The 288,358-nt window shown below is 49.7% G+C and overlaps 2 protein-coding genes across 3 annotated transcripts; one reads left to right on the forward strand and one right to left on the reverse strand.

Annotated features, from left to right (window-relative positions):
- The first annotated feature begins 35,280 nt into the window (after positions 1-35,280).
- On the forward strand, positions 35,281-64,838 carry NDEL1 (nudE neurodevelopment protein 1 like 1). Of its 2 annotated transcripts, XM_075560916.1 has the most exons (10): positions 35,281-35,449; positions 44,148-44,245; positions 45,757-45,910; positions 47,607-47,755; positions 50,017-50,153; positions 51,703-51,876; positions 52,375-52,466; positions 56,882-57,033; positions 60,401-60,435; positions 63,716-64,838. In XM_075560916.1, exons 2-10 carry the CDS (start codon positions 44,160-44,162, stop codon positions 63,721-63,723), a joined length of 987 nt encoding a protein of 328 aa, XP_075417031.1. In that variant the 5' UTR covers positions 35,281-35,449; positions 44,148-44,159; the 3' UTR covers positions 63,724-64,838. The 2 variants fall into 2 exon arrangements, with proteins under 2 accessions (XP_075417031.1, XP_075417030.1); XM_075560915.1 differs by lacking the exon at positions 60,401-60,435 and having other exon boundaries at positions 35,282-35,449.
- A 4,745-nt stretch (positions 64,839-69,583) lies between these two features.
- On the reverse strand, positions 69,584-197,034 carry MYH10 (myosin heavy chain 10). The gene is made up of 41 exons (XM_075560917.1): positions 196,891-197,034; positions 188,465-188,840; positions 169,849-170,005; positions 161,377-161,404; positions 149,560-149,662; positions 140,490-140,582; positions 129,554-129,617; positions 126,958-127,056; positions 125,272-125,415; positions 124,949-125,044; positions 118,720-118,838; positions 117,901-118,053; positions 114,902-115,075; positions 112,787-112,960; positions 112,534-112,648; positions 96,725-96,918; positions 96,516-96,637; positions 95,596-95,665; positions 95,304-95,464; positions 94,533-94,641; positions 94,322-94,453; positions 92,420-92,626; positions 90,903-91,040; positions 90,503-90,626; positions 89,611-89,782; positions 88,189-88,401; positions 86,350-86,494; positions 85,170-85,376; positions 82,498-82,602; positions 81,908-82,060; positions 81,287-81,535; positions 80,901-81,113; positions 80,253-80,465; positions 79,413-79,574; positions 76,512-76,640; positions 75,683-75,771; positions 74,957-75,080; positions 74,660-74,868; positions 73,791-73,899; positions 72,776-72,948; positions 69,584-71,211 (listed from the first exon to the last, which is right to left on the reverse strand). The coding sequence occupies exons 2-41, from the start codon at positions 188,807-188,809 to the stop codon at positions 71,067-71,069; spliced, it is 5,931 nt and encodes a 1,976-aa protein (XP_075417032.1). The 5' UTR covers positions 188,810-188,840; positions 196,891-197,034; the 3' UTR covers positions 69,584-71,066.
- Positions 197,035-288,358: the final 91,324 nt, after the last annotated feature.

Consider the following 288,358-nt stretch of genomic DNA (forward strand, 5'->3'; position numbering starts at 1 on the left):
TGGGTTTCTGAGAATGCAGTTTTTACGGGAGTAGAACGTCTCATCTTTCTTCCGCAGGGCCACTGGTGGTTTTGAACTGCTGACCTTGTGGTGAGCTGCCCAACGCATAACCACTAGTGGCATCCCCACCAGGGCTTCTATCTGACTGAGCATTTAGGAAGTGGGAAGCAAGGGAGTCCAGAAGAGTCCTCATGCCTAACTTTTAGGTTCTGGACCCTACGGGTTCTACAGGTTTTTGTTTGGGTGCCCGAATCGTGCCTCACACTCAATCCAACCATATCCCATGAGTTCTGCAACTCTGAAGAGTGACTAATCCCAGGGATCTGATGAAAATGCAGATTCTGAGCCAGTCACACAGGGCTGGGCCCTAAGAACCATCATTTCTGGTAAGCTTCCTGGTGATGACCCACATTCCATGGTTCCGAATTGTCCAACATGCCGACTTTGTAAAGTCTCCTGCAGTGTGCAACCTATTAGGTGGGAGAAAACTGAACGAAGGCTCCCTGCCCTCCCCCCCCCCCCACAAGAGTTTACAGACTCTCCTAGTAAACAAAACCTCGCTAAAATGCCTGCAAGGCAAGTTCATGTGTGAGTCCATCTACTGGATGTCTGGACAAATCACTTGACCTCTTTGGGCGCCAGCTTCCTCAACTATAAAATGGCGAGAGCCTCCGTCTCATCGTAGGGTTGAGGATCAAAGAGGATATTGTAGTTAAAAGACTTGATATGGCGCCTGGCACATAGCAAGCCTCCACGAGGCTTGGGGTCCGTCAGCAGAAGTGTGAAGTTAGGTGTGCAAACCTTGACCTAAACATGACCCATTGCTGCGGAGCCGATTCTGACTCGTAGTGACCCTGAACTAAGACAGTCGCATTGCCCCGTAGGATTCCCAGGACTGCAGTCTTTCTGGAAGCTGACCGCCATGTTTGTTGGCTTGTTTGCCTACGGCTGGGAGTTTCCAATGGCTGGTCTAGGGGAGGGGTCCTCCAACTTTTTAAACAGGGGGCCAGTTCACTGTCCCTCAGACCTGTTGGAGGGCCAGACTATAGTTTTAAAAACAAAAACTATGAACAAATTCCTATGCACACTGCACATTTTTTTATTTTGAAGTAAAAGAACAAACAGGGAAAAAACACCCCGAGGGCCAGAGAAATGTCCTCGGTGGGCCGCATGTGGCCCGCGGGCCATAGTTTGAGGACGCCTGGTCTAGGGGGTATCAGCTAGGTGCCTAATGACGCTGCCGTCAGAGCTCCTTTTTCGTCTTGGCCTAAGAGCCACAATATACAGAAAATTTCCATAGCTTAGCAAAAAGGCAAATAACCCAGGCTTGTTTTTTGTTTTGTTTTGTTTTAAAATGGGCAAAGACTTCAACCGGCAGTTCACCAAACAACATGCAAAACGACCAACAAATCCATGAAAAGATGCTCAGTGTCATGGGCCATTTCCCTCACTGACGCCAGTCAGTCAATGCTGACTCATAGTGACCCTCTGTGGCTTTCTGAGACTGCAGCTATTCACTGGGGTGGAAAGCCCAGTCTTTCTCCTGAGGAGCTGCTGGTGGTTTTGAACTGCCGATCATGTGGATTGCAGCCCGACTAATAACCCCTACGTCACCAGGGTTCCGTCGATAGTCATCCAAATCAAAATCACAGTGGGATTTCACCCCACTCCTGTTAGAATGGTAATGATTTAAAAAAAGCGGGGGGGATGGGAACACCAAGTGTTGACAAGGTTGTGAAGAAATGGAGCCTCCACCCATTGCTGGCGGGAATGTAAAATGCGGCAGCTGCTGTGGAAATCGGTCTGGTTGCTCCCAGTCCCTGGAAGAACGCCAATGGAAGTCTGTCCCCCAGGGATCACTACGACCCCTTTCACAGTAGCCCAAAGGTGCAGACAACTGAAATGTCCATCAACAGATGACTAGGGAAACAGACTGTGTGTGGGTGGTGGTGTCCAAAGCCAAGTCACCTGCCTTGATCCAAACTCACAGTCAAACCCTCTAGGACAGGTCAGCATTCCCTGAGGGTTTTTGAGACTGTACACAACTGGAAAGCAATGAGGACCTCATTCTCAGTTCTTTTTTTTTAATGAAGAGTTTTATTGGCATATATTCACATATCATACAATTCAATACTTCAGTCCTATTTGAAAAGAATTGTAGGTTCAGAGATAATAATATGCACAAAACATGACAGAGATAAGATAATTGGGATAAACAATCCAAAGGAGAAACCAAAGAGACCGACAGTTGGTGGGGTGGGGGGAAAGCAACATGGGGGCGGGGACGGGGGAAAGGAAGTGGTGTTAACAAATCCAGGGACAAGGGAACAACAAGCGATCTAAAATCGATGGTGAGGAGGGTGTAGTAGGCCTGGTAGGGCCTGATCAAGGGTAATGTAACCGAGAGGAATTACTGAAACTCAAATGAAGACTGAGCATGATAGTGGGACAGGAGGAAAGTAAAAGGAAATAAAGGAAAGAGCTAGGAGGCAAAGAGGCATTTATAAAGGTCTAAATATAGGCATGTACACTTGTAAATATATTTTTATATGACGATAGGGAAATAGATATATGTACATATTTTTATAGGTTTAGTATTAAGGTAGCAAGAATACTTTGTTCTATTAAACTGGCATTCCATTATGCTCACCTTCCTGACATGATCGCTGAAGACAAAGTGGGTGCATAAACAAATGTGGTGAAGAAAGCTGATGGTGCCCGGCTATCAAAAGATATAGCATCTGGGGGTCTTAAAGGCTTGACAAGAAGGCATCTAGCTGAGAAGCAGCAAAGTCCACATGGAAGAAGCACACCAGCCTGTGTGATCATGAGGCATCAATAGGACCAGGTATCACGCATGAAAGACCCAGAACAAAAAAATCAGATCATTGTGAATGAGGGGGAGTGCAGAGTGGAGACTCAAAGCCCATTTATAGACAATTGGACATCCCCTTACAGAAGGGTTGTGGGGAGAAGATGAGCCAGTCAGGGTGCAGTATAGCACTGATGAAACATACAACTTTCTTCTAGTTCTTTAATGCTTCCTCCCTGCCCCCCTTCCCAAATATCATGACCCCAATTCTACCTTATAAATCTGGCTAGACCAGAGCATGTACACAGGTACAGATAAGAGCTGGAAACACAGGGAATCCAGGACAGATAAACCCCTCAGGACCAATAATAAGAGTAGCCATACCAGTGGGGTAAGGGGGAGGTTGGGGGGGGGGAGAAAGAAGAATCCTATCACAATTATCTACCTATAATCCCCTCCCAGGGGGATAGACAATAGAAAAGTGGGTGAAGGGAGACATTGGTCACTATAAGATATGAAAAAAATTATAGATTATCAAGTGTTCATGGTGGGGGGGGGATGGCAAAATGAAAGGGCTCAAGTAGAAATAAAATGTTTTGAGAATGATGATGGCAACAAACGTACAAATGTGCTTGACACAATGGAAGGATGGATAGATCGTGATAAGAGTTGTATGAGCCCCCAATAAAATGATTTAAAAATAAAAGAGTTGTACAATCACCACGACTGTTGTCGAGTGGTATCATCACCACAATCAGTTTTATAGTGTTTTCTTCTTTCTTGTGCTCACTGTTATTAGCTTTTTCCACTTCTTCCCAACTTCTCTTGCCAAACCTCAAGAAACCATTGTGGCAGTTATATAATCTGTCAACTTGCGAAGGGGTGGAGTCTGGCCTGTTAACCAGGTCACAGCCAATGAGGCCTCTGTGTGGGCATGGCCTTCTCCTGAGGATTCTGGGAACTCCTGTCTTCCTCCCTGCAGGTGGGACACATTCTCTTTGCTTCCTCTCCCAGTGAGATATTCCCGTTGACTAGCCACATGGAGCCAGGCTGATGGAGCCAGAGCCCTGGAGCTGAAGGAGCCACGTGGAGACCCACACCGGTGCTGAGATGCTTTTACTGCCACTGGATCCACAAGACTTTCCACCCACTGGCCTGTGATCTTCCTGCACTCAGTGTCATTGCATGTGTTGTATGAGTCTGAAGAGGGTTTTACAGACTGATATCAGACATATAGGCTAATATCGAACTTAAGGATTGGATCTCGGGCAGGGATGTTTTCTTTTCTTTTAATTAAAAAAAAGTTTTGGGGGGGGTATATTCTTAATATGCAATTGCCCTTTTATATAAAGCTCTTTCTTATACACATCTAAGTCCAAAGCATATGGATTTGTTTCTCTAGTTTACCCAGACTAACACAACCATTTACTATATAGGTACTGACTGTATAGATTTACCCACCCTGGATTTCATACACAGAAAACCAAACAAAAACAAAACCCAGCAACCGTAACAAAGTAAAATAGAGAAACATCTTAATCGAAGAGAAAGTAGAAACTAGGACAAATTTAAAGTGGGTCCAAAGGAAGATCAAATGATAAGGTGTTAAATTTTAACCTAACCTCACCTGCAATATTCCCCTGTCCAATGCACCCTGTATGACAGCCAGGCTGTTCACGTCCTGGTCTATGGCCACAGGGGATTCACGGGAGGTTTAATCCACCTCTGGTTTCCTTTCACTTTTTGTTGTTGTCGTTTATTTATTTATTTTGATCGCTGTATCAGGGGTTCATACAACTCTCATCACAATCCATACATCCATCCATTATGTAACGCACATTTGTACATTCATTGCCCTCATCATCCTCAAAACATTTGCTCTATACCTAAGCTCCTGGTCCTTTCACTTGTGAAAAATTGAAACAATTTAAAAATGGGTCAAAAGGGAGATCAAATATTACATTTAACTGAACTACATGCGCCATAATGGACTTGACAATGCTCTCTGTCTGATAACGAGGCTCCTCACGCCTCTCAATTATGATGAGAGGATCACGGAGGATTAACCCACGTGTGGGCCCTACAATAGCAGTTCTTAACATGGCGCTTCTTCTACATGGCGAGATTAAGTGATGGATGAAATGTGCTGCCGCTGGAGAGGTGAGAGATGGGCAGGTGATTCCTCAGGCTAGAGTGGTCCAATCTGGTGAAGACTTAAGACATGGGTCAGATTTGGAAAGGCAGAAAGGTAGGGAGACAACCAATAGCTGCTAAAAGGGACTGATTGGAGTTGTACCAAGCCAATGCCCACATTATGCCATCTAAGCCCTGCCACAGTGCCAGGAGGTCAGTACAGGTCATGCCTCCATTTATTGATGGGAAAATCAGACTCCGAGATGCCGAGCAACTTGCTCAAGGTCTCACGGCTGAAGGCAGCAGGTCAAATTGATCTGAGTTGAAGTCCATGTTGAAGTCCATGTTGGTGCTGTGCTGGGCGCTGTGCTGGCCCTCTTGGGGAATAAAAGCAAGGTTGAGGTCTGCTCCTCAATGACCCTTAAGAAAGAGCAGCCCTTCCTCTTGTGTTTACCCTTCAGATTCAGGGGCAGACACAGGAAAATGGGGTGTGAGAGGAAAACACACTGGTCTGGAAGAACAGTGGATTATGGGACCCTGAAGGCCAACCTGAAGAGTGTACACACACACACACACACACACACATCAGTTGTCATTGAGTTGATTTGGACTCATGGTGACCCCACATGGGTCAGAGTAGAACTCTACTGCGTGGGTCTATCGCTGGCTGGTCTTGGGAAGTAGAGCCAGTCACCCTGGGTGGACTTGAACCTTCCATCTCTCCATTAGCAGGCATGCAGGCCAACTGTTTCTAACACCTGGGGACCTCAGCTAGGAAGTTAGAACATGACTTGTGTTTTCTTTCCCCTGCTTCTTGCTCAACCTCGGCTGAGCAATGAGACAGGGTTACCTCACTTCTTGATGGCAGGGTGGCCCTAGCTTCCGGGTCCTAACCCACTTCCTGTTCTTGTGTCTTTTGTGAGAGGTTGATTCTCACCCTTCCTGTTGACTGCTGTCTTGGGTCCGCTGGCCCACAGAGGGCCCCTGTGAACTGCTGTGAGGTGCTCAGCCGAAGCCTGGGACACAGGAGCAGGTACACTGACTGGGATGATGGGGAATGGGAGGCTCTGATTGGAGGAAGTGTGGCCCAGGTGAGGCCCAGCCTGAGAGACACCAGAGAAGGGGGCTCCTGGTGGGCTGAGGACCCTCTGTGCAGTGCTGCAGGGATTGTTGAAGGCTGTGGTCCATTTGTCCCCCTGGGATGTTGGTTATATTCTTGCACGTGGGATGCAGGTGTCTGCTTTGGTGGCTTTCTGAAACCACGTGATCTGCCTACACCCCCACCCCTAAGATTCTCAGCCCCTTGATTGGTTTTCTCTTTCCTGCATTGACTAGGTCGGCTTCTCTGGGCTGCAGAGGGGTCCCCGGGGTCTGAGACACGCGTCTCTGGTCCTGAGACAGCCTCAGTGTGATGCACTGAAGCAGGCTGAGCTGGCCGGGTTAGGGTCTCGCCAAAGAGCCCTTTGTCTCGTTCACTCCCCACGGAATCTGCTTCCTCTTCAAAGTGGCAAAAGGACTCTGTTTTCTGGAAAACTTCAACAGGACCCCGATTGTGACTGTGTTTCATAGACTATAGGGTCCTATTCTCGAGGGTTTGGGCTTATTGGATAAAACCCAAACCACACCCTATTTATTGCAAAACAGGTGGAGGCTTACAGAGCAGATCATCAGCTTCACACTCAAGGGTTCCTCCACATGTTCTTTGAGCTCATCCACTGTAATTCCTTCAGTGCTCCCTCAAGGAGCCCACATCCTTCCCGCCCCCCATCCTTTGTCCTCAGACAAACGCTGCCCTGTTCATCTCACAATGGTTGATTATTCTGACATAGGGGTGAATTTCAGCCCCAGTCCTGGAAGGTGACTAAGGGCCATCTAGCAATTTCTATCCGACCAGTAAGCCTTCTCTCTTTTATGATTTTTGGTTTTGTTTTTCCTTTATAAATGGAACTACACAGAGTTTCCCCTTGTAACATGGTCTAAAGAAAAAGAAAAAAAGCCGCCAAACTCAGATACCTGACAAAGATGCAAACAATGCAGAGAAAGTGAAAGTCTGTTCATAATTCCTAGAGATTACTACTATTGACACGAGTTTATCAATTTCTGTATTTCTACGTACTTTTTTTTAAAGGTGTACTTACCATCCTGAAACCCTGTTTCACTGACGATAGCTCTGAGCCTCCTCTCAGGCTCATTCATCAGCATTTAGCTTGTCCTTCTCCACAGGTGTGGCTTGTTCCCTTGGATGGTTGTAGTAAACCCATCTCCTCTCTATTGATGGGAATTCAATCATTCCAGTTCTTGCTACCATAAGAAACAATGCCATGGTCAACATCATTGCACATACGTCTTCACATACCATTGTTAAATGCTGTCGAAGCTGCTTTGACTCCCACCACAGAAACCCTCCAAATTTTCGGGGATGGAAGGGCATCACCGGCCCAAACCAGCTTCCCCACTGTTGACAAGTTTGAGTTCATTGTTGTGGTTACTGTGTCAGTCCACCTCAGCAAAGGCTTTCTTTTTTTCCCCCAACTATATACTTCATGTATATAGTAGAAAATTTTATTATCTGTTTATAAGATTTTTCTGTTGAAACAGTCAGGAATATATGCTGAGAAAGGAAACAAAAAATAAACCATAGTATAGAAACATAAAACTTTTCAAAATATGCTATAACAAAAACATTCTTTGTAAACTATTCTATAGAAATATAGAACTTTTAAAAATGTGTTATAACAAAAAACATTGTAATCTTTCTATCTCCCTACATGCCACGGACATGTAAAAATATCATAATACAAATACCTGGAGTAATGAAATGTCACAGTTTTTGCTTGTTTACATTTAGAGTTGCTTTCGGTCATTGTATGATAGTCCGATTCCTTCCATAGAATAAACTCTTAAGAGTTTTGATTTGCTGAATGACAGGTAATCATATTTATTGTCTTTATTCATTTGGATTCTCCTAAGAAATGCCATACTATTTTACTGATTAAAATGTAACATTTATTTTACTTTTATTAAAGCCACAAAAGCGTTCATGAAAAAGGTCAATTTCTTCCTTCATCTCCCCACTTCCAAGTTTTTCCTACTCGAGACAAACTCTTTTTTAATTTTTTGCTGTTTCTCTTCCCAAGATCAGGTGCCAATGTGGCTATTTCTTAATATTCCTATTTTAGTCATTATCTTTCATTAATAATCTATTGGCTTGTTATTATAAAACCTAAGGATGTAACAGTTTTAGCTCACCCTATCTTTGCATTATTGCTCCCCATCACCATACTTATTCAATCTGTATGCTGAGCATCTGAGAAACTGGATTAGATGAAGAAGAATGCTGCATTAGGATTGGAGGAAGGCTCATTAACAACCTTCGATATGCAAATGATACACTTGCTGATGCAGATCCAGGGCTGCAGCCTTCAGGGTGGATTAGGCTCAATCTAAAGAGGAACAACATCCTCACAACAGGATCAAGAGGTGACGTCAAGATAAAGGGAGGAAAGGTGGAAGTTGCCAAGGATTTCGTCTTGTTTGGATCCACAATCAATGCTGTGGAAGCAGCGGCCAAGAGATCAAAACACGAGATTGGGTCAATCTGCTACATTAGACCTCTGTAGAGCATTGGAGAGCAAGCATGTTGCTTTGAGGACTAAGGTGTGCCTGACCCAAGCCACGGTGTTTTCAGTCGCCTTACATGCATGTGAAAGTTGGATGTAGAATAAGGAGGAGTGAAGAAGAATTGATACATTTGAATTGTGGTGCTGGCGGAGAATATTGAAAGTATCACTGACTGCTAAAAGGATCAGCTGATCTGTTTTGGAAGAAATAAGGCCAGAGCGCTCCTTAGAGGCCGGGCTGGCCAGGCTGAGTATTACATACTTTGGACATTTTGGGAGAGACCATTCCCTGGGTACAGTGGAGGGACAGCGTAAAGAAGAAGGCCCTCAATGAGTTGGGTTGATGCCATGGCCACCACATGAGGAACAATGGTGTGATGGCACAGGACCAGCAGTGCGTTGTTCTGTTGGACACAGGGTCGTTGTGAGTCAGAATCGACGTGATGGCGTCTAACAACAACAACCCCCCAGTATCACAAATTTAGGTTAAATCAATATTCATGGTTATATCATGTATGTGTGTTACGTTATGACTATGTAAGCATTACTTCCTGAGCTATGTACTATATTATAATCTTTTCCTTTCTTGGATAGCTTTCTGTTTTCCTGGAGTTGATAATTGCTTCCGTTTTTTTCATTTGCTTAGTTTCTACATACATATCACTGATTTCTCTCAATACAATTAGACACATCGGATCTATGTTTAAAACAAACTTCCTCAGAGACACCCCTCCTGGAGCCTCCTTCTATTGCTCCAATCTGGATTGGTTGCTCTCTAGGCTCACTGCACAGTGTTGTCCTGGGGTATCCCTTAGCATCATTCTAGAAATTTCAATTCACTTTCTTGCATGGCTCCTCTGTTCTTCATCCCACATCTTCCTCTTCACTTGCTTCCTTAATTTAGTGCCACACCATCTCCGAATGCAACAACTCCAGAAACTCAAACTCTGCCATCGAGTCAATTCTGACTCACAGTGACTGGGCAGGGTTCTCTAGAGAGATAAAACCAGGACACTTATGAGTATATATATAATTATACACACACACATACGAAAAGGTAAACCCCCAAAACTGGAATTTTTTTCAACGCTATGTATTAATTTTTTTTATAAAGCCACCTTATTGCCTTCAAAGGACTCTCCATGACATTTCAATAATTTGTCAAATCTCTGATTCCGTTCTTGGAAACATTGTTCAAACTCATCTGTTTGGATGGCTGATAGCACCTCCCTCGTTTTTTTCTTCACCTCTTCTATGTCGTCAAATCACTGTCCTTTCATGTCCTTCTTCATTCTCAGAAACAAAAGGAAGTCACACAAAGCAAGATCAGGTGAATCAGGTGCGTGGGGGTAGAGAGGCATGTTGGTTTTTGCCAAAAGCTGGTGCACTGAGATGGCTGCATGAGCAGGTGCATTGTTGTGATGGCAAAACCACTCCCCCATCTGCCACAAATCAGGTCTTTTTGTCACACCCTGTTATGCAATCTTTTCAGAACCTCTAAAGAGAAAGCTTGATTAACAGTCTGACCTGGTGGAACAAACTCCAAATGCACCACGAGTCAACATCTTTGCCCATTCGGGAAGTTGAGTGAAGTCCTGAATGAGGGTTGTCATCAATCAATATTTCACCATTTTTGAAATGAGAAAAGCACTCGAACACTTGAGTCTTCCCGTAGCGCTGTCCTTGTAAGCTGTGTTCAACATGACAACAGTTTCTGCAACAGTTTTCCCGAGCAGGAAACAAAATTTCATCGCCACATGCTAAATCAGCCTTCACAAAAATCGAGGTTTGAGCAAAACTGCTTTTACGAAAAAATTCACTGTGCCCAGAGAGAACCTTCCCAGGTGATGCCACTGGGTGCACTGACTCAGAGCAAGATGCTGGATGAAAGCTCTGCCCAGTGGAGTTTTTTTCCCTTTTTGGGGGGGAGGGGGAGTACCCCCTCGTGTATATGTATCAGTTTATATAGTGGGGAGGAATACAATAGCTAATTAGTTCACACAGCAGTACAGGTGGCTCAGTTCAACTCACTTTCATGGGACAGTTAATATACTGAAGGTCCTTCAACTCATGCTGCCGATGGTCCAAGGTCAAGGAAGCAGGCAGTGGAATCTGCCTTCAGGTAAGACGAGCAGCGTCAAGTAAGGTGGGGCGGCTACAGCGTGAAGATGAGAAGTGAAGACATAGCAGAGGCAGGTACATCGGAGCAGGTCCCGACGAAGCCTCAAGCTCTAGCGATGCATGGCACGGAACACCATCCATGGGTTGGCTCGGCCCACAGGTCGCTCAGCACATGGTTGACATAACGGACTAGCTCGGGCAGTAACATGCTGGTCCAATCACCAGGGAGAAAGAGGCCAGACTCAGGACGCCATTCATCTCAGTGGCCCTCCAATCACCTGCCTGAAGTCTAAACTCTGCCCACATGTTCCTAGGGAAGCCATGTTGGCACAGAGAACCTCACTGTCATTGTGACGCTGTAGGGCAGGGTTTCTAAGACGGTAACTCTTTCCAGTAGCAGAAAGCTTCCCCCCCCTTGACGTTAGCTGTGCAATGTTCATTAAAGAAGGCGGAAAACATTTTGAGAGTTTACGTCTGGAAGGAATGCCTTCATTCTATTCTCAAGCACACTGAAGAGTCTGACAAGGATCAGCATACTGAATTTTGAACGACTTTCCCCTTCGAATGTTAAAGGTAATACTCCATCATCGTTAAGCATCACTGTTAGTTTATTTTTGAGAAGTTCATTCTGATTCCTCTTCCTTTGATGGGTCCTGGTTTTGTCTCCATGGATATTTTTAGGATTTTTCTCTTCATCTCTGGGCTTCTGAAATCTCACCGAGTTGTACTTTGTGTAGTGTTGCCCATTGGGTGGCACCTCCCAATCTAGTTACTGAAGTCATTGAGTTCGAGAAAAGGTTCTTGGTTATGAATATTATGAAAATAATTTCTTCCCCTTTATTTTCTCTGCTGTTTCCTGGAACTCCTCTTAGCTGGGTGTGGGGTGTTTGGGTTTACCCACTTTCTTCTCTGTTACCTCTTATTTGTAGATTCTGTCCTTTGTTCTCATTTTGGGGGAGTTATGGTCATTTCTACCTTTCAATTGAATACTTAAATTTCACCAAAGGATCTTGTTCTTGTCTGTCTGTCTGTCTGTCTGTCTCTCTCTCTCTCTCTCTCTTCCTTTTTGTTTTTTTCCCCTTTGTAGCCCCATATTCTTGCTTCATGGGTATAATTTATTTTTCAATGCCTCTGAAGATGTTATTAAAGACACTCCCCCCAACTTCTGTTCCCTGTATTGTATCGATCGCATCTGAAACCCTTTTGTGATAGCTATCTTTCACATTGGCGTGTTCTCAAATGCCCATAGATTCCTTTTTAAAAGCACACTTTTAAAAGCAAGGAACAGAAGACGATGGGAGGCCAGGTGTCTGTGGCTGTGACTCGTTGGTTGTTGGTCTCTCTATGGGGATCAAGTAGGTCGAGCGTATCATGTGGTTGGAAGGCACCTCTGGAGTCAATCAGGATCTTTTTTTTGGAAATCATTTTATTGGGAGCTCTTACGGATAATATAACAAAACATCATTCAATTAGATTAAGTACGATTGTTTTCAAGATACTTTCTTCTTGAATTCTTTGATATCAGCTTCCTTTAGCCTCTCCCTCCCCAATTCCTCCCCCACCTCCAGGAACCCGTATTATTATAATTCTACCATATCTAACACCACCCACTATCCGCTCACCTCCAATTCGATTGTTCCTTCCCCTTGAGTCGGTTTATACAAGTCATCATTGCTATCAGTTCGCCCTGCCACCTCCCTCCCTCCACCTCTGCCTGTACCCTCAGGGACTCATTACCCATTACTGTTTCTGAAGGGGTTCTCTATCTTGGTGGACCTTTCCAGAAGAATTGTCCCCTTGTCTGCCTGGAGGGTGAAAGCTGGGCTGCCAGCATCCTGAGGCCCTATCAGGGGACGGGAGCTAGGGTCTCATCATTCAGTATGTAGCCTTGTAAGTAGTCTCCTCTTTTTATCCCCTCGCCTTCTAGGAGAGTGCTTTCATCCTAGAGTCTGGGTAGAGTAAACATTTACTGTGCCCTGCTGCTAATGGAAAGTTTGTTGGTTCAAATCCAGGCAGATGTGCCTCTGGAAAAAAGTCCCGGTCGTCTACTTCCACAACCCAGCCACGGAAGACCCCGTGGAGCACCTAGATCTACTCTGACACCCCTGGGGTCACCATGAGTCAGAACCAACTCCCCTGTAGCTAGTCGAGTCTGTGTCCGTCTCCCCAAGTCTGCAGCTCCTCGAGGCCAGCTCTTGCGGTTTATTGTTGAGAAGTCCGTTCTGATTCATCATCTTTGGTGAGCAGCCCTGGAGATTTGTAGGGTCATCTCTTCCTCATTGGGTGCTGGAATTTGACCAGTATGTGTTTTGTGGGGAGAGAGAGAGGTAATTGCCTTCGCTTGCCAACTGTTTTGGCTACAAAGTCCCTGCCTAACTGTTTTGTCAACACACCTTACTTTCAAGGGAGCTTCCTGCTTTCAGCTGCGACCCACCCATGACCCACATCTCCTGCCCAGAGAGCTAGCCTTTAGTCCCCTTTCTAGGGTTCCCAGGCTGGACCCCGCCTTCTCAGAGGTGCTGCACCAGCTCCGGCTCACCAATCAACTTTCCACCCTCAGAGTCTGCGATCTCTGTTGTCTCCTCTCTGTTCAATCCTGGGGTTCATGCCTTTCACTCCCTCCCCCACCTCACCCCTTTCAAGCCCCCTCCCCCGCAGGGTCTGAGGGTGTGGGGAGTGGAGCCGCCTACCTTGCTCTCTGAGCTGGTGGTAGCCTTTCCACTCCTGTGAGCCCCGAATGAGCCAGTCTGGGCGTTGTCGCTTCTTTTCAACTTGGCGCACCTGAGAAGTAGTGGAAGGTGCTCATGTTTCCCCGGACTTTTAATTCACACGTCTCTAGTTAGTAATGGCTGCGGTGGAACCTTTCTTACCCGTGTGTGGAACCTTTTGGATTCCTTCCGGAAACCTCCTATTCACCCCAGCTCCTTTTCCTGCAGGGCTCCACTCATTCATTCCGGTGTCAGGACATGGCCAGCTCTGAAAGGCAGTCACCCCTTAGAGCAGAGGTTCTCCACCTTCCTCAGGCTGCGACCCTTTCAGACAGTTCCTTATGTTGGGGTGACCCCCCCAACCATAATATCATTTTCGTTGCTACATCATCACTGTCGACTTGCTACTGTGATGAATCGGCGACCCCTATGAAAAGGTCATTCCAGCCCCCCTTCCTGGGGGGGGGGGGGAGGGTCGCGACCCACAAGTTGAAAACCGCTGCCAAGCGCATGGGCTCCGGGAGGGCAGCCGATCTTCATGGAACTGTTTGCTTCTCACACTTCTGGAATTACAAATGGAATAGGTGTTCACTGTAGAAAAAGTTGGAGGCTACACGGGAACACACAAAAGGAAAACACAAACCTCCGAGAGAGAGAGAGAGAGAGAGAGAGAGAGAGAGAGAGAGAGAGAGAGAGAGAGAGAGAGCTCGTGGGAGACCTGGTGGCGCAGAGGTCCCGAGTTGGGCTGCCATCTGCAAGCTTGTACCTCTTTACGATTCTCGAAAGTCTCGTCTTTCTCCCTGGGAGTGGCTGGTGGTTTCAAATAGCTGACCTTGTAGTTAGCAGCCCAACGTGTAAACAAACTACGGTGCTGGGGATGGCTGCTGAGGGCAGAGATGAGGATAAGTAAACAAAATATTGCTGTCAGGTTCCACTTCATCCCTGGACGGAGTTATTCCAAACAAAGACTGTCTAAACATGTCTCTGACTGGTTAGCAAGATGGGTATCGGATTACTCAGTGACATTCACTGTGCTTCTGTGCCCGATTGATTTAGCACCTTCAGTAGAAGCCCCGTGGGCCGGAAACAACATGCACCCCATGCCCTTGCCCCCACAAGCCCTTCTTTTTATTCTGTTTTTAGAATTGTGATTCCTTCAACCTTGCTTCCACTGAGCGGCTGCTTAGCAATCCCTTTCTCTGGGGCAAAGGATAAAGTCAGCCTTGCATTCTTTTCTGGTTAAATGATTACTAATCCTAAAAGAGTGAATGGAGGTGCCTGGAGATTTCCTAGCTCTTTCTGCATGTTTTTTCCTGGGGTGGGGGAGGGAGGGATGGAGGAGGGGCACTCTGAGTCGTTTCTTCTACAGCTGACCGTCAAGTATGAATGACCAGGAGCACCAGGAAGGACTCACCCCTGAACGAAGGGACAAGGGCGGCGGACACAGTAGCTGGCAGTCTGAAAGAGGTTGGTCTGAGAAGCAGAGATCTGGGTTTCACCAGGACCCTGCCGCTGTGTGTTCTTGGGCGGGACACTCACCCTCTCTGGCTTCCTCGTTTGTTAGGGAAGTTCTAAGTTCTCTTCTTTGGTAGCTCTGCAGGAGCTCTGGGGTGTAGTGGGTTCCACACGAGGCTGCCAAGGTCAAGGTCAGCAGTGTAAACCCCCCTGAGATGTTCGGGAGACAGAGGAGCCTTTCCCCTCCTAGGAAGAGTTATAGAGCCTCGGACACCCACAGTTCTAGTCTGCCCTATAGGGTTGCCATGAGTCGGATTGGACTCGATAGGATAGGAGTGAGTTGGCTATTTTTGTTTTGGGGATCTCTGAAGATCTTAACTTCGCCCCACTAGCTGGGTGATCCTGAAGAAGTTGCTTAACCTTTCTGAGGCTCGGTGTTCTTGTCTGTGGACAGTAATAACTACTTCATCATACTTCATTGCTGCGGACGAATGTTTACAAGGCATTTATCACAGGGTCTGTCCCATGGTAAGCATCCAATAAATGCTAGCTATTTTTATTGCAAGCCAATACTTAGGTAAGAAGAGGGCAATTACATCACCCCACACTGCACATGGAAACAAACTCAGTCTTCTCAAACGAGGTCTGAAAGTTCATGCTGCGGCTGGGCCCAGTGCCAAAGGGCACAGCACAGAGCCAGCACTGGCCACTGATCTCAGCTCACGCCTCCCTGGGGCCTGGACGCTGTCCAGATGTGGGTCAAGTAAACAGGCAAGTGTTCAATGCAGGTAAATTGCATGCGTGCCTGCGGGTCGACTGGGGAAGCACTAGGAAACTGCACTTCCCAAACATAAAATACCCATGTGTGCCACGGAAGGGGAACTGAGCCGGCATGACTGTGAATGGTCACTGTAGGGTTGCTTTGAGGACAGAGCGGACAGCTTTCCAAATTGTGCCCAATGAGCACTGAACTGGGAGGCCGGAGTTACAGGTGTAGCTACGCTTTTGCTTCGGGCCTGGTGTGTGCTCTTGAACAAAGGGCCTTTCTTTGTAAAACCAGGAGGCTGGGTTCTATTTTGGTTTCCCAAAGGACAGTCTGTACACTCGTGGAGGTACACGGAGGATGGTAAGATGATACAGAGGTGAGCGTTTAGAATTTTCACAGCTCTGCATTTCTCGTAAGGAATATTTTGGGGGGAAACACCACGAGCAAAAAACTCCATGATGAGATGAGGCTGAAAACTCTAGCCCTCCCTGCCACCGAGCCCGTCCCGACTCACAGCGAGCCTCGAGGACAGGGTAGAACGGCCCCTGTGGGCTTCTGAGACCGAAACGCTTTTATGGGAGTAGAAAGCCTTCCCTTTCTCCAATGGATGGTTTCAAACTGCTGACCTTGCAGTTAGCAGCCCAAAGAGCAACCATTATGCCACTAGGGACCCCGGAGAGGAGGTTAAAGTAGGGCTTAAAGAGTCTTTTAAAAATGACAACCCAAACTCAAGCACAAACACAAACTGTTTGAGTCGGCCCAGACATTCAAAACATGGCTAGGCAGGCGCGGCAAAGGCTGTGACAGTGTTAATGTGGCTGAGAGATTACAGGGCCTCAAAGCTGTCTCCTTCCCACGCCTTCCCCCACCCCCACCAGTGAATATGATGAGATGCTCAACTGCTGCCTGAAAGGTACTGCCGGAGAAAGGCCTGCCAAACGGCTTTTGTGAAGATCTAGCCTAGAAAACCCTCCGGGGCAGCTCTATTCTGCCACATGGTTTGGGATGAGTCAATTTGACCGTGCTTAACAATAGGCAATAGTAACAGAGAATTTGCAGAAGGGATTAAATGAATGATTTTGAGATAGACTGATGATCTCAGCTTATCCTGGTCACTGTCAGCCCAAGTGGTGTTCTGAGAGGGAGGTGGGAGGGTTCGAAGCACAGGCGGAAGCCAAGGGGCAGGAGGCGAGAGTGGGAGACATCACACTGCCGGCTCTGAAGATGGAGGATGAGACTAGAAGCTGAGAGAGAAAGGGCCCCGAGAATGACTTCATCCTACCCACGCCTTAATTTTAGCCTTCCAAGACTCATTTTGGACTTCAGACTTCCAGAACCCTAAGAAAATAAATGGGTGCTTTAAAAAAAAACAACAACCCATGAAGGTCATGGCCCATCACTCATCTGTCGGTCTGCTGCCTCACGCTGGTCTGCGTGTTGCTGTGCTGCTGGAAGCTACGCGTTTCACAGACGCCAGCAGTCTCCCACGGTGGGCAGCTGTCAGGGGAGCTTCCAGATTAAGGCAGACCAGGAGGAAGGACCTGGCCCAAAGGAGCCAGTGAGTCAGCAGAATAATACCTGACGTAGCGCTCCAAGACGAGCCCCTCTCGTGGGAGGCATCGCAGTACGACGGGGGGAGAGCTGCCTCCTCGACCTTCCTGAGGTGGTGTGACTCGAACTGAGAAGAGACAGCTGCAAACATCCATTGATCATCGGAATGGGGACTGTAGGAAGGGTGATGCAAGGAAGCTGGGAACTTTTCAAGAATAAAACGGAACATTTGGTGACCAAGTCCCGAAGTATGAGTGAACTGAAATGAAGTGGTCTTGGCCATCTCGAGTCAGATGACCACATGGTCTCCTAGGCTGGCAACGACAAATGGAGGATGGACAGAATGACATTCGTCATAGGAAAGAAGACCTCAGGATCTATGCTGCAAGGCAACATTGTTAGTGCTTGGATAGCAGCCTATTTCTACAAGGAAGGTCAGTTAGTATGGCTATTTACTTTCAGATGAATGCACTAACCACTAGCGCTAAAGGTTAAGGAACTGGAGACTTTTACGTCTGCAGTCTGCAATTGATTGGACATGTAATCAAGACTCATTCATAATTACTGGTGATTTGGAATGAGACAGTTGGACAGGAAGGATTCGTAATTGCTAAATATGGCCAGTGTTAGAAACAAGGCCAGAGATAATATGATCGAATTTTGTAAGATAACTTGATGGAATTATTCATTGCAAGTACAATTTTTCAGCAACATAAATGGTGAGTATATGCATGAACCCTGTCAGGTAGAATACATATCGACTACATCTGTGGAAAGAGATGATGGAGAAGTTCAACACTGTCGGAACCAGGCCAGGGGCTGACTGCAGAGAAAGCAATTAGTTGTTCACCCCCAAGTTCAAGTGGAAGCGGAATAAAATGAAAACAGGTCCACAGTAGCCAAAATATGACCTTGAGTATATTCCACCTGAATTTAGAGCACCTCGTGAATAAATTTGACACCCGGAACGCTAATGACTTAAGGCAGAGGGCTGTGCGTTGGCATCAAGGAAATCATCTCTAAAGACAGAAAATAAAACCAAGCAAGGCCAAAATGGATGGTGAAATCTAGTCTGCCACTCACTCTTAAACAACGAGCAGCTCTCGGAGAGGGGAAGGCAGGGTGAAGTAGGCTCCTTTAAAGGGAGCCTTGGGAAGACCAAGTAAAGTATGAAAACGAAATGTGCAAAGACCTGGAGTTAGATAACCAAAAGGGAAAAATATGCTCAGCGTTTCTTACGCTGAAAAAAATTGCAGGAGAAATTCAAGCCTTGAGTCAAAGCATCGAAGGCTTCTACGGGTACAAACACTGAGTGACACAGGAGGCTGGGAAGGCGATGCAAGCAATGCGCGGAGTCACTGTACCAAAAAGAACTGGTCGACACGCAACTGTTTCAGGAGGCAGCACATGATCAAGGAAGGATGGAACCGACGGAAGAAGTTCAAGCTGCGCTGACGGCACTTTTGAAAAACAAGACGGACAGACAAACAGTTGAGATGTTTCAATAAACGTATGTCATGCTGGAACCACCCATTTGTCTATGCCAAGAAGCTCAGAAGGTTGGAAGAGATTCAAATGTATGCCCATTCCAAAGGAAGGTGATCTAAAAGAATGTGGAAGTTATTGAACAATATCATTCATCTCACATGCAGTTTTTGCTAAAGATAAATTTTAAATAGCTACAACAGTACACTGACAGGAAAGTGCCAGCCATTGAAATCGGATTCGGAAGAGGCTGTGAAATGAAGGATGGCATTGCTGACGTCAGGGAGATCTTGGCTGGAAGGAGGGCATACTAGAAAGATGTTTCCCTGATTCATTGACTATGCAAAGTCGTTCAGCTATGTGGATCGCACAGACGATGGATTATGAAGGTTAGAAATTCCAGACCACTTGTGTACCTGTGCTCCTGCAGGACCTGTACCCACAGAGGCAGTCCTTGAGACAGAACAAGGACACACGTCATGGTTTAAAGTCAGGAAAAGTGTGGGTCAGGGGTACATCCCTTTACCATGCTGAGTCGTTCTGTATGCCGAGCAAATACTCCAAGAAGCTGAACCAGATGAAGAAGAGCTTGACACGAGGATAGGAGGAATAAGCAGACGTCACAGCCTTGCTCGCTGAAAGTGAAGACCTCCCGAGGAAGATCAAAGACCCCAGCCTTCAGTGTGGATCACATTTCAACTCAGAGAACAAAACTCTCACAGCTGGACCGAGTAGCAGCATGATGATAGACAGAGAGCGTATGAAAGGTGCCGAGGATTTTATTTTACTTGGATCCACACTTAATGCCCATGGAAGCCACGGTTGAGAAATTAAGCTACACATTACATTGGGAATATCTGCCACCGATGGCCTCCTGGAAGTATTCAATAATAATAAAAAAGATGTGGCAACAAATATACAAGTGTACTTGATACAATGGATGGCTGTTTGGGTTGGGATAAGAGTTGGACGAGCCCCCAGTAAAATGACTGAAAACAAAGAAAGAAAATAGAGCACTAATAACTGCGGATATACACATATCTTTATAAAATTATGTCATAGCTGGGTACTTAGCCTGGAATATTAGCTAGTTCATTCACTGGACATTATTTAGCAACAGTACGTTTAACTCAAGAAATTTATGAATACTACTTTTTTCTTGGTTATACCAAAACAAAATAAAGCAAAATATATTTATTGACATTCCAAAAGAAAAAAAATAACAAGATGTGACCTTGAGCCATAATGTATGCCTGGCCCAAGTTGTGGTATTTACAATTGTCTCGTATTCAGGAGAAGCTGGATAGTGGACAAGGAAGACCGAAGAAGAGTCGATGCCTTTGAATGACGGCGTTGGCGAAGAATAGACCTAGCAGGGACTGCCAGAGGAATGAACAGATCTGTCTTGGAAGCAGTATTGCCCGAATGCTCCTTAGAAGCGAGACTGTCCGCTTGTGCCTCAAGCCATCAGGAGGCAGCGGGCTGTAGGGAAGGGCATCATGCCCAGTAGAGTCTGAGGAAAAGAAGAGACTTTTAAGAAGACAGATTGACCCAGTGGATGTAACAACAGGCTCCACGGTAACTATTGTGAAGACGGCACGGACCAGGCAGTGTTTCGTTCTGTTGCACCGAGGGTTGCTAAGAATTGGACCGACTCGACCACACCTAACAACAACCGCCAGGTTATGGCAAAGCCGGCAAGCTTACCACAGCCATAGGAAACGAACGCTCCCGATATTGGATGTACTCATAGGTGGTTCAACCTGTGTTCCGGGCTGAATTTTCCAGGGTACAGTCAAGGAACCTAGGTATGAGTAAGTCTCTCCTAGGCCACCTGCCCTCACCCATCTCGGAGGCATATGACTTTCCTATCCTGTTGGAAAACTGGTGGGAATGGGGCAGGGCTCTCAGCCTCAGCAGGAGGACACGGGTACCTTGGTGCCAAGAGGGATGAGTCATGGGAACCATCAACAGCATCATCTGGTTCAACCTGTTCGTTTCAGAGATGAAGAAACTGAGGTTGAGAGAAGGGAAGTGGCCTGAACGAGATCACCTGTGATGGGCTGATTTGCCTGAGACTAATACCAGGCAAATTCCTAAGGTGATGCGACGGAATAGCTCCCAGCTGAGGTGTAACTGGGTTCTCACATCAGGGTGGGGAGCCCTGCGAAGGCGTGGGGCTGCGCTTCTGGTTGGGGGCGGAGAGAGATTTGTGTCACCCTCTGGCCACCTTCTTGATGTGTGTTTCACATACATAGGTTTATCTTTTAAACATGAAAACATTTTTTTCCCAATAGAGAGTTAATTTGACTAAAGGGCGTTATTCAAATGTGTAGAGATATTGACTTTAAAACTGGTGGCTGAAAACTTTCCTTACCACTTCTTTTGTGCACTGTTGTCTGTAGAGGGATATTTGATTTGTGACAGTCGTTTGAGGCGTGCAGCACAATTGTGTAGTCAGTTGCCAAGAGCTCTGTGGAACACTCGCTCCCTTTCCCCACTGCACACAATCTCCCCTACTACTAACATCTTGGCATAGTGGTTACACATTGGGTTGCGACCTACAAAGTCCATAGTTCAAAACCACCCGCTGCTCCTTAGGAGCAAGATGGGGCTTTCTACTCTCCTCAACAGTTATGGTCTTGGAAGCTCACAGGGGCAGTTCTACCTTGTCTTACGAGTCGGCATGGACTGGATGGCAGTGAGAGATTGGCATCTAACATTCCCTTGGAACATTTGTAGCAGCTAAGGAACCAAGAGCATTGCATTGCTAATTTGAGTTCACTCTTGGCGCCGTACTGCCCTGTGGAGTTGGAGGTTACCAACTGGGCGACTAACCACAAGGTCAGCAGTTTGAAGCCATTAACTGCCCCTCAGGAGAATGACGAGACTTTCTACTCTCGTAAAGGGTTGCAGTCTCGGAAATCTACTGGGTTAGTTCTACCCTGCCCCATAAGGTAACTATGGGTTAGTTCTACCCTGCCCCATAAGGTAACTATGGGTTAGCTCTACCCTGCCCCATAAGGTACCTATGGGTTGGAATCAACTTGATGGCAGTGAGTTTTGACCAATGCATACTATCACGTGTCCACCATTACAATACCATACGGAGTAGTGCTCTGTGCCCCACTATTCATGCCCCTGCTCCCCATCTACCCCCGGGCACCATGGATCTTCTTAACTGTCTCTGTAGTTTGGCTTTTCTAGCCTGTTCTAGCTCTCATATCGTGACCTTTAGCACATTGTTGAAACAGCTATACTTGGAGAATGGGCTTCCTGTACCCCCTTAGCAGCGCCCTCGGAAGGCCTTCTCTCATGCCCGGTCTGCGCACCTTCCAAGGATTGTCACCCACGCTTTCTTTTCATGGAAGGAGCACTTACACTGAGATCGACACGCAACCTGGACGTTGCTTGTCTGCAGCTCGCCATTGGCACGTCAACATGGGCCTCTGTGCAATGGACAGAGCTTGATCTCCCAATTTTGAGCAGAAAACATTTTCTGTGTAGAGACCACAAAACTCACTGGTTGTCAGTTTTCAAAATGAAAACGGGTCTGAAATGTCCTCTGAAAGCCCAAGGACTGTCCCTTCTTCATCCTCGGTTGTAATGACAAAAGGCTGGGGTGTAATTTAGACAACCAGGGGAGTGACCTCCAGAGGAGCAATCATTCTATTTAGGATTGGCTGTCATCAAAGTCCCGGGTAATTCTACCATTCAAAGTGCCCAAGATCATTACGTTGTGAGTGCACTGGTGTTTAGCAAGTTGAAAAGATTGGAGGGTGGACACGGTTCATGTGCTGACCTGCTATGTGTGTTTGCAGGAGGCAACTGGGTGGCCTCGCCTCTCGGTTTAATTAGGGAGCAGACTCAAGGGCAGTGGGCTTTTGGAAACAGAAGGAACAGAACTGGGAACTCTCCTTAGAGAGGCACTTGACTGCAAGGCTGGAATTGAAAGGATCCTGAAGTTGTTGTTGTTGTTGTGCTCTGGGCCCGTAGCCATCCTGAATGACGGAAGCGAGCCACCCCATCGGCTTCCCCCGTCGTAATCTTATCAGATCAGTTTGCCAGGTCTTTCCTCCGGGGGGGCCACGGGCGAGTTAGCAGTTGAGCATGCAACCACGGTTCCTTTCTATAGCGACAGGCTTAGGGAATAAGGAGCGTATTATTACTTTTGAAAAATGATTTCCAAAAGAATCTTGAGGATGTTTAGTTCGGGTGCATTCTCATAAAAAAACAAACAAAACAATGTTGCTGTGAGTTGAGGTGCCATCGAGAGTTGGTTCTGACCCACAGTGACTTTATGCACAACAGAGTGAAACACTGAACCAACAATGCAAGCTTTCCCCGGAATGAAACGTTGCTGGCTCCCACACCTTCCTTCCGATCGTTCCTATGCCTGAGCCCGCTGTTGCAGCCACTGTGTGAGCCATCTCACTGAGCACCTGCCTCTTTTCCACTGCCCCACCGCTTTACCAAGCCTGGTGTCCATCTCCACGACTGGTTTCTCTTGACTACATGTCCAGAGTTGTGAGCCGAAGTCTCACCATCCTTGTCTCCAGGGAGCATTCTGGCTCTACTTCTTCCAGACAGAGCTGTCTGCCCTTGGGGCAGTCCACGGGACTTTCAGCACTGTTTTCCAGCAGCATAATGCAAACGCTTCAAATCAATTCCTCTTCATACTTCTTATTCATTGTCCAACTTTCACACGCATATGAAGAGATTGAAAACACCATGGCGTGGGTCAGGCACACCTTAGTCCTCAAAGGAACATCCTTGCTTTTCGACACTTAAAAGGAAAAAACAATCAATAGACTTATTTTTTTAATCTGCTTTGATCTTCTCTTTCTCTCCTCTTTAAGATCATCTTATTGGGGGCTCTTACAGCTCTGATAACAATTGTATTGAGCATATTTGTACATATGTTGCCATCATTATTTTCTAAATATTTACTTTCAATTTGAGCCCTTGGTTTCAGCTCCTCTTTTCCCTCTCCCTCCTCCTCCCATCCTCATGACCCGTTGATAAATGAGAAATTATTATTTCCATATTTTACACTGACTGCTTTCTCCCTTCTCCCATGGTTCCTTCCCCGCTCCTCTTCCCACTACTACTCCCATGTTTGTACCTGAGGGGTTTATTTGACCTGGGCTTCATGTGTCCTGAGCTGTTATCTGTACCTGTGCACATGCTCTGGTCTAGCCTGGAGTGAAAAGCAAGACTGGAGTCATGATACTGGTGGGTGAGGAAGCCTCAAGGAACCAGAGGAATATTGTGTTTCATCTGTGCTTTCCTGAATCCTGGTTGACTCATTCCTTCCTTGTGACTCTTCTGTGAGGGGATGTCCCATTGTCTACAGATGGTTTAGGGTCTCTGCTCTGAGCCCCCTCATTCACAATATGTTTTTTATTTGGTTGTTTTGGGTCTTCTGATGTCTGCTGCCTGATCCTGTCCACACCTCATGATCACACAAGCTGGTGTGCTTCTCTGCTAGATGGCTGTTTAACTGCAAGCCTTTAAGACCCCAGTTGCTATATCTTTTTATAGCCAGGCACCATTGGCTTTCTTCATCACATTTGCTTGTGCACCCCTTTTATCTTCAGCTAGCATGCTGGGAGGATGAGCATCACGGGGAATGCCAGGTTGTCAGAACAAAGTATTCTTGCGTCGAGGGAGGGCTTGAGTCAGAGGCCCCAAATCCATCCATTTCCTCAATGTATTGCCATATAAATATATGTACATAGACCAATACCTCTATTTTTATTATTTAAAGTATTTACATATGGACACACCTATGCTTATATCTCTATCCATAGATTTGCTTCCTAGATCATTCCTGTTTCCTTTTACCTTCCTCCTGCCCCATCATCATGTACAGCCTACTTCAGCCTCTTAGTAATTCCTTTCAGCTACATTGCTGCTGCTCCAACATCCTGAGGATCTCTGTCATCCTACTTGTTTATTTTGTTTTTGACTACCGTATATACTCGAATATAAGCCGACTTGAGTATAAGCTGAGGTACCTAATTATTACCTGGGAAACCAGAAAAACTGATTGACTCAAGTATAAGCCTAGGGTGGAAAATACAGAAGCTATTGGTGGGTTTCAATAATCAAAACAAATGAAAATAAAATTACTAAAAATTGAGACGTCAGTGGGGTAATGTATTTAAATATTTATTTTAAATAAAAAACATAAATAAAAGGACAACAAGTCATTTAACATTAGTAAACCAGCACAGTAAGTGGAAAATAGGTTCAACAAAAACTATAAGGTATCAACAATGATACCTTAAGAGTACTATTCCCTGAGTTCAATCAGCAACCAAGCCAAATGTAAAGAGTTAAAATCCTTCAACACTGGATTCCTCGTCATCATCCGTATCCCAAGGCAGAGCTTCAGCTGGTGTGAGGTCATCATAGATGTTGTCCTCACTGAGATCGCCGTCATCACCATCACTGCTGTCATTTTCACACAAAGCGCAGTCTTCACTGCCATCCATAGTATTACTAACACTACATTTCTGGAAGGCACGTCGCTCCATGTCTTCTGGAATGTCTTCCCGTGCATCTCGAACCTACTTTGCTATTAACTCTATGTCAGGCTTCATGAGATTTCTTCCTTTTGTTAGTCGGGCTTGACCAGATGACATCCATTCATGCCAGATCCTTCGCACACAGTCTTTAAAAGGCTTATTCAAAGATCCATCCAGAGACTGCGGTACAGATGTAAGCCCACCTGGAATAACGGCTAAAGTAACTTGACTAGATTTTGCCAATTTTTTTTATGTCATCCGATAGGTGGTCTCTGGACATATCCCAAACAAGTAACAATGGCTTTTTCTTTAAGGCTGCTCCTGGTCGTCGGTTCCAAATTTCGTCCAGCCATTTTTTTGTTCCGTCTTCATCCATCCAGCCTTTAACATGTGCACACACAGTGATTCTTGGTTGGAAATTGATCTTTTTAGGCAAGGTCTTTCTTTTAAAAATAATGACAGGACACAGCTTAGTTCCATTAGCCAAACATGATAGAACAACTGTGAAGTGTTTTTTTTTCATTTCCTGTGGTTTTGAGAAAAATAGTTTTTTGCCATAGTTCTGCTGCTTGGAAGATCAAAAGTCATGGCAGTTTCATCCATATTCCCAATATCTGCTAGGTCATAATTATAAATCTTTTGTTTTATAATAAATGACTGGAATGACATAATTTTTTCTTCAAGGTCTTGTGGAGATTTCTGGAGAAAGGCAGCGAAAAGGGAGGAAAAAAAGGAAGACCCTCAATGAGATAGATCGATAGAGTGGCTGCAACATGGGCTAAAGCATAAAGCCAATCGTGAAGCTGGAGTAAGACAGGACAGCATTTTGTTCTGTTGTGCACAGGGTCTGTAATGAGCCAGAACCAACTGGATGGGGCCTAACAACATCAACCACCTCCAGGCAGAATTCTATTCTGATTCATGGACACCTACGTGCGCAGAGTAAAATTCCACTCCATAAGATTCGCAAGACCGTCTGGAAGCAGATCACCAGGCTTTAGTTACTAATCTAACCATTGGGACCACCCAGGAGTTTTTAGAAATATATAGCATCATGGAATCACCATACAGAATAGCTTCACTGATCTAAAACTCCGTTGTTTTCTATTTGTTCTTCCATCTTTCCCCGCGGACCTCTGAAAACACTGGTCTTCCTACCTTCTGTTTCGCTTTTCCAGAACACCATAGGGTTGGAGCCACACAGCAGACAACCTTTCAGACTCACGTAGTTCAGTCAGCAATACTTAGTTTAGGTTCCTAGATGAGGAAGCAAGTTTAAAATAACCACATCAAATGGGGAGCTGATATCAGGGGCTCAAGTGGGAAGAGAATGCTTTGAAAATGATGATGGCAACCTATGTGCAAATGTGCTTGACACACTGGAGGAATGTATGGATCGTGCTAAGAGATGTAAGAGCCCCCAATAAAAATATTTGAAGGAAAAAAAATAACCACATCATCTATCCTGAGACCAAAAGAACTAGATAGTGCCCAGCCATCCTAATAGATCCTCCTGACTAAGGCGACAACAGCTAGTCCTAGGTAGAATGAGCGAGAACAAACAGAGCAGCACTCAGTTTTTTAATAATAAAAAAGGCAGCCAGGATAGAGCAGGAGAGAACAGAGCACCCGCTGAGACTATTGCCACGAGGCACTCTGAAACCTAGAACTTCGCCTGTCTCCTGGGATCACCTCTTAGTGAAGTACCAGAGTCGCGCATAAAAACAAAGAATATTGGCCATAAGATCTACTTAAAAATCATCAGGCCAACAACTTTTCGACAGCAGGGATGAGAGGGTCTGGGGACAAGGTAACTCCAGAAATGGAAAGGGGACTCATCCAGAACACAGTCAAAAAGAATGTGGATGCCCTGAGCTACCTGTGACGCATGTCACAGGGGGCTTCTCCTACAGGGACCTAGCTTGGTACGTAAGCTTTCACTCGAAACTCCACAGCACGTTATCTGTTCATCATTTTATTACAGCTCTTATCACAATCCACACATACATCAATTGTGTCAAGCACATTTGTACATTCATTGCCCTCATCATGCTCAAAACATTTGCTCTCCACCTAAGCCCCTGGCATCAGCTCCTCATTTTCCCCTCCTTCCCCCTCCCCCCTCCCTCATGGACCCTTGATAACTTACAAATTATTTTGTCATATCTTTCCCTGTCTGACGTCTCCCTTCACCCACTTTTCTGTTGTCCATTCCCCAGGGAGGAGGTCACATGTAGATCCATGTAATCCATAGCACATTATTAAAGAAGAAAGTTTCCTCCATACCTTCTTGTGGATTTTTAGCTTGTTTCTTTAGTGTTTATTTAAAATAACTAAATGCATTCTTTTTAAAAAGTCTGATTGGGTAGATCAAAAGATCTCTTCAAAGTGTTGAAGAGCAAGGATGTCGTTTTGAGGACGATGGTGAACCTGACCCAAGCCAGGGTATTTTCAATGGCTTCATATGCATGTGACAGTTGGACACTGAATTAGGAAGACTGAAGAAGAATGGAGATATTTGAATCATGGTGCTGGAGGAGAATATTGAAAGTCCCATGGACTGCCAAAAGAACAAACAAATCTGTCTTTCAGAAGTGCAGCCATGGAACAATCTCCCCACAGATGGGGCACAGGGAAGGGATGAGTCAACCAGGGTGCAGTAAAGCACCAATGAACCACACACACTATGTTCCTCTGGTTGGATGGTGAGACTTTGTCTCAGGTATTTTGGACAGATCACTAGGAGAGATCAGTCCCTGGAGAAGGATGACATGCGTGGTAAAGCAGAGAGGCCAACAAAACCCCCTTTTTTGGTGTGTTTGTTTTCATGCAAAGGAAGCCCCTCACTGAGGTGGAGTGATGCAGTGGCTGCAACACTGGGCTCAGTCGTGAGGACAGCGCAGCACTGGGCGGTGTCCCGTTGTGCACAGGGCTGCTATGGGATGGAATGGACTCAACAGCATCTCCTAACAATTGCACATTAATGCACATTATGGGGGGTGTAGAGAAGAGGGGCGGGGAAGGAAGAACAGATCAGAGAGAGAACCACTTGTGACTTAACCTACCAAAGATGCCTACCGTGGACATTCTGGCGTTTACCTTTCCAGACTTCCCCATGTATAATGCATGTATATTTTCCTATTTTTACAAAGATGGGATCACAGGGCATCTATAGTGCTGAGTGAGTAGCTTTATTCACCCAACTGCGCATTGGGAACCCATTTGATTCTTTAAATTCCTCCGTCTCGTTTAAAAAGAATTGCATCATTCCACACGATCAGTCTTCAAATTGACGGTTGTATTTAAATTTTTGCTAAACAGTACTCTGATGAGCACCTCTAGGAGGGACATCTTTGAAAAATGCCTTGCACATGCTATCACCAAAGATCTGTGGTCACACTGCTCGGTAGGTAAGTTCCCAGAAGTAGAGATACTGGATCAAAGTAGGTATACACGTTTGAGGTTTTTGATACAGAACAGGAAACTGCCTGCCAGGAAAATCCACCTCCATTGAGAATTCCCCTTAGCACTGGACATAAGAGCGCTGCTCTCCCTCTGCTCTGGTGTGCACTTTGGAATCAAGCACTGTAAAATCTCATGACTTTGTTGGGTGAAATATGGATTTCCTTCTTTGCTGTTCGCTTTTGAACGTGTTTGACTGGGAGCAAGGTGGAATATGCTTCATATGTTTGTTAGCCCCCGTATTTAAGTGTTGATCAGTTCTTTCCTCGTGTTGTCTTTTTAAATGGTAAAAATTCTAGACTAGGGAAATGTTAGGGTGAGAAAAGAAAAAGGGAAGAAGCAACAACAGAGAGGAGGAAAGAAGGTGACTGCGAGCTTACATTCATAGAAATTTAAACATTCATTCAACAAACTGAGTACCTATTACATGCCAGGCACTGAGGCTAGAGAGCTAGCAATCAAGGCTGCTGTCCTAAATGCCACCCTGACTGTGAAATATTTGTCCTGGCTGAATGTTTCCTCTTAGTATGTACCACTCTCTGACCTGCTACTGCTGTGTATTTGTTATTTATGTTCTGTTTCCCCTTTCTTCATGCCCCAGGAAAGAAGGTGAGCTTCTTTTATTAACTACTCTATCTTAGGGCCTACAACAGTGCCAGGCACTCAATAAATATTAGGTGAACAATTGGTTACATGATCTTTTCATCTTGGTCACTTTGACTCATTGGTTTACTTGGGAATGGGAATCTGCCCGACTTGCCTGACAAAATCAGCTCCGATTGGTAAGAAACACTCAATTTCTTTTCAGCCCTGTCATTTTGTGGGTCTGGTTTGGGAGCAGGTAAGACAGGCGCCAACTTGTCTGCATAAAGCCAGAGTCTTAGTCTCTGGCTGCAATCACACTGTTTATGGAGGTGTGATGTCAACAGCTGTTGGGGTTGCCAGGTGTCAACCAAACAAACGAGCAATTACAATGATCTTCCCTTCCTTGTCTGTGAAGGTCACTGTCACTCTGGGGTGTGGGCCAGGGTCTGGGGCTAACAGGGAAGGCTGGGACTTGGAGCAGCCGGGGTTCTGCAGATGATTCCAGAATGGGAGGTGGTCCACAGCTCAGGTAGGCTTCCACAGGAAAGAAATTAGGACAAGTTTCAAGGGATACATGTAAAAGTGGGCGGTCGTGGTCCAGTGGTAGAATTCTTGCTTTCCATGTGGGAGATCCAATCCTAGTCAGTATACCTTCTATACATCCAGTCACTGGTAGCTGTGGCATATTTATTGTTATGAAGCTGAACAATTTTCATTGGAGCTTCCAGAGTAGGACAGACAAGGAAGACACTCTTGCTTGTGATAGTTAGGCAATACACCCCCATGAATCACAGTGGTCCAAGCAGCAACCGTGCTTTGGATGCCATGAGTTGGGAGCCCACTCGACAGGTGCTAACAGCAACATTCAACCATTTGGGTTCTCTGGTATATGCAGTGCTCCATAGCTTACCGAAATTCCTAGAAGGTCAAATGTTTAAGCTAAGTACACATGGCCGAGATGCTAATTTCAAGAGATTCTTGGATGTGATGGGATTTCACTTTCTAATCAATAAACCAAATTCATTGCTATTGAGTCATGGTGACCCGGTAGGGCAGGAGTCCACTTTTTAAACAGTTCACTGTCCCTCAGACCTGTTGGAGGGCTGGACTATAGTTTTAAAAAAACTATGAACAAATTCCTATGCACACTGCAAATATCTTATTTTTTAGAAAAAAACAAAACAAAACAAAAAACGGGATAAAAACGGCTCGGATAAATGTCCTCGGCGGGCTGCATGTGGCCCATGGCTGTAGTTTGAGGATGCCTGCGGTAGGGCCAGGAAGAACTGCACCTGTGGTTTTCCAGGACTATAACTCTTTACAGGAGTAGAAAGCCTGGTCTTTCTCCCTTGGAGCGGCTGGTGGTTTTGAATTGCTGACCTCGAGGTTAGCAGCCCAGCTTGAAACCAGTATGCCACCAATAAGAAAAAAAAGGCCAAGTGGCAACTCACACTACTTCAGTTGACCCTCCTAGATAAAGACAATGACTGGCTTTTCCTTCCAGGTACCCAGGCCCGAAGGAGGCCTATAGTGGACCCCAATTTAAGGTGTCCTCACTCTTTTCATTTCCCAGGACGACCCCTTTCAGCAAGTTCCCTCTGGAGATCTGCAAAGAGGGAAAAGATCTTGCTGGCAAGGGATCCTAAGGCCAGGAGCAGGCTGAATTCTGAGGTAGACAGTGGGTAGGGAAGGAATGGGAGAGCCGGTTGGGAACACAAACATCTAATTCCTGCCTTTCTGTTAACTGCCAACAGGACAAATTCTGGTGGGAGAACTATCAACTGTGTTCAGTGAGCTATGATTCTCTAGGGACTTCAGAGACGTATCTGACCAAAGGGTGATTCCGTAAGCCGTTGTGAACTGTGTGAGGCCCGACTTGGGCTTATAGGGAAGCAAACTCACTTTGCACAGGGGAGCCTTGCTGGGCAAGGTCGCATATGATTGGGATTTCAACAGGTGGAGGGGAGGGCAGAGGAGCCAAATCTGGGAGCCGCTGTGGTGGACAGGACAGTGGGAGTCAATAAAAGGTAGGCTCAGCAGGAAGGAGTGGTCCATTTGGGCGCTGTGGTAGAAAGGCTGGTTGAATCCAGGTAGGTGAACTGTAGGCTGGAGACTGTAGAAATAGGCCTTGAATGCCAGACTGCTTTTTTCTGTTCACAAAGGCAAGAGACCATCAAAGCAAATTCTGTGCTGGGAATGATGCTCTGTGCACACAGAGTGGGATTTTAGGAAGAGGATTCCGATGGTTGTGTGTGAACTGCTTGGCTGGGCCAAAGCAAAGTTCAAGGGAGAGGCGTTTGGGGATGAAGAGAGAGATAAATAGGAGTATTTGGTCTAGGGGGTCTCAGGGAGAAATACTGGGAAAGGACCATGCAAGTGACGAGAAGCTGGGGAAGAAGGATAATGGTGATTTGACACAAGCTTTGCGCCTCGCTCGGGGACTAGAACAATGACACGTTTGGCAGAAACAGGAAAACTCATTTGGGGAACTTTGGGTGGCAAAGGAGGTTCATTCTGGGTTTTAGGCCCACAGAGCTGGCGGAGGTGGTGGGACAGCTAGGTGGACAGCCAGCAGGCCAGTAGCAACCAGCCAGCTACTAGGGGATTCCTTGCCTCACTCAACCTATCTCCTGAGCCAAGGACAGGAAATCCTTCATGCTTACCAGAAAATAGTGGTCAAAGGCATACATGCAGAAAGATTTGGCTGAATCAAGCCTTTGATAAAGTTGGGGTATCTGGCTCACCCAAACTGTAAGGAATAAGCATGTTTTAGCTCCTCGGCGTTCTCAGAGTGTGTTGGTCACATCATGAGTGTGTGAGGTGGCTGAAACCCACCTCATTGGCTACAGTTTGGGCTCATACTCAGATGGTTTCTAAGGCAGCTTGTCAACCCACCTACCGAGTGGTGGAACCTGGCTTCTCAGACACAAGCTGCGTCTCAGTGCTTGTGGCAGGGAAGATGCGGGGGCATGTGGTGAGGGACTGGGGCATTGGTTGAGCTCAGAGAGGCTTTTACTGGGACCCATCATTTTTCAGGAAGGCAGAAGAGTTGGGCAACCCTCATTCACCTTTTCAACCTGCTGCATGGCTGATTTTGTAACTTCGGTTCCCCTTTGAGGCTTCTGTAGGGACACGATGGGTCAGAATTGACTAAATGGCATTGAGTGAGTCAATCTTCAGAAAGGGCCTCGGGCGAAAGACTTGATCATCGGCTTCCAAAAGGCCTTGAAAACCCTACTGAGCGGAGTTCTTCTCTGCACACGTGAGGCTCCCTTGAGTCTGAACCAACCTGACCGCAAAGGCCTTGGTTTGGGGCCGTCATCTTCATTTCCATTTCATTTCGCCCAGTCCACCCTCGCCCCCAGGGTCCCTATAGGGCCTTTGACACCTCTAGGAAGCTGTCAAGCAGAGCCCATTCATTAAAATAGGGCCAACACACCAGTTCTAACTGGTCCAGTGGAGTGGGAGGGACGGCGGCCTGGAAGATGACACCATTTTCTGAGTGGCTTGGCCTGTTATTAGGTGACTCAGTGAATAGTACAGAGCGAGGACGGAGGGCAATGGAAGGCTAAGAGTAGCAGTCTTTTGTCTATTTATTTCCGTGGCAGTGGACTGCTTTTTCTAGGCACAAGACCCACAGGAAAAACCCTCACTAATAGCCTTCCTGCCCATGATATCACCATCTCAGCCAGGAAAGCAGAGCCCTGGAGCCTGGATTAGCTTCCATGTTGTGTCCAAGGCTAGTGGTGGTGTTTTGTTTTTCAAGTAGTTATATTTGTGTGTATGTCACATATCATACAATTTAATTGTTTGATAGTATTAAGAAGATTTGTGCAATCACCACAATTTCAGAATATTTTGTTTTCGTCCTTGTTAGTTCCTACCCACCGCCCTTTGTTGCCATCCCCTTAGGCAACTATCAATCCAATTACCATCTCTAGAGATCTGCTGTCTATCCTGGATTTCATACATAGAAAATCATACAAAACACAAACAGGAAGCAAGCCAGCAAACAAAACAAAAAACCCAACGACAATGATTAACATAGAAAATCTCCATCAACAAGAAAACAGAAAATAATTAAAATCAAAGCAACTTTAAAATAGGTCAAAAGGGAAATCAAATGATAAGGTTTTACATGATGACCTAACCGTATCTACCATAATCAACTTTAAAAGGCTATATGTTTGAGAGCAAGCCTGTACACATCCCTGAACTCTGGTCAGAGGGGTTTTACCAGAGGCTTAACTAATCCATGTGAGGATCCTGCAATTTTCGGCTTCCACTGTCATTCATATCCTTCTGCAAACCAGGTACTAGTCTCTCCTTCAGATCTGGGTTTTATTATTTGTAATCCTTGGATCACACAGGTTGGTGTGCTTCTTTCATGTGGCCTTAGCTGATTTCTCACTTAGATGGCTGCTTGTCTTTTAAGACCCCAGATGCGATTCTTTCTGATAGCGAAGCTCTGTCTGGTTTCTTCATTGCACTTTGCTATAGTACCCATCTCCTCAGGGGTCTCTTCAAGAGGGCGAACATCAGTGGTCTGGGAGTAAGACCTGCATAGGTTTAAGCCCCGGCTCCTTCTTTATTTCCATGAGTCTCAATTTTCCAATATGTAAAATGGAGGTAATTATTCTAGTGTCACAGGCTTGCTATAAGGATTGAGTGCGGTCAAGCATGTAAACACTTAGCACAGTGCTCAAGCCCAACAGACAGTGACCATTATTCCTTGAGAGACGGTAGTGGCCAACGGGATACCTTCTGGAGGCAGGCACTCTAGACCAGATGGGTTTTTATCTTGGCTCCTTCTCTTTCAAGTTAACTTGCCTTGGACAACTTCATCTTGCAGTCTTGGTTTCCTCATAAAATTATCCATCCTTTGAAGGTAAATAAGTGGCCATCTTGCTCAGAAGCAACAAAGCCTACATGGAAGAAGCACTCCAGCCTGTGTGATCACGAGGTGCAGAAGGGATGATGTATGAGGCATCAAAGAAAAAAACATCATATGTGAATGAGGGGGAGTGCGGAGTGGAGACTCAAAGCCCTTCTGTAGGCAACTGGATATCCCCTTATGGAAGGGTCGTGGAGAGGAGATGAGCCAGTCAGGGTGTAGGATAGCAACAATGAAACATACAACTTTCCTCTAGTTCCTACATGCTTCCTCCCCACCACTATCATTATCCCAATTCTACCTTACAAATCTGGCTAGACCAGAGGATGTATATTGGTACAGATAGGAAATGGAAACACAGGGAAGCCAGGACGGATGATCCCTTCAGGACCTGTGGTGAGAGTGGTGATACCGGGATGATGGAGAGAGGGTGGGGTAGAAAGGGGGAACCGATTACAAGGATCTACATATAACCCCCTCCATGGGGGACGGACAACAGAAAAGTGGGTGAAGGGAGGCAAAAAACACAGCCGGTGGGTTCTCTATGCCTTCTTCCAGTTGTTCCACCTGAGCCCATTGATGGGGCCACCTGTCAATCCATCTCGTCCTGGTCTGTCTTCCCCCCAGCCCCTCTACCACAAAGCCCAGGCTTCAGGTTGCATGACCCGCATCTTCTTCTTGAGGCAAAAGAGCAGATAAACTGTGAAACAGTTCAACACAACAGCGGCCGTGGCGAGCCTCGGTGACGCTGGGGCACGGTCGGCCCGTGGCCTTCCACTGGGCGGTCAGGGTGAACTGGCGGGAGAATGTACAAAAACCCACTTTAGACCCGCACACTGCAACCAGGGTCCTTGGCGGGTTTGGGGGACAGGAGCTGGGCAGGCGGGGGGGGGGGTCCAGACGACGTCTCAACTTGCCAGTCAGTGACGCGGGCCCTTCGAAGCCCGAACCCTCGAACGTAGTCTTGGGGTCCCGAAGCTGGTGCCGGAGGCGGCCGTCAACCCGCCTGACGTCAGTGCGCCTGACGTCAGCGCGCCGGGCGCCGGCCAGCCTACGCTGTGACGCCGGGCCCGCCCCCGCCCCGCCCTTCACGGACGCGCTCGCGCGCGCATGCGCCGAGCCCCGCCCCCGTGCGTCACAGAATGGCATCGGACACCCGGGTAGCCCCTGACGTGTCGGGGCGGAGCCGGGCGCCGAGGTACGCGGAGTGGGGCTCGGGGCTGCGGAGGGCCGCGGAGCCGAGCGGCTGGGCGGGCCTGGCCAGGCCAGCGGAGCGGACACGTCGGCCGAGCGCCGGCGAACATGCGCGTTTGACACATTGGAGGTGAGCCGCCGCGCCGGGGGCCCTCCCGAGGGGCTGGGGCTGGCCGGGCGGCGCCGAGGCCTGGCCCCGGGGAGCCTGCCGGGCCCGGGGACTGTGCCCGAGGCCCCGCTGGGCCGGGCCGAGCCGAGTTCTGGGGCGGCCAGTCCGGGGGGGCACCTGTTCCAACCGCTCCAACTGCCCCCTCCACGCCCAGGCCGAGGGGTGGCCCAGCCGGGGGGCCCACGGGGAGCGGGCTCGGCAGCCTCCGGAAGAGGTGCCCCGAGCCAGGTTGGGTGAAGCGCTGCGGGGATGGAGGCCAGTCGGTTGCACCGTGGCCCGGGCGCTGGTGGCGCAAGGAGTGGCCCAGTTGGAGGTGGCAGCGGCGGCGCGCCCAGCCCGCTTCCCCGCCGCCTTCACCCAGCTCCCTGCGGCTGGAAGGTGTTCTGGATCCGGGTTGGATTGCGAGCCCGGAGCTGGTCTCCCGTGGGCGGCGAGAGCGGATCCCAGAGCCCACGTTCGGTTCCGCTGGCATCCCGTGACACCTCGGCCCAAACTGCTAATCATCCCCCTTGGAGTTCAGGCAAGGGTCACCAAGTGGGCTCGGTTTGCTCGTCTGTGCTCGCCTCGATTTTGCTGACAAGCCACGCGATTCACCGCTGAAGTTTTTTTGCCAAGGAAGCGGACAGTCCGCGTCCGGAGCGCCTTTGCCGGCTCTTTCTAGACCCCGTCACCTTGTGGCGGATTCTGCGATCGCCTTTTGACGGATGGGGAGATGGAACCTCTAGGTGGGGAGCTGTTCAGGGATTAGAACTTGGGTTCAGCTAACTGACACAAGTAGTTTAGCCCAGACCAGCATTCACTTCCCCAGGCCCCGAATTCGGGCTTTCTTCCGTGGGATTAGCATGCCCTTCCCATGCAGAAAGCAAGGGCGAACATTTGATACACCAAGATCTAGCAGAGCCTAGTTCGGCGACGGGTTTCAAATACGCTAGGAACAGATTCACCCAGGATAAGAGCCACTGAAGTTTGAGGAAAATCCTTCTTGGAAGCTTATTAACCAGGCGACTGGTTACTTATTTTGCTTGGTAAATTGTGTTGCTATTAATTAGGTGAGGAGGCATGGTGATGGTTTGCTAAATCAGGAAGCAGATAATTAGTTGGTGGGTCAAAATGCAGCAGGTTGAAACGCGAAGGGAAATAGGGTACGGATCGCTTTTGAGTTCATATTAAAATTATTATTATTGAAAGCTGGGAGCATAGGAAGTACATCTTTGACCTGCCCTGGTTCAAAGTTGACTCGATGTGCATAGAAGTTGCTGAATCTTCCGGCGCTGTCGTTCTGTTTTGACTTTTTAAAGTAAATAAATTCAAGCTGCATAAGGAGTGCTTTAAAAAATCATTAAAAGCCTCAGTGAAAACTTAGAGCCTGCCTTGCTGACAGCCGCCACACAACTCATTCTCAGCTTAAGCCATGCTGAGATAAATTCAATTATGAAGTTTAAAATGACTTCTGCCGGAAGTGTGTGAGCATTAGGTGTATAGCAGGGCGCAAGTGTGATAGGAGCAAAAGGAAGCCCACATTTATGAAAGGTACTGTGAGGAGGCAAATTTTGGTAAAAGGCATGTATTACCAAGAATGAATTCCAAAAGAACTTTTCCAACCTCATGCATCCGTTATCTCCTCTGCTATTAATAAGAAGTGTCATATCAAATAGATCTTCCTATCACCATACAGAGTACTCTTGTAAATGTAACATGGACATGCTGCCTTAGTGTAAAACCTTACACATTATGAGAATGCTTGATGTAAAGTTGGCATACTTTTGAGATTCAACACTCCATATGAGACATAATATTAAAGATTGGTTGGGGGTGTTTATAATTATCTACCTTCTTTTCTGTTTCAGAAGATTGTAGATGTACCTTTGAGATATTAACACTTTGAGCAGTATGTTTTCCTATTTAGCTTTCTCTAGCCTAATATCTCGAGTTACATAGTATCAAATGACACATAACCACCTCCTCCCACTGTAACCTGAGGCACACCTCAGCAAACTGCCTGGAAAAGCCCCGGAAAAGCTCTTTTGAATGTATGTAGTGGCAGCAAATTTTTGTCATTTGTAAACAGTCTGATTTTTAGAGGGGGTATAAAGTATAGAGTTAGCAAAAAATGGATAATATCAATTAGCAATAAAAATGAGATGTAGCTATAAAGTAAGAACATGCCAAGTTGTTAGATCTGGTTCTTAAAGACTATTGCCAAAGAAAAGTGAAGCAGAAATGCTCAGTAATGATGGCGTCATTGGAATATGCATATAGCTTTCTGAAGTGATTAATTTTAAGGAATCAGGTGTGTAATACAAGCACATCTAATGTAGTCCGACCTCAAAGGTCCACTGCAGAAGTAGCATTCCAAAAAAATTAACAAAACTTTAGGCTGCATTTACTGTGTCAGGACCTGTCCTAAGTACTTGAAAAATACTAATCCACTTCTAACACTCATTTTAATTGTTACCCCCTGCTAAAGGTGCGGAAATGAGGCTCTGGGTGGTTAGCCTTGTTGCCCAGTGTCACCCACTGAATAAGTAGAGGAGCTGGAGTTCTAGCAGGAGGAGTCTGCACAGGACCGGGGCCCTTGCCCACTTAGCTCTGCTGCTCCTGTGTCTGCTCTCGATTGTCTTGTCAGGGGTCTTTCTGGGTCACAATCAACTCTATGGCACTGGGCTTTGATTTTGCTCTGTTCTGGAAAAGAACCTCATTTTAGTGAACAGTGCCTGGTATAGGTTCTAATAGTGTTGGAAGGGCCAATAAACAAGTTCTAAAAGTAGCCTTTTGATTGAAAATCAAAAACACAAAAATTGTGGTCAACATTAAGTTCTTAAGAAACCAATTGGATTTGGCAGGAAAAGAGCACGTGTGAAATAAAGACACATATTAAAATAATTTTGTTAGTATCTGACAAAAATGTGTTGTTGGACAAGGAGGATACAAGAGATAGAACTAAATATTCAAGACGTTTCATACCAAAGGTTACTTGACATCTGACTCACCAGACGATCTCTGGATAAGCTGGAAGTTGTATTAACACTATGACCTATTCTCAGAACCCCAAACCTACAAACTCACTGCCACCCGGTCAGTTGTGACTCATGGTGATCCTATAGCTAGAGCGGAATGCCCTGTGGGATTCTGAGGCTCTTAATCATTGTGGAAGAGCAGCTGGTGGGTGGGTTTGAGCCTCCAGCCTTGTGATTAGCGCCCCAAGGTGTCGTAGTAACACAAGGCATGGTAACCACTCTGCCTTCCTACAAGAACCCAAAGTCTGGGACAAGTAGATAACTGGACACTCTTTACCAAGTGGTGTCCACAGGGAAGTTCCTCTGGGATCAATACTTAACTGTTAACTTAGTGTTCTTCAAAATAATCACTGCCTCCAAATCTGTGCACACAGAGGAACAAACAAATGAAGCTAAGAAACTAAACCTATTGCTATTGAATTGATTTCTACTTGATTCTGACTCATATTCACCCTACAGAACAGTAGAACTGCCCTGTTGGGTTTTTTCTTAGGTTGTAATACACAGAAAGCATCTGCAACATCTGTTTCCTGCGAATGGCAGTTGGACTCAAACTACCAGCTTTTCAGTTAACAACTTGATGCTTAACCACTGTATCACCAGGGCATCTTCTGATACCACATCAATCAGTCTACAGCAAAACCATGCAGAAAAGTTTCAAAGTGGCATATGAATGAATGATAACATTTGAAGATCTAAACAGCCCCAAACAGGATTGGCTCCAGAGTCAACTACAATCCAAGAAAGAAGAAAGGCGTCTCAAGTTATTATCAGCATGCGTGAGGACACTTATCTGAGACGCCACATCAACAATATCGTCAAACACCGCACCGCACCAGAAAAAGCACTGAAAATATATGAGAAACGATCCTAAACCCGAAGAAACCTAACAAATCACAGTTGAATTGGTTCTGACTCTTGACACCTCATGTCTTAGAGTAGACCTCCTGCATAGGGTCTTCTTGGCTGTAATTTTACTAGGCCTTTCTTGTATTGGGTGGGTTTGAACCACCAACTAGGTTAGTAGCCTAGTCCAAACCATTCATGCCACCCAGAGACCTAGAAGGATTCTCCCACCAGTGTCCCTCAACTCTAGAAAGGCACCCTTCCAGGGAAGTCCAAGAATGACAACTCATATAAGGGACTGAAGTGGCTGCCAGAGATTACAAAATAAGTCAAATCTTCATTTTGGGAAGACAAGCATCAAAGGTCTTATCCTCAATGTCTACAAAATCATAAAAGGCTTAACAAAGGAGAATACAGACTTGCCCACCAAATCCTGGACCCTTACAGGGGAGCAACATAGGACATTTAGGGTAAATTTAAGATAAAAAATAGTTACCCTATAGCTCTAAAGTTATGGAATGTATCACACATGCTTAAGACACCATGAAATCAGTGAATTAAACATTTTAGAATTGAGATCACCAATTTAAAAAAATGTTTCATACAAGGGTCAGGGCTTCCTCATACTCTGGTTTTCCTGTTGGGTTTATTCGAACTGTGCTTTCATCATCGCCTCTTATCTACGCAGAGTCTAAGTCACACGATACTTATTACATAGGCTTCCTCTTTTTTCTTGGGGCCATTCAACTGGCTTCATTCCGCTTCCGGCCTGACGCACTGGGCTGTAGGGCTGGGGGAGCCACTATTCCTTGAATCTTCTGTCTTGGTTTTCTCCCTTCTTTAGTTACTGTCTCAGGAAATGTGTGGGAGTAACCCTCTTGAGTCCTTGTGTGAGAGACAAAAATTCTCTCACTTCCTGAATTCTGTTTGCTCTCAGTCCGTAGAGCCTAGGATTACTGTATTCGTAAGTGTCTGGTGGCTCTTTATTGTCCATTTATGTTGAAGACTACGACTGAAGTGCTATCGCCAAGGTTCTCCCCAGGAAGCTATCAGTTCTGTATTGTTTGATGTGGAGTCTGCTGAATTGCATAAATGATGTTGAATGTGGCTTGGTTTATTTACATCAGACCCATACTTTCATACATCTGAGAACGATAGGGTTGATAATCTTGTGTTTTTTCCTTTAAATTTTATTTTGTTGTTGAGAGGTTAAAGGGTTTACTCATGTAACAGTTCAACATGTACCATTCAGTGGCATGGATTACAGCCTCCCAGTCGTGCCCTCCTGGTCTGAGTTGTTCCTCCTTCACTAACAGACATTCACTTCCCCTAAGGGTCTCGGCTTTGGGTTGCTCTTGTTATTTTTAGCCTATTGTGAAGCAACAGTAACAACAACAAAAACAATTCTGACTCCTAGCAACTTTATAAGCCAGGGTAGAACTGCCCCTGTGCATTTCAGAGACTAACTCATTACAGGAGCAGAAAGCCTCATCTTTCTCCCGTGGAGCTACTGGTGGTTTAAAACTGCAGACCTTGGGGTTAGCAGTCCAACACGTAACCACTTTGCCCTCAGCGTTCTCTTGATTTGATCTTATTGTAGATCTTAACAGAGTGTAATGCTCAGACAGACTTTTGTTTTTTAACTAGTTAAACTTTTGTTTCAAGATTTCAGGGCATTTTTTGGTTTAAGGTTTAAAAATTACCTCATTACCTCAGGGCAGTGTGTCAGGGGGTCATCCAGCTTCCATGGCTCCAGAAGGCCTCGAGTCTGTCGAATTTGAAATTCTCTTCTGTATTTTCCCTCATTTGATCAGAATTATTCTTTGGAATGTACACCACCCAGTTCTTTCATAATCCTGTCTTCATGGAAGAAAACCACCCACACTGCAGAAACAGGGACTCAGATATAAAGTGGCACTTGGAAAGCAAATAGGGAAGAAAGAAAGAAAGAAAGATTATACATCAGTTCAAGTATTTGTGAACAACTTCTGTGCCCTGCATTTTTGGTGATATAAAAGAATTTATAAATAAGATGCTCGTCTTGTCCTTAAGGCCCTACTAGCTGGAGAGACTTGACTTCAGTCTGCTTCGAATATTTCTTGTGTAAAGTTGAATAAGTAGCTGCAAAACGTTGGCTTTTGTGTGCCACTCATGGACCTTCACAATGTTTGAAAAATCCATTTACTGGGGTTGTGAAGAAATATTTTGTAGTTGAGTTGCACATAGATCTATAATTGCTCAAGGAGTAAACAAAGATCTATAGTTGCTCAAGTTGTTTCCAAAGTTGGACGGACGAATGCCAGTGGGCATCTAATGAACTTCTTTAGGACTAGATTTGTAAGTTTCAAGTAGAATTAAGTCAGTTTAAGGAGCTCCGGTGGTGTAGTGGCTCTGCATTGGGCTGCTAATTGTAAGGTCAGCAGTTCCAAACCACCAGCAGCTCCACAGGAGCAGCAGGGCTTTCCACTCGTATGAGCGTTTTGGAAACACTGCGGCAGTTCGACTTTGCCCAGAAGCGTTGCTGGATGGCAGTGCTGTTTGGCGTTTTTGGTTTGAGGGACGTTTGGGGGAAAGCCCTTATCTAGGGCATTCCAAGACACAGGAATTGCTGCCGGAGCCCCAACGCTCCTCTCATCTCTCCTGCAATTCTGTTTCAGCTGGGTTCATCTGACCCTTCCGCAAGAGTTAGGCAGGCACTCTGTGAGAAGTTCTTGACACCCCATGGTGATGCTTCTACGTCTTTTGGATCTTCTTTTAAAACGCCAATACCTCTTGCTGCGGGAGGGTAGTAGACAAGCACAGTTACAAATCGGGTGGGAATTGATGGAAGGATAGAAGGTATTAGAAATTAACCAGTACCATTTACTAACCAAGTACACATACATGAAGAAATGTTATATCATCTAGTACAATCCAGACTTTCATTTTAGGTGAAAAAACTGAGACCCTAAGAGAGAAGCAGTTTGCTTTAGCAATTCAGTGGTCAGGCCAGTCGGCCTCGCGGGCCTGGGTGCTCTGCGTTGGCAGTGCTGGTGTGTCGTGTAGGACTCTCCCAGGAAGGCACAATGCAGGCAGGTGGGTGCTAGTGTAGCAGGTAGGCTGGTTAGAGGAGGAGGGCAATAAATATTGATGCAGTGCTTGACCCACAGTGGGTGCTCAGTAAATGTTTCCCACTTTTCTCCGAGCAAGGCGTCATGTATGCTCAGTGCTGTGGCGTGTTTGGTCAGCACACTGCTCTTTCCAAGAGCTTCCAGGACGGTGTACAAACCCAGGCAGTTGGAACACTGACTAACAAAGGCCAAGGTGGACGGTGTGCAAGTCCAGGCAGTTGGAACACTGACTAACAAAGGCCAAGGTGGACGGTGTGCAAGTCCAGGCAGTTGGAACACTGACTAACAAAGGCCAAGGTGGTAGCAGAACGGCAGCTAGAAAAAGACCCATAAGAAAATCTGCTGTCGGCCTAAGCTACCGTGTATGAAGTTCTGTTTTAATTTTATGCAGTTAAAAGCCTCTCTTGTGCCTTTTTGTTGTACCACTCTAAAATTGAAAGTCTATATTTGTACTTAGCTCTATGAGTTTTTCTTTTTTTAAATGAGCTTTTACTAAACCTGAATTCATGATTGTACTAGGTGAACTCCAATTTCTCTGTAACTCCAAGTTGATTCATTTTTACTTTTAAAGCCGGACCTTTCTTTTGGAAGAAAAATACTATTTTGTTTGTGTTTTGGTGAAAGTGTATACACAACAAATTCCGTTCTCATTTGGCAATTTCTACACATCTTATTTAGTGACACTGTTTACATTTTTTTACCATGGCTTGTGTCAGGCTCGCCTTAGTCCTCGTCCTTGTTTTTTGGTACTTTAAAAAGGTCTTGTAGCAGGTTTACCTAATGTGACTTGTCTTTGGAGCTCTTAACTGCTGTTCCATGAACACTGATTGTGGACAAGCAAGACAAAATCTTTGACAGCTTGAACCTCTTCTCCATTTTCCAGGTTGTTACCTATCGCACACACACTACGTAACCGCACACGGTTTTTGGTTGTTGATGTTGTTGCAGAGTTATATTTATCCTTTCTTTACCAAAAGCATCGTTTCCCTGTGATCCTGGGAGACGAACTAAAACAGAGAGAATGTTGAGGTTGGGGGTTAGTGGGCTTTTGGATGAAGCTTTGAGCTGAGAAGATAATTAACAGGAGGTGTTTAGAAATGTAATAATACAGTAAAAGGTGGAAACCTGCTAAAGTAGAAAAACTCACCAGCTCTTTCCCATGGACGGAGAATGGCAGAAAAGTGGTGAGATTGTTCTGCCAAAGGGGGAGAACTTCTCCGACCCAGAGAGGGAGAGAAACCTGATAGTCCAGCCGCGCTCCTGCTCCCCCAGGTGTCCCTGGGGCCAATGATTGGGAATGCGGCGCCTGGTCTCCTAGGAGGGTCCACTGGTAGAAAACATTCCAAATGGGTGTTTCCCAGTAGTTGCTCTGGGGAATGCTTGTGTGGACCGTAAACCAGACTGCTGAGTCCTAGATGCTGGTGTGGGGCCCCGTCACCCGGAGCGCAGTTCCACAGCCCAACGGGCTTTGGTCTTCTCTCATGGCCACATCCACAGTATCAGTGCTCTCAGTGGGATGATGAAGTGAAGTGTTTGCCAGAGTTCTTTGCGTCGACCACTCCCAGAAGCTGTCATGTGTCATTCTCTCCAAAGAGCTGCAGAGTGGAGTCGCCTCTGATGTCACACTCTTACGTAGATGTTAGCTTCTTGCTTTAATTATAGCCGCCTGTCTTTTATATCTTACAGGCTTTCTTGATCATGGATGGTGAAGCTATACCAGAATTTTCAAGTGTAAAGGAGGAAACGGCTTATTGGAAGGAACTTTCCTTGAAGTATAAACAAAGGTAATGTTGACCAGCAGAGTGAAAATAGGGCATGTAGAATACATCATGTCTAGCTTGTACTTTAAAAAAATATATAGCTAAATTTAGAGTTTCAGATTAGGAGTCAGGCTTCTAAAGCCAGGCATCACATTGCTTGTGTTTCAGTAGTATAAAAATGCCACCAATCTTTGTGTTATTCTAATTATTAAAACAGTAAGAAATTTGGGGTCATTTGTCATTTCTTTTGAGAGCTTACCCCCTTTTATGCTTATTACCAGACTTGGCCGTCTTTGGCCTGCTAAGTGTGCATGGATCGTCCCTCATCACTTTGGCCGCTTGGAGATTCTAGTGACCTAGCTAAGTCTCCATCCAAGAGACTGTAGTTCCCTTCAGGCAAGAGTTAGCAGTGTCTGAAGCCAGCAAAGCCTGCTAGGAGGGAAAAAGGGTTATGGGGGAAGGGAGCAAGTTAGAAAACTGAAATTATTTTGCTGAGTTGGGAAAACTTTTAGCTAGTAACCTTTTGAGTGCCACGACTTGGCGTAATGAAATCTTTCTGAAATAGTGTAGTGAACAGAGCTCACGAAGCGCAGCAAAGCTCTGTAGTTACGCAGTTCCCTCATCGAGCCTCTTCTTACTTTTTCATGGGAATCCCCGAAGCCACTTTGTTGTGCAAGTGGACACCGAAGGCGATTGTAATCGTGTCTGTGCTGTTTTCACCGACCCCTTCTCAGAACAATGTTTTCTTAGAATTAAATAGTAGAATTCTAAAGGAGATTAGCTACTGTATATACTCTAGTGGAAGCCCACCCGAATATCAGCCGAGGCACCTAATTTCACTAAAAATGGCATTAAAATACACTTATGCACGAGTATGCACGGTATATGGAAACATGGTTGTCTAAATATCTAACTAGTTTTGGTGTAGTAATAATGGGCTTCTTATACACAAGTGTATACAGTCTATTGATTAAGTATCTAGCCAGTTTTGGTGTAGTAGTTTATAATAATGGGCTTCTTTTTGGAGTACATGGGTCCTGCTCCATTCTATGGAGAAGGAAGTGAGTGATTCCCATCCTCATGTAGTTTCAGTTTTCATGACTGTTGGCATTGCCGATTTATGAATCCTTTGGGGGGCTTACAACTAATTTTCATCCAACCCAGAATCAGCGGAGAGTAAGAAATGCAAGCTAGGGTGTCTGCTGTGTAGTAGACTCTTTCATCACCTTAAAGAGCCCTGGTGGTCCAGTGCGACAGCCTGGTGCCAGGTTGATGGTTTGAACCGACCCACCCCTGGCCCAAAGGTGGGCAGTCAATGCTTTTGTGAAGACTCACAGCCTTGGGAACTCTGTGGGCTTTCTCCCCTGGCGTACAGGAGCACCTTGAATTGGAACCGGCTCCACGGCAGAGGTTTGGTCTTGGTGACAGTAGCATTCGCATCCAGCTCCAGATGACCGAAGTGATGTACACTCACCTGCAAGGTCATCCTTGCCGTTCATGCTCTAACTCCGTTTCCCCATTTTGTTTCTGACTAGCTTCCAGGAAGCTCGGGATGAGCTAGTTGAATTCCAGGAAGGAAGCAGAGAATTAGAAGCTGAGTTGGAGGCACAGTTAGTTCAAGCTGAACAAAGGAACAGAGACTTGCAAGCGGATAACCAAAGATTAAAATATGAAGTAGAAGCATTAAAGGTAATTGTGACACTGGAAGTTGGTGGCTGAATTTTATTAAAGTGAGAAATCTTATTTTTTCACCTGGGGCTTCAGAGTAGCAGTAACAAGAAAGTATAAAAAGAGGCTTGAAGTCAAGTTTTGGACAGAACAATGTGTTTTCTTTCATGGGAGCAAGGAAAAGCATAGAGTGGCGGAGTCCCCTTAGAAACTGCATAGGCGTCAGTGTTCCAGCTGTAATGTGCCTAGCTATGTTCTTATACTTCTTGTATCTCCCAAAGCTGCCTGATAATTTGTTTGGACAAGTAGACTGCTTCATTCTGCAGTGCTTCACATTATATTTATATGAAATGATTTCATGATTGGCCTTAGCCTCTTCAGTTTTAGTCGTTTGGGTTAAAAATTTCTTCTAAAAAGGAATTCTTTCCCAGTACGATTGCTGAAGACAAATAGGTGTATAAGCAAATGTGGTGAAGAAAGCTGATCATGCTTGACTATCAAAAGATATAGCATCTGGGGTCTTAAAGACTTGAAGATAAACAAGCGGCCATCTAGCTCAGAAACAACAGCGCCCACATGGAAGAAGCACACCAGCCTGTGTGATCACGAGGTGTTGAAGGGATCAGGTATCAGGCATCAAAGAACAAAATCCATATCCATATCATTGTGAATAAGAGTGAGTGCAGAGTGGGGACCCAAGGGCCATCTGTAGGCAACTGGACATCTCCTTATAGAAGGGTTGCCTGGAGGAGACGAGCCAGTCAGGGTGCAGGGTAGCACTTATGAAACATCCAGCTTTCCTCTAGTTCCTAAATGCTTCCTCCCCCAGCCCACCCCCACTATCATGATCCCAGTTCTACCTTACAAATCTGGCTAGACCAGAGGATGTGCACTGATATAGAAAGGAACTGGAAACACAAGAAATCCAGGACAGATATTTCCTTTAGGACCAGTGGTGGGAGTGGCGATACTGGGAGGTTGGAGGGAAGGTGGTATAGAAAGGGGAAACCGATTATAAGGATCTCCATATAATCTCCTCCCTGGAGGATGGACAACAGAGGGAGGGGGAAAATGAGCTGATTCCAAAGGCTCAAGTAGAAAGCAAATGTTTTGAGAATGATGAGGGCAACAAATGTGCTTGACACAATGAATGGATGGATTGTGATAAGAGTTGTATGAGCCCCCAATAAAATGACATAAATTTTAAAAAAGGAATTCTCAGAAGTAAATGGGTTAGTGTCTTGCCGCCCTTCACTACCCACCTTAGACAAATGTTTCGGGTTGTTTGTGTGTCTGGGGAGTGGGGTGGGGGGATGGGTTTGGAGGTGGGGAAGGCAGGCAGGAGATGGGGGTCTGAGCTTTTGAGTGGAAGCTCACCTCTTTGTATTTACGTGCCCAGGATTCAGCTGGGAAGCCCTTGGTTTCCCCACCAAGTTCAGGGATCTTGATAGAAGCTTTCATTGCGGTATTTCACTTCAGAGAGATCAGTTTAGATTATTACTAGATTTTCTTCTGAAAGAGTGGTTGATAACCTAAATGTTTCTGAGTCCAGGCCCTTAGAATGTGTCATTTATTTTTAAAATATTGTCAGCTGAGCTTGTGAGTGCATTCTTAGTGTGTGTGTTTAGTTTGTCTCCCTTGAACTTGGATTACATGCTTTCTTAAGCAAAATGACAGGCTAATGTCACATGCTTTCCTCTCCGTCTCATGCCTCCAGGAGAAACTGGAGCATCAATACGCACAGAGCTACAAGCAGGTGTCAGTGCTAGAAGATGACTTGAGTCAGACTCGGGCCATTAAGGAGCAGTTGCACAAGTACGTGCGAGAACTGGAGCAGGCCAACGACGACCTGGAGCGAGCCAAGAGGTAGCCGCACGCCGTGTGTTCTGTCAGAGCAAAGCAAAGCTGGGGCCAGTGATTAACGTGTCCATTTTTACACTCACCCGGCACTTAGATCTTCGTCCCAGAGTCACCTGTCACTCTGAATGGAAACAAACCCGAATCCTTATCTCCCTCAAAGAGGCGCTTTCATTTCCCCTTCTAAGCTTCTCTTTGTGTGCAGTTTTCGGGGTTTTTGTACACTTATTGGCCCTTGAGATTTTTCTTTAAGCCTCATTTCATTTATTCCTCCCTCCTTCCTCTATATTCTCAACAGTACTGCCCATTTTGAGCCCAGCTCTAAACCACCAACCGCTCCATGGCAGAAAGCAAGGCTTTCTACTCTGGTAAAGATTAGCAGTTTCAAACCCACAGGGCAGTTCGACTCTGTCCTGTCGGGCCACTGTGAGGCAGAATTCGCTCGGTGCTGGTGAGTTTGTTTTCTTTTTTTGGTGGTGTCATGGGTTCCACATTGGGCTGCAGTTTCAACCACTAGCTGCTGCCTGGGAGAAAGCTGAGACTGTCTGCTCCCATAAAGAGTTACAGCCTCAGAAACCCACAGGGGCCGTTGTGCTCTGTCCTAAAGAGTCACTAAAAGTCAGACTTGACTCGGGCAGTGGGATTGCTTCTGGAGTGTTTTCTACCTGACACCTGAATTCTGCAGTTGCCTCCGAGCTGATGAGTCTCTAAACTTCTGCTCCTTTTGTGTTGTGCTCTCCTCTTTAGCACTGGCAGGTGCATTTTCTCAAGTACTGCTTTTAGCATGATTTTGCTGAACAAGCTACATTGGCTTGCTGTTATTATGCCATGCTTTCATGCATGTGTAACTACCGTATATAGTTGTGTATAAACTGAGTTTTTCACCACATTTTTAATGCAGTTGTGGTAAAATTAAGTGCCTTGGCTGATATTTGGGTTGGCTTATACTCGAGTATATACGGTAGCTGCTGCGTTATCATTTCAGATGTAATTCCTGTTAATTTGTAATTCTTCATGGTATTTCTTTCCTTGATACTTATTGACTGATGCCTGAGTGCTTGACATGATGCTAGGGTTAAGGTGAGATAGATAAGCTACTTCACATGCTGTGTGAGACCTCCACCAGTAGCCCGGTGGACAAGGAGCAGTGAAAGTTCCCCGGGGAGTTGGAGAAGCTTTTGCAGACAGAGTGGAGTCTACAAGGAGGGCTAGATGTTAAGTAGGTGAGGAGAGAGATCCAAAGACAGATGGCTGGGAGCGTGGCTGACGGCGGTGACACTGGCATGGGCAGTGGCTGGGGCAAGTTGTGTGAAAGCCACTTCCCAGGCGGTGGAGAACACCTTGAGATCCCCTAAGCAGCAATATTAGCAGAGTTAGGTTTGGGAGTCGGGCCCAAGTGGAGGGAGGGAGGAGGAGCTGTGGCCAGAAAGGGGTTCTCCAGGTGGTGCATGCGGACGTAAGCCAGTGACAGAGGTTGGAGAAGAAGGAGTGGGTGTGAGCCATTGGGCACGGCAGTCAGAGGACGGACGTGGGGTAGGGAGTTGTGCCCACACAGATGTATAGTCATGTTAATTGAGTGAGGAAGATGAGAAATACAGGAAGAAGAAAATGGTTGGCAGAAAGTAGATGCGGTTGGTGTTGGTCATGAATTTGAGGAACTAGTGCCTCTTTAAGGAATTTTTAAAATTTAAGTTCTTTCCAGGGAATGGAAAGCAAATTTAGGGTTCAGGAGGGAGTCTCCAGCCACAGGTGTGCCTTTGGGAGCTGTTAGCGTATCGGTCAATGGTTCTCGGAGCGTAGGCCTGGGATCCCAGTGTATGATAACGGGTCATGGGCAGCCTGGTACAAACACTGTTCTGGGCTATCTGTCAGACTTAGCCACTTTGGAATGAGACCTGGGTCTTGGCATTTTAAATAGATTTCTAGTTAATATTTACATAATCTAAAACGACTGCACTTTTCTTCCTGAAAAGTGTACACACTTGATTTTATTGGTTTTAAAACCCAATGGGGATACACAGCATGAATGAAGTACCCTTCCTTTAAGAAATTTAGCTGGGGACCTAAAGAGACTACACTATGTTGGCTGTCCCCAAATGATAGCAGACACACTGAATGCCCGAGGGTCAGAGGGGTGAGGTCATTCCCTTTGAGGTGAGCAGGGCGGTACAAATGGTAGGAGCCGCACCAACAATCCCTTTGTGTTTGTTCTTTGCACACGTTAGTTAGTTAGTTAGCCTGTGGACTTTAATCTCTCCTTTTCTTTTTAGGGCAACGATAGTTTCCTTGGAAGACTTTGAGCAAAGGCTAAATCAGGCCATTGAACGAAACGCATTTTTAGAAAGTGAGCTGGATGACAAGGAGTCTTTGTTGGTCTCTGTGCAGCGGCTAAAGGACGAAGCACGAGGTAAGTCTAGCACCGAAACAGTGCTCGTCTAGTCAGTCCTGGTGCTTCTGAAGACAGCGCGCCAAGTACACTTCAAGACCAACTTTTTTAAAAGTTAGGCTTTTATGTACTTTTGCTAGGTACTTCGTTACGTGCTTTAATCTATTTTAGTACCTACGCCATCGACTAGGAGGTAGGTATGATTCCTTCTTATTAATGAGAAACTCAGGCACAGATAGTCTTGAGTTTGTCCAAGATTATACAGCTAGTTAGCTGGAATTTAAATGTTTTTTTCCCCAAAGCCTTCACCAGTATTGCTGTTCATATACTGTTGGCTCCACCCCCTTCCCCGTATTGCGTCCACCTGAACAGTTCTTTGTTATACAACGAATAGTAGGAGCTTTGGTGGTACTGCTTATGAAACAGTCAGCTGTCCGGGTTCATTGGCTTCTTGAAAACCTGTTCGCTCATGCCGCTTCCACTCTGGTGAGGGAGGATTTATTCAACCGAAGAGCTTCTCCTAACTCAACTGTTGTCCATAATATTTACCGGTATCATTTAAGAAGTTGGGGTAACACAACATTTGCCATTTTAGCAATCTTCACACACGCGTCCAGTGACGTTCAAATGGCTCGTCTTGTTCAGCTGTCACCATTCCTGAATCTGCCCACCACCCTCAGGCGACAGCTGCTCCTTGACCTGCAGCGCATCTCCCCCTCGCCCGCCCTCCCCCGTGGCTCCATACACTCCGATCCCTATACATTTGCCTATCCTGGACGGCTCGCGTCAGCGGGCTCTTACAGCACCCACTGCCTTTTTGTGACCGATGATCTCAGGAAAATGCTCTCGAGATTCAGCCTTGTTGTAGCATGTGTTGTGAATGTATTCGGCTGCCCTTTTAAACATACATAAACTATAGTTGCATAACGAGCTTAAAAATTCAGTATTGGAAATCCAATACTGGTTTTGGATTCTTTCTAAAATAGAATATTTCCAAGTGGTAATGAATGAAAAGTACCAGCCACTTTAAATGATACACATGCACTTCATTGGTGTTACAGTAATTCCAAGACTCAGTTCACCGACAAGGAAACGGCGTTGGTGAGGGATGCTTTTGTACTTGCCGCGCAGGCTCGCTCTGGCTGGGTGTAGCGTCGAGTGTGTAGCCCCTGCGCCACTGGGACTCCCTGCACGGGCTCACTCTGAGTGCCACGTTGGACTGCGTCCTGTCAGACTCAGTCTCCTCTCAGGGAGTCTGCAGCAAGTCAGAGCGACCCCACGCACGGGACACAGTGGAGGTGTCTCTGACAGCTTCTGCGGGAACAGAAAGCCTCATCTTTCTCTGGAGGAATGGCTGATGGGCTTGAACTCTCGCAGCACGTTTAAATTCTCCAGTATTTAAAAATGTGTAGAGGTAGACACCTATATCAATGAAAGCTGTTAAATGGGAAGTTCATTTTTGAGTCGTAATCTGGGAAAACTGTCTGTATGGCATTTTCAAGTATTACTTTGCCCACCACGTTTGCTCCCGCCAGCGAGTGTCACTCCCTGTGTTTGCAACATTTTGCAGATTTGAGACAAGAGCTAGCAGTTCGGGAAAGGCAACAGGAAGTCACTAGAAAGTCGGCTCCCAGCTCGCCGACCCTCGACTGCGAGAAGATGGCCTCTGCCGTCCAAGCGTCGCTCTCTTTGCCAGCCACTCCGGTTGGCAAGGGGGCAGAGAGCAGTTCTCCGCCACCCAAAGGTGGGTGAGCCGCTCCCGCACTCCTTCCTGCGGCGATGGGGGCTGATCAGTTTAAGGTGGTGTGCTGATGGGGTCTGGAAGCAGAAATCTCAACACGAGAGCACCACTCCTCCTATCCAGTTGAGGGGAAATGCGATCGTATTTAAAATAGCATTAATCGCTAATACGATTGAGGACACTGCTACTCAGAGTTGCAGATATTGGCATGACCTTTTAAGCAATGGTAGCAATTCTGACAATGAAAAAGTAGGTCTGCCCTCTAACCAGCAGCCCTGTCTGAAGAGTCTCTTGAGGAAGACACGTGTCCCTGCTGCATCATTCGGGATGATGGAGCACTGCTGCCATCTGAGTGTCCAGCAGTGGGAGCGTCGTCACTCTGCACGCTGCCCATCGCTGGGGATGCTGTATTGGTTTTGCACTGACTGTCAACAACAACCCTAAGTATACGGGGCATGGGCGGACGGCAAGTGTACTCACGCCCCTTTCATTTTTCTCTAGCTATACCAAATGGTTTTGGTACCAGTCCACTCACTCCGTCTGCTAGGATATCAGCACTCAACATTGTGGGGGACCTCTTACGGAAAGTAGGGGTAAGCATTTAATTATTTATCACGAGGTGTTGTCAACTGCCAGGGTACTGAATTATTTGTTCATTTGTATTCTGGAGGAAGAAAGGATACCTTTCTGTGGGAAAGGCTGTAATTAGGCCGAGAAACCAAAGCCTCGGGACTGATGGGACTGGTCCAGACCCACCCTCCGCCAGGGCTCAAGCCTGTCCCCCCAGGCTATTAACTTACAACCTTGGGGTTCTCTCTACATCTCGGCCTAAAGTACAGGAGGCTTCAGAAAGTTCATTAAAAATAGAGTGAAAAGATCCTGGGATTTTCTACAAACTTTGCCTGTCAGACCCCTGAGTGTCTGCCACAACCTTCTAATCTTGTGGGATGTTTTTTGTGTGCACGTTCCGTTTCTTTGTTTGACTGCTCTCTGCCATCCTCTGGTCATTCCATGGCAGCTAGTGCTGTCGCTTTCTCCTCAGAGAGTGGACTTTTGAAGCATTTAACTTGTTTTTTGCGCATGCAGGTTTTCACTCAGGAAAACGCCGCTCTCTGTTGTTCTGCTCAGCCTCTGCGTTCGCCTTCCTCGTCTGTCGCCTTCCAAGGGTGCTTGTGTCGGGATGCTCACCTTTTGGGCTCATAAAATCGATTATTTATCGGAGTGGCTCTAGATTTAAATATAGATTTAACTTTATAACCTTTGATATAAAAAGCAATGTGCAGAAATTATTCCTGCAGTACATTAACAAATCTTTCCTCACTCTCTAGGAAAACCAGGTACTTTGGTGGTTTTTGTATTATTTTTGTTGTATGAGTTGTATTTACCCCTATAATTCAAAATACTTTGCTTACTTTTCTTTTTTGATTTACTAACTTTAAGCAAAAATATGAAGCTTTTTCTCCCCTCCTCTCAGTTTTGTGCTTTTTCTAGTGTTACTTGTTTTTACAACTTGAACCTGCTGAAACTTTTGTTTCTGAATAGTAGGTGCCTATATTTCTCTTTGCTCCCTCTCAGTCACTTTTGGTCTTTGTCCTTGACTTCTCTGTCGGTTGATTCTGAACACTGGAAGCTGTTGTTGTTCGGTGCCGGTGAATAAGTTCCAACTCAGAGTGACCTCATGCACAACCGAGTGAAACACTGCCCGGTCCCGCGCCTTCCTCTCAGCCATTCTTATGTTTGAGCCCATTGCCGTGCCCATTGTGTCCGTCCATGTCTCTGAGGGCCGGCCTCTTTTTCACTGTACCTCCACTTCTCCAAGCCTGATGTCCTCCAGGGCCTGGTCTCTCCTGGTAATACGTCCAAAGTGTGTGCGACACAGTCTTGTCCTCCTTGCCTCTAAGAGCACTCCTGCTGTTGTTCTTCTCAACGCAGGCTTGCTGGTTCTCCACGCTACTTTCTATATCCTTGGATACCCCCACGGTTCAAGTGCATCCCATTGTCTTCAGTCTTCCTTATTCCACGTCTAACTTTCACGAGTGTATGAGGCGATTGAAAGTCCTCTAACATGGGTCAGGGCACCGTAGTCCTGGAAGTTACACCCTGGCTTTTTGACCCTTTGGAGAGGTCTAAGGCAGCACGTCATCATTAGTCGTTAGCGCTCTGGACGGCGGCTCCCGTGAGCGTTGACAGTGGCGAGTCGCAAGTGGTACTAACTGCGCACTCACGGAGGACGACGTTGACTCCTAGGTCTTTGTATGTGCGCCTCTCAAAGGAGAACGGCTTCAAGAATTTGTTCGTACGCTGCCGTTTACTCAAAATCCTCTTGGGGCTTCGTTGTGTCCACATCTGTAACACAGCTGACCGTAGGCGTGTTCTTTTCCCAGCAGGTCTCCTGACTTTCACCTTCCTTTCACAGGAAGCAGCCCCTTGCTGCCCTCTCCACTCTGCCCAGGGCCCTCCTGAGCCCTCTGCAGTAGACTGTTGGGTTAGTTCTGCCTGGTGCCCTGTCCCCGCCCCCTCCCCACCAGCCACCATCTGTCTCTGCTCCTTGATCCTTGTGATTGGAATTTGCACATTTCATGCCCTGAGATTTAGTGCTTGAAAGTGAAACTTGGAGCCCTGACCTAGTTCATCCATTCAGCGGAGAGTCAGTCTTCCAAAATATCATCAAAATCTTTGCTGTTAGCTGCCAGCCCGGCTCCCCACGCCCCTTCAATGTACCTATGCCTATTTCTTTTAATATTAAAAAATTTTTTTGGCTACATAACCCATTGACTTGAACTGGGTTCCCCAGCCCCACTGGTGCATCCTTTAGCATGGAGAGAACGCAGGGCACCTGATGGAGACCTGTGTGGTTTCCCTCTCTCACCTGCCCTGGCCTCCAGTGCTCACTTCTGTGTGCACTCGTTCCTCCTCCTGCTCCCTGGGGAAGGGGCGCATTCCTGTCTGTGGCTCCTCTGTCCTTTGGTGCTTTGGGTTCCATTCCTCCCGAACTCTTCTTCCTTCATTTCTTCTGTAGCTCCTGCCTTTCTCGTGAGAATGCACATTGACATTTACATGCGACATTCAGGTAGGCGCTCTGAAACACACGCTTTATGTGACATTTATGTGTTCAGACCAAACCCATGGCCTTGAGCTGATCGCGACTCAGAGTCACCCTCTACAGCGTGCCAGGGACCTCTCTCCCATGGAGTGGCAGATGGGTTTGAACCACCGACCTGTCATAATTTTGATATTTAACAGAGCAACAATACAAAGTTGCTCTTTCCTTTCACTTGACCAACCTCTGTGTTCCATCCTGCTGCTTTCCTTCTCAGCCGCCCGGTCTGGAGTGGACCCACATTTGCTGAGAGCCCTTGAATTGCGGGTGCCACTGAACTGCCCAGCCAGCGGTGGCTCTCCTGGCTGGACTTCACTGGCTGCATCCAGCGTGGACTGTTTCCTTCTGAACATGTTCTTCCTCTGCTGCTTTGGTGCAGTTGCGTGGTCTCCTGCCTACCGTCTGTCTGCCCCTCCTGGTTTCTCTGCCGCACCTATCTTTGTGGGTTTCACGGAGAGTGCTGATCGGAGGGTTCATGACCGTGCCTGTCCTGCCACTCAGTGCGGCTGTGCCCTGAGTCTGCACTGGACACTCCCCCCTTCCCTCCGTCCTGCTCCGGCACGTCTCACAGACAGGCAGACAGCTGGGCCTGCCTCAGCGTTGGAATGAACACGCGGCGTGGCTTGAGGGTCGGCAGTCTCTGGCTTGTAATTTCTACTGCGTGCCTGCCTCAGACGCGCCTGCAAGGTCATTGCCTGGCTTCCTCCTTCCCCTGCTGCCTCCGTGGCGCAGGGTTCTTTTAGCAGAAGAACAGAGTCGACACAAAATAGGGTTTGGTCTGTCTTTATGACGTTTTTTAAAAATAGCATTCACTGAAGTCAAGTGGTGGTGGGGGGGGGGGGTTACAAATGGAATTGTCCAAGTGAAGTTTTCGGGGGTGTCAAAAAGTTTGTGGGAAAATGGAATAGAAGGATACAGAATTCCCACAGACTTTGGATGGTCGTCGTATATTAGCTTCTGATTTAATCTGTCTTTGCATTCCTGATCCTTTAATCTAATTTGAATGGACTCTATTTCTTGTCTTATCCTTGCTCACACACACCCGCCCCCAGCCCCCGTTTTGGATCTGTTTTCCTTTTTCTGCCTTGACCAGACATGTATACGATGAAAATATCTGAGAACCCCCTGTGGTCGTCATGCGGTGCTGAAGCTCCGTGCGCTTCAGTGACAGGTGCTGAGCGAGCACACCCTGTTTAAAGCACATGCTGAGGAGCTGGTGTCCTTGCCAGGGGATGTTGACTGATAAGCAAGATGTCAGTTAGCTGTCTGACACCGAACACTTAGAAGTGAAATGGCTTTACGTTCCCTGTGAGGTGGTAGACATGCCCTCGTCTGTTCAGGTTCTGATATAGTCGGAAACAACCCCAGGCCGAGGGACCCAGAAGAAGAATGGGCTGTGCTCAGAACCAAGCAGAACGCTTCTTCACAGTGCTGCTCCTCCCTCCAGCCACACACACGCACTTGCTCACCGACTCACAGTCCACGACCAGAAGGCATGGGCAGATCCTGGGCCAGTTTTCTTCGTAGGGAGTCGAGGGTTCTCGCAGTGTCCCTCGGTGGTACGGAGGGGTACATACTGACTCCTCCTCCCGGCTGCAAAGGGAATGACTGTGATTGGCCAGCCTGGGAGGCTGGCGGGCTGCTCGTTGGGCAGCAGTTGGGGCCCCCGTTGCTCTGCAGGAGAAAGGGGAGGCCATCTTTATCCTAACAGTGCACAGCCGCGGAGGCCCAGTGGGGACAGTTAGGCTGGGAATCAGAACCACTGGACGGCAGTGGGTCTGGGTTTTGTTTTATTTTTAGCAGCGAATGAAGTGTGAGTGTTGGAACAGAAATGGTTTGAGATGCCACGTTTTATGTGCAACAAGCACTGCTTTGACGAAGCAATCATCCCGTCTTCCTTTTTTCCAGGCTTTAGAGTCCAAGTTAGCGGCGTGCAGGAATTTTGCCAAGGACCAAGCGTCACGAAAAGCCTATCTTTCAGGGAATGTGAACTGCGGGGTGCTGAATAGCAACGGCGCCAAGTTCCCGCGTTCAGGGCATACGTCTTTCTTTGACAAAGGGTAAGTCCCGGCATGACCAGCGGTCCCTTTCTGAGGAGTGGAGTTACCGTTTCCCCCAGCTTTTACAGGCAGCTTACTGCAGCTTCCCACTTGGAAGTCTGTTACCGCTCACACCTCAGGGACCATGCCCAGAGGAGTCAGTTGCTGTGGTAACCTCAGCCGAAGCTCCTGCCCTGGGAGGCAGTGACTGAGATACAGATGACGCGCCAGGGCCCTCCTCAAGGAGCTCCGAGCCGGCAGACTTCCGTAGCACAGAGAGAGAACCCGGCAACCACATCGATGCCACTCTGCCACGAGGCACCTTCAGATGGATTTGAGAATGCTGTGCAGCCCGTAGTATTCTGAGACTGCAGCAGTTACTTGTCAGAGCGTAAACTTCTTGTGATACAAAGAGAAAGCCATAGGTACATGGGCTCATCAATATATGAATTCCCGTCATTCCTGCGCTTGCAAAATCTCAGTTTTATGTGTCTTCTGTCGGTACATTGCATTTCTAATCCAAGAGTAAGAATGCTCACACAACTTGTCATCATATGCTTGAGCATGGCTGTGCATTAGAAGAGCATTCTGGTAGAAACCATGCAGCAGAGGAAAGTCAGTGCTCTTGGCACCATCTTCCAGCACCTTTGTCTCTCCCATGCTGGCTAGAATGGCACAGAAGCACCAGCTAGTAGCAACGACCCCAGAGAGACGAGATGCAGCAGCTGTGGTGGTCTGAAAGCTGCCGAGGGCTCGCACGGAGGTGCCGCTCAGCACCACGCCCTGCAGGACTGATGCGCCAGAGCATGGCATCCCACCTCACTTCCTTTCTTCTTTGGAAAATGAGTGGAGCCTCAAGATTTAATTGCCTTGATAATAAATCAGGATGAAGCTAAGGATTGAATCGTTTCGCCCTTTCTCGCCTTGCTGCCACTTCTGAGTCGAAGGTGGCTGCAGCCCTTCAGCCAGCCCTGGCCCAGAGCTGCAGCTGGCTCACCATGTCCCCGCTTGGGCATGGTTTCCTGGTGTAGCTAGTCCCCTTCTAGAAAATGGGCTTAGCCTGCTCTGCTTCCTGCCTCAGTGCTCCTCTGCCTCCGTGCTGCTTTCTCGCGGCCTGTGCGGAGCCTTTGTCCTGCGGCTGCTCTGCCCTCTGCGGGCCTGCTGCCCCAGAGGCTCTGCTGGCAGCAAGGCCTTGGGCTCTAGGAACAGTCCCGTGCCTGTGGGGTGGGAGGTGTCCTCCTGAATGGGCGGGCGTCCAGGCGGGGCAGCTACCTGGTTAGGGCCTGGGCTGGAACAGCCTCAGAGGCAGTTTTCTCAATTATTTTATGTATTTATGTTTTTCACGAAAGCAGTACAGGTAATGCTTTGGAAATTTCCCTACTTTTAAAAGGTGCTTGTTTGTCTGTTTTCCTAGGAGATCATGGCCTGTTGAGGGAGCCCCATTCGTAAAGGCTGCTGTTTGGCCATCTTTGTTGAATGGAGGACTCTGGGTTTCTCAGGAGCATCTCCACTTCATTAAGGGCAGATCCCCTCCCAAAGAACATTAACATATCCATCTATAACCAGCCCTTTGTTCTCCCTGTTGGAATCCCTCAGGTGGGGATGCCCGAGGTCGGGGGGTTCCCGGCAGAGTGGAGGCAGCAGTTTTACACTGCAGTGGTAACTGGAATAGCTAGAGACTCTCTTATGAATGTTGAAACAGTACCTGCTTGTTTAGTTAACTGCCAGTAGAATGGTCATTCGTCTGTGTCTAGGATTGTATTTCCTGGTGGGCCCTGGGCGCCCGTGACTCTGAGAACAGATCTGCAGTGGAGTCGGAGTGATGGACAGATGCCTGAGAAAGGCATGAGGTGGGAGCTGGTCCTAGTCTTCCGGAGAGACCGTTCCCACTGGACTCGTGATGTAGAGTGCCAGGATCTGGAAACGCCCGTGTGCCCCAAGCCAGGAATGACTGTGCTCTGTTCAGCTAGTTAGCCCCTGGGGACACCCAGCTCAGATGCAGAGGTAGCCTGTATTTCCAGAACTGATCCTGGAAATGAATTTTCTGATTACCTCCCCTCCCTGCTGTCCCCTCCGCTGCCATCCAGTCAATTCTGACTCCACCAACCTGTGGACAATGGGGACCTGGCCCGTGGGGTCCATGGAATGCTCCGTGGGAGCTGACTGCCTCTCCTTTCTTGCATGGAGCAGCGGGTAGGTGTGAACCACCAACCTCTGGGTTAGCAGCCCAGTGCTTAACCCATTGCCCCCAGGCTCCATTTCCATCGTATGGAAACCATTTCATGTGGCTTCATTTAATCAGTACAAATTTCACACTGTACTGTCTGTATTCCAAATCAAATATGCTTTTGTGGGTGGCTTTTTCTGAAGTTGTTAAGTGGCGACAGGTTAGGAGCTCCGTGTGCATTTATACAGAATAACTTCCCGGGTAGCTTTGTCCGGTCGCCTCATCCCTGAAGACACTCAGTGGTGGGCTTTGCTTTGTCCTCGACTGGCCCATGGCTCTGTTCTGTCTCTGGCTTTGCTCTGGCCAGTCGGTCGGCCTTTCTAACCTCTGGCCTTTCTTCCTGCTGACAGACTGACCGACTACGTAAAAACCGGAGTGGTGTATACTGACTGGGGGGAGCTCACCTCCCTGCTCCATTGAAGAAAGCCCAGCCAGGCGTACAGAAGCAGGCCGAGAGGTGTGGCTTAATGTCAGCCTGCGGGAGAGCACCCCACTTCCAGAGCCTCTCCAGGGTGCTCTAAGCCCCACCTGCTCCGGAGATTAGCATGGCCCGCGCAGATTTGGAAGGGCTCCTCAACGGACTAAGAAAGCACGGCCAGGAGCCTGTCTGGCCGCGGCCTACAGTTTCACCGGAGGGCCATCGGGGAGAGTCACCGCAGCGTGCGTGCGCGGGTGCACGGACACGCATGCACCTCCGTCAGAGCTCCAGGGGCAAGGAAGCAATCCTCATCCCTTACTTACATAGGACTGTGTGTTTCCTGCGTCCAGGCAGTATAGTCAGCTTGACGGGATTCAAGAATATTTAAAAATTCTGTGTATCCAAGGGTTTCAGGGAAGCGAGCCTTTGACTGGTCTCTGGTCTGTGCCAGTCCTTAAACTATGGGCTGCTCCCCCTCCCCACACCGTGTTGTCTGTTCCCCATCCCCCCGTGGTCCTCATGCCCGCCCTCCACGAGGGCCATGTGTGTGCAGGGCCGCCCCTTGAGTGCGCGCAGAAGCCTCCTTTTCTCTAGGCCTTGCCTTACATCCGTGCCTAGCCATAGCTTCATTTTTGTAAGCCCCTGGCTTATTTTGGGCTGCATGTGAGTGGACGATGTATTGGGCATGATGTGAAAATAGTACCTGCATTACTGTTTAATGCCTTTTTTTGTTTCCTTATTAGGCAAGAAAAAGTCATATTCCCCACGTTGTTCATGGGTAACTGAATTTGTTTGCTGTGCTCTTGCTCATTCTCTTAATCCACGGTGTGCGGTGGAAGCTCATTAACCGAAACCCAAACTGGTTTTACTAACTGCATGGGGCTGGCTCAGCTTCAGCCACTCACAGCCCACGCGGGGTGGTCCAGTTCCTGCGTGACATGATGGTCCAGGCAGACCCCGGCTTACAAACGCCCACCACCCTTAATTACGGACCAGCCAGAATGCGAGGAACCAACAGTGTTCGTATTGTTCCCACATTCTTACCAGTTACCAATGTTTCAGTCTAGCTGGCTATGTGGCTTTCATGGTCTACTCTATATGCCATGACAGATGTTTCACTGTCCTTTAGTTAGCTGCCGTACCTAACAATTGCAACTTATGCGTGCGAATTCGGCTTGCAGACTTAGGGACAGACCTCATTTGTAATCCAGGGGCTGCCTGTACACCGTTACTATTAGTCAGCGGTTCAAACAAAAGCCCCCTCGTTGTGCATGTCCTGGGGCAATGTGGATCGCATGGCTGGTGGCCCTCCTGATGGGAGGTGAGGTACCAGGAGGCCAGCTGGGAGTTGGGGGTCCCCGCCAGGCTCTTCCCATTGCCCAGTGTCTTCTGTTTTCTCAAGAGCGTGGAGCCCCGGGACCACCCTCTCCTCTGACTCCCCTCATCTCCAGCCTGCAGAGCCTGGGCAGAGGGCGGCGCCGAGCTCCCATTAACTGGGGAGGCCGGCTGCGCTGGGCCACTTTGGTCCGTTTCCTTCTCTCTCTCTCTCTCTCTCTCTCTCTCTCTCTCTCTCTCTCTCTCTCTCTCTCTCTCTCTCTCTCTCTCTCTCTCTCACTCTCTCTCTGTCTCTCTCCTCCACAGGTCGGCAGTGCTCATCCTTGTCTGTTGTATGCGGTTTATCACCTGACTAGCTTCTAAATGTACTGCTTCCTGTTTTGCTTCTTTCGTTGTCATTTTATGACCCGCCTCAGCTCCGTTTCTTAAAGCTGGCGGGAAGGCGATGCCTTTCAGTTTCTGGAACCTTTCCTCCACTTAGAGGAGCCCCGCACATGCCGGTCTGTCTCCATTCTGCCCCGTGTTGTCCACTGGGACGTCTCCCTTCGGCTCTTCTGTTGCTTCCTGAAGCTAGGTGTGCATAGAGCCAGGCCTCTTCTCTGCAACCCTTCTCCACTGCACACCTTCGTAGTCCCCTGGAGTAGTGACCCTTCTAGACGGAGAATCCCACCGACAGGGCCAGCTTGACGTTTCCTCTCCTCTCTTACTTGCCTTCTCTTGGCACAGGGAGAGAGAGAGGTGTGCGGAGGGCCCCCAGCTGAATGTTTGTGCTGACTCGACCCCACCCACCTTCAGATCCAGAGTGCCCATTTCTGCCCCCACCTTCCCTAGTGTGTGCTCTCCTCTCGGCTGGATCGCACGCTCATTTGTCCCCGCGAGAGCTGACCAGGGCTGGGAACGCCGAGCGCTTGGTGCCCTCTGACCAGGAGCAGACGGGGGTTAGGGAAACAGCTTGGGCTCTGGGGCCAAGCTGTGGGGCTGAGTCAGGTCACTGGCCTTGTATTGCTTTGGTTTCCTCATCAATGGAGCAGTGGGATTGAACTTGATGTTCCTTCAAGGCCCACCTGGCTGCAAAATGCCAGAAGCTCAACTTGAACCTGCCCGTGGAGCCATGGCACAGGTGCTGCTTTTGCTTACTTCTGTGGACGGTTGCTGGGTCTCCTGTGGAGTTGGGAGGCTGCCTCCTGTCCACCTGCCCGGCTCTCATGATCTGTGGGGGCAGGGAGTTTGATGTCCACACAGTAAAGCGGAGGCATCCCTATTTCCATGAGAAGCAGGCTTGGGGAACAGAACACTGGGAATAGTCAGACAGATGACAAGTAGGAGTTATTTTGCGGGGCGACAGTGGAAAATGGGACCTGGCCCTGTCTCCTGGGCAGGGCGTCTTGGGAGGCCGGGAGGAGATGAAGGAAAGGTGACGAGACTTCACACTTAGATTCAAGCCAGAGGGAAGAGGAGAAAGGCTTGAGCCGAGACTGGAGCGCACAGGGAGAGGGCTGCTCTCGTCGGCTCCCCCGCCCCCCGTCCCCTGTGGCCCGAGGGGCAAGCTTAGTGGCAAACTAGAAATGCGCTCAGTTGTGAGAATTGGGGCTCTGAATACCGTGGGCTTGGACCTGGACGGGGGCCATTTGTGCAGGCTTTGCCAGCCTCTTTCTGTGAGCGGACTCTTAGCTCTCCAGCTGTCTGTGGGGAGCATGCTGTCTGCCCTCGTCCTTGAGCGCCCCCTCCCTCCGACCCCAGTGAGCACAGCGAGGGGCAAGTGTGGGATTGCCAGTGGGACCAAGCGTCCGAGGGCGTCTGTGGAGCGGCTGAGGAGGCCGTGCACTCACGCCTTGGCTGCTTCGGGAGCCTGCACTCGCAGGGCTGGGCTGGGCTGGGCTTTCGGGCGCTGGCTCTCCACTGCGGGTTCTTGTGCTGGGCTGGCCTGTTGCTTTGAGTTGGCAGACGTCTAACCAGGTGGCATTGCTTATTTAATAGTTTGAAAATGTAATTTCTCTCCTTGTTAAAAATACTTTTGCACACTGCAGGAGATTTGGAAAATAACAAAGGTGTACTGAAATAAAACTTACCCAGACTCAGAGGGAAGAAAAGTAACTATTGTTAAATTTTCCTTCTAGGATATATGAGGGGACTTCAAAAAATTCATGGAAAAGTGGGATTGAAATATAATGGAAATTTTCCATGATCATTTAGAACTCCTTCATAGATGCTTTTTTTGTACACACACAGACAGCTCCCCCGATGTATGTTACAGATTAGCTGTCTATTTCAGGGCTGAGCATCTGCGTCTAGAATATGTCATATGACTTTGGCCCCTCCCCTCCCCAATTCCACATACACAGTGTGTTGGTAACCTGCTTCATTTTCCACTTAGCGTTGATATAGAATAGTTTCTATGCTATTAAAGTTGTGGTAAAGTGTGTTTTGATGGTTATCTAGCCCTTCGCCATCCAGTGTTACTGGGTGTGCAGTCGGAGGATCTCTCTCTGTGTCAGGGCTGCCCTAGAGAAAGTGGGAGGGTGGCCACAGAGCCTGGGAGAAGCTGCCGGGAGGGGATCCTGCGATCCGCCCCCCGGGCTCCCGACTCTCAGCTCTGGCCATGGGAATGCACACTGGGCCAGGAAGAGGGAGAGTCTGGGCAAGAGATGCGTTGACGGCTGCTTCAAGAGCGATTTGAAGTGACAGTGTCTCTCTCTCCCCTGCCCCCTCTGGTCATCCCACAGGGCAGTGAACGGCTTTGACCCAGCTCCTCCTCCGCCTGGCCTAGGCTCCTCTCGCCCCTCGTCGGCCCCGGGGATGCTGCCTCTCAGTGTGTGAGTGCCCGGCCTCCAGGTGGGGGCCTCTGCCCTCCTCCAGCAGCATCCCAGGACACCCACGCCTCACGCCTCGGTGCTGGGCCCAGCCCCATGCCCGCTGTCTGCCTCCCGGAGCTGGCAGACGGCAGGCCGCGTGCCGTGGCGGTGGCTGGGCCTGCCGGCTCCAGGACTCTGCGCGCTATCAATACTGGCTATTTTCTCTTCTCGCCGTAGTGCCGTTGGTTTCACATGATTGCACTTTGTGGTCACAAGGTGACACATCCGTGTATTGCTTGGTCACTGGATGCGGAAGTACCCATTCGTCACTCCATCCCATAGCCCACCCTGCTGTACTGATAGGACTTAGTTGTGTTTAGGACTTTACAAATCTGCTAGAAGTTCTCCCCTAAATCAGGCTGCTGTATAACCACCCGAGCTTCCTCCTGAGCAGTTCCAGTGCTCATGATCATGTGGCCCCCTCACCCTCCAACCGTTTGGGCCCGCCTTTGGGCCTGTTTCTTGTTTCTGGCAAAGAGTTGGAAGCTCACCGAACTCGGGAACAGATTCTGCACCTTCTGATTCACCTGAGCAGTTCTCATTCCATAGACCTGCCTCCCAGAGCAGCGACTCTCACCGGAGCCCAGACAGCAGAGGGGCCTCCGGGGCCGAGGTCCTCGGTGGGCCACACTCCGATGGCTCCCCTCCACGTGCCTCAGACTCGGAGGAGGGGCGGCGTCCTCCTCACCAGTGGCCTGGTCCGCCGCTGGCTGTCCCTGCACACCCTTTGATTACTCTCATGCTGCATTTACTGTTTACATTTGTTTTATTGTATATAGGTTTGTAAACATTATTGCCTAAGACCTTTGTATATAACTTGGGCTCTGTAGCGTTTATTTATTCAGAACTCATACGGCATGTTAATGACTTACGATGGTGGCCTACCCTGGGCAGCTGTATAGGATCATCATGTGGTTTAAAAAAGAAGGAAAAATGTTCCCCTTCTCCCTCCCAAATCTTTTAATGTGGAAACAATAAATTTCACAGAAAACAGGCTGAGATTGCTTTATTGGGGTCGCCCCCCACCCCCTTGAGAGGAGCTGGAGTACGCACACCAGCTAGATGGAGCGCAGCCAGGCGACAGTCTGGGGAGGGAGCTGGCTCTCGGGCTGTGGGCTTCTCAGCCCTCAGGAAGAGAGGAGGGGCCACACGGGTGGTCGCAAGACTTGACTGATTGGACTTGAGACATGTGTCCAGTGGGGCCAGTCTGACTGTATCAGGTTCTGCTTGCTTATAATAAACAGTGTAAGCCAACAGTGCAGTTGATTTACATTTGGAGACTGTAAAAGAATTCCTGAGTGACAACAAAACATTCAGTAGGCTACATGATCAGACTTCCTTCTGCCCTAATCCACATGCAGAGAAGCCTGCTGCTCCGAGCTGCTCCGAGGTTCCGCCCTCAGCTCCCCGGGAGCGACTAGTGTCACCTGGCGTGGCAGCTGCTGAGCGAGGCATGCCTTGTGGGTCTTTCTTCCTAGGGGCGTCAGCTGCCCAGGTGTGGCTCTCGGTAAAACCTTCAGGGATGGGCCAGGTTGGCTCGAGGGCCAATTGGTGGTGATCTCTGCCTAGAGGAATCTTTGAGAGAGCAAAAAACAAACCCTTGCCTCCGGATGTTTTCATTTTACCCCAGGCCAACATCTTCCCAAGTCACTAAGAACCAGCACACCCATTCCTTTCAGCCCAGAAACGACCCCACCGCCCCCACCAACCCGGCTAAGAGCCAGGATCTTAGGGCTGTTGGGACTGTGTGTGTGTGTGTGCGCACGTGCGGGGCTTCAAAAAGTTTGCGGAAAATATTCTGTTTTCTTTGAGTTCCATTTTGCTATAAACTTTTGGAAGCCGGATAAGCAGGTTTGGCCCTCCGTCTCCAGGAGAGAGAGTGGCGCAGAGCTTGTGACTCGCCTGAGCTCGCGGCCTACTTAGTGGCAGTCGGGATGGGAAATGGGGCCCGAGGCGGCTGCTGGACTCACCACCTTTCCAGAGGCCTCGCTGGCCTTAGTGCCGAGATGGGTCTGGGCCCCCAGCAGAGGAACTGAGCTAGAATGCGTGGCAGTGACTACTGCCCCCGTGGAAAGGCTTGCGCGAAGGCTGGTGGGTCGCCAGGACGTGCATGGTGAATCAAGGCCTAGGTGATGTCCAGCTCAGGTGCAGGACCCTTTACTCAACCGGTTTCGATGGAGCTATGAAACAGCAGGTCTGGGCTAAGACGTGATTGAGCGAAAGCAGCCCACACAGCACTGCATGTACCAAAGTGCTCGACACAATCGATGTCTGTATGGATTGTGAGAAGAGTTGTGTGAGCCCCTAATAAAACGATAAACAAAAAAGAGCAGCCCACACAAGCCACACACCCATGGCCCTCCCGCCTAGAAGCCAGGCAAAAAGGTAAACTTACTCCTGGAGCCACTAGAAGCCTTGCCTGACTCTAACAATACGTGCTAGAAAAATTTCCCACTTAGGGGATGGTGCCCAGTGACAGCGAGGAAACAATTCAGCTGCAAGACTATCTGATGGTGGGGAAGCGGATGCGTCTATAGAACCGGGACTCCACAGAGCCGACGGGAACACGCTGGGAATGGTCTGTGGGAAAAGACAAGATAGATGCGTGTGAACATCGCAGCACTGTGAAAAGGCATGCTCGCTAAAAAGATGAAATAGAGAAATGCAATTAGTTTATTTGCAGGTTCTTGGGTTTTTCCATAGAGTTGTCCTAATTGCATTAAAAAACCAACAACAACAAAACCCAAACCCACCGAGAATGATTTTCTTTGCCTCCACTGCCCTGCTGACCTCTGCTGGGAAGTCCCAAGGTCTTGCCCCTTGTCACCAGGCAGTGCTGTCTGCTGAGAAGAGACACTACAGTATTTCATACTCAAGACACCGACGAGCCGATAGACACCTTTATTTCCTGAGCCATTAAGAACAGCATCCCGACGAGAACTAGGAAATGCTATCATGTAGATTTATTTATTGAGTTCCTTTATGCCTTTTAAAGACAGACTTGCCTCCTAACTCCCATAACTCCTGCACAGGCGGTTCCCTGTGGCCTGCTTCCGGAGCAGCAGGGCCGGCCTTTTGCATGACTGCCCCCTGGCGAGGCAGCGTTTCTGGGAAGGCTGCTGACGCCCATTCTGCCCGTTTTGATGCCGTTATTGCTCTTACTCGGAAGGGTCAGGCAGTGGCACCCGAGTCCCAACTTCTGGCAACAGCCAGACAGGAGGGTTTAGATTTAAAAACACATGCATGTTGGAGTCCAGGCGAGATGGACGCTCGGCGGTGGAAGCTCCGCTCAGGTCCTGTGCCATCCTGAATAAGGCTGTTGGCGACTTTGAAACGAGAGACAGACCTCACTGCCTTAAGCAATCCAACCTGAACTAATCATCTCATTAAGAATGTAGACGCAAAAAAAAAAAAAAAAAAAAGAATGTAGACGCCTGGTCAAACTGCACACATCACGCGCATTGGCATCATCTTTCAAAACTGGCACCAGGGAACTATGCCTTCGGATAGCCATGGCGTCTGTTCTGATTCGAACAGAAGGAAACACCGCCCAGTCCTGTGCCATCCTCACACTTGCTCTTAGGTTGGAGCCCGCTGGTTTCAAAGGGGAAGTAGGCTGCCCCACTTGGCCCTGGCAGCTGGCATGGGACGTAGCTTCCAGCAATTTCAGACTGTGGGTAACGTGTGAACATGTTTTCCTGGGAAGGTGGGGAGGGGAGGTGTTCTGTGGTTCTTCCTGGAGTGACCAGGAGCCCTTAAAACAGGGTCCCCAACTTACTTTACCTGCTGCTCCCTTACCAGAGCCTCACGAACGGCATACTGGTGTACTAGAGCCACAATCAGGATAATGTGGGGCTGCCTGCCTTTGCAGGCCCCCCCCTCCCGCATGGTTCCAGCGGCCCCCAGGGGCGGCATCACCCACTTGGAGAAACACTGCCCTAGAGGCTACAGGAACCAGCCTCTCCACTGGCTGGCTGTTTATTTTTAGAGGGCGGAAAGTGGGCAAGAGTGGTCCCCAGAATGTGCCCACCCTGAGCTGTTTCCCTCCTCAATCCTGACAAGACACGCCTGTCCCCTGGCCACGCTGGCCTCCAGAGGAAGAGAGCCACGGACCAGTCATGCCCAGAGCCAGCAGGCAGGCTGGCTTTGACACCAGCTTGGCCACATGCCCCCGCATTTCTTAGCTGAGGTTTCCAGAGATGGGCCAGAGGGGCACAGGAAGGAGCCAGGATGGGGTGCTAGAGCCTGTGTGTGTGGCAGGAGTTTCACAGGAGCCAGCCAGGCGAGGGGTCTCGGTGGCCTAGTTATTCCTTCTCAAACGCCAGACTCCCTGCCGCTCGTAGCGACCCGACAGGGCAGAGTGGACGTGCTCTGCTGGGTCCCCAAAGCCTATGGGCGCCGACAGGCTCGTGGAGCTGGTAGTTTTGAACTGATGAAGCTGGCAGCCCAGCAGACGTGCCTGTGCAAGCAGCTCACGTTCACATCCCAGCAAGGCCTTGTCTAAACCCAGGGTTCCCCAGGTCCTGCCCCAAGTCCCGCTGAGCACAACCTCCAGGTCCGGAGTTTTGGACAACAAGCCCAGCTCCTAGACAGCCCCCCGTGTATGTGAAACACCCCACGCCAAACCCGGGGCTCACCGCCCACTCCCAGCAGCTCTACAGGACAGGGCAGGGCTGCCCGAGCGCTCCCCGAGAGGGCGGTGAGCAGCCCAACTCCTGACCACTGCACTACAGGGGCTCTCCCCACAAAGGCGCTATCCGACAATACAACCACTTCCCCGCAGGAATCAAGGACCGGGCCTAAGCCCCTCTCGTTTGTTTCTCCTCGTAGGCTGTTTTGGGAAACCGACATTCACCCCAGTGCAAGCAGCCAGTGGGGAAGAAGCGTGTCTCGCATTGCTGACCAGCTGGGTCGAGCCCAAACTCTCCCGGGTCGCCCGGCTCCAACAGCACGAACAAAATCTGAGGTGCAAGCAGGGTTCATGTGTGCCCAGTCAGCGCCGTTTGGGCACAAAAACACGCACAGACTTGAGACCCTTCAGCAAAGCCACTTGCCACTTCCCCAGGCCCAGACCCAGGCCGGCCCAAGACTTGTATGGAATAAACACAACCCTCAAGGAACCTTGCTTCCTCTCTGCGCGCTCGCTGCCCACCTCGTCCTAGCCAGTCTGCGGAGAGGCTCTGCCTGTGGGTCCGTCTCCACACAATCCCCCATAGGCATCCCACCCAGAATGCAGTTGGAGACTTCTTAATCTGCCAAGTCACCTATAGGACTGGGTAGAATGGCCCAGTGAGTCTCCAAGACTGCTAACTATATTCGGGCGCAGCACGCCCTGCCTTTCTCCCGAGGAGTCATGGGCGATTTCGCACTGCTGCCCCTGCGCCTCGCCGCAGTCCTGCTTGTCACCACTATTCCACCCGGCTCCTTGGGGTGACTTAGACCTTGTAAAGTGACCAGCACCCTCCCAGAGGCTTCATCCTGCCGCTTCCGGTGGCTTCCTTCTCCCTCCCTTCCTCAAGCACCCCTGGCAAGAGGCTCGGCTTGGGGTCTGGCAGCCTCCAGGAACGCTGACCAGGCTCCCCGGGGAGCCCGGCTGCCTGGCTTTCAGACTGTGTCGCTACCGTGATGGGAACCGAGAGCCGAGGGGAGAAGAGAGATTCCGTGTCCACAGGCTTATTCTCGCGCATCGACATCTGTTCATTCTCAACGGGCCCTCCAAGTAAGCAGAGCAGGCTGAAGTATCTATAATGAATAAATTTATTGTCTTACAAAAATCATTGTCTAGAAATATGGGAATACAAGAAAAGAGATTTGCAGTCAGGTGTCTGGTGGCCAACAGCCAGGACAACTCATCGAGGGCGGGGAGGGGTCGGAGATCCCAAAGCCACACGGCAGAGTCTTCCCCACAGATGTTAAAGCTTGTAACCCAGAGGGGTGTGGCCAAGCACGCCGCAGGAGCACGGGGCTGGAGCTAACACTGATTGCTCGTCACTGAAGGCCGGTGACACCACTTCGACTTGAGAGGTACATGATACGAAGCAGTCAAAACTTAACGCATTACATTGTTGTGGAGGCAAATAATAGATTTAACATTGTCTTAGTACTGTAGTGTCTAAGGCACTTTCTGTAATGTCAGTTTGCTCAACTATCAACCAAAAGAGAATGCTAGATGCTTGCTGTTAACACTGTCCGGAGGGAGCGGCCGTGGCGGCCAAGGCGGGGGAGGGGGTGGGACGTGGGGCTGGAGGGGATTCCCGTCCACTGGCCTGCCAACGCGGAGGCAGATGGCGCCTTGTCTGGGGTTCCGCGCTTCCCCGACAAACAGGGAACGCGTCTGGGAACAAGACACCAAGACTTCCTTTTGGGGCTCAAAGCAGCGGCTGAATTTGCAAGGTCAGCAGGAGAGCCGGCTGGTGAGGGGTGGGCTGGGCCGTCCACGCCACTTGCTGCGGGGCCCAGAGCTGCCGGCTTCTGACAAGTCAGGGTTCAGGAGCTCCCCGCACCCCCGCCAGAAGTCAAAGTGGGGGCTGCATGTGGGGCGGCGCCAGGGCGGCCTCCCGGCCCGTCCACTGCACAGACGAACCCTGGCCAGGCCAGTTCACAGGAACACATGTGGGGCATCACCAACTGGAGGGGCACAGCCACCCCTTGGGAGGCGGGCAGGGCAACCCCACATGGATGCTGCCCCCTCCCCAGCCCCTTCACAGTTTGCTCACTGAAATAATGATCAGTGTTGAAGAAGATGAGCTACAAGTGCAGTCTAGGTTCCACAATGTTCGGAGAGACTCCATGTGGTGGGGGCGGGGCGGGGGCGGGGTGCGTGAACACGAAACTAAGGTACGGTCTGTACCACAGAGCATGCAGAGTGCTGGCAGCCACCGCAGTGACCCCGCGCTTGGGGCCGAGGGGCTGCAGGGCCTCCTCTTAACACGGGCTGTCGCCACATGGCCTCCCGGCGAACGCAGGGGCAGGAGAGGCAGTGAGGAGACCATCGGCTTAATAGTGTGTGCTGGGCGCGTGTGTATATACGTATGTATGTATGTATGCACACGCATCTATAGAAAGTCGAAGCAGGATACAGTGCGGGCAGGCCGGAGAGCCCTTAGACACAGCGGATCTTCCTTCCGCTCGCGAGCCCGTGGGCGCCCTCCGTCCCTCAGTCTGCAGGCGGCCCCTCTGGCGGCAGGCGAGCCGCGTCCGTCCGCTGCAGCCCATGGCAGTTCTACTCCGACGGCGGCGGCTGCGTCTCGTTGACGTCGCTGGTCTTACTCTCTGTGTCATCGTCGGACAGCTCCAGGGACGCCCCCTCCAGGTGCAGCTGGCGCCGGCCGGATCGGCTCGAAGAGAAGCTGATGGGGCCGCCCCGCCTGCGGGGGAAGCCAGCGACCATGAGTAGGTGCCCGCCGTGTGGAGTTAGGGGTGGGGTCCACCCTGTCAATCAGGTGATGCCCCCTTAGGGGTGTGGCCTTTTAATGAAGTAATTTGGGAACTTCTCCCTGGGTCTGGCCCTCCTGTCCCCTTGCTGGGCTCTGTCTGCCTCCAGGGACGGCCCTACGTGGGCCCCTGACCCTGGGAGCTGTTGGCACCCTGCCTTGGTCCCCACTGACCTTATATCCACGGTGGGATTGCTCCCCACTCCCTCTCCCCTTTCCCACAGTTGAGCCTGCAGGGGCCCTGGTTACTGCTGGACCGTGAACTTGACTGGGTGCGGCGCTGTCACACGACTGAGTGTCACTGGCTTTGCTTCCTAGGCGACCCAGCCTGACACACCACACCACACCACACCACCCATCGCAGACGGAACACTTCCTTGGACACGTGCTGGGGACCCTGAACTGACCAGGGGAGGCTGTGTTTGCACCACACACACCCTCGTCCCGCCTCAAACGTCACTGGAGCAGGAGGTCCTCAGAGTTAGGAATGGCATGAAAGTAAGTATCAGTCCAAGGTCAGCATCCTTTTTCTGCTGACCTGGGCCAGACACTGACTAATTCCAGCTCGGTCGGTCAAGCAGGATCTTTCTGCTGCTTCCTCGTATTCAAACCACCTTTCGTAACCCACGCAGCTCGCGGCCCCACAGGCAGGGTCTTTCCCCAGGGTGTGTGCATGTCTGCCGCCAGCGCAGGAGGAGGGCCGGGCCTCCTGCGGCACACCGGCTCACTTGCTGCCCGTCCCCGAGTGACCTGTGTGACCCGAGGGAAGGAGGCCTGCCTGTACTGCCCGTGTGCGCTCCCCGCTCAGTGGTTTGTGCCCAGTATGGAGGTGGGCGTGGGCTGAGGCTGGCTGTGCACGGGCCTTGCCAGCCCCGCCAGTGGGAAGGGAGGACACCGGCCTCAGTGTGAACGTCTCCTGCCATCTTGGGTTGGCAGGACACCCCGTGAACAGCCAGGAGCATGAGCGGGTGGCCGGTGCCCCAGAATGTCAGGTGCTTTGAACAGACAGACGAGGGGGACGATTGAGGAATTACAGGGATGGGAATGAGAAAGCTAACTTGAGTGATCAAGGCCTGTCCATGGACCTCCTCTGACACGCTTGGGGTCTGATCCGCTGTTCAGTGTTTCCTCTCAGATTTCCCTGATGGATCCGGTCACTGTGGGCAGCCTTCTTGAATCTCTGCTCTGTGTCTGTCTGTCCTTCAGTGCATGAAAGCCAGGACTGACGAGCCGACAGACAGCAAGTAGGACATGGGCTCTGGGGGTACAGTGGGGGCTGGGTGGGGGAGCGATGTCGAGGAGCTGATGGACTTGGGAGCTGGTGTACAACTGCTGCTTGAGGTGACTCAGCTGTGGAATGTATCTGGATTAGCAGCTAATAAAACGGTTTTGGGAAAAAAAAGTTCTAAGGGGCCACTCACTGTACACACACCGGTGCCAGGTGCAGCTCACCCGAGAGCGAGCCCCCCCCCACCCCCCTGCTCCAGCACCCACTCACCTCAGCCGGTTCTTGAGGGTGCTGACCTCACGGCTCAGGCCCTCGTTGGCCTCGGTGGCATCGTCCAGTTCCCGCTGGAGTTTACGGCGAGATGCGTTGGCACGTGTAGCTTCCTCCTCGGCCTCCTCCAGCTGCCGTTTCAGCTGCTTCATCCTGGCGTTGGCCTTCTCCATCTGCGGGAGTCACACAGGTCACCGCTGGACCCCGGGTGGGAACTGCCATGCGGGCGGACATGCGCGCACACTCCCCTCACCCCCCGGGGCTGGCCCAGCCCCCCGGGTCTCCTGCCAATCTCAGGCAGGCCGCAGCGACAGGAGCCTTCCCCCAACTGTGACCCACGCCACCTATGCTCCGGGAACGACAACCCCAGGCCCCTCCTGAAAGCCATGCGCAAGAACGGGCCTCCTCGCTCCATCCACAGTGACTGACGGGCAGCAGACCCGAGGAGGTGGCTGACCACCAACCCAGGGGGCTGCAGCATGCCCGCTCACAGCTGGTTGTAATACAAGTCCAGAGCCCCCTGGGCAGGCCAAAGGACTGAGAGCCCCCCGCCCTGGTGGGGTCAGGGCATCAGCCGGAAAAGGAGAGGAGAGGTGGGCAGAAGGCCGTAGGGGCCCGAGCGTGGTGTCCACAGCTGCTCCTGTCCTAACACAGCACTCAGGAGAGCAGTCACCCACCCGACGCAGACCCAACCCCAAGTTTGACACGACTGCCCGCCAGGTCAGGGCAGGGGGGAGATACAAGCTGCCAGTGAGGAGACGGACATGCTTGCAGGCCAGGTCTCGCTCAGCACAGCCTCTGGCCTTGCTCGCCGGCCTGGCCTGCCCTGCCCCTCCTCACCATACCTCTCCTCTGCGCCTGTGAGCCTTGCGAGGGTGGAGCCCGAGTCCTCACCACCACGGTGCTGCCAGCCCCGGGGAGCCCCCAGGGACACAAACGGCCCGTGCTTGCCCGACCCAGCCTCCCGCACAGCGTTTTAGGGTCACTTATGCTCCCGGTGCCTGCCGCCGCCGACCTGCTCTTTGTACTGATCTGCGTGTCGGCGCTCGTCTTCCACCTGCATGAACATCTCCTTCAGCTTCTTCTCCGTGCGGCGGACCAGCTTGTTGGCAGCAGCTCGCTCCCTGCGAAAGCCATCAGCACGGTGACTGCGCACTTCTTGAACACACACACACACACACACACACGCACACACACACACACACTCCTCCTCCTCCTCCCTTGGAGGGTCACCCATGTCCGAGCACGTCACGGGCCTTTGGGACAGAGGCTCTGAGCACCACGGCCCGTGCCGTGTTCTTTGATGGCCTCCCAAACAGCAAGTGTTGGGTACGAGCTTCCTCCAAGTGCAGGTGAACAACACACTCTAGAAACCAAATTGTGGTTCCTTCACCCGATCTTGGGAGCCGGGTGTACTGTCTGTAGCCTGCTGCTACAGACCCGAGGCCAGCACGGAGCAATGCTCCCGGCCACTCTCACATCACCCTGTCCTGGCCCACTGTCCCCAGTGGGGAAGTCAGCAACTGGGTTGGGCAGACAAGAGCGCAGGACTGCTCCTCTTCAAGACACACACACACACACACACACACACACACAGAAAAGGGGAGCAGGTCATGCTGAGCACAACTTCAGAACCCCTCACTTTGACGCAGCGGGGTGGGAAGGACCGGCCTATGGCAAGAGACTGGGCAGAGCCGTGAGCTGTGGGGTCCTGGGTCAGTCCTCGCTGAGCCCTGAGGCCTGGCAGGTGGGCCCAGCCTCTGACCTCACCCTGATGTTCATGGCACTTTCTTTCCCACGTGATGGGGTGATCCCCAAGGGCGAAGGACGGCTCTCTCCAGTCCCCAACCTCTCGCAGACAGGCTGTCCACAGTGGCCTCTTACTTGGCTTCCTGCTCCAGCTGCTCCTCCAGCTGCCCAATCTTGGCCTCCAGGGCTGAGATGGTGGCCTTGAACTTGGACTTGACAGTGCCCTCCAGCTCCTGCAGCTTGGCCTTCAGCTCCTTGTTCTGCCGCTCCAGCTGCTGGCGCGCGTTGTCGCTCTTCTGGGCGGCGCTGCGCTCCGCTGCCAGCTCGGTGTTCAGGGTGTCCACCTGGGGAGGAGGTGGGGCTTAGCCACGTGAGCACGCAGTGCAGGGCAGGGCAGCCTCACCCGCCGAGGGCCCTGCGCCCCGCGGTCACCTGAAGGGTGGTCTTGCGGAAGCGGTCATTGAGCAGCTCCATGTTGCTCTGCTCCTCCTCCAGCTCCTCCTCCAGCTGCGCGATCCGCGCCTCCAGACGCCGCTTCTCATCCAGCAGTGCGGACCTGGAGGGGAGGCGGCTCAACGCCAGCTCTTCACCATGGGGTTGGGGGGGGCGCCTCCGTGCAGCACCCCCGGTCCTCTCTCTGTCCCTTGCCCCTCCCGTCACGCATGCAACCTCCACCCCTGGGTCCACGCCCTGGTCCAGCCCAGCATCTTTCGTCTGGACCAGTGGCAGCCCTTCCTCCACTGCCCTCCGCCTCCCAGACAGGAGAACCACTGTCGGAGTTAGGAAAAGCCACGGTGGGACCCCGGTTTAGAGTCCAGGAGAGCGTGCCGAGGGTGGACTGCTGGGAAACATGCCCAGTCCTTTGGCTACTACAGTGTGACCCCTTGGCGCAGCCACGGCCGGGGCACCCAAGACCAGCACCTGATGCCGCACCAGGGCCAGGCTGGCACTGGAAGATGTGGCCCGCTGTCCACTCGCTCAGGATTCTGAGCTAGTCTCTCTCCATCTTGGATGGAATTATTTCCGCCGCCCCACCCCACCCCCCAGTGAGACCAGGAGCCTTTGTGCCTGAGGGGAGGGGACCCAAACATGGGGCTGGTGGGCACCCTCAGTTCCCGGACCCCCACCCGGTCTGTCCACCCTGCTGCCGAGACTCACTTGCCAGAGGCACTGTTGGCGATCTCATCGGCCAGCTCATCCCTCTCCTGCTCGGCGTGTCGGCGGGCCCGCTCCGACGAGGCAAGCTCCTACGGGGGCAGACTGTGGTGTATACTTTGGCCCCGAACCCCGGCTTGTCAGTTACCCAGAGACCAGCAGATGTGCTGGGAGTGTACTCTGAGACGCTTGGCGTGGCCCTCATTATGCCCAACCAGGAGTGGCTAGACGCCTGCCTCCTCGCGGAGCACACCTCGTCCGTACTCCTGGGACACTTCAGAAGCGTGAGCCGGACCGACCTGGTTCTGAAGGCTCCCGAGACTAAGGCCCAGGGCTGGGCCCCGTGGCAGGCAAGGGCTCCCCCCACGGGCCACCTGCTGCTTCCACATACACTTCCCTTGGAAGGGTGACCTGCCCAGTTCTCACCCCACTGGCTCCCAACCCAGGTCACGTCTTCAGGGCTTTGGGTGCGTCACCATCTCCCTTACTTTATGGAGGGGGAACTGGGGTCCAAGGGAAGTCAACAAGCAATCTCCCAACACCAAGGTCGGGGTTAGGATCCCCATGTCTAGCAATGCCAAACGAACACCCCTTTCTTTCCTCACTCATGGGGACAAGGCTCTGAAAGTTACTGGTCTGCCCCTTTGTCTTGCGCCAGACAGAGAGTGTGAGCTGGGTCAAGCGGCGGCCACTGTTTGCCAAGTGGAAGCCCCGGGGACAGTCGGATCCACAGTGAACACGGACATGGACATAACAGCGGGCCACCAAGACCGCCCAGCACGCGTCTCGGGCCTGGACAGCCATGGCAGACGGTGAGCACAAGCCAGCGCACCTCCTGCAGCTGCAGTATTTCTGCCTCCAGGCTCTTCAGCTTCTTCTCGCTCTCCTTGGACTGCGCAAAGATCTCGTCCCGGGAGGCCCGCGCCTCTTCCAGCTCTCGCTGGAAGTCCTTCATCTGGGCCTGCGGTTCAACAGAGAGGACGCTGAGCCACCTCCTCAGTTTCACACAGGTGACTCGCCCCGCCCGTGAGAACTCACACACAAACACAGTGTCGATGGGAGGGTATCAGGAGGAAAAGCAACACAGAGCGACACCTCTTACCTTTATGAATATCCGTGCAAACATTCTCAGCAAACAAAACAAAACATCGGACGCAAACTGGACGCAGCAACACATAAAACAGGTTCTCCACCGAGTCCAAGTGAGCTCTACCCCAGGAATTCTGGCTGGTTGAACACCCCCCCCCCCACACACACGTGAATTAAAGTTACAGAATCCTCGCCTCCGTGCCTGTGGGTTAGCAGCCCACTGGTTATGTGGTCTTTGAGCCAACCTCTTTAAACAAGCAGGGAGGGGTGGGCTCAGAAGGTGCCCAGGCACCAGACGCTGAAGTGACTGAGAAACGCCCCTCCCCACGAGTGGCAGAGAGAAAAAAGCCTTCCTGCAGAGTCGGTGCCCAGGGTTCTGACTTCTCGGCTCCTGGCAGTGGAAAAGTGAATTAGCCACCACCCACGTCGGACACTGTCGTGTAGCAGCACCCAAGTCACCAGAAACGGAGGTGCGGCTCAGACCGCCTGTGCTGCGGGCAGGGGCCTGCCACCATGCTGCCGCCGGGGCTCCGAAAGGCTGCAACGGGCAGTGCTTGCGCAGCGGCAGATCCCGTGTCTGAGCTGTGTGCTTGAAGGCTTGGTGGAAGGTAGGGCTTTAAGTGAAAAACTGAGCGAGATCTGAAAGGGGCCGAGCCGCTCCTCCTTGCTGCGGAGAACGACGTGAACTGGCCAACGAAGATGGAGCTCCGGTTGCACAAATCAAGGACCATACCTTGGAACCTTCGTCACGGACGTGGCTACACAAAACTGTTGTTAAAGACACGTAACCTGTGACCGACGGGTCTAACCAGCTGCCGGAGCAGAGAGGACGCCAGCTTAGGCCGCAGCAGGCCGAGAGAGAACCGGACGGAGAGAGCGTTGTCTGCCTCTTGGAACTTCACAGGCAGGAAACAGGTCAAAAGGAGCTGGATCTCTTGTTCTCTCCCAAGGACACTAAAGGCCCAACCTTGGAGCGGCACAGAACTCAGCAGGACTGTTGGGAGGGGCGAGGGACGCAGGGCTTTCTCGGTTTCCAAGGGCGGAGGGCAACTAGTCTCCTGGGTCACAGGGCTGGATCTTGACCAGCCCCAGCTTGGAGTGTCAGCGTGCCTTCAAGGTGTGCCGGGGCCGGGCCGCTACCCAACGCTGCGGGAGTGCTGCCGCCACAGGAATTAGTCAGAGGGGCTGGGGGTACCACTCAGCATGGGGCCACCTACAGCCAAGGGAGCAGAGCTGTCTCTGTGGGCCCAAAAGATGCTGCTGACGCCCAGGGCCAGGGAATCGCCACCCGGAATCCATAAAGCGTGGGCAGCACCAGGGTCTGGCTGGTGGGGCATGGGTCGCACAGTCTGGGGGAGCAGGTTTATTTTCCTGCTTTGGGCGCTCATGCCAGTCGGCCTGCTGGGTTGGATTTGCCGGGTGCCTATTATATTTTTTTGCTCCTCGATTTCTCTAGTTTGTAATGGAAAGGTGTACCCTGTGCTTACTCTACCCTTGCCTTTGAAAGCAGCGTAACTTGGATTCTGCATCTCAAAGGGATCACAGATGAAAGGAATGCCACAGGAGGATGAAGTATGCCTAAAGTTACGTGATTTCGGCAATTCGGAAGATGAGCTCTGGAGCCTGGAGCGGATGTAAAATTTCTGGGTGAATGAGTCTGTTTTGTATGAAACATGAATTTTGAAGTGGGGGGGGCCAGGGGCAAAGGGGAGAGTGTTGTGGGTTGAAGCAGGGCGCACAAATACATGTTGTAAATCCATTTGAAGGATGGTATTGGTCAAGAACACGTGAGCACCCAGAACAGACACACCCGTCTCGGAGGAAGTACAGCCCCAAAGCTCCTTCCTAAGCAGTGAGGATGAGCCTTCGTTGGTGGTACGTCGGGGGCTTGGCCACGATCAGAAGGAATTGGTCCCTGGAAAAGGACATCATGCCAAGCAGAGGGTCAGTGAGAAAGAGGAAGACCCTTGAGGAGGTGGACGGACAGTTACTGCAGAGATGGGCTCACACCTAACTGTGAGCGTGTCTCAGGGCGGGGGCAGCCAGGAGTGCACGGTGATTTGGAACTGACTCGCAGGCGCCTGACAGCGACCACGAGACTAGTGGTGTAATCCCACTTCATAAAGAGGGGAATACACCTGCAGGAAGAGCCGGGGAGACTGATGCTGCAGCAGGGGTGGTTCCCGAGGAACCGGGAAGCAGCAACCGAGGAGACACAAGCAGCTCCGGAAATGAAGGCAGAAGACACCCCGTCTCTAAGACGCACGAACAAACAAACTCACCTCTAGATAAGAAAGAAGCCGATCTGGCTCTACCTTTGCAATGACAACCAGAACCCAAACCGCCCGCCCGAGCGGGAGTGTACGGATTTACAGCCTCATCTTTCTCCCGGAGGGACCGGTGACTTTGGACAGTGCCAAACTCACCAAAAATGTTCTTCAAGGAAGTCAATCCAATAGGGCTGCAGGAGTCAAGAACAATGTAACCTCTCCCACATCACCTTCATAAAAAATACCAGTTTGCCCCTTTCGTTTTCAGCGACGGAAATCGTGAAAACAGAGCCCCATCCGACTTCTAAGGGACAGTGTACATGAGAGAGCTTTCCCTCCCTTTCCCCCCAGGTGCGGGTCCGGCGCCCCCTCACCTGCAGCTTGCGCAGCTGCTTGATCACTTCGTCCCGAGCTTTGTTGGCTGCCTCGGTCTGGGCCTCGAGGTCCTTCAGGTCTATTTCCATCTTCTTCTTGGCGGCGACGGCAAGAGCCCGCTGTTTGCGCTCGTCCTCCAGCTCCGCCTCCAGCTCCCGGACCTGAGGACAGCCCGAGGGTAAAGGTCACATCCAGAGCCTGCAGTACCGGCTCCGCACAAGGTCAGCACCACCCCCCTAGCACCTGCCCCCTCTGCCCCCCATCCAATCCCACCGCCTGCCGCGGGGGGCAGAAGGCCGTCTCCTGGACTCGGGCACAGAGTCTGGGTGAGGCAGCAACATACTGGAGAAGTATCCTGACCCCCAAAACTCAAGGCGAGGGTAGAACCTCGTCGCCGAGTCCCCCGTCCCACCCCCCCCCCCCCCGACCTAACTTGTTGGGTATCGGAACCCGCCTGGGGCTCAAGATGCCCTCGTCCTCCCCTGCTCTCCGTTCCTTCCCGGGAGTTCTTTCCCTGCCTCACTAAAATCATTCTCAACTTCAAAAAAAAAAAGAAAGCCTAGTCTTTGTGCTGGAGAGAGGCTGGTGGTTTAGAACTGCCGACCTTGTTGGTTACGCCCATCGAGTAACCACCACACCAGCAAGGCTCCTTAAATATTAATTAAGGGGTCTGAGAAAGAAAATCAAACCCAATCACAGTAAAGTCAAAATGGAAATTCTCAAATGGCCAAACTAATGCACGCTGCCCCAGCTAATGTCCGCAAGCACGCACAAGCCGGTCACTGGTCCGGAGCAGCAGGGCTGGGGGAACCGGAGGCCCTGGTCTTGCTCTGCCCTACCTGCTTGATCAGCAGCCGCTTCTTCTCCTCATTGTGCTCGTCCCTGGTCTGCAGGTCCCGCTCAAACTGGGCCTTCATGGCCTGCATGTTGACCTCCAGCCGCAGCTTGGCGTCCTCGGTGGCTTGAAGCTCGTCTTCCAGCTCCTCCAGCTGTGTCCGCATCTCCTCCACCTGCTGCTCCAGGGCCCGCTTGGACTTCTCCAGCTCATGAACCTAAACCACGAGAGCTGGCCCTCAGCAGAGGTGCAGAAAGGACAGCGGGTGTCCTACTCTGTAGGCCGATGCTCAGATGATAACCATCCGGTCACCTCGGGCCAGCCTACGTGCGTGGCCATTCCACCCGTCATTTCTGGTGTGCCCCACAATCACCACCTCTGGGGACCCCGGGCTTTGGTCTTTCAGGACTAAAGGCACAGCTGGAGGAACCTGTCTGCTGACTAGTCTCTGGCCTGCTTTCAGGCCATCGGGTAAAATTGGCCACCCAGCCCTTGCTGCCCTGACTTTGTGTTGGAAATGCACACAGGTCCCTCCAAGTCACCCTCCTAACTCCTCAAATCCAAGGTGACCTTGGGATCGATTGTAGCTGCGGGGGAGGGGACCCGGAGCCCATCCTCCCGCCCACGGGAGGCCTGCGCCCGGGCGACTCACGTTCTTGCCCACGTCGTCTTTGGAGCTCATGAGGTCCTCCATGTCCGCGCGCAGCTGCTTGTTCTGCCGCTCAAACTCCTCCTTGGCTTCCAGCGCTTCCTCCAGGGCCCGGGCCAGCGACAGGGCTTTGGTCTCCTTCTCTCGGGCCTCTGCTTCCGCGCGGTCACGCTCCTCCGCATAGCGGGCCGAGATGTTCTTCTCCTCTGCCAACAGCTAGGAGGGAGGGGGAGAGAGGCCGTGAGGAAAGCCACCGCTGGAGGGAAGTGTGCTCCGTTGCCCTCCTTGTCGCCACAAAGATGCAGAGCCGCCTTTTCAAAGGGACAAGCTCCTCTTCCCGTTAAAAAGGACACAGGCCACCGTCACCGCAGGGCGCTGACCGGACACACCTGGTCAAACTTCTTCTGCTTCTTCTCCAGGCTGGAGACGATCTGGCGCTGGTGGTCCAGGTCGACTGTGAGGTCGTCCAGCTCCTGCTGCAGCCGGTTCTTGGTCTTCTCCAGCTTGTCGAGCGCCAGCGCCTTCTCCTCCAGCCGCTGGCTCAGGGCCTCCACGTCTTTGAGAAGCTTCTTCTTGACTTCTTCCAAACCTTCAATGGTGCCCACGTCCTCATCGACCCTCTTCTTGCTATCGGCCAACTAGATTTTCAAACGAGAGAGCATGGGTTGGTGTGGACAGCGCAAAGCCAGCTGAGGTTTGCACGCCCAAGAATAAAGATTCATTCTCAACGGGTGGTGACAGGGGAGGGGACACATTCTCTGCCAGTGTGACGTGGCTTTAATGCCAACGAGGCTTAGGCTGTGGCGGAACTGCCAGGCTAATAATGGTCGGACCCAAAGCTCGTACAGTTGGCACAGCCTGGTGCCCCCGGCCTTTGTCTGTGAGCAGTTGGCTGGGTCAGAAGACAAAACGACACAGGGGGCAGGCCTCACTTCCCACGAGGAGCGGAGGCGATCCACAGTAGTGGGCCTCCTGCTGCTGACCCCACGGCTTCCAGAGGAGGCACACACCTGGGACTGCAGGGCCAAGACCTGCTTCTCCAGGGCCTTCCGAGCCTCCTCCTCTTCCTCCTGCTGCTCCTGCAAGCTGTTCTTCTCCTCTTCCAGCTGCCGGATCCGGCTGCTCAGGTTCAGTTTTTGCCGCGTCTCTTCCTGAAGCAGCTCCTGTGTGTTTTTCAAGAAGGTCAATACTTCGGCTACGTTAGTCACCGAGACAAAAGCACAGCGTTACAAGAACATTAAGGAACCACTTCTTGATGTACCAACACTTCACCAAATAATATCGTTAACAGTGTTTTCCCACACGTTGCAAAATATCTATTTCTTCGGTACCTTGAAATTTTACTGTTCGCACAGGCTTTATGGGGTCGATTCCTAACTACGGTTGTACGCACAGGTCAGAGAACCTGCGAATGGCCCGTCCTTGCAGAATCCCCATGTGGCTCTGCCTCACCTCAGCGGTCAGCAGCCTGCTGCTTCCCTACTGAGGCACCCGGGCTCCTTGGCTACACTGTGAGATGGCGCGGTGATGTCAGCAGGGGGATGATGGAGAAGGCGAGTCATGACCCAGCCTGGCCCCCCCAGCTTGCACGTGACCCTACCTGCGTGTCTTGCAGCTGGGACTCCAGACCAGATGCGTCCTTAGCGAATTTAATCCCCTTCTTCTCCGCTTCTTCCAGAAGTGTGGAGACACTGTCCAATTCATTCTGCAGGACGTCAAAGGCCAGAGTCAAGTGGACAGCGGGCAGAGGGGCAAGTTTCAGAACCATCGTTCGGCAATACAAATAGAACAGCGGCAGCAACAACAGTTCTGGGGGTGGAGCTAAGCGCGAGGCAGACGAGCTGAAAAGGTTCCACGCGAACGAAGGAAGGCCGTCAAGACCAGCTGTCTGCTGCTCCAGAGGCACTGTGCTGGCTGCCACCACTCCCCTCCCGAGAACGCGGAGACAATTCTGAAGCCAGATGCCCCGGGGAAGGCAGGCCTCGGAGTTCTGGCTTACACCCTGGCTAGATGTTGGTAACAATGAGATGGAAATTATGCCAGCATTTTGGAAGCATCAACTATGGGGATGTGGCGAGGCTGGGCAATCGGAGGTGCTGGTCTACGCTGGTCTCTTTTCACACGTGGAGGACTTAGCCAGAAGGCAACCCGAGCAGTCTGACTCTGGGGAACGAGCACCGAGGGAGAGATGACCAGGCTAGAGTCCCCAACTTATAACAGAGGGAATCGGGAGAGCTAAGTTAGAGATAAAGCCCAAGCACATGATCCTGCTTTGAATGTCACTCCCACAGACTCTCCCAACAGCTACGCTGCCTTAAAGTGAGCACGTGGCTGACTCTGCCTCCCTGTAGAAGCAGACACGCTTTGATTATCTCTGCCCGCCGCAGCCCCCAGCCCCCTCATGCTTCCCCAATGCAGGTATTGGGTTTACTCCCCTGTGAACTCAGGGACTTTACTGTGGTTACCACCCAACTTGTGAAGTGTGTAACTACTGAATATGCATGTCTTACGGCTGCCTGCAAATATCCCAAGACTGTAAAGACTCACTCTCTCCTCCTCTCACCTCCACGCGGACCTGGCTGCTGAGACCGTGGCCCTCCTGGAGGTGAGCATGCAACCATGAAATGTGTCCGATTCCTTTATTTTATCTTCTCTCCTATTCCCTGTGACTTTACTATGATCTTTACATATTATCACCGTACTATTGCACCTGTGGGCCCCGTGATTTTGTTGGGCGCTGGCTTACTCTAACATCTGACTACCTCAGACTGGGCACATCATGCGGTGCTGGGGCCAGCTGCTTTCCTCCTAGAAGCCGGGGCAGAGGGTGCCCACAGGCCCGGCCCAAACCTGCCAAACCCGTTGCTGCTGGGCGGATCCCAGCTCCCGGTGACCCTGGAGGACAGAGCAGAATGGCCCTGTGGGGTTTCAAGGTGTGGACCCCACGTCTTTCTCCAGTGGAGCAGCTGGTGGGTGTCAACAGCTGACACCTTGTGTCTTGTGGGTGAGTGCTTAAGCACTGTGCCACCAGGGCTTCCCGGTATAGCCGGCCCCCAGGAAACACCTGGAGCACCCCTGGCCGCCTCATTTCACACAGGCCCTTCCAAGTCGGCACTGCAGGATCGAGGCTGTCCTGAGTGACTCTTAGAACTTGCCCCCCTCCGCCCCCCAGCTTGCTTTGCGTTTGTCCTGTCTCTCCCTGTGATGAGCACCCTGCGGAGTGCTGAGCCGTCCCAGCGACGCATCCCAGCTAGGGGGGTCCTCGGGGGAGTCCAACACAACAGGGCCGATGGCTGTCTTTCTATGGGGCCACGTATAATATGCATCTTTCCACACTTTGGTATATCGTTTTTACTGGCTGCAAAGATGTCCATTCATGGACATTAGAGCTACTTTGGACCATTCATTCATTCATACCTCTGCAATGAGCATTCTTAAAGATAAAGCTGCATGCAGAACCTTCATTACATCCTATGGCCAAGGACCCGAGGAGGGTCTAGGGGTGCTGAATGAGGGGGTTGTAACAAGCAGTCACACTGCCCTTTGTCTAGAGAAGGCTGCACTGGGGTTTGTACGTCAACCGGCAAAGGATGGAGCCGGCTTTGTCTCAGACCACCACAGGACTGGGAACGTCATTTGAAATTGTGCTTTTCCAACTGTGCACAGGCACCCAAAGGACCAGAAGCACGATTCACGTAGTCCGTCAGCCGCAAGCGCGGACGCATCCCGCCTTCTTTATAAAGCACACACGATGGAAGGGTGTTAAAGGACTGGAACGCACAGATAAAACCAACAGCAAACCAGCCGTGGCCGGCTCCATGTGTGCACTTAGAACCAGACGCCACAGGGTCTTCTGGGCGGTGGCCCTAGGCCAGCAGCTCCCCAGGTGTGGGCCCACACCGCCTGCCTTGCTTCCTACCACGAGGAAGTCCTGACGCATCTGTGCCACCCACCACCCTGTTTTATTCATTTCTAAGCCCATGACGCCAGTTCCCAGGACTTAGTCACAGGCTAGCAGGGCATCTTTTGTAGCTGTCCCAAACCAACCACTCACCACCACCCAGTCATAGGACAGGGCAGAACTTCCCTGGGAGTACACAGCCTCATCTTTCTCCCACGGAGTGCCCGGTGGTTTCTAACTGCTAACCTTGCAGTTACCAGTCCACGATGTAACCCACCATGCACTGGGGCTCCTCCTTATAGCTGTACGACAGGCAAACGATGGACAGACTTCTAGGGGACTTGCCTAGAGCACAGACTCTCGGGGCTCACCTGCAACTTATTTGCTTTCTCGGCCAGTTCCACCCGTAGTCTGTCTCCTTCTGAGACCTTGGCGTGGAGCTCCTGGACCTGGGCATCGAGCTTCTTCCTCTTGTGTTCCGACTCGGCCTTGACCTGCTGCAGGACCTTCACCTCACACGCCAGCTCCTTGTTATCCGTCTCTAGGCCCTGCTTGTTCTTCTCCAGGTTCGCTTTGAACTGCGAGAAGGAGGGGTGACAGCCTTTGAACCCGGTAGCGGTGTGCGGGCCACGCAGGCCGCCAGCGACAAACCCCAGCGGATGGAATGAAGGCACACGCCTGCCTTTCTCAGTCAGAGTGGAGATTCTAGGCCAGGCGCATGCCCCTGCAGCCCCAGCATCTCCAGTGTGGACACGAGGGCCCTGTCAGTGCGTCCTGCCTCACAGGGAATGAAAAGGTCATGGATTTCCCACTTTGCCACAGAAGAGTGGGCAAGGAAACCAATGGCAGGAATGGGTACAGGGACCTGGCAGGGGGTGAGGGGTCAGGAGGGAGGAGCATAAGCACCCCTTAAAGGGGACGCAGGATGAGACTGTGTGACCACCTGCAGCCGATGAAAGACAGACTTAACAATCATCCAGGTGTGTGAGCGCAGTCAGGAAGAATGGTTAATGCGGGAGAAATACGGGTAGTTGGTTTCAGAGGGTAGTTGGTTCCACCTAGTTCGTAAAAAAACCCAAAACAAACCAAAAAAGGGCTTCCCTACCTCCACGGTCAGTGTGTCTTCAAAAAACAGACATGGCCTTTTGAGTAACTGGCTCTTCCACCATCCCAGTGGTACCCTCCCCCCCGGCCACCAAACCCACTGCCACTGAGTTGATTCCAACCAGTGACCAAACACAAGGCTCCTGACGCTGCTGTAAACGGCATGACAGCAGGCAGTCTCAGCTGGTGGGCAGAACCTCTGAGTGTGCGGTTGGCAGCCCACCTCCCAAATCACAGCTCCCCGGGGCTCCTTCTGCGCTGTGCTGAGCCAGTGACAGCCAAGCCAACACCACGGTTTGGTTCTGACTCACAGCATGACCCATTTCAGGCTTCTGAAGCTGCGAATCTTTATGGAAGAAGGTAGCCGTATCTTTCCCCCAAGGACCAGCTGGCGGCTTGAACCGCCAACTTTGCAGTTGGTGGCCCCCTCCCTGGCTCTGCCTTTACCCTCTTGGCCTGCTCCAGCTGCTCCGAGAGCTCCTCCAGGGCGGTGCCGTGCCTCTGCCTCATATCCTGGACTTGCGCCTCGTGGTTCCTCGTCTCCTCCTCCAGAGCCTTCTTCAGCTCTGCCACTTCCTGCTCACGTTTTGTACTAGGGAGGAGGAGCAAAAGCAAACGAAATTAAAAGAAAAGAATGAAGTTCAGAATTAATTAGCTGATGAAATGAAACATGTGTTTGTTAGGCAACGTCTTAGTTTAAATGCCACATGGGCTCCTTGGGTAAAGACCTGATGTGCTCCGATCTGAGCGGGTGCCTGGTCTTACATCCTCATGGCCCGGCCCTCTGAATCCCCACTACACTCAGCCTTCACTCACCCTGCACCCTCGGGACTCAGAGGTCAGGGACACCCCTCCACCGCAGACACCACTGTGCGCTTCACAGCCTGGCTTCTGGATGCCGCATGGAACTGGGAGATCACCCTGCCACAGTCTGGAATAGTGGTGGCCCCTAGTTCCCCACGTACACAGAATTACTAATCGTAGCTGGGACCTGATGTGCTGCTGTCTGTCCTGGCATGGCCACAAAAGCCCAATCAGAAACTCACTGCCATCGAGTCGAATCCGACCAGTGACTCAGTCGGACAGGGCCGGCCTGTCCCTGTGGGTTTCGGAGACTGCAGCTCTTTCTGGAAGAGGCCTCATCTCTCCCTTGGGGAGCAGCTGAGGGTTTAGAACTGCCGACCTCGTGGTGAGCAGCCCAATGTCTAACCCCAGCGCTCCCTGTAAAACGTCAGTGAGTGGAAGGACCCACAAATACCGACTTTCTGAAGAGTGAGAGATTACCGCTTCCTCTTGGTGGTTCCGGTTTCCTACTCTCTGACCACAACTGCCTCATCAATGGTTCTTCCTGCTCTCCTTGCGCTCCAGCCCTTAGCACCCTCCCCACAGTGCTGGGGTGCACTGCCAACACACACACACACACACACACACACACACACACACACACACACACACACACAAAACGGCTGGCGGGCCATCCCAGCTACCTGCTGAGGCGCTGAGCACCTGAGGTTCTCGGGCAGGCTGTTTGGAGCACTGAGGGGAGAGGGAGTAGCAGGTGGCCAGGGAGAGGCTGAGGAAGCAGGGACGGGACAGGGCATCTCCCACCACCACGTCTCCACAACCGTGACAGCTATGTGGGCTAACAGCCACGTGCCAGGAGCAGCCATCGGAGGCCCCTTCACCTGCTCTGTGCTCCTGTGTCCGAGGTTGCTCTGGGGGACACGTCTGGCTGCACCTGCCCAGCTATGCCGGGGCACCTTGTTCTTCTGCTTGCCTACGCTGTTCTGAACCAGTGGGGCTGCCCCGGCAGCTCTCCCACCTACCACTCCAGGAGCAGAGGTCTGTCTGTGAGCCAGGTTCCAGCACTGTGGGTACCTGACTGCCTTCCCCCGGAGGCCCGTCGCCGACTGGCTTCACCTGCTTTCACTAAACTGTGCATCCCAGGCTGCTGTCTACCAGAACCCAACTCTTTACCGTGTTGGGGCCCTGGTGGTGTGGTGGTTACCTCGGGCCGCAGTCCACAGACCTGAAGTTTGAAACCACGAAGACTGGCTTCCACCCCCGTGAGCAGTCAGCAACGGCCAGGGGCAGCTCTGCTCCGCCCCGCAGGGTTCCCAGGAGCAGGGAGTTTGACTCCGCCTGGGATCATCTGTGGGCGCTGTGCTTCCCACCAGTCCTGTCTCGTCACCAGCGTTTCCAGGAGGGGGAAGACCCCCCGGAACAGTGGAGGGCAGAGCGCAGTCAGGCCCACGCGTAGGAAGGAGCGAGCGAGCGAGCACCCACCGGAGCTCCTGCTGGGCCGCGGTCGTGTCCAGGGTGTCCTCCAGCTCCGTCTTCAGCGCCTCCAGCTCCTCGCTCAAGTCCCTCTTCTGCTTCTCCGCCTTGTTGCGCGACACCTTCTCGGACTCGAGGTCCTCCTGGAGCTCGGCGATCTGTGCCTGGAGCTCCCGCACCACCTTCAGCGCGTTGTTCTTGTGCAGGCTCTCGTCGTCCCCCCTGTGAAGACGGCGGCCGGCGTGAGGATCCCTCACAGGAGAGGCGAGGCGAGGCGCCACCAGCCTCTGTGAGGCTGGAGGGCATGCTCCGGACTCTTTGGGGGCGGGCAGGCGGGCCGTGAGGCCACAAAGCCAGCCACAGCAGAGCCAGGCCCAGAACCCAAAGCCTCTGAGGCCAGCCCTCTGTCCGGAGAGCTCCGACTCCCTGGGAGCCATCAGGCCAAGCCCCGGCCAGTAATGAGGATGAGCAATCTCGGGGTGAGATGGTGGCACGAGGCAGCGACCTGGCTCAACTGAAATGCCCTCTTGGACGAGGGGAAGGAGGACACCTCCGCCTCCCTCTTCTCACTCCCGTGTGTGGGTTAGGGAGCTGGTGGCTCTCTCTGACCAGGGCAGGGGAAGGGAGGGACACACAGGAACGGTCTCGTGCGGGAGCGCAGCTCTTGTTCTGGTGAACCACAAAAGCGGGACATGTGTCTGGCCAGGAGACAAGGGACAGCAGGCGCTGTATGCTGAGAGTCTATTGGGTTTGAGAAATCACAAACTAGACGCCAAGTCTATGGTCACGGACCCACATCATTTTTCTGTATAAAGAATTGAGGTTTTGATGCAAACCTATTTACGCTGCGTGCACTGCGTACTAAAGACAGAAGCTTCACAGAGGAACGTGAAACGAAGCTACCACTGCAGGGAGTATCTCATTTCTGCTCATTTACTTCCCCGGGGCGCCCGAGGAGTCCCTGCCGGGCACAGACTATCAATGCGCTCGGCTACTAACCACAGGGTTGGCGACTCAGAGCAAAGGCCGGGGGAATCTACTTCTGCCAAACCATCACCGGAAATCCCATGGCCTGCACCCAGACATGCACGGTCACCGTGAGCCCAAGGTGACGCGCGGCCACTGGGAAATGTCCTCGCCACGTTCGGATGAGCCTGCCACCCGACTGTGGTTGGGAATTAAGTGACGTGCTAGGTGAGCTTTACGCCAGTAAAATGACTTAAAAACAAAATCAGCCTGCAACGCACAGAAACCAAAGCAGTTGATGTGACACGACCTGCTAAGGGTTTCGGGGCCTGGCTCTCAGCCTCCATCCTAAGGTTAAACTGGTCACGAGTTTTCCTCTCTCGCATGCCTGGGCTTTTCCGTTCCTCGGCCGCGCCAGGGCGGCGCTACGTTCCTGGACAGACGTGCTCCTGAAAGCAGACCCACCTGGCCAAGGCCCCCTGGAGCTCCTCCTCCTTCTTGGTCAGCTGGGCCTTGAGCTCGTCGATCTGGGCCTGCAGCTCGGCGATCTGGTCCTGCAGGTCGGTGGTCTCCCCGTCCAGCTTCCGTTTGGCCTTCTCCAGCTCCTGCCGCGTCTTCTCCTCCTTCTTGAGACGTTCTTTACAGCAAGAGAGAAAAGGCTTCAGCACGGAAGGACACACCACGTGGGTGAACTGGAGACTTTACACCAGCAGAATGGGGAACTGTGCGGCCATCAGGAGCCTGTCCCCCCTGTAATGGAGCGGACGTGGCTGAGAGCTGCAGCTGATGGACAGAAGGGTCTTTTGTGGACATCGAGACCATATGACCCCCAGTGATCTGGGACCTCCTCGGCCCAACCCAACGCTGCACCCAAGTGTTTACAGGGGCGCCACAGGGCCCAGACACCCTGTTCTCCCATCAGCGAGAATCTGTTGTCAACCCAGGAGATGGCGATTCCCCAGCGATGAGGCAAAGGGGTTCGAGCGTGGGGGAGAAAACCCTGGATCCAGGGGAGGCGGGGAGACACAACCAAAGTGGCCAAACCCCTTCAGTCCCAAACCTGAACTCTGATCCCAGGAAGCCGAGAACCACGTGCTCTTCCCTCCTCGCTGGGAAAAGCACTGGGCTGACGGCAAGGTCAGGAGCTCAAACCCACTAGCCGCTCCAAGGAGAACAATGAGGCTACATGATCTTGTAAACATGGGCAGTCTCGGGAACCTGGGGGAGTTCCACCTTGTCCTATGGGATCGTGAGGAGCTGGGATCGACTCGAGAGCAGTGGGTTCTGCCAAAGCCATGGCCTCTGTGGCTTGCCCAATCGTGTCCACAAACGGGAGATACCAAACACACCCACCCACCTTCTAAATCTGAGATCATCACTTCCTGCTTATTGCGTATCTTGGCCAAGTTCTTGGCCTTCTCCTCCTCTTCGGCCAGCTGCGAGGAGCACTCCGCAATGCGGTCTTCCGTGAGCTTCTTCTCCTGACAGAAAACACGCCGCGTCGGGAGAGCGTGCAGAACAAGTCCACTCTCTGACAGCCCCCGTGTTCCTGGAGGCCTCCCCGCAGACCCCAGGTCTGGCGTGGCCCACTCAGGGCCGGGCGAGTTAGCTGCGCCCCCCCCCCCCAGGGACCCAGCCATGCGCGAGTGGTAGCCGTGCAGGATGCGGCCCCGCCTCCAGAAAGCAGCAGTGACGCAGGCACCAAGAGTCCCCGCGCTAGTGAGCCCTCTGCAGGGAGTGGGGGCTGGGGCTCTCACTTTGATGAACTTGGAGTTCTGGTCCTCCAGCAGCAGGATCTCCTCCTCCATCTTCTTGATCTTGGCCTCCGCCGTGACCTTTTCCAGCTGCAGCTTCTGCCTGGCGCCCTCCTCCTCGTCCAGCTGCTCCTCCAGGTCCTGGTGCAGGACACCACACGGTCAGCGCCCCCTCCCGCCACAGGAACCCCACCACCCAGGATCCGTGGGGGGGGGCTGATCACAGCAGCAGGAGCACGCTAAAGAGTGCCAGGTGCAGCACCGGGGCCACCCTCAGTGGTCACTACAGCTTAGTGCACGAAGGGCCAACCCTTCTGGAAGCCAGCACGGCAGGAGCAGCAAGGGTTGGAAAGCGAGCGCGTCCTTTAGACCAGCACGTTGGGGATGTGACCACAGGCGTGAGCCGATAAAGACGACGCCGGGTGACGTGTTGTGGCTCCGGGAAACTCTGAGCTTGCTATGAAAAGGCCTTGATAATTAGCGTGTTGGCGCCTTTGTGAAGTAGAGCAACATAGAGCTACCAAAACCCCTGCTTTGGGAAAATGGCAACGGAGGAAGACACGACAGGACACACAGACACAGACTGAACTGTGCTCGCTTATCAGAGACGAGCATTAAAACCAACCCAACCGAGAGCCAAATAGCAGAGACGACGGGGAATGGGCTGCCTGGGTCTCAGCACAGAGCGTTGCCACACCAGGTGGGGCCCTGGTTGGTGACGGGCTGTCTCTACTCTCCACTGTGCGGAACATCAAACTCGGGCCCACACCACCCACGGACACCCCGACAACGGAGCCACCGCTGGCTGAAACAGTGGGCTCCAGTGAGTTAGGGGTGAAACGGAGGGCAAGGTCAGTCTCCTCCTGTGAAAAATGGCAAGCACGCGGGCGAGGCCTTGGGAAGTCGGAGGGCAATGAGGAGGGGAGAGACCACGGGCATTTCCCCAACACCTGGAAGGGCCCGCGGTCCACAGAGGAGCACTGGGAACCCTCTCCCCATCCGCTCGCCACCGCGAGGCCAATCCCACTTCCTCCACACACCTCCTCCGCCTTTCTCCCAGACTGTACTGGGGAAAGACCAGCCATCATGCGCCAAGGGAACCTTAGTCCTGAGGGATAAGGACCTTTCCAGACAATACACGGACATCACAAGCTGGGTAAGGTTCTCAACCTGCCCCTGACTACCTTCCTAGGGCTCCTGGAGTCCTGGGTCCCCTACCTGTCTGTTTTGTTAGTTTCTGTTTCTAAAAACCAGTTCATTTGCCAAAGGGCTTGCTTTGCATCGTTTGGATTTTGCTAACTTCACCCATGCCTTGCACATCGGTCAGCAGATGATGCTCCCTCCAGAGGACTCCGCAAACCTGGCGGCTCTGGCTCATATGTCTCCCCCTGCCCCCCCTCGCCCCCATAAGCTACCACATCAGAACAGAAGCGAGGCGTCCCCTTCAAGATAACGGACTTGAGCCGGAAGGCCCGCTGCTCTGCGAGTGCCCTGGAGGACACCCCCCCCCCCCCCCGTACCTGGATGTGGGCCTGCATCTTCTTTTTCTCGCTCTGCAGGAGCTGGTTCCTCTCCTCCTCCTCCTCCACCCTGGACTCCAGGTCGTGCAGGATCTCCTCCAGCTCCTGCTTCTTGGCAGCCAGGCGCGCACGCATCTCCTCGGCCTCGGCAAACAGCTCCGTCTCCGCCTGCAGCTGCTCCGCAAGGATGTTCTTCTCCTCCAGAAGCTGAAACGACAGCCCGGCGGTGTCACGCGTGCCGCCGGCAACCGTCTGGATAGTCCTGTTGTCTCGAGCACGCGTGCTCCTTCACGGACTCTCACTTTGCCCGGAATGGCACGTATACACGCAGACTGGCAGTTCAAACTTGTCAGCTGCTCCCCTGGAGGAGGGGCTTTCTGTTCCCGCAAGGCTGTCCATAGCAGGGATGGGCACTACCTGGCCCGTGGGCCGTACAAGCCCTGGAAATCACCACGACCAGCCACCATCCTCCAGGTGCCCCACCAAAGAGCAGCCGCTCCAGACTTAACATCTGGCCGTGAACTCATTACATGGCTGACCAGTACGGCTTGCAAATGATGCTCTGTGACGATCTAAATGGGCCCCTGGCAGAAGGCCCACCACCCGACAGCCTGGGAAACCCACAGGGGCAGGGTGGGGCGGGTCTGCTCTGCCTCCGGGGCTGCAGGGAGTCCCTCATCAGGGGGCAAGCACCCAGGAAAGGGAAAATATGACTCAACCGTCCCAAACCTGTGACCTGTAACACCGTTCCTCATGTGGCGGTGACCCCAAACCCTAAAATTACTTTCGTTGCTATTTCATCACTGTCCTTTTGCTACGGCCATGAATCAGGCGACCCTGTGAAAGGGTCGTTGGACCCCCAGGTTGAGAGCCGCTGCATTAAGCGAGTACTGGTATCAGCGGATGCTTTGGGTCTCGCGGTTCATGTTCTTAGCTTTCAGCATTACAGCCGCCAGGCAAACGTGTCTTGAGCCCTTTGGCTTTGCCTGCGAAGCGTGGCAGCCTGGGCAGGAGAGAGCGGGCCTCCACTTAGTTCACCCTGATACCAGTGTCTCATTTGAAAGGGGGGCGGTGTTAAAGACAAGCAGTTCTTGAATTACAAGCAAGACCCTGTCTTTAGGATGGACTCGTAAATAAGGCAGAACAGGAGCATGAGCCAGATCAGAGCCAGGAGCCGCGAGGCCGGTGGTTCAGACCTACTAGCTGTCCTGTGGGAGAAAGATGGGGCTGGCTGCTCCAGCAGAGAGTGAGTCTCGGTCACGTTAGTCGCTGAGTGGGAACTGCCTTGATCGCAGTGGGAGAGTTTTTCTTTTTTAAGGCGTTTTTCAGTGCACGGAGAGGCAGGCTGCATGTGAAGCAACAGAGGGAGCTGGGAGGAAGGACCTGCAGTGAGCGGAGGTTCTTAAAGCGAGGGTTCAGACAGCTCCTCTTGGCCCGCTGGCTCATGGGATACGCTTGGAGACAAACATGGCCCCCTGCGTGAGGGCCTGAAGCATGCCAGGGGCAGAAGGGAGGAAAGGGAGGGGGCCTGACTGACAGGGGTCCAGATCTCTCTCTCACACACACACACACACACGTGCATTTCACATCATTCTATTGGGGGTTCTATGTGCCCTTACTTCTTTCTACCTGTCTCAGGGTGGAAATGCTCTAGGGACGGGTGAGCGCCTCTCAGGACGCCAGCTAAAGCCGTGGCACCTTGGCGAGGCACGGACGGGCTGTTAACCACAGTCAGTTGTTTGAAGCCACCAGTAGCTCCGCAGGAGTAAGAGGAGCTACGGCTTCAGAGACCAACGGGCGGGTCGCCGTGAGTCGGAATCGACTCGATGGCAGCTGACAGCGACTCCACTGCTGTCAGCTGTCCGGGGTCGGGGTGGGGTGGAGGGTGCCCACTGCACACACCTGCTGATGCTTCCTCTCCATCTCCTCCAGCTCGCCCTCCACCTTGGTCTGCTTCTCCTTCACCTTCAGCAGCTCTTCGTCTTTGGCCTGGAGTTCTTCCTCTTGGCGGGTCACTTGAAGGAGAGGCTTCACCTGGGGCAGAATCAGACCGTGTGTGTCCCCCTGCCGACTCTCCGAGGGGGAGCCCCGGGAGTGGGGGAGCGCCGCGCACCTTGGTGAAGACGCGCCACCACTGCCAGTGCCGCAGCTTCAGGTACGCTGCGCAGTTCCGCTGCAGGACCTTCAGGGCGCTCAGCTGCTGCTGCTTCTTGGCGAAGGCCCTGGGGAATGGGAAGGGGCACTTACTGGGGAAGGCAGGCCTGCCCGCTGCGGGCTAAGAGATGCCCCGCAGTGTGGCTGCTCCAGTCTCAAAGGGCACCATGCTCTCTCCAGGCCTGCGGCTCCTGCCCCTGGCGGGAGCTCCCCTCGCCTCTCTTCCGGAGAACCTCCCAGGAGGAGTTGTGGAAGCAGGACCCCCAACCTCTATTTTCTGCACTGGCTCCTGCTCGCTTCCTCGCTGCTACTCTTGGAGGAGTCATGATGGTGTGGCGGTTACGCACTGACCTACACGGTTGGCAGTTCGATACCACCAGCAGCTCCTCGGGACAAAGACGGGGCTTTCTACTCCGGTGAACAGTTACAGTCCCGGACACACCCCAGGGGCCAGTGATGAGCCAGCACTGACTCGACGGATGGCTGTGAGTTTGCTTTCTGAGTCTGCTTGAGGGGAAGGATACTTCCATAAAGAGTTACAGCCTGGGAAGAAACCCCAGGGTCGCTATGGGCTGGGACGGCCTCCCTGGCAGTGATTTTGTTTGGAGCGGGGAGGGGGCGCCCTGCTTGTTTGGCTACGATATGAGCCCACAAGGACAGGGACACCTCACCCGCCCAGGCTCTCACATCCCAGACACACGCACATGCTGATCAGTGATCACCCACTTACTTCCTGGCGAGGTAGCCTCGACAGACAGCCTGGAAGAAGATGATGATGTCCGTGATTTTTAAGTCCCTCTCTTCCTCGAGGTGTGCTAGGACGCCAGCGCGGAAGAAGATCTTGCTCTGCCCAATCCTGTACAAGTTAGGGTCCAGTTCTAACGCTCGGATCTGCGCGAGAGCGAGATAGAGAAAGAGAGAGAGAGCCCGGGTGGCACTCTGTGCTGCAGGGCAAATTCCCACAAATACCCACAACCCACACACTTCGGGAAACAATTTCCCAAATATCAGCAGCTGCTTACCATTCGCTCACAAGCCTGCTTGCCATCCATAAACCCTTTAGGGATCGCGTTGGGCGTCAGGATCTCGTATCTGTGAGGAAAGCACCCACCATCCATCATCAGAGGGCCTGCACCACGGCCACCTGCTGCGCCCGAGTCCCGCTTTCTCCGAGAGGCAGTGACTCAGTGGAAGGCCGTCTAAGCGCAACTGACCGGAGGTTTCCAGCTCAAGGACGGGGGCAGACACGAATTGAAACCTGGTCGCTTGTAACAGAACATATTTCCCTCCTTTTCTCACCACGGAAAGTGAAAATCTACCAGATGACGTGCCATGCAGCGGGGACGGTGCTAAGTGAGGGCTTGCCCCAGGACCCATCTGGCTGGGGCCCTTCTCCACGGGCCCATCGGGTCGATGGGAGCAAGGCCTCCTCCCTGCCCTGTGCTGGTGGGAGGGGCTTTCCAGACGTTTCTGCTGGCCCAGAGTGACCCTGCTCACTCACTGCATGTCACAGGATCCGCTGCCCTGTCTGGGATCCCATTCCACCAGGAATAAGTCAAGTGGCTCGGGTGGGGAGGAAGCCGTTGGGCTCTAACCGCTAGGTCAGCGGTTCAAGCCCAATTGCTGCTCTGTGGAAGAACGATGAGGCTGTCTGCCCCCCACGTAGAGATTACATGCTCAGAAATCTACGTAGACAGGGTCACCATGCGGAGGCGGGACTGCAGGGGGGGGGGGTTAGGTTTGGTGGCGAGGCAACAGAACAGCACCCAGGAAATAAGGATGCGTCTCCCTCGCCGTCTCTGTTTGGATTCAGAGTGTCCGATGCTGCTGGCTTCTACATGCTGCACCGTGCGTGCGCGCCCCCATTACTCCGTACACGCACGTGGCACCTACCTACCTACAGGCCAGGGACAGAGGGGAAGCCCGGGGCAGAGAGCAGTACCTCTGCCTGAACTCCTGGAAGACGATCCGGTTGGGGAAACCCTGGCGGCAGATGCGGATCCCCTCCAGGACCCCGTTGCAGCGCAGCTGGTCCAGCACCAGGTGGGGGTCCAGTTTCCCGGCCTAGGCACGCAGACAACGGCATGGTGGTCTCGGTCCAGTCCCCGCCCCAGAGCCGCCCCCAAGCCCCCGCCCCTCCCAGCCACCTACCCGCTTCTCGTGGTTGGGAATGATGCAGCGGACAAAGTTGGGGTTCGTGTTGCGCAGGGTGGCCATCAGCTTGGTAAGGGACTCCTTGTAGAGCTGCCCCACCGTCCGGAACATGCCCTTCTTGGTCTTGTACGCCGAGCCGAAGGCTGTCTCCGTCATCCCGGTGACCTGGTCCAGGCCCACGATGCGGTCCACTGGGGCCAACGAGAGCGACGGGAAATAAGGAAACCCACCGGGGCCGCGGGTGACACACACACGGCGAGGGCGCAGCAGCACAAGCTCGGTGGGGCGGGTGATGTATGCGCCATATAGGTAAGGCGGCCGCGGAATCAACCCCGCAACAAGCCATGGAGCCGCAGCGGCGCACTTATATGGCAGGGTGCGGGGATGCTCGGAGAAGGTCCTGCGACCGCCACATTCCAGCAGATGGCGGCCCTGCACTACTGCGGGCGCACTCAGTGACTTGGGAAGGGGCAGGCCGTGTGCCTTAGGCTGGCATCGCTGACACACAAAGGTGGCAGTGTTGCACGTTCTCACGACACGGACTGACTCCTAAAACACACCTCAAGAAGAACTTTCACTTGCACAGTGCATGGGCTCAGGGGCGGGGACAGAGGTAGCTTCTGTTGGGCGGGAGACCTGCCGGCAGAGGGCCGGAAGCCTCAGGGACAGGCAGATGTGAGCGCATCCATCAGTCGGATGCCCAGGATTATGAGTCTCCTCCAGGCTTGCTCCCCAAGCACAAACCACAAACAACACATCACTGGGCAAGGAAACAGCCAGAAGGCGTCTTCGGAAATGGAGAACCGCCTACGTGTAAGGTGAGGTCGGGCCTCTCAGACCTAACCCCTGTAATACAGCGGCCTGCAGCGCCTCACGGGATCCTCAGACCCCAAGCTGGGGCTTCTCAGGATGAGGAAACCAACACAGGCCAGGCCCTGCCCAGGGCTCCGGCCGCCAGCAAAACACCGGGAACACAGGGCGCAGGGGCTCCCAAAGGTCCGTGGAACAATCCCCACCATCTTGTAATCCCACGGGGCCTTGAACTTCCTGAGCGTCCACGTACACGCTCGCGAAGAGCTTGCTGAATGGAAGAAAAGCACTCCTGAGACGTTTCCTGAGTCGTCAGGAAACCAACTGGCCCTCCCTCACTAGCGCCTTCCTCAGCCACCTCCCTGCTGCCCTCTGTCCTCGACCTGAGAGAGCAAGCCTTGGACGTGGCACTGCGTGCTGGGCGCAAGACCTTGGGCAACTCCCGGATACCCAACGCGGCTTTTTAAAGGAGAAACCAGGGCCCAGGGAGGGAGGTTCTTGGAGGCAGGGAGCAGCCTGGCTGGGCCTGCTCCATTTCACAGCCTTGTGCCTGCCCTCTGTGTTAGCTCTCCCGAGTTGGGCCACCACACTCGGGGTTAAAATCTTTCTCTTCCTTCTGCCACCGATCTCCCTCACAGACCACCTTCCTTTACTCTACCCCTGCCGCACAAAGCAATGTACTTCCTTAAAGCCGGAGTCTGCCCACGTCTCTGTGGAACAGCTCACAGGCTGCCCACTCCTCTCTGCCCCTGCTCCGTGCGCCCCCCGGCATGCGACTGCTCTCAGTTCATGAAGCCAACAGAAACCGCCTGGTTCTGTGTGTACCTGAGCCTCATGCATTCCTTTCCCTGGCGACAACCACCAGCACGCTGAAAGCCCTCTCCAATCCTGGTGTCTTGTCGTGCCTGTCTCCACTGGCCTGACTGCTCCAGTTCAGTGTTCCCTGTGGACTTCTCTTTTCCCTGCTCAATTAGGCCAGCAGTTCAAAACCACCAGCCATTCCGTGGGAGAAAGACGAGGCTTTCTGTTCTTGCAGTTACAGCCTCAGAAACCCACAGGGGCAGTTCTACCCTGCCTTAGGGTCACCATGAGTCAGAACTGACTCAGTGGCATTGAGTTTGTTTTAGTTTGGGGATCCACAGTCCCCCCAAATTCTCTCTAGCACATGTTCAGCAAGATGAAAGTACAGGTCCAGAGCACCTGGCCCCCAGCGTCTCTCTCTCATCTTAGGGGATCCTCGGGCTGGAGTCATGCTGGATAGACCTGCCGACTCAGCACCTGCCGTCTGCTCTCCAAGGCAGCTCCACTCAGAAGTCACTGTTTTTTAATCACACCTCTGCACCCAACACAATGTCGGGCACACGAGAGACATCGAGACCTACCTGTTAGTGACTGAAGGGGACGGTGAACACATTCCCAATTACTAGAAGTGAGAAACACAAGAAAAGGAAAGAGTAGAGTGCTATGGGAGAGATGGATGGTTAGGGAACTCTTGGGAGAGGTGGCTTTTAAGGCCCAAAGAGTACGTAAGAAGGGGCCAGTAGAAGGAAGACTGTTCCAGGTGGCCGGCAGAAGCAGGTGTGAAGGCCCAGGGGCAGGAGGACGAGGCCACTGGCAAGGAAGCACTCTGTCTCCTTCCTTGGGCAGAGAAGTCTGAGACGGGTGCTGCCTGCAGCGCCGAAGATGCTACACCGACAGACGGAGGGAGCGGCTCTGAGAGATGGTGGGGTCTGGAACCAGAGGACCTCGAGAGGCTAACGAAGACGGACAAAGAAGGCGGATCCAAGACATCTTTTGGTGAAAGAACCCACTTGCCTTCCTGATGGATACTTTTCCACCACAGACCTGGGAGGACGGGGGAGCAGCGGGGTCTGTGGGTGGCAGGTAGAGGCGGCACTCCCGCAACCTTTGGGGTGCCTAAGAATGATGTCAGCCCCGGCCTGCTGCTGAGAAAGGTCTGGGATAGAAGAGTAAAGCTGGGAGCGGTCGACTTAGGGATATCATGCAAAGCTGAGACCACCTAGAGGTGGAGTCGAAAGAGGTGAGAGTCTGGGACTGAACCCACAGATCGTGGGAGAGGAGGAGGCGGCGGAGAGAAGTGGGTAGACACAGGAGGGAAGGGCTCAAGGTCATGGTGCTACAACGGCGCCTAATCTCTGCCGCCACCTTCCACCCTGCTCATCCTCTTCCCACCGGAACACTGGGGACTCCAGCCAGGCACCAGGGTTTGGCCTCGGTCCTCCTTCACAGCCTGCTGCCCGTCAGGACTGGTCAAGCCAACCTTCCAATTGTCTTTGATCACCTCTGTGCTCCACTGCTGCTGCTGCCCCCACCCTCCCTCCTCCCTTGCTCCGTATCTTACTTCTCAGACAGTTCACAATAACCTCTTAACCGCTCTATAGCAACCCCCTCCTCTTATGCCTTTTGTCCCATTGTACGAATTAACAGCACCACGACCCCTTCACCAATCAACATGCTACTATTTTTATATTTAAAATACTCCCGTTTTCCCCTAGCCTATATGATATGCGCCAACCAATTTAGCCCAGATAGTAGGAGCTAGCAAGGGGCACCAAGGTAAGAAAGAGTGAGGCACACCCACTTCTCAGGAGCTAAATGACCTTGGAGCACATTAACTCACTTCGACAAGCCTCAGTTTCCCCTCTGTGGAGTGGCACGGACGTGACCTCCAGAGCTCACCCAGTCACCTGGCTGCCCCCTTCCCCAGATGCCACAAACCAGCTGCACTTTCCCAAAGACACGATCCCTCTCTCAGATCCATCCTGTCCTCGTCCATCAGTGCCCGCTCCCTGGCACACTGTCATCACTGTAAAGCCACACTGTGACCAAGCTTCCCGGGGTTCTGATCTCCACCTGGCCTGAGGTCCAGGAAGCGACTCACTCAGGACAGACAGACCTCCTTTGACATCCACACGCTTAGGGGGAGGGGGCCCGGCCCACGCTCTCTTGGGCCCCACTAACCAGGTGAGCCATGCTGAGCTGAGCCACACAAACCCAACCCCAACCCCACGCCCTGCCCTCAACCCTACAGGGCAGGGTAGAACTGCCCCGTGAGAGTTTCCAAGACCGCAACTCTTTACTGGAATAGAAAGCCCAATGTTTCTCCAGTGGAGCGGTTGGTGGTTTCGAACTGCTGGCCATGTGGTTAGCAGCCGGATACGTAACCTTTATGCCAACAGGTCTCCTGTGTGCCTGGCACGAGCGCCAGCTAACAAGCTCCTGCCGAGGGAACCCAGAATTACCAGAGAACAGTCACCACCCCAACAGGACTGGAGGGCAGTGGTGTGGTAGTGTGTGCGCTCGCCGTGAGAGCCCCCGCTGAACACCACACGATGACCACCCTGCAGTCCGGCAGTGCAGGCCGCAGCAGGCCGCTCTAGTGTGCTTGAGGGCAGGAAACAATACCATCACAATTAACTTGGTTTTCAAATAATTTAAATAAAGGAATCCAAAGCTAAACATGCAGATTTTTAAATTCAATATATATACTTAGTTAAGCAAATGTAATTTGATTTGAGTCTACCAATGAACAAAATTATTTTGGAGCCAAGAAAAGCAGCACCGAGGAAACATCCACAAAACCACTGAAGCCACACGAGTAACCTAGAAGGAGCCGTGATGGCACAGTGGGCTAGGGTTAACACTGGGCTGCTGGCTGCAAAGTCAGCGGTTCAAAACCACCAGCAACTCTGCGGGAGAAAGACGCGGCTTTCCCACAGGGGAAGTGCTACCCTGTCCCGGAGGGTCATTCTGAGTCAGAATTGACTCAATGGCAAAGAATTTGTTTTCAATTTAGAATAATATATGATTTACAAAACAAGACTCTGAAAACCCCTCTATTTTAAAGGTATACTTTCACGGTGAAAACAGTGAGAGCAGGAAGCGGGAAGAGGTAGAAATTGCCAGAAGAAGCCTGCAGCAAGCTCTAGCAGGAGCAGTGTGGTTAGTCCATTCTATGACCTGAGCTCATAAAGGCGCGGCTTTTCAGTGTCCAGGACGGCTGGTTGGTCCAATTGCTACGGAGTCTATCTGAAGAGCCTGGAAAATCTGGTTGGGGTTGTTGGTAGGACTTTAACCCACTATTTGCTTCTCCAATAGGATCCTTGGGCTCTTCATCACAAGGTCGACAGGTCGAAATCACCGGCCACTTTGCGAGGGAAGATGAGGCTGTCTTCTCCCAGGGCAGAGTCCCCGAGCAGGAAGTCCACAGTCAGGGACCACTCAATGGCAACGAGTGTTTGCTTTTTATTTTTCTTTGAGTCATCTGAAAACAACTAAAGCCATTATACCTCATGTGTGAATCAGCAAAACCCTGACAGCTTAAGATGTAACATGTGATACTGATCATGTGACCTTCCTTTTGACCCATCTCAAAAAATGTTGTTTCAGTTTTTAGTAGTTTTTGCTTTCTTTTTGACTGAGATTTTTCTGCTTTGTCCAGTCATTGTTGCTGGCTTTTGCTAGTCGGCTTCCTGTCTGTTTTATATGGTTCCCTGTCTATGAAATCCCGGATAAGCACGTCTACAGGGACAATGACTAGATGCACAATTCCCTGGGGGCAGAGGGAAGAAAATGACCGCGAGGACTGCAGTGGGATGGTTAAACTGCGCGTGGCATGCATGCCAAGGAAACTGTCATCAACATGCTGCCTTTCCTACTTAAGCAGTCAGAAACTATGAGAGCTGCAGACCTGAAAGCTCTTAGGGTGCGTGCCCATGAACACATTCACAGTCTAAGGCAAACAGAGGCTGTGTCTGTAGTTTTCATCTGCTCAAATCATCAACAGTGTGTACGTGGAAGGATGCTGCTGGCTGATGCCCGACTTCTTCCAGGGGACAATTTCCGGAGCTAAGGGGGCAATGAGATTTTTGTGTTTTCCAAGTCCATGCACGGGCTGAAATCCTTGGGCTACTGAACTTGACTCTCAAGCATCTAAGGCAGCTCTTTAGAAACGAATTCAAGTCACTGTAGCTGGAAAGACACAACCCAAAAAGGGAGAGGACACCGCAGTAGCCAGCTGATGTTAACAGCTGGACAGCGATGGTCAAGAACCCACCACACGCCCCTGACAAAGACCTTCCAACACCCGGCGGGCGGGTTAGACCTGTTTATTGAGCTTCTCAATAAACATTCATTTAAACAATGCCAACAAGTGTTTCACTGTGAAGGGCTCCACGGCTCTAGCCCCGCTACAGAGTAGCAATAAATACCGCCTAGTAACTGCTCTAGGCCAAGGGTTAGCAAACTGGCCGAGGAACAAATGTAAAGGGTATCATTCAGACAGGGGTGGTTTCATTTGTGTGTAAAAACTATTTATGACTCCTGACACATTTTTAAATTGCTGTGAGAGACAGGACTGGCTCTTCTGCTGCAAGTCTGCCGGCCTGTCTACAGTGCTGGGAAAATTTGGGAGAAGGCCCCAGGAAGCCCACAGGCTGACAGGAAGGAGGGGATTTCAGAAAACTTCTTTATCCTGATTAAGCTGAACTTGAATGCTGCCCCCTGTGACGTCCCACCCGCATGCCCACCCTTCAGAAGTCCAGGCCGTCTGGGCCCCACTCCTCCTCTCCTCGCCCCCTACGGAATTGTCCTGCCTGCTCCCTCTGCCAGGACCCCTTCAGTGACCCACCGACAAGCCTGGCCCGGTGTCACTAAGGACAAACACAGATCTGCAGGAAATAAAAACTGAGGAAGCAAGCATGTACCAAATGGCTTTACTGTGTTAAAAAAAAATCACTACAAGGATAACAACCAAGTGCAGTACATGCAGGGGCACCTGTGGAGCCAGGTGCAGGCACGCATGCTCACAACAGCCGGAGGACGCCGTGCCATTGTCCTCCCTGAACTCCCAACCCACTCGAGGTTTTCCAAAGCAGAAAACAGCACACCAGGAAGAAAAAGAAAGGATACCTGCCTCCAACCCCCGGGTCCAGTGAATCAGTTACTCGACATGACTCTTCCAACCGTAAGACCCAAATCCTATTGCCGCTGGGTGGACCGCGACGCACAGCGACCCTTCCGGACAGAGCAGAGCGGCTCCTTAGGGTTTCCAAGAGTGCGATTCTTCATGAGCAGACAGCCTCATCTGCGGAGACCATTAGCTCTGTGGCTAGCAGCCCAACATTTAACCCACTATGCCGTGAGGGCTCCTCCCTCTAACCCCAGTCTCGGAGGGCGATGCAGATGTGACGTGTTTGTGGTCCATGAGAACTTGCTAGGGTGTATGCAGGACACGTGGCACCACGTGGGGCGAGAGCATGCAAAGACGGTGTGCGGCCCTCTCTTGAGAGGGTTGGTTCATTTCCCACCAGAAGCAGCAAGGGGGACAGTGCTCACTTCCACCAAGAAGAGCGAGCCAGGGAGGAGCGCACAGTCTTTGGGCTCCAAGATCCCTGAGCCTCCTCAACCCGTGACTCCAGGAGACAGCCAGGGAGACGGGGGCAGCAGAACTAAGGGGAGGTGACAGAGCGGTGGGCATCCACACTCAGGGGGCGGGACGGCGAAGTGCCTGTAGGCCAAGGCTTACTAGTGGAGTGGGCACTTAACTGGCAGAACTACATTTGCCCAAACAGGGCAGAGGTTCCAGCTGAGCGGCTGAGAGAGGTGAGGACCAGCTGTGGGCACAGCTCAGAAGAGACAGGCCTGACTGCGGAATGGTCTCCTGAGTCTCAGATCCTGAACGTGTCACACGCTAAGTGCCCTGAACGCCCCCAAGTCAGAGCTGTGGGCTGTGAGTCCTGTACGGCTGATGCCATGTGGGAGGGATGGTGGCTGTCAGAGCTGGTAGCAAGCGCCAGAGGGCAGAGTCAGGTCCAAGCTCAACTTCACAGGACTCAGCCTTGGGCAGATGCCATGACCGTGTTTCTCTACCTCCCTTGGGAAGTTAGAAATTTAGGGGGATTGGGGGGGTCAGATGCCATGACTGTGTTTCTCCACCTCCCTTGGGAAGTTAGAAATTTAGGGGGATTGGGGAGGGGTCAGATGCCTCCTGCACGTCCTTCTTGCATGTCTTCCCACAGCAAGGAAACAAACGAGGGAAAAGCTCCGCCCATCGGCAATGTTACCATACATAACCCCAGATTCCAGCATGGGATGACAGAGAACTCCCATGAAGAACGGGAAGACTTTCCTCAACGCAGGTGGAACAAAGCAGCAGGAGGGATTCTAACCACTAGCGAAAGGCTTGGCTTTTGGACGGCACAGGTCCGTGACTCACGCTGTGTTGGCGGGAAAAGCAATGTCACAGCGGTCACCCGTATTTCCTCCAGAGTCAGTAACACCCCGTGAGCACTGGACAGCCAGGTTTGGAAGGCGCACCAGAGTTAAAAGACAGGATGTGTGAGCCGACGGGAGAATCCCTCAGCGACTCAGAGCTGAAGGATTCTGTTAAAACGTCCCTTCTAATTCCGAATCGCTGGGGGTGGAAATGCAAATTCTCCGCTGGGGAACAGAACCAACCCGAAAGGCCTGGTGGAAGCAGAAATCTGTTTCAGAGAGTTTGAACCCCTCGCCTGCTTTGCGCTGCTGCCCCAGGAGGTCATCGAAGGCTGCTCCAGCAGGACGCGGTCACAGGTTTACAAGACAACAGTCCACTTGGGTGTGAGGGATCCTGCATCCTGCCTCTGGGAATCCTTTCTCCCAGGCCCTTCTTGGATGTCTTGGGAAACTCCTTCCGGCTCAGTCATTTTCATTCTCCAGGCTGCACGTACACAGGATGCCGTCTTCCTCACTTACCTGGGAAGCCGTGCGGCCGTCGGGCTACACGTGGGGCTGCCAACGGCAAGGTCAGCAGTTTGAAACCACTGGCTCTTCCACGGGAGAGACAGGGCTTTCTACTTCCAGAGTTACATCCAGGCTGTGTCACTGGGAAAACTGACCGTGTTATCAGCGCAACTGCCTCGTACCCCGGGGGATTCGGTTGACAGTGTGGTACTTTTTTGTGTCTGTGGGGTTTTGTTTTCCTGTCTTCAGCTTTTCCCCTTTCCTGTTTGTTGCTGTTGCTGGTTTAGTTGGTCGCATGGGGTTGGACTTGTCGTAACACAGCCACCAAAGTAAGCCGAGTCCTGCATATCCCGTGAACCTGCAGATGGAGTCTGGGCTCCTACTTGCCTCTAGCCCAATCCAAGAAGAGTTGGTTCTGATCACATGGCCCTGCTCGATACTCGCCGTCATGGAATGATCACTGACGACAGGGGCTACAGCAGAGGGTGGTGAAGAAAGCAGATGGCGCCCGGCCATCCATCAGAAGAGTGTCGGGGTCTTAAAGGCTGATATTCAAACAAGCAGCCGTCTGAGCAAGGAATCATCCAACTCCACGTGGAAGAAACACATCAGCTTGTGTGATCCAAAGATGACAACAACACAATTCAAATACGATCAAGGGAAAACGTATCAGAGCTAAAATTATGAACACCCACTTGGCAGAGGCTCCATGGATGACAGTGGAGCCCACTGCGGAGTCTGGTCAGATGAAGCCGCTGGCAGACCCCCACTAGCCACGGGCGAAGGCTCTCAACAGCTTTACTCTTAGGCAGATCACTGTAATCTTGATTGTGCTGGCTCGAACGTGACCCTGGGTCAGCTGACCTCCCTACTGACCCAACCTGAATTTGTTCTAGGTGCAAGTATCTCTTCCTTACTCATTATTTGTATTTTCATCTCTATATAATTATTTTATCCTTACTGCTTTATTTTGTTTGGGATGGTTTCTGTTGGGTTTCCCAGTTTGTTTAGCACAGAAGGAGTGAAGTATAGGGATAAAAACGAATGCAAGGGTTTATTGGGGATGTAGGGGTGCAGGTGGGAGATAGGGAAGGTGGGGGGATTTCCAGAGTAAACAATGATGGCGGGAGGAAGCACTGGAGCTGATGGTGATGACACAACTCATTTTGGGGCAAGGTGGGGGGTGTTCTAAAATAGATTGTGGTAATGATTATATAATTCTTCTTGATATGAATGAATGAATGGACGACTGAATTGTGTGGATTCTGTGCCAATAAAACTGTAAAAATAATAATAATTTTTAAAAAGGTACAGCCGGCAGAACCTACAGGGGCAGTTCTACCCTGTCCTAGGGGCGGCTGTGAGTCAGCGTCCACACAGTGACAGTGAGCTTTTTGGTATTACTTGGAAGCATTATGTTATCTAAAACTAACTCTTCCTGGTATGACCATGACCTGTGGGGGAGTCTGTACCGGCAGGCCCCAGGACAGAGCCTCTCTTCAATGCCACAACCACAGTCTTCCCCGGGTGCTGAGACCGCCCCTGCTTCTGTGTCTCCAGGAAGGGATCTTTGACGGAGTTCTAAACCAGGTACCAGAGCCCCATTCTCTGCTTCCCAAAGACCCACCTATCCACCTTGGCCTGATCTTTGACACTGAATGTATTAGTTTTACAGCAATAAGTTTTTCTCCTCAAACTGTGCTCACATACTCCAAGGAGATCTCCAGCAATTGAAATTGCACCTCTACGGGAAGTAACATAATCCTGCGGGAGGGGAGACCCTAAGCGGGAATGCTAGCCTAAGCTCCTGCATCTGAAACTCAATCCCTTCTGCAAGACTTACTTGCGGCGTGTCTACTTTGTCCCAAGGTTCTACGGGACACCTGGCTCCAGTGAAGATTGTGTCTCAGAAGCCCGATGGAGGGTCGGTCACCAAGAATCAGAGCCAACTGGGTGGCCGTGGGTTTCCTGTTGGTTGACTGAATCAGGTGAGCATGTGCAAGCACTGCCCCCATGCATGTAGAGCGGGGTTCTCACCTTCCTGAGGCCGCGACCCTCTAACCAGTTCCTCATGCAGTGGCCCACAACCATAAAATTGTTTTTGTTGCTACTTCATAGCTGTTATTTTGCTGCTGTTATGAATCGGGCGACCCCTCTGAAAGGGCCATTGGACCCCCAAAGGGGTTGCGACCCACAGGTTGAGAACCGCTGATTGTAGAGCTTTGGGTCTGGAACTCGTAGGAGACTGGAAGAGACCAAGGGGACTAATCTAAAGAGGGCCCAGAACTATCTACTTTGGGATGAAGCCCACAAGATCAGGGCCCAGGGAGACCACAAGCCTAAAACGACCTCTTAGCAAAAGTCCTCTCTCCTTATTTTCTGTTTTCAGAACTCCTGGAAGCCAGAGATGACTGAGTGAAGATTTTCACCTTGGGAGTTCTGCAGAATTTTCCTAACAGCTCCCATGCCTTCTTGGGCATGATCAATCCTCCCTTTCCTTGCAATCTACTTCTTTCATAGCATGCGAGCTAGATCTGGGGAGGAATCTCGCCTTGGATTAAGAGAAGCACATTCCTTCAAAACTGTTTAAAACAATTCTTGAGATGGGTTCAGATCTCTACATCATCATGTCCCCAACCCCAGTGTAAATTCTGTAAGACAAATTCAACTTGATCTCTGGGTTTTGCTATTTGCCAATGGCAGTCAGCCACTAGAAGGCTGGAGTGGTCTTCATATTTACGTTGGGCTTTCTGGGCCCTCTCCCCAGTAAGCTGTTTCCAACCACAGGAGCCAAACCCACCGATCAAGGTCAAGGTCACTGTCTGGGTCTGACCAACACACTGCTGTCTCCGAGTAGCCTCGACTTGCTTCTATTAAATTTCAATGCCTCCAGTTCAAACGAAAGGCCGAGTAGCCCGATGTGCAGGACACAGATTCCAAACAGCAAAGGGTATGATGGGAGACCTACACACCTGACATCAATATGTCATCGATCACAAAATGTGACTCAGAAACAAAACCCCAAAGGACACCGACGTCTGGGAATTGCCTGGAGTTGAAAATGCCAATGTGACTCAAGCAAGAGAAAGTTCTTGCCTCCCAGATCAGTCCCTAGACCCTTCCCGTGGAGGGGCGTGTATGGGTCGGAAGGGCGTGCGGGGAGGCCCCTGGCGTTACCTGCGTGCAGTGCTGCTTGGGGGTGTGCGCACAGTAAGAAGCCATGTGGAGAAGCAGGAGCCACTGCACCGCTTACGCACTCAAGACATTTGCCTCGAGGGATAATCAAAGTGAGCATGGAATGAAAGGTTCATGCAGGCCTTTGAGCAAAACAAACAAACACCAACAGAAAACCCCCAAACCGACCCCAGCCCCCACAAGCCACCCCGCCCACCCACCCACCCTCCTCCCCTCCCGCCCCCGGGAGTTTTCCCTGTGGGCTTTGAAACCCCTCTGGTTGGAAGGCCTACAGGCTTGGGTATGCATTCACCTGGTGGCTCAGGAAGACCAGAAACACTGTCATAGAAAGAAGCTCTCTGAATATTCTGAATCTCTGAAGCAGAGACACAGCAGAAACAGGGGCAGAAGAGCAGACACACAAACACGTCAGTTAGTGTGAGAGACATTCGACATCACAAGCAAAACTGGCATCGGGCTCCCCGGGCAGCTTGCCCAGAGCAGGGGCCCACGCAAACATTACTGTTTCCACAGCGAGGCTGCCCACTTGAAGCCAATTTAAACCAGCTCCGCAGAGCGTTCCCCCAGCTGCGGGTGTGAGCACTTCTCCCGCTAAGGGGCGAGGGAAGGACGGCAGTTTGGGGGAACCAGGTCCGACTCCAGGTGTCTGTCAGAGAGTCACCTGGCAGTTAGCGAATTAGGACAAGGCCATGGTCCGCAAGGAGCAATGTAAGCGGCGGGGGCTTTTGTACTGGCCGCCGTGGACGTTTCACTTCCGATGCGGATTTCTGGAAGATTGTTTAACATTTAAATACCGATTCCAGAAAAGACAGGTTAACGGCTGTCAAGGAAAACCAAATTCCGCTCCATTGCAGCAAAACGGTACGCTCTGCAAGCCGAGAGCAAACGGGTGTGTTTGCCAGTCACACATCAAACAAGGTCAAATGGTGAATTATAACCATGCTCCCAAAGTTATCTCCAAAGACACACTGACACAAAAAGGGTCCGCCCCCCCCCCACCCCCCTTCAGTTTATAAACCCCAGTTAAGTGGAAGAAACCCCCAGGGTGGCTGGAAGAGGGACCCCGGGGAGAACGCCCTTTAGGAAAAAGTAGAGGACTGAATCTCTAGGGCAGGGCTGCCACCCACAAATCTCATTGCTCTTGGTTTGGCCTCACGCAAATTCTGCACAACCTTCACGGACACTCCGGTTTATTAACACACAATGCTTTCTCCCCGAGCCTGGCATCTAGGCAAGACGTGTGATGCTGGGGCTGAGCATCATTTCCTTCTCGGGCATTTCCTGGGGTCCAAAACAGAGGCCACAACTACGTGTTATGTTCAGGGGTAGTTCCTTTGCCTAGAGAAGAGCAGCCCCTCGTCCAGGGGAACCGTTCTCACCTAGTTTTCACCTGGGAACCCTCTTCCAACTTCTGTGCCTGTCACTGATTTTCTGGGTGACACAAAGTGTCCCACCACCTCTCTGGAGGTTGGAGCGGAGTAGGCCCCCACCTGGGCTGCAGGACTTCCTGCTGATGGCAGCACTGCCAGGACAGCCGAATCAAACCTGGGGTCTAGTAACACTGCTGTTCTGACAAAAACATGGCCAACCAGGCTCCCAACCTTTAGAAGTCCAAGCCAGCACACTGGGTCCATGGGGGGAACAAGACATGCCACAAGGATGCTGGGTTTCCTCTGTACACATAGACAACCCAAACAGAACATTCCCGTGTCTGCTGAATGTTAAGGCAGGAGGATGCAGCTAAAGAACCCGGGGCATAGAAAACGCCGTCCCTCGCCTGCCGGTCCCACAAAGTAAATCTCATGCATCACTGTGACCAATGCCTAGGGATAAAGACAGAGACTCAAAAGAAAATGGAAGGAGGGCGCCCAGGAAGCTCGGTCCTAGGATTGTCTGTGTCTGAGTGAGTGGATGTCCCAATTGCTCTTGGAGATGGCCTTGCAAAATAGAATGGACAATCTACTTTGGAAACTCCACCACTGAGATTCGTAACGAGCACAGTCCCCTGACGTCCATGGGGTCGCTGAGACGCAGTGGGAACTGGCCACTCCCCCCACGCCTGATTCTTATGCGGAACGCAGTGAGCGGCAGAAAGCCAGTTTTGAGGCATTCACAGGAAAACGGAGTCCCTCCGTTCCCTTGCCTTTGCCATTCTTCCGTGCCCTCTGCACTTGTCTGTCAGCCTCCCCCAGTGTGGGCTCTCCCACTTTAATCCATCCGACAACCCAGAGCCAGCTACGCTTCTCCAAGTTCAACTGTGGTGCTGCTCTCCCAGCTCACAGGGTCTTACTGGAAGTCCAAAGCCACTGGACAGTGGTGGTCTGGGTTCTCCAGAGTCTGGTCTTAGCTTCCGACAAACCTCCTTGGCATCCCGGGCCTAACTCCAAAGGCAAAAATGGCCCCCTCCCACCCTGGCTTTCCCCCTTCCACGAAGGGATCACTTCCTCCTCCCTGCTCCTCCTTCTCTCCACGCAAGGGATGGACCACCCTCCTTAATTGGCTCAGGAACCTACATCCCCAACTGCTTCAGGTGCAACGGCAACATCAATGTTTAAAAGTCAGTCCCTACAACGCGGCCCGGCACCTAGCCGGTGCGCATCAAGGCTAGATTCTGTTCTTCATTCAACAAACCCTCCGAGGCCCGCCCCGAGAACCCAGAGAGAGGACGGCCCTGCGGCGAGCCCAGCCCCAAGGGCTCACGCTGCACCATTTGCGTGGCACTGACCGGCAATCTGCAGACACGTTTGCCCCCGCTCCTGGACTCGAGGGGCAACTGGGCACCGCATAGGGAGGGCCCGCTCCAGCCTTAACGGCCTGAGTTCCCAAAGGGATGCCTTCTCCCTTCCCTTTTCCTAGCATTTCCAGCTCACCAGCACTGGTCCTTCAACAACCAGAGTTCAATCTTTTTGTTTTCCCAGCTCAGGTCTCCGATTCTCAGATCTCACATTCTGACAGAGCCCAGCTACCAGGATTAGAGTTCTGGGCCTGTTCAGACACACTGGGCTCCTGCTCCCCTCCCTTTCTAAGTCCCCAGGTCCCATCCATCAATGACCAGATTACTGCCTGACGCACACTCGGCGCCAGCTGGAGATTTTCACCGAAAGGGGCAAAAGCGAAAGCTTCCGTCGTACTGAGTGGAAGCCTAACCTTATGAACAGTGCCCCTCAGGCAGTCTCTTTCCGGGGTACCCATCCTAACGCTTCCTCCAGCTGATGAAATGAATGAAGGCCCTGCCCGACTCTCTTCCTCTCTGCCTTCTGGCTCCAACTGCCCTTGCACCCCGAGCCCCCACGCCGCTTCCCTACTCCCCGTGTCTCTCATCTCCTTCTAAGAAGATGGTTAGAACATAGCCGACATTACAGGTGCGGGGCGGACTGGGGAAGGCAGACGAGAGCCAGGCTGCATGAGAGGCCTGGCGTCGGAGTCCTGGCCTTCGCCGGGGCAGGTTCAGGGTCGAGGTCCTGTGCGGCCAGCACCCGGCAAAGGAAGGACAGAAAGCGAGGAGAGCCAAGGGCTAATAGGAGATACTGGTTCCCATCATGCATGAAGCCACGTAGACCTTTCGGCTGGTGTTGATTTGCGGGTATTCGGGGTACAATCATGATGCTGACTAGGTTTCAGGTGAATGAAAGAACGAGGACTGACGGGAATAAAAACTGCTCCGTGGGCAGGGAAGTTTCGAGTTTATCCCGCAGTTTGTGTGGGAGTGCGTGCGTCATGGGTCAAAGACGCAGCCTGGTGAGAAAATAAATGCCCGGCACAGGGTCTCAGGGGGTTTGCGTGCCTGGACCCTGGAGGGTGTGGGCATCCTCTAAGGCCCTGACCTAGCAATGTTCTCGCCCGCCCCCCAGCAACTGAGCAAGAAGGCAAATGTTTTCTTAACGTAAGAATACTTAAAATGGATTAAAAACTCCAATATAACGGCAGCCCTGCTCTAGGGAAAGAGAACATTTTAAAGCAAGACACATACACATGCACCTGTGGGCAAAAGGCCCTCATGTAAACTTTCAACGTGGTGGACTCGGGGCAGGTTTAATGACAGCCAGGCGCGTGCTCACCGTCTTTCCAAAGCTCGGCCACAAATCTGTCGGAGGACTGGTGCAGCAGGGTGGCCACGTTGTCGTTCAGAGGGTCCATGTTCTTCATCAGCCACTCGTCAGCCTTGTAGTCCACCTGCCGCCCGCCACGAGGGGTGGATGGGGGGGGGAGGGGAGATACAAAGAAGGAACAAGAAAATGCTCAGGCCCGTCCAAACAAAAGGGGCTTGATGCATGCGCATCCCACCAGTGCAGCGCAAGGCCCCTTCCTTACCTTCCCTGCGTAGTGTATGATGCAGAAGTCGGCTTTGTCTTTGAGCTGCCGGGGCTTCTGGAATTTGGAGTGTGAGCCTTGCTCCTGAACCAGCTTCTCCACGAAGGTCCGGTCGGTGGCTCTGGGGAACCAGCACTCCTCGTCCAGCAGGGCCAGCACCCCAGGAGGGTTCGCCTGCAGGGAGGGGCGCAGCTGACGCGGCTGTGCAACAGGCCACTTCCCACCGCAACATGCGCATCGCATTTGGAGGTGGACTGTCCAACACCAGTGGGCTTCTATGAGAATCGGAGGGTGCAGTGGGGGGTGGGGGTTAAGGGGGTGGCAGGGGTGCCGAGGATAAAAGGTGATGTTCAGAATCTAACGAGTGTGCCAATCAAAACGCTGAGATCTCGAGCTGCTAAGCACGTCCTGGTAAGAATATGGACAGGCAACCGCTCGTACAAAGGCAAATTCCAAGTAATCCCCACCTACCACCCGCACCCCTTCCCACCAAAGCAACACCTAAGAAATGCCGGTGAGAACCTGGGGGGGGGGGGGCAGGAAAGCTGGAACTGAACATTCATGTTGCTATTCCGAGATGACTTATCTTAGGTAGATCCCCCCCACATCTCAACTAGCTGGAGAGCTCTGGTCATTTTCGGTTTGGGTTTCGATTTAGGGCAAGGAGATACAACCTAGCAAGCACGTCACACTTGGTGGAGGATTTGAGGCTATCAGTGGGCAGTGCAGATGGGAGATGAGAGAATCGGTCATCGGTCTGTTTTTCTACACTCATCTCCTGGAGCAAACGGCTCTGCTAGCCAAGCCCATAGGCCCCCCCCAAGGCTGAGAGCAGGTGAGAGGTGCCCAGGGACGGACGGGTGGGCGGGGCAGCGGTGGAGGCCCGACAAGGAGGGACTGCTAATGGGCACAGTGTTTCTGTTGGGGTGGTGAGAAACTTCTGGAGTTTGGCAGCAGTGATGACTGGCCACGCTTGGGAATGCCCCGACTGGTGCCCGCTGAGCCACAGGAACGGCATGCCGTGTGGGACGGCCAAGGGTGCCATTTTCGGGGAGTGCTATCAGGGGCCCCGGTGACGGTGCAGCAGGACTTGAATCGGCCAGTCCGCTATGAACCCCTGAATGTGAAACTGTGATCTCTTCTGTCAACCTTCACAGAATACACGAGAAACTCAAGTTAAAAAAGTCAGTGGGATGATGCTTTTGTGCAGGGAAGGACAGACAAAAAAACTACATGTCACCCTTAAATTGCAAGGACTTGGTCTGACCTTGTTCACCGTGTATTACCACGCTGCCAATGTGACGCTGTTGAGACGCAGCAGAACTTTACCAATTCTAGAGCATCCCCACAAGACCACGGCTTTTTGTCTTTTCTCTTTACTGGAGAAGAGCTATCTGTACACAAGTACTGTTTTATAAAGCACAGCTGGAAGTGACTAAGTAAAAGTGAAACAATGTAGCGACTTAGTCATCGGAAGGTGCCGGTCCACAGACGGCTGGCTGGCGGGTGGATGGGCAGGCCCCAGAGAACACCCTCCTCAGGCCTGGCCTATTCTTCCTCCACGACTGTGCTGGTCTGTGGCCACTCCACCCGCTCACCTGGAGGGACCCAGAGCAGCTGAAAGAGCACTCCTGTAAAGGCCTCCAAGACTGGACCTTTCTAACAAGCCGGGGTGGGGTCAGAGTGGCAGCTAGCTCAATATGCCCCATCCATCTGACCACTTTGAGATAAAATGAAGTTTCATGTTAAGATCATGGAAATGCATCTTTCTACCGTCATTTGTTTACTCTTGAAATTCCTTTGAGTAAACATGAAATCCTGGACGAGGATCTCAGACACGATGTAATCGTTTCTAAAATGACTCCATGAGAGTTGGGAATGTGAGTGAGGACCGGGACGCAGGGTTCTGGGAACACACGCGTCTGTACCCGGAACACGGCTGCCCCAGGGGAGGGCTAGGGAAGGGTCTTCCTGGACCGCCGCCGACTTTTCGGGCTGGCGTTTAATCCAAGCACCGCCGTCCTAGGCCCTGGCCAAGATCATCTGTCTGGAAGTGTGCCGGGCCCCACATCCCGGCCCCGGTGGGCCGTGGACTTGGGCAAGGACTGTGCTTACAGGTCTCTCGATGAGGTCGATGCAGGGCTGCAGGTCGAGGCCGAAGTCGATGAAGTTCCACTCGATGCCCTCGCGCTGGTACTCCTCCTGCTCCAGCACGAACATGGTGTGGTTGAACAGCTGCTGCAGCTTCTCGTTGGTGTAGTTGATGCACAGCTGCTCGAAGGAGTTCAGCTGCAAGGCGTGCCGTCGTTTTCCGAATTAGGGGGTGGGGGTGGGGTGGAGGGAAGGAAAAACCCGTCAGCTCCTTAGCCAAAACGCTCGTTAAGAACGATTACTTAGGTGCCCACTGCATCACCGTGTCTATCTAATGCAGGGACTAAACCAAGGGCCAGAGTCTGCCCAGCGCGCCTCCCCCGCCACGCACATACACACCCGAGGCTTTTGCGTAAAGGTAAAAAATAGTACTATAGCATTGGCCACGTGGCAATGTCGACTTGCTAAGATGAGAAAAGAATTTATGCCAATTGAATAATCTACTAATGAAACCCAAGAGTGAACGGCTAAGGAACAGAAATGAGACTTGATACAAACGAGGCAGAGAGGCTTGGGGAGGCAGGGGCACTGCAGAGCGGGCATGGGCGACACTTCAGACAGTGCAGGGTCTGTTCCTAAGAGTCGCCGGTGCCTGCAGATAGCCTCGTTCAGTATGAAACGCTGTTTCAATTAGGGAGGGCTTCACCAATCGAGGAGGAGTCTGGTTGCCTGAAAAAGCCACCCTGCAATCCTGCACACTCCCTCGGGGTGCCACAGTCCCCCCTGCAGCCTGAGGCCATGGTGGGCAGACAGGGCTGCTTGCCCTCCGGGGCCCTGCCTTTCTAGCGAGAGTCACATCGGAAGAGCCAGAGAAGTATGTGCAACCAAGCAGGTGTGTGTAATCAGGATTGCGCTTCTACAAATGGAATGCACATTGTCTTAAGAAAAGGCCATCTTACCTGTTGAGCCTGGCGACCACATCAAGTGATATTACCAACAAACATTCTACCTGTCTTCCGTATTTAAGGGGCTACCAATGATATTTGAAAACAGGTGCCATTTAAATTGGCCATATGGGGTACACGACTCAAAACGTGTACGCAGAGGGGAGCGGGAATGAGCAGCCAGCCTCACTCGGTCCTTAACGTCAATCCCTACTTCCTTGCGGAAATGCTCCATGCGCTGACTGCCCGTGTGTGTACACACTGTACTAACTGCCCACAGATTTTCTTGACTTTCATCTTCATGGAAGCAGATCGACAAGTTTCCTTCCAAGGGGTCATGGGGGGGGGGGTCATTCGAGTGCTTGGATCATTGTGCCACCAGGCGCCTGAATAATACCTTGGATTTTTTTTAAATTAAACAACGTAACTGAGTCTTTTCATAAATCCATAAAGACGTCTCAATTCTTCATTTGGAAACACACTATCCTACCGTATGGAAATATCATTAATTGGTCAACCTCCTCCCAAAGCCAAAACTGTTGAGATCGAGTTGATTCCCACTAACAGTGATACAGGATGGAGCAGAACTGCCCCCATGTCTTGACGGCTGTCACCTTGGAGAAGCTGATGCTATGTCTTTCTCCCACGGGGGCTGGTGGGCTCGGCTGCCAACGCTGTCGTTTGGAGCCGAGGGCTTAGGCAATGCACCACCAGGATCTGCGCGTCCCTCCTACTAGTGGGCATTTGGGCTGCCTCGTGACGGGTAACGCTCCATAATCACCTTGCATTTTCAGCACTGTACGCGGTTTCCTGCTGGGTGCCCACACCCGCTCCTCACTTACTGACACGGCCAGGTTCCAAGGGCTAGGCCATGAGGCGAAAACTGGCAATGATGGGGAAAGGAGGGCTAACCAGATCAGAGTGTAATGGCTACATGACATCATTACAAAACTGCCAAACCGCTGGGGGTCGAGGTCCGGCCAAGCTGATACAGGGCCTTGACCGTCACAGCCAGTGTTGCTCTGGCTGGGCACGTTGGCATTCATTACTGCCAAACACACATTATTAATGTGCAAACTGAGTTAGACACTCGAGCCGCTTCCCCCCTTCCCACTGTTATCATGAAAGCGTGACGTCAGAGGAAGAGTAGGTATATCCACGTGTCAGAACCACACTTGCGGACGGTTTCAGCTTTACAAGGCTTTAGTGAGTGCCTTCTAAAAGCACTTCAGGAGCTGGGTGATCAGGAGGGAATGCTTGCACCTGAGTAAGATCAGCGTTTCTGAGCACAGAGCTGTCCTTTAAATGGGTTCACTTTCAAACAAGACAACTCAGTGTGTGGTGGCAGCCAAACAGCAGTGTGATCTCGGAAGTACTGACCTTGGTTTTTAAGGCTGACTGGAATAGGCTGTCCCTCAAAGGAGAGAAAATACACACTTTTATGAGACCGCTGATGTATAAACGTCTTTCTGAGCCCCCGGCAATCGTGTGACCTTTGCTGTGACGGACACCGGTGGCAGCTGTGTTTGGGGAAACCTATTCACGCGACAGTGAGACACAGTGAAGTGCCCCGTATCCACGTCTACCGGTGGACCTCGTCAGGGCACAGGTAACTGCTTTCCACAGGCATCTCACACGCCCTGATGCTCCAGCCCTGCCACGATCATGTTGTCCCCGGCCTGCAATGGCCCCACCAGGATCTCCCACTGCTCCTTGTGCCCCGAGACACACAGCACCCCTGGACTTGCCCTCTGTGTGGGTGGGCTGCTTCTCGTACTGCAGGCGTGCCCAACGCCAATCTTGTGGAGCGGCCTTCTACGGGACAGGCTGCCTCACGTGGGTCTCCCGACATCTTTTCATCACACCATGTATTTCCTTCAGCTCACAAAGCTGCGGATTCAGTCCTTTTTGCTGTTTGAAAGAACCACCCCGTGTCCCTGGTGCCCAGCACTGTGCCTGGCTCACGGCGAGCCTTAGTAAGTGGCCGTGAAAAGTATTGACAGAAGGGACAGAAGCAAGACAAGGAGGGAAGGAGGGCGGGAAGGAGGGAGGCAAAGAAGGGGATCGCGAAATGAGTACCTCAAAGATTTCGAATCCAGCAATGTCCAGGATCCCAATGAAGGATGCCCCCTGGCGCTTGGTCCTGTCGAGGGCTTTATTGATGCGGTGCACCAGCCAGCGGAACAGTCGCTCGTAGGTGGCTTTTGCCAGTGCTTCCACTGCAAAGTCTGCCTGAAACAACAGCACCCGCCCTTCGTTCCGGGGATGGCCTCCAGAATGTTGTGACCACCTCTCGTGTGTGTGTGTGTGTGTGTGTGTCTAATTGTAGACCAAAACCCCCTGAAAGTAACACTATCTAATCATCTCAGTTTTACACATCAACTGAGGGCGACATTAAGAGAGTTAAACGGTCATTTAGGAGCGGGTCAAGGTGTGCGGGAGATCGACTCCTCCCGGGGTTTCTAGGGAGCATGAGTGTCTGTGCACCTGGGATGCTCTGAGCCACCTCGGCCAGGTGGTGTACGTTGTCACACAAGACTCATTCCCCAATGTTCTTCATGGAAGCTGCTAAGGTATTTACAGTAGTCGGGCAGTAAATGGGTAGCTCAGAACCCAACAGCCTTGTCAGAAGCCCACCCACCACAGGGACGAGGCAGCAAGCCTGCCTCTACTGGGCTGACTCTGAAGCCCAGAGATGTCCTATTGGGTTTCCAGCCATCCATCACCGAGGGACAGTGGGAGAAGGTATTCCAATGAGCGGGTAAATCCAGAAAATACACTGACTTGTACACGCCAAGAAGATCCACCTGAGCAGCTTTCTTAGCGACTCAAGTTTCTCACACCTCAATAAGGTCATCGTTGAAACAGACCACCCACGGCATTTACTGTTCCTCTTACTTGCTCTTTGGTCTGGGCTTTCTGCACGTAGTCTCGGCCGACCTTGATCCGGGGGGTGAGGATGGCCCGGGTGAACTCCATCACGTTCATCCCCAGCAGGTGGCACAGCTTCTGCGCAACTGAATTTGGGAAGTTTGTTAGGCTGCTCATGGCCCGTCACAACATACTCGGTGCCCGCCTCGAAGCCCTGGCCCCTGCAGGCATCAAATCGAACGCCAGGGGAGTGACCCTTCCAAGCTTTAACTCTGACGAAGAATACCTGCACCCTCCCACAAGGCACACACCCCATACGGGGAGATGGGGAGCTGTCCTTTAAGGACCCTGGAGAATTTAGCATAAATTATCGCATTTTAGAACCCAAAGATACTGGGCAGAATGAAGGAAAAAAGGCTTAGAATCGTTGAACTCATCAGAAATCAAATATAAACCCGTTTAAACACCTCAAAGCACAGGTGAACCTGAAGGACACTGTTGAGAGAAAGAAGTCAAACACACACACACACACACACACACACCCTCAACAAAACCCGGCACAGCCTCACATTTATGAAATGACATCACAGCCAAGTATGTGCTAAGAGAAACGCATGTTCACTGGTGGCTACGATGGAGTGGTGAGGCTGGGGAGGGATTCCGTCTCTAGAGAGTAGACACTTGCTATTTCGGGGGATGGAAAGGTGACACGGAATGTGAGCACAACTGAAAGTGTGCACAACTTAACAAAAGTGAACATCACTAAAACGTGCACAAGGACACAAGACATTTTAGCAATTGCTACATATATGTTATTTTGAAACAGTAGCAACATCCCGTCCCCAAAATGTGTGGGTGCACAAGCATGTATGTATGGAAATGTGTGTCAGTAAGTATATGTGACTGCCTAAGACAGAATATGTACATGCATCTGCACATATATGATTATGAACGTGCACACACAAACACCTGGGGCACACAATTATGGGCACTTCTTAGACAAAATCAAACATGCTGAGGGATTTGGTTTCTCGAGTTTCAGGGATCAGGACTGCACAGTGTACAGTGTAGACTTCATGCTCTACACACGAGGCTGGCGAGCGGGGTCTGGGGTCTTAGAAGCTCGCAAACAGCCACTAAGATACAACGATTGGTCTCTACTTGTCTGGAGGCAAAGAGGAAGCCAAAAACCAACAGGACCAACCGCCCACAAGAACCACAGTTGTATCTCCCCTGAGACTGGAGAATCAGGGGGCCCCTGGTAGCAGGTCAGAGTGGTAGAATGCAGGTCCTTCAAAGAAGGGCTGCGGTAGGTTACTTTTCTAATTTAATTTAAAATGCTTACCTCTCTTTAATCAAAACTTAACGACATTAAGTGAGTATATGCCTGCTGTTGGGCCTTGCAGACACTAGACAGTGACTTTCTTGCCAGTTGACTATCCTGAGGAGAACCGGTCAAATCTTAAAGCCAGCAGCCAATTGAGCGCTGTGTGGCAGACACCGAGGAGCCCTGGTGACATAATGGTTGTGCGCTGGGCTGCTAGCCCCCAAGGCTAGCAGTTCAAAAGCAGCAGCTGCTCCCTGGGAGAGATGAGGCGTTCGGCCCCTGTAGTTGCACAGCCTCAGAAAGCTACAGGGGCAGCCAGGCCATCTCACAGGGCCGACGTGATGGCAGGGAGGAGGAGTCTGGTTCAACGGCAACCAGACAAAGGTCTCCCCGCGCTGTTCTGCTGGTCGGCGTACCTGCTTTTAGAAGTCACGTGTATGCATGTATGTGTGTGTTATGGGAAGCCGAGACGTCCGGTGAATTCCCTGACTGTGCTATCAGACAGAGGCAGATGTAGTTAGCTTAAAATGTAGCGTTATCTCCCTCTGTCCCACTTCAATGTTGTTTCAGTTTTTAATACCGTCTGCCTTCCTTTAGATTGAGGTTTTCCCTGTTTTGTCCAGTCATCATTGTTTTGTAAATTGATGTTTACTTCCTGTTTGCTTTAGATTGTCTGTATATGAACGGCAGGATAGGTTTTCTAGAGATACTAGTAATTACCCAGAGGTACGACAGGGAAGATTTGGGGCTGGGGCTGGGGGGGACACGATGGGACAGGGAGCTACTGTGTAACTCTTCTTAATATGACTGAATGGCTCCATCGACACGTGTGAAGTCCATGCCGTAAACGATTTAAAGGAGAATGCAGTAGTCACATTCCTGTGTTTTATCACGATCACCATCACTGTGGCAGCCAACACACACTTCGGTCTTGGTTTGCTTCATTTCTCTGGCTCCTTTCAGGAGTAGCATCTTGACAACAAGGAGCCTGGTGGCCAAGTGAAGCATCTGCTGCTAATGAGAGGCTGGTTTGACCCATCCCGCTGTGCCCTGGAAAACTTCCGCACAGATCAGGGCTTAGCAAACCCCCAAGACAGCTCGCACTGTCACATGGGGAAGAAATGGGCTTACAGCAGAGAAGCCGGCACCTCACAATGAATGGAGAAACCCAGCAGGAGCTGCCTCAGCCAAGTGATCAAAACCAGTATCACCGAAATGAACGGATCACCATCATCCGCCTCCTGGTGAGATGACGCACCACGGACACAACACAGCCTCACTTCTGTGAGATTAGTACCTCAAACTCACAACCTGAGTTTAACCAGGAGAGACACAAGACAGACCAAACTGAGGGACGGTGTACAGACTAACTGGTCAGTATTCTCCAAATGTATCGGGGCCAAGGAAGAGGAGGACAGCAGCCAACAAAAGGAAGCGTGGTGCGTGATCCTGGGCCAGCAGAGGGCCACTAGTGAGAGCTGACAGAAGCTGAACAAGATCTGTGGACGAGTCGATGCTCCCTCATTGGAGGCCATTACTCTCCCCCATCTGAGCAGATCTGTGCTCCGTGGGGCTATCAGTGAGGGGTCCGAGGAAGCAGACTGCCAAGCCTGCCTAGCCTGCCTTTCTTCCCAGGCTTCGATGGGCAAACACACGAACCATTTCCACCGCCCAGAGGCAGATCACCTGGCGGCCAGGTGGGCTACACATTAGGACGCGAACTGCAGGGCCAAGAGCTAGAGACCCCCGCCCCGGGGGCAGTTCTACTCTGGCCCATCGGGCTACTTGAGTCAGCATCCACTTGATGGCAGGGGTTGGGGTTTGGGGAGGGGCAGATAATAAATCATATATACTACTCGAGTAACCTGATCGATGGCAATAAAAATAATTTCCTGATTCTGATCACCGCCCTGAGCTCGGGGTGTGAAAGATGCCTGGGGAAATGATGCGCTAAGATTCGCAAGTTTTCTCTAAGCCTGGAAATATATATATATATATATATATATATATATATATATATATATATATATATATATCACCAATCCTTCTTTATAAAACGTGCTGCTCAAAAACATTTGGAGAACTTATCTGTAGAAACCAGCGTCACCATGAAAGTGACTTTTTAACAATGTTATAATTGCAAAACTTTCCATTTTCCAAGGGCTGTTATCCTCTTACCTGACAGGCAGGTTTGAAGAAACCAAGCCCAGCTCAGCAGATCCTAATTGGCCACGCTAGCTCTGAAGGCAGTTCTGAAACTCTGGAGGGAGGATTTGAAAGCACTGCTGAAAGACACAATCACCGACCCTGCCGTGTCCCCATGTCCCTGGACGAGCTCCTCTGGCCCCCGCAGCCTGCAGGCTGGTAGCAGAGCTGGAAGGCTGCTTGCTGGCTTTTCATTTTGTTTCTATAGCAACAGTAATGACCCTGACCTTCTAATGCCTGACTGAACTCTTGGGATTTCTGGTTAGAACTTATCGACATTCAAATCTCCTAATATCTGAAAGCCCAGTATGGAAACTGCTTTTCCTCGCCTCTACTCTATTTGTATGTGAGACGGACGTGAGACTCGGTCAACTTTCCACCTCGGCATCGGCGGTACGTTTGACCTACGAGGTGACAGCTATTTGCTGTATCTACTTCATGATTTCATCTCTCGCTGCGTGTGCTGGTGGATTTGTTCATAAGGAAGGAAGGCAATGCCATTCAAACCACGGTTTTGTGGGCCACACCTTTGTTTTACAACGAAGGCCGGGGAAGAATACTGTGTAATTACACATTGACAGCGTATGACCGGAGAGCTCTGATAAGAGATAGAAAATAGTACTAAGCACACACACCAAACCCACTATGAGCTCATCCCAACTCAGAGCGACCGGACACACATAGGATTTCGGAGGCATTGTCTGTCTAGACAGGAGCAAATAGCCCCTCTTTCTCCCTTGGAGCAGCCGGGGGGGGGGGGGGGGGCGGGGCGGTGGAACTGTGGTTAGCAGTCCATAACTTACAGGAAGTACTAATAGGACATCTTTTGGTTTGCTTTTTCACAAGAGAAAAGCTTGTAGTTAGTTCAGGGATCGTTTGCTGGCTGTTTGTTTTTTAAATAAAGCCCAAATGCACAGGTCAGCTACTGGCCCTTCTTTCGATCTGGGGTCAATCATTTAACTAAAAGGTCTGTTTATTTGCTTCAAAATGACCCAGAAAGGGGACGTGGTCGCCAGGGCAAATGAAGCTCCCGGGTCTGTAACGGTCTAAACTCCGAGCATGTGGACATCCTCGCCTCCCCTGCAGTAATTCACGTGCTCCGTCGCTGGAAAGGTATTGATGTGATAAGCACAGGGGACACGATAGTCTGACCTCGGACAGGTAACAGATCGAGAAGAATTATCTACAGCCAGCTGTAATCTTCCAAAAGCCTCCCAAGAAGGAGTAAGGTTTACTGCTGTTACTGACAAAGTAATGAACAGAAAGGGCGAGACAATGACACTGGAGCAATTTTAATGGATTCCTTTGAACAACGGTTTCTTCTCAGTGGGATTTGCTAACAGGAGAAATGACTGGAACACCGTTCCACATGATGTTTTCCTTTCCACTCAGGAAGATTTTTCTTTAACGAGAAGATAAAAGAGGGAGGAGAGAACGCCTATCATGAGACGGTCGGACTTTCAGGGAAATTTCCTAATGCCACAGTCTAAAATCATATGAAAAGGCAACAAATAAAGCCAACCAACTGCCATCGAGACGATTCTGACTCCCAGTGACTCTGTAGGACGAGCAGAAGGGCTCCCTACGGTGTCCTCAACGTTACCTCTCCGAGGGGAGAAACCGCCTCCACTTTCTCCCAGAGAGCAGCTGGGGTGGGGTGGGGGGTCTGAACTGCTGACGAGCAGTTTGAACCTCTTAACCCACTGCCACGAACTAAGGGCCCTTAACCCAGAAGAGAGCCAACCATCGCACATATGTCGCTGAAGAAGCAGCGCGCCTGCCTGCCTTGTCTGAGAAGAGCACCCCCCCCCCCCCCCCGCCTCCGCTCGCCGGTCACTGCAAGATTTCAGCGGGAAGCTACGCTAACACTGCCGTGCGCGTCACGCTTGCTGACACGCTCCGGTTTCAAGACACGTTTCACACAGCAAGAGTGGCAGGAAGCACGGCAGACCCACGTCACCCACACGCCTGTGACTAAGCATAATGCGCCCCGGTCCCGGGCTTCAAAAGGGTGGTTGGGCAAGATATGATGACATGTCCAAGACTCATTAGACCCTTCCAACATTTACACCGAATCAGGTGGTTAACAAGCCTCAAACTGCTTACAGGCAAGGACCTGCCAGGGTCCTTAGTGCATGTTAATCTATGCCACCTTCCCTGGCCATGGGGGCCTGTGGGTGTCCGTGTGCATCATGATTACGAATCCAGGGAACTGAGCGTCAACTGATAGCAAACAGCTCTTTAGCCCCACCCCCAAAGGCTGAAACCAAGGGCTCAAGTAGAAAGAAAATGTTTTGAGAATGATGATGGCAACACATGTGCTTGAGAGAAATGGCTGTGTCTATGGATTGTGATAAGAGTTGTACGAGCACTATGATTTTTTTAAACGTTTAACATTTCACATTAAAATCTTCTTTCCATGTTCCCTTTGAAAAAACCCATTTTAATGAGCAACACCGGGCCAATGCTGGCTAAAATGTAGTTAGAACTCAGCAGGCAGCGATGCCTCATGGTCTCCTGGGACGGAAGCCCCGCTGATCGCCTGGCAGAGCACCTACTGCTGCCGGTGCTGAGTCAGCCGGCCCTTAGCTGGGCACGTGGGCTCCCCTCCGGGCTCCCCGTCATTTGGAAAGCGCCCTTTCAGCGCACTTATGTTTGCGCGGAAGCATCTGTTTGGCGAACACACCATCTAAGAAGAAATAAAACCCGTCTCCATCGGCTTACCTGTATTTTCCGGCATGGAGGCTTGATCAGTGTTCCTCTCCTTTTTGAAGGAAATATTTCCAAATTGTAGCACGGAAGAAACGACTTTAAGCATTGCTTCATAGTGACACAAAGGGGGAAAAAAGTAAAAAGGTTATACCAATATGCAGCAGACACGGACCCTGATTTGTTTCCTGCTATAAATGAGCTACACAGAGCTACTCCGTGGAGCCTGTCTCGGGAATCTCATGGAAATCCGAGGTGGTTCTTACTATGATCTCCATGGTTTCCCCGAGGTAGCTCGAGTCTGTCAACAGTATGAGAACAACTGAGCAGAACCTTACACAGAATCTCTTCATGAGAGAAGCCCATTATGTGCATCGCTTCCATGGTCTCCTGGAAGTTGTCTTTGTCTTGCTGGCCCGGAATAGGGATGTAGCCATTGGAGAGAAATCTGTAGTTGCTGAAGCCCTCAAGAAGCAAATCAGCTAAAGGAAAGAAAGACAATAGAATGAGATTTAGTCAACACCCACGTCAAGCATTTAGAGAGCGCCGCTATCAGGGTGAAACAGTGGCTCACATTCAGACCACCACACACCTCGCGTCTTTATGCTGCCACGTTGACAGGCAAATGCACGCGTCTTCCCATGGCCTGTGCCCATGCGGGGCATGGAGATGCAGGCCGGGTGGAACTCTAAGAGGTTAGGGGCTGGCAATGTGGGCAATATTTATTTCTGAAATCCGAGCAGTAAGGAGTGTTGTCAACTCTTCAGGCGTCTGAACTTTGATCGTTTCTCGGTGGACGTGTTTTGGCCGGCTTTTGACTTGCTTACCTTAGCAAGGCATTTCTAGCCGTAAGGCGATGGCCACGGATGTAAGATAAACCCAGATGTAGAAGGTGTCAGGGATGACAGCAGAGCCCAGCAAACGCCCTGATACGCTCTGGGGTTCATTTGCGCTTCAGAGGGCTGTCTGCCTCTACGCCCCGACGGACTAGATAATGGGCACCCTCATCGGTGACTTGCAGAGGCCAATGAGCCAGGGAGAACTTACCTTCTTCCTCGTTCAACACGCGCGGTCTTGAGCGCAGCCGGACCGTCTCAGGAGCAACCCGAACGACAGTGCTCTTTATCCTTCTAACCCTGCTGGCGCGGGGCGCCCTGCTCTAACTCCCCTCCCGAGAACGTCTGTCCTATCTGCGTCACACCTGCCCCTGCGTGAGGACGGCCAGTCTGCTTTCACCAAGCACGGTGATCGTGGCTTTGCTTCCAAAACCCGACTGAACACTGCAGTCACTGCCAGCGCATGTCATTACTGCAGCACCCAAAGGTGGGGCCTCTCCAGGACAGTGCTTCGCTTCCTTGTAGGCCTCTCCGTAATGAGTTTCTGGTGTCGGTGCTTTCACACATGCCTGCTGTTATCCAGAGCCAAGCGCTCAGAAGAGCAAAGCATGACTCTGCACTGTCTGCTCTGACACCCAGGCAGTGTAGATGCGAACTCAGCGGTATATCTTCGCCTCCTTTTGGTCAGAAGCTACCCACCAGACGTCGACTTTTCCCCTGGCCAACTGAATCCTGCAGTCCTTTGTGGTAACAAGTGTACAGTTCTTCTTGATATGACCGGACCACTGCATGACATGTGGATTGTAGCCCAAGAAAGCTCTTTAAAAAAACAAATGAAAACTCCACACCTTACGTTCTACTGTAAATATAGGTATCAATGAACAAACATAATTCACTTCTGCTTATGAAGCAGATAGTTTTCTTTTATATTCTTAGGTGTGGAGACATAACTAGCTAAAAATCCATCTTCACGTATCTTATCATTTAAAAACTGTTAGAAGAACATACAAAAAGCTGTGTCTGACACTGCTCGGATACTGGCCATGCAATACCAGAGTGCCCATTGCTCGACAGGGAGCGTCGTGTTGGCTCTGCCCGGGTACAACTGGAGGAGTGTGTATAATTACTGTCCCATGAGAGGCCTCTCTTTCGGAGGGAATAGGACAGTGTCGCATAGCGGAAACGTACCCTCCAAGTGTGCCCCGGCCCCGGCCAGCAGCTGGTAAAAGAGATGAAACGTGCGCTCGTCCTTCGCCTGACGGACAGCCCGAGACTTTTCCAGAAGATCTGAGGAGGGTAGATTAAGGCTTCCACAATGTAGTCGGTGGTCTTCTTTCATTCAGTGTCCACACACCTTTAAATTCACACAAGAGCCTCTTGTGCTGCTACCTACCCATCAGCCATCCTGCAAAGAACCCATTGAATGGGCCGCCCTTTGCTTGTGGGGCGTGGAGGGTGGCATGGAAGTGGGAGGAAACTATGACTGGGCTAGAGGGTGCTGAAGGTTATTTACTGGGTGTGTCCCTACCCTGCCTCACCTTCCGCTCTTCATCTCATCTTCAATGTCCAAATCCTGCCCTGATGAACTGATAGAAGTCAGAATCCATTCAAGAGCAGCAAGTTGTTTCTTTGTTTCTGGGGGTTGGGGAGGGGCCTTGCCATAATTGGAAATCACTGACCTTCCCCATCCATGCTCTGGAGAACCCGTTTTAAAACCAAAACAAAATTCCCCACTCACTGCCATGGAGTTGATTCTAACTCAGAGACCCTACAGGATGGGGTGGAAATGCTGCTGTGAGTTTCTGAGGCTGCTTTAACTCTTCATGGGAGCAAACGCTTCGTCTGGTGATTTCAAACTCCTGACCTTAAGGCTCGCAGCCCAATGAGTACTCACTATGCCAACAGGGAGCCAGGAGGCCCTAGAGCGGTGCTGCTGACACTGGGCTTCCTCTGAGAGCAGCCACGTCTCTCATCGGCTCCCAGATCTCGGGGTGCCTGTGCACGTGACTGTCTGAGATGCTGACCTCTGTTGGTATGCGAGGTGCCCGTACCCACTTCACACACACACACACACACACACAACACACACACACACACACACACACACACACACAGTCTCTGGGTTGACCGTCTACAGAATCTCGGTCGGACAGTCTGGCGTATGACTGCCTGTTCTCAGGTCTATCTTCCTAGAGGCACCCACATGACCTCAATCTGTATGTACCACACGCTCCTGTTTTAGATCAGATGCATCCCAAACACACCGTCCACATCGGGGGAAAATATGGTCACATGAATTGAATGATCCTTGAAAGGACCAAGACTTGAAAACTAACCTTCACACTCACCCCCGCCTTCTTCTACGTTTCCTGGTGTTCTGTGGCTCCAAGCGCAGCAAGGACATAAGTCAGCCCCGCTCCAAAATAACGGGGCGCCTTGGCTCTGTCTCTCACCTGCATCGACTCATCCTTCTGAGAAACACGAGAGTGTCCTTCTATCACTGGGGGCTATTCTAACAAGTATCGGAGAATTATCATCTGTACCCCTTTCTCACTGCGAATCTTATTATTCAGTCACTTCTATTACACCTCTGGTCACATTTGTTTCCTATCTCCCTACACATAGGTGGTCATGAGTTGAAAGCAACTTGGCAAGAACAGCTTAGGTTTGTTTATTTTTATGGGTATCATTTCTTAAGGTGCTTGCTCATCTGTGACGTGTCTCCGGATAACTTACAGATTCGACTTTTCATATGTGCCTCTAGTGTTATTCTGCTGAAAAGTAACGGAAACGACTCAGCTCTGTACTTTCAGGAAGCTGGTTTCAATGGGCACATATCCACTCTAATGTAGATGAAAAAAAAACACCACGGTTTAAAAAGGGAGGAGGGCAACTACCATGATCCGAATTCTACCTTGCAGGGCTGGATAGGGCAGAGGTTGTACACTGGTGCATATGGGAGCTGGAGGCACAGGGAATCCAGGGTGGATGATACCTTCAGGACCAGGGGTGTGAGGGGCGATGCTGGGAGAGTAGAGGGTGAGTGGGTTGGAAAGGGGGAACTGATTACAAGGATCCACATGTGACCTCCTCCCTGGGAGACGGACGGCAGAGAAGGGGGGGAAGGGAGACTCCGGATAGGGTAAGAAATGACAAAATAACAATCTATAAATTATCAAGGGTTCATGAGGGAAGGGGGAGAGGGGAGGGAGGGTGGGGGGGGGGAAGAGGACCTGATGCAAAGGGCTTAAGTGGAGAGCAAATGTTTTGAAAATGATTAGGGCAAAGAATGTACGGATGTGCTTTATACAATTGATATATGTATATGTATGGATTGTGATTTAAGAGTTGTATGAGCCCCTAATAAAATGTAAAAAAAAAGGGGGGGGAGGAGGGTTGGGACAGGTGGACAGGAGTGAGGTTACCTCAACTCTGACAGCAGTACAGATTACAGCAAGTGGGATTCCGGGAGTGCTCCAGACTCATATCTTCCTCCCACACAAGCATTTCCTGGGCTAGCCCATCTCAGGGAGGCACTGCATGTCCCTAGCCAGGTGAGCACGGTGTGACAGTTTTAAAAACAGACAGACAGATGAAAACAAACCAGTGCTTCGTTGGAGAGAAGAGTTAGTAATTGGAGACCCTGGAGCAAGTCAGGTAATCTCTGGGTTTCAATTTTATCATTTGACTAATGGGCCTGAGAGCCACTGTCACCGAGGGCTGCCACGAGGCTCTGGGTGTTTGTGCCATTGTCCCAAGATGTGCTCTGATCAAAAAAGGATACATGTTTCAATGTTGGCCCCAACAATGTAGCCAGTTACATCAAAGTTGATTCGAATAAACTTGCCCTGAAATTAAATTAAAAAGAGAGAATTACAAATAAATAAAGACACAGAGAATCTGAATACTATACTGAACATAAAATAGTGGGTCTAGCCAACGATCCACCTGCAATTTACAAAACTAAATCTGACAGATGGTCTCCATGAATCTCAAGAAGGCCGCATAGGCTTGGTGACATGCTAGGCTATAACGGTGGAGTCAAGGAGACATTACTAACAAACGAAAATCAACAAAATGCCAGTCACTTAAAACTAACAGACATGTCCTTCTGAACAATCTGATATGACAGACCTTAGGAGATTTGAAGTAACACGACATTCAATCGGAACATACGACGAATCGAGAAAAACACAAAACCATTCCAAAGAGGGCAAAGAAACTTTAACAGATAGTAAGTCTTTGTGTTTTTAATTAAACAGAACGACTTCTTTACAAATGGTGAACTGGTCTCATGGAATACTTTTTATAGGTTTCTAAGAAACATTTCATTCCCTTACTGTACAAACTGGTTTAGGGAAACACAGTAGTGATTATTTCCCAAATTCTGTTACATAGTTTTTATATAGTACTGCCACACAACCTGGAAAAGACAGCACAGAAAAGGCAAAATTGAAGCAAATGTGGTTATGGCTTCTGTGATAGTTTATGGTGCCAGCCTGGCCGATAAACACAAGTAGGATTAACTGAAGGACAGAGGGATAAATGGCTCGGTGAGCCTCACCTTGGTTGTTCTGTGCCTCGGTTTAAAGGGGTACACTACCTGTGGGATGCCTAGCCTGTGGACTGAGTTGCTGTAAGGTGAGGTCCCTTTAAGCCCACATGATTGGAATGTTCATCTCTGGAGCTGGGGACTGACAGTTGATGACAGTTGGGGATCTGCCTTGCTGTTTGCTGCCTGGGTATATATAGCCCAGCTCTCTCTACAGAAGGGGACTAGCAACTGGCAGCTCTCAAGCCTTAAAGGACTGCTAGTGTCTCACTGCTTTATAATTTAACTGTTAATTTCTTGTATTATCTATCTGTATATAATTTAATGGTTCATTTCTTGTATTATATATCTATCCTTATAAATATATTCATATATAATTACTAGCAATCTGGTCTTGTCTCTCTAGAGAACCCTGTCCAACACAGCTCCCCTTTAGATTTTTTTTTTTAAGGTCAAATAACCATGGCAAAACAGAGCAGCATAAATAAATTAAATAAAATGTGTTTTTACGTCAGAGAATTAAGGAGGGCTGATACCTCTACAGGTCTTATCATTACTTATTGCACGGCCGGTGCAAGGGCGGGCAGGCTCTTTGGGGGAAGTTTCTGAAAATCTATCGACAAATGCACAGGATCTACCAATAGCTTAAACAATGCTGAAAAAGGAAGATTTTACACAATTAAAAAAGCTAAAGATTGGACTTATCAAGACAGCACGGTATGCACGTAAGAACAGACACAGAGATGAATGAAATGGAACAGAGTCCAGGGCTAGACCCACACATGCATGATCCGAGGACTTTAAAGAAAGGATCCACAGTAAGTCAGGAGGGAAAAGACCCTCTTTTCAGCAAGTGCTGAGTGGAAAACTCCGTATCTACGTGCAAAACGAGGTCACGTCAAGTTCTCCTGGAATCCGACTTTCCAGAGCCACTGAATCTAATGAATCCCAGAAATAATTGCTCTAGGATAATGTTTAACGCAAACCCATAATGTCACCTGGACTCTCCTTCACAGCAAACAACAGTTTAGAGGAAAAAGTTTACCTTGAGCGCTCGCTGTTCTCCTCTAAAGAAGTATCTTTCTGATATCAAACTGGCAACAGCTGAGAAGGCATGTGGGATGGTGAGGGCTGTCCGTTATGTTAGAGGGAGAGGGTGGTTGGGAGTGAGGTTAAGAATGGTTGTCCAACTTGAAGAGTAGGATAAAAGTCACTGAATTGTGCACGTAGAAGTTATTGAATGATTGTGTTCTAAAACATTTATTGTCCAATTTTTTTTTCACTAAATAAGTGCAAAACTTTTAAAAGAACACAGGAGAAAATCTTTGTGACTTTAAGTTAACACGATTTCTTACAGCACAAAAACAAGTGAATCACACACAAAAAAGAAGACGTTGTAAACAGGCCAAAATTTGAAGTAAAATATTTGCAAAACATTTATCTGAAATAATGAACTTGTATATAGCTTACATTAAAAACAAAACAAAAGCCTTAACCAAACTTTAACGACCTAGTGTCTATCTGTCTGTCTGTCTCTCTCTCTCTCTCTCACACACGCTAATAAACTGTTTGCATCAATGTTAAAAAGATACTGTAACCAGAAGAACTCACTGGTGCCCACCTATCACGAATGAGCTCTCTAAACAGGATCACAAAAAGATCCTGGGCAAGGAAGAAGCAGCAGAAGAAATCCAAAAGCATTAAAAAGACCAGACTTAAGAGGACTAATTAATACGAGACTGGTGGAACCTCAGACGTCCTTCAAAACTGGACCGGAATCCACTCCCAGAGTTTGCTTCAGCCCAACAATAGGCCCCGTTATGCAGCACGTGAGCCGTAGAACAGTTTCCCAAGTAAGGCCCAAAGGGCAGCACTTGCCTGAAAACAGAGTGCAGAAGGCAGGAAGGGGCCTGGAAGCACGGGGAACCCGGAGAGGAACTGGCAAGAGTTGGCTGTTCTATTGAGGGGTTTGCAACTCAGGTCAGGGAAACAAATGGAAATGAACTGTTCAACAGGAAACTCTCACCCAGCCCACAAGAAAGTGTTGAAAACAAACAAACACCATAAGCTGACGCTGTGAACAGGCCAAAAATTGAAGTAAAATATTCACAAAACGTTTATCTGAAATAAAAAACTCGAATACAGCTTACATTAAAAACAAAGCAAAAAATCCAACCACACTTTAACGATCTAACACAAGCCCATAATAATTTGTGTCACCGGGGCTCCTTAACAATACCTCTTCCTTTTCAAATTAAACACCATATCTGCAAGATTTCCATAAATGGACTGAGGAACTGAGGGGCTTGAATCATGGTGATGGCAAAAATACGGAATAGACCATGGCCTGCTGGAAGCAGCAGCAAACCTGCCGTGCAGTAAGTTCAAACAGAATGCTGCTGAGAAGCAGAGGACAAGATTTCATCTCTCACATTTTGGACAGGTTATTAGGAGGAGCCAGTTCCTGGAGAACATTGTACTTGGTCAAGTAGAAGGTAGGCGAAAAAGAGGAAGAGTCTCAACAAAGAGATGGACACGGCGGCTGCAATCATGGGCTCAACCACGTGACGGCCATGTGACTGGTGCAGGAATGTGCAGGATTCCACTCTGCTGGACCCAGGCTTGCCCCGAGTTGGGATCAACCCCACAGCACCTACAACCAGATTGTCGCTAGAATCACACAGATTTAGAGAGGGAAGGCCAGTGAAAATGTGGAACAATCTGAGTTCTACACTACTAATGAGTCTACAGAGTGATACGTCCGGAAAGAGTTTGCCAACCTCTTAGAGCCCAGCCATCCTGCTCCGAGACCGCTGCTCACGCCTGTTCTGCTCTGAAGACACCAGGCGGCTTCCTTTGGCTCCACTTTCATTGTTAGACTTTTATACACCAATTTGATCAATCTTGTGAACATTTTCATTTTTACATCACTGAGTCAGAATCAACTGGATGACGGGGTGTTTGGTTTGACTTTTTCTTCTTTTCCAGAACATTTGTGTATGGACCTGCCTTCTGCATTTGCCCACTTACAAAGCTTCTCAGGTAAACTCTGGCACACAAACACCAGATGAGACTGAAGAATAGCATCACGTATCTGCTCAGTAAGGTCTAGGTGCCTGTGAGGAGGCAGTTCCTGCTGCCAGTCCTTTGTGCCCCTAGAAGTAGATTGCTAATTCTAGGTTACCATCACTGGAACATTCAATCTAAGACCTTGCTTACAGAATGAACTTCACCGTGATCCGTGCACAGTACTGTCCCGTTGCCTTCACCTTCTGCTTGGTCTCGTATTTGTAGAATGTTTTCTTCTGTTAATTTTTGTTGTTGTTGTTGCCATCACAGGCACAAAATGAAAACTTCTGACTTTCCCACTGTGTTCATCATATAAGAGCTAAAGATAGACCACAGAGGCAGTGTCTCTTCCTTGATGCCTTCACGAGAGAGAACGATCACACAGCTCAAGGACAATGGGATGTAACGTGACAATTCACCCTCACTGGTTCACCAACCATTTAAAAAACAAAACGAAAGGCAGAGTTGAGAAAGAAGCAGTAAGTAATGATGAGCCCAGTCTTAGATCGATGAAATAGCCAAAAGGTTTCCAGAGATGGGGAAAAGAGGCCACTGATATCTCGTAATCAATCTCAGCTTGATCAAACGTCTCCCTGGGTCCAAATGATTAAACACGAGAGACAGGGTGCTTCATGCCGCTCGACGGCTCGTTCCTTCGGAATTGACAAGGGCCTTCCGGAACCTTTCCGCAGGTCATGCGTGAGGTCTCTGTAGGGGTCTGTCAGCAACTAAATACGGCAAAACAGGCTGGTTTCCTACTCAGAAATCCTTTTTCCCTTTTCTAATTCAGTGTTCAAGGAGGCCTGGAGACCCAGCAGTGCAGGTCAGTGGTTCAAAACCACTCGCTGCTGTCAGACAGATGTGGCGGTCTGGCCCCTGGGGCCAGCCGTGGGAGCCAGAGGGGCTGCCCCGCCCTCTAAAGTGGCATGACTCAGAACAGCAGTAATTTATGCAAAGTTATGCGGTTTGCTGTTTACTGTAAACGTATGTAGAGTTATGCGGTCTGCCACTTACACTCCAGCATAGTGCCATTAGCTACATGTGTTAGGTTAAATCCCCACTCTAGAGGTAGTGCTTTGCCCTAAATGAGGAAACAGAGAGTTTTTAAAAACCAAACGCACTGTCAGCAGGGTTGAATCCGACTCACGTGACCCTGATAGGGTTTCCGAGGCTGCTGTAAACCTTTCTGGGAGCAGATAGGCTCAGTTTCTGACAGGAGTGGCTGGTGGTTTTGAACTGCCAACCTTGCAGTTAGGAGTCCAATGCTTACCTGAGAGGCCTCCTCAGAGGAAACAGCTAACATTTACCCAGCGGTCAGGGACCAGAAGTGGTTACTTTATATGGTACAGCTACAATAATCTCCAACTATACCAAAGATCTTGTTAATAAGCTTTTGCTGCTGCTGTTGCTTTTGCTGGTGAAGTCCAGGCTGACGGACAGGAACAAGCACTCGGGTCAGAGGAAGGAATGAGATTCATGGACTGATGTTGCTGTCATTAGCAGCCATTGACTGGGCACCAGCTTATGGTTGGTCGACCGAGTTCATCAAAGTGTGAGAGCTCACCTGGCCCTGTGTCACCCTCTAGAGTGTTAGGGTGCTGGAGTTTACCGCTGTAGCTGTGGGGTCCATTCATCTCATCTCAGTAGCAATGTGAGACACACTCCCTGCTTAGCTGGGAACAAGGTGCTGGGAATCTAGCTGCCCAGGGGGCTGTGCTGATTGGTGGGAACACCTCCGTCCCACATCCTGCCTCTGGACACTCTCAGAGTTGTCTCAGTGGCCTGAAGAGAGCACAGAGACTGCACTCGACCTCCAACATGTTTCTTGGGTCCATACGCTGGTAGAATACAGGAGGGTACCAAGATTGGACTTGTTATCTTAGTCATTTCAGAACCAAGTTGCAGAGAAGAGACCTTGTACCGTTTCCTGGCTTCAACAACTCATGGGCAGTGAGCTACCACAAGGCGCTAAGATATTCCGGGGGAATTGCTGAACTCCCTCAAGCCAGTGTGAAGAAAGAGAAAAATGGATTTGTGCAAATTCAGGAATTGCTTCTTCCTAGAACTCTCTGAGAAGAGCTATCTGATGAGGTCAACCATCATCTTGGAATGGAAGCCCCTGTCTTTAGGTTTCACTACAAGAGATTCCTTTTACGTAAATCTCCTCCATCTGGGATGCATTTTACTTCTCCGTAAACAGAGAACCAGATGAACTGTGGACGATTATTTTCAGAAGGGAAACGCTCTTCTAAAGAGACCCTGTGCCCCCCCCCCCACCCCGCTTAAATCAAACCATATGCTAGCATCTTTGAAAGTCAGATAGCCCTTCAGGAAAGGAGCCGGCTGTATCAGATCAGAGAAGCAGAACCAAATGGAGCCATAGCTTATGGTCTCCGTCCTTCCAAACCCTTTCGCAGTAAACACGCCCCTCGCTGAGGACTGCCTGCCTGGACATACCACTGTCTGTACAACTCATCTCAAAACCCAAACGAATAGACAAAAAACAACACCCCACTCCTCCTTTCCGTATGGGTGACCCACAGCCTCAACCCCAATCCACGGCCCAGCCCCCCCATGCAGAGCCGCTGCTCCCGGCACATTTGCCGAGCTTCTGAAACCAGGGCAGGCTGACTCCCGGAGGCCGAGCCCACCCCGAGCTTTCTCCGAGTTCAACGGTCCCTCCTCTCAGCCCGTCAACTTCACACCAAAGGGGGAGGCTCTTTAAGGCCAGGGACTTCTGCCTTGTCCCTTGATCTTATCCCAACGCCTACAAGACTGCCTGCCGTTGTAACTAAACTGATCCCATGCTTGTATGGCAAGGCACGGTGCTCTAGGAGCTAAGGAGACCCAGGGGGGCAAGTCAGGCAAGGCTTCCACAGTCAGAACACGTACCTCCTAGCAGGCGAGCCAGGTAATAGATAAATAATTACCTGCACATTGTGCTAAGTGTTACCAGGGAAATAAGCAGGCATTTAGCAGGAGGAAGGCCCCCAGACAGGATGGGGAAAGGGAGACTGCTGTGAAGTACATTCTGGAAGTCTCACCAATCCCTCATGTTTCCAGGCCACTAGCAGAGCCGGGGATAGCCCCTAGGGTCGTACTAGCTCATTTGACAACGCCATTCCTGGGGACGATTGAGGGGAGGTTTAAGAGAACAAAGGAGAATATAAAATGCCCTTTGAATTAGGTTAAAATTTAACAAAATCTGTAAGTCATTCCCCAAGAAGACAGCAAGCAAGCAAGCAACACAGAACCTCATAAAGAACAGCCACTTCGTAAGTAGGTAATCAGTGAACTGCACCACGGGGCAAACCCTCCAATTTTAGAAAAGTCCTTAGAAATGGGGCTCCTACGGCCAACTTTCTAACCCTCCTGAGGACAACACGATTACCAAGACTCAAAGAGAACTATTAGAGAGAGATTTTAATGGATTATTACTCAACCCGTAGAACTAATTGCTTCACTGTTTCAAAGAGTGAACAAGAAAATCCCTGAAATAAATAACCCTTTCTTATGAAATATGAGCCTTTAGGCATTAGGATAAGGGCACTTCGGGTTGTAATTTGGTATCGCCTGAGTACGTTATAAGAGAGTACACCTCCACTGACGTAAGGATCATGGAGAATTTCAAGCTGTTGACTAATTCAAGCTCTTCATCCAAAGACCTGCTTCAAGCAAGCCAGACAACTGTTAGTCTTGCTCCCAGGAGGATGTACGAAATGTTTCTACCCAATTTGTATCAATCTCTACATAGGACGTCTAAGTAAGGAGCATTAAGCAGGCTTGTATCTAGTAACTAGCTAGCAAATACATTGTAGCAAACAGCTACCACCATTCTTTCTACTCCGGTCAAAAGGGGGTGGAGATGGCACTGTATCCTTTCACCGCCCTTATTCCATATGTAGACGGAGAAAATAATTCGAGAAGCTAGAACGCTGCATTAGGATGGGAAGAAGGCTTATTCAACAGCGACCTGAGATAAGCACATAACAACCCTGCTTGCGGCAAGCAAGGAGGAGTTGTTATTCAACAGCGACCTGAGATAAGCACATAACAACCCTGCTTGCGGCAAGCAAGGAGGAGTTGAAGCCCTTGCCCATGAAGATCAAAGACTTTGGTCTTCAGTACGGATCACAACTCTGTCAAAGAAAACAAAAGTCCTCACAGCTGATCAATGGACAACAAAGGATTCCATTTTGCTTGGATCCACAAGCAAAGGTCAAGGAAACTGAGTCAAGATATCAAACCACGGGGCACTGCATTGGGTAAATTTGCTGCATGATATTTCTTGAATGTGTCGAAGAACAAAGAAGTATCTCTTGGAAGAAGCAGTCAGAGTGCTCCTTAGAGGCAAGGGTGCCGAGACGTCGTCTAACGTACCCTAGAAAGGGGCAATGCTTGGTCAAGGAGAAGGTCAGTGCGTCAGACAGACTGTCAAGGCCATGGCTGACACAGTGGCTCCCACAAGGGGCTCCAGCACAACAGCTGTGAGGATGGCCCCGGACCAGGCCACAGTTCACTCAGTTGTATGTAAGGCCGCGCTGAGTAAGGACAACACCTTAGTTAACAGTCGAACGGGACAATCTAGAGCCAGGTTTCTCAGCCTCCGCACTAGACATTTTAGACTGGACAGTCGTTTGTGGTGGGGCAACTGTAGGATGCTTAGCAGCCTTCCTGGCCTCTGCCCAATAGATGACAGTGGTATCCTAGCCCCTCAGTCTGACAGCCAATATGTCTGCAAACACGGAGTCAAATGCTCCCTGGAGACCCAGATAATGAATGACTAATCTAAAATGATGCATGAGGGCGCTTCACAAGTTTCATGGGAAAATGTGATTGAAAGGTCACTCTCTGAAGCCCCCTCCTACAATACAGATTGGAACCATACACATACATCAGCCATGAGGATGGCCCCACATCTTTCGGAGGATCTGTGACAGCCAGCCTCCAGGGTGGCCCTGATGACCATCCCGTGTAGTCCGTTCCCTCTCTCTCACCTTGTAAGGGAATCGGTCTGTCTGAGCAGCAAAGCCACAAAGGACGATGGCGGTCTCTGGGGCAGACCGCTGCGATGCTGTGACCACACTGAAGCAGTGCTACAGCGAAGCCAGCCAGGTGAGGATGGCGGCCTCTTACTGACAGCTGCTACGGTTGACCTGGAAACAGATGCTCCAGCCTCAGTCAGGCCTTCCGAATGGCAACTCCATGGAGCCAGACCCACCCAGCTAAAATTGGTCCCAAACTCCTGACACACAGAAAGTATGAGATAATGAACGTCTTCAGCCATTAGGCCTGATGCCCAGTGCAGCGGTTCTCAACCTGGGGGTCGCCCGATTCAGAGCAGTAGCAAAATGACAGTGACGGAAATAATTTTATGGTTTTGGAGGGGGGGGTGGTGTCACCGCAACACGAGGAACTGTGTGAAAGAGTCGTGGCCTGAGGAAGGTTGAGAACCACTGCATTAGGGTCATCTATTTATGAGTCGGCTGCCACAGCATTATACTCACGTCTGTCCCAAACACAGAGATGTCAAGTGGAAATCTATCTCAGCAGGAGAGGGATCCTTACTATCTGGCCAGAGACTAAGGGCGTCTTTACCAAGGGCTGCGAGTGACTGCTGAGCAGCAATTTCTCTGCTCTAGGCAGAGAGGAGGCAAGCGGAGGGCAGATTCTCTCTGCTGAACGGAGGGCAGAAAATCGGAAGAGACTGGCGGCTTGATTCATGTGGTGCAACACAGCATTCTCCACTGGGAGAGGCACACACCAAAGCCGGGGGCTCACTAAACAGGGGGCCTTCAGCAGGGAGAGCTCAAGCCCTAACTGTGGCGCGGGCTCAGCGCTTCTGATCCAGCGAAATTCCACAAGCAGTACGGGCTCCCCAGCTCCTTCTGCAAGTCTGGAAGTCACAGGCAACATTCCTTATCCTGCGCTGTCCAAGGAAAGCTAAATTCATTCCTCTGCCAACTTGGGACTTTGTCTTATTAGGGATGCACAATCTCTTTCCAGCACGCAGACTCCTGCTTCCTACAGAATCAGGAAAGCCTTCTGGCGCTTGCTCGGCCTAGCACCCACCCTTCATGTTTTCTGGCTCTCCCCAGAGCCTGAGTCTGGTCCCTTTCCACCAATCTCAGATGCCATGTCATCAGAAAACCAACACGCAGAGCGGGCCAACCCTACATGTCTGCTTTCTTTAAGACATAAGTATGTTCCAAGGGTATCAAATGCCCCAAAATGATGCAGAGGGATCGCTGGGACAGGATTCTCTTCGACTCCAGCCTTCTTGACGTTTGCCCATACTTCGGTGATGAGAGAGGGGGGACAGCAGAGTGGACCTGACTTGAGGGTACATGTAGCAATAGTGGGGTCCTTAAGAGCCCTCTCTGATCTTACCTCAGGCAGGGTTACTGAAGGTAGTAACCTCACCATCACCTACGATGACCAAGGGCAAAGCACTGGCGACAAGGGTGCTGTTTTGTCGAGTGCAGGTTAGGAGACTGAGTTGCCGTTACAGGGTTGGACTGAGGAGGGGTGATGAGCAAGTGGCCCTGACCTGGCTTTCCCTCAGGACACGTCCTCGGGGGAGCTGTAGGAGCCAGTCAGCTGGAGGGATAAAGAAAAGCTCCCGACGATTCAAAGCAGCTGAATAGCTGAGAAGGATTTTTAAAGAGAAGTTCACAGTGCTAAATTCTTCTGAAGTTCAAATCCCAAAGAACCATCAATCAGGCTATAAAAAGGACACTTTACCACAGCTAACCCCAACTTCAGAACCACCAACGCGCTCTCTTATGAATTTCCACCTCCTCCAACGTGTCAAACACCGTGTTTCTCCCAGCCAAATCCTCTCGTTATGGTAAGTGTTTAATAAATGCTGGCACCATGCTGACGCGCTCAGATGCGTCACATTTAGTTTCTACACTGACCCGCAAACGTTGGCTTCTTTATTCTTCCCAAAGATGCAGAAGTAAACTCAAAGCTGTTACGCCACTGTCTACCCATCTGGGCGCATGCCTATACACGTTAAGGACACAGGTCTTTCTAGACGCGTACTGCTCAATCATAGCAACCTTTGAACTAGCAATCGGAGGGGTTCAAAACTTACAAAGCGAGATGAGTTGTCGTTCTTCACAGTCTTTGCATTTCCAAATGATTCCAGGATTGGATTCGCTTGCAGAAGCTGCCGTTCAAGTTCCCCCTAAAGGACATTACGGACAGACAGAAATAAAAGCGGATGTAGGTTAGACGCAGATCTCGACCGCAGTCCCGGGGCCGGGGGGCACAAAAACACACAACAGAAACGAAACCGCCTCTTCTGTCGCAGCTCTTCGATTCCGCCTGCCACGCAGCCGCCTGGGTTGGCTTCTCATTCCTGGGGACGGCAGCGGCTCTGCTGACAGAAAAAGCGCTCACCAGAACGCCACTCAACACAAAAGGACCCCCAAACCACAGCAACACACACTCACTGCCACCGAGTCCGCCACGACTGACAGCACACACAGCAGGCCAGCAAGTGCGACCAGAGACAAACCACTGAGGTTCTGGAGGGGAGGCCGAGCCTGACATCTCAATGAGGCGCACCGACACACTGCTGCTTCCGTTTCATTTACTTCTGCTCTGCCCAATGCCAATGATCGAAAGCCCCTTTATTTTTTCTTGACCTTTTTTTTTTTTTAGTTAATTGCTTCTTTCACTTTTTACTTTATTTTTTTTACATTTTATTAGGGGCTCATACAACTCTTATCACAATCCATACATACACATACATCAATTGTATAAAGCACATCTGTACATTCTTTGCCCTAATCATTTTCAAAGCATTTGCTCTCCACCTAAGCCCTTTGCATCAGGTCCTCTTTTTTTGTCCCCTCCCTCCCCACTCCACCCTCCCTCATGAGCCCTTGACAATTTATAGATTGTTATTTTGTCCTATCTTGCCCTATCTGGAGTCTCCCTTCCCCTCCTTCTCTGCCGTCCGTCTCCCAGGGAGGAGGTCACATGTGGATCCTTGCAATCGGTTCCCCCTTTCCAACCCACTCACCCTCCACTCTCCCAGCATCGCCCCTCACACCCCTGGTCCTGAAGGTATCATCCACCCTGGATTCCCTGTGTCCCCAGCTCCCATATGTACCAGTGTACAACCTCTGCCCTATTCAGGCCTGCAAGGTAGAATTCGGATCATGGTAGTGTGTGTGTGTGTGGGGGGGGGAAGCACCCAGAATCTAGGGGAAAGCTGTGTTCTTCATCGGTACTACATTGCACCCTGACTGACCCATCTCCTCTCCTAAACCCCTCTGTGAGGGGATCTCCAGTGGCCGACAAACGGGCTTTGGGTCTCCACTCTGCAATACCCCTTCATTCACTATGATTATATATATATATATATATATATATATATATATATATATATATATATATATATATATATATTTGCATGATGCCTTATACCTGGTCCCTTTGGCACCTCATGATCACACAGGCTGGTATGCTTCTTCCATGTGGGCTTTGTTGCTTCTGAGCTAGATTTTCTTCCCCCTTTCAATGGTATCCCTCCTCTGGTTAGAATTCCTCACCATAAAGCAACTAGTTTGAACACAGGATCCCTGCCATGCCACCCCCCCTCCAGGCTGCTTTTCTCGTTTGCTTCAAGGCACTTTGCTCTTGTGAAAGCTGGCCGCAGGACCTCTTTTCACAAACGGAGAGAAAGCAAAAGAGGGCTGTCGGTCACTTTTCTGAAAATGGTGAGGAGGGGAGCCAGCACCGGTCTTGCAGCCAGCAGCCTGCTGAACTCCTTCCCAGGGAAGAGCGGCCGGCGCTGTGAACATCACACCTTACGACTGGTACTTTAGGTTTACCTGGTATGTGGTATGACCTGGTAGGTCCTTTTTGGAGGGCTATAAACCCTCAAAACATTCCCCATCACATAAGCAAAGGGCCACTGCTTCTCTGCCATCTGCCTCTCTGGCTTATAGAGGGCCCGGGAAGAAGGCGGCCACAATGGACTCGGGCTGGGTCACGGTTGTGAGGACGGAGGGTGCAGGGCCAGGCACGGTCTCCTTCTGCTGAGCACTGGGTGGCCATGGGTCAGAACGCACTTGACGGCATCTGCCTCGAAGAGGGGGAAGGGGAGGGACTCGCTGACCCGAGGACCAGGCGGGCTTTCAGCCGTCCCAAGGATGCCGTTGTGGTAGAAAGGGCACCTCTGCCAGGGGGTGACAGAGATGACAACACGACTGGCTTCTTGCTTAGACTTACAAGCCCAAGGAGCCAGTGTCTCTATATGCAAACGGGCTAACAGAAGGCGCAGCGTGTGCAATGGAGCACGTGGCCCGCAGGGGGGCGGCAGCTGTCAGTCTGGCCACGAAGAACGCTGGGGAAGTGATGCCATCTGGCTGGAATGCAGTTTCAGGATTTGCTCTGATGGCGGAAAATAAATCTGCTTTTTCCAAACACAAATCTTATGCCCAGTGTTTTCAGATATCCACAGGGTTACAGCGGGGGAGGAGGGCGACCAATAGCAAATGTGATTGTATAAGCAAAAAAACCGAGGAGCCAGCACTCACATATCATTTTCTGATTAGTGGCCAGTTACGTGCCATGTGGGGCACGGAACCATCGTCAAATCCCAGGATGAGGACAAACATATGCCATTCTCACCATGTTGGCATTTCGCCCCAGTTTGGTCTCCACTCACAGCTAAGGGAAGGGGGGGATCATCCGGAGGCAAACTAAACAGTGAGGAGACACTCCTTACGTGCCAAGCCGATGCGGCATTTATGGGGACTGTCAGACGGACACGAGTCTTAAGCACAACTGGCAGGTACCCGGGTGGTGTAGCGGGTTAAGCCCTGGCCACGCCCACCAGCCGCCCTGAGAGACAAAGATGCCGCAAGTCTGTGCTGGCTCAGCTGGACTCTAGGTTTCAAGTCGCCACACTGATCAGGATCAACATGCGTGAGGGTGACTAACACCGTGCCAGCCCGAAGCCCGGGAAGAACTCCACGAGACTGCACCGCCTCACCTTCTTGGCATTAGATGATTGCTCCCTGGGCAAACCTTCCAGGGGGTTAATTTTAATACAGCACCAGATTCCTGATGTAGATTGCTCAAAAACATACTGTCAATTTTTTGGACGCATCTCAAGCCCGAGGGACTCAGGTCATCATGAAGAATGTGCGATTGTTAAGGTTTACTGTGCCAACCTGGCTGATAAACACATGTGGGGCTAATTGAAGGGTGGAGGGATAAATGGCTCAGTGAGCCTCGCCTTTCTAGTTCTTGGGTCTCTTGCTTTCTGATGGCCGGACCAGGGTGCAGCTGCCTTAGCCAGTTCCCTGCTTCAGCTGGCAAGGCTCACTTCCTGCGAGATATCCCCAAGGAAAAACGACATGGACATACCCCGATGCAGCCCTGGGTGCTGGAGCAGCCGTATGGAGACCCCTGCCAGTGCTGAGATGCTTACACATTCACTGACTCAGCTTTCCTCCTGCAGTCAGCATCATGGTGTGTGTTATGGGAGATGGAGGAGAATTTTGTAGATCGGTGTTGGACACATAGGCTAATGTTGGACTTAGGGGCTTGGGCAGCACTGGTTTGGGATGCTTTCTTAATGTGCACCTCGCCCTTAATATAAAATTCTCTCTTATACATATGAGTTTCTGTGGATTTGTTTCTCTAGTCTACCCAGACTAACACCATCTGGGAGCTGCCAACCTGTGAGGTACGACACTGCGTTTCTCCTGGTGCTCAGTGGTCACACCTTGTCGGGGTACGGTACCTGGGACAAGCTGCTCACCCTCATCCCCATGTGCACACCGCCCCTGGTGCTATGAAGCTAGATAATAAAGCTCGTTAGGACTGTACTTTAGACAAACAAGCTTACTGCTTTCTGGGAAGAAAGTGCAGGGCTATGGTGCACGGGGCTCTCTAGGACACACTGTAACAGCTTTGGGGGGAGGGGTGTCCCACCAGCTTTTTCTACACAATTCAATCTGTATGATCAGAGGGTATATGACCTTTAGACTACATATCTATTGTTGGGTCATGGGTATGAGAATACAGATTTCTGAAAAGTACGAGATATTTGCCACATCATATTAAAACCCCCGTGTTGTGTCGCGTCTCATTCTGACTCATGGTGGCTCTATAGAACCGAGTCAACTGCCCCATGGAGTCTGCCAGGCTGTGAACTTCTACGGCGGCAGGCTGTGGGACCCCTCTTCTTTCTCCTGCCCAGTGGCTGTGAGCTCGAGCCGCTCACCTTTCAGCTAGCAGCTGAGTGCTTCAAGCACGGCACCACCCAAACTATGCTCGCTGCCTTTGAGGTGACTCCGATTCACAGCCGCACGACAGACCTGCGAGGAACTGCCCCACTGGGTTTCCAAGGCTGCGATCTTTACGGAAGCAGACCACCACATCTTTCCCCCGACTCCTAAGCCACAATGCCCACGCTTTAAATATAAGGTTCCTTTACAGTGTCACTCTCACTTGGAGGCAAAGCTAATGACACCTAGCCCGCGTGAACATCCCCTAGATACGGCTGTAAAGGAGCCTGGTGGCAGAGCAACGGAAGGCCAGTGGTCTGCACGCACCACTCTCTCTGAAAGAGAAAAGATGGGTTATTCTTTCCACTGGAACTGGAGACAGCCGAGTCCCTTGTTTCTGTTTCTACCGGATAACAACATACGTTATTTGGGAATGTGGTGGTAAAAATGCAAAATCCCTAACGACTGAAATTATTCTTAAAGTATCCTCAGTTAGCTAATGCTTTCACATGGGAGCCCGGTGGTGTAGGGATTATGAGCTGGTCTGCAAATGGCAAGGTCGGCAGTTCGAAACCACCAGCACCATGGGAAAAAGAGGGAGCCTTTCTACTCCGTTAAAGAGGCCCAGCCTGAGAGACCCACAGGCCAGCTCGAACCTGCGCTACAGGATTGCCGAGCTGGAACTGACTACACGGCGGGAGTCTGGTCTTACAAGAAACACGTGGACGGTTTACCTACCCTGGTGAAGACTACACCAATGTGGACGAAGTAGGCTCTAATAGGTGCTTGGCTCACTTATCGGTATTAAGTGGATAAAGTTGAAGTGGCTAAAAAACAAAAATCATACCTTTTTCAAAACCCCACTTCCACTGGAGAGGGAGCTCAGGCCTGAGGGGCCAAGCTGCTGGCGTCTCACTGACCAAGGGCAGATTAAAGGTAAGGAGGGGCAGGCAACTAATCGCCACACGGAGAGCCAGGCATTCACCTCCACGAGCAGACTCAGACTTCTGTGGTCCCAGTTCTGTCTTGGGTCCAAGCAGCTCCAGAGTGCGGAGGTCGGACACAGTCATCCTGACGTGGCTGTTAGGTTACAAGCTGACGGGTGGTCAGGCAGGTGGACTGGCTCAGCGGGGCGGTCAGTCACGTTCTAGAAAGCACCAGCACCGTTGCCATCAAGCAGATTCCTGCTCACGGCGGCCCCAGGTTTGGGGAACCAGTCATTCCAAACCCATTTTGGCCCCCAGGAGCAGCCCTGGATTCCGGCTCTGGGGTGGGGGCACTGAGCACTGTGTGTAATCTCTCCTAAGGGATCGGGATCCTGGGTCAGCCACGAGAATCCTTGGATTTGGGTAGAAAACAGAACAGCGAGGGCTGCTCCCAGTGTGCACACTCAGCACTGCACCTTTCACGCTGCAAACGGATCTCCTACCAGGTGCTCCTACTGCCGCTAATGAGGGTGAAGTTAACAAGTTTCTCAAAACGAAGACGGAACCGCTGCTATTTTCATAACGAAGATTAAGTAAGTCTTGCAGGCAAAAGTGGAAGGCTGCACAAGCGAGCGCCCCGCAGGATTGACTGTAAGGAAAAGGAAGACAGATCCCGGGTGCGGAGCCAGAACCCTCCCCTTAGCCTGGCGGAATGCCCAGTGCCGGGGCTGCTCACAAACACCGTCGGCAGCTTCATAAAATGAGGACTACAGGGGTACTCAAAGGGCCACAGATCCCCCTAGGCAAACCCTAAGAACTGTGAACACACGCTCACATGAAGCTGCTCGCACACCAATGTTCACAGCATCAGTGCGCATCGCAGCCCCAGAGTGGAAAGGCTACCCCGTGCCCATCTCCTGAGGCACGGACAAATGAAATGTGCTCCCACGTACACACAACGAACTATCATCCCCCCAAAAATGTTGTACTGATTCAAGCTACAGTACGAATGCACCCGGAAAGCATCATGCCAAGTGAAGGGGGACAGTCAGAGGACTTCGTACGTGGGGGCTCCAATTCAGATCCAAGGTGGCCTGGCAGTAAGGAGTCCAGGGCTGGGGATGGGCTCCTAATGGGTACAGGGTTTCTTTTGAGGGTAAGGAAATGTTCTAAAATTTGTTGTGGTGACTGCCTAAGTGTGAATACACTAAAAACCAAAACACTGGGTGAGTGGCATGGTATGGTCTAAGTTCTATCTTAATAAAGCTGTTAGAGAGAGAGAGAGAGAGAGAGAGAGAGAGAGAGAGAGAGAGAGAGAGAGTATAGATGCAGGAAATGAAGCAACTAAAAGGCTGTCGAAACCCAGGTCCAAACGATGCCTGCCCCTTTACTTTTACAATCAATACTGCTGCCTAGTAATGAAATTCTAAACAAATGGTGCCTGGGACCCTAAGAAAGCGTTTATGAAATGAACATACACTCACAAGCCAGAGAATCAGACCAAACAGAAATGCTGGCCTTGCAAAATGCAGGCTTCCAACAATAGAGCGACGGCTTTAAGGCATTCACAAACAGGGGAAGGAGCTCAGGAGGTGGGGGCACCCGGGAACTAGACAGCAAGGGGGGACACAGTAACTCTGCTCTGGGTGTGACCACCCCTCCCATACCTCATTCTCCTGGGGACACTGGGGAAGAACACGCATAGCTACTATTGGGCTTCAACACCAAGAAGCAGCATCAATGACTCTGCAGGTGAGGAGGACATGCAGTGAGACATGCAAACCACAGGACAAGGGACGGACGGCCTGGACCAGCTGCTGCCTCCCGTGGGAGCCCTGTGCTTCCGGGGACAGCTCTGACCCGATTCCAATTCTAGCGTGGAAGGCATGCACTTACATGTAACAGGGACCCACTCCGTCGTTCAAGATGACCACAACAAAACGTTGGCGATAGGGTTACTTCTGTGCTCCACTGAGGGTGGAGAACCTCAAACCCGCCTATTAATTACTTAACACTATTTTCACTAGTGATTCAAAGACAAGTTAAATGTACTCGGAACCACAAAGAACAACCAGTGTGTGGGTGCAGTGATTGCTTCTGTAACTGGCAAACCTAACCCAACCCAACCCAGTGCCACTGAGCCGGCCCACAGCAAGCCGCCATGCGGTGGGTTCCCGAGACTGTCGATCATTGTGGGCGCACAGCGAGTCACCGGCGGGGTCTGCATGACTGGCCCTGCGCTGGCAGCCTGGTGCTTCTCGCTCGGCACCCCAGTCCCTCTTTCACACTGGCAGAGTCGCTTCAAGGACCCTCTGGGGTTCATCGCTATTTCACCAGCCTCCCCAGCTGGCATTGCTGGTTTGGTCGCAGCTAAAGAGGGACACTGTAGGGCCCTGGCTGTGTGAGAATGTCTTAAGGAAGTTAAGGAAGACCACCGGAATGCTCGGTTGTCCGTGACAATTTCTTTAGATACGGATATGGTCACCTGATTTGAAGAATCTGCGCTTCCCAACACCATGCTACTGCTTCTTGCTTTCTGTCAGCTGTCTCATCATGGCTGTGGGTGACAGACAGGCCCACACTCCCCGATGCTGGGGAACGCATTATACCAGGCACACGTGATCCACTCTACCTGAGGGGAATCTGTCTCCGGCCAGCCCTCTTCACCCCGCTCCCAGGGCGCAGACAATGGAGCCAGGCTCGTGGTCACGGCTGCTCAGTGCCTGTGCTCTGTGGAGCTTACAGGAAGGCAGCTCGTAATTAGGAAGAGGAAGACTCGCCTGCTACTCGCCCAGAATTTAAAAAATCTAAATATGATACTAAGTACCACGAGGCCTTTAGGTCAAAACACATATCTAGGCAAGAACGGCACCCCACCATGGAATTCTAGCACATGAGAGTTCTCATTACTTTTCAGGCACGACTCTGAACGCTGCAGCACAAAGCGGGTCCTTGCTCAGTGTGCTAACATGTGCTGAAGTCCTTCCGCTGAGCAGCAGCCAGATGAGCCATATGCTGACAAGCTGGACAAACATGCAACACCGACGGAGGAGCAAATAAAGACGTCGCGAGAAAACAGACGGGAAGCAAAACTGGCATGCTGCTTCTTTCCAAAGAACAAGGCTCAGTACGATACAGTTTCAAAGTAAAATTTTAAACATTTCTTTTCCACGGCGGATTTGCACTCAGAAGTTAGCGCAGGCACTCAAGAAGCATAAAGAAAAAGCACTTGCCTGGTGTTTTACTGGCTTAGGCGATTCCTGCTGTTCGTTACAAACAGATAAATGCAAATGTTAGCGAGTTTGGGTCTCTCCCTTGCAGTTAAGCCACATACAAAGCACTCAAGCCACCGCGCAGACCGGGCCTGTGGAGGCTCGCTTGGCTGACAGCGGCTCCGCGTCTGCCCGTCTACAAATGATGGCGGAGGGCGGACACTGCTAGTTGACCCCGTGCTCCCTCTCTCTCCTCTGCCCTTCACGTGGCCATGGACAGTGGCAGCAGGGGGCTCTGGCAGAGCAGGAAGAACTGCTGAAACTGAGGAGCACCTGCCGGTACAAGAGGAGTCAAGTCTTCGTCCAGTATGGCCCTGCGGCATTTAGCCCAAACCAGATGTGCTGTCACTGATGAGGACGGAGTGGAACTGCCCCAGGGAGTCTCCCCGAGGCTGTAAATGTTTGCAGGAGTAGAAAGCCTCATCTTTTCCCCTCAGAGGAGCTGGGGTTCCGAACTGCTGACCCTGTGGTCAACAGTTCTCAACAAATCTTGGGTCAGAAACGGGGCTTTGAGCCACAAGTCGTCGTGGTGGCTCTCTGGAAGTGACAAGTACCCATAGCAATGTTCTCGGAGCCCAGCTCCCTCCTGGAAGGGACTAACCGCTACTGGGTGGCACGGGGTGAAGACAAGGGGGCCGTACAGTCAGCGGTCAGGGTTGGAAACAGTGAGAGGATAAGCTAAGTTGAAATGTAACAACAAAAAACAAACTTACAGGGATATTGTGGTCCTTCCTGCCTTTATGTGACGAGGCAACATGAGCAAGGTACTGGATGACTTTCTTAGTATTTTCCGTCTTCCCAGCTCCGGATTCGCCCCTGGAAGACATGAACAGTCTGCCTTAGAGAGAGCCAGGCACACATACATTCCCGACCTGCAGTTGGTAACTGTCAGCGCGACAGGGAAAACGGAAGACCACCAGAGTGGTTAGGAAAATAAAAAAGGATAAGGAGAGATATGGGGAATACACTCTCAACGTTAGTAGGGGGAGGGGGATGGTGGTGGAAATATATATATCTAAAATCATTTGATAGGGGCTCTTATCACAATCCATACATCCATCCATCGTGTCAAGCACTTTGCACATACGTTGCCATCATTTTCAAAATATTTTCTGTCTACTTGAGCCCTTGGTTTCAGCTCATTTTCCCCCTCCCCCCTTCCATCAGGAACTCTAATTTTCATATCTTACGTCGCCCGCTGTCTCCCTTCACCCACTTTTCTGTTGCTCATCCCCCAGGGAGGGGGTCATATGTTGAACATCAGTTTCCCCCACCTTACCCTTGCCCTTCAGGTATCGATACCCTCATTATTAGTCCTCAGGGGTTTGTCTGTCCTGGATGCTCTGTTTCCAGCTCTTACCTGTGCCAGTGCACATCCTCTGGTCTAGCCAGATTTGTAAGGTAGAATTGGGATCATGATAGTTGAGGAGGAAGCATTTAGGAACTAGAGGAAAGTTGTATGTTTTGTCAATGCTATACTGCACCCTGACTGGCTCGTCTTTTCCTTGTGACCCTTCTGTAAGGGGTGTCCAATTGTCTACAGATGGGCTTTGGCTCCCCACTTCGCCCTCCCCCTCATTCATAGATAGGATTTTTTGTTCTGGGTTTTTGTTTGATGCCTGATACCTGATCCCAACAACTCATGATCCACACAGGCTAGTGTGCTTCTTCCATGTGGGCTTTGTTGCTTCTCAGTTAGATGGTCACTTGTTTTTCTTCAAGCCTTTAAGACCCTAGACTCTATATCTGTTGATAGCTGGGCACCATCTGCTCTCTTCACATTTGCTTACGTATTCATTCTGTCTTCAGCGATCATGTCAGGGAAGGTGAGCATCATAGAATGCCCGATTATTAGAACAAAGTGTTCTTGCATTGAGGGAGTACTTGAGTAGAGGTCCAATGTCTGTCTGCTGCCTTAATACTAAACATATAAGTATATGCACATAGATCTATTTCCCTATCAGTACATATAAATATATTTACATATTCACATTCCTATATATTTAGACCTCTATAAATGTCCTTTGCCTCCTACTTCTTTCTTCTATTTCCTTTCCTCTTGTTCCACGATCATATTCAGCCTTCATTCAGGTTTCAGTAATTCCTCTTGGTTACACTGCCCTTGATCAAGCCCCACCAGGCATTCTTTGCCCTCCTTGCCATTTTTAGATCACTTCTTGTTCTCTTATCCCTGGGTTTGTTGACAGCCCCCTTTCCTCCTCTCCCCACCTCCCCCAGTCCACTGTTTTCTCCTCCAGATTGTTTATCCGCGTATCTTATCTAGACAGACGTGCAGCACAACAATAAACACAAAAACAAGACAAGGCAAAACAGCAAAAGAAAACAAAAAGCAAAGCCTATCAACAGTTCCAGGTCTGTTTCCAGACCTTCAGGAGTATTTTCTGGTCGAGTCTGATGGGGTGCCTCGCCCTGGGCCCACAGTCTATTTTGGCACTCTGGGGACTTCCTTGCTCTGCTCCCCTTGCTGCTCTGTTGCATGTCCTTAGTGTTTCGCCCAGGTGTGATGGGGTCAGATTGGGCACAATTCCCGTACTGTGTCTCCTGTGTGCTCCCATCAGATGCGCCCCTCTCCCAGCTTCAGTGCTGTCCTTTGAAGTGCATCCTTTGGGGGGTTGGTGGTGGGGTGTCTATGTAGTTGGGCTTGGGGCTGGCCCTGCAGACCTCTCTACTGGTTCCCTGCTTCATGCCGGTATGTTGCATTCATGTCTTGGCACACCCAGCTCAAGTATGGTCCCTCTCTCAGCCAACTTCAGCTGAATTCAGACTAATGCTGAATATATATATATATATATATATATATATATATATTTAAAAATAAAAAGATTTAAAATACAATAAAAATATTTCTTGGTAGATGCCATTAAGAAGACAAAGGAAAATTTTCACAACTTTGACCCCGTCATCCCCATCCTGCCAGGAGCAGGGGTGGGTGGTGGTGGTGACGATTCTGCTGGAAGACAAAACTGTACCTCTCTCAGAGCTATTCTTCTCAGTGTAAGTGTCCTCTCCGAAGCAGACCCAGAAGAATCCCAGATCCGTCGGAAGAGGAGCCCCTGGTGGAGCAGGTTCAAGATCGCTGTCTGCAGTGTGAGAAGCAAGAGACTGCAGCACAGTGGCCACGGGACAGAGCAGAGGAGCCAAGCTCAGCCGAGAGGCCAAGGCCAGGAGAGCATGAGACAGAGCAGGGCGGCAGCCCGGAGACTAGCAGACCGGGAGGCAGAGCAGGGAGAAGGCTGCCTGTCCCACGGAGGTAGACACAAGGGGCCACGTGGCTTTATAAAGATGTTCACTCCCCCAGAGAGGGGAAAACACGGTCTAAATCCCAATACATGGGGCTTGACTCCTGGACATGCACGTCACTCGAGTGCCAGAGCTGTCCACCCTGCAACACTTCTGAAATCTGACTAACTGGTCTCTGAGGTTCATGTGTTCAAATGAGTTTGTTCTGCTACCACTGAAACAGCCACAAGCCCCCAAACAGGAACAACAGGTGGAACTATGAGTTAAGTGGGACCAGTGAACATGCAACTTCAGGAGAGAGATGCCTTCACCACCACCTCTCAGGGACATGTGCACTTTCCCAAGTCCAATATGAGCAAGGATCCTGTGTGTATGAATCACGATTATCCCTTGGGAATTCCAAATGCCTCTCAGCAGACCAGCCCATCTTAAATTTAACTGGCCCAGCCAAGCCCCCTTGAGGGCCACTGTTTTGCCTCAAAGGTACTTAAGGAGACCGAGACAAGTGTTATTGAGAAGGCCACCCGGTAAGCAGACATGTGTGAGACAGGTTTTGTTGGGAATAAACCCATGCACGTATTCATGGGAACCCTAGCAGCAGTGCCTTTTGACTTACCCTGGCATTTGCCAATCACCACCGCAGTGCCAGGCATTCTCTAATCACTAGGGACACAGCTGTGCACCAAGCCCGTCATGCTGGGTCACACAATTAAGATGACTACAGAATGGAGGGAGGCTACAGTGGAGACACGGGGCAGGCACTAACTGAATGGAAACAAGGCCAGGCCTGGGGAAAGACAAGCTCCTTCATATACTGTCCAAGCCTCTGGACAGCAGTGAGCCAGGCAGAGAGCTCTTGGGCAGAGGAGCACCAAGCATGGTGGCCTGGAGCAGGAGCACCCATGGTGTGCCCCTGAGACCAGGGACTACAGGGCAAGCAGGGGGGGGGGGTGATAGCATGAGTGAACAACGAAGAGAGTGGCAAGTGGTAAGAGTGCAGTGGCGGCCGTGGGTGGGCACCACGTCGGGATGTCCCAATACAGCACTGGGAGCAAGTTCAAAGGGTAAGGTCCTCAGAGCCATGAGAAGGGTTTTTCTCGGTTTTGTTCCCAACTCTTAATGTAAAAACTTAGTGTTTCAGTACTGGAGAGGATATTTATTGCTGGTTCTCAGTAGATAGATGTATTTTTTAATTAAGGAAGGCGGCTCTCGCTTAGCCAGACGACTTGTCTCCAAAGCGGTTACGGTGGTTACTGACCTGGTCTCGCGGTGTGCGAGAACCTTCCCAGCCTAGGGGGCTCACCCCACAGTGCTTCCTCAGAGTTTAACATTCTGTGATCAGCCGCTGGGCTTTCACTGGCTAATTTCCAGAAGCAGGTCTTCCTGCCTCTCCTGCTTGGTCTGGCGTCTCTGTTGACACCAGCCTACATGCTCGCCCTGCTGGTATCCGAAACGCCAACCAGTGGCACTGCTTCCAGCGTCCTGGTGGCAAGCAAGTCACCAGTGTGACAAACTGACAGGGGGTGAGGGGCTTACATTGTCTATCTTACTGGGAGGATAAAAGTTTCTAACCCTGTCTTGGTAGAAGGTAAAAATAAAAATCCATCGAAAGCATGGGGCCAGTGTTCAACAAACACAGCCCATTATGGTCCACTCAACTAAGGATCTCCACACACATAAGGGACGCTGAATGACTATCCTGAATTATAGGTTAAGCCTGTGATGAGCACGTGCCGTTGAGTCAAAATGACCTACGCAGGCACACTTTCTTTCTATCACTTCCTAGTTGCTGGGTCTTTGGGCAAGTGGCTTAGCTTTCCCGACCCCACTCTCTACCACTTTACGATGGGATGCAGTAACCTCACTGCACAGAGAGGATGCCCAGGAAGGGCCTTGTGCTATGTGCCAAAAGGCTCTTAATAAATGACAGCCGTGATGGGTGGCGGTGGCGATGCTGGTCGACGATATTTACAGAAAGTGCGTAGGATGTGAATAAGGTGGTGGTGGCAGGGTCAAAAGGATGTATCTGAAAATAAATGACAAATGGTGTACCTGTCCATCCTCTGGGAATAAAAGGTAGCCAGAGGGAAAGGAATAAGGGGCCCAAAAGGCAAGCTCAGTGGACTGTACTGGAAGAGGGTTCACTTAGGAGACCCCTAAGAGAGATGGACAGCAGATCTGAACCTTATACCGTTTGGGGGGAACAGGCAAGTCTGGCCTCATTTCTACCAGCACAAGAAGATCCAGCTATAAAACAGTCTCCCAGTTCAAGTGGCTGGTTCTTTCATTGCTGACCGGGGGAAGACTCACAGAAGGGGTCAGACGCTATGCTCCTTTGGAAAAGCAGCCCCTTAACCCGAGAGCAGCAAACATCCCAAACTAACAAAAGAACACATCATGGTGTCTGCCGGCAGGGGTGCTCTGTGTGGGGGACAAAGCACAATCTTACACAAAAAGACGGGGCGCTTTTAACTTGGGGGTACCTATGTTTTCTAAGACCAGCAGTCCGGGCAAACTTTTAAGACAGAAGAGCCAATCCTGTCCCTCCCAACAATTTAAAAATCACTCAAGAGCCATAGATGTATTTTCACAAGCAAATGGAGTCACCTTTATCTGAATATTCTTCTAAGTTACAAGTTGTTTTATTTTCAAGTGTACTTCCAAGCCTCATGTACGTCCTGGGAGAGCTGTGTGGAGCTTGTGAGCCACAGCTGACCAAACCCTGGTCTGGCCAATCTGTCCCCTCCATCGGGTTCTCAATGGGGTGTGCGGTACCGGACAAATGAAAAACCCTGCCGCCTTACCAAGCCCCAAAGCAGGGCATTTTCTCGTGACTCTCTCACTGTTTCTCGGCATCATGCCTTCTTGGGCCATGGGAATTTATTCAAAGTCAAATCCCTCTCCCACATCTTTATTGATTTTGCTTTCATTCTCTCCAAATGTTTGGAACAGGGACCACTGAGCTTCAGAAACATGCTCTTCCACCTGAAGAATAAGGAAGCCACCCAAAGCCACTGTGGTGGCCTCAATTCCAGCTCACAGTGACCTGCAGGGCAGAGCGCAACGCTCCCATAGGTGTCAAATCTGAAGGAAGTAGACGGCATTTCCCCTCTCTATGCCACGGTGCCCCTACAGGAAGGAGGTTGCTGCAGAGCCTCCAACCAGAAAGGCTAGAGGGCATGCTTACTTTCAGGCCCAAGCCAAGGGGGGCGATATACCTAGGTAGGCGGTACACCTGGATTGGCCTCATCTAGGCCAGGTGGGCTTAATTCAGCCAATGGAGCCAATTAGTACCATTGACCATGCCTCCCAATGGGGGGGGGGGGGTCCTGATAGCCAGAAACTTTGAGACCACCTTCTCTCCCAGCAGCTCTGGCACAGTTCAGTGCGACCAGACTGGTGTCCTGCACAGCTGTGCCATGGTCTCTCTCTGGCTTGTGTTCAGTTACTGTAACACCTGACACTTCTATTCTTTATGAAAACTCACTTGGATCACAAACCAGGCTTTGGAGTGAATTCTTTCGCAAAGCCAAGGAGTGAGGTGTTTCTCACGGAGGAAACCTAACAGAACAGCTGGGGGGGGGGGGGGTGTTCTACCCACTGACCTTTGGGTTAGCAGCCCAGCGCTTAAGCCACTGCACCACCAGGGCTCGTGATACATATATTGAGCACAATGCCTACAACATGGACCGAGGATTAGTTTCAAAACTGTTGCTTTAAAAAGAGCCTACACCCTTAGGAAGATCAAACACCCTTAGGTCCAAGTCTCCCATCACGTTACCGCTTGCTTGTATCACACCTGGGATAACGGGGTAATTGGGACAAAAGGAGCCTTGCCAAGACTAGAAGAGTTAACATGTGCAAAGATGTCATTTCCCCTTCTTAGAATCTTTGCTTGCAGTAGTTGATTACATGTTGGTTTGCATACTTCTCTTTCCCCCAGGAACATACCTATCTATCGCTGAAAGTGAGATAACCTGGGGACATGGAGCGAATCATTGGAAAAGTCAACTGAAGTCCAGTCCCAGGATCACAGAGGTAGTTTGGTGGCAAACTGGGGCAGAGAATACCGAACTTCTGACAACACAGCAGCCTGGTAGTTACCCCACACTGTTACCGTACTTATCTAATCAATACTACAGTTTTAAAGATGCCTTTAAATGCTTAAGAAATGCCACTTACTGCAAAAATCAACTGCCCTATGTCCAGACCGGCTGGACCATCACCACTTAACGTACTATTTTATAAAAGTCTTTTTAAAAAGATCTCTTAGGTTTCTCGGGTAGGGAATATCTCAGTCCAAAAATTCACGCTGGAGTCCGGTTTGTGATCCAAGTGAGTTCTGATAAAGGATAGAAGTTTCAGGTTTTACACAGGCCCCCTCAGGGCACTTCACACCCACACGTGGCAGCCTGAGTCCCGAGAAGCTGCACCACAGCCAGGACCCAGGCTCCGGCTGCTGGTTCTGGCATTTCAGGGCCCTCCTGATGTTACTGGTTGACCCAGTGGTTGAATTAAGCCCACCTGGCCTAGATTGGGGCCCACCCAGGTGTACTGGCTTCCTGGCTCAAGGGCCTGAATTTGCGCATGCCCTCTAGCCTTCATCTGCTTCCAACTTCATGTGTGTTGGGGGTGGGGGAGGGGTGCCTTGGCATGTGGATGGGCAATCCCTGGTTTCTGCCTCTAGCTACCTAACTGATCTTTTACTACGATGGCTGATCATTGTAACACAGGTGAGTTGGGTCCCCGGCATGGAAGGTGACTAAGGGTCATAGTTTCTACAAAACCAACAAACCTGGCCGCCTTGGCGAGGTCGCGTTTCATTCCACGTGTTTCTCGCACTCTAAAATGTGATCCTCTGGGGAGCGGTTGGTAGTGGTGCTTGGGCACCACCTAGCATTCCTGAGTAGAGCAGACTGATCTTTGCATGATCCATTTACCCAAGGACGGAGGGCTAAGCGAGGAGCAGGAAGGGAAACAAGGAGGGGGATAGACAATGCGGCACTGAGCACAGTCCGATGGGTGAGTTGAAGCAAAATGAGTATGAAGCTGTTGGGCACAGTACCGATGATCTGCTCTGTAAGCCCAATTCACAACAGAGTTGAAAAAAATCTATTGCCAGCGCTTAATAAAAGGCAGATAGGAAGTAACTGCTGTTTGCAATTGCTGCCCTCCAGGGAAATAAACTTAAAAGGGAAAAAAGGGCTTACCAGGTTGCCTAAGCAGTCATAAAATGTAAACTGAGTATTCTTTCAAATGAGGCTTTGGAGAATGGTGTCATTTCCTCATCTTTCTGTAAATTTTAGGCCAGTTGGTGAGGTTTGCACTTCTAGCTCCGTTCTAATTACATGGGCACTGGAGTGAGAGATGCGCTCCTGAAAAATGAAATCCCAATGTCTTCATGGAAGAATTCTGCTGGAGATGAGAATAGGGACCCAAGCAGCGGGTCCAGATCTTGGGAAGAAGTCGGAAGCTGAAAAAAAGGTCAGCTGGCAACATGTGGACAGTTGAGGCTAGTGTGTCAGTGGGCTCTTCCTGTGGGGGAGGGCGCACATAAACACACTTATGGTTTACATTAGCCTTACCTAAAGTGATTTGGCCTTTGCTCTTGATTTCTGAGCTGATAATCTCTTAAACAAAAGAAGCCCAACTATTACTTCAACAACTCACAGTTTATTGATAAGGTGACTGTGGTGGAAGTTGGCCAGTGCACCACCTATTACCTGGCACCCTCAGGGGAGAGAGGCTGGAGGCTTCCTGTGTAATGCTCTGGACTTGGAAGTTCCTTGGGCTTCCTGGTTTGTGGGGGGAGGTCAGATGCTCACAGGCATCCTCCCGGAGGGAAAGTTGCCAGACTGCAGTGGGCCCCACTCCCTGCTGTTAAGGACAATGGACAAGCCTGCAGTCATCTATTTGGTTCCTGTAGGTGGGGTTTACACCCTACTGATAAGGGTTCCTATGGAGATCCAGAGAACAGGTCAAGCTAAGCTGCCATTCTAAATGTAGGATTTTGTCACATATATACCCCCAATCCCTCCTCTTCCTATTGAGTGTGTGTCCCTAGACCGTCCCCCTCATTACTGTATAACCTACAGTGTAACCCCTTCCTGTGACGCACGCCCCCAAAAGGTATATAGGCCTGAGTGAGCAACAGAGATCTCTCTTCCTCTCGGCCCCCTTGCTCATTCTTTCCCCCTCTCCACTCCGGTCCTCCATTTCCCTTTCCCCTTGTCCTCCTTCCCTTCCCCCTCTCTCCACGTGGACCACCAAGCGGGGCTGAGGTGAGCAATGCTACCATGTGATGTGTCTGACTGCATTATTGTAATGTCTCTTCTAACGCTCATGCTCTCGATGACTTTAACACTTACATATCTCAACCGTACAATTGTACTTGCTGAACCCGTGATTAGTGGTGGGGGGCTGGCTCCCCCCAACTCATACCGCATTGGTTGGTGAAAAAACTCAAAACTCGCTGCTATCAAGTCGCAGCGACCCTGTAGGACAGGGTAGCGCTGCCCTTGTGAGTTTACAAACCTGTAACTCTTCACAGGAATAGAAAGTCTGGCCTTTCTCCCGCAGAGCGGCTCGTGGTTTAGAACTGCTGACCTTGGCTTCTGCGGGAAGGCAGCATGCCCTTTTGGGAGACACAGAAGAAGCTCCTCATTGGAAGCCTTGCGTTTGTACCCTTTCTCCTGTGGCGATGATTGTACAGTTCTTCACAATGTGACTGAGCTATTGGATTGTGTCAAATGTGGACTAAGAGCCAATAAACTGTTAAAGAAATCAAGCTGTAACCGAGGATGGCACAATATGAGTTCTGTGGCTTCGCCAGCAAATCATCAAGCAGGTCAGAGGTTAAAGAGCACAGCCTGGGAGGGTGGGATGCAGGCAGCTGAGAGGAAACCCTTGACGTTGGAGGCAGCATCATGTGGGCTCCCAAACTTCACAGTTAGCACGTGCCTTACCTGAAGGACCGTGCCCTTTTAGCAGGTGCGATCCGAAGACTTAGCTCCTGTGAACAGGGCCCAAGGAAGCAGGGCCACAGAGGCAGCTGGTGCCAGATCAGACCGGAGCAGTGAAGAGGGGAGATGTGCTCTACTCTTACCGTTGGCGCCAGGGGAAACGGGATTTTGATTTTTGAGTGACTAAAAAATTACCACTTAAAGAGAAACTAACAACATAGTTGTTTTAAATGTTGCTTCAAATCATATGTTCTCTTTACGACAGATACTATGTAAACACAGGAACTCAACAGAAAATAACTACATCTAAAATTGACTAAATCGCTATTTTCCTAGAGAAAACATAATGAGCCAAACTGCGTGCTAACGGCAGTTAAGACTCCACAGTTCTCTGCTCTTGGGAGTAATTTATTTGGTGGTTCTTCAAAGGCCCGGCTTCCTAAAAGAAGGGCAAAATGTTTTACATCTTAGCATTTTTGAAACCACGGTGTAGCTCATGATGAACAAAAAGCGGTTATTAAATAGCACATTCAGTGGCATCTAAAAGAACTCGATTGCCTTGTCTTCCAGGGCATCCAAGTGCCAAATATTGCAATCACTTGTATTTCAAGTTGGACCTTCTCCTGCCCAACCCCTTTCTGGGGGAATGGCTGTAATGGCCCGAATGTTCCAGGTCTGTGTGTCTACTCTGGCTGTGGTTCCCACGCTGACTCTGACCCTGGCTGTATGACTTGCTTTGGGGGGTGAGCAAGCAGCAAACATCTCAAGCAGCAGAAACGTGTATAGCACAGGTGCTTCGGTTTACCTTGACGCTAAAAATCCGAGGCTAGCCAGCTAGGGGACACATGGGGAAGAACTGAGGCCCCTCTGGTTAACAGCCAGCCGGCCGGCCAACCAACTACACTGCAGGAGCCAGTTCCAAGAGAGATCGATGGAGCCTGAATCACACCACAGAACCACCAGCTGAACCCAACCCAATGGTTGAGAAGCCATGTTGCTCCTAGTCAGTAAATTCTAGGTGGTTGGCTAAGTAGACCCCAGATGGCTAATACTGATGGAAGAGCACTCAAACAGCAAAGCCCATCACATCAGCAAGTTCTGTCTGCCCTCGTGAGGTCCAGTTTAGTCCCAGCTCCTATCCTTAGCACTCCTCTTCCCCCTCATGCATAGCCAAATGCTCTACTTCGCCGGGAAAATAGAAACCACCAGGTAAGAACTTGCTCACGGTTCCCAGCCTCCTGCCCCCAGCTTACCCATATCAGTACCTCTGCGACCTCAACACTCTAGAAGGGCGACACCTTCCCCACATGCCCTGCCACCCCTCTACTTTACCATGCATGTTCTTTTCCAGGGAGGGGGCTTTCCCAACACAGGTCACCACTCCCACGTCTAAGAAGGCTGTGCGTCTTCCAAGACAGATTTGTTTGCTCCTCTGGCAGTCTATTCTTCAGCACCACAATCCAAAACCCATCCATTCTTTGATCTTCCTTAGTCACTGTCCAACGCTGACATGCACACCATGGCTTGCTTACTCTTTGATGACCAACTTAGTCACCTTGGTCTGCAAAGTGACACCCTTGTGCTTCAACAGCTCACAGAGGGGGCTTGTGCGGCAGCTTTGCCCTGTGCAATAGCTGTTTGATTTCTTGACCGCTGCTCCCGGGAGCACTGATCCAAGTAAAAGGAAATCCTGGACAATCCCTAACTGCTCTCTGTTCATCATGATGTCATTGGTCCAGCCGTGAGGACGTGGGTTTTCTGTCCTCGCTGAAGGCTGAGTTCGTCACTGGGTGCCGGCAAACCCTCTGGTTCTCACCAGAAACGCGTGTTGGCTGCATGTAGGAGGTTGTTCAGGAGCTGCCTCCAATCCTGATGCCTCATTCCTTGTCACACAACCAGATGCCCCGGAAGTCACCGTCTCCTGCCTGGATTACTTACCCGCCCTTCATCCAATCCACAGCGCAGCCTGTCTGTCATGGAAACGGCTTCCCTCCACGGTGACTGTCTAATCCTTAGCATGGGGCACACACTGGGCACACTGCACTCCATCAATACACGGTAGTAAACTGAGGAAACTACAGAAATGCCCAGCAGGCCAACACTTGGGCACCTACCCTAACGCTGTCAGCTCTACAAATGAACAACGTTACACAATCTGCAAAAAGCTCAGTGTGAACACCCGGAGGAAGTAACTGACTAAATAATCTTAGCCTGCTCTTATCAGACTGCAAACGGCCGGCTCTACTCCTCCCAAGTAACAGCTCTGCTTTCCAACAGACTCGGAGACAATGTTCAACATGTACTTACGTGCAGAGAATTGACTGGTCCTCACGATCTAAAACAAAACAAAACAAGAAAGTGACCATTAACCCGGTTCTGGCAGAGTTGATGCAATCAAGTTACAGTAACAGTCTATGGAGATCCCAAGTTATTCCTCTTTCGCCAGTTTCCTCCTCCCCAACGCTACTAGAGCAGCCTAGGTCTAGTCCCGCCGCGCAGTACTGGCTGCGGTGGTGCTAGGTTTTCTAGGGTGAGTGTGAGCGACTCCGGCTTATTCCACACGACGCCTGCCTCTTCGGCTGGAAATACCTCGTCAGCCTCGATTCCCGAATCCCACTACATATCATGTCAATTGGGAAGTTTCATAAAGTTATTTCCTTGGGCCCAACCCTAGCTCAAGAAATCATTCTCTGGAGCGGATGGGGATTGCGAAGTTCTGTAAAAGCTGTGTGAATCTGGGTTGGGGACCACACTGCTTGTCAGAAATGGCTTCAAGAATAGCTCCAAGCAGAGACGGGCAACTTTCCTGAAAGGAGCGGCGTGCCAAAGGAATGTAGCGAGCACCAGATGGAAAGCTGAATAAGGATAAAGAGGAGCTTTACCACGGTCTCAAGTTCAAGTGTTATATGTACTCAAAACTACACAGAAGGCGCAACCATAAAAAGCAAGCATGTTTTAAACAGTGGTTAATGACTTAAATATTCAAATAGATTTTTTTTTCTTAGAGAAAAAGTGAAATTCAAACCAGCACCTGGCCCACAGACAACAGTGCCAATATATGGACCCCAATCACTCATTAATCCTATTTGACAGATGAAAGATACCCCTCAGGGAGGCCAGGTGACCTTCCCAATCACACAGCCCCGACCAGGCAGCTGGAATGCGAGAATCACACAGGCCTGTCTCCACGACCTGTGCTCTTACTAGCGCTTAACAAGCTCGCCATTGCTTCAGAAGGGACTGTGGTCAGAATCAGGGCCGGTGGCCCCACTGTCCTCCCCTCTGCTGTGCTTGTTTGATCTCTGGGGGATGCCAACGGGCACCCCGTGAGAATCTCATGATCACTCAAACACCCACACCAAACCCTCTGCCACCGAAGTGACGCCAACTCATAGCAGCCCTGCAGGGCGACACAGACTGCTGAGCTGGGCTCAGAGGCGTACATTATTTCTGGAAATGGGACGGCTCATCTTTCTCCGCAGGCTGGTTCAAAGTCACCGGGCTGACCCGGTTGGCTAGCGGCCGGACTGACACCGAACCCACTGCACCACCATGGTTTCTCCATGGCTCAGGCACAGAGCATTTCTTCACCATGCCACACCTTGGATATAAAATGATTGGAATAAATGCATTTATATATTCTACAAATAAACTGCTACATAAACAGCTTATTACTGCTCTGCCCTTTGAGTCCAATTTAATTCTTCATAGTTCTTAAACAGTGTCTTACCCTCCCATCTGACTGCCAAAAGTACCATTCACAGCGTGTGGTTGATGTCTGCCTCCCAAGTCATAGACATGTATGCTTCCTACCCCCACACCGACTCATATATCTCTGACCTGTCTTCTCAGCATTCCCTCCAGGGACGCGGCCCCAGACACTCCCCAAAAGTAGGAGCCTCAATGCTCCCGCATTCAACCATAGTTTGGAAGCAAACACTAACACTGTAATAGGCTGCCCACTAGGAGGCACAGCGGAGGATCAGAGACTCATTGTATTTTTCTATTCCCAACATTACCAATTAGCCTTAGTTAGCCACAGTGATGCTGGAGAGAGAGAGGTCTGCTGACTGAGGACAGATGTGGGGCAGACTCAGGTCTTCCAGGACCCTTGGAGACGACAGGACTCCCAGAGAGTCCACACACCTTAAACCAAAACCTGAAACTTTATCCCCTTTTAGCGAAGGAACAGACTGGCCCGTGAAACGAAGAACACGACCAGTGAGAGCCGCGCAGGTCGACTGTCCGGAGCTATGAGGCCCGGCCATTGCTTGGAATTTATTAGGACTTGCCTGGAGCCGTGAGGCCCGGCCATTACTTGGAATTTATTAGCCTGAGCTCTGGGCATTCTTCTACCCCAGCCTACGTGACAGAGCACTGCAGCTGTAAAGCTTGAGCAAACAAGGGGTAATGCTCTTTAGATAAGCACCCGTGTCCTGCATCCCCTTGATTGGGCAAAAGATCGTCTTCCCCTATGCTTGATTTGCATGTACATGCCACTCCTCTGCGTACCTAATTGAAGACTGTAAGCCCTTACTGACTCATGGGCAGGGCACGCTCCCCTGAACTCCCTGATTGGCCTGTTGCCAAGGTAGCCTAATCTGCATGTGCGGCTGAGGCTCCCCCCCTTGGCTGGCCCTTATAAGCTGTGACTCTTTGTTCATTAAAACAGGACTTGATCAGGATATTGTCTTGTCCTCATTCTCCGTGTCTCTTGTACCCCCCCAATTCCCACTCTCTCCTCCAGGACCCACGGTGAATGTCCCGTGGGAACGGGACAGCCGACCATTACGCAGCTAGAACAGGGATGGAGGGGGAGGGGGGAGGGGAGTCAGGGCTGGAAGGGAAGCACCCGGAGCCAAAGCAACGAGGATAGCCAATGCCCGACCACTGGACACTGTGTGCAGACTGATGGCTCAGTGGGCGTCTCCTCGGCTGTGCCACTGTCCTGCAAACACAAGTACCGTATAATAAGGGGGCTGCTGAGAAGTGCGGGCCTGGGCAGCATGCTGGGCACAGCTGGGCGGCGAAAAAGAGGGCTCTCTGGTTCTAGTCTGGCCGGGTGCCCCCAGGTGAGAGTTGCTCGCTGCCGCCTCAGGCCCTGCCCTCTGAAAGTGGGATTCTCCCAAGCCGGGCTGACCCACTCTTCCTGTGAACCCTCACACGGGACCCTCCGGCATGGAGCAATTTCTACTGAAATGTCCATGCTGCATCCCTAAGGCATTTTCAAACTGGCGGATGCACGAAAGAAAGCGCAACGTGAAAACCATAGCCAAAACTTAACCATCTCCTAATTCACTGCAGAGCGCCCAAGGCCACATTACACACTGTCTCCCTGCATCTGTGCGTGCGCTGTTGTCTGAAATCCAGGTCCTGCGTCCTCACAATCTGCCCTTCAAGCCTGCTCCACATCTCCAGCCCCATTGCTCCAAACACCAAACGGGAAATTCTCGTCCAAGCCTGCCCATCTTCTCTTGCTGTCTGATGTACTACTCATTTTGTGCTGTTTCAGTACAATCAAAACTTTCTCCAACTCTGATTGATGATGCTCCTAGTCCGCCTTGGGCTTCACTAAATCTGATTCCTTTTCCAGGGCCCAACTGTAGGCACTACAACTAGGTGCACTCGTAGGACAGCTCAGACATTTAAAATGTAACTAGTACTTTCTAAGAAAACATTTACTTCCCAAAAAACACTTAAGACTGCCAGAGTCAAGACTAGCTAGCTAAGTTCAGTATTTTTCAAAGCACACCCCCCAATCACAAAACAAAGCAGCACTCAATAAACTCAGACTTCATTACATATTTTCAACACTAGGAAGTGTTTAAAATTCCTGATCTTGACTTCTACTGAAAGATTTTAGGAAACAGCACATTAAACTCAAAATAACCATAAGAAATGATTTTAAAAAACAAATCAATTAAGTTAAAAAAAAAACGCTCAACAAAATCAAATGCCGATACTTTGCAATAAAGAGAATTGAAAAGCCTTTAGCCAAACTGACCAGGAAAAGGGGGGGGGGGACATTCCACATCTGGAATGTGAAAGGAAATAGCACTACAAATCCCAAAGATCTTAAAATAATAATAATATTAGTAACTGCTTCCCGACAAACAACGACAACATACATAAAATGAATAGTTTCTTAAACATTTATCAAAGTTCACTTGAAAAGAAACAGTAATCTAAATAGTCCTATAGCTAGTAGAGAAATTGAATTTGTAGTTAAAACCCTACCTTCAAAATAAAATAAAACTTCATTTCATTGCACTGATGAATCCCATCAAACGTTTAAGAAAGAAATACCAATTCTAAAAAAACTCTTGCGGAAACCTGAAGAGGAAACATTTCCCAAGCTATTGTATAACCAGCCTTAACCTGACATTACAAGAAAACTACATACAAATAGCCATCATGAACAGAGATATGAATGTTCTTGATAAAAGGCTAGCAAATTGGAAGAAGCAATAGGGCAATACATCATGAGCAAATGGCATGTGCCCAGGGAAGAGATGGCTAGTTCAATATCCAAACAGCAAACAATCTAACTCACCACACCAGCACCCAAAAGAATAGCATGATCGTCTCAATAGATACAGAAAAAAAAAATCCATTCATAACTTTTTAAAGAAAAAGGAATAAAAGGGAACTTCACCAACTCAACCAAGGACATATATAAAAGCCTCCCAGAAGCCCGGGGCTTTATAGTGGGTTATGCATTGAGGTGGTCACCACAAGGCCAGCAGTTCAAACCCACCAGCCTGTCCTTGGGTGGAAGAAGAGGCTATCTGCTCTCATAAAGCTTCACAGCCTTGGAAATCAACCCAATAGCAGGGAGTTGGTTTAGTTTTCAGGTATATAAAACCTGTAGTTTACGTCATAGCTATCAGTGAAAACTTGAATGCTTAACATCTACATCAGGGACAAGGCGCTCCTACTATCCGGTATCATTCAACATCGTTGGGAAAAGGCATGACAAGGACAGACTGGAGAGGGGAAAACGAGAGCTTCTCTATTCAGAGGACGTGATTGTCTACAGAAAATCATATAAAATGTTAAAAAGAAACAAACACAAAAAACAAAAGGGGGCTTTTCGCCCATCTGTAGGCCAGTGGACATCCCCTTACAGAGGAGTCTCGGGGAGGACACGAGGCAGTCAGGGTGCGATGTAGCAACGATGAAACACACAACTTTCCTCTACTTCCTAAATGCTTTCTCCCCACCCACTATCATGATCCCAATTCTACCTTACAAATCTGGCTAGACCAGAGGATGGACACTGGTACAGACAGGAATTGGAAGCACAGGGAATCCAGGGTGGATGATCCCCTCAGGACCAGTGGTGAGAGTGGTGATGCCTGGAGGGGAGAGGGAGGGTGGGATGGAAAGGGGGAACTGATTACAAGGATCTACATGTGACCTCCTCCCTGGGGGACGGACAACAGAAAAGTGGGTGAAGGGAGATGTCGGACAGGGCAAGATATGACAAAATAATAATTTATAAATTATCAAGGGCTCATGAGGGAGGGGGAGAAGGGAGGGAGAGGAAAAAACGGAGGAGCTGATGCCAGGGGCTTAAGTAGAAAGCAAATGTTTTGAGGATGATGAGGGCAATGAATGTTCAAATGTGCTTTACACAATTGATGTAGTATGTATGGATTGTGGTAAGAGTTGTATGAGCCCCCTAATAAAATGATTTAAAATAAATAAAGATAAAAGGGGGCTTTTCAAAGGAGTTATGGAAAAAATGAAAGAGGAAGACAGTGGAATTTTCACAGGAACTTTTTGAAGCTCCTAGAATTTTTATATATTAACAATGAGCAGTTGAAGCTGGAATTGTAAACGTTAACGCCAGGAAAAATAAAATAGTTGGGTATGAATCTAATGAAGTATTGCGGAAGAGAAGATCTCTAGGATGAAAACATTAAAAACACCAATGAAAGAAGCCAATGACTTAAAAGCTCATGGTGGGGACACTCAAAAATTACTGCCAACCGGTCCCGTTTCTGTAGAAAGGGACAAACTTAACTTCTAAAACTTCTGACTTCCCATGAAGCTAATACAATCCAGACTGTGTGATATACTGGTAGACATATCAATCCTGAAATAAAACCTAGTTGATTTTCAACAAAAGTAGCAAGGAAATTCAAGGGAGAAATCACAGACCAAACGCACAGACTTCAACCACAAGCTAGAAAAACCAATGTGCAAATCTCTTATTTAGCAAAGAATTTGTAGCCATCCTGTCCAAAGAATTCTCCAACTCAGTTAATACCAAACTAAACGATGTAAGTGAGAATTGGCTCAAAGATTTGGACCTTTTACCAAAGAAGGTACGGGGGTAGCACGTAATCACATCAGAAGATGCTTACGATCATTACCCACCGGGAAGAAGGCCCTTTAAAACCACAACTTAATGACAACCGAGAGCCCCGAGCCATCACACCTGGCTGCAGGAGTGAAACAGGAAGGAGAGCAGAAAAAAGGAACCAGTTGGTCAGTTAAACACACACGTACCAGACGACTTGGAAATCCTAGGTACTGACCCAACGGAAAAGAGCTTCGTTTCCATAACCGCATATAGATGTTTACAATGATTTATCTGCCAACAAATGAAATGTTTCTAAACCCTTAATTGCCCCCAAACTAAAAAGAATCCAAAATGACCTTCAAATGTTCACATAACATGTGGGATATGCTTGCAACAGGCCCAAAAGGAAAGAGCACGGATGGATGGATTGCAAAGGTCTGAAGCGAATAAGGCGGCCAGGCACGAGGCTGCACTGCGCATGATTTCATGCCGTGTGACTGATGTCTGGAAGAGACAAGCACCAGCAGCTGTCATAGTTGAAGGCTAGAGACGGGAACGGCTGTAGACTTACAAGCAAACTCACTGGCATGGAGTAGATTCCGACGACTCAGGGCGACACGGAGGAGAACTGCCCCTTTGGGTCCTGAGACGTGAAAGGGTTGCTTCTTTCTTCCAGAGAGAAACTGGTGGGTCAGAACCCCTGACCTTGTGTTTAGCAGCTCATCCCATAGCCTGCTAGGTCACCAGGGCTCCAAGCAAAAGAAACAAGCAAACTCACTGCCATCAAGTCAGGGCTGACCCAGTGGCCCCCTGTGCACTTTGGAGACAGCTAGAAAGCCGTCTTCCTCCCGCCGGCCACGTGGACGGCAGCCAGCGCATGACCACTCCTCCACCAGGCTCCTCTTCTAAGGGCAGGAGGGATGCTGGCGTGAAGACGCTGTTCTGCATTTTGACTGCAGCGTGCATGCATGTAAGCGCACGGACCGTCACGACTGCAGAATTATAAACGGAAAAGCAGGACTACTGTCAACAGGTGACACCTTAATAAAGGAAAGAGTCATTTTACTCTCCTGTTTCCATCTTACTTGAACGGCACCAAGTCTTAGAGCTCGCTTATATGCTTAACGTTGTTGCGCTGGGGAAAGCTGCTGCACAGCAACTCTTGCGAGGATGTGACTGGAGGACTGGGGTGCGCCTGACACAAGCCATGGGGTTCTCAGTCGCCTCGTGTGCCTGTGGAAGTCGGACCCTGGCCAAGGGAGACCGAACAATCGACACATTTGTATTATGATGATGGTAAAGAATCAAAATACCACGGACTGCCGGAAGAACAAACAACTCTGTCTTAGAAGAGGTCCAGTCAGCACAGTACAGAACAGTCAGAGGTACAGTCAGGGCTGACCTTGGGCTCACACAGAAGAACAGGGGTGAGGACGGCACACAGGGGCCCCATTCCCAACTTTATTATTAGGGGCTGGAGCAATCGCCAATATCCTCTGGCTTTAAACCTGAGGAATGGCTATGAAATGTAAGCTTTTTGAGGGGAAAAGAAAAAATCTAAGCTCTCTGGACTTTGACACCGTCCATATAAACCTACCACATTCTCCTAATCGGTAAGTCTTTCTGTTGGTTGAGGAGACTCGGTATGTAGCAGGCATTCAAAGCAAGATGAAGCGAGAAACGGGCATTTTATGAATTCCTACATACGCGATACCCTCAGGTCCAGGCCCCACGAGGGCCTTCTCGTGACCTGAGATGGATGAACAGCAGATGCAGCCTATCTTATCGGTTTTCTTAAGATAATCACGAAACATTGTATATACAAGAACTTTACTGAAGAAAGAAAAAGGAGGCGGGGGGTGGGGGGTGGTTTATTCTAGAAAGTCAGTTCTCACGTGACATCAGAGCTCCTGTGTTTAAATGCATTCGCGTGGGCAGCAATGCGAAATGCGCCCAGAACCCCGACCTTCTGATTATTAAAAAATCCCTCCATAAGCCACTGTACCTAAAGACGTGGTTCAAAGACATGACTTCCAACTGCTATTCCATTCTAATCTGAAAGAACACAATCAGAACAGCCCCCTCCACACGTGCACGTCAATTTCGGCTGCCTCCTTTGGCAGGCAGTAGGGTGCTGTCATGAACAGTGTGCCTTTCTTTCCGTCTCTAATCAAAGAACCCATTTCTGCTCTTCACCCTCAAAGCTCCTCTGGAATTTGGGATCGAATGCAACACAGCCTCGAGGTCCGACTGGCCTGCGATGGCTGAGGGTCAGCTGTCCATAAAAGCTAAATGCTTTGTGATGTAATTGTCAGCATGTATTGCGACTACGCAACCAGGAGACTTAGGAACTGCTGGCGATTTAAGAAACCCCAGTTTTCTACCATGAGCACATGCTTTTTCATCTTTTTTATGGGTTGAGACGTCAAAAGATGCAGCGTATGTCGCTGCCTGCCACGTCCAGTTACCTTGAAGCATGCATCTGTAGGCAGACTCAGAGATAGCATAGATGTGCGGGGGCATCTCGTGGCGCTTCTTCCCTCTGTACATTTCGATAATGTTCTCAGAGTAAATCGGGAGATTCTTGTAAGGATTGATGACCACGCAGAAGAGTCCAGAATAGGTCTAGAACAAAAATCAAACACAAGGTTAAAAACAAAAGGAAAAAACAGCAATTCCAAGCTGCATTCACCCGCACCGTCCAATCAGGGGGCAGAAGCTGCACTGTAATCTGAACAAGGATCTGCACCCGGGAGTCCGTCACCCGCACACTACACGAAACCTAGTCCAAATATGGGCGCTTCACTCTGCGCACAAAGCAGTTCGCCCCAGACAGAGTGGTTCTCTCCCGGACTCAATCCGCTCACCTGTTAATGGAAAAAAATAACACGTTTCATGACTGCACAGTTTTACCCAAAGGATCAAACATACTGGCCTTCTGTATGTTCATGCTCTTTGCAAGTGTACAGGTATTAAAAAGTTCATTTCTGTCCCTTCAGATTCCAAATAGCAGCCAGCATTGAAGAAATTATCATTTGCTGACTTTCAGTACAGTGCCAAAGAAAAGCCACGATGATCGGAAAACGCTGGCAAAATATTCCTCCTGCAACCTGACTGCAGCAGCACACTGTACAATACTGCTCGATGTGTTTGAACTATTGAGTGTTAAGATATCTCTAAGAGCTCCCAATAAAATAATTATATGCCGTATATATTCAACTATACGCTGACCCAAATATCAGTCGAGGCACCTCATTTTACCACAAAAGCTGCATTAAAAATGTGCTGGAAAACTCGGCTTACACACGAGTACATACGGTATACATTCCTCCCTTCCTCACGGAATTGCCTGTATTAAGAGCTGGATTTCCGTCACATTTGTCACTGAAGAACATCCTGCAGTAGTTTAAATACACGATCAGAGATGACACTATAGTTCTTTTCTCTTAAGATACCAAAGGAATTTATAAAAATGTCAAAAATCTTCACTAATCTTTGTTTTGGAAAATAGTTTTGCAATTCCTGGGCCCCAACGCCCTGATTTTAAAAATATGTTCTGTGTTAGGGTTACCACTGTTACTTTTAAATGAAATCATTTCTTGTTCACTCTAATTGCTGATACAATAATTAACTGAGAGGTGTCACTCGTATAAACAAGCTTTTTGGGGTACTCAATGCTTTTTTGAAGGGTGACTAGGCGAGAAGAAAGGAGCCTTCTAGCACAATGGCTAGGCACTTGGCTGCTCATCAGAAGGTGGGCAGGTCCAACTCCAGCCCAGCAGCAGCTCGGCAGCAGAAAGACCTGGTGCGTCCCCCTCACTGACCACCTAGGAAAGTCTGTGGGGGCAGTTTAGTCGGAATAGCAACACAAACAGCAGAGAAGGCATACACTTTCCTGGTCAGGACATCCATCCCTAACAGAACGGCTACTGTGTCCCACTTTCGCGTTTTCCTTTCTTTTTTTACAGAGGTTGTTTTCTGAGAATAATCTACAAAACCAGCTCTGGGAACCATGGAAAACCAAAACCCAAATTCACTGCCAAGGCTGACTCACAGCCACCCTATAGGACAAGGTAGAACTGCCCCTGTGGTTTCTCGGAGCGTCACTCCTTACAGAAAGCCTCAGCTTTCTTCCACAGGGCAGTTGGTGGTTTCAAACTGATGACCTTATGGCGAGCAGCCCTGGGCATCACCCACCTACCTACCAGGGTTCATCGGGAACCAAGGAGTCGCCGTGGAGAAAAGAGCCACGAGGTGGCTGCCAGAAGCTCCAGCCCTCAGAAGGAAAAGACGGCGACCGACTGCATCATGGAATGAGCTTGTACGTAAGGTAACGTGGGTGGACCGAAGTCTACAGCAAGAAGACACTAGAGCGGGCTGGAGGAGTGACAGTGCCCAGCTCCCGACAGCTCTGTTCACAGGGGCTGAAACCCTGGGCAAGTGCCAGCGGTAGGCATTCTAGAGAACACCGCAGCCCTAAAGCTAAAAGACTACCAACGCCGCCCTTAAGGACCAGCAGGAGAGCCAGCCCCCAGCTCCCTCCCTCTGGCAGTGTCCCGGTCCTCCACTCGGTCCTCCACTCGCAAGAAAACACTTCCAACTGGACTAGACCTACAGACGGGACAAAAGGCCAAGAGCCTCTGACCTAAGTTCACTGGACTCAGGCTCGTGTTTGCTGATGCCTTACTTCAGGTTCTGGAGAGTGGGGCATCTGCCCTTGTTTATCCCTCCCTGTCAGATTAAGGCGTCCTGGTGGAACTGTGGATTACACACCGGGCTGCTAACGTCACGGTCAGCGGTTCAAACCCACCAGAGGCTCGGGGGAAGAATGAAGAGGCTGTCTGTCCTGTTAGGAACTATGGTCTCAGACACCCTATTATTGGGCTATGAGTCAGAACCCACTTCAGGGTCATGGATTTGGTGTTGGTTTGAGTTCAGCTTGTTGAATGATTAAGTCTTATACTCCTGGCTTTGTTGAACATTCAGTACACCTCACTAAACTACCTCTAGGGCGTCCCTAGACCATCTTGTACTCTCTTCCAATCAAATCTCCTGTCCAGCTCGTCCTGCCTCTCTCGGACACCCATGATCCCAAAAAGGCAGTGGATGACAATATACCTAGATTCAAGGTGGCAAATTCAATCATTGAAAATAAATGAGATCACAGGCTACCTTGAGGCATCAGATTCTACCCGTCACGATTGTGTAACAGGCAGATGATTTACAGGCTGGTGGAAGGCAGGCGGATGTCAAGAGAGTTCAAATACACAAACTCAGTCTAACATTCCACACCACGTATAGCAAGTCTCATCACAACAAAGACATTTCTCATGGGCAATCGTCCCAGTTTGTGTGCCAGACAAGTGTCAGACACTTGTCCCAGGACGAAGACTGCGAGGATGAGTAAGACGCACAAATATGACTATGTCATCCAAACACAAAAGGCTAAATAATCACAGTATCCTGTGCTTGCTAAAAAGGGGAAGTAATAAATGCTTAAGTGGAAACAACGCTAAATTTAAGTGCTTCAAGGGCTAACATCGTCCATCAGCCTAGAAACTAATCTCAGAAACAAACAAAAAAAGAAACTAATCTCCGGATAGTTAGAGAGAGAAAGAGAGAGTTGATTTTTCTACAACAGATAAAGAGGCCTGGTTGTGCAGGGGTTAAAGCAAACGGCTGCTAATTGAAAGGTCTGACCCCACCAGCCACTTTGTGGGAGAATGTGGTGGCAGTCTGCTCTCATGAGAATAACATGGGATTGGGGTATGATTTTTTTTTTTTAAATAACTAAACTCTGCCACCAATTCAATTCCAACTCAAAGCAATCTTACAGGACAGGGTAGAACTATGGGTTTCTAAGACTATAACTCTGCATGGGAGTAGAAAGCCTCGTCTTTCTCCTGCAGAGCTGCTGATGGTTTCAAACTGCTGACCTAGTGGTTAATGCAGCCCCCGAGGGCTCCTTTGGTGTACAAGGATGCTTCAAGTTTGTGGGGAAACCCCACTCTCTTTCAATCCCAATTTTCCACCAACTTTGTGAAAATACCACCATTATCTCAACCAAGTTTTCCTGAGGCAATCCATTCACTAATAGGAATTCCAATGTTCCTTAGCCAGTAGCAGCGCTTCCTTTGCCCTTCCACTTGCCCTGATAACCACCAAGGAATTTTGGTCTCCATAAGGTTCCCTGGTCTAGAGAGGTCATGTTAAGCGGGATCATAACATATTTGCCTTTGATTATTATTGTTAGGTGCTGTAGGTTCATTCAAAGCAAGACCAGGTGACAGAAGAACTAACCGGCCACAGGGTTTCTGGCTGTTACCTGTACAGTAGCAGATCACCAGTGACCACTGATTTCAATTGAGAGAAAATGCAGGGAAAAGGGAAGAGTCCTCCATTAACACTGGATGGAGAATTAACTTACAAAATCTGGATATGGAAAATCCATGGTAAGATGTAAACTGATGAGATAGGTTTACTGTGCCAACCAGGCCAATAGGAACATGTGGGCGGAGCTTAATCAGGTTGCAGCTTGATAGGAGGCCAACCCAGATAAATAAAAGACTGTGGCATCCCATCTTCTCCTTCTTCCCCGGCGATTGGACCGGGTCAAGCCATCACTAGAGCTGGAGGTTCCTTGGAGACATGATTCTCCACGGAGCTGCTGCATACCCTGCTTGAGCCTGAGGCTGGTGGATCCTGTCACCGTGTGAGATTCCCATCAGGGCCTGCTTTGCTAAGCCCCCGTGCTACTTGATTACTGCTGACTCACCCTGCTGTCTTTCAGACAGGCAGCAGCCCACATTGAGCTGAAGGATTGCCAGTATATTACCTGAAAGTGAGTTGAACTGAGCCCTCTGTCCTGCTGTGTAGCCTAATTAGCTGTTATATTACTTCTCACTGTATAAACATATATCCTAATGTTCTGGTTTTGTTTCTCCAGAGAACCCTGCCTAACACAATTGATGACGGTGCCAAGGTTTGCAAGTGTTGGAGATTGAGTCCTCTCAACACTCCCAGGTGGGGCTAAGGTTCAGGAGCCGAACAGAATGCCTAGTGGGTTGACCCATTTGCAGGGTGGATTAAGCCTCTGGTGAATCTCTTCCGACGATGAACAGAGATGGGAAGGGCCGTTACCAGGCAGAGTACACACACTGCAGACACACTTCGGTCAAAGCGTGACTCCTTGTCTTTGAGCTCCCTCCTGACCCAATGTGTGGCGGCTCCAGCCTTTCTGCTGTGCTGAGCGCTTCTCTTTGACTGTGTCGTTGTCCGACCGTTTTCTTGACCTTGTACAATCTCCTGCACATGAAATCCACATTTGGTGCAACCTATAGAGAACGGAATCAACAGACCCAAAGGGACCTGACGGGGGAGGCTGGCAGTTAACAGGGAGCCAACATCAAGGAAGACGAGGCACAAGAAACGTCCTGGAGTTGATTGTGGTGGCGGCTGCGCAGTTCTTATTAATGTGGCTGAACGACTGAGACGGATGACATGTGACGTCTATGTGAAATTGTTAGAAATAAAAAAAGAAGGAAGTTTACTATTGGATGCAATTGAGTATTCAAAACCTTTAAAATGTATCTGAATCAAACACATTTAAACTTTGCAAGACCACATAATTTTCGTAATGAAATATTTTGACCATTAAAAAAGGAATTCCTAGTGAAATACCGGATGGGTAAAATGATGTGAGCATTCTAAAAACCTGCAAAGGCTTGATGGGTAAGCGGCAGGCACTAGGTCACCATATAATGCTCTTGCGCACTTCACCTACGAGGGGCAGAAGAAATTTGTTTGCAAGTTCTCATGCATGTTGTCCTTTCTGCCTCCACACTCCCATGTGTGGATGGTTCTGTCTGAAATGCCCATCTCCCCGGTCCATCACTGGACAGGCCACCATCTGTTTGCGAGCAGGGATACACAGACACCTTATTTCGAGGCAAATCCAATGAAGAGCTTCTGAAGCCAGCTACTAGGAACTGGAGATGGAACAGGCTGTGACCACATACACCTACACCCGACTGTAACTCTACAGAGACAACAGAAAAGGCAACAAGACCACCCGCACTGCCCTCCAACTGATTCCAACTGATGGCGACCCTGGAGGAACGAGGGCCTCCCAGACAGGACCTTCACAGGAAGATTTGCCCCCCCACAAACAGAAAGGGAGAGGGAAAGGAAAACGTTTCCTCACCATTTGAAAACTCGGTGTAAACTTCACAGAACGTGTATTTCAAGACAAGCAAACCATTCCAAGCAATAAGGAAAAGCTCATCATCCGTGAGAGTCAAAGAAAGAAATTGTCTATGCAGATTATTGACAAGATAATTTAACAAAAATATAACACAGCCTCCACAAATGCAACAAGACTGCATCGGAGAAGTAATAGGTGGCGAAGGCCTGGACAGGAGCCCTGGGGTGGGTCAGGTGGTGAGCCGCTAACCGAGGTTGGTGGTTCAAACCCACCCGTGGCTCTGCAGAGATGCGGCTGTCTGTTCCTGTCAGAATCTCAGAAACCCCACAGTGACTTGGAATCCACATGGCTCTGGGTTTGTTTGTTTTTTTCTTTTTCTTGGTCAGGCATGGAAAGACTGCAGGAAATCATCTCAATATTAAAATTATATTCGCGCAGACGCCTCATACTGACAATGACGGGAGTCCTGTGTCCTTAGAAAAACTGATGATGCTATCAGTGCAGTCGCCATACACCCCAGGGGATGACTGACGATGCTCTGCTCTTCTGTTTCTATGGGGTTTGTTTTCCTGCCTTTATTTGTTTTTGTTTGCTGGCTGGTGTGGCTGGTCTGAAACTCTAGCCCAAACCCAAGAACAACTAGCTGAGACCACCTGGCCCAGCTCACCTGCATCAAAGGATCACTGAAGAGAAGGGCGCTACAGCAACGGGTGGTACAGAAAGCAGGTGGTGCCCAGCTATCAACAGAATAGTGTCTGGGGTCCTAAAGGCTTGTATTCAAAGAAGCAGCCGTCTAAGCAAGGAGTCCACTAAGTCCACACACAAGAAGCACACCAGCCTGTGTGATTCAGAGATGACAATAAAATTCAAAAGTGACAAAGGGAAAACTATCAGCGCTCAAAACCCATCTGCAGAGTAATAGTCTGATAATGCCTCTAGTAGACCCTACTAGCCACAGGCCAGGGTCCCCAAACTGCTTTACTATCAGAGATCATTGTACTCTTGATTATGCTGGACTGAACTTCATCAGCTGACCTCCCTGTGGACCCAACCTGAATTTTTCCTTAAGTATTTCTTGCTTGTTCCCTGACAAAAATGTCTTCCCTGGCTTTTAAAATACTGATGATGGTTTTTTCTTTCTTACTCATTATTTGTTTTTATCTTTATATTGTTATTTTATCCTTACCGCTCTATTTTTTGTTTCTGTTCGGTATTCAGTGTGTGACGCACAGAAGGAGTGGATGCACAGAGATAATAACGGATGCAAGGGCTTGTAGAGAGGATGAGAGAATTCAGGGAGCAAATAATATATGAGGAGGGGGTAGAATGAGGAGGGGGTAGAGTGAGGAGGGGGTAGAATGAGTAGGGGGTAAAATGAGGAGGGGTAGAATGAGGAGGGGGTAGAGTGAGGAGGGGGCAGAAAGAGGAGGGGGCAGAATGAGGAGGGGGCAGAATGAGGAGGGGGTAGAATGAGGAGGGGTAGAATGAGGAAGGGGGTAGAATGAGGAGGGGGTAGAATGAGGAGGGGGTAGAATGAGGAAGTGGGTAGAGTGAGGAGGGGGCAGAATGAGGAGGGGGCAGAATGAGGAGGGGGTGGAATGAGGAGGGGGTAGAGTGAGGGGGCAGAATGAGGAGGGGATAGAGTGAGGAGGGGGCAGAATGAAGAGGGGTAGAATGAGGAGGGGGCAGAGCACACTAGAGCCGACTGTGACTGCAGAGCTCATGGTAAAAGCGATTTAACCGTGGAAAAAATAGTCTTAAAACTGACTGTGGTAACGATTGTACAATTCTTTCTGATGATGGAACTACTGGATTGTATGATATATGGATTATGTGCCCAAAAAACTGTAAAAATCAAATTAAAAGCAGAATGCATACTATAGGCAACCAAATGATGAGCAGACACTTACTCTGGACCACGTCCTTCTTACAGGAAACTAAGAAGCAAAATAAGGTGGAAAGGTAAAACCAAGGGAGGTAAATATGAGGGGCATCAAAGACTAGACTTATTTTTTTCTATTCTTAGTTTAAAATTTTACTAAAAACAAAAATACTATTGCTTTGGAAGAACAAAATAGAAAATGTTTCTTTTATTTTTATAAATCATTTTATTGGGAGCTCTTACAGCTCTTGTAATATTCCATACATCAACTGTATCAAGCATATTTGTACATACGTTGCCATTTTCTATTTGAGCCCTGGTATAAACTTTTCCCCCCTCCCCCACACCTCTCGTGAATCCTTGATCAATTATGTTATTGTTTCATATCTTACACTGTTCACTGTCTCCCTTCACCAGTGGGGGGGGGAGGAGGGGAGGGTGTCTATACATCCAATCTTGTGTTGGGTTCCCCCTCCTTGAGCAGACCATGCCCCCTACCCTCATGATACCGCTACTCCCATTACTGTTCCTGAGGGTTTAACTTTCCTGAATTCCATTCGTCAGAGCTCTTATCTGTATCAATGTGTGTTCTCGGGTCTAGCCAGATTTGTAAGTGGAACTGGGTCATGATAGGGGGGAAAGGGGGGGGGGTTTGGAGCCAGGGGGTGTTTATTCAGGAACAAGAGGAATGATGTGTGTTTTGTTGGTGCTATACTGCACCTTGGCTGAATAATCCCATATACCACTTGTGGGGATGTCCAATTGTCTACAGATGGGCTTTGGGTCTCCACTCCAACCCTCCTTTTTCACATCAATAGAATTGTTTGTTTTAGATCTTTGATACCTGCTCCCATTAACACCTCGTGATCACACAGGCTGGTGTGCTTCTTCCATGGTGGCTTATATTTGCTTCCCTGCTAGATGGCTGCTAATTTGACTTCAAGCCTTTAAGACTCCAAGATGCTATAACTTTTAAGAGCCAGGCACCATCTGCTCTCTTCAAATTTGCTTATGCACCCGTTTTGTCTTCAGCAATTGTGTTGGAAAGATGAGCATCAAAGAGTGCTGGGTTATTGGAACAATGTGTTCTTGTGTTAAGGGAGGGCTTGAGTAGAGGTCCAAAGTCCGTCTGCTATCTTAACTTGTACAAAATATATGTGCATTGCCCTCTATTCCTTTTACCTTTCTCATGTCCCACTAACATGCTCACCCTCTTTTTGGCTCTATTTCCGCTCGGATACATTGCCCTTCATTAAGAACAATGTTTCTTTTTTTTTAAAGCAATGATAGTAAACCTGAAGAAAACTTAATGTCTAAATTATATACATTGAATTTAAAAGAATTCACTAAACTAACAAATGCTAAAAAAAAAGTGTTAGCATTCCACTATCATGATTTTGTAACCCTCAATAAATAGTGATCTGACACAGGGACTCAGCACACCAAAATGATGGATTCAAATGTATCCAAGATCACTTGGCTAGGACATAAGGTCACCTCTTGGGGGGCAGACAAAACAGCAAAAAAAAAAGGATCTGGACAAGTCTGGTCATCAAGTGATTGGCAGATGAAGACACAATGGAAGCGAATGTCGGGTTGAGCAAGCTCTGACTGACTCAGTCAATCAGAGCATCGTGAACTGACCCATCACATGGCATGACGTGCCTCTTGAATCTGCGCTCTGGTGCCAGTTACTAATTTAAAAGAAATACGGGAGGTAGGAAAGTATTAAGTACAGTCCACAGAAATGCAATCAACAAGATCTGGAATCTAGAAAATTCTAAAGCACAAATGGATTATTCATTTAGAAAAAAAAGAGGGAAGCCTGCGAATTAGGAAACACAGCAACTGACGGACTACACTACGTCCACCTTCTTGGAACCCTGAACTTAACAGACCACCTGAAAAGAAGCTCATTTATGAGAAAAATTCGAACACTGACTGAATGTAGGATGATATGGAAATACTGTGTCTTTGAGGATAACAAAAACCAGCCAAACTCAACTGGCATCAACTCCTATCAACAAGACAGGGCAGGGCAGGACTGCCCCCGTGTGTTCCCAAGATGTGAGTATCTCTTCACGGAGAATAGAAAGCCTCACCTTTGTCGCACACTGACTGGAGAGCTCAAACGGCTGACACTGCAGTGAGCCCACTATGCCACCAGTTACCAACTCCAGAGTCTCGCTGAGAAGCAAGATGCGAAGCAGCTTACCGAGGCACACTAAATGGGAGGCCCGGCCCGCCCAGGAGGAGGTGCGTGGTAAGCCTCCCAGGCACTCAGTGGATTCTGAGGGCTACCCACTGAGAGTACACAAAAATAAAATAACCATTACAACCCGAAGTTCTGATTCTGGACTCAGCTCTACACCTGCGAGTTCTCTTTAGCCTGGCTGCCACCATCACCGCTCCCATCCCAGTCTGAAAACACAGAAGAGCAGACTTGCAGCATACGGCAAACCAAAGCGTCCCAGGAAAATGTATGGTCATTAATGTACATAACAGAAGACAGTGGCTGGGGGGGGGGGGGGGAGGAGCGGGAGTGGTCTAGGTATCCAACTGAAGACGTCAGAGAACAGATCATTAAACCCACATGAAGTCAAAGGAGACAAATGTGTGAAAAATAGATGCCGGATACAAAGAAGAATAGACAAGAATAACAAAGTCAGAAAAACCTGGTTTTGAAAAGACTAATAAACTGATACACCTCAGGTGAGACTCATTAAAAAAAAAATTATCCAAGTCAGATGTGAAAGAGCACTATAGAGCCTAAAAAAAATTTTTTTTTAAATAGAAACTTATGATTAGCTTTTATGCAGATAAATTAAAAATTTTAGGTGGGTACAGTTCAATTCTTTGAAAAAACAATTATCAAAATTGAAACTAAAAAATCTGAAGGGTTTACTGTCTATTAAAGAAAAATTGCCCCTCAAAGAAAACTCCCATTATTTAAAAGAATTATCAACTCTCTATAAACTTTTCTAGAGACGACATAAAGATGAATCTCCACCCCCCAAGGAAAATCTTCATGACAAGGGCAGTACAAGAAAAGAAAATTGTAAGTGAAGCTCACTCAGGAATAGAGGTGCAAAACGCTTACCCAAAATATCAGCAAAATAGAACCCAGGTAGTCAATATATAAAAAGCAAACCTCAGCCCTTGCAAGATTAGTGTAGCACCAAAAATAAAAGGTGTGTGTGTGTGTATATATATATATGTATGTATATATATATATATATATATATATATATATATATATGATAGATTAACATCTAATCTGGAATTTTTTTTATTTTACCCATTCAGGCCAAGAAAATAGGAAAAGGAAATGTTTCATAATCTGATAAAAAATACTCTTAAAATAGCAAAATCAAATAGCATGCAACATTCTTTAATGGTAACATACTAAAAAGCTTTCCTGCTGAGATGAGGAATGATTTAAGGAGGCCTATTATCACATCAGAGCCCTGGTGGCATAGTGGGTTATTTATTGGGCTGCTAACAACAAGGTCAGCAGTTTGAGTCCACCAGCTGCTCCATGGGAGAAAGATGTGGCTTTCTACTCCGTAGAAGAGTTCAAGCCTCAGAAACTCATGGAGGCAAGCTCTAGGGCACGTGGCTATGAGTTGGAATCAATTCAACGGCAGTGGGTTTCCCACCACGTCTAGTCAACATTGCACAACGCAAAATGCTCGTAAAATGAACCGCGTAGGGATTGGAAAGGAAAAAAGAAACGTATTACTTGTAGACAACAGGATCATGTTGATCGCAAATTCGAGAGAAATTTTCAAGTAAACTATTAATCGATAAGAATTAACAAGGATAGATATACACATGATGAGGGGGCTTCAAAACGTTCATGGGGGAAAAAAGAAATGGGAAGACAACAGAATTTCTCAAACTTATTGAAACTCCTTAGCATGGAATGCCCTCCTGCCACATACAAAACAAGCCTCTGGGAAGCAGTAGGAAGGAGCTCATTACCAGCAAGAGCCAGGGGTGGAGTGCATCCTCTGGACCCGAGATCCCTGCTCAGTGGACCTCCTGAATCCCAAAGACAGCTGGACTGTCAGAGGAGCCGCAGCCGGGCCAATCTTCACGAGAGCAGACCTCGTCCTCGTATTGCTCCCAAGGAGCAGCTGGTAAGTAACTGTACTGAGGCCAGCTGCCCAACCTGTAACCAGCACACCACCAGGACTGTCATCGTGGCCTTACTGCTTACCATATAGCAAACATTCCGTTCCACACGAGACTGAAACTGACCCTAACTAAGCTCGGTCATCAAGTCCCTTCCCCCTCTGGCTTCAAACGGAAAGCAGCGACTGAAGGTGGGAGGTGGTGGTATTTATTTGGCAGATGCTAGCTGTGCCAGCTGCCATCTGCATCTAAGGACGGCCACGGTTCTGAGAAGGTGGTAAGGGGCATCGACTCATGGGGATCCCAGGACAACACAATGAGCCAATCCCATGATCGGCTGTGGGTTACTGGACTGTTGCCATCTACAAGGTCCTCACCGACGGATTTTTGGAAGAAGACGGCCAGGCCTTTCTTCTGCATCCAGCGTTAAGTGTGGTAGCTCAGCAATAGTAGCACGTACACCTCCCCTGACAGATGGGTTGATGGCTGCACATGAGGTCCACTGGCTGGGTGTCACGCCCAGTTCTCCCCAGTAGAAGGCGAGGAGGATTCTACCAGTGAATCACTACTGCCAATGCCTATCAGGTAACCCTCTCTGTAGGAGCGGTGGGAACAGGTAAGTACTCCAACTACTAACCAAAAGGTGAGCAGGCCAAACAAACCACTCAAAGGCACCTCCCACGGAAGCCACGCCAGACTGGCTTGGGCAAGGTCACAGTCTTAGGAGACCCCTATGGCGCAGTGCTACTCTCTCTGATCCATGTGGGGTCACTGAGTCAGAACTGACTCAATGGCCATTATCAACCACCACACGGCTGTCCTCACCAACTGAAGCTCACAGCTCTTCCCTGTTACTGTAAAGGCCATGGTGTATCGAGGACTCTCAGACACAACCAGCCTTGGGACACTGCTGTATCCCTTATGTTTTTTAAAAACTTCTGCCCACGTGTTTGTAAATCATTTATTAAAGTCTCAGATTTGAGGGCCATCTGTTACCTGCTGGGACTCCAGCTTAATCAAGCATTATCTAGAGAAGTTGAAGAATATGAGTAAAAGATACACGCATACGACTGCTCAAATTCCACACTTGTTTCTACAGTTCGAGGAACACAAGTCGTGCTGTCAAGTAAGGACTGGACTCTAACCACAAGGTTGGCGGTTCAAACCTGCCGGCCACTCTGTGGAAGAAAGGCAAATCTATTTGCTCCCATAGAGATGTCCAGAGAAGCACTCAGCTTTACTTGCTCTGTGCACTGGGGAGTCCATCACTGTTCCAGGATATGGCTCTTGGTCCGGCTGCGGCAACTCTGACAGTCCAGCTGTCTTTGGGATTCAGGAGGTCCACTGAGCAGGGATCTCGGGTCCAGAGGATGCACTCCACCCCTGGCTCTTGCTGGTAACGAGCTCCTTCCTACTGCTTCCCAGAGGCTCGTTGTATGTGTGGCAGGAGGGCATTCCAGGTAAGCCTGTTCACAATTACTTGCAGGTGAGTTCTATCAGTATCTTTCCCCACCTTCCTACCTGATGGATGTAAGAAAAGGTTGTGTGGTGGGGTCAGAGCTCTGTAAACCTTCACCCGATTCACAATCAAAAGTAAAAACTAACCAGGAGGGGAAAGGGAAGGTGGGGAGATAGGAGGAACCAATCACAATGATCTACATATACCCCCACTCCCTGGGGGAGGAGCAACAGAAGAGTGGGTAAAGGGAGACGTCGGACAGAGTAAGATATGACAAAATAATAATAATTTATAAATTATCAAGGGTTCATGAGGGAGGGGGAGCAGGAAGGGAGAGGGAAAAATGAGGAGCTGATACCAAGGGCTCAAGTAGAAAGCAAATGTTTTGAGAATGATGATGGCAACAAATATACAAATGTGCTTGACATACAATGGATGGATGTATGGATTGTGGTAAGAGTTGTATGAGCCCCCAATAAAATGATTTTTTTTAAAGTAAAAACTAAATAAAAGTTGAAAAGGAGTTGGGGTGGGGGGGGGGACGTAACCAGTACCGGTACCAATTGCCATTCAATCAATCCTGATTCTTGGTGGCAGTGTGCCAAGAGTTAAAAAAAAAAAAAAGAAAAATCAAGAGTAAACTGTCCTACAGGTTTTCAATGGCTGACTTTTCAGAAGTCCGTCTTTCTTTGGAGGTACCCACGGGATGGATTCAAGCCGCCAACCCTGGATTGAGCAGCGAATCATGTTAACTGTTTGACCTGCTGGGGTACTCTCCTTTCAAGCACCAAGCCAAACCCCAACTCACTGTCAAGGGTCCATGCTGATGGTGACCCCCTCATGACCCTGCAAAGCAAGACAGAACTGCCCTTGTGAGTTTCCAAGATGGTAACCGTTAATGGGAGTGAAAAGCCCTGTCTTTCTCCCTCAGGACAGCTGGTGGTTTCGAACTGCTGACCTTGTGGATCACAACCCAATTGGTAACCACTGTCTGCCAACTCCCTTAGTTAAACCATCAAGTCTGTCAAAGAAAAATAGGTGTCCAGTTTTTTGTTTTTGTTTAACATTTTGAATCTTTTATTACATAGTTTCTTTTTCATTCTTTTTTTTAATAAATCATTTTATTGGGGCTCATACAACTCACAATCCATACATACATCAATTGAGTAAAGCACCCTTATACATTCGTTGCCCTCATCATTCTGAAAATTCGCCTTCTACTTGGGTTCCTGGAATTAGCTCATTTTCTTCCCCCCCCACCTCCTTTCCCCCTCCCCCTCCCTCATGAACCCTTAATAACTTATAAATTATTATTTTATCTTATCTTACACTGCCTGGCGTCTCCCCTCAGCCACTTTCCTGTTGCCCATCCCCCAGAGAGGTTACATGTAGATCCCCGAGATCGGTTCCCCCTTTCTACACCCCCTTCCCTCCCAGTGTCGCCACTCTCACCGCTGGTCTGCTGGTCCTGAGGGGTTCATCCGTCCTAGATTTAGATTCCCCGTGTTTTCAGATCCCTACCGCACCGCTGTGCATTCTCTGGTATAACCAGGTCCGCAAGGCAGAATTGGGATCATGATAATAGGTGGGGAGGAAGCGTTCAAGAACTAGAGGAAGGTTTTGAGTTTCGTTGTTGCTACACTGAACCCTGAGTGACTCATCTCCTCCCCACTACCCCTCTGCAAGGGATGTCCAGCTGTCCACAGATGGGCATTGGGTCCCTATCATGCACTCCCCTCATTCACGGTGATATGATATTTTTTCCCCGCCTTTGTTGTTTGAAACCTGGTCCCCTCAGCCCTTCATGATCACACATGTTGGTGTGTTGCTTCCATGTGGGCTTTGTTGCTTCTGGGCTAGATGGCCGCTTGTTACTTTCAAGCCTTTAAGTCCCCAGACGCTGTATCTCTCAGTAACTGGGCACCATCAGCCTTCTTCACCACACTTGCTTATGCACACATTCGTCTTCAGCGTTTGTGTGAGGAAGGTGATCACACAATGATGGTTTTTGTTCTTTGGTGTCTGCTACCTGGTTCGTTCAACAGCTTGTATTCACTTAGGCCGTGTGCTTCTTCTCTGTGGGCTTTGTTGCTCCCAAGCTAGATGGCCGCTTGTTTGCCTTCAAGCCTTTAAGACCCCAGACACTATATCTTTTTGATAGCCGGGCACCATCAGTTTTCTTCACCATGTTTGCGTATACACACATCTGTCTTCAGTGATCATGTCGGAAAGGTGGGTATCATGGAATGACCATTTAGCTGAGCAAGGTGCTATTGTATTGAGGGAGTGTGCACGAGGAGTCCCAACGTCCATCTGCTACCCTACTACTGAACCTATCAATATATGCACCTAGGTCTATTTCTCCCATAATCATAAATATATTTACATATGTACATGTCTGTATTTAGGCTTCTATGTGTGCCCTTTGCTTCCTACTCCTTTCCTCTATTTCCCTATGCTTTCCTCCTGTCCCACTACCATGTTCAGCCCTCATTCTGGTTTCAGTAATTCCTCTCAGTTACCTTGCCCTTGGTCACTCCCTACCAGTCCTCCCATCCCCTCCCTCCACTGGTTTCGAACCACTCGTTGTTCCCTTGTTCCTGGGTTGGCCAACACCTTCTCCCTTCCCCTACCTCCAACGCTCCCATGTCCCTCCGGACCGTTGTTCCCATTATTTTCTTCTCATTGTTTGTCCAGCCTATCTTATCTAGGTGGACCTGCTGATATAGTAATATGTGCATACAAATGCAGATGGCTTTGACAGCGCCCTAGTGGCACATAAGAACATGGCTTCGACAGCAGCAACACCAACACACTGACAGACAAAAAAGCCACTGACATACAAAATTTAAAAGAGGAAAGAAAAACAAAACAAAAAGACAGCCCCCCAAAAAAATTTCTGTTAGTAGTTCAAGGTCTGTTAGTTGGCCTTTAGGAGTGTTTTCCGGATGAGTCTGGTGGGGCGCCACGTCCTGGCCCCAAAGTCGATCCTTTATACTCCCTCGGCACCTCCTTGCTGTGTCCTGGTTTTCAAAACCTGGAACTTAAAGAACCACACGCACGCTTTTCCTCAAGGGGCTCCTCGCGGTCCCCCTCCTCCTCGGCGCAGAGAAAGCGCTCTAGGCAGACCTCCCATGGCAGCTCAGGGATCAGGAAAGACCTGTCCTCAAGAGCCGGGATTTCAGAAAATGCGTCTCAATGTTCCTGCTTTATCCACTGGGGCTTTCAAACTGGACTACACCATGCCTAATCCACAGCGGATCCATGAAGTGGGGCTGACTGCTGATGTCTTGGAGTGGCTAAGGGGTATACGTCAAACATGTATCTAGCACAGTCCGCAGCATCCACCTCCCCCCTCTTAGCTGCCAGCATTAAAGTCTGACAACTCTCGCCTTCCCAGCTTCTCACTCCTTTACTCCCTTCTGTGCCACCCTTGATGGATCCAGCAGTTCCTCCTGCCCAGGCGTCTACACCTGGCAACCAGGACTAGAGAGGGAACCTCAGCCCCTTCGGCTTTTTGGTAAGGAGGGAAAGGACATTCACTTGTACGCCAGGCACTGTGCCAGCACCAGAAACAACAGTGAGCCACGTCTCCCTGCCTCCACAGACCTGGCGACTCTTCTGCAGCAATCCTATCATCTGGCAAACATCACACAGCCCTGCCCTTCAGGGGCAGCTGGACTTGGCCAGCACTGCGCTCCAGTCTTTCCCTGATTCCTTGGCTTCCCCTCTTTTCCAGACCTCTGCCACGCTCATCAGGTGACCTTCTCAACCCGATGCCTCTTAACTCTTTGCACACTATTTCAGAGATCGGTAGATAGAGGGGATGAGGGGATGGATGGATGGATGGATGGATGGATGGATGGATGGATGGATGGATGGATGGATGGATGGATGGGACTATCACACTTGAAACTTCCCTAACAAATGTCAACAAATTAACTTTGCATTTTTTCAGGGTTTCCCATCACTAGCTCTTTCCTAACATGCCCCCGGTAGCACAATGGTTCAGTGTTCAGCCGCCAGGTCAGCAGTTGGAACCCACCAGCCACTCCACAAGTTAAAAGATGTCGTGATCAGCTCCTATAAAGGCTTAAAAAGTAAATGCATACATAACCCAAGCCCATGGTATCATCAAGTAGGTTCTGACACGTAGCAACCCTCCAGGACAGTGTAGAACTGCTTGCTCCCTAGGGTGCCCAAGGCTCTAAGTCTTTATCGAAGCAGTCTGCCTCATCTTCATCCCACAGAGCGGCTGACAGGTTCAAAATGCCGGGCTCTTGGCCACCTAACGCTTGACCTGCAGCACCACCAGGGCTCCTTCTATAGAGATGACACCCGAGGAAGAGCTGTGTGGCAGTTGTACCGTTACACCAGCACCTGGGACGGTGACAACTCAGCGTCGACTGGACAGTGCACAGCAGGAGCTGTGTCCTGTGAACAGAATTCCCCAGAGGTCCTCCCTGACCGCGACATCTCTTCATCCCACGGGCCTGCTCCCCTTCCTACAGGATGCCGCTGTTTCTGAACTCCTCCAACTGACGGTTGCTTGCGGGCATCACGGAGGCAGGGCCCTGCCCATTTTGTTCGCCACACCCTCCCCAAGCCTCCAGGACACAGTAGGTGCTCGGTGAGTACTACACCACAGGGCTCCTTGCGGGCAATCTAGGTTACTCTGTAACAATTCTGTTAACACACTCCTTGCATAAACTTCAACCACCCTTCCCCAAATCCAGACTATGTCTCTCACTTCTCTCCCTGGTTCTCGTCATGCTAAGACATTGTCACGTTTGGCTAACATCCCCTCAGATCTCTCTTATGGTTCGAGTTCCCCACCATCACGCCACCAGTATCTGGCTTGCTCTTTTCCTCTTGATCTGATCTCTTCCTATCCTACATGGTAAGTGGCATCGTCAGCTGCTAACCACAAGGGAAACCCCCAAGCATCAACCTCGCCCTCAGTCGTTTCCGCTTAGAAACCTCAGAGCTTATCTTTCCCAGCTCCCCATACCCAAGGGAATCCTTCTTCCTCTGTGATGGGGCCTCAAAGCATGCAGCCCCTCCTGGACAGGTACCTGTATCATCTACAGCCCTGGGGCTCTGCTGTCTGCCTTTTCGGACTCTATAAACTCCCCAATCTCTCGGCCACAGGCTGCTCTCCAGGGCACTTCTGTAAATCTTCAAGCACCATACTTGATTGCTGGTTGGGTGAGCCAAGAAGAATTGGTGAAGACTTAGAGCAGAGGAAGACTCAGGTAAGCGAGAATCTCACAAACCTTTAGTACAGACAGCGAGGCTAACCCGAGCGCGTGTGTGTATTTCCACGCTCCCACCTGAGATTAGCCATCAGTCCTGTTCATTCCAAGTCATGGCTTTCCGCGGTCACTTCGCGGGAATACTCACATAGATGAGTCCTGAATAGTAGCGATCCTTCAGGTTGTGTAAGACGGACGCCTCGTTCAAGCAGGTCAGTTCTGCCATGTCCTCCACTTTGGAGAACTTGGGGGGGTTCATCTTCTGGATGTCGTCCTTGTTGACCATGGCCTTCTTCCCGTTCTCAGCCAGCTCAACCATAACCTCGTCCCCCCGCTCTTCTTTGATGCTCGCCGCCTCGAAGCCATGGCGCTCTGATGGGATCCACACCAACTTCTTGGCCGTCCAGTCGGCTTGGGTGGCAGGGTTGTAGATGACCGCCCTGTCCACAAAGAGATATCTCTCTGGATCTTCCAGGCCACTTCTTTGTGCCATGGTGAGCAGAAGGATCCGCAAGCAAGCACCTCTACGGAGAGGAGGAAACAGAAAGAAAAGAGGTTAGATAGGTTTAAAAAAAATACAACTTGAGGATCTGAAAGCTTTTTCTAAGACACTTAAAGGCGTTGGCAGATCAACACAGGAGTATACGCTAGTCCTCTTCAGTCACACTAGCTGTGTTTCCAAGGTATGTCGGTGGTGGCCACAGAGTATGACTCTGGTTGTCAGAAAGCCACTCAAGATTTTGTCCTTGGTTATTAAGGACTGAAAAGCAAACAGAAGGAAAAAAGCCAAGTCCCAGGTTGAGTTTTTGTTTGTTTGTTACACCTCCTCTTGTACCCTTCACCACAAAATCAAACGGGGAATTCAAAGGGGGAAGAGAAATGAAGGGAAAAAAGAAGGAGGTAGGGGCGGCAGAGGGGAGAGGAGAGATAGGACAGGCAGGTGATGTGTATGAAAAGGTTCAGAGCCGGGATGACCACAAGAACACAGCTACAAAAGACGATGATCGCTTACACGAGCAAAGAAAAAACCGACATGCACCTCCCTTGCACTTTCAGAAGTTCCTCCTTATTAAGGCCTCCACAAACAGTCCCCGCTGGTGTCGCTACAGCCCCCAGGGGGCTGTGTGGAACCACAAGGGACCGGCACTCAAGTGCACTTTCACATCAGTGCAGCCTTTCAAGTTACGTGATGGTCGATGTCCGGCCTCCACCCCCACTCCTGCAGCTGCTCCGACTCGACTCCCTGTCCCCTCCCTCTTCAGCCAGAGCATTCTATCATTCAGCAAACCTCATTCCATTACCCTGGTCTCTCGTATCTTAACAGACTCCACTGTGCCATGTCCTTTCCAAATGTGCGGCCAATAATCCAGATATAGTCTCACCAGTGCAGAAGAAAAAGAACTGCTAACCTTAGCCATTACTGAGTGTCGTTTTTACTGAGGATCCCCGGTGGCCGAGTGGGTCACAAGTCGGGCTACTAACCACGAGGTCACTTGTTCGAGACCACGGCAGAAGATGAGGCTTTCTCCTACTGTAGAGTTAGAAACCCACAAGGGCAGTTCTATTCTGTCCTATAGGATCGCTATGATTTGGAATTGACTCCATGGCAGAGTTTAATTTGGTTTGATGGCTTTTTTTCTGCTAAGTCATTCGTTTATTTAGAAGCCCTCGTGTTGGACTGCTAACCACAAGGTAGTCAGCAGTTCGAAACCACCAGCAGCTCTGTGGGTGAAAGATGAGACATTTCTGCTCCTCTAAAGAGTCAGTGTCTCGGAAACGCAGGGCAGTTCTACCTTCTCGTGACGTGTAGAGTCGCTATGTGTCAAGCATCAACTCGAAGGCAGGGAGTTTGGTTTTGGGGGAGCAGTGGTGGTCTGGTGGTGGAATTCTCACTTTCCTTGCAGGACAACAGCCTGGTTTAGTTCCTGGCCAATACACCCCCTAGCTTACTCCCACCCAACGTTCAGTGAAGGCTTTGTGCTGGGTATGTTTCAGAGGAGCTTGCAGACTGAGGTGGACGAGGAAGAAAGATCTGGAGCTCCAGGTCTGAAAAACAAGTCAGGGACAACTCGTAGATCCCTATGCTCCAATGAGAAGGGTTCCTTGTGAAGCGCACTGAAGGCTTAAGTGGGAAAACCATAAAGCAAGTCAAAGTTAATATGTTCACAACCTTCAGTCTCAAACTCCACCAGACCCCTACAGCGGCCTTGTGCACACATAATGTATGCCTCAACCCCCACACCCACTGCCATCAAGTCCATTCCAGATCACAGCAACCAATCTATGGTTCTGAGACTGTACGTCTTCATGGGAGCAGACAGCCTCGCCTCTTACCCTCGGAATGGTTGCTGGGTTTGAACTGCTGACCTTTTTGTTAGCAGCCCAATGCTGACCTCACAGCACTACCAGGGCTGCCACGTGTGCATATGTCTGCTTTTACACAAGAGAACAGCTATACCTGTCTGCAGATTCTCAAGAGGATCAACTGAACAGCTCACCCTGAAAGCCCATGTAATACTTCACAGCAGCATCACAGCGAGGAGCCCTGGGTACTGTCGTGGTTACAGGTTGGGCTGCTTACCACAAGGTTAGCAGTTAACTACTACCAGCGGCTCCCAGTCTCGGAACCTCACAGGGGCAGTTCTACCCTGTCCTATGCCGTGCTGAGTCGATGGCACTCGGTGAGGGAGGGAGTATCCGAGAGATAAGATCAAGCCAACCCAAGAGTTGCATGTCAAGAACCTAGCTATATGTTCCACAGGGTTTGCAAATGGCTGCTTTCTCAGCACCGCGTGCTAAGCCTTCCATCAGAGGCATGTCTGAGTGGTCTCGAAATTCTAGCCTTTCAGTAGCCGCCCAGAGCTTCGTCATTTGCACGATCCAGGGATTCCAGATACCGCCCACAAAATCCCCACGCCAGTGCCTGCAGCTCTGACTCGTGGGGACCCTATTATGTTCTTAACCTTCGGTCCATATATTCGTTTCCAAATCCACGACATCACTATCATGGAATGTGTTACATACACACAAAGCATCCATCAAAACCCAAATTCACTGCCTCCAAGTTGGTTCCGACTCAGCAATCCTATATATGGTTTCTAAGGTTGTGAATCTTGACCAGAGCAGATAGCCTCATGATGCTGCCAAGGAGCAGCTGGTGGATTTGAACCACCAACCTTGAAGAACTCCAAATCGTCTCCAAAAGTTGTTACAATGTAACGCATTACAAACACTCATGCTCTAGGGACACTCATTCACTCACTGCGGTCAAGACCACGTGACTCTAGCGGCACTTTAGGACAGGGTAGAACTGCCCCTGTGGGGTTCTGAGACTAACTCTTTACAGAGGTAGAAAGACCTGTCAGACTCCTGAGGAGCTGACCTGCGATTAACAGACCAACTAAGTCACGAAGACTCCCTGCTCTAGCGAGGCTTCAAACCTTAACAGACATCAGAATCACCTGGAAGGAAAGCTTTCACAACATACAATGCTAGGCTCCATCCTCGGTGTTTCTGATTCAGCAGGTCCAAGTGGAAGTGATAATTTGTACTTTCTAACAAGTTCCCACAAAATGCTACTGCTGCTGGTCCCAGGGCTGTGTCACAGTTCTCTAGTTGCCTGCCAGTCACCGAGAAGTTATGTGGAGGTAGGAAAAACCAGTTGAAAGCCAACGGGCTAGACTGACTGGCGCATGACATGATTTAAAGAATACGCTGGTGTTTTCAGTGTTATGGTCTTGGATAAAACAAAAACCACAAATCAAAACATTAGATTTAAAAACACAAACGACCAAACATTAAGACTTCAACCTATCAATGCACATGGGGACACACTTTACGACCAAACTGGTAGTACTTGCCTTCTTTAGGCACTCGTTTACCCACTGTCAGAGTCGATAATGCCTAGTATCAACCCCATGATGTTCACGGAAGCACACCGCCTCCATCTTTCTCCCACAGAATGGCTGGTGGATTCGAACCACTGATCATGAGCTTAGCCCGGCCCACTGCATCCCCAGGGCTCCAGAGGCACCAGCTTAGGAGGCAATACACACATTCTGAACGACGGTGACCAACGCCCCTCCCGCCTAGGAACTGTTGTAAGAGACAGTTAATGGTGTTCTCCCTATGCAGCAGATACACAGCACACTGCGGAGAAGGGAGGCCAGAACTCGGATGTAAATTAGCTGGTGTGAGCTGTGAAGATTAAGGCAAGCAGGAATCCAGGCTTTCAGGACGGACGGTCAGTGGGATGAGCTCTGAGGGATAGGATCGCAACTAATGACACGAAATAAAATGTGTACAAAATGTTAATGGGAAACTAATCTGCCCTGTAAACTTTCACCTACATTCTTTTAAAAGAGAAAACAGCCAACTATAACCAACTATAATAAGTTATTCTCGTTATTCTTATAACTCTTATTAGATATAAACTGTAGGATGGAAGACAACTATTTCTTTAAAAACTTAGGAAAGTGTTTTGCATCCAGTAGGCACACACACATCGCTCTAGATTTATATTGGGCATGTAATTATATGCTTAAATTCAGTGGGCAACTAGAAGTTGGGATAAAATATTAGGTCATTTTCAGAGCTGGTTTCTTTCTTTTTTTCTTTTTCACAAGAAGGAAATTCTACATGTAAAGAATTATTTTGACCAAATTGGCACATTTTAAATCAATCAACATTTTTTCCAGCTTCTTTATAGCTATTAAATTTTAATCTAGTTAGGGAAATGCTTACAACTTCACTTGGGGAGTGGGGTAAAGCTGATCACAAAAATTAATTTCAAAGAGGTCCCAATTTCACTGGGTAGATCACACATACGTGAGTTCTTTAAATGCAAGAAACGAACAACCAAGAGAACAGCTACAGGGAATCTCCAGTGCCTGCTACTGCAGTGGAGGTTTAAAAATGGCCAGGGCAGGGCCGACGTGTGGGGGCCGCGTCTGACATCAGGGAAGAGGCTGAGAAGGCTGACTGTTCAGAGTGGGTGGGTATTCATATGCAGGTACATGCCTTCGGCGGCATTCTCCCTAAAAATGGCAAGGACAGCTCCTGTTACTGTTCCAGACTTTTCTACAACTAACTAAACACTGGGAGGACAGTTTCCTCTCCCTTGCTAAATGTTTCAAGCACTTATCCTAGTGTCCAGGGAGCCCATGTGGTGCAGTGCTTGGCTGTGAGCCCCATGGTTGGCAGTTCGAAACCACCAGAAGCTCCTTGGGAGACTGACTGGGCTTTCTACTCTGAAACCCACCAGGGGTCGCTATGAGTTAGCACAGAGGCTAGGACCATTCATGTAGTAAGTTTTAACTCACCCCATACAGCCTGGGCTGTTTGCTTTTACCCTGGTGTCCAGGAGACAGTATGGGAAGACTTAAGACTTGGTACATGAATGGTCCCTAGCCTCATGGCTTCAACTTCTCCACAACTCAAACCCTCCCATTCCTGCAACTCCTGACCCGTATGCCACCCTTTCATAAGTTCTTGACTTCCCAGGTCAATCTTGCCATTTAATCTTTCTCCCGCTACCGTCTTGCCCTGCCTAGCATTGTGCTGAGTCCATAGGAAAGAACTCAAAAGTGTTGTTGAATTCCATAGACTTCAAGAAGCCAGTGAGGAGGTCTGGTTCATTTTAAAGCGTAACCTGTGATACCATTCCTATTGTGTTTCACCTTCTCATTCCATTGTGCACGTGGTACCCAGTACCTGGATAACACTAAGTACTTAGCAATGTACCACTCCAAAAGGCTTTGCCTCGACGGAGACGTCTACTAGCCTTTAAAAGAGGAACAAAGGCACTCTCCCAGGCAGTCTGCACATATATCAACCAGTATTCCTCACCAGTTCTCTGAGGGGGGTACTATTAATAGCTAGCTCCGTTTTACAGAAGAGGAATCAGGTACAGACAAAGCCAGTAACCCGACTAAGGTCACACAGCTAGCAAGTGGTAGGGCTGGGATTAAACCCACAGTGGGGCTCCAGGGAAGTCCCTACAAAGATGGGAGGGAAGGAATTCTATAGGGCCTCCCAGTTAAGTGAAAACCTCATTGATTGACCACACTTTGCAAATGATCACCAAATTTGAACATTCTAGCGCCATCTGGCAAAAGGCTTTATATTTCATTTTTAAAACTTCCAACACTTAGGTGTGGTGTTGGGGGAGGGATAAACAGAAACCTTTGTACAATACAGAAAAGTTCTGCCAATCAACTCACTCAGTGGCAATGAGTTTTTTTTGGGGGGGTGAATTACTGTTAAAGTATTTACCTCCACACAGTCACCCCCCACAGTCAGAGCTCCCAGCCTGGGGTTAAGACAGCCTCCTCCCCCCACGCCATCCCTCCCCAGACCATTTTCCACTACCATTGAAATGCCACCCAGTACACTTCTCATCTGCATCCCAGCACCTACTGTATAGTGATGAAGCAATAATCACATTTTATTAAGACCTTTCCAATTTGAAAAGGTGAATCATCTATCCGTGATAGAGCTATCATCCCTCCAAAATGGCGAAGCCTGAACAAAACTGTCCCAATTAGTCTAACACCACAATTGAGATCATTTGCACTAGAGGGAGGTGCACGTCGGCTAATTTATCAAAATCCTATTCCACCAAATGATCACACACACACACACACACAGAATGCAAACCCTCAATGGCTAACTCCACGCTGTGCTAAATTATTGCCAAAACTTAGACCCACCCAGCACCAGGAATTTAAATTCTTCATATGAGATGATAAAGTCCATAATAATGGGCTTTCATCGTACATTTTGCCCTTCAAATTTTCTCCCATCCCACCTCCCCCATCCAGCCCATCTCCATAGTACAGATCTCCCTAAAAGGCTCAAATAAAAAGCCCAAGCTCTCCAGGTCACACCCCTTCGCTGCAGACGCTCGCTCGTGTGCTACATCCCACAATTACACCATATGCTTTCTCTAGATAAGGACGAGGAAGAACCGGAATGTGAGATGCAGAAGAATAAGGAGGCGCCTAAAATGGCCACTTTTGCAGAACCTGAGGCCGGCAGAGCATATTTAAACATCAAAAGCCCGAGGCTAAACGAATCATTAATAAGAGCCGATCGACGAAGAGGATTAAACAATGAATACATGAAAGTTTTCCGGAGATACTATCGAGAATAATTAAGCCTGACTCAAGGAAGCCTCCGGTTCAACGTGGAAAAGAGAATCCGAAAAACAGGAGCATGTCAGTAAAGCTTAAGTATTCGATTTAGTATTACAATATTCCGCGAAAAAGGCAGTCTTTGTCTCCTTTGCAGCCTGGATCTTCCCCGCCTGCTTTCCCCACCCCACCCTACCCCGGCCCACCCCACCCCTCCCATCCACCGCAGTGATCTTGAAGAGAGCTGCGGAACCCCAAGAAACAGATAACGGTCGTCAGCAGAGGCCACGTTACCCAAACCTCACCCGTCCCAGCTCCGGGCCCTGAAGCTCCGGCAAAGGCCCCAGATCCCAGGCAGGCCTGGCTGGGGGCCTCCCCCTGTCCCCGGGCGCACCCGCCCACCACAGGCCCACAAAGCTCCAGCCAAGGCCAGCACGCAGCCGATTCAACTTCCCGCTGACCCCGTTCCAGTCCGATTTCAGGGGGCCAGGCTGCGACCCCAACAGCAGAAGGCAAGGAAGGGGCCGCGGCCAGCTCTTCTCTGACCACTTACACAATAAAAGGGATCCCGAGGCGAGGGCTGACCCTTCCCCCCACCTCCACCCTGCTGCAATGTGCCCCGCCACATTTCCCGCCTCGCGCCCCTCAAACCGCCCGGGCCTCGCCAAGCGTCCAGCCCGGCCCGGGAGGTCTCCGAGCGGTTCATGAACGCCCCCAGCCGCGTCCCCAGTCCACGCACCAGCCGGGTCCGACTGACCCCCGCGCTCGCGCCGCGCGCTTCCCGGGCCGCGCAAAGCCCCGGCCCTACGGCCCCTCCATCCCGCGGGTCCGAGGCGCGCCGCCACCCTCCCGAGCCCTGGGCCTTGCCCACCCCGGGGCCCTCCCTCTCGGGCCGGCGCCCCAACCCCAGCCCCGTCCAAACGAGGTCGCGCTTCCAAGCTCGCCCCAGGAACCCCTCCCCTCCTGGGCGGCAGACACAACCCCAGGAGGCATCCCGACCTCCACCCGCACCACCCCCAAGGGCACCCGAGCACCCCACTTTGTACTCCGAGAAGGTCCCACGCATGGGGTGACAGGACCCCACGTCCCCACTCCAGGATCCCCACCGTCAACCAAAACCACCCCCACCCCCAGCCCCAGGGTCGCCCTCCCGCACCCCCAGGCCCAGGTCCTTGCAAGGGTCTCACTCGCAAGGACCTCCCTCCGCGCCCTTCCAGGGGTCCCCCCAAGTCCCTCCAGGCAAGAACCGACGACCGCTGCAGCGCAGCCCTCCCACCCCGAGTCCCCTCTGCCTTCTCCCGGCTCCCGCTCCAGCTCCGTTCCAGCCCTCCAGGGCCGCGCCGTCGGCCCCGCCGGGATCCTTCTCCCCGCGCTTCCACACGGCCCCCCCACCCCCCACCTCCCGCCGCCGACCTTGGACCCCGGCAGCCGAGCCTCTCACCTTCAGCGGAAGATGGTGGCGCCGGCGTACGTCCCAGCCGCGACCACAGAACCGGCGCCTCAGTCCCCAACCCACCGCTGCCTCCGCCGGGCTCCTTTAGCACGGCTGCTAAGCGGCTGCCCCACCCACCCCACCCTCATTGGGCCAGCTCCACGCCCATCACCGCCGCCCCCAGACCCACTGGTCCGTTTGCGCGCCCATCTCCAAGGGAAGACGTTAGCAACGCGAACGCAGCTACCTTCCCGAAGCCCGACTCCCTCCACCCACCTGAAGTGATGCTCATTGGCTCCCGCTCCCAGCCCAGGCCCCCGGAGCCCAGCTCTCATTGGCTGCCGCTCACGTCCATCACCGGTCCCGGGAGGTGCGGCCGGGGCAGCCGCGTGCGATTGGCTGGCCCGCGCGGAGATGGACAGCTGAGGGCGGCTGGCGCCCGGCGACCCCGCGAGGCAGCGCGCGCGGAGCCTGCAGGGGCTGCCGGTGCGGGCTCTGCGTCAGGTGTGCCGCGGCGGAGGCCGGGGGGGTGCCGGGGTCCGGCTGGACGCGCGCACCCGACGTCCAGGCCGAGGCTGCAGCCCACTCGAGCGCCTTGCAGCCTCCCCCTGCCTGCCGCAGTCGGCGGGTCCCGCACCACGGAGAGCTTCAGGGGTGGGTCGCGGGCCCCTGGCGCTCCCTGCAGGGGCGGGGCCGGAGCCGGAGCGCGGTCCAGAGGCCTTACGTCACCCCCGAGGCTGGCGGGGGGGAGGGGAGGCGCGCTCTGCGGCTCACCTGCAGTGGGGGAGGGGTGCAGCTCCGCCCCTGCGCGCACCGGCGCGGCGGGGTCGGCGCTGCAGTAGCCGCTCCAGCCGCGGTCGGAACCCTGGTCTCCCAGCTGACCTAGTCCCCGAGCTGGCCCGGTCGAGGCTCAGCGGAGAGCTGGGCACCAGACGGCTCTCTGTTGCCGCAGTTTTGGTGCTTGGGAGGGGAGGAGAAGGACCTCCCTCCCCAGCCCCCCACCCCGGGGAGGGATGAATTCCGGAGTGAAGAGAAGCCACCGGGCTTGGAGAGAGGACCCAGACCCTGGGGCTGGCAGGGGACTTCATTCCGTGTATTCATTCACTGATTCCCCCAAGAGAACTCCCAGCGCCAGAACGGCGGTGAGGGGTTCCCAGGGATATAAGGTGGGCCTCCTGCAAGGATACCATTGCTCCTGGGGCCTCTGAGCTTTTCCAGGGTCTCCGAAAACGTTTTGAGACCGGGACAATAAAAGGCGCCACTATAAGAGAACTGGAAAAGTCAAAGTTAATAAATATTTAATAAAATGCCTGTCGAATCTAATCCACCGCAACACAGCCCTTGAGTATACTGCATGGTTAAGTGACCAGGTGAAAATCAATGAGTCCTTATTACATGGAACAGAAAAGGATTTTAAAAAGATCTCTCCAAGAATTTTTACACCAGGTGTAGATATTTAATGTGGGCTACGCGGGCGCTTGAGTACACGTGATAAGATGTTACATGCCCAAGCCTAAGATGCTCCCGGGCTTGCAAGAAGGGAATAAAACAAAACAAGGCAGGAAGCTATGAAAGGTCCGGGAGAATTCAGAGGACTCTAAGGCAACTGAGGGCAGAGCAGAGTCCTTCCTGAGGAAGTCTAAATCTGTCCTATTATTGTCCCTCTGTCCTTGCTCCTCTGGTCACCCACCCCCACCGCCTAGCTTGGGCAGCTGCCCCTTGTCCCACATTTTATGACTTGGCTCCATAAAGAGGTCAGTCCTTGGTGCAGTCTGCACACGGAATACCAATCAACCATGATCTACGTGAATGATAAGGATCTCTCCTCTTCTGATTATTTGAAATGTGCTCAGAGAAGATCAAAGGAGGCCTGGTAATGCCATGATAAACAGAGAGTTCCGTGGTTTCAGTCCACCAAACATTACAGGGAAGCAAAGACCTGGCCATCTATCTGTAAACCGTTACAGTCGAGGAAAATCCATGGGAGAGTTCTGTTGTGTTAGGATTCCGGTTCACATGGACAGCAGAACAAGCGCCACTCAACCCTGCGCCATCCTCACAATTGCTCTATGGTTGAGTCCAGTAGGTTGATCCATCTTGTCAAAGGGTCTTCCTCGTTGCTGCCGCTCCACCAAGCATTATGCCCTTTTCCAAGGACTGGTCACCCCTGAGACGATGCCCAAAGTCTTGGCATCTTTGTTCATACAGGATGGCTGTGCGTTAGAATCGACTTGAAGGCTACAGGTTGCGTTTGCTTTTTATGAGTCAATTTTCCACACACAACAACGGGGAACACAAGACTCTAAGGCCTGCATCGAAGTTGGTCAGTCACCAACGTCACTTCTGAAAGAGGAATCTGCACACACTAGCCCCTAGGAGTGTCTCTGAACTTGAACTTTCAAACTTTCCGACTCTGGACTACCAGAGGACATGGGCAGGACACTCACTAGAATCAAGCAGCACACATAGCGTTAGTTGTAGTGAGAAATCAATCATGACACCAGTGGCCTTGAAGGTATCTCTAGCCCTGGCCTCTGCGGCATGGGGACCCTGCTTTTTCAACTGTCTGGTCGCCATCTCTACTGGGATGGGAGGGGAACTGCAAATGCCGTTGCCCCAAAACTTATTTGCTTCCATCTCACTCTCACCCCATTACCACACAATCTCCCAGGCTTCCTTTTGACTGAGTGGAACCTATCTTGAAACGTCTTTGGTTCCATCCACTCCCTTGCTCTCCACATCTAGTAGCCCTCCACCTCCATCCTCCTCCTCAGGTATGCTCTTCCGACTCTAGTCTCAGGCTGGGTACCAACCACCATCCCCAAATCTGCTATCGTTAGATGCTTCCTGAATGAAGCACCAAACCAAAAATAAAGCCAAACTGACTCCCAGTGACCCCCTGTGGGTTTCTGAGACTATAACTGTTGACGCAACTAGAAAGCCCAGTCTTTCTCCTTCAGAGCAGCTGCTGGTTTACAACTGCCCACCCTGAGGATCGGGGCCCAATTGTCGCCACTCCACCACCAGGACTCCTGATGTGGCAAGTGTCTTCGGTCATAGGTGAGGAAAACATGGGATTTAGAACCAGCCAGACCTGGCTTTGAGTCCAGTGCTGTCATTTACTAGGTGTTTTATAACCTTTGACAAGTTAATTAACCTCATCTAAAAAGAGGAGATGTGAGTACAGTCCTATCGACCAATAACGAGCAAGACAATTTCCTGGGGCAGAGGGAATAACATGCTATTATAAATAAACCATCAAGAAACTGATGATATCTTTCTTCTTAATCCCTAGACTCGTTGTAAAATGGTTGAGAAATTCTCCTCTTCCCCTCCAGAGTAGATTTTGCTGGAGAGCTCAGCTGGTTTTTATCCCCAGAAGAAAGAGTTCACAACCCATTGTTTTGTAGAGTACAGGTCAGAAGTCCAGACTCATTCCCTCGGGGCACTGACAGCCCAGATAACTGTTTTGTTCCATCTGTACAGGGCTGATAGTGGCATTAAAATTTTTTTGAATAAATTCCAACATTCAAAACTCAAACTATCAGTAGCCCTTAGGAAACTAGAAACCAAAACCCAAGGGAGATACCCCTGCACACCCACTCAAATGGCTCCGAGCATGAAAGACGGTGGTGACAAATGTTGCCCAGGGGCGGAGAGACAGGACCTCCGGGTCATTGCTAGTGGCAATGAGCAATGGCGGGCATCCTTCTTGGCAAATAGTTTGTCGGTTTCTTTAAAAGTAGATCATAAACTTGTCATGTGACTAGCAATTCTGCCGTTAGGATAGAATTTACTCAGGAAAGGGGAGAACAAATACCAACACAAAGACTTCCGTGCAAATGTCCTTAGCACCATTAGTCTTCATAAGAGCCACACACACACCAAGAAACAATCCAAAGGTCCATGAGTTGGTAGATATCGGTAGAAAATACATGCTCTCTGAGACTATGTAATGGAATGCAAGTCAACAAAAGGAAACAGCCTTTTTCATGATGTGAATAAACCTCTAAAGACATTCACTGTCTCAGACATGAGAGATCACAGATGTGTAATCCCATTTATAGAAAATATCCATAAAAGAAGAATCTGGAGGCAGGGAGATCAGGACGGCCCCGTGACTCAGTGAGTTAACACGTGGGGCTGCTAATCAAAAGACCAGCAATCCTAACTACCAGCCACTCTACAAGAGAAAGAGGAGGCACCTCCTCCCGAACAGATTCAGCGTCTTGGGAACCTTAGGGGCCAGTTCTACTCTGTCCTATGGGGTCCCTATGAATTGACATCAAATCAATAGCAGTGGGCATTTTTAGTTGTTTCGTTTGGGGGTGCTAGGGTTGGGGGAGTAACGGAAGGGAAATACAATGGGATTAAGAATAAGTGGGTATGAGGGTGGCAAAAAGGTCCGAAAATACTAAAGATATCCTAAACTGCTGTGTAGTGAAACGGTTTATATATAAGATATGCTTCAATAAAGTTATTTTTAAATTTCTAAGTTGACCTTGAAAGGAATAAAAAAACTAGAGCTACTACATGCATATCTAGAGTTCTAGCTTCCTTTGAAAAATCGAAAATCTGGGACTCCAACAAGTTGTTGATGTTGGTAGCTGCTGCCCCTTTTAGACAATGCGTGCTCTCCAGTTTGACTCGGTGGCCACCACTCAAGCGTCTCTTAAAGCCGACCTACGTCACTCATTGACATCATTTGCTTTGTCCTCCCCATCTCACCCCCAATTCAACGAACTTGTATTGAGCATTTACTAGAAGCCCTGGTGGTGTCGTGGTGAAGCGATGACTGCTAACGACAGGCTCAGTAGTTTGAAACCAGCAGCTGCTCTGAGGAGAAAGGCAAGGCTTTCTACTCTCTTGAAGAGTTACAGCCTCAGAAACCCTCAGGGACAATTAATTCTACCTCTGTAGGCATTGCCTCGACTGCAGTGAATTTGGTTTTTGAGTTTACTCCATGAGGATCCTGGCAGCAGACTAGAGTGTGGGGAACAGAGTAAAGCAGAGCTCAAACACGCGGGCTAGGTTGGGCCCTTGCCTGGTCTTTGGAAGCATTGAGCTTTCAATCCCAGTCTAGGCCTATTGAATGGGATCATATCAAATCATCCCAGAGAAATAAGAAAGGAGCTTGGGTTGAAGGATGATTTCTCTGACACTGATGGAGGAGGTTTGGGGTGTTGATGGAAAATGCAGGCAAGGGCTCGGTTGCCTGTGACATTCATGATTCCTTGAAGTGGTGGGACCTTAGAGAATAGCCATGATCAAGCCCACCTTACTGTTCACCCAGGGCAATAACTAGACCAATGTCAAGGATCAATGCTCCACAGTGGGGTCGTGAGACAAAAGGAGTAACGGAAAACCAGAGACTCCAATGGGCTGAGAAAGAAGGAACTTTCCAGAATTTTTCTAGTACCTCTTAAACTGTATAGAGTTCAAAAACAATTCATGAGAAGAGATTCCTAAAAAAGTTACTAATTTATGACTTCTCACCAACCACATTCAATTTAATTAAGAAAAAAAGATGGGATGGAAATTCTTGCCACTTAATGTCTTAGAGCAAGTCATACCTGTAACAAATATTTACCGGATGTCTGTTGTGCTGAAGGACTGTACCTGGTGCTGAGACACTGTAAGATAAACATGGTCCCTGCCCTCCAGAAGCATATGTTCTGGTAGGGAGTGTAAGCAAATAAACAAATGGTTATAAAATAGCCGGGGCTCTTAACCTGGAGTTCATGGCAAACAAAGTCTTCAAAATAACCAAAAACCAATAAAACAACAACAAAAAAGCAAACTCACTACCATCAAATTAGCAAGGACCCATTGGGCAGAGTAGAACTGCCTCTGTGGGTTTTCAAGACTAACTGTTCATGGGAGTAAAAAGCCACATCTTTCTCCCATGGAGCAGCTGGTTGGTTTGTTGGATTTGAACTGCTGAGCCAATGCATAAGCCACGAGACCACCAGGGTCTTAGAGATTCTATAAACTCGTGGCTTCTCCAATGTGGACCAGGGTGGAACGGTGTTCCACAGTGTTCTCAATGGTTATGGTCTTTTGGAAGAAAATCCTTAGACCTTCCTTGCAAGGTCTCCTTGGATAGATTCAAATCTCCAGTCTCTGGATTGTGCCTAGTACATATCAAGTATCTATCATACAGTTCACAGCCAAGCACTTAACAATTGTCACCACCCAAGGACTCCAATACACTTTCATAAAAGGGCCGGGAAAAAAAAACATTATACTTTGGGGTCTCATTTAGACTAGAACTGCCTAAGAGAAATAGACTGTGAGCTACAAATGTAAACCACATCTATAAATATACTCACATTTAAAAAAACAAAAAGAAACTGTCGGAATGAATTTTGATACACAACCATGCCTCATTCTATTGCGCTTCAAAGACACTGTGTGTTTTTTTGTTTGTTTGTTTGGGGTTTTTTTAAACAAATTTGCGTCAACCAAATCTATCAACACCATTTTTCCAATAGCATGTACTCACTTCATGTCTCTGTGTCATGTTGGCCATTCTCACAGATTTCAATTTTTTTCATGGTGTCATTGCCCAGATTACAGGATCATGCAAACATAATTTTTTAATCGTTTTATTAGGGGCTTATGCAACTCTTATCACAATCCAGTAAACATAATTTTTATATGCATCCCAAAACTACACTCACTGCCAATGAGTCAATGCTAATTCATAGTGACCTACTGTGGGTTTCTGAGACTGAAACTTTTGATGGGAGTAAAAAGCCCAGTTTTTCTCCCTCAGAGATGCTGGTGATTTTGAACTGCCAACCATGTGGATCACAGCCCAACTTGTAACCACGACACCACCAGGAACCCTGCCTTATATGCATTGGGAAGCCATGTTACTCAATTTATTGTGATACTCACCTTATTGAGATGGTCTGGAATGGATCTCACACTATTTCCGAAATATGGCCACATATTTTATTTAATCCAAAGCCTGGTGGCATAATGGTTATGCCCTGGGCTGGCAACCTCAACGTTCATAGTTCAAAACTACCAGGCACTTTTGGGGAGACAGATGAGCCTTTCTACTCCATAAAGAGTTAGAGTCTCCAAAACCTACAGGCGTGGTTCTACCCTGCCCTGTGAGGTCGCTGGTGAGTCAGAATCAACTCAATGACAGCAAATTTGTTTTCTTTCTCATCATTATTTCGGCATTTAATCAATACAATAATCCTCATTCCAATGTTTGACACTCTGTTTCTCATACGAAGGGTTTTGAAATGTGGTGTGTGCTTTTATGCTTAGACTAGCCACGTTTACGTGCTCAAGAGCTGTACATGACAAGTGGCTACGGCTAACACATTGGATAGTGCAGGTCTGGACGGCAGATTCCTTACAGTCAGAGCCAAAATTGTTTGACTGGTATCCTCAGGAATTAGCTCAGTGCTTGGCACAGAGTCAATGTTAATGAACATTTCTTGGGAAGAAGGATGGATGGAGATTAGTTCTAGCTTTGGGGAAGAGGTTCTCAGCCTGCAATGTGAACAGGATTGTAACCCCTGAGAGAGACTGGGGCGATAGGACTATGAGGGTGAAATATGGGCAAAGGCAAGGCGACGCGGCATTGGGAGCTAAAGGGAGATGTTCGTGTGAGGCCATAGAAAACACATATTGCAGAAAAGAACGTGGGAACTGATCCCGGGGGTTCCTCGTGGTGAACGACAAACCATTCACAGCTGGGATTCCCAGGCTTCCAGGAGAGTTCCCTCTCATCAGTGCTTGAGAGATAACTGAAAAGAGAAGGAAGAGGAAAGAGAAAAAGAGACACATGATAGCAAGGTGGTAACAATGGTTGGTTAATTGAGGTTAACCATCAAGATAGGATGTCTGTCAGAGAATGTGGGGTGCGAGCTTGCTGGAGAAGGCTGATGGAAACAAATAAGCCATTGCAGACCAAGTTCTAAGGAGTCTGAATCTGGTTGTTATTGTGGTTGTTGCTTGATGCCATTGAATCGGTTCTGACCCATGTACAACAGAACAAACACTGCCTGACCCCCACAATTGTTCCTATGCTTGAGCCCCATGGTTGAAGCCACTGGGTCACTCTGTCTCAATGAGGGCCTCCCCCTTTTTCACTGCCCCTCTACTTTACCATGCATGTTCTCCTGACAGCATGTCCAATGCACACGAGACAAAGTCTCTCCATCCTTGCCTCGGAGGAGTATTCCGGCTGTCCTTCTTCCAACACAGATTTGTTTTTTTCTTTTGGCAGTCCATGGTAACTTTCAATAATCTTTGCCAGTATCACAATTCACACGCACCGGTACTTCTTCGGTCTTCCTTATTCAATGTCCGACTTCCACAGGCATCTGAGGCGATTGAAAAGACCACGGCTTGGGTCAGGGATGAATCTGGTCGAAGGATACAAAGAAAGTCAGGGTCATTGGTCTCAGAGCCTCTGCTGGTCCCTGATGGAATCAGCCTGGTGAGAAAATAGCACCATTGTTGGTGCTGAGGCTTTGAGTTTTTTCCTGAGTCAAAGGTTGGTGGTTCAAACCCATCAGCTTTCGGCAGGAGAAAGATGAGGCTGTCTGCATGAAGATTTACAGTCTCTGAAACTCTGTGATATTTCCAGAGTGGGTGATTTTGTCCCCTATGGGGCACTGGACCTAACCAGGGAGGCTGCAACAACAGATACCTACACTTTATGCTGTATGACCAGCTATAGCACAGTTTTTAATTGCCAGGGGAGATTTGAAAAAAAATTATATATATTATACACACACTCAGGGGGGCTCTGAAAATATGTATATATACACATACATATAGGCATATATATGAGTATATGTAAACATTCAGAACCCCCCCCACTAATTCATATATATATATATATATAATTAATTATTTCTGGGGCCAGTGGGGTCCCGTGGGAACCGATGCTGGCGTCACTATGAGTAGGGTGGGCCCCACGGCAGTGGGTTTAGGTTGCTTGGGGTTGGCTGTCCTGGGATGCAGCATGTGGCTGCCGCATCTCTGAGGCGGCCGGGCTGGGTGCTTTTTTTCATGTCAATCCTACACACCAGCTGGAGAGAGCAAAATCAAGAAATTGCCCTGGATTTGCTGAAAATAGATGTGATTCTTCCACCAAAAAGGTGTGTGGGCATCTCATTTGAGGTTGTTTTGAAAACCCAGCTCCATGGTATTCTTGAAAGATATTTTTATCCAAGGCTTTCCATGCTGCAAGCATTCTGTGCGGCACCAGGCGAGTCACTTCACCCATGAGACTGAGTTTCCTGGTCTGAGGAAGATAGGAAGACCGGTACCTATTGTGTAGGTACATGGCTCCAAGGGTCGAACATAGTGAAAAATAATATGAAGGCAGATTTTAAAAGATTGTGGGGAACTGTTATCATCTTTTCCTTCCATTTCCCCCACAAATGTTCTGAAGCCATCTCTTCCTTGCTTAGGGTTTCCCACAGTGTCAAGTACAAAACTAGCTGCCATGAAGTGGTCTTCTTTATCGTTACTAATACAGCCATTGTCGTATCAGTGCCCTTTCCAAAGGATCGTAACATACAGCCTCTCACAGGAAGTTCCCAGTGCTTTTGCATGATTTTCCAATGAGTGCTGTTCTTGGCGTGGAGATTTTAACCAACACACGAAGAACACAGAACCTGCGGAAGAAATAATACCAGACTCTTAAAGGTCTTACAAGTAATGAAAGAACAGGACTGAGAAGCACCACTAACTGGAAGTTATCGTCTCAAATAGACCATGCAAACAGCCCTTCCATAGAAAGGTCCGCTTTCAGCTACAAACAGACCCCTATAGATGCTTAAGAGCATTTACTTTGTCTAGGCTAGGAAGAGAAATGTAAAGGGGCATGGAGCAGGCCTGATAGTCCTGGGCACATTGGCTACCTTCCATAGCAGCCAATATGGTACCAGGAATAAACATCCGGACTGGGCCTTCCATTAAATGGACCCTATTACTTACCACTTGGAGCTCTGGTGGCATAGTTGGTCACACAAGGTCAGCAGTTTGAAACCACCGGCTGCTCCATGGGGAAAAGATGAAGTTTTCTACTCCCATTAAAGATTCACAGTCTCGGAAACCCACAGGAGAAATTCTACCCCGGCCTATAGGGTTTCTATGAGTCAGAATCAACTCAGTGGCAGTGCGTTTGGTTGGTTGGCTGGTTGTTGTTTGTATCATTTACAAACTACGTGACCTTGGCCAGGCTCTATGACCTCTCCCGGTCTCAGGGTTTTCATCTGTAAGACGGTGATGATGACCCAGACGTCATGGGATTGTTCAAAGGATCTAATAAGAAAACGCAGTCAAAGGTTTTGGCCAGCAGTTGCTTCCTAGAAAGTCGTCCCAATAAAATGACGCTATTTTTAAGTGTCCACCCTAACTAACTAAGCCTCTGGATCCAACGACCAAGTTCCAGCCAATGCAGAGGCCAGAGGAGCATGTAAAACTCTCCCGGAGACGCCCTGGCTGTGACGCACACCACAGGACCCAGAACCGGGTTTCATCAGAAATAAATTGCACAAAGCAAAGGGATGGGGATCTAGATTCACACGATCAACCAGACTGCAAGGGAACCCGGTGGTGGTTATGCACTGTTGGGCTGTGATCCATCGGGTTGGAACCACCAGTAGCTCCATGGGACAAGATCGGCTTTCTACTCCTACAAATGGTTACTGTCTTGGGGGTCACTATGAGTCAGCATTGACTTGATGGTGGCAAATTTTGATTTGGGGGGCGGGGGCAGGGATATATAATAGATTCCAAAGATCTTCACGGAAGAATTTTTCAGAAGTGGGCTGTCTTTTTCTTCATCCTGTTCATCTTAGTCTGGAAGCACTAGTGAAACCTGTCTGTCACAGATGATCCTTCTGGGATTTGAACTGCCACTGGCATCGTCTTCAGGATCACAGCAACATTGAGGCTACCATGGGACAATAACCTGGCAGATGAATGCTGCCCAAGGACAAAATGTACCTTTGAGGACTAAAGTGAACCTGACCAAAGGGACACTCTTTATTTTCAATTGCCTCAGACTTCTGCAAAAGCTGGACCCCAAATCAGGAAGACTGGAGGGGAATGGACACGTTGGCACCAAATATAGGACAGACCAGGGACTGTCAGAAGAACAGAGAAGTCTGTTTTGGAAGGCAGAAGGAGTCTAGCTAGAATGTTCCTTAGAAGTGAGGATGGCCAACCGTCTTCTCATGTTCTCTGGACATATTATCAGGAGGTCCCAGTGCCTTGAGAAGGTCACCATGCTTGGTAAAGCGTCATAAAATAAAAAAGGAAAAAGGATATGGGGTGACACAGCGGCTGCAACAATAGGCTTGAATGTAACACTTTGTTTGGATCCTGCCGGGCCGGACAGCATCTCATTCTGTTGACCACGAGGTCACTATGATTCAGAACCTACTCAAAGGCACCTGAGCACAACATATATAATGCATATCATACATGTGATTGTTGTTATTGTGGGCCATCAAATCACAGATTCCAAATCACAGTGGCCCCATGCTCCATTGAGTTTTCATGTCTCTCGCCCACAGAACCCCTGGAAGGCCTCAAACCAGATGAGTGTCTAGCTGATGTGCCACCCAGCCTTCAATTAGGACACACCTGGTAAAACAGTCAATGAGACACAGGAGAACCCTCACTGAACTGGATTTTCACAGCGGCACAGAGCAACGCCCCATAACTGGCCGCTGTGATCCTTGCGGTACTTGCCTCCTCTGTCTCCATCCCTCTGCTAAGTCCCGAGTCAACAAGAATTCGCCTTGTAGATAGATGGGCTCCCCTGGTACATACCTAGCTGGAGTCAAGGGCTCTTAAACGTTTCACCATCTCTCTTCCTAGCCATATCTCTCACTTAGGGGAGGAAATTTGGAGGCGCTAAATTGGGAACGGAAACTTTGTATCTGACCAAAGGTATGTGCAAACACATGTTGACAAATGAGGTCAGGCTTTCAAAATACCCCTTCTCTGACACATGAGTCCAGCCCCATGCAGTGGTCTTACTATTTCCCCATACATGACGGCACGTTCTCTCAGCGCCCAGAGGGTCTCTTGCCAGGAGTTATATTGGAGGGAGTTACTCATTGGAAAATGTGGCTGCATTGCTCAGATTGAGATCTGAACTTGGACTTCCAGGGATTTCACCCAAAATAAGCTGAATTCCTCAGTTATAGCTGTCAAAGAAACACAGCCAAGGAATCTGTGTACCAGGCCAGCACAGGCTCCTGCTGGGGAAAGTATGGGTCTGGTGGAGGATGAATGGCCACGGATTTCAGCAGGAGAACATCGAGCACAGTGCTCGGCTGATCTCACAACTGCTAGTGTTAGTACTCTTGGCAGTTGCTCATGCACCCTTCGATTCAGTTATTCATTCACTCCCTCAGCAGCCTTTTCTTTCTTCTGGTTACCTCAACATCATAGCTAGCACCTCCTTAGGACTTCTTACATGTTAGGCACTATGCTTAGCACCTGATATGACATCATATTATCTCATATGATCCTTCCATATGATCTTATGTGAGGTGGCACTGACTAGACAGGCTCCTGGTGACCTTATGCACAACAGAAGGGAACGTTGCCTGGTCTTGAGCCGGCCCCACCGTGGGTGTATGTGCCAGTTTATCTCACCGAGGCGCTCCTGTGCCCTTGTTGAATCTTTTCTACATCAAAACACAGCGTCCCCCTCTAGCCCTTGACATCTCCCAATGACTTGCCCAAAGCAATCAGGTGAAATGATGTAACCCTTAAGGTTTTCCATAGCTAATTTTCAGAAGGGGATCACCAGAGCTTTGTTTGGTTTGCTTTTTCCTAGTTCATCTTAGTCTGGAAGCTGTCCCCGTGGCTGACCCTGCTGGTCCTTGAGATGCCGACAGCACGGCTCCCAGAACCAAGGCAACACAGACCCACGACTCAATCTCCCTATGAAGTAGGGCCTATTCCATCCGAGGGTCAGAAGCGTGGGCTCAAACTATAACAGTTCTGTGGGAAATACATAAATAGTCTATTTTGTCGTGATGGAAGATGGCCCCCTTCCCGAGACCTCGCTCGCTCACATGTGGGGACAGAATGAACCAAGTGGCTGATCCACGTGAGAGCTTTGTCTGACCAGATCATCTAGATGTAGGCACACACACACACACACACACACACACACACACACACACACACACAGGAGGGGTCTTCAAAAAGTCCATGGAAAAAGTGTCTTTATTCTTTATAAAACTGTGGAACTTCTTAAAATGCATAAATTGTCAGAGATGGCAAAGTTTATATTGGGTAGGGAAAATAATTACCTCTGATTTCAGTATATCTAAAATATTATTATCAATAAAGTTTACAATTTATATTTTTAAAACCATGTGTGTTAGACAGGGTTCTCTAGAGAAACAAAACCAGAATGCTAATAATTATATATATTACAGATAGATATATAATATAAGATCAGATAGATATATAATATAGATATAAACAGTTAATTAAATTATAAAGCAGTACAAATGGCTCCATGCAACTCACTCCTGTAGACACTTATGAGACACTGGCAGTACTTCAAGTCTTGAGGGCCACTGGGTAATCCTCTGTAGAGCAATTCAGGCTATCTGCGCACAGGCAGCAAGCAGTCAGGCAGGTCACCAACAGTCAGTCAGATGACAGCTCAAGAGATGTAAATTCCAATGGTGTGGTGAAGCAGGTCTTGAAGGAACCTCAAATTACAGTGACACAGTCCACAGGTTAGGTGTCCCACAGGTAGTGTAGCTTGCAAATTGAGACAAAGAACAAACAAGGCAGCCGCACACTGGTCCAATGATCAAAGAACAAGAGATAAGAAAGGTGAGGCTCGCCAAGCCATTTATTTCTCCACCCTTTAATGAACCCCACATGTGTGTATCGGCCAGGTTGACACAATAAACTAACTATCTCACAATGCATGAATATGTTTGTACCAAAATACACCTTTACTAACTTGATACACCATGTCTGAACAGTATCCAGTTTGAAGTACTATGGAGGGTGAGACAGCAGTATTTTTAAAAGCCCCTAGCAGTGGCTAAAAAATGAGGGAAAAGAAAACTGAAGAAGGCTTGGAGTCTTTAATGACATACAAGTTCATTTCAAACATTAAAAAAACCAGCTCTATCAGAGCAACATGAATTCTGCTAAAATCGAAGCAAGAGCAAGTATCAGATTTATGGTGAAGCTTGAGTGGGAGAATGGTGAAATCATTGATACTTTACACAAAGTTTATGGGGACAACGCTCCCAGGAAGTCAATGGTTTACAAATGGATCACTCATTTTCAGAAGGGATGAGACAATGTTGAGGATGAAGGCCACAGTGACAGCCCGTCCACATCCATGTGTGAGGAATCCAGGACTCTTGTTTCTGCCCTAGTGGAAGAGAACGGGCAATTAACAGCAATAGCACCAGCCAACCCCACGGACACCTCAACTGGTTGCGCTAACACAACACTGTCGGAAACAAAGGTGGGAAAACTTTTTGCTTAATGGGTACCGAAACTCTTGTGCCCTGATCAGCTGCACACAAGAGCAAAGCTTTCACCAGAAATTTTAAACACGTGGGATCAAGATCCTGAAGCATGTTGTGGCAGGGTTGTAACAGGAGATGAAGCATAGCTTTACCACTGTGATCATGCAGACAAAGCTCAATCAAAACAACAGTTCCCAAGAGGTGGAAGTGGTCTAGCCAAAGCAAAAGCAGCCCTGTCAAGAACAAAGGCCATGGAAACAATCTCGAAGGATACTCGTGGCGTCTTGTTGACCTTCTGGAGCCCCGACACACACTCCGTAACAACTGCTTATCAGGAGTGATTTGTGGAAGCTGATCAAGGCTTTAGTAGCAAAACTCCCGAGAATGCTTCACCAGAGACTCCTTCTCCTCCATGCGATGCTCATATCCTGCTCATTCTCCTCAACCAACAAGGGCAATAGGGACATCATGTGGCATCAACTCTCAGTTCTGATTGGACTCCTTCTGAATTCCTTTTGTTCTTATTCTTAAAAAGTATATATTTAAAGGGTACCCATTTTTCTTCAGCTGACACGGTAATGAAGCCTGCATTGACTCAGTTAAATTCCCAGGACCCTCCGTTCTCTAGCTCTGGACTAAATAGCTGGTACCATTGCCTACATTGGTAGCGCTTATGTTGAGAAATAAAACTTATATTTGGATTTTTAGCTTTTAATTCAATTATTCTAGGAACTTTTCAAAGTCCCATTTATATCCTTTTTTTTTTTTTGCAAAAGAGAATGGTAAGTCATAATATTTCATTTTAAATTGCCTATATGGAGAGAAGACGAAGGTACAGAGACAATGACTAAAGCTGGACTTCTCTGAATATACCTTGTTTTGAAGATATGATTTTGGAGTTATGTAAGCAGGTTATGTAACTATAATAAAATCATTAAAGTTTTTTCCAAAGGGTCATGGCTAAAGCAAATAAGAAAGAAAAAAGAACCTGAGTCTTTATCTAATTGGTGACATAAGCACAGAGAGGCAAAAGTATTCCTGGTGACCTTAAAGCAGAAACTTGAAGGCACACCCTAATGAGGTACGGGAGAGACAAGGCGGGAAAGGATAGGAAGGAAAGAGGTAAAGAAATCTTGAACAATCTTGAGGAATTCTGTGGTGGATGATGGTGTTGCTATTGCACACATGTTATAAAAGACCTCTTTAAAATATGAAAAGGCAAAGATGTCAATTGGAGGATGAAGGCGGGCCTTCCACAAGTTGGAGAATTTTCCATTGCCTCACATGTCAGCAAAAGTTAGACAAAGCATAAGCAAGCCTGAAGAAAAATGGATGACGCTGAATTACAGTGTTGGTGAAGGATATTGAATATGCCATGGACTGCAAGAAGAACAAACGAGCTGTCTTGGACGAAGTGCGGTGAGATTGCCCCTTAGATGCAAGGATGGTGAAACTTCGTCTCACCTATCTTCAAGCTGTTATCAGCTAGAGGTATCAAAGTAGAGGTTCAGCAAAAACCAGGAGGAAGACCCTCAGCAAGGTGTGTTAGCACAGTGGCAGCAATGATAAGCTCAAGCATAGCAACGAGGGGACTGGCAAAGTTCCCTTTGGCCCTATCTAGGGTTGCTTTGAGTTGGAACCAACCCAAGGCACCTACCAAAGACGAGTGTTGATGTTGTTATTCTGCGACTGTCATGTGTATGTTGTTGTATGCCATTAAATGGATTCTGATTCAAAGCAGAATGGCTCCTAGTTTCCTAGGCTGTAATCTTTATGGGGACAGATTGCCAAGCCTTCCCACCCCAGCCTCTGCCCCCCCAGAACTACTGGTGATTTTAAACCCGGACTTTTCAGTTCACAGGGAAGCACTTTAACCAGCACACCACTAGTCTCTGTGTTATGTGCATGCCGAGGGACAACACAAATCAGTAGTTCTACAAGACCAAACCCAAAACAAACTTACTGCCGTAGAGTCAATGCCGATTCATAGCGATCCTGTAGGACAGGGTGGAACTGCCCCCTTTGAGTTCCTGAGACTGGAATTCTTCATGGGAGTAGAAAGCCCTGTCTTTCTCCCGAGGAGCAGCTGGACCTTGGGGAGGGCAGCCGGGAGCATGACCACTGCGTACGTCCCCAGGCCTCCGTCGGTTAAACAACGGTAAGTAAACGAACGTATCCATACTTGGGTCCCATTCGCATGTGCATGGGTTCATTCTCAATGAAATGTGTGCAAGCATGTCTGTGCTCCAGACAAGTTCTTCCTGTCACATACTTGCCTCTTAAAGGTGCCCATTAGAAAAGCGATATTTCTGTGCCGTGGGGAGCGGGTGGGAGGTTACTCTGAGGCTAGGACTAACATAAATGTGTTGACAAATTCAAGTGGACATCTTCCCAAGTCATCTAAGCTTTGCAACGCGATTACAGGGACACAGACCCATGTGAAGTAACAATTTCTGAAGGGATCAGGTGTTTGAAGGTCAGTGGGGAGGCTTCAAAGATGAGCACTAGAAGATCTGTTGAGGAACAAGAGCTTCATCTTTATTGCTCAATGAATGAAGTCCCGACACGCGTAGAAGAAGAGTGTCCAATTACCATTGGTGTAAGAGCTACTGACCTTGGCATCTTGCATGGTTTGGCATTTTCAATGCTAAGCGAACATCTTGACCTCAGCTAGCTTTTGGCTCAATGGATACCAAAAGGGTATCCACTAGAGATTAGCTAGCTCAGAGCTGATCTTTCTATCAGTCTTTTAAGTGAGACCAAAATTATTACCAAAGAAGCACTTGTTACTCCATGGTGTGTGATGGCAATGTGCACAGGCGAAATCTCACCACTAAAAGATGAAGTGTTGATCAAAAGTAAGGCTCTGGGTGATTGGGTGCTTGATACCCTTTGGTAATTTTGTCAAGATGAGAAGTAGAGGGAATCTGACTAGTTGATACTACTTCAATAGATTAAGTGGCAAAGGAAGTAGGTGAGCTCAGGGCTCTGGAGTTGCAATTCAAGCACCACATAAAAGATTTCAAAGTTTCTATCTGTGCTCTGAAAGAAAGTCATATTTTCTCTAATACAACAGAGCTAATTATTATTGAAAACTAAACCCCGGGTCTGAATTCGTATCCTTAAATGATGTCTCATTTTAAAGTGAGGACATTGATTGAGAAGAAATGGGACCTTAAAACTTGGTCTTGGGACATATGAGTAGATATGGGATTTTTGACCCCCTAAATTCCACAGAGTCCTTTCAGCCAACAAGCATACCACCCCTCCCAAACCATTATCCTTTCCACCCACATTTGTAGATATTAGCTCAACTGTGCATCCAGGGAACCCCAGGGAACCCCAGTCACCCCGTAGGTTACGAGTCAAGCTGCTAACTGCAGAGTCAGCAGTTCAAAAACACCAGCTGCTCCTCAAGAGAAAGAAGAGACAATCTGGGAACCTCACTGGGGTAGTTCTACCCTGTCCTATAGGTTCACTTGGAGTTTGAATTGACTCCTCAGAAGAGGGTTTATTGGTGCATGCAGATAAGTCACCTGGGGCTATGTGTGGAGCATCACCTGGGGTAGTTGCCTTACAAGACATTGTTGAGTGTTTCAGAAAACACCCTCACCCCCTGTGAAAACAGCATGGCCGGAGACCCAGTATCACCTCTTCTGGCTTTGCTACTGCCATGAAGCAGAGCTCAGACAGGCCTCCACCCTTCTTCTTCTTTTTCTTTTGTTTTTAAAGATACCTATTATGACCCCAAGCATTGCTCCCATGACACTCCACTTCTCCGCTGGGTTCAATAATTCATGGCAGTGGTCCCACAGAACTGACAGATGATACAACTGAAGATATTTATTGGGGAAGTTAACGAGTTTCTACACGTAAGGACACCATCACTGGTCCACGGCAGCGCCTCACCTCAGTCAGAAGCCCATCCTCTCTCTGGTCCTCAGCTTCTCAGCCACGTGGCCCCTTGTGTCTGCCTCCGTGGGACAGGCAGCCTTCTCCCTGCTCTGCCTCCCGGTCTGCTAGTCTCCGGTCTCTGTCTCATGCTCTCCTGGCCTTGGCCTCTCGGCGTGGCCACTGTGCTGCAGTCTCTTGCTTCTCACACTGCAGACAGCGATCTTGAACCTGCTCCACCAGGGGCTCCTCTTCCAACGGATCTGGGATTCTGGGTCTGCTTCGGAGAGGACACGTACACTGAGAAGAATAGCTCTGAGAGAGGTACGGTTTTGTCTTCCAGCAGACCGTATCCCCAAGAAAGCAAAGGGTGGTGGCTTGGTGCACACATTGTACTAAAGTGGAGATGCTGAATACATCCCACTTCAATGCTCTAATGGAGAACTCCCTCTGAAATGAAATGATAACCCTGAGAGGCTAGACTTTCTAATACATCACATAGAAAATAGGTGCTCAGTCCTGAGAGGGGCAATCTCACTCTCAGGAACTCGTCTGGGCATGCCTTTAATGGAAATTGGGATTCTCTGGTCAAATGTTGATGGGTCTTGCCCTGACCAAGATGGTCAGAAGGCCTCTGAGCCAATCCCGCAAACAGTTCTAATCTGCAGCAGTGCAGGTGTCCCAAACAAACAGAATTGTAGGTTTCCCACCGCTGTAGCCCTGCCTGGAACTGTGATGAGTTGATTGACCACCAAGCAGGATTTTGCGACAATTTCCTTTGTTTGCACGTCCTGTTGGAGGAGCCAGGTGGCGTGAATCCTTCGGATGCCATTCATTAGGTCCTCCTGTTGATGGCCCTCATCCAGATAATTTGTCCTTGCCTTGTTTAAGACTTAATAAAGGAGTATCCATAAATTGGAGTTGAACATGGGGTCACGTCTCCCTCTATAACACTATAAACAGTTCAAAGCATTTCTGTGGTCAAGTTTGTCTCCTTTTCACCCCCAGCCACTTGCTGTGGGTGAACCCCAATGTCCAGCCGTAGGCACGTCACTTGCCTGACCTTCTTTAAGGAAGGGTAAGAGAGGCGGAAACACCACCTTAAGAAATGCATAGACCTAGAGGGAGGATATGCTGAGACACAGTTGCTTTCCATTTTGATATTTTTCATGAAGCAGTGCTTTGGATTTACAGTCTTATTTCACAAATAGATGAATCTAGGAAGTCTGCAAGCCCCGCGCCTCCGCCCTCTAGAAAGTGCCTTTTATCTCTCATCCTCTGTCCAATCTGATGGTCATTACCTGTGGTGGATCACAGATGGAGACACATGTTTTTGACAGTGCACCCACTGCCACCGAATCAATGCCAACCCACAGGGACAGGGTAGAACTGCCCCCGTGAGTTTCTGAGACGAACATTTTATGTGAGTAGGAAGCCCGTCCTTCTCCCACAGAGTGGCTAATGGTTACAAATTGCAGTCAGCAGCCCAATGCATAACCACGACGCCACCAGAGTTCACTGGGGGTGGGGTGGGGGGTCTATAGGAGACCTTTAATAAATATTTGTTGGACAAATAGGTGGATAAATGAATGGAGCCCAGTTTAATTTCTATGGGATCATAACTCATCGGTAATATCACTAATCTACATGCAAATGTGTCTCATTCAGTCTCCTAACTGTAAATTGGTAGAAATGACAATAATAGCAGTCTCCCCCCTTTACACATGGTTTTTGGGAAGAGCAAAGGAGATGTGAAAACTATCAAGCATTAATCACATAAAGATCCCTGCACAGAATTAGCGCCACGGAGCTTGGCCTCAGCCTGTTTTCAGTAAGAGAGGATGCTAGACTCCAGATCACTCAATATGAGCCACTGTCGTCTAAGAAACTCCGTGAAAAAGTTCAGTGTTGGTCCCAGGAATGCCAGGTGTATTCAATCCCTAGAGCCGTCATAACCGAATCGTATATAAACCACACTCACTGCCATAGTCTATTCTGACTCATCACGACTCTTTTGGACCTGTCCAATGTACTGTCCGTGTAGATGTTTGAGATTAACTCTTTATGAGAGTCGAAAGCCTCATCTTTCAGCTGCTGGTTTCTAACTGCTGACCTTGCAGTTAGCAGCCTGACTCATGGCCACTATGCCAGGAGGACGTCTTTTAAAATAGGACAAAGTGATAAGAACAGCTCTGGGGGAGAAGTTCAAATCAACATGTTGGCTGGGTCATGCTCTCGCCGAAGGTTCTAGAGTAGTGGTTCTCAGCCTTTGGTGACCCCCAATCATAAAATGATTTTCATTGCTACTTCATGGCTGTCATTTAGCTACTGTTATGAATCCTCACTTAAATATCTGATATGCAGGATGTGCTTTCAATGTGACAAATTGAACATAATTAAAGCATAGTGATTCATCACAAAAACAATATGTAATTCAGATTGTGAACTATTTATTTCTAATGACGAATAAATGAAATTTTGTCTGCAAGCATGGTGGAGCATGGGTAACAGTCTTCACACTGGTCCTCATAGGTGGACGTATCTGCCTGTGGCGGACGCGCCTGGAGACGGATAGAGGAGCAATGTCTCGGTTCCCAAGACCATGGGAAATATGTGTTTTCTTTCTTTCTTTTTTAATCATTTTATTATACAACTCTTATCACAATCCATACATACATCAATTGTGTAACCCACATTTGAACATTCATTGCCCTCATCATTCTCAGAACATTTGCTCTCCACTTAAGCACCTGATATCAGCTCCTCATTTTCCCCTCCCTCCCCATTTCCCCTTCCCTCATGAACCCTTGATAATTTATAAATTATTATTTTGTCATATGTTGCCCCGTCCCACGTCTCCCTTCACCAACTTTTCTGTTGTCCATCCCCCAGGGAGGAGGTCACATGTAGATCCTTGTAATCGGTTTCCCCCTTTCCAGCCTACCCTCCATCTACCCTCCCAGTATCGCCACTCACACATCTGGTCCTGAAGGTATCATCTGCCCTGGATTCCCTGTGTTTCCAGTTCCTGTCTGTACCAGTGTACATCCTCTGGTCTAGCCAGACTTGCAAGGTAGAATTGGGATCATGATAGTGGGGGAGGAGGAAGCATTCAGGAACTAGAGGAAAGTTGTATTTTTCATCATTGCTACATCGCACCCTGTCTGGCTTGTCTCCTCCCCGAGACCCTTCTGTAAGGGGATGTCCAGTGACCTACAAATGGGCTTTGGGGCTCTACCCTGCACTGCCCTCCTCATTTACTATGATAAGATTTTTTGTTCTGATGATGCCTTATACCTGATCTCTTTGACACCTCGTGATTGCACAGGCTGGTGTGCTTCTTCCATGTGGGCTTTGTTGCTTCTGAGCTAAATGGCTACTTGTTTACCTTCAAGCCTTTAAGACCCCAGACGCTATCTCTTTTTTGATAGCTGGGCACCATCAGCTTTCTTCACCACATTTGCTTATTTACCTGCTTTGTCTTCAGAGGTTGTGTCGGGAAGGTGAGCATCATGGAATGCCAATTTAATAGAAGAAAGTATGCTTGCATTGAGGGAGTACTTGAGTGGAGGTCCAGTGTCTTCTGCTACCTTAATACTAACCTTATAAATATATGCACATAGATCTATTTCTCCATCCTCATACATAAATATATTTGCATATGTACATGTCTTTATCTAGACCTCTATAAATGCCCTTTGCCTCCCAGCTCTTTCCTCTTTCCTTTGTCTTCCCTCCTGTCCCACCATCATGCTCAGTCCCCACCTGGATTTCAATGGTCTTAGACGACCCTTGTGAAAGGGTCATTCAACCCTCAAAGGGGTCGCGACCCACAGGTTGAGAACCGCTGCTCTAGAGGAAGCTCTCTTTCTCTCTCAGCTCCGGAAGCCCCGGATTTCCGTTGATTTGTTGTTGCGTCCTCCTATGGCCATGACTCCTCTGTCCCTGGCCCTGTGCATCTTCTCCTTTGTTATAATGACCCCAGTCACATTAGAGTGTGACTCGCTATACTCCAACACCCAGTGGGGCCACACGCTAACTTAATGGATGGCACCTTCAAAGACCCTAGTTCCCAGGAAGTTCACACTCAGAAGTACCAGGAGCTAGGAATTCAATATTTCTTCAGGAACACAAGCCAATCGATAACACGGGATTTTCAATTCCAGGGCCTGCGATAGGCTCGGCTTGCAAACCAAATACGTGGGGTCAGGAGGGACCCGTGGAACCACGCCACACTGTCCCAGCTGCTTGGAGGTCCTCAACACCAGGGCTGGTCTGCATCTTGGGCTTCATTTTTTAAACACAGCACACTTACATAACTGTGACTTTGGTAGTTAGCTAAGTTTTATCACAGGTCAGTCTCTTCATTCTGTCATCTTGTTGGGTTCTGTAAAACATGACCTAAAATATCATATGTATCATTAAATAGAAGAACTGTATGTACAACTCAGAATAGAGTCCTGATAAAGACTTCATCATCAGGCACCATAACCCCTAATGTGGTTATTTTTTTCTGTTTCAGGGACTTCTAAATTTAGACTCATTTTAGGCTGGAAAGAAAATCAGTCCATTCCTCTGAGCACCGTCCCACCTCGGGCCCAGGCGCACAGCTGTATCTGATTGTATTGATCTGAGATGGCCAGTTGTCTAGGTATTCTAGAAGCTTCAGGGACATAGTGGTTATGAGTTGGGCTGTTAATCGAAAGGCTTCTAGTTCAAAACAACCAGGTTTCTAGTTCAAAACCTTTGGGAGAAAGTCAGGGTTTTCCACTTCTGTGAAGAGTTGGTCTCACAAACCCACAGGAAAGGTTCTGCTCTGTCTTGTAGGGTTGCTCTGTGTCCGAATCAGCTCAATGGCCAAAAGTCTGGCTTTTTGGTTTTGACCCCCCGTCCTGCCAGTGTAGCAGGGACCCAGGAACAATAATGGGAGCCATGGAAAGCATCTCCTAGGCAGCTGGCGAGGCCACGAGGGCTATTGTTTGTGCGCGGGATTTGGGACCAAGACGGAAAAGGCCGTTTCAAGCTGTCAACCTGCTAACTGCAGTTTGGGTGGCTGACCTTAGGACGGATCTGAGTTGTCTTGCTCCAACTTTCTTCAGCAGGGACAGGGCGGGAGTCACAGCAGGCCCCGTGCTGTCCAGACTCTTGCCTGTAAGGTCTCGGTTCTTTGTCCATAACAAGAAAATAGTGTAGGTGAGTAACTTGAAAGACGAGAGGCTTATCTTCCCACACTTCTGCCATCCTGCAGGGGAAGGTCCTTGGTGGGACTCCCTCAGCTTCTAGGGGGATTTGGGGCCAAGGTGGCAGCCATCCTTGGTGTTGCTCTTTCGGACATCTCCTCACGTGGTATCTGCCTGCCGTGTGTGTGTGTGTGTGTGTGTGTGTGTGTGTGTCCATGTGCTTGTGTTCCTTCTTCATTTTAGACTCCCGTGAGACAGGATTAGGTCGAAGACCCACCCTAAGCTGTACTACAGCCTCGTGAACATGAAAAAGAAACCCTATTTCCAAGCAGGGCCAGCACAGAAGCACCGTGGTTAGGGCGTTGTCATCACCTTTTGGGAGGTCACGACTGAATCTATAACGGCCAGGGTGATCCTGACTCGGGCCGAGAAGGGTGTCCATTGGCCCATGTCGCTGGAAGATGTTGCGGCCCAGCCAGATTCATCTGCTCAAACCAAGTCACCGGGCCTCTCAGCGTCTCACGCTCCATTTCTCAGCACTGCGTTCTTCGGCCCTGGTTTCCTTCAAAGGAAGGCTCTCCCATGTGGCGGCCCAGATGGTCCTGAGCAGCCTCACACTTACATCCTACCAGTGTAGCAGCCCACGCAGAAAAATGTACTTCTCTTTCCCACTATTTCTGGAAAAGAAGCCCAGTGATTAGGACACAGGGAGGAACCTGGAGGAACAGTTAAGTGCTTCGCTGCTAACCCAAACCATCAGGGGTTTGAACTTACAGCTGCCGAGCGGGAGAAGAATGTGCCATAGTTGTGATTCATGCCTCAGAAACTGTACAAGGCAGCTCTGGTCTGCGCTCAGCTCGGGTGTGAGTCGGAATCCATCCACTCACTGGCGGGGAGTTCTGGGTAAATATCCAAAGGCCTTTCCTCGAGTCAAACACTGTGTCCAAGAGGCAGGTTCTCCTGATGGCCCCTCCTGGGTGCTGGAGGTGACAGCAGTGGGAATCATATTGCTATCAGAAGAATGGGGGCTAGAAATTGAATAAGAAGACCAACAAAATTCAACACCCTCCTCATGGTAGGAGGAGGTCTGAGTAGGGTAAACCGTTGAGCCGTAGACTGCTAGTGGAAAGGTTGGCAGTTTGAGCCGATCCAGAACCACCGTGGAAGACTAGCTGTTTTGCATACGTAAAGTCTCCATGTGTCAGACTGGACGGACCTGCAAGCAACTAGCAACTGCATCCTGTTCAGAGGGGCCACCCTCCACATCAAGAGAGTGGTTCTCTTCAGCTCTGGTGTTGAGGGCCTGTCTGTTCATTCACAGCGCCACCGAGCCGACGCTGACTGACAGGCCAGCGGGGAACTGCCCAGTGAGTTTCCGAGACTGGAACTCTTTATGGGAGTAGAAAGCCCTGTCTGTCTTCTGAGGAGTGGCTGGTGTTTTTGAACTGCCAACCTTGAGAATCACAGCCTGACTCATAACCACTATGCCACCAGGGTTCCTGCCTGCTCTTTCCGGAGCCTGTGAAAGCAGTGGTTCTCAACCTTCCTCGTGCTGCGACCCTTTCAGACACTTCCTCATGTGGTGGTGATGTCCCAACTATAACATTATTCTCGTTGCTACTTCATCACTGTCATTTGCTGCCGTGATGAATTGGGCGACCCCGCTGCTTTAAAGACATCTGTCCCAATCAGGTAACCAGGGAGCCAGGGGCCCATAAAAGCTCGTTTTGACGGGCATTGCACCCCCTCTCTGATTTCTCCCATCATGCTTTGCTTTCATGAGGAAGCTGGCCTCTCCCTCTGCCTGCATCGATCTCCCAGGCCTACGGGATGGTGTACCTGACCAGAAATGAACAGTCTCACAGTTCTGGAGACTAGAAACCCAAATCAGCTTCTCCGTTGTGCTCATTCTTCTGAAGGCTGGGAGACAGAAACTGTGCCCGCCCTCTCGCTTAGCGTCCATCGCCCCAGCCTGTCTTGGCCTGTAGCTGCAGTCACCTGGAGTCCTTCCCTGCGTTGTCTCTGAGTTTTTTTGTCATTTATTGGGACACAGGTCCTAGGGGAGTAGGAGTCATGCTGCTCCAACGTGATCTCCTTCTGGGTGACCTTATTTCCAAATGCGGCCCCATTTATAGGGAACACGTGGGACCTTCCCATGTCGTCTTGGGAGACATGATTCTATTCATAACAGTATCTTGCTTGGCATCACTGAGCATGAAGCACAAGAGCTATTTGCTGCCACTTCCTTGCTCCGCCAAACAGGTACCATCGCCAATCTATGAGCACGTACAGTGGGCTGCCCTGCATCGTTGTGTGATAGGACATGGGTGGTGAACTGTTCCCTGGCCCCTGAGCAGCCACAGAAGTAGGCCAGGCTAAGGCTACCTTGAAAAGCACCCCATGATGAATCTAAAATTAATTGTGCTGAAAGAAGCCAGAGTATATACTGTCTGATTCCACCAATATAAAATTCTAGAAATGTTTTGCAAATGGATCCACGGTGGCAGAAATGTCATCAATGTCACCTGGGGACGGGGGAGAGGCATCACAGAGGACCCTGATGCTAAATTCATTGTGGTTTAATGGGTATATACAAAAGTCAAAGCTTATCAAAGAGTACATTTTAAGTATGTGCACTTCGTTGTATTGTTCTAGGGGAGGAAAGACCCCGAATTCAAATTTATTTTTTACAGATCCCGTTACCAATCACTGAGACAAAAAAGAAGAGGAAGACAAGTCACCTGGAGGAGGATGTGGATCAGCCCCAGGCCAAAGGGTGTCAAAGCATTCACCACCTTGTGGCTAATTGTAGACAATAGAAGAGACTGGAAATGTCCTACACGCGTGATTGGCAGCAGATCAGCTCATCACTGTTGGAGGCGGACAGGGAGGGCCACGATTGGTATTTCCAACCCAGTTCTTGCTCCATTTGGCTGAGAAACAAGGAGCGTGGAAGAGAGGGAAAGGGGTAAACTTGACTTTGGCTAATCAAGCAAGGTGCAAGCCCAGGACCGGAGTCGTCAAGGCAAAGTCGCCCAAACAACAGAGATGCACAGTCTCATACATGTGCACCAGGGAGTAAATTGAGGGACTGTGAATGTGTAACATATTTCCTGGGAACTGCGGTGATTATGAGAGGGCCCTGTTGGCATGGCGGTTATGCGGTGGGCTGTGGTCTGCAAGGTCGACAGTTGGAAACCAGCAGCCTCTCCTTGGGAGAAAGATGGCATTTTCTACCCCTGTAAAGAGTTACAGTCTCAGCAACCCACAGGCCTGGTTCTCTCTGTCCTAGAGGGCTGCTGGGAGTTGGCATCAGACGCAAGGGCAGTGAGTTTGGTTTGGTTTGGGTTTTGTTTGGTCATGATTATGAAGTAGGGTGGGGGCGTATGACTCTTGACAGGATATGGCTTGCTTTCAAATGTCTTCTGAGCTCATCTGGTGGGGTCATCCTAGCGACTTTTTGTCTCGTGACTCACGTGTTTTTGTTCTTGGATGGCCTGATTGTCCTTTCTGCACATATTCAGAGGGCCAAGCTGATTCTTGCTCCAAGTGCTGGGCAACTTGGCCTAGATGCCCCAAAGATGATGCACTCAAAGGGACAGGTTACCAGGAAGAAAAGCAGAGGTGAATTATGGGCACTCTGTGAGGTATCTGTATTCCAACGTCGTATGCCAGCATCCCGTATGCTAAGGGTCGGTTCTTTGGGCAAGCTGTGGAATTTACCATGTGACCTAGGGCTAAGCAGTTTCGGGAGGGGGTCTCCTTGGGATGCAGGCACAGTTGCACTTTAGAAAAGCTGACAAAGTTGGCCCTGGGGCCCTTTGATGAGGGCTCTGACTAATGTGGCACTGGCCAGCCAACTGATGCTTATGGGCATACCCAGGTAAGCTTCCTGCAGGCAGGGCTGCCTTCTCCAGTGTGCTGCGGGGAGTTGTAATTGACTTTCCAACATACAGCCTCAGGCCAAAGAAGCAGCCACAGACAGAAAGAACTCAAGTGGAGGCTGGACATAGGTCAAGTCTCTCAGTGGACTTGGAGCTCTCCCTGGGATCCACAGCCTTTCATAAAGCAAGTGTTTGGTACATCAGCTCTAAGACAGTCTGTTCATGATGTCTGAAAAGAAAATTGGCCCAAGTCATTTCTGACTTGTAGGGTGCCTGGTATGTCAGAATTGGACTGAACCCCGTAAGGTTTTCAAGGCTGTAACCTTTTGGAAGTCAGTCACCAGGCCCTTCTCCTAAATTGCTTCTCGGTGGGTTCAAGCCACTGTCCTTCCAGTTAGTAGTCAAGAGTTGCCTATGGCATCACCTGTGGGTCTAAAGAAAGCTACTCAGACACAGAGAAAAGAAAAGGGACCCCATGTGGTGACACCAAGGTCGATGAGCAGAAGGTCATTCACAAAGATGATGCCCCACATCTGACTTTGCTGAGTAGCTACTGAGGTCTTAAAAGCTTGTATGCCAGGACATCCCCTTACAGAAGGGTCTGGGGAGGAGACGAGCCAGTCAGGGTGCAGTGTAGCAACGATGAAACATACAACTTTCCTCTAGTTCCTAAATGCTTCCCACCCCCAACTCCCACTGTCATGATCCCAATTCTACCTTGCAAGTCTGGCTAGAGCAGAGGATGTACACTGGTACAGATAGGAACGGGAAACACAGGGAATCCAGGGCAGATGATCTCTTCAGGACCAGTGGTGTGAGTGGCAATACTGGGAGCGTAGAGGGAGGGTGGGTTGGAAAGGGGGAACCAATTACAAGGATCTACATGTGACCACCTCCCTGGGGGATGGACAACAGAAAAATGGGTGAAGAGAGATGTGGGACAGGGCAAGATATGGCAAAATAATAATTTGTAAATTATCAAGGGTTCATAAGGAAGGGGAGAGTATGGAGGGAGGGGCAAAATGAGGAGCTGATGCCAGGGGCTTAGGTGGAGAGCAAATGTTTTGAGAATGATGAGGGCAATGAATGTACAAATGTGCTTTATGTAATTGATGTATGGATTGTGATAAGAGTTGTATGAGCTCCAATAAAACGATTGCTTGTGAGCAGTTATCTAAGATGCAACTATTGGCCTCTCCCTGTCCAGAAGCAAGAAGAGGGCCCCAAACAAAAGTTACCTGGAAGCAGTCCCTAGAATGGACTAATGGACCACATGGGCATCAGGGTCCAGAACCCTGAGACCAGAAGAACTAGATGGTGCCCAGCCACCACTCCCAACTGCTCTTGAGAGGGATCCCATTGGACAGTCTTGGATTGAGTGGGAGAAAAATGTTGAACCAAAGACAAAGTCCTAAGAGTGCTCAGACTTACTGGTCAATAAAGACGGTGGAACCCTGAGACGTGGGCCCTTAGGCACCCTTCAGGTCTGGGACTGGACTCACCCTGTGTTCGAATTATCTACCATTTAAGATCAAGGACAAAATTCAGAAGGTCAGGAGAGAAGGAGGAAGCACAGGGAGGACGTGGGATAAGGCTGATGCATCGAGGGGTTTGCAATGGATGAGTTGAAACAAAATGAGTGAACTGTTGAACGCACAACTGATGTTCTGCTCTGTAAACCGTCACCTAACACACACACACACACACACACACACACACACACACCTCATGTAGAGAGGCTTTCTTCCTGGAACCCAGCCCTACCCAATCAGAAAAAGGTTGACTGTGGAACCAGAAGGGCGGGTCATAGAGATTAGCTAGATATGACAGTGCCAGAGCCAGAAAGTAGTTCCCCGTGGGCGATTCTCTGAGGAAACCATAAAAACCCGAGTCCCCAAGAGGCAGCCTTTGACCAGCTGCCACCTCCAGAGGACCCTAACATCCAGTCAATCTTTCTGCTGCCCGTGTCCCCTCCCATCCTCAAGCCCAATTCTGTCGGATACTGAGGCAGCAAGGTGAGTGGGGGAGGAAGGGAGAGTACTACAGTCTAGGCCACTTAATGTCCATCATCCGTTCTGTGAACTACGCATAGGTGTTACGCAATTTGGCCGCTTTGCAGACACCAGATTATCATAAGTAGGGAATCCCTGTATGAAACACCATGGAATCACCGTAAAGCCTATTATATTAAACCCTTGCGGGAACCTGAGAGACAAAGGCCAAGAGCCATGAGGTAGCCTTGCAAGCTGGGTCACCAGGCCAGGGGACCAGTAGTCATATGGGGACTTTGTATATGTCTGCACTTGGGGGGTGGGGAGGTGGTTGGGGGCTTGGAGAGCTGGCCACAGGTACCGGGTGGGTATGTGGGTGCTGGAAGCCAGCTCGTGGTGGCCACCCGGGCTGCCACAGCCCTGCTGTGCTCTCTCTTCTCCACGGCTGCTGCCTGGAACAGGGAGCCCGGGAGCACCCTGGATCCAGCCGGCATCACCAGCTCCTGGCATGATCAGAGGAGACATGGCAGGCACTGCCCTGTGCCAGTAACCATGCGGCTACTGGGATGGTGAATGAAGCTGGGCGGAGGGAACAGAGAGGGCAGAGTAGGAGGTGCTGCTGGTCACGGGTGGTGCGCCCTGGAGCCCTGCTGCTCTGTTGACTCTGGAAGTTTGGAGTCTTTGGGGGGATTCAATAAACAAAGGGAGAGCTGCTTTTTCTTCAAGGCCAACCAACCAACCGACCGACCGACCGACCGACCGACCAACCAACCAACCAACCGACCAGGCACGGCCCTCCCAGCAGAGGTACAAACGGACCAAACCAGTCACTTCATTTGCATGGTCGCGGATGTTGGAAGGAGCCCGGTGGTGCAAAGGTTTAAGGGCACGACTGGGAGCCCGCTGTCTACACCGCAAGAGAAACATGCGGCGTGCGTTGCTTCTGCAAACGTGCATAACCCTGCGGGGCGGGTCTACTCTGCCTTCCAAGGTTGCTGTGAGTCAGAATGGACTGCAGGACAGCTAGTGACCAGTCCCCGGGCAGGCTGCAGCCCCAGGTCAGACAAAAAGTAATAAATCACACATTGTTTACCGTTGACCAGAATGTCCATCAACCTGGGCAAAAGGAATAAATAAGCTTCTGAGGTGGAAAACTAAGGCAAAGGTAACTTCCCAGGATTTAGGGGGTGGGGGTGGGGGTTTCAGGGGGGGTGGAGCCTCTCAAGGCGGTGGTTATTTTGCAAAGAGCCAAGGCCAAAAAAAAAAAAAAGCATTGTTAGCTGCAAAGAGGAACTCACTTCACCACAGACCTTGTTTGGAAAGATTCTTTGATGATATTATCATCAGTGGCCAGACTGGAGTAAGACGGGACCGAACCGAATCTGGCTGTTGGTCTTAAAAAGAGAAGGGACACAGAGGGAAGACGGTCATGCGAAGATGAGACGCTGCGATTGGGACAGTCCACAAGCCGGGCAATGTCAAGGAGCACTCACTGGCTGTCACGAGAAACCAGGAAAGAAACACGAAGCCCACACTGCCCGAGAGTGCCCAGAAAGAACCAACATGGCAGACGTTCTGATCGTGGGCGCCTGTGCGTCAGAACAGACTCATGGCCCCTAACGGCAGCGCCCTCCAGACCTGGGAGGCAATCAGTCAGTATCTGCTCTGGAAGCCGCTCCATCTGTGGCAATTGTCCCAGGAGAGGAAGTCAAGAGGCTAGGGCCAGCCAAAGGGGGGCTGAAAGGAAACAGAGACCCCTTCGCAGGCAGGGCAGGGAAGGGTTGAAGTGTGGACTCCGAAGGCCCACTGCTGCATTTGAATCCTGGCTACTCCGGTTTCTGGTTGCATAACCTTGGGCACGTTGCACCATCTCTTGGTGCCATGGCTCCCTTACCTGTGAAAGGGGAATCACGAGAATTGCCATCTCGGGCTAAGACAAACAATGCCCAACACTCGGTGGCTTAGAACCACGAAAGTTCATTACTTCCATGACATGTCCATTGGCCGGTGGCTTTGGCTCTCTCCTCTCGGAGCTGACGGAAGGAGAAGTCCGTATGTGGGGCATTGCTGGGTTGGGAGGGCAGGAAGGGGTGAGAGGGTGAATCTACTCAATGGCTCTTCAGGTTTCTTCTTGCAAGTGATGTGTGTCCCTTGTGGTAGGATGGACCCAGGGGCATGATAATGAGAGGAATTAGCCAAACACAAAAGGATAGCTATTGCATAAGACCACTGCTATTGGAAAGGGAAAGAAAAATCAAGGAAGACATTTCACACGAAAAGAAACAGACTTTGAGGGTGACGGGGGAAGGGTGGGGAAAGAAAAAAGGAAATTCCAAGCTAGGAGGTTGTTGTTAGGTGCTGTTGGGTCTGTTCCGACTCATGGCGACCTGGCGGCTGACAGAACAAAACATGGCCTGGTCCTGCGCCATCCTCACCCCGTCCTTTATGTCTGAGCCCATCAATGCCACGACCGTGTCAGTCCATGTGGTTGGAAGTCTTCCCTTTTCCTGCGGCTCCTCAATGTTACTAACCATGATGTCTTTCTCCAGGGACTGGTCTCTCCTGACAACGTGTCCAAAGCACAAGAGGGCATTCTGGTTGTACTTCTTCCAAGACAGGTTTGGTTTCTTTCTTTTGCCAGTCTGGTGCTTTCAAAATTCTCCTCAGGCACTACGATCCAAAGGCATCGACTCTTCCTCACGTGTCTTTATTCAACGCACCTGAGGCAATTGAAAATACTGCGGCTTCGGCAGAACCACCTTAGTCCTCAAAAAAGCATCCTCGCTTCTCAGTACTCTAAAGAGATCTTGTGAAGCAGACTCACCTGAGGTCAAGTGTCTTTTGGTCTCGTGGCTGCTCTTTCCGTGAGCAATGGCTGTGAATCCAAGCAAGACCAAATCCCCGACAACTTCAACCTTCTCTGCGTTTATCTATTGGTTTAGTTGAGGATTTTGGTCTTCCTTACATTGAAGTTGTAATCCATCCGGAAGGCTGTGATCCTTGATCTCCATCAGAGAGTGCTTCAAATCCTCCTCCCTTTCAGCAAGCAAGGCTTTGCCATCTGGATATCGCAGGTTGTTAATAAGCCTTCCTCCAGTCCTGCTAATCCAGCTCCTCTGATTATTTGCCCAGCAAACAGATTGAATGAGTCTGGTGAGAGGATGCAAATCTGACACATCTCTTTTGTGATTTTAAACCCTGCAGCGTTCCCTTGTTCTGTTCCAACAGCTGCCTCTGGATCCACGTACAAGTTCTGCATGAGCCCAATGAAGTGTTCCGGGATTCCCATCCTCTCGCGGTTATCCAGTGTCCGCGATGGTCCACAGAGTCAGATACCTCAGCATCGTCAGTAAGACACAAGTGGATATCTTTCTGGTGTCCTCTGCTTGCAGACAAGATCCATCTGACATCAGCAAGGGGGACCCTCGTTCCTTGTTCTCTTCTGAATCCATCCTGGCCCTCTGCCAGCTCTTTGTCAATGTGCTGCTGAGGCTGGTCGATGCCAACCCATGGGAGTAGACAGCCCCATCTTTTTCCTGTGGAACTAGCTGGTGGTATCAAACTGCTGACCTTGCAGACCAAAGCCCAGCTGATAACCAGTAAGCTACCAGGGCCCCTGGAGGGTAGGCTGTGTTATTTCCATGAAGGGGGAGACAATATGCAACAAGCAAGAGATGGAGGGTTGGGAAAGATGGAACAGGGCAAGACAAAGGGAGGTTTGATGCACTGTTGGCATATAAATCTGCTATGTAAACCCCCACCTAATTCACAATGAAAAGTTCAAGAAGACAGAAAGAAAGTGAGATGGGCCACTCTTGTTCACATTTCCGGGGTCAAAGTCAGTCACATCACGACAACAGTCAATTGGGCTCACCCACTGCCATCGGACTGATTCTGGGGGTGCAGGGCTTCCCTAAGGGGGGACAGTCAATGTTTGGGACAATAGTAGTTTGTCCTAATGCGCATGAGGAATAAGGCCAGCCGGCGGAAGAGCCACATGGGGTGACTTTGACTACTTCCTTTACCTCTTGGCTCTGTCTGGCAGTTTCCCTAAGGAGACCAGTGACCCTGACACCCTGACTTGGAGAACAGTCCCCAAATCTGTAACTGCCCAATTCACTGAGACCCACCCACACTCCAGAGACACGGTCTAACTACGCGGTGGCTAGAGTCTGAACCCCCAAAGTCTGCGACAATCTGATAAAGAAGAGAACTATATAAAGTGGTGTTTTAATGGGCTGTTCTCTGAAAGACTCTCCCTGACAGACAGGCAGCAAGGTATGGGGTGTGGGGGGTGCTCCTTCTTAGCTATTCTGGGACGCCTAGTCTTGTAAATTCAGCTCCTGTGGCGTTATTCTTAACTCACTTGTCTCCAAGGCAGCCTGCAATGGCTCCACTCTGTCAAGTGCTTAGGCTGCAGAGGAGTGGGCCTGGGCTCGGGGCCAGCAATCCCGTTTCCTCTCAGTGCTGGGAGCAGCATGGTCTGGAACCAGCCTCTGGCGGCCATCCCTCTGTGAAGCTTGGTGGGGACCTGTGTCGTTCCAAAGGAGGTCGGGGTGGCGGGGGGTGGGCGGTGTCTGGCCAGCATGGCCTCTTGGTATGTGTTTGGTTTCAAGTTTTCAACTGGGCAGTCGGAGTCAAGGGCTGGAGGTTGTCAAGCAGCGGAGGAAGAAGGGATCTGCCACTGTCCTTGGATCTCGAAGCTAGAGCAGGCACTGGACAGAGGGTCGCAAAGACTCTTCTCAGTCCCTCAGAACAGTTCACAGACCGTCCACCTAAATGACACAAGCGACCAGAACTCCCACTACTGGATGAATGGAAAACCAAGGTGGTCAAGAGGGATGGAGAGAGGAACAATCATGTTCCAGTTTTTACTGAGACGGTTTGAGTTTGATTCTGGTTTGCTTCTGACAGCTTGAAACCCATTCCAGAATGCATCATGCATTCTCCTCCACCTTATCTCTTCTCTCCCTATCAATTACATTCCAAGTGACAAACATTCTCAGAACATTTCCTAACTAGCACAATAGGTCCCCCGGATCATCTGTCAGTTTGTCGTACTGTCATGGCGTGCATGTTGCCGTGGTGTTGAAAGCAATGCCACTAGTATTTCCAATACCAACAAGGTCACTCTCAGTGGCCAGGTATCAGCAGAGCTTTCAGACTAAGCACAGATGAGGAAGAAGGTGGAGGCTGCCAATTTCTGAGGGATGAGCCACCGAAAACCTCATGAGTAGCAGGGGAATCTTGTGTGACCTCGTGCTGGAGAATCAGCCCCTTTGATTGGAAAGCACTCACAACATGAGTAGGTCAGAGCTGGAGTCTCTCTTACTGGCTTGACTGGAGCAAAGCTTTCAGGACGTTTGTTTGCTGATGGGGCTGAAAATGAACCACGGGACCATGGAAGGTACAAAGTATGAATCTAGGAAGATTGGAAGTTGTCAACAAGAAGTGCTATTCCAGACAGCAACGAGCTGAAATGGACGGGCACTGGCCATTCTGAATCCGATGATCATATGGTGGACGAAGGACAAGTGGAAGAGGAAAGCCATCCTACTTGTAAAAAAAAAAAAAATCAAGATCTATCTACAACTGCAATACGGTATGTGATAGGATAGTACTGATCTATCCCAGAAAGATCAGTTAATGAAACTATTGTTCCAATTTACACACCAGTCACTAAAGCCAATGATGAACACATTAAATAATTCTACCAACTTCTTTAGTCTGAAACTGATCCACTATGCAATCAGATACATTGATAATTACTGGTTATTGGAAGTCAGAAGTTGGAAACAGAGAGGAAAGGTCAGTAATTGGAAAATGTGGCCTTGGTGAGGGAAAGGAAGCTGGAGATAGTATGATACAATTTTACAAGATCAACCCCGTCTTCATTGTAAATACAGTTTCAACAGCCTAAATATTGACTGCACAGGTGGATCTCATCAGATGAAATGCACAAGAATAAAATTGACTACAGCTGTGGGAAGAGACAATTGAGAAGCTCAGTATCAGCCAAAACAAGGGCAGGGGTTGACGAAGGAACAGACCATCAGTTGCTCGTATGTAAATCGGATGGAAGCGGAAGAAAATGAAAGCAAGTCCAGAAGAGCCAAAATGCGACCTTGAGCATATTCCACCTCAATTTAGAGACCAGCTCAAGAACCAGATAAAACACTAAGCGCATTGTCATTGAGTCCATGCAAACTCATAGCAACCCCCGCCCCATCGTGAATATCCCAAACTGTAACTGTGTACCAGAGTAGAGAGCCCAGTCTTCCTTTCCGAGAAGTTGCTGCTGGTTTTAAACTGCTGATCGTGCAAATTGCAGGCCAACACGTAACCACTTCGCCACCAGGGCTCCCAACTCATGCCACTAACTCAAGAACAGATTTAATAGAATGAGCAGAGGAGTGTGGGATGGCACCAAGAACACTATCGAGGACGAAGCAAACGGCCACTCAAAAGACACGGAAGAAGGAGAAGATCAAGGCGGATGAGGAGAGACTGAAGCTTGAGCAGAGCAGCCAAAACAAATGGAAGAAATGAGGATGAGCTAGGTAACTGTGTCAACTTGGCCAATGAACACATGTGGGGTTCATTGAAGGGCAGAGGGATAAATGCCTCGGTGAGCCTCGCCTTTCTAGTTCTCGGGTCTCTTGCTTTGTGGTGGTCGGTCCAGGGTGCAGATGCCTCAGCCAGTTCCCTGCTGGCAAGGCTCACTTCCTGCGAAACATCCCTGAGGAGAAGCTGCATGGACCTACTCTGATGCAGCCCTGGGTGCTGGAGCAGCTGCGTGGAGACCTCCCGCCAGCGCTGAGATGCTTACACATTCACTGACTTGGCTTTCCTCCTGCAGTCGGCATCATTGTGTGTGTTTTGTGAGATGGAAAAGGACTTTGTGGATTGGTGTTGGACATACAGGTTAATATTGGACTTGTGGGCTTGGGCAGCACTGGGTTGGGATGTCTTCTTGATGTGCACTTAAACTTTATAGAAAACTCTCTCTTATACATATGAGTTTCTGTGGATTTGTTTCTCTAAAGTATCCAGACTAACACAGATGATGTGAAAGAATTGAACAGAAAATTTCAAAGCTTGAGAGACAGAATAAAGCAATTATTATGAAATATGCAAAGACTTAGAAAACCGAAAAGGAAAAACACACTCAGCATATCTCAAGCTGAAAAGAACTGAAGAAAAAGTCAAGTCTTGAGTTACAATACTGAAGGATTCTGTGGGCAAAATATATATTTTTAACAGTTTTGATTGCCACTTAATCCACATATCACACAATTCAATAGTTCAGTCATATCAAGAAGAGTTGTACAATCATTACAATAATCAATTTTAGAACATTTTCTTTTCTCTTTTCCTCCCATGGTTCAATCACTTTTAAAATGAGTGTGTAATCATCATCAGTTCTAATTCTCCCTCCCCCTTCCCACATATATTGTTTGCTCTCCAAATCCCCTCACCCACCTATCTCCAACTACCCACCCTGCTCCGGCACCTCCCTACAAGCCCTTGCATCAGTTACTGTCTCTGTGCATCGCTCCTTCTGTGCTGCACAAACTGGAACCCAACAGAACCAGTAAATAAAGTGGCAAGGATGAAATAATACTGCAGAGATAAAAATGCAAATAACGAGTAGGAAAGAAAAGACCACCAATAATATTGAATAGGCCAGAGAGGAAATTTTTGTCATAGAGTGAGCAAAAAATACTAGCAACTAGAACAATTTCCGGTTGGGTCAAGTGGGAGGTCAACTGACCAAGTATCCAGTTCAATCCAGTATAGCCATGATTCCAATGGTCTCTGTCTGATTGGAAAGCTGTCTGAGACCCTTGCCTGTGACTAGAGGGATCTGTCTTGATTTGATGCTCTGCAGATGGGATTTGAGCTCCCACGGTCCTTCACAGCCTTCTACAAAGTGGGTGTTGACAATTCGGCCTCTGACACTCTTCCCTGTGCCATAGCTCAACTTTGTTACTGTCGTCTTTGTATCTCACAGGCTGGTGGACTTTTTCCGTGTGGACTTAGTTGACTCCTGACTTAGATGGCTGCTTTTTGAACAAGTCTTTAAGACCCCAAACACCTTTATGATTGATAGTCAGGCACCATCTGCTTTCTTCATCACACTTTGCAGGAGCACCTTTATTGTCAGTGATCATTCCATGAGGGTGAGTATGGAGCAGGGCCATGTTATCAGTACAAACTGTTCTTGGATTGGGGCTAGAATTAATTGGGGGCCTAGCGTGATCTTCACTCCTGTTTGTGGTGTGGGGGTGTGTGTGGGTGGAAAAGACCCCAAATTCAAACATATCTTTTCAAGATCCCTTTATTGCGCCTCCAACATGACAAAGACAAACGTCACCATTCTGGATAAGTAAGAACCGTCTGCATGAAACCAAAACGGTCCCCAAAAGAGTCATGGCCATGGGGCTAATTAGTGACAGTGGAAAATATGGGGAATCGTCACAAAAGCATAACTGGTGGTACACAAATTCATCAGGGTCGCAGGCAGGGTCAGGGCCAGGGTTGGGATGTGTGCACAGCGGCAGATTGAAAGGTCTTCAGGGTTGGTTCTGGGACTTTCACCTCAGGACTGTGAGGCCCTGAGTCACAGCCTTGAGGTGAAAGCATCTTGTAATCATTAAAGACACTCCTAAGCAAACTCCCAGAGGGCGCCTCTCCCTAGGGTGGCCTGGGGAGCTGTAATGCCTTTCAAATACACTCTGCCTGAGGGCAACACTACCACCTTGCTGGTTAAAGGTCAGCGAGAGCTCCCAGGAGGTTGAATTTATGGTCAGACTCAACATAGAGTAGGGCTGACACTGCCCAAAAATGGCCTTTCACACCCAAGGACTTTAGAACTTAAGCTCTAATGAAAAGAAGAAAAAGTTCCATCACTGAGTTGCTTCTGACTTCAGTTACCCAATGGGACAGAGCAGAACTGCTCCTTAGGGTGTCTGAGCCTGTCAATATTTACAGGGACAGACAGCACCATCTTGCTCAGGTTGGCTGGTAGTTTGAACTGCCAACCTTGAGGAGAGCCGTCCTGTGCATAAGGCAGGTGACTCTGGGCCGCTAGCCCTCTCTTTTCTCCAACGACCCCTTCATTCTAGAGCTGGGTTCCTCCAGCAATGGCTTCAGGATGGCTTCATCCTGCAGCCGACTCAGACGGGGCTTCCCCTCCCTTCCCGCTCCCCACTCCCTCATGAACCTTTGATAATTTACAAATTATTATTTTGTCATATCTCACACTATCCAATGTCTCCCTTCACCCACTTTTCTGTTGACTGTTCCACAGGGAGGAGGTTATATGTAGATCCTTGTAATCGGTTCCCCCTTTCCATCCCACCCTCCCTCCACCCTCCCAGTATTGCCACTCTCACCACTGGTCCTGAAGGGATCATCTGTCCTGGATTCCCTGTGTTTCCAACTCCCATCTGTACCAGTGTACAGTGGATCTATGTTTTAAACTCATTTAAGTAAATACCTAGTATTTAGTGTTAGAGGTCTCCTTAACCCTGGCAGGTCAAATCAATAAATGTGGGCCTCCTGGTTACATTTGAAAGTCAGAAAAACAACAAATCCTTTTTTTTTTTTTTTAGTTCTAGGGGGAAAATGAGAAACCCAAATTCAAACATATTTTATGGAAACCTGTATTAGAGCTTAACTTCTGAGCAGCCGGCTTGTAAGAGGCAGTGACAGCCCCAAATCCATTTGTAGAGTCCCTACGTAGATGGTCTCCATTGGATGCTTTCAGATCATTCACCAAGGATGTAGCTCATCTTACCCTCAGACCAAATGCCTTGGAGAGTGGATTCCTCCACCCCTCTCTGGTTAACCCCAGGAGGGCCAGTCTTTGTCTTAGGGGCTCGAAGAGCTGTGTCCTTGACAGAGGTCATCATATTGGGGACAGTACAGGGGTCCCACAGCCATGAGTCATGCCCTATCAGTTTGTCCCTGACTGCCTTGATCAGAAAACCCTTAACCAATCCGGTAAGCCCTTCTTCTATCTAAGGATGTATGCGTCCCAATCACCTATGACTGATGCATTGACCTGCCACCAATCATACTTTTGTGTCAGGGGAATCCAGCCCCTAACACATCATCACGGGTCCGGTAGGTGCAATTTTACAGCAATAATAAGTAAAGATTATAGTAAAGTCATGAGCGATAGAAGAGATTGAAGTAACAGAGTCAGACACACTTCATGGTAGCAATGTTCACCTCAGCCCCGCTTGGTGGTCCACGTGGAGAGAGAGGGCAAGATATTTAATGCTAACTCAGGCTTTTATATTCTCTGGGCACATGCATGACCCCTAATTACAGGTGAGGACATACATCACAGGAAAGGGTTGTGCTATAGGGAATACAGTAATGGGAGGGGGGTGATCTAGGGGCATACACCCAATAGGAAGAGGAGGGTTTGGGGGCACACATGTGACAAGGGCGGATCCTAGATTCAGGATGGCAGCCTAACTTTGGATATTACTGAGCTGGTTTGATCTGTTCTCTGGAACTCCATAGAAACCATTACCACTAGGGTGTGAACCCCACCTACAGGAACCAAGCTAATGCTCCCAAGCCTTTAGGGAGAAGTAGCCCATTGTCCTTAACAGCAGGGAGCAGGCCAACCCTGTGGTGGGACTAGACAGTAGTCTGGAAGCTGACTGCCTACAGGGAAGTAACTTGACAATTATTAGCTACAAGCAGTGTCCTAAGTTTAACATATTTGGGGGAGATGACTTGGGAGAAATCTGTTTCCCACAATTCCCCCTTTTGTTTTGTATATAAAATTCAAAAGAGCCACATGGACGACATGGTTATTTTCTATACATTGAAAGCTGTCAAGGCAAAACTTAGCGATCAAATTAACATAGCCCAAAATTCAGGCTTAGAGCAAACATTTTGAATTCAGGCAATGGGGATAAAGTCCCCCTATGCACATCCGCTATTGGAGGAAGGTGTAAGAGGGATTGGATGCTGGGGCGGAAGAAATGGAGCCAAGAGAATCTGCTTCTATAGGGAGATTGAATCATTTGCTTACCGTAAGGCAGCACAGCGTTAGGGGAGAAACTGTGTTAACGATAGACAACCGCAGGAACATGTACTCGGTCTCTATCTCCAACTCCCAGTGGCGGTCTTCCAGCCACGGAATACTAGTCTTCCAGATTCCCTCCGTACCAGTCAGGGAATAAGTCCCAGTTTTATTTCCCTCAGTGCTAGTATCCCACACTTTTGTGACAGTTTCTCACTGCCCTCCCCCTACGGCCACCCCCCCACCGCCCCCCATGCCCTATTTATCTTGCATCTCAATTGTGACTCCGCATTTTAACCTTGTGTTGGTGGCCTCCCTCCTCCGCATGATGTGCCTGTGTGTTTTCTTTGTCACATTTAAGGCTTAATAAATGTTCTTTAAAAATTATATTTGAGATGGAGTCTCTTTTGTACCCCCAAACAACCCCTTTATTTTGTCTTAAACAGGACAAAGGCAATGCAAAGCAGATCGTCCGAATGAGAGCAGCCGTCAGCATGAAGCTACAATGACATCCCAAGTATTCATGGCCAGGTTGCTAATTCTAGAACATTGAAAACAAAGGAAATTCATCACAAAATCATGACTGGCAGCAGATTAATTTATCACTGTTGTAGGCAGAGCTATGGAAGAGTGAAAAAAAAACAAAAACAAGAACCACCTAGCACTACCAAATTCCCTGTCATTGAGTTCATTCTGACCCATAATGACCCCAGAGGGCAGAACAGAACTGCCCCTGTGGGTTTCCAAGACTGTAAATCTTCACGGGCGTAGAAAGCCTCATCTTTCTTCTGAGGAGAGGCCAGTGGTTTCGAAATGCTGACCTTGTAGACCAAGACACCACCCAAGGGATATAGACAATATTGCAGCTCAGAAAAGCTTGCAGAGTGGTCTGGAGGCCGCCAGCTACCTTGGCCAGGGTATGATTGACAACCATGCGGTCCTCGTATCCCAATTTCCATGTTGGGCCAGTCTAGGAGCGTGAGACTGTCTCTCTCCCAGGGCTGGCTGGGGGAGTCCTATACACTGTCACACACTTAGCCGGGGGGCAAAGCTTTTTACATTGCAGGCGCCTGGGCAGAATGGACATAATGGGGACTGACGTTAGGTCAAAACTCAACAAGGACTTAAAGGCTCCCACCGCAAATGCTAACTTTCTGCACACCAAGTGCTCAAAATTCAAGTTGTAACACAAGGGTAAGTAGGTGTCAGGAAATATATCAGGAGCCTGGGTGGTGCAGTGGGTATTTTAAATGCTCTGTTGCTATCGGAAAGGTCTGTGGTTCAAACCCGTGGACCACAAGCCTGGAGAAGGAGGTGGCAGTCTGCTTTCGTAAAGATTTCCAGCTTTGGAAACTCTACTAAGCACTTCGACTCTGCACTGCTCTGCGTTGGAACGGACTCAGCAGGCCACAGCAACATGTCATCTTCAGAGATATCATGCCACTACATTTTCTGTGCCCAGTCTTTGGCAACTAGGGTGGGGCAGGGGGTTTCCCAAGGCTGTGAGGGTGCTCAATGCCACCAAATTGCTTTTTTAAATGGTTAATTTTATTTTAGGTGAATTTGAAGCCAATCCATGGTTTCCTAAGTGTTTGGCTGTTTCCCAAAAATTCAATTTTGACCAAGTACCCAGCGATTTCTTCTGACAGCCCTTCTGAGTGTATGGGGCTGTCCCTGTGGCCCCTCCCTGCCCCCGGTACAGAGGCCCACTTCTCCCACCCTACAAGCATCCCGAGACCTTCCCTTCCCTTCCCAGGTGTCCCTGCTTCCCATTCCAGAAGACTCCGCACACAGGAAGCAGTTTCCCCTCCACAGAGTCCAGCTACCTTGGGGCCTCCAGTTCTGGAAACAGCCATGCTTTTCAAAGGAAGCCTTGCCCCACCCTCAAGAATGTGGTCTCAGCACATTTCCTAGCATCTAGGCTGCACCGGTGTTGTGGAATGACTGCTGTAGGGAAAGAAATGTTAGCAGGAGAGTCCGGGCTACTGGGCCACCATCATCTGCCTGCCCTTGGGGACCTCTGTTGAGTGGCAAGTCAACGTGGAAGTTGTGGCTCTGGCTCCTCACCTTTCCTGGATCTTCTGATTGTGTTTCCCAAACTTGGGCAAGATCACCTTCCGCTCCCCACCCTCTCCCGAAAGGCACAATACTTTAGCAACAGCTTTGCCCGGGGGAGAAGACAATCTTTCACAATGTGCAGAAGGGGATCCTCCCCATTCCAGAGCAGGCCGTTTCCTTCAGCTGCACAGAATCAGTCTCCTTCAAGCATCTTCCCCAGTCAACATAGCACATTCCAGCAATCCTGGAATTCCAGGCGCTGTCAAAATGGAAGGAGTCCCAGGGCTGGTTGGGCACGAACCCAAAGGTGGGTGGTTCAAACCCACTGGATAGCCCTTGAAAGATGCATCTGAGCAACTCAGTCAGGAAAAGGCCCTGGAGCAGTCTGACACACACACACTCACTCACTCACTCACTCACTCACTCACTCACTCACTCACTCACTCAACTTCATGGCCACGTTTGCAGGCTCGGGGTTTCCTCTTGGATACCAGCACCTCTTTCACACAACATAGGGGTTCAAGTTTAGCCCCACTCGGGAACACACCGTTAGGGATTCATCCAAAGGATGAAATATCCTTCTGTGAATGCCCGGCTCACTTGTTTTGGTGGTTGTTCAAAACCTAGGGATGTCTCCTTGCGGCAACTCCCTTGGCATGGAATTCTTCAAAAACGTGATTTTTCCAAATCATTGAAACTTATCACTACAAAAGCTGGCACTTACTGTAGCCAGTTTGGCTGGAATCTTTTGAAAATGCCGTAGCAGACTGGATCTGCTTCTTTGAAAACAGTTTTGCTGTTTCCTCCAGTGTGAGTCTACCCCAGCGGTTCTCAACCTGTGGGTCACGGCCCCTTTGGGCAGGGTCCACAAACTGGCCCACCGAGGACATTAATCCGGCCCGCTGGGGGGATTTGCCATGGCAGCCTGTCCCACTTCAAAATAAGATACATGCTGTGTGAGTAGGAATTTGTTCATAGTTTTTTAAAAGGTGACCAGACGTCCCACTTTTGCCAGGACCGTCCTGATTTTTAACAATTTTCCCCGCGCCCCGCGGCGTTTTTTAACGTCCCGATTTTTGGACAGAATGCACGACAAGCTAGGGTATACTGTTTTCGGCTGCCTTGTGGCTATTTCGCCAGGATATGAGTTTTATCGATGGTGTCCCGCTGGTGTCCCGCTTCACCAATGTTAAAATCCGGTCACCTTATTTAATAGTCCGGCCCTCCAATGGTCTGAGAGACAGTGAACTGGCCCCCTGTTTAAAAAGTTTGAGGAGTCCTGCCTTTGAGGGTTGAACGACCCTTTACCGGAGTTGCCCGATTCATAACAGTAGCAAAATGGCAGTGAGGAAGTAGCAATGGAAATAATGTTATGGTTGGGGGGTCATCACCACATGAGGAACTGTATGAAAGGGTCACTGTGTGAGGAAGGCTGAGAACCCCTGGTCTACCAGATGCTTGACCCTGCTGTTCGCCTAGCAGCGCCTTCCCTAGTGTTCACTCCCTGTTGAGAGTGATGTTTAAAATGAGAGTCTTTGTGGTTGGTAGGTGCCACCCAGTCGGCCCGGCCCATAGCGCCCCTGCGCCCCACAGAAGGAAACACGGCACATCCTGTGCCAGCCTCACAGCCGATCCTGTGCAGAGCCATGCGGGCAGTCGCTGTGCTAATCCATCTCGCTGACGGGCGTCACAGCTCCTCCACCCACTGAGCATGATGTCCTTCTCCAGGGCCTGGTCTCTCCTGGCAATATACCCAAAGTCGGTCAGATGAAGTCTTGCCCTCTTTGTCTCTAAGGTGTTCTCTGGCCTTCCGTCCAACTTTCACATGCACAGGAGGCAGTGGAGAATAAATACCCTGGTGCCTCCACCTCAAAGTAGCATCCAGTAAGACTCTTAGGGAGTGTCTCAAAATCAGAGAGACTTTTCTTACAAGTCCAGTCCTGGAGTGGAGGACTCAGTAAAGGCGATTCCGGCGACTCTCAGGGCCTTCCCACCCGGACCCCGCTCTGTGACTTCATTTTAGATCTTCATTTTTTTTCATTCTGAGAGGTTAAGGTTTCTTCCCTGCCAGATCGGTGGGATCTTGTGATGAGGAATCGGGGCAGTACTTTAGAACAGCTGGGGCAAGCTGTCCAAGCGCGAGCGGTCGGTCGCTAAGGGCGCGAGGCAAGGCTTGCTTGATGTATGAACCCGGCAATCCTCTTGAAAACCCAAGAGGCAGCCAGAGAAGGAAGCTCTGCTTCTGAAGAGGAAAGTGGAAAGTGACTTGTCTCACACGGGAGGGTCATTCTCGGTGGCATAGGTGACGCATTAAAAAAAAGGTTATTTTAAACTGTTTTTACCGCGTGTGCGTCTGATAAGGGGCTCTGGGGACGTGGGGGAACCCACAGGGCAGTTCTCCTCCGTCCTATCGTGTTACTCCGCGCCGGAGTGGGCTGCGTGGCACAAGGCCTGCACTTCTCATGGGACAGGAAACGGAAGTCTCTCTTCCAGTGAGCATGTGGGCGGAAATACAGTTTGCCTTTCCCTTCCCCACTGGGCGTTCAGCCGACTGACGGAGGCAGGAGAGACTGAAATAGCAGGGTCAGTCCATGGACACCACCAGCCAGCTCCTAGGGGGAAAGATGGGGCTTTCTACTCCTGTAAAGAGCCACAGTCTCAGAACCTCACAGGGGCAGTTCTAGCCTGTCTAATCCAGTCACTGTGACAACCGTGACAGAGATGGCTTCTGCTGGCAGCGGATAACACCCCCGGTGGCCTGCTTCCGTCAAAATCACAGTCAAGAAAAGCCTCACGGAGTAGTGGTGCTCTGTAGCACACGGGGCTTCTCAGGAGTCGGAATTGACTGGCTGGTAGCGACTTTAGAGACGTCTCAAGACCTATAGGACAAACGAAGGTGGAGGGAACAATCCAGGAAGTGTTTGGGTCCTGAGACAGAGAGATGAGGGAGGAACTAAAGATTATGGACAAGTTGGGCTGCTAACGGCAAGGCCAGCCGTTCAAAGCCACCCGCCAGCTCGTCAGCAGAAAGATGACACTTTCTACTCCCCGGAAGAGTGACAGCCTCCGAAATCCACAAGGGCAATTCTACCCTGGCCTAACGGGGCGCTTTGAATTGGAGTTGACTCGCTGGCAGCGAGAATATGGAAATAGGTAAAATTATTGGGGCATGAAAGTTGGGGTAAAGACATTACACGATCCCTCCTTGCTGTTACGTAACTGTTACGGGGTCTACCGTCAGTTCTCACTGATGCCACACACTGCCACCCATCCTTGCACCAACCCGTGATCCTCCCTGGGTTCAACTGTCAGGACCCACAGGGTTATCCTGGGTTCTTTTTCCAGAGTAAATTGTCCGGCATTTCTTCTCACCTACCAGAACTGCCCGAATTTCCCTGAAGCTAAGGCTTGCTATGCTTGGGAAAGGGTCGGTGACAGAATGACGCGGCTGCGACAGTGAGCTCACACGTGACGATTGTGAGGATGGTGCCGGGCAGGCCCGGGTTTCCTTCTGTCGGGCAGAGAGAGGGTCCGTATGCGCCGGAGCTGACTCGGCACCTAAGAAGACTCTTTGGTGCGCTCCTTAAAGTACCGATTCCCAGGCTTCCCCCCTGGAGACTCTGCCCCCAGTCTGGGACAGAGCTTGAGAAAGTTTTCATTCAAGCAAGCATCCCCGGTGATCTTATCTGCCAGGAAGTTGGCATACTCCTGACATTGGCACGAAATGGGGTCTCAGAACAGAATCTGGTCGTGAGTTCTCCTTTCCCAGAGAAGCAAAGAGACTGCCCACGTTCCCTCGCGGCCTTTAAAACAGAAGCAAATGCAAAACACTCGTTTCCTCAAGCCAGGGTCAAGACTGGATGCAAGTCTGTTCTTTTAGAAAATATGAATGGCCTGCTCCTTGCCATTTGTCCCATCAAGCCCTAACGTGGCCCCCTCCTTCTTGCCCACTTGAGACCACTCTTGTCCAGCTTCTCTGGCGTTTGCCCTGTTCATCAGGGCAGGCCCTGCCACCCTGGAAAACTGCCATTCCCGGCTGCCGTTTCCCTGCTAAAGACCGGGCTCTGCCCGCACTGTTGACCCGAGCTGCTTTCCGAGCGTTGATGGAGACCAACTGGTGCTTGCCTTCCTCCACCCGCCCCATTTCCTTCGGAGCACACAGACTACCTCAGGCTCAAACTATGCTGCAAGAGGAAGCTGGCAGCCGCCAAGGTCTCCCTCCCCGAGCTAACCCCCCACCCACTCGGCTGGAGAACCTGCTGGTCCCGGCCCAGCCAGGGAGATGGACGAACCGAGACACACAGCCTTCCGCAGTCACTTGGCAGGTCCTTGTCAAACAGCAGATGGAAAAGTCTGAGGACACTCAATTCCCCAAATTCCTTTTCCGAGAGCTCTACCCTGTCTCTCGGCCCCAACACACTTGATTCTTTGCAAACTAGTTCAAACCCAGCTCCTCCCTACCCACATCTGCACCCATTTTCTTTATTTCAGGTCACAGGAGTGGGGCGCGACAGAGAGACCAACAGGCCATGAGTCTCTACATTGTAAAATGGGTATATACGTATCGACTTCATCAAGACTTCAAGGAGATGCTGTGTGTGAGGTGCATGGCACACGGTTCAATGCTCAGTGAACAGTGGTGATATTTTGGGTTTGGGGTGGGTTTTTTTGAGTTCTTGTGGCACTGCTTCACCATAATGGAATGCCACCAAGGACACTGAGATTTGACCCGTGCTGTGGCCATCAAGGAGCCCTGGTGAGGTAGTGGGCTATTCGTGGGACTGGTTGCTCGGTGTGAGAAAGATGGCAGTTTGCACCCTTGGAAACGCTACAGCCTCGGAAACCCACAGTGGGAGGTGTAGTCTGTTCCACAGGATTACTGAGTTGGAATCGACTAGATGACAGTAAGTTTATTCGTTTGTTTTCCTTTAAAATTTGGTGGCCATCTCAAACCAAAAACCAAGCCAATTGCTGTCAAGCGCACTCTGACTTGTGAAGATCTGTCTGGGGCAAGAGTATAACTGAGCCCATAGGATTCTCCATGACGGCTTCATCGTTGTCTTCAAAGGGAGATCGCCAAGCCTTCCTCCCAAGGCATCTCTTGGTAGACTGGGCTCAGGAGGAAAGTGGGTGGTGCAGGAAGCCCAGCACCCTCCCTCAATGCTCATGAGCAATTTGTGCCACCCAAGCATCGGTCGGCCCTCATAGAACCTAACTGATGGCATTCAGGGGTCTTCATTGGTGTGTTTTCATGTTAGATGGACATGAAGGATGTAAGAATACCAGACATTTAACTCAGTAACGTGTAATGTAATGGATATGGTGAAATGGCTTTCTAAGAGAATACAATCAATTTCCACTTGCACCTACAATGTAAGAGAGTAGCTGTTTCCTTACTCCCTGGCAGCTATGAGTAGAGCAATATTTTTGAAGTCATGGATAGTCTAGTAAATTAGACTGTTTTTATTCAAAACTATTTGTATTATCAAAAACAATTTTATCGCACTGTTTGGTGAATGTTTACACAGCAAATTTGGTTCCCATTTAATAATTGCTATACTAGTTGCTCAGGGACATTAGTGACGTTTTCCTACAATCTCTCAACTTTTCTTATTATATCCTTTCAGGTTGTTCTGTTTTCAGTAATCTCATTTCCCTGCTCCCTTATCTTCTTTTTAAAAAATCATTTCATTGGTGTCTCGTACAACTCTTATCACAATCCACACATCCATCCACTGTGTCGAGCACATCTGTACATTCGTTGCCTCATCATCCCTTATCTTCTTACCTTTGCTTTAGAGTAAAATTTGATTCTTTAGTCTTTATAAGTAACGTTCTAAAGGATTACTGTTTCTGTTTCTAAGGAGCCCTGGTGATGGGGGTCACATTGGGCTGCTAACTACCAGGTCAGCAGTTCAAGCCCACAAGCCGCTCTGGGGGAGAAAGATGAAGCTCTGTGTTCCCATAAAGATTTACAATTTCAGAAACTCAGAGGGGCAGTTCTATTGAGTGGCTAGGAATTGACTCTGGCTGTGGGTGCATAGTGGCGGGTGGTACTAATGGGTGATAGTGTTTATTTTATGAGCTAATCTGTTTTTAGCTAAAAGATGACCTCATGGAATAGTTTCTGTTTAAGGGTTAAAGACTGCCTCAGGGAAATTGTCAAACTGGCCGAGAATGTCTGTACTTCTTAAGAATTTGAGTTCCATTCCACATTTAGGTCCTCTCTTATCACGGTCCATCTAGTGTCTTCCTGATCAGAATGGCAGTCACAGTAGCCTGGGACCACTTACACTTTTGGTCTCAGGGTAGATGAGGCTGTGGTTTGTATAGCCCAGTGTTTCCCGAACACCACTCATTGGGAGGTTGTGCTAGAACAACCCAGAAGGGCTGAAAAGGTAGATGCCTACATTTTATGGACCATGAGCTATGGTGCCAAAGTTTTTAATTGCCAAGGGACACTGAGTAATTTGGAGACCTCTGGATTAGTCCAGTAGACCAGTTCCTTTTTTCTCTTTGCCTCTGGACAGGGAGGGAACATAGTTTATCTTGGCTGGCTGCATGAGGTTCTTAAGACTCCTGAGATGATACTTACCAAACCAGGATGTAGACTATAAGCTGACGGGGTCACACCTGAAGTCTCTGATCTTGTGCATCTTTGTTGAATGAAGATTATGGGTGAGGTTGAAGATAGTTTCTTTGTACCTACTTGGCATTTCTTCCTTTCAATTTTCTTATTCCTGTCCTGTATTGGTGTAGTGGTTATGACTTGGGAGGCTGAGGTAGTTGGTTGATTGTGCCAACCTGGCCGAACAACACATGTGGGGTCAATTGAAGGGTGCAGGGATAAGTGGCTCGGTGAGCCTCGCCTTTCTAGTTCTCAGGTCTCTTGCTCTCTGATGGTCAGACCAGGGTGCAGCTGCCTTAGCCAGTTCCCTGCTTCAGCTGGCAAGGCTGACTTCCTGCAAGACATACCTGAGGAGAAGCCATATGGACCTACCCCAATGCAGTCCTGGGTGTTGGAGCAGCACGTGGAGAGCCCTGCCAGCACTGAGATGCTTACATGTTCACTGACTCGGCTTTCCTCATGCAGTCGGCATCATTGCGTGTGTTTTGTGAGATGGAGGAGGACTTTGTGGATTGATGTCGGACACGTGGGTTAATGTTGGACTTGTGGGCTTGGGCAACACTGGGTTGGGATGTTTTCTTGATGCGCACTTACCCTTTATATAAAACTCTCTCTTATACATGAGTTTCTGTGGATTTGTTTCTCTAAAGTGCCCAGACTCACACAGTTGCTAACCTCAAGGTTAGCAGTTTGAAACCACCAGCCACCATCGCCATGATAGGATGTTTTCTACTCCCATCAAGAGTGACAGCCCCAGAAACTCATCGGCCAGTTCTACTCTGCCCTATAGCGTCTGTCTAGGAGTCAGGAGTGACTCAGTGAGTTGTTCCTTTGATTTTGGGGGGTTCAGGTCTTTATTTGGGAGAAAGACAGGGCTTTCCAATCCGGTAAGGAGCTTTAGTCTGGGAAACCCACAGGGGCAGTTCAACCCCATCCTCCAGGCTCGCTCTGTCGGCATCAACTTGACAGCAGGGAGTTTGGTCCTTTATCGTTCTATGTCACTTTCATTTTAAAAATCCATGTTTAATATGAATGTATCACATACATGTCAATGCTATAAGTCCTTTCTCTGTCATATCTGAGATAACCTTTTCCCTGACTTTGTCTTTCACCCTATTGTAGCTCACATGGTTGGAAGTCGACATTTTTAGGTAGCAGGCCACTTTTTCCTTTTGATCTCACACTAAAAGTAATGTTCCTCACCTTGAGATTAGATAAACATGTGCTTGTATTCTACTAGTTGAATCATTGCTCCCTTCCTCAACTTTATTCCTCCACCTTTTCTACAACTGTGCTGCTCACTGACCACAAAAGGAAATGAAAATTTTCTCTAATTAAAAAATGTTAAATTCAGTTCATCTACCCACATTTCAATAACCACATATGGCTAAGGGTTACCACTGCAAATAGAGTCGGCAAAGAACATGTCCATCCGGGTAGAAAGTTCTACGGGACAGTGCTGACATAGAATTTACTAAATAAATGGTGGGGGTGGGTAAGGAATCCAGCCCCAGCCAACCCACCCCACAAACAGTTTGCTATAACATTATTTTTTGAATCTAACTCATCCTGAGCCAAGATGCCACATTTGAAAGACCCCTATGTCTAGTGCTGTACACTTGGACCCATTTCCGTACTTTCTATTTGATTCCTTTTTCTGTAATTCGGATCCTCACCAAAACTCACAATCCCAAACTCTCCTAACCTTGTAACACGTTGCAACGTGAAGCCGAGTAATGCTTTGTCTTCCTCGTCATTTTTCTTAAAAAAAAAATCAAATGGAGTGAAATAAAGTCTTGGCAATGAGCACATTGACATTTGCAGACAAGCTTTAGAATCACTCTGTCGTCGCTGTCTTGTTTGTTTAAGTTGGAATGATTTCTATACAGAAACACAACCCTTGAAAGGCCTCTAGTTGGCACCTGTTTGCTTAGCTTCCTCCACTTCCCATCAGAGTCTACATTCCAACTGGACTGGTCACTTGTCCGGCTTAGGACACACTCACACCTTTGTCATTTGTGCACAAGCTTGCTATGTCTGGAACTGGCTTCTGGCTTCTTTGCTGGCCATGCAGCTAGAGAGGGAGGGTGTCTTTCTGATGCCCTAGGCAGTCTTAGGTGCGGCTTCTCTCCTACGACATTTTGTACGTTCCCATACTGAAGCAGTCATTTTATGATACTGAATTTATGCACAAGTCTGTTTCCTCACCAGGAGAAACAATTTGAGGGCAGAGACTATGTCCTTTCAATTTTGTATTCCCATGTTTATTTTGGCTCAAGATTAAAAATGAAAAGAGAACAACAGCAACAAACCCAGGCCTGTTGCTGATAAGTCAGTCTCTACTAATGGCAACCTGTCGACTACAGAGTCGCACTGAACCCCGCCGTCAGGTCTTCTTCGGCTGTAAGCGGTATAGAAACAGGTCCCTAAGACTTTCTTTCGTGGTCTCAGTGGGTGGGTTTGCACCACCAACCTTGAGGTTGGTTGATGAGCACAGACCTTTTGGCTTCCGGCAGTCACCCACAAAAGCACCTGGAACCAAAGGCACAGGAGGCGGATCTCCTCGCTAACATGCCGATGCATTGGAGAGTGGACTGCTGCAGATGCACTGAGGTTAAAAGTTAGCACCCTGTCATGCAGTCTCCCTTAGGATCCATTTAAATTCGTTCTAGTTTGTCATTTTGTCTGCTTTCTTTTTCATTGAGGTGTTTAGCGGTTTGGCTTTGTTGTTCTTGTTAGTTTTGGCTGTTTGCTTGTTTTAAAAGATGTTTTTCTGCCCATGGAATCCAGGAAGGGGAAATCTAGAGAGACAGTACGTGGATTGATGGTTCCGTGGGGTCACGGCGGGAAGGTTTGGGGGGAGGGGTGTGTGTGCTCGTAACAATCAGGACAAGAATGAAGAAAATGTTCTCCGACTGGCTGTGGTGAAGCTTGCAGACCTGTCCTCCATGTGAATGAACAATGGCATTGTATGGTGTGTGAATTATATGCCAATAAAACTGGGGGTGGGGGGCACAGGACATCACTCAGGTCAGGCTGAAGATGCTGCTGGTGGCATGCCTTGAATACAGATATTGTTGGGCCTTGAGCTGGCCTGTACAGAGCTAGGCTGTGTGGATTTAATCTGGCAGTTAATCCACTGGAATGTGAAGGTGACGGACAATCAGGAGTCCCATTAAGACATTAAGATGGTATCACAATGTATGGAATGTTATAAGAGCTGTAAGAGCCCCCAATAAAATGATTTAAAAAAAGAAAGATGGCATCACAAGAGTTTCAGAGATGGAGTAATAACCGGATGAGGGTGGTGACGGAAGCTTGGAAAAGAGGGGTATTGGGAAGACTGACGCAGGGTTGGAGCAGCCTGCTCAGGAGCCCCAGTGGATCCTTTGGAAACGTATTTCCATGTACTGCCTGTGTTTTGAATAACTCATAAACATCATGGTGACTCGTTACTCCGAAACCTATGTGGATTTGCCGTCCTAGAGAGAGCTGTGTTCCCGTGGGCCAGCGGCATCTGTCCGCAGCTGTGTCCTCATGTGCAGTGTTGGCGTTGGAGCGGTGCCTTCCTCAGAGTGCTCTTGTGAGGATGCAGTGTCGAGCGTTAGCGCAATCGTGGGGCGTGTGTTCTCGTGTTCGAGCCCATTGTTTCAGCCACTGTGTCCACTCACCCGGCAAAGGGCCTTTCGGGGTTTTGTCACTTGTCCCTCTACGTGACCAAGCATGCTGTCCTTCTCTAGAGACCGATCTCTTCTGACATGGCCAACGTTTGTGAGATGAAATCTCTCCACCTTTGCCTGCCCAAAGGCAGCTCCCGACCTGGGACAAGAAGCAACCCACCATCCAGAGACTTAGAGCTTTATGGGCAGCAACTTGTAGTCAGCTTTGTGAAAGTTAAAGTCGATTGTAGTCCCATGGAGCAGGTCGTTGGGACTGACACGGTCTGTTCCCCATCGAGTTTTTTTCTACAGCTACTCTATGCTCACTCTGTTCAGCAGTTTAAATGATAAAAAATTAGGGTTCCTTTAGGGGCCCTGGGGGCAGAGTGGTGGTGAATTGGGCTGCCAACCGCAGGGTCAGCAGTTTGAAACCACCCGCCGCTCCGTGGACGAGAGACGGGCTTTGTCCTCCTGTGAGCATGGCCGCCTCTGGAACCCGCAGGGGGCAGCTCTGCCCTGCCCTGGAGGGTCTCTGTGAGTCAGCATCAACTTGAGGGCAGGCAGTGTGGGTTTGGCCTTGCGCTGGCCTCCACTGAGAAATGATATAGGTGCACTAAGCAAGGATGGAGCTTTGGAGGGGTGTGCCAGGAGGGATGAGAGGATGAAGGGCCATGTAGATGAAGTGTCAGCAAAAGCTACCCAAGGGCCCGCTTGTGTTCCACGAGCAGGTTCAGGAGGTACCCACCATCCCCTGGTTCTGGGGTATTTTCATTGGTGAGCGAGCCAAGAGAGGGTGAAGCTTCCTGATTCTTCCTGCCTACAGGGCGGGATGCAGGTGGAGCTGCTAGCCCATGTTAGCCAGAACCTACCACGGCTAACGGATTCTAAGTTCATCCGTGCTCAGGTCAAGGGCATCTCATCTGTACGACTCCCAAGGCAGCTCACTACCTCTTGCTTTGTAAACGCTTCGGGTTCTCTGCGCCCCAAGGACTGTGTTGACTTCATTTCACCCATCTTTAAAACGATTTCCCCCAAATCTTACCTATAAAGAAAGTGAGACGGGCCAGCCGTGTATTCTAAGTCCCGTGCCGGAAGGAAGTGAAGGGTCTCGTGGCATGTGTTACAGATGCTCATCTCTCATGTTGAGCCCCGCAGCTCCTGCCACCGACCGGGAAGCCCACGGCGCTGCTGTCTCTATCAAAGCTCCGATCGGACCTCCCCGTCAAGGGAGGCAAACGGCAGTTTGCCCAAGGAGAGCCCAATGCTGGTTCTGCTGGGCTGTTCTAGAACTCCTCTCCAGCCACTCCGCCCTGGCCGCCAGCCTTGCTGTCTCAGGACCCTGGTGCGTCCAGGTCCTTGGCTAGCATCGCCTTGTTGGTGAGGGGCCACGCTGACGGTTAGAGGCTTTGTGCGGGAACAAGGTCTCCACTGTGCCTCTCTGGGTGAAAATAAAATCCCCGAGACGTGGCGCTTACTTCCACAAAGGGCTCCCGCGCTGCGTCAGCCAGCAGACTCCACAGCTAATCGGAACCAGATGTGAGGTCTTTCGTTTAATATATATTGCAGGTCACAGATTTATTTTTTTTGAAAGCACCTATAATAACAATTAGAGTAATAAAATGTGTTTTCCCTAGATATTTCCTCCTAGTCTACCAAGCAATCGAGTCTGATAAGTTGGGGGCCAACCTGTGCCAAAGTCAGCACATTTGTTTCGTTAAAAATCTGCAGAATGTGTCTCTCTGTGGAGGTGTGCTCTGGTCAGGCCAGGGATGGCGGCCAACATAGCGTTTCCTAAAATATCTCGTGCTCGCAGCGATGATAAGCAGACTGCATGGATCTGTGGCTGAGAAGTGGAGAGAGCGGAGCCTGCGGGGGAGAGGACGGGACTGACTGGTGTTAAGCAGAATTCATGTAATTTGGCAGACACTTCCTGCCTTGAAAACATGGCCCCTACAAAGAATCCAGCCACTGCGGACAGCTCTCTCTCTATCACCACTGCTGCCAGAATTCAAATGCCGGGCTGATGTTCGCCTCTGGGAACACCGCGAGCGCATGTACGGGCTGTTCTTTCATGAATGGTCCCCTCCCGAGACCAATGATATGGTGCAGAAGCTTACAGATTATGCTGGTTCCTGCCCGCGGTGCCCCCACCCCCACCCCCTCACCAAGTATGTGTGGTCAATCCTAACCCCGATACTTGACGTTGCAATCCCACTTGAGGATGGGTTTTCTTACACGCCTGGGGCAGTGTTCGTGCGGTGTGCTTTAAGGCACTCTCGTGAGCTGTCAAAGCACAGACAGGGTAAGACACAAGGGGCTTCACAAAGCTCAGGGGGGAAGCCACTCTCTTTCCATCCCCTTTTTGCCTCCCACAAACTTTTTGAAGCCCCCCACCCCCACCCCCGGTAGATGGCAAGCCACGTGAAGATCGCTGAGAAATAGAAGCTGAGACAAGACCAGGAGCATCCTGCAGAGCAGAGAGAGAGAAAGCCTTTGTGTAGAGGCAGGCCCTTGAATTCAGTCTCGAAACCTCCTGAATTGTGAGAAAATAAATGTCTGTTTGGCCGAGGCACCCCCTTGAGATCTTTCTGTGACAGCGGCACTGGAGGGCGCAGGCAGAGACACTGCCAGGGTTTGCCAGGAGGGGATTTTATAGCCTGGATGTGTTCCCCTCAGCCAGGTGCTGCCAAGCAGCCTGTCTCTCGAGGTCACAACGGCATGGGAATTGGTCTGCTTTCCACACCACCCTCTGGACGCCCCTTGGCTTGCTTCTTTACTGGCCAGCACCCATTTCCACCCCAACGCGTCCCCTCTTTCCCAAGACTGGACTCTGAATACGGCCTCTGCGCTGGGGGTTGCTGTTCTTGCAGTCACTTGGGAGGCTCTGGTTCGCCCGAATTTTGTGATCTACTTTCCCTTTTCCTGCGTTCGGCAACTGGTTTCCGTCGGGGGAAATACCCACCCCCACTTCATTCTTGGGTTTCGCCAGCGGTGATAGGCACACCCCAGCACCACTGCCCTCGGCCAAAGAGACGGTGATTAAGTAATTAACGTACAATGATTAATAAAGTTCTGAACACCAGAACAAATCTTTAAAAATTTTTAAGTGTGTTCACATGGCTCAAAAAGGCTTAATAGTGATAAAAGGAAATTAAGTCTGTCAAGAAGCTGAACATGAGATTATGGTAAAAGCCAGTTGCCAACGAGTTGCTTTCAATGCATGATGCCCATGTGGCAGGCCCGTGTGGCAGGGCCGTGTGGCAGGGCCGTGTGGCAGGCCCGTGTGGCAGGGCCGTGTGGCAGGCCCGTGTGGCAGGGCCGCGTGGCAGGCCCGCGTGGCAGGGCCGCGTGGCAGGGCCGTGTGGCAGGGCCGCGTGGCAGGGCAGCGTGGCAGGGCCGTGTGGCAGGCCCGTGTGGCAGGGCTGTGTGGCAGGGGTTTTCCTTTTTTGTCTTCTTTCCAGCTATTTATTTTGTCCGTTCCTTCTTGCGCGTTTGTTGTTGCAGCAGACAATCTTCTGTGGTTTTACATTCAACAGCTGTGTGTTAGCCTGGGTAGACTAGAGAAACAGATTTGAAGACACTCATAGGTGTGTAAGAAAGAGCCTTACTAGGGCCTTAAAGGCTTGAAGGTAAACAAGCGGCCATCTAGCTCAGAAGCAACAAAGCCCACATGGAAGAAGCACACCAGCCTGTATGATCACGAGGTGTTGAAGGGATCAGGTATCAGGCATCATCAGAACAAAAAATCTTACCATAGTGAATGAAGGGGGAATGCGGAGTGGAGACCCAAAGGCCATTTGCAGGCCACTGGACATCCCCTTTCAGAAGGGTCTCGGGGAGGACATGAGCCAGACAGGGTGCAATGTAGCAACAATGAAAAATACAAATACAACTTTCCTCTAGTTCCTAATGCTTCTGCTCCCCCTACCCACTATCATGATCCCAATTCTACCTTGCAAGTCTGGCTAGACCAGAGGATGGACACTGGTACAGATAGGAACTGGAAACACAGGGAATCCAGGGCGGATGATCCCTTCAGGACCAGTGGTGTGAGTGGCGATACTGGGAGCGTAGAGGGAGGGTGGGTTGGAAAGGGGGAACGGATTACAAGGATCTACATGTGACCTCCTCCCTGGGGGACGGAAAACAGAAAAGTGGGTGAAGGGAGACGTGGGACAGGGCAAAATATGACAAAATAAGAAATTTTAAATTATCAAGGGTTCATGAGGAAGGGGGGGGGAGAAAAAATGAGCTGATGCTGGGGCTCAAGTGGAGAGCAAATGTTTTGAGATGAGAGCAATGAATGTACAAATGTGCTTTACACAATTGATGTATGCATGGATTGTGACAAGAGTTGTAGGAGCCCCTAATAGAAATATTAAAAAAATACAAATTAAAAATAAATAAAATAGGGGAAAAAAGAAAGAGCTTTAGATAAAAGAGCAATTGAATATTGAGAAAACATCCCAGCCCAGTCCAGATCAAGTCCTTAAGTCCAATGTTAGCCCGCATGTCTGATACCAGTCTATAATTTCCTCTTCAGACTCACGCAACACAAGCAATGACACTGAGTGCAGGAAGGTCACAGGCCAGTGGGTGGAAAGTCTTGTGGATCCAGTGGCAGTGGAAACATCTCAGTGCTGGCAGGGGTCTCCATGTGACTCTCTCAGCTCCATGACTAGAGTAGCTCCATGTGTCTTCTTAACAGGAATGCCGTGCAGGGAATAAGTGTGTGTCCTGTCTCCAGCAAGCTTTCTATCTCCTTAGCACCTCCAAATGAGGTCATCAAGCTGGGACCTGACTGACAGGCTACACTCCACCTCTTCAGTCTTATTAGGCTCAAATTGACAACAGATTATGTAACTATCACACTACACCTTGTTCTCACCAACGCAGTTTTCAATTTTGGGAAAACTCTTCCACAATAAGGCCCCGTGATTGTCCTTTGAGAAAAATCTATGAAGATTATGTTTTTTGGAATCCCAATACCACAAGCAGGTAAGGTGACCTCTTTGCCTTGAATTTCCCCGGCCCACCAGATTGACTTGGAAGCTCCTGTTTGATTGGATGTTTTTTTGAAGGCGCCCTAATGAGCAGAAGACAAGTGCATTGCTGAGAGAGCTTGTCTGCAGCCATCCACTGATCACAGAGACATGCTTAAATACATTTTGAATGGAATAAACCTGTGTGCATATGAATTGGAATCCTAGTAGCAGTACTTTTGGATGGACTCTTGTGTTTGGATACAGTTTCTAGAATATGCAAAACCAGAGAGACAGCAGCCGCAGCTCAATGGCTGCCTGGTCTTGGGGTGGGAGCAGAGTTTGACTACAAATGGGCACAAAGGACTTCTTTGCTGGGATAGAAATATTCTCAAACTAGATTGCAGTGATGGCTACGCCATCGAATACATTCCGGGGTCCTAGTCCCAAAAATGTGGTCTCGGAGGGAAGGGGTGTGCACAGCAAGCTCCCTTGGCTCGCCCTCTGGGAGACAGACGTGTGACTGGATAAAAAGGGGGCCTCTTAGCCCAGGTCTCAGAGCAGCGATGATCGTTTTGATAAACTGTACTAATAGATTTCCTGATATTCACCCATCCTTGTGATTCTGGAATAAACCCCGCTGAGTCATGGATTTTGAAAACCGGCTGGATTCTATTTGCTAATGTTCTATGTAGGAATTTTCCATCCATATTCATAAAGCGAACTTGATCTCTGCTTGCCTTGATTTGTGCTAACGTTGTCAGGTTTCAGTATCAGGGCTATGTTAATGTTGTAAATTAAATTGGGAAGCTTTCCATCTTTTTCCTATGTCCCAAAAGACTTATTTTGTTCCTTCTAATATGCGAGCTATAGGACATTTTCAAAACAAACACAACAAAGAATTTTCCTTGGAAAAAATTTAAACCATACAGGAAAAGCCAAAGTCCCCATGACCCTGTCCACAGCCTAACCATCTAGCTATAAAATTACCATGTTGATCCGTTTCCTGCAGATTCTTCCAGACCCTCCTCATTTCTATACACATATGTGCACACATACACAATTTGGCACGCTATTATTTGTTACATAAGCGGGATCGAAGTCTACATGCCGAATTGCAAATTTTTGTGTGCAAATTATGGTTTGTTTGACGTAGCCAATTTATATCTTGGAGAGCTCACATCTCAGCACATACAGACTTACTTTGTTCTATTTAAAGTGTATTTTAAAAATTGTCCTTCCTATCATTAAGTATCTATGTATATATAGAAGAACAAAACCTTGTTATGTGTAAATCCATATATCTCCACCACCAACCCACTGCCATCCAGTTGGTTCTGATGCATGTAGGATTTTCTGGTTGCACATTTGTATAGCCACAGTCTCATCCTTCTCCTCCTGAGCTGCTTGTGAGTTTGAACCACTAACCTTGTAGCTAGTGGTCCATCATCAGCTGGGCTCCAGAACTATGTGTCAGAAGTCAGAAGTCAGCTAAGTATGTTGTGAAATGGGTGGAGGTTTACAGGCGCTCAGTTTCCATTCAGAATTCATACACATTTCGTTTCGTGTTACCCTGCACTCTCCCTGCACTCTCCCTGCACCCCTCTTTCTCCCGGTGCTCCCTGTTTCTATTCCTTGTTCTTTCCTAACCCTCTGAACTCCGTCCTTGGGCAAACGCTGCCCTTCTGAGCTCCAAGAATTGATGATTCTAAAGGGTGGCACCTCCCTGGTGTTACTGTTCACTGGAGACCTAGCTATGATTTGGCTAAAAATTGAGCTATGAGGAGTGTGGGGGGTGAGTTCACTCCCAGACCTGGATGGTGACTAAGGAGTGCCACCAGGCTCTGGCTGACCAGTGAGCCTGGTCACTTTCCCCCTAAGATTTTGAGTTTTGTTCCACTTGAATCTCCCGCTCTAAGATTTTCTAATGTGATCCCGTTCCAAGCAGTTGATAGTGTCTATCACATTTTTAAACACTCCCTAATAGTCCACTATCTGTCTGTTTCTGTCTCTTTCCCTCTTTTAGAGGGCTATTCATACTCTACTGCTTTGACCTCATGGTAACTGAGAGCATCTTTCAGGCCCCTATTTCCAAACAAGGTCACATTCACAGGCACCAGGAGCTAGGATTTGAACATAAATTCTGAGGACACAATTCAATCCCTCATAGGCTGTGCAGACCTACGTGCCAGGGTAGCTTTAGAGTGAAAGTGCGCAGTTAAAACATCCTCACAGAGTGAGTCCAACATAAGGAGGAGGAAAGCGGGAAGGAGGAGGGAGAATGGGGGTGGGGAGAAGCTGAGATGATGACATGGGGGGAACAGGGCACTAACCCACCCAGGGGGAGAGTACTGGTCATGTCTCCACGGAATTGAAGCGTGCATACAGACCCCACCATGGCGTGCCAAACCAGGAGGGCAACAAAACAGGTGGAGGAATGCATGAAAAGACTGGACTACAGGGCCGGTCCAACCAGAACCAGCCTGACCCCCGCCACGGAAGTGTGTCCCGCAGAGAATGACACTAGACCTTCAGGTGGGGGAAAGGAACCAATTTACCATGCTCACATGGAAGCAAACTGAGATAGTTAAAGTGTATTGTGACAACCTGGCTGATAAACACATGTGGGGTTAATTGAAGGGCAGAGGGATAAATGGCTCAGTGAGCCTCGCCTTTCTAGTTCTCAGGTCTCTTGCTTTGTGATGGTCGAACCAGGGTGCAGCTGCCTTAGCCAGTTCCCTGCTTCAGCTAGCAAGGCTCACTTCCTGCGAGATATCCCCGAGGAACAGCCACATAGACCTACCCCGATGCAGCCCTAGGTGCTGGAGCAGCTGCGTGGAGACCTCCCGCCAGCGCTGAGATGCTTACATGTTCACTGACTCGGCTTTCCTCCTGCAGTCGGCATCATTGCATGTGTTTTGTGAGATGGAGGAGGACTTTGTGGATTGATGTCAGACATATGGGATAATGTTGAACTTGTGGGCTTAAGCAGTACTGGCTTGGGATGGTTTCTTGATGTGCACTTACCCTTTATATAAAACTCTCTCTTCTACATGAGTTTTGGTGGATTTGTTTCTCTAATGTTACCCAGACTAACACATAAACCAAGAAGGGAAAAAGAGAAAGGGGCAGTCGGCCTAGACTCCATAGAGACACAGCAAGCCCGGAGGATGAGGTCCCTGCACGGGGCTGCTAAGGCATGGGCAACAACTCAGACAGGTTGTCCCCTAACTGGAGCATACGGAGACGGGACAATAACGGGGACACACGGTGGGGAGACTGTGTGGGAAGGGAGCATGACAGATCAGCACTTGGAGTAAAGCCAATCACAGAGCCCCCAAGGAGCCTCAAGAATGGACTTCGGGTGAGGAGGGGCAACCCCTGGATCTCCCTCAGGACCAGGGAGGAGGGTTTCATGGGGACAAGCAAACATAGGTCCAGACCTATGGAGAGTTTTTTCTCTTTCTTTCTTTCTTTCTTTCTTTCTTTCTTTCTTTCTTTCTTTCTTTCTTTCTTTCTTTCTTTCCTTCCTCGTCTTTTTCTGCTTTTCTTTTTCAACAGTAAGTTTTCTCATATTTTTGCTTCTCAGGGCCCTGGTGGCAGAGGGGTGACCAGCTGGGCTGGCCACAAGGTTAAGCAGTTTGAAACCACCAGCTGGGTGGTCATTCTTGTACAGATTGACAGTATCAGAAATTCAAGGGGGCACTTCCACCCTGTCCGACAGGGCCGTAATGAGTCAGCATCGACTTGATGGCCTTGAGTTTGTTTTTGGTTTCTGTGGATTACCTGTTTATATTGTGGGGGAAATAGCATGGTGGTCACACCTGATCTCCTCTGAATACATTTGGGGAAGGGACAATACAACCCCACAGCAGCCCAAGGCCGCTCACCACAAGGCAGGGGTCACACATACCCCCACCAGTCAGCTTCCTTCAGCCTATTTTGACACCAGCTGTCCCTCCCAGACCCTTACTTCTCTGCTGGACTTGATAAACAGTTGCAACAGCCATACCGGATGGACATTGTCTAATGCTCACAATTATGGGGGGTTCTTGGGGATGTTAACAGGTCAGACTGTGAGTCAGGATCAAGAAACATTAGGATGTAGTCCTTTTGTCTGCAACAGTGCCTCTTCTCAGCCATGTCAGCAGGCCTGTCTCTCTGGTCCTCAGCCTCAGCCCCATGTTCCCTTGACCTCTGTCCTGCTCCGGCCAGTGTTCCAAAGCTCCCTTCGTGAGAGTCTGCTCTGCGTCATGGTCTCAGCACAGCATGTCTGCTCTGCCTCAGGGTCTTGTGCTGTGCTCTCTGGGGCCTCTGCCACTTCAGGCAGGGAGCTCCCACATGCTCACTGGTGGTTCGTCTTTCTCAACGGTTGAGAGATTTTGTACCTGTTTCTAAGATGGCTCTCTCATACCACACAGGGTGGCAAAACGGACCAATTCCCAAGCAAGAGTCTTCTACCCCTTATTTAGACGCCCCACTCGGTCATTTGGTGGAGTTACAAAGATGGATGGACACGGGGGCTGCAGCTGGGCTCAAACACAGTAACAGCGGTGAGGAGGGCGGGACCGGGCAGTGCTGCGTTCCGCTGTGTGTGGGGCCACCATGCGTCAGAACCTGCTCGATGGTGCCCGACAGTGACAACAGGGACGACAAAGACTAGCTAGGGGAGCCACACCAAGTATTTCCCTTCTCTGCCTTTCCCTCAACCCCCACCTTTTCTACTCTTTTCTTTTTCTCATTGGTAAGTGGAAGCTTGTTCTTTATTATGGAGTAGACATGGTTAACTAGGTAGCCAATCATTTATCCTCATTCATTGCTTTTGATTCAATTTTGTCTATGAATCTTTCTGGTCTGCATGAAGCATGTCATAGTTTTAAAGAATCAAATGCATTTGTATTTTCATCTATAGCTCCCCACCTAAATTCAAATCTAAATTCAAATCTTGCTTCGTGAATTTATTACACCTAAATTATAATCTTGCTTCGTGTTTACTGAAAACTCTATGAACAAAGAGAAATTTGCTATACTCAGCCATCAAACCGATGTTCTTTAATAGTGTTACACGTTTATTTACAAGGACAGGAGAGCTGTATTTCCTTTCATTAGAATGGACGATGGCCTTCTTTGTATGTTGAATGAGGGCTGACAGCACGCTCAGAACGTGAGAAAGCATCTTGACTTACACTTGGCAGTGTCTTTTATTTCATGCTTCCCATTGTTCACAAGGAGTCTTGAGAGGAAAATAATCTGCAGCACAAAGTAAAGCTCTCTGCAAGGCTGTGGCTCAGAATACAGAGAAGGAGGAGGAGCCAGCAGGGCTGATGGGAGGACAGGGCTCCATTCCAGGTGCAAGTTCAGATTCCCACCACCTCTTTCATTCCCACCAGTAATCTGTTGCGACCCTCGGTGAGCAGCAGTGAGGGCCATGGGACTCGCTTGGCTGTAATCTGTACAGAAGCAGATCGACAGGCCTTTCTTCCTCAGTGCCACTAGGTGGGTAGGTTTGAACCTCCAACCATTGGGCAACCCAAAGACCTCTCACCGATGACCTGTTGTGAGTCAACCAATGATCTAACCCACTGCTTCTGCCTCGATTCCAACTCACGGTGACTGCAGGGCACAGTGGAACGATTCTGTGGCGTTGGCAAGGCACTGTGCACCTTAGGGAAGCAGCCTGTCTCATCTTGCTCCTGTAAGTGGGCTTGAACACTCATCTTTCAGTCACTTAACTCGTCGCACCCAAAACTTAACCCAGGTCCCTTTTCAAGTGACCTAGGCCCGCCCAGTGACATTTTCTTGGAAGAGTGAGGGGTTAAACCGCAGGCTAGGCTTGGGTACCCCTCTCTAAACTCTCAAACCATTGCAATTGAACCTCTTTTATTTCACTCTCCACAATGCTATCTCAACCTAAGTCTCCACTCAATAAGTCCTCCTTCTTTCTCAGGCATCAGTAGTCCTTTTGCAGTAAGGCCAGCGATTGAGGTCAGTGGCTCTCAGCTGAGGGGTGCACATCGGAATCATTTGGCAGCCTACGGAAAAAATGAAAAAGGGGCTCCTGGGGTCTAACCTAGATTCATTGAATGAGAAGCGCCAGGAATCCTGGAATGTTCGACATTCTGACTTGCGGCCAGGGTTGAGATCAAGTACTCTAAAATTGACTGTCGGCCCCAAACTCAAGGGGCCCCTGGCTGTGTGTCAAAGGAAAACTGCTCCACAAGCGTTTACTGGGCCTTTCTTCCACTGTGCCTCTGCGTGGACGCCAGCCGCCAGCCTTCCGGTTAGCAGCTGAGGGCGTTAACTATTTGTGCAGCTCAGGTATCTGCTCCTCAGATTTAATACATAATGTACCCTTGAGGAGTTGTGTGGAGGCGACAACGCAAGGCGTGCTGGCAGCAAATGTGAGAAATTCTACCGGACAAACGAACCAGTTTCTCCAACAAAGCAATGGCATAAGATGACTGGAAGGGCAGGCATGAGAACTGTAATAAATTCAGACTTGAGTCACTCTACCCAAATGCAGTGTGTCCATCTTGTGCGGAGCCTGACTTGACCCAGCTGAGACTGACTTGAGCCAACTCAGGGGAGTGGTTAGGCCAGGGGGTGCTGACTGCGAGGTCAGCAGTTTGAAACCACTGGGGGCTCCTGGAGAGAAAAGGGAGGCTGTCTATTCCTGTGAAACATTACGCACTCAGAAACCCCCCAGGGGCAGTTCTGCCCTGTCCTGTCTGGTCTCCATGAGTCGGCATGGACTTCACGGCAGTGAGGAGGCTGAAGGCAAAATGAACATCGACTATTAGATATGATAGAGTATGATTCCTTTTATTGGTGCGCTGGCATGGATGTGATGGTTGTGCTAAAAAAAAAAAAAACGAAACCAACCAAGGGCAGATTTCTTAGAGGTGGTGTGGTGGTGACAGTACACGTGGCGCTGCGATCCGAATGGTGGTGAGTTCAAAACCACCAGCGCTCCTCGGGAGACAGACTGGGCTTTCTACTCCCACCACGAGGTACAGTCTCAGAAACTCACAGGGGGTCACTGGGAGTCAGCCCTGACTCGATGGCAGTGAAATACTTCCATATTTATGAGCGACAGAATCGATCTAAACTTTACCTTTAAATTATTCTGCAAAGAAGAGCAAAGGTGCGAGAGTCTTGGTCACGGTGGTGACATGGTGGGGACGGGGCGACACGGTGGGGACTGAGCGACACGGTGGGGACGGGGCAACACGGTGGGGACTGGGCGACACGGTGGGGACTGGGCGACACCGTGGGGACGGGGCGACGCGGTGGGGACGGGGCGACACGGTGGGGACGGGGCGACACGGTGGGGACGGGGCGACACGGTGGGGACGGGGCGACACGGTGGGGACGGGGCGACACGGTGGGGACTGAGCGACACGGTGGGGACGGGGCGACACGGTGGGGACTGAGCGACACGGTGGGGACTGGGCGACACGGTGGGGACGGGGCGACACGGTGGGGACGGGGCGACACGGTGGGGACTGGGCGACACGGTGGGGACGGGGCGACACGGTGGGGACGGGGCGACACGGTGGGGACTGGGCGACACGGTGGGGACTGAGCGACACGGTGGGGACGGGGCGACACGGTGGGGACGGGGCGACACGGTGGGGACGGGGCGACACGGTGGGGACTGGGCAACACGGTGGGGACGGGGCGACACGGTGGGGACTGAGCGACACGGTGGGGACTGGGCGACACGGTGGGGACGGGGCGACACGGTGGGGACTGAGCGACACGGTGGGGACTGGGCGACACGGTGGGGACGGGGCGACACGGTGGGGACTGAGCGACACGGTGGGGACTGGGCGACACGGTGGGGACGGGGCGACACGGTGGGGACTGAGCGACACGGTGGGGACTGGGCGACACGGTGGGGACTGGGCGACACGGTGGGGACTGGGCGACACGGTGGGGACGGGGCGACACGGTGGGGACGGGGCGACACGGTGGGGACTGAGCGACACGGTGGGGACTGGGCGACACGGTGGGGACTGGGCGACACGGTGGGGACGGGGCGACACGGTGGGGACGGGGCGACACGGTGGGGACTGAGCGACACGGTGGGGACTGAGCGACACGGTGGGGACTGGGCGACACGGTGGGGACTGGGCGACACGGTGGGGACTGGGCGACACGGTGGGGACGGGGCGACACGGTGGGGACGGGGCGACACGGTGGGGACTGGGCGACACGGTGGGGACGGGGCGACACGGTGGGGACTGAGCGACACGGTGGGGACTGAGCGACACGGTGGGGACTGAGCGACACGGTGGGGACGGGGCGACACGGTGGGGACGGGGCGACACGGTGGGGACTGAGCAACACGGTGGGGACGGGGCGACACGGTGGGGACGGGGTGACACGGTGGGGACTGGGCGACACTGTGCGGACGGGCGCTTTTTGTACTCTGTTCCCGACCTGTGTTTGAAACATGCAGCAGTGGGGTTGTTTCTCAAGAATGACCCTCTCCAGAAGGGGCTGACAACCACATCTGGCTTTTCAGACCCAGTCGCACCTGGGCCTTGTCAGTTCCTTCCTCTGGCGGTTTCTTGTTTCCTTTGGGGGGGCTACTGATTGAATCAAGAAACAAGATGCAAGCATTTCCGGTGGGCCTTCTCCCTGCTTCCTTCCGGTCCCAGGGCAGTGAAAGCTTGATCCACAGGGACATTTGGCTGCTGACAGTTCACATCCTCAATCAGGAGTCCTGGTGGTGTAGTTGGGGGAGCATAGGCCTTCTAACCGAAAGGTTGGTGGTTCAAGCCCGCCAGCCCCTGCAAGGGAGAATGACACAAATTGACAAACTTGGAAACCCACATAGACTTCGACTCATCACACAACTCACTGCCATGTAATTGATTCGAACTGCCCCCAGGGGTTTCTAAGACCATGGAAGCCCCATCTTTCTTCTGAAGAGCAGCTGCTGTTTTTGAACAGCCAGTCTTGCAGATAGCAGCCCAACGAGTAACCCAGGGCCCCCCCAGGACTCCTTTCTGTCTCCTAGGAACTCTACATAGCGAGCAGCTGGCCCAGTGGGTTTGAACCGCCAACCTTGCAGTTAGCAGCCTGATATTTGGCTCAGAACCAAAGGGAAAGGCCCGGCCATCTCTTTCGAAAGGTTACAGACTTGAAAACTCTATGCAGCAAAATTCTGCTCTGCAGACATGATGCCGCTGACAGTTGAGATGGACCCCATGACAGCAGTTGTTTTGTTATTGTTTTTAAGTAGAGTGAAGAGGTCAGTGGTGGTCCAGTGGTGGAGTTCTTGCCCTTGAGGCAGGAGACTTGGGTTTGATCACAGACCCGACGAATCTACTTCTAAAATCTAAGCCAGTGATACCTGATGGAGCACACGGTGTGACTCATCCAGACGGTATATTGTTGTTAGACGCCACTGAATAAATTCCAGCTCACAATGAGCTTAAATATCACAGAACTAAGCACTGCCCAGTCCTGCTCCATCCTCACAATTATTGCTGTGTTTGAACCCACAAGAAAGCCCTTGTGCCAATCCATCTCCCAGAGTGTCTTCCTCCTTTTCACTGACCCTCTACTTTACCAATGAGCCCTGGTGGCGTAGTGGTTATGAGTTGGGTTGCTAGACACAAGGTCAACCGTTCAAAACCACCAGCCCCTCGGAGGGGGAAGGATGAGACTTTCTATCTCTATAAAGAGTTACAGTTTTTGAAACCCACAACTGGTTACATTAGGTCAATCTGCTGCACAAGACTTCTTCAGAGTATTGAAAAGCAAAGATGGTACTTTGAGGACTAAGGTGCACCTGGCCAGACCATGGTATTTTCAATTGGTTCATGTGCAGGCAAACGTTGGGCACTGCATAGGGAAGATCCAAAAGGAATTGGTGCATTGGAACTGTAGCGCCGGTGAAGACTATTGACCGCGTGGCGGACTGCTAAAGGGATAAGCAAACCTATTTCGGAAGAAGTACAGCTCGAGTGCTCCTTTGAGGCAAGGATGGTAAGACTTCGTCTTCTATACTTTGGATGTGTTTTCCATTTATGGATCCTTCTTCTTTGCATCTAACTTTCCTATCCAATCATCAGTAATTATCAGTGTATCTTGATTGCATGCTTAATCAATTTCAGACTGGAAATTGTTGAAAATCTTTTTTTTTTCATCTTTGGGATTAGTGGTTGGTGTGTAACTTTAGTTATCTCAATGAATACTAGTTACATTCACTGATCTCCCTTGTATGCATATGGATATTATCCCATCGCCGACAGCTCTGTTCTTGCGGATACATCTTGGAATGTTCTTTTTAACAATAAATACAACACCATTCTTCTTCAAGCAGTCAGTTGCTGCCAACATAGTTCAGTATATGATTACCGGATTCAAAATGACCAATACAGTCCACTTCAGTTCACAATGCCTAGGGTATCGACCTTTATGTGTTCTACGTAGTTTTCGAGGCCTTCCCATTTCCCTAGAGTCATACTTTACATGTCCCACATCTCCCTTGCTTCTGTTTCTTCTCACTTGAGTTGTACCACATCAGCACGCGAGGCTCCTCGGTCTTTCCTCCATCGATGCCATCGCAGACGACTCGACCTTGAGGAGGCAGCTCTTCCCCAGTCGTATCTTGAGTGTCTTCCAACCTGAGGGGCTCCTCTTGTGGCACTCTATGCTCTGCTGCTATTTATTAGGGTTTCACTGCCTGGTTCTATTATTTTATTCACCAGAGCTTCTCTAAGTAGCTTCCCTCGTCAACCTTTACACCTAGTCTTGACTTCCTCCTCCATGAACTCCATCAGTGTCCCGACTGAGACAGCCCCGCATTAGGACCGCAGGGATGTACGTTCCAAGTGGAACTGTGGAGAGAAGCCTCCATATGTCGTAGAGAAAGAAGCGTGTGATCAGCAAATGAAGTAGGCGAAGGAAGCAGGCAAGGCTTCCAGTCAAGTCTGCTCTCAGGAGAGAGAGAGCCACAGTATTCTGAGGTCCTGGATTTTCTCCAGCTTTTCTTATACGACTGTTTCCTCTCTAAACTCAGTTTTCTTAAAGGGCATATATATTTTTATTGCAGTAAAACATAAACCACATTTTAATCATTTTCACGTGTCCAACCCAGAGGCACTGATGACACTCACAATGGTGTGCAGCCTCCACTAGTAACTATTTATTTCCCGAATTTTTTCATCTACCCAAACAGAGACTCTATGTGTTAGCCTGGGTAGACTAGAGAAATAAATTCATAGACACTTATATGTGTATAAGAAAGAACTTTATATATAGGAGAAATTGAATACTGAGAAAACATCCCATCCCATCCCAGATCAAGTCCATAAGTCCAATATTAGTCCATATGTCTGATACCAATCTATAAATTCCTATCAGACTCATGAAACACATGCAATGACGCTGAATGCAGGAAGATCCCAGGCCAGTGGGTGGAAAGTCTTGTGGATCCAGTGGTGGTGTAAGTATCTCAGCACTGGCAGGAATCTCCACATGGCTCCTTCAGCTCCCAGGCTGTAGCGTAGCTCCATGTGTCTTGTCCACAGGAATATCTTGCAGAGAGTGAGCATGTGTCCCACCTCCAGAGAACTATTTATCTCGTTAGCATCTCCAAATGAGGTCATCAAGCTGCGACCTGATTGACAGGCTAAATTCCACCCCTTCGCTCTTCTCAAATTGACAACAGATTATGTAACTATCACACTTTATCTCCATTAAACAATCATTATCCATTTCCCTATTCCTGCCCCCAGCCCTTGGTGAAGAGTAATTTACTTCCTGTAGATTTCTACTCCTGTAAAGAGTCACAGTCTCAGAAACTCAAAGGGGCAGTTCTATAGGGTCCCTATGTTTCAGCATTGACTTGATGGCAGTGAGGGAGTTTTATTTAAGTACTATTTCATGCTCAGAACTAGTTATTCACACAGATTCACAAATACCAATGGCCCCGATATTGTAGCTAAAACAAGAGAGACTGTAGACACACTGGCAGCAACAAAGACAAAAGTGTGACTTTGAAGTGCACGGATGTCACCACGGGATTCACAGTGTCGCTGTAATCGGGTAACAATGACAGCTCTGACCAGAGAGCATCCAGAAACTCTAAAAGTAAATTAGCATAAAGCTGGAGTTTGGAAGTATATCGATACAAGTAAGCTAGATTTATGGGGAAAAATTTGTTGTTAATAACCAACAGGGATATTTTTATTAAAATATATTAAGATGGTAAGATAAGATAAAATAATAATTTATAAATTATTAAGGGTTCATAAGGGAGGGGGAAGTGGGGAGGGAGGGGGAGGAGAAAAGGGAAAATGAGGAGCTGATTCCAGGAACCCAAGCGGAAAGCAAATTTTGAGAATGATGAGGGCAACAAATGTATACGTGTGCTTTACACAATTGATGTATGTATGGATTGTGATAAGAGTTGTATGAGCCCCAATAAAATGATTACATTAAAAAAATAATTTTATTGGGGGCTGAGGTAGTTAGTTTATTGTGCCAACCTGGCCAATACACACATGTGAGATTAATTGTAAGGGTGGAGAGATAAATGGCTCAGCGAACCTCGCCTTTCTTGTCTCTTGCTCTTTGATCATCGGAACAGTGTGCGGCTGCCTTGCTTGTTCTGTGCCTCAATTTGCAAGCTACACTACCTGTGGGATACCTAACCTGTGGACTGTGTCACTGTAATTTGAAGTTTCTTCAAGACCTGCTTCACCACACCATTGGAATTTACATCTCTTGAGCTGGGGACTGTCGGACCCTGTCATCTGGCTGACTGTTGGTGACCTGCCTTGCTGTCTGCTGCCTGTGGCTGGATAGCCTGGATTGCTCTACAGAGGACTACCCAGCGGCCCTCAAGACTTGAAGGACTGCCAGTGTCTCAGGGCTGTCTCACCAGAGTGAGTTGCACTCAGCCATTTGTACTGCTTTATAATTTAATTAACTGTTTATTTCTTATGTTATCTATCTAGCGATCTGTATAAATACATATTAAATTATTAGCATTCTGGTTTTGTTTCTGTAGATAACCCTGTCTAACACAGGGTCTCATAAACTCTTATCACAATCCACACATACATTAATTGTGTAAAGCATATTTGTACATTCATTGCCCTCATCATTCCCAAAACATGTTCTCTCCACTTAAGGCTCTGGCATCAGCTCCTCATTTTCCCCCTCCCTCCCCCCTCCCCCATGAACCCTTGATAATATATAAATTATTATTTTGTCATATTTACACTGTTCGACGTTTCCCTTCACCCACTTTTCTGTTATCCGTCCCCCAGGGAGGAGGTTATATGTAGATCCTTGTAATCGGTTCCCCCTTTCCAACCCATCCTCCCTCCACCCTCCTGGTATTACCACTCTCACCATTGGTCCTGAAGGGATCATCCGTTCTGGATTCCCTGTGTTTCCAGTTCCTATCTGTACCAGTGTCCATCATTTGGTCTAGCTGGATTTGTAAGATAGAATTGGGATCACAATGAGGGAGTTGGGAAGGAAGCATTTAGGAACTAGAGGAAAGTTGTATGTTTCATCATTGCTACACTGCACCCTGACTGGCTCTTCTCCTCCCTGCGACCCTTCGATAAGGAAGGGCTTTAGGTCTCCCCTCTGCACTCCCCCTCATTCACAATCATCTGATTTTTTGTTCATTGATGCCTGATACCTGATCCCTTCGACACCTTGTGATCCCACAGGCTGGCGTGCTTCTTCCATGTGGGCTTTGTTGCTTCTGAGCTAGATGACCGCTTGTGCACCTTCAAGCTTTTAAGACCCCAGATGCTATATCTTTTGGTAGCTGGGCTCCATCAGCTTTCTTCACCACATTTGCTTACGCACCCATTTGTCTTGAGCAATCATATTGGAAAGGTGAGCACACAATGATATTTTTTTTGTTGTTCTTTGATGCCTGATAACTGATCCCTTCAACTCCTCATGATCACACCGACTGGTGTGCTTTTCCATGTGGGCTTTGTTGCTTCTGAGCTAGATGGCTAGAGTTTTCAAGTCTGTAAGACCCCGTAGACGATATATCTTTTGATAGCCGGGCTCCATCAGTTTTCTTCACCACATTTACTTGTGCACCAACTTTGTCTTCATCGATTGTATCGGGAAGGTGAGCCTCATGGAATGCCAGTTTAATAGAACAAAATATTCTTGCATTGAGGGAGTACTTGAGTGGAGGCCCAATGTCCATCTGCTACCTTAACACTAAACTTATAAATATCTGCACATAGATCTATTTCCCCATCCTCATATATAAATATATTTGCATATGTACATGCCTTTATTTAGACCTCTATAAATGCCCCTTGCCTCCTAGCTCTTTCCTCTATTTCCCTTTACTTTCCTCTTGTCCCACTATCATGCTCAGCCTTCATTTGGGTTTCAGTAATTCCTCTTAGTTACATTACCCTTGATCACGCCCAACCAGACTTTCTACACCCTCCTCACCACCGATTTGGATCACTTGTTGTTCCCTTGTCCCTGTGTTTGTTTTGAATTTTCTTCCTGAAACTCTGAACAAACATTTTATCAACGCTTTTACAATTATTTCGGCGTCACATCCCGCACCTGACCGTGTCACCCAAAGCAGCCCCCAGCCCCACATACCTTTAGTGCTGCCACTGCGCCGAGGCTTGTCGATTTGTCAATGCAGCTCCATTTCCTCATCAGGCCCACTCGGCCTTTATTTTCTGACAACTCCCTGTGAAGTTCAAATTGCCTTTTCTTCTCAATTTGTTCATTGCTACCAGGTGGCAGGATGGAGGGAGGCCTGAGATGAAACATTCATGTTTTTCAGGGCTTGCGGCAATGCTGCCACTCCCTCATCAGCTCTTCTCCTCCCTTTTCCCTCCAGCTCTGCAGAAAGTAGTTGCTGTCCCCCCTCCGCAGGCTGGAGTCACCTCATTGGGGTCCATCACTTCTTGGTCTGAATTTTAAAGGGACGCACTGGTGGCTCAAGGATCGAATTCTTACCTTGCATGCTTGGTTGCTGGCCAATGTACGTCATTCCTTAGAACCATACTCTGTCATCTGTCGGTGGAAGCGCGTGCGTGGCTGTGATGCTGAAAAGGTTTCAGTGGTGTTTCTAAACCAGCGGTTCTCAACCTTCCTCAGGCCGTGACCCTTTAATACAGTTCCTCATGTGGTGGTGCCCCCGCCGAACCATACCATTATTTTTGTTGCTACTTCATCGCTGTCATTTTGCTACTGTTATGAATCAGGGGACTCCTGTGAAAGGGTCGTTTGACCCCCAAAGGGGTCATGACCTACAGGTTGAGAACCGCTGTTCTAGACTAACACAACATGAGAAGAAAGGCCTGCCAATCTACTTCTGATATCAGTTGATTAAAACTCTATGGGAAACAATGGGGCATGGTCATGGGGCAGGACCTCAGGACATTTCCTCATGTGATGCCTGAGGGCTGTATGAGTTTTACCACCCACCCCAGAGCCTAATGAAATAATAGATCCCATTGAGAATATGTCAAATCTGTCTTGGAAGAAGTCAGGCCAGATTACTTCTTAGAGGCAAGCATGGCAAGACTTCATCTTGCATACTTTGGACATGGTGTCAGGAGAGACGGGTCCCTGGAGAGGGACATCCTGCTTAGCTAAGGGGAGGAGCAGCGAAAAAGAGGAGGATCTTCAATCTGATGGGCTGACACAGTGGCTGCTCCAATGGGCCTGAGCATAGGAACGATCGTGAGGATGGCAAAGGTCAGGGTGGTGGCTCGTTCTGTTGGGTCGCTGTGGGTCGGGAGTGATTTGCTGGCACACAACAACAACAGCGAGTGGGCTGCAGTTCAATAAATTTAGTAAATGGTGACTCTTATCATCATTGCCATCGCAATGTTCCTTGATCTTTATCGAACTGCCCTACACTCTAATTTTGCGGTTGAAGAAAATGAGTTTTAAGAAGTTAGGAAATTTGAGTAAGGCAATTCAGGGGAGAGCCAGGCAGAGGTGGAGACTCAAGTGCCAGGCAAGGGCTCTCTCCCCTCATCCTTACTGGGCCACTAGGTGGTCCCTGCCTCCTGCTCAGTTGCTTTCTTTTGGTGTGAACACACCAATACGTCTGTCCCATCAGGTGCCCAAATCCTACCCAGACCAGGTTCATCCAGGCCATACCCAAGTGCTATCTGTGTTCCCTCTCTAAAGTGTTGAAAAGCAAAGGCTACGGGGTGTTCGACCTGAACCATGGCATTTTTAATGTGAAAGTTGGACATCGAAGAATGAAGGCTGGAGAAGAATCAATGCATTTGAATTGGGGTGCTGGAGAAGAACATTGACAGTACCATTGTGGCCGTTACATCACCTCCTGTCAACTGGCAAAGTGGCGGGGTCTAGCCTGTCAACCAGGTCATCACAGCCCTCTGTGTGGGCATGGCCTTCTCCTGAGGATTCTGGGAACTCCTATCTTTCTCCCTGGAGGCGGGACACACACACTCTCTCTGCTCTGTCTCCCTTCGAGACATTCCTGTTGACCAGTCACACGAAGCTATGCTGATGTCAGCCAGAGTCTTGGAGCTGGAGGAGCCATGTGGAGACCCATGACAGTACTAAGATGCTTCCACCACTACTGGATCCATAAGACTTTCCACCCACTGGCCTGTGATCTTCCTGCATTCGGTGTCATTGCATGTATTGCATGAATCTGAAGAGGAATTTATAAACTGGTATTGGCTAATATTGGATTTATGGACTTGATTTGGACTGGGCTAGGATGTTTTCTTAATATACAATTACTCTTTATATAAGGCTCTTTCTTATACACGTATGGGTGTCTCTGGATTTGTTTCTCTAGTCAACCCAGACTAACACAACCATGGACTGCCAAAAGAATGAACAGATCTGTCTTGGAAGAAGTACAGCCAGGGTGCACCTTCGAGGCATGGATGGCAAGACTTTGTCTCATGTCCTTTGGGCATGTTGTCAGGAGAGACCAGTCCCTGGGGAAGGACACCATGCTTGGTAAAGTGGAGGGACAGGGAACAAGAGAAAGGTCCATTACAGACGGACACAGTGGCTGCAACCATGGGTTCTCACATAGGAACAATTGTGAGGATGGCGCAGGACTTGCTGGTGCTTCGTTCTGTTGTACATCGGATTGTGAACTGATTCATCAGCACCTAACAACAACAACAACAACATCATCCAGGACCGTATGCTGGAATGTTATCTTTCCATTATCTTTCCCAGCCCCAACCCCAGCATTTCTTAACTGAGTTTCTGTACTGTGTTGAATAGTGTTCCTCCAAAGTTTATATCCAACCGGAACCTTAGAAGATGCTCTTATTCGGAAGTAGGGTCCTTGCAGATGTCTTGGTTTGATTAAGATTAAGTGAGACTGGTTTTAGGGCAGGGTCTCATGCAATGTCTGGTGACTTCATAGGAAGAGAACACAGAGGCACAGAGAGAGACATGGAAGGAAGAAGGCTCTGTCAGGAAATAGAGGGTGCTGCATTGACAGGCTAGGAACCCGCCTAGGATGGCCAGCAGTCCCTAGAAAGCAGGAGAATTCCATGGAACAATTGTTCCTTCAGAGATTTTACAAGGTACTGACTGCTGATGCTGGATTTCTAGTGTCCAGAACTGTGAGAAAAGAAATTGCTTTAAGCCCCCCAGTTTGTGAAACTTTATAATGACAGCCCTGGAAAGCAAGTAGCTTACATCTAGTAGGCTGTGGGGAAGAGGGGGCAGGGCTCCCCTGGACTTGAGATACAGAGAGCGCCATTCTGGAAGAGTGTTATTTGGAGTGAATTAGGAGACAGGGTCATCAAAGCCACACCTTGCCCAGGGTGTGCTCTCTCTGACCCGAGAGCGTTGGGACCCTGAGTGGACAGGTCCTTCCTTGCTCCTAACAGGCCCAGCTGCTCCTGCAAGCACCCCCAAGCTTGCTCCCACCGCCCAGGACGCTGTTTAAACACCGCCCCATCGGTTCATGCTTGAGGTTTGCCCTGCTATGCTGTCGGGCACACAGCACTCCTTTGGACAGGTGGGTCTGGAGCTCTGGGGGAGTGAGAGCGTGGATCCACATGTGAGAAATCTTGATCGTTCAGCACAGTGATGGCAAGGGAAGTGCCACTGCGGAGGAGGTCACCCGAGAGTCAGAGGAAAGTTTCCAGTGGGGCGTTGGTTGTTCATAGATTTTAATGTAAAGTAACCCATGGGTGCAGAGGAGAACCTCCCTAGGGGGCTTTCTTGGCTGTGGCATTTGGGAAGCAGATCACCTGGCCTGCCTCCTGAGGACCTTCGGGGTGGGTTCGGAAGTCTAGGAAAGGCATTGGCCGCATAGAGTCATCGTACATACAGAAGCAATGGTCCAGTTCCATCCAAGTTGTGCTTGGTGACCTGGACTCTCTTCAAGGATCCTCTAGGTGGGTTGGAACTCTTGGCCTTTGGGCTAGTACTCATGGAGTTCTTAGTCATTTGTACTGTCCAGTGGGGCTTTTAAGGACATCTAGCATTTATTTAAGACTCCCTGGGTGCTCCAAACAATGTGCTCAGCTACACATCAAATGGCTGGAGGTTTGAATTCCCCCAGAGGCACTCAGAAGAAAGGCCTGGTGATCTCCATCTAGAGCGTCAGTCATGGGAAACCCTAAGGAGCAGTTAGTTGTACACAGACCCACATGGGGCTGTCATGAATGGGTTGGAGACAACATGACAGCTATGGGCTTATGATTCATGCAGTCCTCCTTGGCTTGGGAAGGTTGCAGGGAGACGCCCTTGTTGCGCCAGTTGGGAAGGGTGAGATGTCAACCATCTGTGGGGCCAAGGAAGGTTCTGGAGGCTGGGGCATCCTGCCTTGTTGTGACTGTATTTTGAATCCTGCCAGCCTCAAGGGCTATTTATATCTGGCCAGTGTCACCTGGGCCGGGTTGAGGATGCACAGTGAACGTGGGCAGTTGGCAATGGGGGCAAGAAGCAGTCATGTGATGGGGGGAATGGGACGGGCTTCAGAGGCGTGTCATGCAGAAGATGGGCAGCCGGCCCATCAGGAAAGAGACAGGAGATCTGCAGGCTCCCTCAACATTCCTGGTTTGGGGTTTTCTTCTTCATAGCAAATTCAGCCCAAAGAGATTGTTTGTGCACTTGGGGTCCAACATGCATTAGTGGAGGAATGTGACCAGAACTATATATAAACCCTCTCTTGGCCCACCCACCTGTCGGGCCCAGAGAGCGATGGTGTGTTTGTTCTGGGCTGGTATGTCGCGCCTTTCACTCTGGGAGCCCACCATCTGGGCCGGAGCCTGGCTGCCAGTAGCGCTCAATGACCATATATGGCAAAATGATATATGTGATGAAAAGAAGCCAAATTCTCCCGTTGTGTCAGCCCCCGGAGCACGCGGGCTGCTGGCTTGCAGGCTCTTTCAGCGGGCTCCAGCCTCCCGCCCCTCGCTTTACTCCTCCGAAAACCAAGGGGGCTCTGGGATTGGCTGGAGGAGCCTGAGTGGGCGGGGCCTCCCAGTGGATGTTCAAGTGTGGGGTGGGGGGCGGGGTGGCTAGGGGGGTTCCAGACGGTGAGAACCTGCCCGGTGTTTGACCCAAGGCCAGTGTGGGACAATTCCATTATCTTCTCATTCCATTTGTCTGAGGACTGATGGTAGCCCCCCCCTCCATCCCTCCCCTCCCCACCCCCCCACCCCCCACCCCCTGGCACAGGGACAGAGGGTGGAGTCCCCCATCAGTCTGTGTCCTATGCACCCACAGTTTCAAAGATGAAATGCCCACCATGGTCCCCAGCATCCTTGGACTTTCACCCACCCACAAGGTAGCATTTGTACAAGGGGCTTTCAAAATATTCGTGGAACATGGAATGGAAAGATAACGATTTTTTTTCACGAACCTTTTGAATCCCCCTCCTATTTATATATCTTCTTCACCTGTCTGTCTTTCCCTCGTGCTCTGTCCCCAGCCACACCTAGGGTCACACACCCTGGACCAGGGTGCTGAGGGAAGGGGGCCTGCACCTAAGAGAGTCCTGGAGCAGCTTCCCCAAGAGAGAGGAGAGGGATGAGGCCTGCCCTGTAGACATTCAGCAGACACACAGGCCGGGGGGCTGCTGGAGGAGGTGACATGTAAGCCCAGTCTTAAAGGACCAAGAATAATCGATCTGATCACGCGTGGGGATTAGGGATGAGGTGAAGGGTCAGGGCACACACAGGCCAGGACAGAGAGCGTGACAGAGCACGCGCGAGCGAGCGCAGGGTGAGTTCCTGAGGTGATGCTGAGACACTAGGTGATGCTGTAGAGGAAGGCAGGGCCCAGAGCATGCAGACCTTCTTCAGGAGGCATTAAAGGGTCTGGACCTGTGTCTGCCTTCCCAGCCTCACATCCCACCCTCAGCCTACACCTCTGAGTATACACCCACACCCATTTGTCAAGTCAGCTGTGTGTGTGCGCGCGCACACGTGCACACACATGTAATATGATACATATCCCGTCGTGTACCCACACGTTTTGTAGTGCACACACACCTGTCCCATGATGTACACACCGTCCTGTGGAATAAACACTTACCCAAGGGTATCCTTACACATGTTCTGTGGATTACAGTCAGGTCCCACGTTGTACACACATGTTATATTCACACACCTGACCTGTGAAGACACATGTGTCCTATGGTCCACACATCATGCACACACACATAGGCACACACTTGGGAATGCATCAGCCTGCTCATGCCCGCTCATCGCCACTTCCCATAAGGAAGGTGCTTTAGCAAAAGGGAGGAACAATGATGTACAAGTAAGAAGCAGGAGGGAGGCAGGCCTGGGTGAGGGCATTCAGCCAGCAAGGGGTGGGTGGGAGGGAGTGGGAAGTGCTGGGGCAGGGAGCAGGAGGCTGTCATTGCAGGGGAGTTTCATTCTAGCATGTTCTGGACTTCCCACTTAGGGGCGGCACAGACCAAGTGGGGCCAGCCGGCCAGCAAAGGGGACAGGGGTCTGAGGACAGGCCCTCTGTCCCAGCATTCCGAGCGGCAGCTCAGAGTGTGCGTGCCTGCATTTTCACGTGGCATCAATCACCCTACACGCACGCGCGCCTCAGTCTCCCCTTGTGGGAACGGAGGCTCTTCCCTTAGCGCACCTTGTCTGAGCTCCTCACCTAGGCTGGGGCACTTTGAGCAGGATGCCCCTGTGAAAATGGCCAAGAAGGAATTGGGACCAGGATTCTGCTCCAATTCTCTCCCTCCAGGGTGCCTCCAGTGACCAGCTAGGTCCCTGACCTGAGGGCTGAAGCTCATGGATTGAACATGTCTCCAGAGACCGTGACCGCCGGCTAGTGTCCACCAGAATGATAACATTTGGGGACCTGGGTTAGGCATAGTTCCAGGAGGGAGTTCTCGCTGCATGCCCAAGACCAGACCAGGCCAGGCCCCAATTCCACCCAAGACATCCTTCATTGCCAATGTTTTACCTCCTGCCTTTCAGGGACCTTACAGCACTTTGATTTCCCCTCCCCAAATGAGATCCTTCCCATGAACGGTTAAACAAATAGAAGACTCTCCCACTGAAATGACAAACCTCTTTCTAAAAAATCATTTTATTACAAACCTCTTTTAACCACAGAGTTGCCTTTAGTTACTGCCTTTGTTCCATTCACAGCCAATTTCTTTCTTTTTAAAATCGTTTTATTGAGAGCTCTTACAGATATCACAACATTCTATAGTTCAGTCACATCACGCAGTATTGTACAATTGCTACTACAATCAGTTTAAATACATTTCCTTTCTTCTTGAACTCCTTGATATCAGCTCCCCTTCCTATTCCCTAGGAATTCTTATTATTATAATTTTTGGCCATATCTTAACCATCCAATATAACCATTTACATACAATTCTGTTGTTAGTTTTCCTCAGAGTGGGGTTATACAGTCCTCAACGCTATCAGCTCCCACTTCCCCCTAACCCCCTACTTCCTGTACCCTCAGGGAACCATTACTCCTGTTACTGTTTCTGAAGGGTTCTCTATCTTGGCTCTCATGTACCGAATGATCTGAAACATACAAATGAACATACACAAGTCTAACATGACACAGCCAACTTCTTAAGAGAGTTGTCCATATTTCTTCAACTCACATCCACTTTTTAACCATTCTATTCTGACTTCTACCTCTGCCACTCCAATGATAAAATCTTGATATGGTCCCAGAGATATCCTAGTTGCCCAAATCCCCATCTTACATAACCCATCAATCACTCTCATCATAATTGGCCAATCTCTCCTTAAACTCGCTGCCTTCTTCCACTGTCTCAGTCTCCTTCATGGGCTCATCTTTCTCTTTCTCTCGGGCCACTACACACGGGCATTTCTCAAGGCCTGGGCTCCCCACTTAGCCCCCTCTGTGTTTTCTCTGTGGGCAGGCCATTCGCATTACTTATTCTGTATACATCTGCAACTGCTGTGATGGTTCTACGGTAGATTTCTTGCCTTCCGTGTGGGAGACCCAGGTTTGAGTCCCATGTCGGTGCACTTCATATGAAGCCACCATCCTGCCTGCAGGACCCGTGGTGATATCTCCTCTTTCCTTCCTTCTGTTGGTGATCTATGTTCTCACTGTTGCCCTCGCTCTTTTTCTTGCTCTGTCTTGCTAGGACTTTATCAATGTTGGGTTCTTCAATGAAACAACTTTGGTCTTGAGGGGGCAGATTACCCGGTAAGCACAGCAAGTGCAGGCTGATTTACTAATGTGTAGTGAACAGTTACACATATTTTTCACCACCTCCACTGGGTCCTCTGTCTATTGGGGATTGTGAATTGGAAGAGGCTTCGCTTCCATAGGAAAATGCTGTAGGGTTGGAAGAGCCATACCTAGAAGCAGAATCTTTGGGTGAAAACCTGCAAAACTATCCACCAGTTAATAGGCACAAGTACGCCTGTGCTGATGATGTTTTGTGGGTAATCCGACACTGTTGGACTTTGTCGATTGTTGCTATTATTTATTTTCTAGGTCACCGATACATTTTATTATAATTTTTACTTCTTCTCATTGTCTTCAAGTTTAGTCTGCTCTCCCTTTTCTAGCTTTTTGACTTCATGAATTTCACAATTTAAAACAAAGAAGCCAAATCTTTCTCTTTAAGCACTCCTTTTGCCCCATACCACAACTTTTCATAGATTATATTTTCACCTGTTGATAATCAGTTTAGAATAATTCAAAATATTTTTACTTTCTAATTTCTCTTGCTATTTCTTCTTTCATCTATGGGTAATTTAGAAGTATGTGTGGGATATCTGGGTTCTGCGAGGTCTTTCATTGCAATTAATTTCTAATTTGGTTCCTTGCAGTCAGAGAGCATGCTTGTAAGACTTCCATATTCTGATATTTACCGAGCCTTTTATGGTCTGACATACGGTCTATCTTGGCAATTACACAGTGTACATTTGGAATGTCCTATAAATGCCAGTTAGGTCAGAGTGGTTGTTTAGATCTCCTACGTTGTCACTAGGTCTTCTTTTCCATTCTTCTTCTTTAAAAAAACCATAGCATATGCTTAACCTACACTAACGAGTACAATTCTCAAATTTGTAACTTTAGTCTTTAAACTTCTGGCCCATGTCTGAGTGTCTACTACACATCTTTACTTGGATGATTGAAGTATTTGATTAAATACTTCAAGTTATCTCGGTACTTAGCTTGAAGTATTTACTGAAACCTCTGAAGTATTTTTAAGAATGAGCTTGTGATCTTTCCCTACATGGTGGTTTCCCAATGGCTCCTACCTCCTTCCCAATGGCATCTCCACCATCCGTCTAGTTCCCTGAATCAGAAACCTGAAACTCATCCCTGACCTTCTTCTGCCCTACTGTGTTAGTTTCTAATGGTGTTATCACAGACATGTCACAGGCGATGGCTTTAAGAAACTTATTTTCTTGCTGTTTAGGAAGCTCAAAGCCTGGATTCAGGGGACTGGCGCTAGAGGAAAGCTCTCTCTGTCTATTTGGGGGAACAGCTTTGTCCTCTAGCATTTGAGGCGTTTCTGGGAGATCTATTTGCTTCCTATTTTTGCTTGCTTTCTTATGTGTGTGCCTAGCTGTTTCTTTTTCTATCTCAGATATGGTTACATTTGAGACACACCTACATGGTAGGGTCTCGTCAACATAACACAAAAACCCTGCTCTCAACGGGCTCACATCCACAGGTTTACTCACTCACGACCACGGACTTGATTCTGACTCCTAGCGACACTAGAGGCCAGGGTAGAACTGCCCTTGTGGGTTTCCAACATGAATGTTTTTCCAGAGAAGAAAACTGTGTCTTTCTCCTGCAGGGTGGCTGATGGTTTCGAACTGCTGACCTTGCTGTTAGCAGCCCAACATGAAACCACTGCACCGCCAGGGCACATTTCTGTAGGTCTCAGGCTTAGGTTTTACAGCACATATTTTAGAGGGATGAACTTCCATGAGTAACACTATTCCTACATATATCTATCCCTGTTTCTTGCTTCCTCAAGGTCTTTCAAACCCACCTCCTTCTCTTCATCTCTACTGCCACTGCCCTAGTGCAGGCCACCACTAGCCTTCATTTAGACAAAACACAGTGACCTTGAACTATTTGTTGAAATTTCTCTCAAATACTTTCAGCAGTTAATCATGATCTGTCTCTATAAAACTGGTGGCTTTCCTTCGACACCTCATGATTACAGAGGCTGGTGTGTTCTGCCATGTGGGCTTTGTTGCTTCTGGGCTTGATGTCCGCTTGTTTACCTTCAAGCCTTTAAGACCCCAGATGCTATATCTTTTGATAGCCAGGCTCCATCAGCTTTCTTCACCACATTTACTTATGCACCCATTTTCTTCAGCAATTGTGTCGGGAAAATGAGCCCCATGGCATGCCAGTTTAATAGGACAAAGTATTCTTGCATTGAGGGAGTACTTGAGTGGAGGCCCAATGTCCATCTGCTACTTTAGTACTAAACCTATAAATATTTGAACATAAATCTATTTCCCCATCCTCATATCATGAGGTGCTGAAGGGATCAGTTATCAGGCATCAAAGAACAAAACAACCATATCATTGTGTGCTCACCTCCCCTATATGATCGCTGAAGATAAATGGGTGTATAAGCAAGTAAGGTGAAGAAAGCTGATGGTGCCAGGCTATCAAAATATGTAGCATCTGGGGTCTTAAAGGCTTGAAGGTAAACAAGTGGCCATCTAGCTCAGAAGCAACAAAGCCCACATGGAAGAAGGACACCAGTCTATGTGATCACGAGGTGTCGAATGGATGAGGTATCAGGCATCGAAGAACAAAGACTCTTATCATTGTGAATGAGGGGGAGTGCAGAGGGGGGAACCGAGGCCCATCTGTAGGCAACTGGACATCCCCTTATGGAAGGGTCACAGGGAGAAGAAGAGCCAGTCAATGTGCAGCGTAGCAACGATGAAACATACAACTTTCCTCTAGCTCCTAAATGCTTCTTCCCCCTCCCCCCACCTCCCCATTATCATGATCCCAATTCTACCTTACAAATCTGGCTAGACCAGAGGATGTACAATGGTACAGATAGGAACTGGAAACAGGGAATTCAGGACGGATAATCCCTTCAGGACCAGTGGTGACAGTGGCGATACCGGGAGGATGGAGGGAGGGTGGGGTAGAAAGGGGGAACCAATTACAGGGATCTACACATAACCTCCTCTCTGGGGGATGGACAACAGAGAAGTGGGTGAAGGGAGACGCCAGATAGTGTAAGATATGACAAAATAATAATTTATAAATTATCAAGGGTTCATGAGGGAGAGGGGAGCGGGGAGGGAGGGGGAAAATGAGGAGCTGGTGCTAGGGGCTTACATGGAGAGCAAATGTTTTGAGAATGATGAGGGTAACGAATGTACAAATGTGCTTTATACAATTGATGTATGTATGGATTGTGATAAGAGTTGTATGAGCCCCCAATAAAATGATTTTTTTTAAAACCCAACAAAGCAAAACATAAAAAACCTGGTGGCCTCCCAATGACAGACTCTTCCCTTGTCATCTGGCCCCCTGTCCTATTCATTCCTCACCCATTAGCCAGGTAAAGTTGCAAAAATCTCAATCTGACCAACTCTATACTTCGGGCTATTGAAAATAATCCCAAAGCTTCTCCTTGTTCTTTGGATAGTAACCCCAGTCCTTCCTAGGCCCTGCAAGGCTCTGCCTACTTCCCTAACCTTATTCTTCCTCCCTAGCTCTCTGTGATTTTGTTTTGTTCACTCTTTCCTACCACAGGATGGAATGTTCCTTCTCTATCCCCATTCCCATTCACTTTGTGTGTGTGTGTGTGTGTGTGTGTCCAGCTGTTCCCAGCCCTCCTACCCCCATTTCAGGATGACTCATCTTTCTGAGGAAGAGCCATGGTGGTACAGTGGTAAGCACATGACTGCTAACCAAAAGGTCAGTGGTTCGAACCCCCGAACCGCTGCAGGGGAGAAATAGGTGGCAGTCTGCTTCTATACAGATTTGCAGCCTTTGGCACCCTATGGGGGTGGTTCTACTCTGTGCTAGAGGGTCACCCTGAGTGGTAATCGACTTGGGTGTTAGATTTGGCATCTTTCTGATCTTAGCTCTGTCTCACTTCCCAGGGACCACTTCTCCTGATCCATGTGTCAAGTCAGGTCCTTCAAGAAGTGGGCACCAAAATGGAATTCGGTATGCAAGAGGTTGACTGGGGTAGATGACACGAAGGATGAAGTCGCAGAAGTAGGTGGGGAGAGCCTTCGGGTCTGCCCCCTATGGCTGTGGAAGAAGGAGGGAAGGAGGACTGGCTAGGTAGAGGTTCTGACTGGGACCCCCTGAGGATGGCCCATTAGAACAGTCCTGGGTTCCAGGAGAAAATGGCCCAGCTGTGTACCTGCTATTCTTGGCAGCTTTGGAACAAAGGTGAAGCTTTTGGAGAATACCAGCCCACTGTGTTCCTTCTAAGAGGTTCTCATGAAGGTTGAGGTATTTAGTTGATTGTGCCAACCTGGCCGATCAACACATGTGGGGTTAATTGAAGGGCGGAGGGATAAATGACTAACCTTTCTAGTTCTCAGGTCTCTTGATTTGTGATGGTGGCACCAGGGTGCAGCTGCCTTAGCCAGTTCCCTGCTTCAGCTGGCAAGGCTCACTTCCTGCAAGACTTCCCAAGGAGAAGCCACATGGACCTACCCTGATGCAGCCCTGGGTGCTAGGGTGCTAGAGCAGCCGTGTGGAGACCCCTGCCAGTGATGAGATGATTACACGTTCACTGATTTGGCTTTCCTCCTGCAGTCAGCATCACTGTGTGTGTTTTGTGAGATGGAGGAGGACTTTGTGGATTGGTGTTGGACATATGGGTTAATGTTGGACTTGTGGGCTTGGGCAGCACTGGGTTGGGATGCTTTCTTGATGCGCACTTAACCTTGATATAAAAGTCTCTCTTATACATGAGTTCCTGTGGATTTGTTTCTTTAAAGTACCCAGACTAACACAAAAGTACAACTGCTATCTGTACACCCCCTCAGTCACACACACCTTTTGAAACTAGGCCACATTCCTTTGATATGCATTCTCACGAAATAATGCTTCTACCCCTCCGAGAACTTGCCTCAGTTGTGATCATGCCTCTGGTGAGCATCTTGTTTGTTCCAGATGTCTACTTGAGAACAGGGACTCACTCCCCATTATGTCCCCAGGAAGAGCACAGCATGCTCAATAAACATGCTCAGAGAAGCAACAGAATGAACCCTCGTTAACTGACTCAAGCTCTTAGAATTCCCTAGTTCAGCTTGTCTGGCTAGCATCTGATGACCCAGCTCATCTCTTACCACCGGCTCACAAGGGGCCAGTCAGCGGATTGGCCACCCGGGCTGACCCTATTCAGTCCGTTATGTGGGGGAGGAGAAAGGCACGGTACATATGTGGCTGCAACACTGAATGTCTCAGAATGGGTATCTCTGAACCTCCACACATCTTTGGGCATCAGTTTTAGTTGTTTGTTTTAAAGGGTGTGAAACTCACACAACATACAAGTCGCCCTTCTAGTCGTACGGCTCAATGGCATGTGTTGTTAGCTGCCAGGAGTTGGCCCTCAATCCATGTCAACCCCATGCCAGTGGGAACACGGCTGCTGGACTCCGCACCATGGCGATTGAGTCATTGGGCTTTTCTTGGCCAATGTTGGGTCGCTCGCCAGGCTTTTCCTTTGGGTCTGTTTCAGTATGGAAGCTCTGCCGACGCTGGATCAGCGTCTTGTGGTTGTGTTGTTGTGAGCCTTGGAGTTCGTTCCAACGCATAGCCGCCCTGTGCCCCCCAGACCCTCCGGGTGACCTTTGAACCTGCACAGACAGACAGGGGTGGTGAGGCAGGAGGTAGGCTGGCTTCCTGCCTGAAAGGGGAGAATTTTACCACTGAACAACTACGAGCCTCTCTGAAGGGTATGTGCTAGAACATTCCCATCCTCCCCAAAGGAAACCTCATAGCTATTGAGCAGTTCATCTTTATTCTCCCCTTTATCCAACCCAGGCTAACCACCAGTCCACTTTCCGTTTCCATGGATTGACCTATTTTGGATATTTCATATACAGGGAGTCCTGCAACATGTGAATTTTTACGATGGACTGACTTAGCATGATGCTTTTGAGGTCTTTCCATGTTATACCATGTATCAGAACATCATTCCATTTTCATGGCGGTGTGTCTTTTCCTGGAAAGGATTTGACACCCACTTCCTCTGCCTCTCTCCAGAGGCTTGTTGCATTTGTAGGGGGCTGTACAGACAACTGTGAGTCCCCATTCCACTGAATGAATTGTCCCCAGAATACAGTTGCCGGTTCTTATGCCGACGGCTTTCCAGACAGGCATACACACCATCACCTTACAATCCCTGCCCACCTCTTCCCCAGAAACCTGCCCAACTGTTCTACTGTCCACAGGGCATTCGGCCTGGGGCAAAGGACACTGATAACTTACCCTGGAGCTGACTAAGATGCAATGAAAATTTAACACCAGGAATCTGGGCTCTAGATTCAGACAGCCTGCAATTCCAATCCCGCCCCTTCAACTTCCAAACTGAAGAACCTTGGGAAAATTTTTTAACCTCTTTTGGCCCTATTCTCCCATCTTTAAAATGGAAAGAGCAAAATTGCAAGGAACCAAAAGGTTCTTAAGAGGACCGAGCAGAGTCTCTATTGCAGGGCCCCTCGGTCCAATGCTCATGCGCAGACTTAGGAGCGGAAGAAATCCCACGGTAGGGAGGGCTGTTCAACTGAGTTTTCTCCAAACCTTTTGACGGCAGGTTTGTCACACACAGCTCCCCGTGGGACACAACCAGTGTTCTATGGAAAGTAATTTGGGAAACACGTTTGGAGACGCTTTTGCCTTTATCTTTAGACCTGTGTACCTTCAAAAACACCACAAACGAGATCCAGATGCCTATGACCTCCTGCAGAAGAACTTTCCGCTGAGTTGGGTTTGTGGCATCTTGGCTCTGGACTGCATCGAGAGAGAGGCGAGGCAACCCTCTAGTCTAGTGAATTCCATGAGCAGCTTCTCGGTCCACAGATCTAAAGATAAAAGCGAGAAAATGAGAGCTTCATTTTCTAGACGAGGCCACTCCAGCCCAGCTGGAAAGGTCAAATAACACGGCCACGAACCCACAGCACTGAGGAGCAGAGCCCAGAACTCGAACCAGCTACCTCACGGGCACGGGAGTCCTTGAGCTCCATGGGGGCTGGCGTCCCCTGGGTTGGAAGTGGGCATCTGTGGGACCTCAGTAGGAGCCGGAACTGGAGGTCCGTTGGCTCTTGGCTCCTTCTCCTGATCTGGATCTGAGGAGGGCGGCAAGGTGAAGGATGATGGCTGAAGGGCAGGCGTTCGTCGGACTGAGTGCAGATGGCAAGCAGCTGGGCTGAGGCATAAACCAAGCACTGCTTTCCACCCGCCCCCCCCAGCTTTCTGATGACTCCCAGGGGTGAGAAGGCGAGGGAGGGACTTGCAACAGATGGGAGGGAAATCGTAAAGAATTTGGACAGGCCCAGAGGGGCCCAACTCTCAGAAAAACGAGAGGGAAATTTCGAATGTAATATTGTTATGTATATATATTTGCTTGGAGAGAACATTATTTACCAGAAAGGGGGCGCGGAGAGGGTCCTACCCTCGGAGCCTGGTGGGCTCTGGTTCACGTTTCTTGGATCGTGGACAGCCCATACCAGTCCATGTTTCTAAGATGACCGAGGAATCCAACCCCAACAACAGCACGCAGGGTGATAAGAGGCGGCCGCTGCAGGCTGGGCCAAGCCAGACGAGTCGAGCTCAAAGATCAGAAGTTTTGAGGTCAGTTCTAAATTTAGAGTGCAATTTTGGAGGGAGCCAAAATGAGCGCTCCCTGCAGGAAGTGTGTCAGAAGGCATGGAAGCTCCAGATCCCACGGAGCAGCTCGTGCCGAGGGGCAGCCGCCGCCTTGCAGCAGAGCTGCTGATAAATGACATCAGCCAGGCCTTGTCTCCTCTCCAAGGTTGTGTCTGTTCAAACTAAGAGCTCCTCAAAGACTCCGGGCCACGTTCCCTCTTCCCTCCCCCTGGCCGCCCTTTCCCTCTCATTCCTCAGAAAGACCCTCAGGAAGCGTGTGAAGGAGATAACAATCAGCCCTCCCTTCCCCCTAAGTGTCCAGCCCCAAGCTCACTCCAGTGGCCCGGATGGACTCCCCTTGTCAACAAACACCTCGCTGCAGGAAGAACAAGGCGAGTCATCGAGCCCTCTCTCTATTGGCCCAAACCTAGTAGGATCTCCTCATGCAGGCCCAATGAGCTACCAATGAGAGATCACCCGAGTCCCAAGATTCAGGGATCCTCGCGGTATTGATTGTCTAGGGCGACCATCATGAACAGAGTGGCTTCTAAGGACAGAAGCGGGTCTTCACACAGCTCTGGAGGTCCGGCATTTGAGATCAGGGTGTCTGTTGGCCATGCTGACTTCCTCTGGGCTTTCGGGGAGCAATAGCTCCAGCTCGCTCTCCCAGTTTCTGGCAGCAGCAAGTGTGTTTTGGCTTGCAGTTTGAACTTCACCTGGCATGCTTCTTCGCATGGGTTTCCCTGCCTCTGCCTCTGCATCTTCTAGAAAAATACCATCCACGCCACAGTGGGAGTCCTAGTGGCCCAGGGCGGCCCCCGAGCCAATCTGTGGGGCAGCGATGCGGCAGTCTGCTTCTGAAGATATGACAGCCCCAGAAATTCTATGGGGGAGTTCTGCCCTATCCTCTGGGTGGGGAGTAGCTATGAGTTAGAACCACGTAGACGGCACACCGAACAGCAGCCACACACAGGCCACCTCATTTTATGGGACGTCCCAGAGACTGAGAGGGAAAAAGATACGTACAAAGCTGGTGGCGCCCCAAGCTGAGCGAGTCTAGGAGGGCCCTCTTCCAACATGTGTTCGTTTCATGTCTCTGTGTCACATGTCGGCGATTCTCGCCATATTTCAGATTTTTCATAATGCTATTATGGGACACGTAAAAGACTATGGTAGCTATCACCTTTACATGCACTACAGTCTGAAGCCCTGGTGGCAGAGTGAACCGGAAGGTCAACAGTTCAAAGTCACCAGCTGCTCTATTGGAGGAACATGAGGCTCTCTACTCCTATCAAGAAAGGCAACGTTAGAAACCCCGGGCACACCTGGCCTCAGGGGCCTCTCTACAATCTACAATCGCTGGCAGTGAGTCTGGTTTGAGCTTTGAAGAACTCCAAACATGTGCGCCTTGCTTCATGTTAGCATCTGCTTTATTGCCGTGGTCTGGCTACAGGTCTGCGTCAACTTGATGGCAACAGGTCTGGTTTGGGGTTTGCAGCTGAACACACACGTCTTGTATGACTTCATTTCATCGAACTGAAAACATTTTCAAACAGGGTCAGGCCAGTACTTACTCCTTCGGCATCTCTTTTGTGTGTGGGGGGGCATCGTTTGATTCATGACCCCCATCATGAACATGCCGTTGCCATTCAATGAACTAGAGCCCCGAAGACCTGCATTTCCACATGGGCCCCACTCTTCAATTATTTTTACGCATTGAGATCTGGCTAGAACGTTGTGACTTGCTCTGCTAAGAGATCCTGGAGCATTAACCCCCCCACCCCCCATCCCCCCCACCAGAGCAGCAACTTCTCATCAGTAGACTGCTAAGGCTCAAGTCACCTCAAATCCACCTGTTATGTCTCTGGCATTCACGTACATTCCTATCCTCTTACATCTCAGATGCTGTTTGGGCCTGGCCTTCACTGCACGGATCTCCCTCCATCCACCCAGCACACATGGCTACTGGATTCATCGTCCTAAGGCACTGTCCTGCTCAAAAGCCTCCCGTGGCTCCCCACTGCCTACAGAATCAAGCCTAAATAATTTTATCTGGTGTTCAAGATCATCCATCGTCTGGCCCTGGGCTATTTTGTTCTCCTCTTCCTCCTCCTCCTCCTCCTCTTATTCTTCCTCCTCCTCCTCCTCATCCTCCTCCTCATTCTTGTCCACCTACTTCTTCCAGCAAACAGGCAATTACACTCCGGGTTTTCACACTTGTGGGTATGTCTCAGTCAAATACATCATTTTCACGGAAGTGCCCTACTCCACATTTTTGCATGCCTGACCCCCTACCCCACTTAGCTGTGTGATCTTGAGCAAATCACTTAAATCCTGTCCGTGTAGAAGACTATTTCTAAAGGCGTCCTGCCCCCTCAATCCCCTGCACCCTGTGTACCTTTTAGAATATGACACTCTCTGCCATCAAAAGGTAGAGAGGCTTTTTGTTTCCTTTGGAATCTGGATGAGTTTGGGGACATTCTTCGACGAGCTGAATGTGTTGGGAAAAGTGCTCTGTCCCTTGTAGCTTGCTTTGCCTTCTGGGAAGCCAGCTGCTGTAGAGAGACATTCGGGGTACCCTACTGGAGAAAGCAGCCACAAAGAACAACGAAGGTGCTTCAGCTGACTGGTGCATAAGGCCATCTTGACCTTCCAGTCTAGTCAGTGTCTAGGAACTGTCTCCATTGGGGTGGATCTGGATTTCTGGTCCGGTCAGTCCTATGATAAAGTAAGGACAGTTGTTTGAAGTCATTTAGTTTGTGGGTGGATTGTTTTGTCGCAATAGGTAATTTCACCTATAAAATCGAAATGATCATACAACGTCATGTGCGGTTACCACTCACTGACCAGTGGAAGCTTGCATGGCTCTCTACTTCTGAAAATCAGCCAATGGTTGATCTATAACTGATCCTAGACATGCGCAGTTGGGGGCCAATGCAAGGGCAGCTAACAAGAACCACCCCATCCAAGGGCCGCAAGCGTGGTATGAGTTCAGTGGACACAGTGTATCAACTTAGCACAAACACACTTAGAACGGTGTCTGAACCTTCCCACTCAATAAAAGTTAGCTTCCCCCCAAATGAATGGACCCTGTTTCATTTGTGTTTCCTGTTCCTGGTTCTTCCCCAACCCGTGCCTCGCAGCAGCGTCTGGCACATAGTAGGGACTCAGTCACCAAACGAACGTCACACGCTCCCTCTTTCCCGAACCCTTCTCTGGTTACTTCCCACCAGCTTGCTCCCTCTTTGATCTCCCCCTGCACTTCACCCGTAAATCTCCTACTACAGTGCAGGTTACAGCCAACCCTGAGCTGTCTCTGAGCT

The sequence above is a fragment of the Tenrec ecaudatus genome, chromosome 10, assembly GCF_050624435.1.
Source record: "Tenrec ecaudatus isolate mTenEca1 chromosome 10, mTenEca1.hap1, whole genome shotgun sequence".
Lineage (NCBI taxonomy): Eukaryota > Metazoa > Chordata > Mammalia > Afrosoricida > Tenrecidae > Tenrec > Tenrec ecaudatus.

Bases quoted from the DNA above. Each gene is read 5' to 3' on its own strand.
- NDEL1 (XM_075560915.1), top strand. From the start codon at position 44,160: ATGGATGGTGAAGCTATACCAGAATTTTCAAGTGTAAAGGAGGAAACG. The intron at 45,911-47,606 runs GTAATTGTGACA...TCATGCCTCCAG, and splicing joins ATGAAGTAGAAGCATTAAAG to GAGAAACTGGAGCATCAATA. The intron at 50,154-51,702 runs GTAAGTCTAGCA...AACATTTTGCAG, and splicing joins GCTAAAGGACGAAGCACGAG to ATTTGAGACAAGAGCTAGCA.
- MYH10 (XM_075560917.1), bottom strand. From the start codon at position 188,809: ATGGCACAAAGAAGTGGCCTGGAAGATCCAGAGAGATATCTCTTTGTG. The intron at 149,663-161,376 runs GTAAGTACATGT...CATGTCTTCCAG, and splicing joins GACCAGTCAATTCTCTGCAC to GGGCGAATCCGGAGCTGGGA. The intron at 91,041-92,419 runs GTACGGGGGGGG...GTCCTGCACCAG, and splicing joins AGATGCAGGCCCACATCCAG to GACCTGGAGGAGCAGCTGGA.